Source organism: Strix uralensis, chromosome 1, assembly GCF_047716275.1.
Source record: "Strix uralensis isolate ZFMK-TIS-50842 chromosome 1, bStrUra1, whole genome shotgun sequence".
Classification (NCBI taxonomy): domain Eukaryota; kingdom Metazoa; phylum Chordata; class Aves; order Strigiformes; family Strigidae; genus Strix; species Strix uralensis.
In genome coordinates this window covers 108893533-109181890 of record NC_133972.1, presented here as the reverse complement: position 1 = coordinate 109181890, position 288358 = coordinate 108893533, and the positions used below count along the sequence as shown (strand labels likewise).

The window sequence follows — 288358 nt, the reverse complement described above, 5'->3', positions numbered from 1 at the left end:
TGTATGATAAACTATTGCATGTTATAGAGCAATAATAACCTACTACCCTATCTAATGGCTTGTCTGGGTGGGAAATGACCACAGATTCTTTGGATGGAACAGTTCAACCCTGGACACCTCTCACAGCATGCATGGGCCGTCTGAGGTGGTTTCTCACTGATGAAAAAGTTGTCTGAACTCCTCAGTCGTTTCTCAGCATCGCAGCGTCTGGCAGAGATTTCCTTTATCCAATGTCTGAGCCCCAGGTGCCGCCCAAACTCCTTCTCATAGGGAACCTAAACAAATAGCACAGTTTAAATAGCTCCTGTTACTGCTTCTAGATGTACTGACTCCACAAAATGTTCTTTTTGAGACGATATTAGGGGTAATTTTTCAGTGATGAATTCTTGTTCCTGGAAGGCAGTTAGTGCAGGGGTTTTTTCCCAAAAGCAGTTGAAAAAATTATGTTAAATGAAATATGCCTGTCATTTCCATTGCCAAAATTATTCTTTACCCTTTATTGCTGGAAATGCTGTAAATGGCAGGAAGCTGGATGACCAGTAGGCTGTAATTTATAAAATATTTTGGGATATTTCAGTATGAAAAGCTCTATAAAAATGTAAGATATTAATAATGAACTTGACAGGCTGTTCATATTTAAGGACAAATTCCCATTAGAGGCAAAAATGTAATTCAGATCTACTCTATATTTCAGGCCAACATAATTCAAATAATAGATCTTTAAACAAAATTATGCTCTATCTATTGTCATGGGCAAAACAGACTCAACTTGGGGAATTTAACTTAATTCCTTGCCAATAAATTTAATTACTGATTTGGATGTTGAGAAACAAAGAAGACAAATATGTAAGTACTTGGGTAAATCATCTTCAGAGACACCACCAGCTCCCCTCAGCTGTGCCCTGCGGTGGGTCCGTTGGAGCCGTCTGAAACCAGCTGGAACTGGCTCGGAGCCACCCTGGCCTCTCCTCACCGAGGCCATCCCACAGGTCCCGGCTGCCAGCACCTGGGCACCTGCATTCAGTACATCTATTTTGTCTATTTTCCTGATTTTCATATGTAGAGTTCACATTTGTACTATGTATAGGCCAGCATTAATTTTTTTCTGAGTATTTGTGATACCCCAGCTCAACTACCAGCCTGGTGGATTACACACCTCAAACCTCTGGAGCACTCATTTCCCTGTGCAGTATTCTACATTATACCAAAACTGAGTGGCATATAAAATGGGATGAAAGTTTTACTTAAAGCAAAATGGACCAGGGTTTTTTTGCTGATGGGTAATTTAATTAATTAGGTAATTAATCCCTGAGCTATTTGTTTTGAAAGAGATTTGCAAAATTAAAGGATCTTAGCCTGTTTTTGCTCTTTGGTAGTTTTTCAATTCTGCCAGTGTAGCTGTAAAACCCCTTTAGTCCAGGAAGTCTCCAGCTTTCCTATTTTCCATTACCTACAGAAATCTAAAATTTATCTACTATGACTTTTCTTTTGATTTGATATGTCAGAAAGGTTCCTAACATAGCCTGTGCTAGTCACATCAGCTGAATGTATGTAAATTATAGTCACAGAACAGCCCAGGTTGGAAGTGACCTTGAAAGATTATCCAACCTTTCATGGGAAAAGGAGCCTAGAGGAGATAATCTAGCACCCTGTTCAACTGCATCTGGAAAACCTCCAGCAATGTGGACTCTACCACATCCGTGGGGAGGTTGTTCCAGTAAATGGTTGTATTCACCATTAAAAAAAATATTTCTTATGTCAAAATGAGACCTCTCCTGTTCAACTTGTACCCACTGCCCCTTGTCTTCTCTGTGTGGATCCTTATGAAGAGAGAGCCTCCATCCTCTTTGTAGCTGCCCTTTAAGTACTGGAATACAGTGATGAGATCCCCCCTGAGCCTTCTCTTCTCAGATGACAAGACCTAACTCCTGCAGTCTTTCCTCATACGGCAGGTTGCCCAGACTTTTGATCATTTTTGTCGCCCTCCTTTGGACCTTCTCTCATCAGCCCATGCTTTTTTTGAATTGTGGGAACCAGAACTGAACACAGTACTCCAGGTGTGGCCTGACAAGAGCGCTAAGTAGAGTGGGATGATCACGTCTCTATCTCTGCTAGTAATGTCCCTGTGGATACTTTCAGTCAGGAACAACAAGAAGAAAGCAAACTGTTTTCCAGAAAGCAAACAATGGAAATAATCAGCTTGGTATTTTTGCAGAGAGATCTGGACAGGCTTGCAGAGAGATCTGGACAGGCTGGAGCGATGGGCTAAGGCCAACTGTAGGAGCTTCAATAAGGCCAAATGCCGGGTGCTGCACTTGGGCCACAACAACCCCAGCAGCGCTACAGGCTTGGGGAGGAGTGGCTGGAGAGCTGCCAGTCAGAGAGGGACCTGGGGGTGTTGACTGACAGCCGGCTGAACAGGAGCCAGCAGTGTGCCCAGGTGGCCAAGAAGGCCAATGGCATCCTGGCTTGTGTCAGAAATAGCGTGGCCAGCAGGGACAGGGAAGTGATCTTACCCCTGTACTCGGCACTGGTGAGGCCACACCTTGATTACTGTGTTCAGTTTTGGGCCACTCACTACAAAAAGGACATTGAATTACTTGAGTGTGTCCAAAGAAGGGCAATGAAGCCGATGAAGGGTCTGGAGTACATGTCGTACGAGGAGCGGCTGAGGGAACTGGGGTTGTTTAGTCTGGAGAAGAGGAGGCTGAGGGGAGACCTCATCGCCCTCTACAACTACCTGAAAGGAGGTTGCAGAGAGTTGGGGATGAGTCTCTTCAACCAAGTAATAAGCGATAGGACAAGAGGTAATGGCCTCAAGTTGTGCCAGGGAAGGTTTAGACTGGATATTAGGAAGTATTTCTTTACAGAACAGGTAGTCAGGCATTGGAATAGGCTGCCCAGGGAGGTGGTGGAGTCCCCATCCCTGGAGGTATTTAAGAGTCGGGTTGACATAGCGCTGAGGGATAAGGTGTAGTTGGAAACTGTCAGTGTTAGGTTAATGGTTGGACTAGATGATCTTCAAGGTCTTTTCCAACGTAGACGGTTCTGTGGTTCTGTGATTCTGTATTTGAGTTAAATATTTTTAGATAACGGCAAATGGTATTTGTCAACAACTTTGCAGAACAAATGGGGTTAACGGGATTGCACATTCTGATTATAATTATGTGAGTACCCTACTGAAGTATAAAATTTCCAAACATTATATCTAATATTAACATTTAGAAAATATGACATAAAATTGTTTTAATGAGAACCAAAATCTGTACAAAGGAAATCCTACTTTAAAGGGTGTGCAGAAGTAAGCTTCAATGGAGGACTTTCCTTTAAATCAAACCAATTGCAATAGCTGAAGAGACATCTAAATATCATCTTTTACCTATTCTGATCATGCTTTTCCTTATTTTCACATATAAATATGGAAGATCACACCTCTACATTTTAGTGCTATTTTACAGAATAAGTCTTATTTTGAAAGATTGACATTCATTGCCCAAAGATTAAGTCTGGAAGTGAATTTAAATATGTCCAGGAAATCCCTTGTAAAATTTAAATAAACTTCTGGAGTCTACAATAAACAAATTAATCATCTTAGATGAAACCAGAGATCTTTTTTTTTTGAGGGAGGTACGTGCCCCTCACAGTAACATCCAGTACCCAGCTTGTAACTGAAATATTTGGAAGTATGAAAGAAAATATGAATCAGTGGAGTAAAAAAAAAAAAAAGTATGTCAAATCTGCTTCCTTGTCCTGTTGATGGGAATGAAAATGCTTCAGTTTACATTTCTCACATTCTCCTAGAAGACTTGCTTCATATGTGATTTCATTTGTTGGAGCATCACCCTTCTTCCTTACTGTTCCTTCTCCACCTGACAATGTCCAGAAGTGTTTGAGTCTCCAGTAGCTTGTGTCAAAGGTCTCATAGAGATGACATTTCAAAAACAGGTGATCCATTTGCTGTGCATGCATCCTGAACAGCTTACATAGAATATGGGTTTGTTCCAGCAGTACTGCCTTAATCTCTGTTGTTCTTCTTGTGGTATGGTATTCTGACTGGGATGTTTTTCTCCGCCACCTTTAAAACAATGTTTTAAAATTTTCTTGGCAATCATACTATTTGTGTTGCATGCAGTAAGGAGGATTTTCAGAGGACTTCTGATAACGCATTGTTTTATGGAATACTGAATGGCATTTTCCCTAACAGAGGGATATTTCTCTCTCAGATTTAAATTTTCTGGCTCTTTCCTTCAAGATATTTGAGCCCTGCAATAATTATTATAACTTTTTATAATGACAATATTGTTTTGTTGCTAGGTCTCTTCTCACTAAAATGCCTGAAAGGACCGTGTTAAAACTTGCCAGAGATCTTTTCTGAGCACAGATACCAAAGTTGTTCCATACTTTTGTCTTCAAAGGCTAGGAGATGAAGCACAAGAAAATCCTCAACATAATAATGAAAACACTTAAGCAACATTAAATTCTGTAGGCAGAGCTAAGCATCAGATTATAACAGTTTGTACAAGATCTTTAAAAGCTATCTCTTTTTAGCTTTTAAAAAGCCTCGGTAGTACTTACATTTGTGTGGATATGTATGTGTAACCCACTTGACACCTGGTCTCAGACATGTCTTTCAACACAATCAGTGCTTTCGGGTCCAATTGTAGAGATTTCTACACTTTATTTTAAAGATCCTTAGTTAAACTTTAAGGAATTAGTATAAAGATTTTGCTTCAAATTCATCCTATTTCAAACTTGTGATACAAGAGTGTCAGAGTGGGGTTCTTCTTTTCAAAGGATGCATATTATTGTTTAATAGGAATCTTATATTGTTCTTTATGCCTTGCAAGAAGTGTAAGCCAAGCTTTTTGCTATAGAAACTAATTCATTAGTTCAGATTATAGAGAATTTTGTAATAACTGGTTCTGAGCCAAAAATTGTGTGTATGCTAATTTAGCATCTAAGTTGTCCCTTCCTAACAATATGATCGAGCCCACTATGTCTGCTCAAGCTCTGGTCTGCAATTATGAGTAACATTTGTTCAGTAAAAGAAAATTCTTGAACTCTTTCAGTGAAATATAATAGAAAATTGCTTCTTGCAGAATTATCTAAATAATCATTTATATCAGAATCAGTAGAGTATGAGTAATTTTTTTATCATCGTACCACAAAAACATGATCATTTTAATTCATAAATGGGGGTTAAATAGAGACAGATCATGTTTTACTTTAACACGTTAAGTCACTAGGAGCTTTTTCCGTGATTAAAAAAATATTAAATGGGGATTTTTTTCCTTCCCTTTGGAAATGGCTAGTGTTGGTAGTGGTGTCATATCCATGGAAAGGGGAGCTGGTCAGATTTCCACTGGGATTCATCTCTTCTCTCACCCAGTGAGTACCATGACACAGCCTTACCCCATAGATACTTTGGAGTCTAAAGTACTTTTCTTTGCTCTGTAAAGGGTATTCTAAAATAAGGTGCATTAATGTAGATAAAAGGAATTCAGTGTTCAAGAGTATATTTTTTCCTTCCTTCCCCACTCTTTTTAACTCTTTCATCATTTCTTTACTCCTTTATCTCATTGTGAAAATCACTCTTTGTTTTCAACACTTCGTTCATTGCTTTTCTTTTTCCAGATGTGTTTCTTTTTTCCAGATAGTGTGGGGAAATCTTGCAATCTGCATAATTGGAAAATTTCAGAACTTTTAGTCATGAATTTTTAAACAGAGTGAAGCCAATCTGTTTAAATCTATGTATATTAATTAATTCTTTTCAGTGGCCTTAGGTAGTAAAATGGAATGATGAGCTTCCAGCTCACAAAATGAATTTGATGAAGATGCATGTTCTACCATTGCAAATTAGAAAATTCTTATGTCTCTCTCTCACATTCTTCTTACAGAATATTTGGAAAGTATCCTATTACATTTAGCCATATATACCATGTGACATGCTGTAAGTGCCAGAATAGTACTGTGATCGTTTATATAGCTATTAGTGCTGTGTATAAATGCAGACAACAAACTGAAGGCTTTTTTAGTTTGTTTGTTCACATTTCTTGAAATTTTTTTAGAAAGAGAAGCAACTAAAATGTAAACATGATGATTCCTTTTCCTTATAGTTGAAAAAGACAGAACTAGGAAGAAGAAAATTAATTTCCATGCCAGTCCTTGTTTTTGGAGCCTGTAACTGTTTGCTGCCCATGGAGTTTTTTTATATAATGTTTTAGGACTGACATTCTTTTACTATTCTCTGTGTTATAGTAAATGAAAAATAAATTGACTTCTTCTAAAGCAAAAATATTGATTATGCATAGAAGTAATATTCTCTACCAAGTCAGAACTTTTACTGGGAGAATGTTGTGCTGAATGCAAGATGAGAATTATAATTTCCTTATTAAATCTTATAAGAATGTAAATTATTAAAAATAAATCATTATATTTTCTGCTTTCTGGTGTTATGTGCTCTACATCAGGTTATTTTCTTGTACATTCATTGTTAGGTGTATGAAACTGCAAATGAGAGACTGTGTTTATGAGAACTATGATATGCATGCTGTGGACCAGGAACCACTGTATGGATTTTAATCAGCATTTTTATGGGCGTATAACAACAAAAATCAGACTAGCAATTTACTAGAAAATTCAATGTGCATTAACTCCTTTAAATAGCACTATTCAAAGTGAAGAAGAAAAAATTTTATGGAGAATATCAACAAAAGATTATCAGATCTGACACTGGTGAACTATGAATTGATGTCAAATAAGCAAGGATCCTGTTTTATCACTCTTTTTCATCCACTCAGGGAGTTATTTGTATATCTGTCATGCTTTCCTAAGTATTTCTTACTTCCCCACAATATCCCTTGTGGCTGGAGTGTTTTATGTACCTAAAAGCAGGCAAGCCCTTACCAGTGCTTCCAAAAGTGCTGAAGTCAGTTTTCTGTTTGATAGAAGCCATGCAATCTATTAAAGCAGTTGAGAAAACTCTGCTGTAAATCTGCCTTAATCATTGACTAGACTAATAAATCTGTCCCTATAAGCCCATTTATCATATAATAAAATATTGCCTAAAATAGATGAGATGTAGAGTCATTTGCCAATATCGCTGCCTTTTAACAGAGAGCTGTCAGCTATCTAAACTAGTCTGTAATCCCAGTTTGTAGTCTATTCTACACTAAATTATACAGCAGAATGAAATGGCTGATACACTGTCATAGCTGACCTCACTGGGGAGCTGTAATCAGTTGGTGCTTGGCAGAGACCCTTTCAAGACTTGCGAGAGGACATAGCCATAGTGTCAATAAAGCCTCAGCATTTCCCTGTGACCATGATGACCTCGTATGATGCAAAGTCCCCTCCCCATGCTGGGTCTCTCCTTGGAGATATACTCCTGTGAGATCACTGGACATGGCCATGCTTTTAACTGTTTACATAACAAGATTAAGGATGTGACCAGGGTGGCAGCTGTGCAGAAATGCAGATGTAGCATGCTACCAGAAATTAAAAGAGACAAACAAAACCCCAGCACTGATTAGAAGAATGGAATTTAAATTTCCCTAAATGTTAAATTCTCCAGTAAGCAAGATGACTGAAAGAAGTTCAGATTGCTCTTCATGCTGCATCTGAAACCACAGTGCCGACAAAAAAAGGAAGATGGCGTTACTGTACTCACTTGATTTCTGTCAGCTTGAGTGGATGAGGCTTACTATGAAGCACTGCGCCACAGACTAAAGGACACGTGAAGCATGCGAACAGCAGTAATTAAAGGAGGCCAAAATAAACAATTCATACCAGTCTTCTCTAAGTCATTCTATTACACTTTATCGTTTCCATCTTTCCCCATTCTGACATCAGTAAAAATGTATGCACTGAGACACAGTATTTGATTTATGACAGTTTTTATTTTCACAAAGAGGTAAAATGAATAATGTAACAAGATTAGATTTCAATTTAGCAATATAGCTGTGTGTATTTTAAAACCTAATAGCTAATTAAGTCTTACTGATTTTTTTAAACATAATCTGCTATGCTAAACTGAGGTAATAATTTTCTTTGAAGTTAAATATTTATTTTTACAATGGCATATAATATATAATATGTTAATAAATTGTTATGTCAACCATTATTATTTTCCCCAAAACTGATGTACCAGAAAAGCATAAGGAAAATAAATATTAGAAGTAGAAATGAGCAAAGTATGTCATATTAAAGAATTCCTTTATACAATAGATCATAATTATGGATGTTGTAAAATGAGCATTGTCATTCATAGGCAATAGCCTACAACTTGTGACAGTAGAAATTACAACATCTCATTTAGTCACCTATTATGCATTTTTACTATTAAGAAGAATTCTCTGAAACGTAAACAAACCTCATAAGAACAATAGATTTGATTTCATTCAACAGATTATAAAGACTGTGAGGACATTTTAGCGTGTTTCTAGACAGCTACTTGATTTTACAAAAGGAGTAATCTTAAATATTATTTAAAGTTATTGTAGTAAGCAATTGAATGGTAAGAAATCTGTATATGCCTTTGAATAACAGGTATAAATGAAGCAGGAAGAAATCTGGCAAAGGTACAGTATGGCAGCATATCAGCCACACTATACACCTATCCATCTTTTCACAATTGCAATTCTTCTAATACCAAAATATCTGAAAATTGTTCTGTAATGGTCATTTTAGTATGCGTTGCTTGGGGTTTTTTTTAATCTGCAGTAACTGACCTTTCTTATTTGTGTGATTCTGCTGGAGATTGATAAGAAGGCAAGGTCTAGCTAGGTCTTCACTTTGTATTGAAGTCACTATAATTGAAAAGAATGGGGCATCACCTGGAAATAAAATGAAAATTTCTACATCAGTTATGAACAAAATTATCTTTGTCTCAAGAGTCACTGGTTTGACTGTTCCAGTGGGATGTAGCTGTCAGGAAAGGAGAATATGGTTCATAGAAGTAATGTGGGAAAATTCTGTGAAAATATTGAAGATGAAGAGTGAAACTTTGCATGTAATTCAGAATAATTTTGGGAATTAGTAAAGATAGTGAAACACAGACTGGGGACTTCTGATCAGATGAGCTATATCTATCCCTCATCAATTCTGAATTCTTTGGGAACACAGAGATGAATCTTCAGTTTATCAGGCAGGCAGTTTACTGGACTTTATTAGTATTTGGTCATTCCTTATTAGAATAAAGCAGATTGATAATGTTTAATGCTATTAGTGTTAACTGATCATCCTCTTCTGAAGCTGACTGAATCAAATGGAGTCATGAAACAGATTCCAATCAATTCCAAGATGCCCTTATGCAATGTAGTGTGTTTTCATACAATATGCGACATATGTGGTACTACTTTGTGTTACCAAGCACATACAGAATTTAGTTTATACATTTCAGACTACCATTTCATCACTGACTTTATTTAGCTAACTAAATGGAGATGCAGAAAAAGATTATTATGCTTTAAGTATTTTATTATTCTCAGTAACATTTATTAAAATAAGAAGGAATAGCCAGTCAAATTCTGCCAAAGAAATCACAAAACAACTGATGTCTTAGAAGTGTGTGGATTTATTTAATGCAATTTGATATAGAGCCACATATGCGATCTTTAATGAATTTTTATTTTCTCCATATTCAGGAAAATACCCATTGATCTAATGCTTTTTTCCTTCACAATACATTACAAACAGGAGCAGTAATAATGAACTATAAATCAGCTATAGACCATTATCGATGTCATATTGTAAAGTCATTATATTGATTTCATAACTTCAGTTGTAATCTGTCTCCAGTACAGACTCCCATTTACAGACTCCATTAGTCCTATCAAGGCAGAAAAGAAGGTGTGGAACATAAATTTAAGAATCAGAAGCACTGAAAGGTTTAGCAATTTTGGAACTAAAGAAAATCATAGAGCTAGTGAAACTTCTAAACTCTAAGGAGAAGGTGAAAAGAACAAGAGAGCTGGATATTCTGTTAATGTAGCTTAATGCAACACTCTACACTGAACAGACATACACTATATGTGTATATATGTATATATATGTATATACATACAGTGGATTGTTCTGATGAATGGGATAGGCTTGCTGATAAATTGTCTTCAGGATACTTGTGCAACTGTATTACATAATTCTTTAATATGTAATGTTGTCAATAAAACTTCTTAGAGCATTTATAATTCTCCCTACTAATAATTTTCCCAGAGGCTGGTCATTGCACAGGAGGAAAAAATTTTGTCACAATTTAATAGAAACTCTGTGAAGAAAAGGTCGAAATCCCTTTCTTTGTGTGCATTTGTGTCTACAAATTGATTCTCCCCACTGCCATTCTGTTTAAAACCTGTGTAGAGTGGGAACAATCTGGGTGGTTGGTTGCTTCAAGGTAATATTTTGAGACTTCTGTCCTAGTCAAAACCAAGAAGTGAGGGATGCCTCTGAAGAAATAAAACCCAATAAACTGGTAACAATCTTATGGAAAGTTAAGAAAAGGGGCTTAAGATTGGGATAGAGGCTTTTGCTGTTGATTGTTTGTCTGAATTAGTTTAGCTGTAACTATTCCTATTTCTTTAAGGTTTTTCAACTTGCAAGATTAGATTAGGTAATTCATAGATAAGAAAAAATGTGTCACTTTGTAAAACTTGCAATCTCATTTTAACATATAACAGTGTTCATTTCTTGTCAGAGATTGGATGTTGAGATTTTGACTGGCTAATGGCTGCTCAGTCTGGATAGGCAACTCTGCAATATTCACTTAATTGTTCCTTTCACAGTTAGAACAGTTTGGGCCAGCTGTGATGTTTGCATGGCTGGGTGTTTATGCAAAGGTCAGCCATTCAGGTAAAATGTTATTAGGCTTAGCAATTGCTTTGTGCTTTTCATCAGGTTTGTTGGCACGTAGTATTCTCATCACAGATTTCAGAGCAGATGTTTCTTACATCAGTTGTATTTTTAAGTTTGAAAATATTGCATTGTCACATGCCAGTTGTTATTTGCTAGGACAAAATATAATGAAGATGAAACAAGGAAGATGGTTATAAGAAAGATGCTATGAGTGAGTGTTCAGATCAAAGCTTTTCAAAGCTCAGCCATATTAAATTAGGGCTTGGACTGAAGCCTGGTTTCTGCTCTAACTTCTCTCCCCTCAGGAACTAGTGAAGTTTTCCATTCTCATCTAAGAAGTTTGCTGCAGAGAAACAGAGACAGAACCTCTTTCTTCAAGCTCCACTTTCTGCAGTTCCTTCCCTGGCAGATGACAAGAAATATCACCTGTATGCAACATTCTTGATCTACACAAGGGTAGTAGTATCTCTCTCATTTCCCAGAAACCAAAGAAAATCCGAAGAGTATATGCCTTCAAAGCAATCCATCCCATCTTAAGTCCTGATGATTCCTGAAGAACCTTCAAGGGCAAGGTGCAAGCCACAGGCTGGTCGAGTTGCTCTGGTAAGATACAAACTGTTCATATTTGATTATTTACTTCTGTAGACAATGAAGATTTATACCAACTTTTGAATTTTAGTATTTTTGAATTAGCACAACAGTGACTGTAAGACTGGGCTCTGGATCTCCTTTGTGGCCTAAAAGGATCCCTCTAAGGATTTTTCTGCTTTCTTGGAATCCTAAATAATGCCCTATTTTAAGGGATGTTCTTAACTAAGTGCAGGTCTACAGATCTGATCAATGTGCTGTTGATTTCTGAATCACTCATCCAACAGCCCCTTAATGTGCTCCCTCTGATGATGCAAATATACTCTTTCCCATTAAGTGGTTTCAGGCCATGCATCATTATAGCTAATGCACAGACAAACACAAAAAAAGTTTGTGTAAGAGGTAATTTAATGTAATGCCTGATTGCCAAAAACACTGAGCCATGTCTCACTTCACTTAACAAGGGCCTGTTTAGACAATAGAAGTATGTGCTGCAATTCTAAACGTTATGATACAGAAATTTTAGGCACAGCTAAAGGAGGTCTAAAAATAAGGATCTTTCCATGACCTAATTCTAAAAAACGTGAAGGAACAGATTTCTGCCAGACTGGTCCTGCATGTCCATAGCCATCAGTAATTTTCTGTTTGGTGGGATGTGTCGCCAGGCCACTCTTCTTGCTGGCTCTGGTCTTGCAGGCACCACATTTTGATATGATTTGGACACAATGATTTAGCAGTGTCTAGTAGTTCATTATGAGCTGTAACAAACTATAGTTGGCAAGGTTTCCTACAGTCAAAGAAATGTGGGTGAGTTTAGACATAATCAACATAAGCAGAGTAATCTGATTTACAGTGTTTTTAGGATAAAGTTATCTTATGTTCCCTGACCTGAAAATAAATATCTGTTGACCTTTTATTTTATTTACTTCGATTTCTTGCTCCTTCATCTAGATTACAAAAGACAGGCCTAGGTGGTAGGCCTAGATAGAAAGCAGTTGCTTTTAAGCAGTACTAGAGCATCATGTTCTATCTCCATCCAAATTGTGGTGAAAGCAGGTTACTTATTTTTTTCCCCAAGGCTTTCAGTAACTCAGCAGTATTGCAATGATTCAGTTAGCCTACTGGTTCTTACTTAATACTCCCTACTACTGTTATTTTGGATTATCATCTCTTTAGTTTCTATTTTTTCATTAGTCACTACTGTCAGATCTTCATATACTAGTACTCTGGGAAAAAAATGAAATTATATCTTTTACTGAAACTCTCTAAACACTTTAATGTAAAATAAGAATATTCAATTACATCTTGGGCATTTGCTTGGGCAACTTCCTTTTCGGCTCCTTAATATCTTTCAAAGCTTATTTCTCAGTTCAGTAGTGGATATGAATTGGTTGATACAATACCCATTTCACATATATCACTTGAAAGACTAACTAACCAAAAAGATGCTAGTAGTAGTATTGTTATTTGAGACTTCGCTTGCATGTGATTGCCTCTATCAAAATGTGTTAAAAGCTTGAAGTCCTAAATCCCTATAGCATTTATACACAGCAGGCAAAAAAATTCAAGTTCCTGTGCAAGACTTTGTAATATTATCCCTGTGCGAACCAGCAGGGTTGTTCTGAATCTAAAGTGAACTTGAATGTGAAGGAAAAACATAAGAAATCAGCTACAGAGCTGACAATAGAGAGAACAGCTGCCTGAGGAAAATCCTGAGGAGGGCCTAGAACAAGTGCTACCCCATCATTTTCAGAACTATAATTATTTCCAAGAGATTGATGGTGCATACAAAAAATAACAGTTCATCATCTATGATATGTTGTTTTATATTACTAGATCATTTTTATGCAGAAACAGAGTTTAGAGCATTAATAACATCGTAACATTTTTTTCATTAATACATTCCAAACATGGTGCAATTTGACTGCTTTTCAATAAAACAGTTTCACAGTAAGGCTGTCTGCTAACACTGATGCAACTCTTTCCTAGGTCTGCATGGGTGTTTTGATGGCAGAACTCAATGAAATAGAACAAAATGCAATGGAGGGTCACTGCTGACTGTAATTACAACCCTGGAATGCAAGCCTTAAAATCCCCAAAAGCTAAATATTATAGCAAATTCAGTGGGTTTGTTGTAACTTTTTATGATTGCTATTCCCTTTCATTTGCCTTGTTAAGTGTTTAAAATACCTCTAGGTATAATTTCTGGGCAACGTCCCAGTGAGAGACCTTGAAGACAGAGGGATACTGAAACATTGCGGTTACTGCATCTTATCTCACTGAACTGATGGCAGTAATTATTAGACAGTAATTGACATTCTTCCATCCAGGCATCTGATTTTTTTGGGTCAGCTGAAATCTGATCTGGAGAATCTCAGTGCAGCAGAAACTGCTGTATGAGGTCGTGACCTTCTCCTTTCTTGGTCCTGTGGAGTACAGGACTTCCTACACCCTGTCTATGGGAGGTGTAGGGATAAACCTGTCCCCCACCACTCACACCTGGGTGTACCCTTTTATTTTCCCCTGGCACCTGGAGAGAAGAAGTCCTGCTTTCAGAGAAGGGAGGGATCATGGCTCACTTTCAACCCTTCTTGTTGCTGTGGAGAATAGCAGCTATGCAGGTAGTGTTAGTAGTAGACCCTGCTTTGGGAAGAGAGAGGTGCAGAGGCAGAAGCAGGGCTGGTGCCATGCAGCAGTGTGCAGGACCGTTTGTAAACAGACACAGAACTCATGTTGCCCTTACAGTGGCAGCATGAGCATCCCACCATTTTGGTACTGTCTGCATTTAAAAGTCTAATGCTGCTGTCGGTCTATTGCTCATATTTACTGGGATAATATATAAACAGTGAGAGGGGCTGCAATATGTCTGCAAAGACTTCTGCACAGTGATCATTTTTGTAACGTAATACTGAATTTTCATGCAACAGATATAACCAGGAAAATTAAATCAAAGCAGCAAAGAAAGGTCTATTATTTACTCAAATTACTCATGAACATTTCCGTTTGAGTCTTGTTATATAGGTGTCAAAAAATATCACAATGCCACTAAGTATTGCAATAACAGTGACATTTTAGGCAAGTCATGAGTGATGTTTTAGAGAGCATTTTGAGGAGGCAGGGAAGCAGCTCCTTGTATATATTATTATCTGCTAATAATAATATGCCACTTCTGAAAGAGGAATATTCATTGCCATAGCAATGGGTGACAATTTTCAAAAACACCCCACTAGCAAAGAAGGTCACAGAGGACTGGCCAGATATCACCTATGTCCCTTTAAAAATACACTTCTCCAAGTTTAATATAATGCAGCACATAGCAACCATGAGTGTAGCTTTTCAGTTTTGAATGTATCTTGTCAGCATGACTTTATTTTGCTTCTGTCACAGCTGCTGAAATGAAAAGGAGAAAATTATATAAAAGGTGGACAGTTGAAATCTGTCCAGAAGTGAAATTTCAGAAGAAAGGAAAATGGAGAGGAGGATGCTTGCCTCAGAGAAAGAAGGAAGGACCCAAACATAAAGGCAGCTGTGGATAAAAGGGGAAGAAAGGGGCAGGATGATGATCAGTGTGCACACCTCTGAAAGTAAAGCTGAGATGGGACAATGAAGAGCGAAAACAGTGGCAGTGCAGATGAAGATTATAGATTAGATATATGGGGGAAAAAAAGTATTTCTACAGAAGTGGTTCTCTTCTTCATCTTGACAACCTGTATAGTCTGCTCTGATGCCAAATTTGCACTTCTACTTGATGTGTGAAAAGGTGTTAGACACACCAAGTATATTGTAAGCAGAACCATATTTTAAATGAAAGGCAGTTCCTAGAAACTTCTCCAGAAGTAATTATCAGCAGGAGTGATGTTATACCCCTTCACGCAGAATGCAGCTGATGATAAACCACTTGTGGATGTGGCTTAACTGCCACCTTGCACATTTCTCCAAGACTGTTGGCCTAACAAAATCAATGTATTTTATTGATATCTGTAAGGACGGTTATTAAAAGGTAGTCATAGAGCTTTTCCTCTTACCTGGATTGTTAGTACCATTAAAGAAAAATAAGAAAAAAGCTCATGCTGGATTTTCTTTTAGCTCAAGCCCAAGCTGCAATCTGAAGTAGACAGTTTGACTCCACACTGAAAATGTCAGGAAGACCTTGTAGTCTGAACAGTATCATCCAGACACATACCCAAGTTGGAGGGGGAAGTAACACATTTTACAAAATGAAATCTTTCTGACTTTTAACTTCCAGCTCCTGCTCTTATTAGTGAAATTAAAAGTTCTTTCCTGGTTTTTTTTGGAGGGGTGTCGGTTCTGTAACTACTTTGAATGCTGGAGCCAAAGCTCAGTACCTTTCACGTAAGTGCTACCAGCTGAATCAGCAATAGTTGAACCAGGGAAACAGAACGTATTTGCTGCTTTTGTTCCCCTTCCCCACAGCTTCACCACAGAAAAAGGACTTTCTTTTTCATCTCTTATACATGTGAAGGGTGTGCAAAGTGCAATCTAGTTTTGCAACCTTGAAGTTACAATAATTAGATATAATGATTTATAAATTCATATATGATGAGATATCACAGTTTACATGCCCAAATCAGCTATAAATTAAACCAGAAAAATTCAGTGTAACAGCCTGTCACCGAGAATATTTTCAGTGAGGATTCTTAAATTATGCCACTGAGTCTTTCCTCACATATGCTATTTCAATAACATTAAAAAAAAGGTTATCTGTTTTTTCCATAAATTCATGTTGGGTTTCCAGTGACATTAAGGTCCCAAAAAAGCTATTCCTATTTCAGGTAGAAAAATGTTTCTCAAGACACAAACTGTCATGTTATCCTCAGTCAGGTTTCTAATATGAGACAGGTTTTTTATGAACCCGCCATAACAGTCCTACTGGATATTAGACTTTATTTACTCCATCACTTCACCAAGGTAAAAAATATGCTTTATATCATACTTTTATTATTAGAGCAGAAAGTTCAAGTATAGATTGTCAACATTAGGAATTGCTACTACTCACAATGTTGGGCATATCATGAAAGAACATACTTTGAGTAGAAATGAATGTGTAGTCATGTAGTGTGCTGGGACATGATGGTTATATTTGATTGTTCGCTAAAATTTACAGTGTTAGAGCAAAACCATTCAAAAAGCCATTAAAGTTTTACAATATTTATATACAGTGTCATATATATTATACAGAAATATTATTTGCTCTGAAAGTCTGTATCAAAATATCTATGTTAAACATACATAGTAAGCAAGAAAACAAACCCAGTTCTGAAACTTTGCTGTACTAGAAATTATTTTGTATTGTTATCTTCCAGAACTTCAGTCAAATTTAAGAGTTTTCAAGTATAGGCTAATTAGCACTGCAGTTTGAGTGTGGAACAAGGCTATTAACCCATTAAGCTGGGAAGTTAGTGTAAGAAATAAATAGAAGTTCACATGAATAAAGATTATGAGAGTCAATTTTATTTTCACTAATCTTCCATAATAACTCTGTGTTGTGAAATGTTACAATATTTACTGTCTTCACAGGCAAAACACTTCAAAACAAATTCCAAGACATAAAATTTCTACAAATATGAAGAGCTATACAGCTTTTCTGTGAAATTTATGATCTTAACACCTTTTTCATGTTCAGTCTCTTCCATTTTTCATGTCAATCTCTGCCCATTGTCTTTTTTAATGTATTCTTTGTATTTTTTATGTTTGGGTTTTTTTACTTATCTTCCATTTTTATAGCCATCTATATTTTTATTACCACTTAACTAATGCATTATCACTTCTCATACTACTGCAGTAAGAGTGAACTAAAATCTTACACCAACACTAGATTTTTAGAGGAAATTGTTAAGAATTCTATAACCATCTCAGTGTGGTCTACAACCACCTGCTGCTTTACTGCTGCTAGTCATTGCATCCTGTTTGTGACAAGGGCTCAGACACCTGTTTCTGAACAGTGCCTTCAACTACATTTTTGTATTAGATGGAGTAAAACAATGTCAAATGAAAGATCTTCAGTAATAATTAAGTGTATGCCAGAGAGGATGAGAGAGAAAGAATGCAGATGGTGTTTATGATTCTGCAAGATACTCCATTTTTCCTCATGAACAACTGTCTATTTAAATGATCAGTTAAAAAAAGGAAAAAAAAACAAAGCCACCCAGAGTGTGGCCTTGCCTATCTGCAAGCTTGAGTTGCTGCTTGCAACAAAACTGATGATAGATGTGTCTGCTGCACTGAAACTCCGGTTGACAATTAACAAAAGACGTGTTTCAAATGTACAGGTGGAATTCTCCAATCTTGCTACTTGAAGTTTGTACTTAACTGCATGTTTAGGCTGTTAAATGGTAAACATGCTAAATAAACTACAATTCTTTCTGCGGATACTCCATACCTTTGACTAGCTTTTGATGCCCAAGTTCTCTGGTATTTTTGGTTCCATGAACTTTTTGGTCTTAGAGGGATCTGTGCCTTTCAACATACATGCTCTGGCATTCACCTCCCTATAACATCTCTACAGCACTGAATCTTATTCCTCTGAAGACATCAGAAAGATGCCCATGAAATTATTGCTCCTGGCATTTGCCCAGTAGCACTGACATTCTTCTGATATTTTTGTGAAGGCCTTCCTATGAAGTATATCATATTTTCCACATGGTTCTTCAATCCAGGATACAGTGAGAATGTTCTTCAGCCTGCTCTGCCCCTCTGAGCCCTCTGGGTCCATTCAGCAACATTTTGCAGCATGTGGGCCCATGGACAAAGTTTTCTCCCTAACAGCCTTCACTTTATCCTCTAACAGGTTGCTATGGGAACAGTGAAGCACGTATGATAACTCCTTACAGCATCAACCAATTTTTTTTAGGTCTACTAACTTGAAAAAGGCTTCAAACTGTTGTTTGGGTTGGTTTTTTCTTGACTGAAAAAATAAAAACCATATTTATCAAGTACCAGCCACACTTCTTTAGAACAAAGTACATAACCAGATGGTAACTTGCATATATCTGTCAATGTAACTGGTGTGAGAGACTTTAGCAAAGGAGAACTTGATATAATATTTATCTATCAGAAAGCTCACTTTATTCATGCAAACTGTGCTCTGGGTTTCTGAGCACAGCTCTGACATGTTAGGAAGGATACACTTTAAACAGAAGGTTTGTCTTCATGGGGACTGACCAGCAACATCACAGTGAACAACCAGTTCAGTCACACCTTAGCACAGACAGGGCTCTAACACCTTCTAAAGAAGGTAGCTTTTGTAGCCTCAAGAAAATGTATGTTCATGAAAGATAAACATTTTTTCAGGCATCTTGGCTGGGTTTTTCTTGGGGGGTAGGGGAAGAGAAATCTTATGTGCAACATACTTTTTATCTAGATTAGACAATTTTCTTCTCAGTGAGGCTTTTGGCTGTGTTGAGATAACTGGATAGAGCTAGCACACTTAAAAATAAAATTTTTTTAGCTTACTATGATACAATCTGTCCATGTGGAGTCATGCTGATATCTCTAAAGCAGACTTTTTATTTGTCTTGATTTTCTGTATTTTTACTAATCTAAAAAGATTTTATATTCAAAAAACGCACAGTAACTGTGAGTTCTCTTACAGTGCATCCCACTCCAACTGACTCTGAGAAGAGAAACAATATTGAACACCAAGAACATAAAGAGTTTCTGTTCAAATAAATAAATAAAGTGTATTAAAATAGCCAAGAAAAATACAATTATACCCAATTCCTTATATAGCAACAAACTAAGATTAGCTAACTGACGATGTAATTTGTAATATTATTATTGTGGGTACAGTTCCCATTGTTGTAGTTAATTTGCATCAGTTTTGGGTTTTGTTGTTGTTGTTGGCACATAAAATTACCCATTCAAATTTGCTCTGGGCTGAAACATGGCTTACAGGACATCATTTAGTGCCAACGGTATTTTTTTCCCTGTCTCAATAATGAAAGCTTCTTTTTCTCCAAGGTATTGTGCTGTGTGATTGGGGCATATGTAGGAGACAATTGCTTAATTTGCAGCTGATGCTGAAAGAGCCAACCATTCCAGAGTTTTAAATTAGAGCGTAACAGTGAAATAGTAAGCAAACGTGCCAGAATTGCATGGAACAGCCCCTTGAAAAGCGATTCTACAAATCCAGAGTCACAACCATTAATGACAGAAAAATAAATGATTGCTTTCTGTTTATGCCACATCACTCTTCTTTACAAGCATAGGTGAAGACACTTCTATAAGTGAGCACTTCTGTAAGTCTGAGTAGGGACTAGCTGTTTTCCCACTAGTGTAGGTAGGGGCAGAGACAAGATGGAGCTAGAAGCAGGAGCCCATATTTCAGTGTGGGTTAACATCAAGTGTGCAGCTGGATCCTCAAAAGATTTGTGTTCTGTGCTGAAATCCCATCCATCTGGGTCTTCTTCGCATGGCTAGCCAGGCTTGCCAGAGGAGAGCTGGTAAGGGGACGGGTAATATGCCTGCATCTGCAGTAATCATGGGCAAACTGGATTCAACTAATGGCTCAGGCTCTGATACAAATGCAACTGGAAGGTTCCCAATTACAGAGGCCAGCCAGCAGTGCCTAGAGGAGGTGAAGTGCTGGGCGGCGTAGCATGGTGAAGGCAATGTCCTACAGGACCTCACCGCCATGCCCCGTGGGAACCCAGTAGGCAAGGCTACTACAGGGTTGGGGCTTGCTTGTGGGAAGCCATAAGAAGATGTGATAAAATCCATTTCTGCTGGAGACAAATGTTTTTGCCTTGAGATTATATTTTTTGTGGGTCAGTTGTGAAGATACATAGTAAACGATGATACTACATTGACAGGAAAGCAGATGGAGCAGTTTGTTATTGCTTTCTAAGGTCTGAAATGGGGTCTTGCTTCTGGATTTGTGACCAATCTATTCATCCTTAGGCTTTTATTCATAAAATTTGAAGTAGCCTGTATATGGGATTAGTGTGTATGGAGGAAAATTTGAATATTTTGTGCATGCCAGTTAGCAACCTGGTAAATGTTTCACCTTCACTTTGCTTGTGTCTGTGTTTCCAGATGTGACCACACTGTGAATTAAAGCCTTTCTGCTTTATTTGTATTGGATTTGAAACTTGCTATATGGCACTGCTGCATCCACAGTGGTTCTGTCACCAGTGATGAATTACCCTACAGGATAAAAATGAGAAAGAGAGGCACACTGTAAACTAGAGATGAATCTAACATGCAAATATATTTCAATATTGATACACCTAAAAGTTTCTGAAGCTCACTCCAAACAGTAGAGACCACAACCTCTCCACAGTCAGATGCTCCCGTAAATCTTAGAGAAATGTCTTCATTTTTATGTGTTCTCCAGGGGTGCTTTCTCCATGTTAAACTTGTGAGTGTTACTGACAAGACTCTCAAACAATTTTTCTTTCCATCCTTTGAAATCACTGTTTTTCAAGTCTGATATATAATGTGATCCTAAGTTTGGGCAAGAAAGAGTCAGCATTGCCATCCGAGTGTGCCAAACCGACCAGGGTTTGTTTCAGTGACAGTTTCATTAAGAACCCTTGGTAGTCCCTATGCCAGCCTTTCCTCTTTGCCATTATTCTGTTACTCATTTGGTTTTCCTTATTAGTCTCCCTCATTTTAACACTTGTAAAGTGAGATTAATATCACAGGTAAGCAGATGTGCATATCATGCAAAATAATGTGTAATATATAATTTTCCACAAAAATTAGAAAAATCTTCACTAACAGCAGATTATTCCACATTTACCTACCACTGATTCTTTTTAAACATTTTTCTCCAAAGAATCTGTTACTGGCCTCAGGATATTATACTAGACAGTCCATTATTCTGATTTGATATGGCAATTTCTATGTCCCTAATTGTGCTGACACTGGCACGCCTTAGCTGAAGACAGACTCTAGCTTTGTGAATTCCTCCCTGGGTGTAGACCTGGCAGGGTTGCTGCAAACATGGTCTCCAACTTGGGGCGAATTCTGGGAAAAGGCTGGAGTACAGCCCAGTCCTGCTGTTTTCCAGTTACTCTCCATCAGGGAAATGTTCACAGGGGGGATATTGCAAATGAATGTAAATTAGACCAGACTAAGTTTCCCCTGGTTCCTCTGATAACAGCCAGGGCTGGAGCTATGATGCAGGAGGAGCTAACAAAAAATCAGCTTTGCCCCCTGCCTAGTCTGATGATGAACAAAGTTCAGAGGCAAGGAGGCTATATCATAAAGTGCTGAATAACTATCAGACATAGCCGTTCAGGTGTCTATTTCCAGATGGTTTTGTATGTAAATGCCATGTCATTTCCCACGCATACCTGCTGCTCCATGCAATCAACACTCAGTTGAATTAAAAGCCTTTTTCTGAAATTGTAAGTTATCTTCCTGTCAGTCTCAGTCTTTATGAAATACTCTAGGTTAAATCAGGATATTTATCAGAGTGGTCCTGAAACTGCAGAGATAAATCCAACCAGTTCTTTTTCTGTTACATCTGCTCATTTCTAGTAATTGTAGCCCATCTGGAAGTTTCTCTTTCTCCTATAAACTCTGTGAGAGGACCTTCGAAGTCCTGTTGAGTCAAGAGCAAAGAAACACATAAGCTAAGCCAGCCATAACTACTGTGGTAATTTATTTCCCCTGCTCTGTAATAAGATATTGCAATTAAATAGAGATCCTGGTAAATCAGCTTTCAGCAAGCTTTTTTTATTCATAAGCTTGGCAATGGCAGCTTTCACACTACTAATATGAAAAATACTTGAAAAAATATTATGACTTCTTTAATAAACCTCCTTAGAAAAAATAATTTGATGAATGGACTTGCTTCTGATCATAGGCTTTACAAATTGGGAGGAATACTGGACACCACTCAGTATAAAGACTTGTACAAAAAAGAGATACCATGACAAAGGAGGCAATATCATTTTATGTCATATGATGTTTCTCTTGCCATCTATAATCAGTACGTGGAATTCACACAGTCTACATGCCAATCAACAGATTCATCTGCATAGATGGGGTGTCAGGACAGCAACATACGTTTTCTCACACAGTTAAAGAGCTGTTTCAAAGATAAGTGACATACTCACAATGATAGGATGATGGAGACATCAGTAAGTACTTTGTAAGTCTGAGGATAATTGTTGAAAATACTTGGGAGAAAAAGAAAGGATGCCAAGAGACAGGATCTGGCAATGCTGTGGTGTCTTGGAGCAACTGGGCAGCTGACAGGAGTGGAGTGAAGCTCAGTGTTCAGCTGGCTGCTTCTATGTGCAGCTGTGGCAATGACACCATCCTTGTGGTCGTGTCCCTCTTGGGTGTCTTAGGAGCCTCTAGGAGCCTTTCCTTTGGGGGGAAAAAAAAAAAACAACGAAGAAGAAAAATCAAAAAAGCAGTACTTTTTCTGAGGATCCTTGAAAGAATCTTGCCAGATTGCTTACTCATCCCAGTACCCACTGGGAATGCTGTCTCTTGTCTCAGATTCAATATCTGATGTTTGTCCAGGTTTCTTTATGCCTTCAAATTTTCTTTTCATGAAATCACTTCTGCTGTTTGTAAATAGTTTGTCTTTAGCAAGAGTATATAAAGTACATACAAAGTACATAGATTTGGTGTGCACTGTGCCTTGCTGTGGGACTGATGTCTACTCTTTAGTCTCAAAATCTCTCTTTGGGTTATTTTCACTTTGACACAGGTTGGGCTCTGATCACCTTATTAGCTAAATAAGGGGTCAGAAATTATTTTGGCAGATACCAATTTGCTGATAATGTTACCATCATGAAGACTTCAGCATTTCCAAGACTAAGCAGTGTATCTTTTAAAGGATATGGCAGAGTTTGACTTGTTCACTGTGATATGTGAGAGATGTAGTAAAGTAAGACCCTGAACTCATCTTCCAGGTTTATGCCAAGTGCACAAATCTCTAGTTTTTTGAGGATTTTAATCAGAAAATCATAAAACCATTTTAATTTTAATAGCTAGCAGACATTTCAACATGATAAGATAGTGCTTTTGAATTGATTTGAGGCAGTGGAGAAATGAAAGGAAGGACTACACTTTTCTGCATGTACCAGAGTCTAGAGATCTGGGTTTTTTAGAAGCCACAGAACAGGGATTTGTAGGAATGAAAAAATCAGAAGTGTTGATGTGGAAAAAGAATTTAACACAGTGAAATCTAGACAGTGATAGACACAATAATATGGAGACTGACAGGTAAGCTCCAAGAAAGGAATTGTGGGAAGTTAAAGAAAAGTATAAACACTGAATGAAGTATAAGAAGGAAGTAAAATGCTGTTATTCATCGAAATGATTGACATTGTATAAAGGATAGCAGCAGCTTTAATGATGTATATGCAGGTATTGCGTCTTATCTGTGAAAACTCAAGACACAATTCTTAGAATTTCAGGTGCTATATTATTTATATAGTCATAATCTGCATTGATAATATCTTACGGCCAAATGGAAACTTTCAGAAACTTAGAAAGTGGAAGAAGAAAATGTTTTTGTTGGATGCTACTCATTGGAGTCAACTGAATGGAGATCACTATTTACCCAAAGTTAAAAAATTTTAGCTGTCCAATTACATGGACATGTATTCCCTTGTTACTCATTAAAAAAAAAAAAAAAAAAAAAAAAGGAAAAAAAGAAAAGAAGAGGTAATTTAATTACAGAAAGTCTGTAACCCTTCATGTTAGTTCAAAATATTTTTTCCTGACAAAATTCCTCATATAGTGGGATTTGTCTCCAGCAAGAATAAACTGATGTTTTTAAAGTCAATATTGCTAAAACCCCTAGTGCCTCTTATGTTGTTCATGGCTCACTCATTTGGTGGTTATCAAACTTGTGATAAAAAATTAATTATTTCCATTTTTAAGATGATGTAGTGTTCTGGACACATGCATCCAAAAGTCTTGATGCTCAAATTACTTCCTGGACAAAATAGCATACAGCTGGGAGGGAGGATAAACACTGTGATTCGAATCACGTATTCTGGCAAGACACAACCTGCCTGAGCTCAATAGGGCACCACATAGCATAATCAAGCTATACTCCTACTACTGGATTGCTCCCTGCATTTTATCCTTGTTTCATAGAAAATTTATAACATCTTCTCAGAAAACTCTTTCACAGAAAAAACAGAACTCACTATTACTATATTTTTTTTGTTAGTGAGAATAAGCTTGCCATTCCTGAAATTTGTAACTATGTAACTCAAGTTACCTCCATCTAACATCTTTTCCCCTACTTAATTTATTATTCTCTTTTGTTTACAGGAAGTCTACATACTACAGATGTTTGTACTGTGAAGGATGATTGTCACACCAAGTCAGCTATAGCTGAGCTGTCATGGTACTTCAGCATCTATGGAAGGAAAGCAAGAACTAGGTGTGCTGCTTCTGAACTCAGGGGAACCTTTGCAGCTTGCCAGCTAGTTTACTCACTGTAGGATGAGGCATTGGCATTCCCTAAATTTAGCCTAACTTCATGGTAGCCTGGTTTATTGGGAGGGCTTTCAACAGATACCAAAATATTCTCAGAACGTTGTTACTTGTTACTCTCCCTGTGAGGGATTTATCAAATTGATTGTATTAGGTCATTTCATACAGTCAAAAGCAAAATACTTGCAGTGTCATGACATAAAATTGCATAATTGTCATGTCATTATGTTCATCCTGTACGACCCACGCTAAATTGAAAATGAGCTGATAAGGTTTGAACAGGAGCAGTAAATTGTATAATCTTTTGTTGAAAATTATTTTTTACTCATTATCTTCCAAGGTTGTTATCTATTCTGCAGCTAATCCTTATTTTATATTTCTGCCAAAGCCAACAGTTAGAACCTTTAAATGTCAAATGTATTCTGTATACTTTAAAATAGTTTTTATGTCTTGAAAGTAAAGGATAATAATAATATGCAAAAAATGAATGATCAGTAACCTCTTTTAGGAGTATTCCTTAATTATGTGCTTTTCAAAGAAATGTGTGAGCTCAGTCAATTCACCAGAACTTTTTTGCTAGACACTGTCGATAATGCTTTCATTGTGAATGGCATTTGATTGGTATACAGAGACATATACAATGGGTTACATATGTTCTATTAACCATTCAAGTGAATACTCAAATGGAAATTAAGAACTTATTTTTTTTATGCTGCCAGATGAACACTAGCCACCTTTTTGACACTATATTCTTATTTATTAAATAACACTCTAGCTCTCTGTGGAGCTATAAGAGACTTTCTGTCAAAATCAAAAAAACAGTGGCAATACAAAACACCCTGAGGATTAGATCCTGACTGGGACACTAAGGGAATATTAATCTAACTGGGAACACCCGCTGTGGTATTCACCATGTTAAGTTCAGAAAATACAACACGTACTTTCTCATTTGAATTAGGTGTGCTGGGCTCCTTTCGTACAAAGAGGAGGAAAGTCAGGCCATTCTACAGCATTCATCTGATAAATTCTAAAGATTAACCTTAAGATTAGAAAAATTGTGTCCTAAGTTCTTTTTTCTGTCCTCTCCTCTAGAAGGAGCATAAATCAGGTAGTTCAGAAGTAGATGATCATACCTGTTGTCCTGGTTTCAGCTGGGATAGAGTTAATTTTATTCCTAGTAGCTGGTATAGTGCTGTGTTTTGGATTTAGGATGATTTTAGGATTTAGGATTTTAGGATGGATTTAGGACAATAATGCTGATAACACACTGATGTTTTAGTTGTTGCTAAGCAGTGTTTACACTAAGTCAAAGACTTTTCAGCTTCTCACACCACCCCACAAGCCTACTCGCTGGGGAGCACAAGAAGTTGCGAGCGGACACAGCTGGGACAGCTGACCCCAACTGACTAAAGAGATATCCCAGACCATATGACATCATGCTCAGCATATATAAACTAGGAGGGAAACTGGCCAGGGCCCACTGCTTGGGAGCTGTCTGGGCATTGGTCAGCAGGTGGTGAGCAATTGCATTGTGCACCACTTATTTTGTATATTTTAATTCTTTTATCATTATTGTTATTATCATCACCTCATCCTTTTCTGTATTATTAAACGGTCTTTATCTCAACCCACAAATTTTACATTTTTTTTCTCCTCCCAGTTCTCTCCCCCATCCCACTGGGGTGGAAGTTGGAGTGAGCAAATGGCTGTGTGTTGTTTAGCTGCCTGCCAGTTTAAACCACAACAACTGTGAATAACGGTCAGATAAATAAAGCCTCTTTTTGCCTGATTGTGAACAATACCTGCAACTGAAAAGTATCAAGATAGATCAATTTTTATAAAAAAAAAAAAAAAAATTAAAAAAAAGTTCTGCTGGGACAGGGGAAAATATGTCTATGATTATGTAAAATGTTATTAGAGCAGTACCATTATAGAATGTTAGTTTCAATTATTTGTAAATGTTTACAAATGTAAAATGAATGTAAATCAGATTTTCTGTCCTCCTTTCCTTTCTACTGACTGATTAAACAGGTCAACTAAACTGAATGTCATCACTAGAAAGGAAAGGCAAATGGTCATCCTTTCATATAAGAATTCTGATGAGCAGAAATAATTGCAATGTCTGTATTAGTCCAATGATATATTTTACTTCAACATCATTATGCACATAAAATCTTTCTTGCCCATTGCAGGTGATTAACAATTAAAATACAAATTTTTTTGCATAGCAGCTGATAAAGTGAATTCAGTCAAATCTTGTATGCAAAAATAACACAACCTCCTTTTTCTTGAAAGCCTTCAAAAGAAACTGCTCAATAGCCTTTTCACTGTAAAACTATTTTCTACTGTGGTTTGCTTCATGGGCTAAGTGGTGTTCATGGGACAGAATAGATCCTCATTTAATAAATTGCCTCATTATTAATTTTTCTTGAAGTGTCCGTATCTGTCTATTTATCTGCCACTCTCTCACACTTATTCCAGAAATAAGCTCCTTTCTTAGAAATGCATCTTGAGCATCAAGGATGGGCTTGGACAAAACTGGGGCTTTCAGCTTCATTTCAAGAAAAGTGTAAATGTCTATGTGTGTATGTGTCTGTACTTTTTCCATCTACGACATCTTTATGTTCAGATCCCAAGAAGTCAAAGTGCTACTTCCCTTGAATAATAAAACAATGACTTGAGTTAGAAGAGTTACAAGGGAGACACTTAAAATTGGTTAACTCTCTATGCATTTTGCATTATTTTCTGTGGATAATAATACTTAGATTCGAAAAACCAGTAATATGCATATCTATCTAAATATTTAAATATTTTCCCATGCTCTTATAAATGCACTGTGGGTATACAATATGAAATCACTAAAACTAGAGGGAGACATTCAATGCTATTTGTACCTAAACTAACAGATACTCTCTAAACTACTACAGTGGGACAACAGAGTGAGGAAATTCTGTCCAGAATTGCACATGCAACACCATTAGCCTCTCTTGAGGGCCAGATGCAGTACAACTAAAATCCTGTAATTATTTTCCTGCACAGTGATATTAAGTACCTCACAGAAGGCATCACTGCTGCTGGTAATAAGAAGGATGTAACAAGCACCATGGCAGGGACCATTTTTCAGGGACAAGTTTCTACCTCTGCACAGTCAGGTGTAACTGTGTCCTGAAGCTCTAAAATTAGAAAGAGAGTTATATAGGCTAACTTTCAGCACTGTGTCAGCCTGATGAATCATCAGGCTGGTTCTACTCCCATTTTGTTTCTCACTCTTTGGAAAAGTGAAAAATTTCCTTTATCCTTTATGGAGCTAGATCTGGTACCTCCCAGGACTCTTAGAATTGCCTCAATAATGTGACATTATATGAACAGGCAGAAATAAAACAGTAACGGGAAAGGGCTTCTGCTACTTTGCATTGAGGAAAATCATCTTTTTTCAACCGCGCTGTAGGAGAAAGTTATGAAGCAGAAAATAGAAAATGCTATGGTAACTGCTGTCAGAACAGAAAGGGCTGAGAAAGAGTGATAAGTAGTCTCAAGAATTAATCTCCTTTGTCTCCGTTAGCCTTTCTGAAGGCCTGGTCTTGGATTCCCAGGCAGGAGCTACCCACCACTGATAGTGATGAGGGAGGCAGTAACAGCTTTCAACCTCTTTGACTTAAGAACTTATTTCTTTTCACTGTCTTCATCCTCCTACCTTCCCACCATAAACCAATCAGCCAACTGTATGTCCATATTTGTTCCGCCTTTATTGAATGAGAACTCCATGTCACAGCTTTATGACCCTGTGTCCAGATGTGTTTACTCTTGACAATACACCCAAATGTTGAAAGACTTGTTTTTGTCTGCCAAATAAGCTGGTATTTCTTTGGATATGAATATATAGACGCAAAAACTTCCTTTGCCTTATTCTTTCAGGAAACTGGCAGGATACAGGTTAAAAAGATCTCTTTCCTTGAATGGTTTCACGAACTTGTAAATATTTTTCAACAATGGAGTATTTGCCAGAATCTGTTTTATCATGGTGTGGTGGTTTTGCCCCTGCTGGGGTCTGAGACCACGCAGCCGCTGCCCCTCCCCCACAAAGGGAGTGAAATACAAAGCCCCAAGGCTGAAATAAGGAAAGGTTTAATACAACAGTGCAATAGCAACACAACAAACCACAACAATAACAATAACAGTAATAGTGATAGCAATGAACAGAGCAAAATAGCTACCAAATACAGCAGTGGGAAGCACGATGTACAAAACCACGAGTGCACCGCGCTCCCGCGCCAGGAAAATGTGACCTGCCAGGATGTGACCTCAGCATGGTATCTGAATAACCCGGCTAGAGCTCCCCCCCTCTGCTGGGGAAACTTAACCCTATCCTGGTTAAACCAGGACACATGGTTTAATTATTATTATTTTATTGGCAGTTATATTTTTTGTTTTCCTTATAACCACAGTATAGTTGACTTGCTGTTACAGGAGTAGCCTTTGGGTGGCTGTAAGCAGTTCAGATTTCTCTTAATTCAATGTTTTCATTTGTCCTGTTTCTAATTACATTTGGAATTATTTTATTGACTGAAGTGTAATTCCTTTAAAGTGTTTTCTTCTAATTAATATAAATAGAGCATAAGTAATTCAGTAAGTAATTCAATTTTTTAGGGATTTCTTATTTTCACTTGTGGCTGTAAACTGAGCACTAATGGTAACAGATACTAATTTTGAAAATAAAGAAATACAAAACCCCTATTCAGATTTTACTTTTTAATCTAACTGGAACCATAGCTATTACAAAATCTCGGTTCATTAAAGGAAATAGTCTATCTCTTTATTTATTTTATTTTTTTTTAATTTCTAAGATTGACTCAGTCAACTCTGACCCTTCCTGGTGATTTGTATCTTTCTTCATGGGCAGCCTAAATTCATCCTAGGGTAACTTACTGATTGCAGTGGAGTTATGACAGAGATTAATGTAGTCCAGTACCTATCACATGAAATTATTTTTTTAGTGCTGACAGATTTTCTATAAGCTCTTGAATACCAGAATTTCTTGCCTTTAAGAAAATTCTCAGCTTGCCTTCTGATGCTACACAGCCTGTTTTTATTTCTTAGTCAGTGGGAGAAAACCTGATTGACAGATATCAGCTGCATTGGAGAGTGGCCCTGCTGCCCCACTCCTAACTGTATTCCTTCATGCACTAAAAAAAGTGGGAATAGTGACTCTTTCTTACAGTGTGCTAATTTGTTTTTGTGGCCTTAAGCATGTCAAATCTTTCTTTCCTTCTCTAGCCAACCATGAACACACAACAATTCCTGCAATCTTTTGAGGTCCAGATTTCCATAAGTGTTCCTGATATTTAAGTATGCCAATTGCATAATAGATATTTTTAAAGTCACTAAACAGGTTATATTCTGCAGGATGTAGGCAGCAGATTTTGCCCTCAGTGGGATTTAGGGTCCTAACCTTCTGAGAAGAATTTACAAATCCAGAAGGATATGTAGATTTATTTTGAACCAAAAGCCTTTGCGTATCTGATCTTCAATGTCTATGTGTCTTTTTCTAATCTTTATCCCCTTTCTTCAAGACTGCATCCCACTGATCAGTCTTGGGGCTGCTGCTGTCACTGCAAGTCAGCCTTTAGATTTTATCTTTTACATTTGTTGTACTTGAAAATATCAGTAGTGTTTCTGTGTGAGTCTAGTTTGAGAAAAATATTCACATTCTAAAAACAGAGAATGTTTTGCAAAACTCAGACTTGAGTCAGTTGACTAATCAGGACCATAACAGATTCATCATTCTGAAGTGCTCATTACTGAAAAAAAAGTTATGATCAATGTGATGGCTACAAATGACTTTATATATCTTTTAGTCTGACTAAATAGTTCTGCCACATATTTTCCTTGAAAATATTGCATTTAATTTCCCCATCAAAGTATATATATATATATTTACATATATAAATATGTATAAATAAAATTATTGTGTTGAATTAAGACATATGCATGAGTTGGGTTCAAGTTGAGAACAAAAGTTCACTCCTAGTAGTAGTCACTCCTAGTGAGCAATAGCTAATGACCAGCTTGGTAGTCAGAATCAAGATGTCTCCTAATATCTAACATAAATATGATGTGTTTCATAAGCACTTTGATCCTCAGGGCCTGAAAAGAAAAGGCCGTATCTAGCATGAGAAATTCATGAGGAAATGTTGAAATATATGATATACTCAGACTAATCAGAGGTATGAAGTGGCTATGCAAAAAAAAATCTGCTCCTGTCTCTGGAGTCACACTCCTACAAAAATAACTGCATAAGATGGATAAATCTGTTGATGTCTCATATCTTACAGTTATTAATGCTTTCATCTAGGATAGTGATTTTAAGATTTATACAGAAATGTAAGTAGAATGGATTTTGAAACTTAGCCAAAAGTCCTCTTATATGGCAAAGCTTTTTTTCTTTTGGGAAGAATACACAGATCTGGTGAATCTTAAGCTATATGTTTATATATGAAGTGGAAAGCTGAGGACTTATTGTTGTATCATTAGAATATTTTGAAACGAGGGTTTTTTAACTTTAAATTCATAGTAGAATATAAACCTCTCAGATGTTTCTATTATTATTCAACAAGTAATACTAAATACAAGCATTATATTTAAATAGGCTTACTTTCCAAGACTAGAGATTTCCTTCAGTAACTATTTTTCCCCAGTGTATTTTATTTTATATGCAAAGGCTTAATGAGTGAGGTTGAAATGGTAGGATATCGCTAGGAAAGGTGATACACAAATTCTTGCAAACTTATGAATGTGTTTAACTCCTTAGAAAATGAAAAATGTACTGTGGTCTATTATTCTTACTGTCCAAACAGAGTGGCTTTGTAAATAATAATGGCATCATTATTTAATAATGGCACATTTATATTATATGTACCAATAAATAGCTATTAAAAATAGGATAATTATTATGTTATTGCCAGAGAAGTTATCAGTCAATCTCAGGTAACAGAGATAAGTAATGGGGAAAATAGCTCATTTTATCAGTAGAAGTTAAGCAGTTCTACTTCTAGGGAAACTTAACATCATTTATAGAACATATTTTAGAGAAGTGAAATATGAATGAAGGGTACTGTAGATCTGAAATTTCTATAGAAATTTCTTCACTGAGCACAACTCATGATGTATTAGTTTCAAACTGACAATATATCTTAAAAAGGTCAGTTTTTAACTCAAATGATTGTATGTTCGTACATGGATCTCAATTATTTGTATACTGTGACATAACTACAATTATAATTATATTCTATAAATTGTGCCTATGCAAATGAAAGCTATAAGAAATCAGCTTTAAAACAGTGGTTGCAACTAATCCTGTGTGTAGTTTCCCAGTTGCTCAGTGACAGCTCAGAGGTACATGCCAGCTCTTTCAATTAGGAAACTCAAATGCAGAGAATGTATTCTGCCATCTGATAGATGCTCATCTACACCAGCTTCTCTCATAGTCCTCTGAAGGTATCCCATCAACCCTATACTTTTGTAACTTCCCCTGAAACCAAAATCCAAGCAATGTCTGCTTTGCCATCCTCTATCTAAAAGGCATCAAAGTGGACCCCCCATTATTTGCATAAACACTCTACAGTTCTGTGTGCTGGTGGTCCAGCTGGGCCTTTGCTAAGGAAATCTCAATACATTTAAAGGGTAGTTTAGGGGTAATCTTGTGGTAATATATGGTTATCTCACCAGAGATGGCTGGAGGGTAGCTTCACTGATCTTGGAAAGAAGTTCAAGTTATATCTGAAAAGCTTGACGGTGGACCACTAGAATTATAAAATGCTTTGCTAATGTAAAGATTGCTATGAGGTTTACAGATGTAAACCTATGTTCTGGTAATCCATGATAGTTTCTCAACAGAATTAGTAGTCTATCTTCACATTTTGATACTGTTGTGTCAAGCCTCATTATCCACAGTCTCAGCCAGAGGAATCTGAGGATATAAGGGAAAGACTTTTCTCACAAGTCACACCACCAGTAACATGAAAGGCCCACCCTATGTGGCTGTAGAGCTGCCAGGATCTCAGGATCATTGCAGGGACTTTTTATGTCTGTTCAAACACCAGGAGCAGAAATCTGTTGGGAAGCTGAAAGTCAAGGTTTAGGGGTTAGCAGCACATGAGCTCCGCTTGAGGGACACATGGGGAAGGGTAGAGGTGTGTAACAAGTCCTAGGTACATCCTCTTTCCCTCCTCCTGCTCCGTCCCTCTCCCAGAGAGGCATGGAAATCTCATCCTGGTCACCCACATGGTCAGATGTGCTGTGAAGGCACAGCAACAGCCAGGTATGTCAGGCTAGAAACTCAGCAGGGCAGCAAAGCACATCCCAGCCTGGGCCAGTGCACCCTGAGCACACCACGTATGACATGGGCACTGTGCAGCCTACCTGCCTCTTGAAGAAATTACACTGACAGATATCTGACACAAGACACCATTCCCAGCCAGAGCCACGTAGATCAGCTGTTGAGGTGACTATGATAAAGTAAGAGCTGCATTTGAGAATAAACAGAAGAGGGACTGACCTGGGTCTGATGTCAAAAGCTGGCCAGTAAAGTACAACTAGGAATGAGATAAATCCTTATTTCTCTGGGACTTTCTGAAGCATAAAGGGAATCTTTGTATTTATACAGGAGGTTGGGGGGGAGGGGGGTGTTTGTTTATTTGTGGGTTTTTTACAATTTTGTCTGTTTGTAATTTCTTCCTATTTCTCTAGCAAAAAATCTGGCTGTTTAATTACAGATTATATAGAAAGAAATATCATTGCTACAGGTCATTCCGTACCATCATAAATATCTAGCCTCTCAGACAAGCTATCTAAAATGCCTTGTATTACAGGATAGCAGTAGGAATGAAGGAAATGCATGGTCTCCTTGGCCTCATCATCTCATGGAGGAAGTAGGTACAGCTTGGGCATCTTGTTAATTGCAGTCATCACCTCTGAATGTATGTCACAGCTAAAGCTGAGAAACTGCAATAAATACATGTTGAGCATCTTGGTTGCTTAAAGAAGAGGGTGGCAAAAAGTGAATGCTAGGAGGCTGTTGAACAAGGCTTCTGGGCAGCAGATATGTGGGACAGTGAGGATGGTGGTCAACCTGAACCATCCACCTAGGCCCTCGATGCTGCTCTCTGGAGATAGATGTGTGTGTTGTTGGCTGGCGTGTCCAGAGCATACCTCAGCTCTGCAGCCATAGAGGCTGGCGACGTCAGCACAGAGTTTCTCAGGAATATGCAATGCTTTCTTGGTATCATCAGATATAACCTAACTTCTCTGTCTCTTTTTCCTCTTTTCCTTTGTTGCTCATTCTTGTGCTGACATAAAGAAGGTTCCAGTCTCTGCTTAAAGCAACAATAATAAGAATGATATATCATTAGAAGAAAAGCATGGCTAAGCCGGTAATATCTTCAAAGGCAATTCATGCTCAGCCGATGCAGGCAATTTCCTGTCAACTTGAACTTCAACAATATGACTGTGATTAATTATGCTTACAATGAAAGTTAACATGACTGACTTTGGTACTAGGATACTGTCTTCAACATAAAAATCTAAGAGTATGAATAATTTTCTAGATTTTTAAGGTTAGAGTTATAATTACACTACATTAATTTAATTACTTAAATTTAATCTTTTAGACCTGCTTCTTATCATGTTTTAGTCTGACTCATGAACCATGAGCATCCTAGAACACTGAAAAAACTATGCCACACACTGTAAGTGGAGGCAAATTAAATTTGGGGGAATTACTTGGAAGTAAATGATGTGTGGGTGTGTAAAAGTACCTCAATCCTTTGATAACCTGTTATGCAGTAGAATTTACTACATTTATCCTTATCACATAGAAAATGTTTTACAGCTATGGAAAAGTAAAATAACTTATTTCAGGTTATATATTTTAAAATAACCTTTGTATTCCATTATAGGTTTCATCTAGTTAGGATATTATTTTTGCCCCTTCGAATGTTTTCACCTCTACTTTCTGAATTCACTCTTAGTTATGACTTCCTAAGTATTTTTGCTCTATTTGGTTTCTCCTTTAATTTGCTAGTGTAAATTACAAACCTTCTGTTCTGAAATCAGGAAAGATTCAAAACAATGAACATGATTCAAAGATAGACTTTCTATATAAAGTCCTGGTCCCCATAAAAGGAGAGTAAAATCCCTGGGAAAGAGGGTGCAGTTTCACGATCAGCTGTTACCAAAAAGGGCAAAACTCAGTCACATACTCTTGATTTTTTTTTTCATCCCTTTTAATCCTTGAGAAGCTTGTAACTGAAAACTAACTGAGCAGACTGTCCACCTACCCCAGCCAAAACAGATACATCTTCATTAGGCCAGGTCTCAACAAGCTGATCTGACCTAGTACTTGTGTAAAGGACTTCACAGGACAACCGAGAAAGAAAAGGAGTCCATCTTGCCTGGGATAGAGTGACTTTTCTTCACAGTAGCTGGTAGGGGGTGATGCTTTGGATTTGTGCTGGAAACAGTGTTGATAACACAGGGATGTTTTAGTTACTGCTGAGCAGTGCTTACACAGAGTCAAGGCCTTTTCTGCTCCTCACACCACCCCACCAGCGAGTAGGCTGGGGGTGCACAAGAAGTTGGGAAGGGACACATCTGGGACAGCTGCTCCAACTGGCCACAGGGATATTCCATATGATATGACGTCATGCTCAGCATATAAAGCTGGGGGAAGAAGGAAGGGGAGTACGTTTGGAGTGATGGCGTTTGTCTTCCCAAGTAACCATTACTTGTGATGGAGCCCTGTTTTCCTGGAGGTGGCTGAACACCTGCCTGCCAATGAGAGGTGGTGAATCAATTCCTTGTTTTGCTTTGCTTGTGTGCATGGCTTTTGCTTTACCTGTTAAGCTGTCTTTATCTCAACCCATTAGTTTTCTCACTTTTACCCTTTCAATTCTCTCCCCCATATCACTGCAGGGGAGTGAGTGAGCAGCTGTGTGGTGCTTGGTTGCTGGCTGGGGTTAAAACACAACAGCAATGAAAGTAGGACATCTAAATAAGATCCTGAAAAGAAATCATAATCTTAATGCTCCCAAAACCTGTTTGTTTACTAAAATATGTAATTAAAGCCAATTGAGCAGGTAGAAAAAAAGTGCTTAATGTAATGACAAAAACATTTGGATAGTTATCAAAACTTTTTTTTTAACAGATAATCTCTTCAATGAAAATATTCCCTTTAAAAAAAATATATTAATTTAGAATTAATATAGTTTTACCCTATCATTATCTGATCTTATGAATTAATTTTCCCAGAAGCAAATTAAGGTCTTTTATTATGACATATGTCTTTCTCTGGAATTACCGCTGTGTATCATTTTTTAAGATATTATAACCTTTTTTTGAAGGACATTTTATAAAGTCTGGCAATTAGTTATGGAAAAAAGTTGACTCGGTCTTCCTTGACAACAGTCTAGATTGAATCCAGGTGTATCCCATGATCTTCCTCTGTGCCCCAGGAGAGTTTATACCATTATTCTGTTACTTGCTCTGAAACTAACTTAATAATGCAACATAAGGACACTCCAGAGATATTACAAATCTGCAATGCATTATCTCTAATTTATTAAAGTTAATCCACTATGGAGATATTCTGCTGAATCTCTCCATGATTTTCATCAAGCAGACCATTGAAGTTTCTAGGTCTGCAAATATGTCAGTAAATCATTTGCACGTATGACTCTTCAGCCCTTCTTATCCCAGACTAATAGACTCCTCATTTCAGTGAAAGAGAGCAGATGGCTAATGTCAGAAGTTCCATTATACTATCAAATGAAATACATCTCTCTTGTGGTCCTTTCAGTGGATGTCACTCTGTGGAAGTTACTACTGGTTTCATGCAGAGTAATTACATCTTTTAAAGGCCCTCAGCACTGGTTTGGTGTTGATCTTTTTTTTTCACAAAGTAACATTTAATTACTTTGTCTGTAATTACGGGAAAATAAATGAGCATGAATTTTGGAGATTTTGGAATAATAGATGACATGTAGAACTATCTAACTATTACCTGTTGTGCCTCTTCCAAGCCAGACTAATCAATCCTGTTAGAAGTTTGAAAATGCTTTTATAAGGGTTATAATGTAATAAGCTTTCATTAAGAAGGGAAAATTGGTTTATGTTTCTTTAGATAAGATTTTCTGAATTTCCTTTCTTATCCAAAAGCATTGTTTCAAAGCTTCGTGGGCAATGATTGTTTAGGCACCATGGCAATTATTATTTGGAATGCTTAACGTGTTTTATACCCAAAGAAGACAGACCAACTCATTTTCCCTTCAGTACTGATTGTTGTCAAGGATTTGAATTTTTCCTGTAGTTTCTTTAAGATATTTCTATTAATGTGTGCTTATTGTGTAGTAACATCCCAAACAAATTTGTCTTGCATTGAATGAGCAATAGGCAATATTTATTTTCCTTATGATAATTCATCATGCACCTAAAAAATATATTTTTTTAATATTCTATTTATACAACAATTGAAGCCTTCAGTAAGTCTTCCTTGTACCTTTCCTTGAGAATGTGGTCTAATGTGACATCCCTTGAGAAAACACTAGGTAACTACCCAATTCCTGTACCCCTTGCTTTTCTAAAATTGTAGCTCAGTGTATATAAAAGAAAGACAATATAACTAATGTTATTAAAGAAGAAATACCCATACCTTTTACACAGAGAAAGCCAGCCCTAGCAAGCTAGGGATGGATAATAAAGGAGTATCCATATCATAGTCAATTGGGGATTTATTCTTTTTCCATTTCCCAGTGAAAAGCCCTAGGTAACATGAATAACATGAAATGTAATAGTAGTTATATAACTATAGGTGTCCAACTTAGATGATACCATAATTCTTAGTTCTGGTGTTGAATTTTTGTTCCAAAATTGAAGTCAAAAGTCACCTAAGTAAGGAAGTGTGACATAACAATGTACATATGTATAACAACTCATCTATATATATAGTTTGTAACACAAAAAATTGCATACCTATAAAGGACATGGTTAACAATATTCATTTTACTTGTAAGATAGTGTCCTTGTTTAGCCAGGATAGGGTTAAGTTTCCCCAGCAGTGGGGGGAAGCTCTAGCCTGGTTATTCATATACCATGTTGACGTCACATCCTGGCGCCATAGCGCAGGAAGAATCGGTGATCACGTGGGTTTGTGCAGTCGGTCTTCTCACTGCTGTATCGGTACATACCTTGCTCTGTTCATTGTTATTACTGTTATTGTTATTGTTGTTGGTTTTTTTGTTGCTGTTGCTCTGTTGTATTAAACCTTTCCTTATCTCAGCCCCAGGGCTTTGTATTTCACTCCCTTTGTGGGGGAGGGGCAGCGGCCACATGGTCTTAGACCCCGGCAGGGACTAAACCACCCCAGGTAGATTCTTGATTTTTGAAACAAGAAAAACTCATACTCAGTCCTGCACAAGGGTCTGCATGGCATATCCCTGTTGTCCTAAGGAGTTAAGGGTCTGCCTAGAGAAGAGATCCTTGAAGAATGGGGGCCTTAATGACATGGATTAGTTAACATATTGATACTTAGGGGTTTACAGTTGAAGTTACATCTTTCTAAGGGTTATAGTTCCTTTAGTAATCTGAGAGTAAGCAGTACAAGGTGACACAGCAAGCGATCTAAGGCATCTTGGTAACCTGAAGGCATGCAGCAATGAGGAAGTCTTAGATGATAAAAACATTTTGCTTTTACCTTTATACATTCCCAAATTCTTCATGCCAGAGTGAAAATTTTTCAGGATGTTTTCTCCATTGTTTCTGCCCTTTCATTCACAGGTTTGCTAGAACTCACTTAGGTGAGTTCCTCCCTTTGCATCTTGGGAAAGACAGAGTTGACAAACATTTGAGCACAAGATGTGAACACATAGCACATTCTACTCTGCAGCCAACACACAAGTCATAGGATACACTGCCTAACATAAGTGAGAAGAGTGAGGGTTAGGACAGCCTTAAAAATCAGGTGCCAAATCTAAGATGAGAAATTGATCCAATATTCATTGACAGGACCACTTATTTGAGTTTAGTTATAAGGTAACAATTACAGCGTTTACAAAATTACATATTGCTGATCCTTAGCATCTTCCAAGCTCTACTGAGCCTTAAGAAGAAAATTCATTGGCAAGGTCAAACATTTGACATAAAGTTGTTTAGTACTAAAACAAAGCAATATCATGCTGCCTATTTTGATTGTGCTACTTAGAAATGTATTATTCCTTCTATAAAAATGTAAAGCTGTCCTAAACTGGGTTAGAGCATACGCTTTTTCTAATGTGAAAAATCATCAGCATTCTCTGATATATAGGGAGATGGCATACTATCAGTCAGTTTATCATTTTAAGCCACTGCTACATCTTTCCTTAAAAAGGAGAAAAAGACAAATGCCTAGTTCCCCTGTATATACGCAGTAAATTTCCATTATTGTTGCAGTTTCAGATGCTACTATATAAAGGAAAAAAATTGATTCAATTGGAGAAAAACAGTATATAAGAAATTAATATTCTTTCTTGTTGATTTATAGTGAGTGACAAGTCATGTCCACAAATTACTTTAATTTCGCTAAAAATGTTTCAAATATATTGTGAAGGAGAACTAGTACTGAGTAAAGTCTTCCCAGCACAACTGCAATGAAATTTGTATTTAGAGATTTCCCATTACCTATTGTTATGATTTTCTATCTTATTACTGACTTACCTAACAACAGCTATATAAATAATGGCATTGATTAATTCTTTTTTTATTCAGGAAGTATGTTACTTCAAGGGATTATTGCTTTTCTGGATTCACGAAAAATTTTCATAATTAATTTTTATGCCATAGTATTTACTTACATACTGAGGTGATTATTAAAAATTGATTCTAAAACAATACCTTAAAACTTTATATTTGTTGTAATTATGTCTTTAAATGTTTATCGCCCAAAGTTTCTTGAATATATCTCATGAGAAAATAACAATTTAAACTGAAGATTGCTGTATGAAATACTTTGGTGTTCCCAAAACAAACTTTTGCTTTTGCTTCTGTAAGATGACATTGAAAGCAAACTGGAAATACTGGTTGTAATGTTCTCTGTGATTTGCCTAAGCCAGTCAACAGGAAGTAATGTATATTTTAGGTGGCAGAGGGCAAGTGTTTCCATACCATTAGACTTCCCATTCTGAAACTTTTTACACCTTCATGTCCACTTGCTCCTGGAAGCATGATGCAATAGGAGGAAAAATTATACCTTTTTATTAGTGGTGTTTTTATGTTTTTCTTTTGGAGGTGTTCTGAAATTTAAGTGGTTTTTAATTTTTTTAATTATTCAGAAAACAACATAAAAGCAGTTCTTCAGCTGCTTGCCATGTACTTCTCTGCTAGTAAAGTTGTTTAAGTTCTGTTTTGTTAAATGATGCAAAAAACCATTAGTAATTATGTTAATTTAAACTACTCTTCAATAATTAAACGTAATTTTGTGTCTGCAAACTTAAATACATAGCTATTAGATGAATAGCAAAAGTGACCTGAAGCATCACCAACTGCATTAGCACACATATTTCCATGAGGGAAACTGAGAATTAGTAATATGCTATGCGTGTTTTCTCAGGTACAAACCAAATATTTGAAATATTTTTTTTATTGATACTGATATGAGAAAGGTTTCCAAAATTTTTCCCTTCCATCAGCTTCTCACTGCAGTTAAAGCATTCTTCCAATCCCATGATTTTTCATAACTGGTGCTCACTGAATTCATCAAAGGCTATAGATACCTTTTAGTAATGAATACTGTAACTTAATTTCATGTCCTTAATTGAACATGGAGGCTGTATCAACACAGAAAAATGGTATGTCCATTTCCTGCAAGAAGAGTTAGAAAAGTTTCCCTTATACTCACAGAAGGTGATCACTGTACAAAACCATTGGTCTGGTGGATTGGTCACATGAGTCATCATTTGGAACTGATTTTTTGATCATGTTTTATATTCATTAAACTTGATGGGAAATAAATAAGTGTAACAGAGAATGCCCTAAGTAGAAGTACTCTGCAGTAACAGCAGTTACTGACAACTTAAAAACAAATGATAGCAACGCTTCAAATTACTTGAAATTCACCAAGATTACAAAGGCCAGCTATGAGAAATAAGACTACTGAGGAATTACAAAGTCTTTTTAACCATCAGACAGCAATTAGAGAGGCAATTTACATGGTATTTTAAATTTTAAGGTATTGAGCTGTTAAAGTAACTGCTTGAAATTAAATAGCCACGGTTGTATAACAGTTTACAAAACAGTGTTTTCATAGTAGAAAAATATTCTCTATATAAGGATAAAGACTGTCAGAAAATTCAGGTGAAAAGTTTTACATTTGCTTGATGACTTATAAGACAATAGCACATTTTTAAAAGAAATTATTTTGTTGTTGCTGAATTCACCTTTTGATTTCAGGGCAAAAAGCTTCTAGTTTTTCTTGCTGGGTTAAATCCCTTAATTTTGTGTCTTGGTACTCCATTTTCAATTTTCAATCTATAGTAAACCTTTCCAGTGTAAACAAATCAATTAATCACCAAATTAGAGTCTATTCAGTTAAGAAATTCTCTTGACTTGGCTAAAGGAAGAATGATTATGCCAAGCCCTATTGAGGTTGTGACAGGGAATAAAATAATATCATGTAGTAAGTAAAATAACAGAAGCAGAAAACAAGGTAACCTAAGGCGACGGAAACCAAAATGGCAGAAATATCTTTTCAGACATATAAGAAAACTGCTTGAAAATTGCAAGAGAAGTTTAGGAGAAGAAACTGTGTACAATTACACAGTTTGTAATGGTTAGACAAGAAGTTAATTGCACATCATTTTGAAATCTACACACAACTAATTTAATAAAGATTGAATAAAATAGAATTTTACATCTGTTATGTTTTATTGGAAACACTGTGTGTTCTATCTTAGGGTGTCCAAGAATGATTCAGCAGATGTTCTAAACTAAAAATATTGATGCCAAAAATATATTTTCATATCAGTAAAATGGAGATATATGTTTCGTGTATGTGTTACCTGCTTAACACATCTTTTAGCTTCAGGTTATTATAATGTATTTTTTATGATAGATATCATATAAACACAACAAGCTCGAAGAATATTATAGCTGCAAGCACGTTTAACGATACCAATCCTATCTCAGTGCTTGTATGCAAGCTGACATACAAGTCTTTAATTATGCTATTATTTAGTATTTTTTCCTCAGAATTGTTGCCTTATTCAACATATGGAATAGATCATAATATTCCATGTCTTTTTTTTGTTTGTTTTTAACAATGTCTTCTTTTTTTTCAGCTTATCTAAGCCTTACTCTAAATGGAGAATTATTAACTTCTCCATAGGAATTCTTCTGCCTTTTATTAGATGTCTAGTGACATCTTACTCATGGACATCTTATCCCATAGTATAAAAACCCTGAAAATCTTGCCTAGGTAGCCTGTAGAGCAACCATCACTGGAAGTTTTAAGAACAGTGTGTACCAGACATGGGTTGAAAATCTTGAGCCTGTTCCAGCCCTAATTTCTCTGGTTTCTTTTGTTAAAAAAAAAAACAAAAACAAAAACAAAAAAAAAACCAAAAAAACAACGCTGCAAAATGCTTGGGAAAAGATAAGCACATGTGATCTAATGAAGACTTGGTTGAGAAGACCTCAAGTTTCTCAGTATTTAGTATCTGCATTTGGTAGAGTTGCACAGACCCATTCTGATCTTGTTCTAGTTTCCTGTTATGACAGTTGGGTCTTGTACCTCCATGTGAGTTTTTCTTTCATTTTCACTTTCAGCTCATAATCTACCATCTAAATCTGTCCAACCCTGCCAATCCTGCTGAAAGTCAGTCTCGTAACGCAGTTGATCTTTGTTTTCCCTTGGGGGTGTTTGTCTTTTCTATGTGCTTCCAACTCTTTTTCTCCTCTGGTTCAAAAATCTTAATCTTGCAATCAGAACCTACTCTTATAATGGATTGTGCTGGGAACTTTAACTAGGAGAGATACCTAAGGTATACTTGTGAGAAATTAGAGCAAACTGTGGAATTTTTATTTCTCTGCCTGATAATTCCATGGAAAAATAATTATTTTCTCTTATGATCTGCCAGGGATTATATCGTGTAAGTATTTTAATTAATGAAGTAGCTTATTGTCCACTTGCAATGCTTTTACTACCCTTGACATTAAGTGATTGTTGGGAAGGGAACAACACTAGCCTACTCTCAGAGGAAGACCAGGCAAAAAAATAATTGAAACCTTTTTTCATTGCTTCAACATCTATTTTCAGTCAGCTGCGTAATTCTCAAGGTTTCTCAGTTCAGAAGTTGCCCCTGTATGTAATGTTCATCAGTAAAAAGATAAGATGAATTAATAGGGGTGTCAAGTTAGAATAGAGTCAGCACAGATGTTCTTCAGAAGTACTGTGATCTTACCTCCTGTTCTTCAGCTCAACAAACTACACATGAAACTTAGCTTTACAGTATGCTAATTTGCTCCTATTATAATATTGCCTTTATTTAAAAACAAACTATGGTCTTTCAAGTAACAAGTTACTGCAGTTCTCCCCTAGAGCCTTACTTCTAGTTGCGACTGTTGTCTCAGGTTTCACTAATAAAGAAGCCAATTACACTTTCAGCAGGTCACTCTCACAAGGGAGCTACGGAGTGCGGTTGCTGTCTCTTTTCCATCTTGCCACAGTCAGCCATTAGATCTATAATGTGCTTGTCCCTCTATAATAATCCATTTTGTACTAGGTAGCAGAGCCTGGTTTTAATAAACTGTAGTGTATACCAGGGCACTGGAAGGATGGCGGCTCCCTGGGGCTGGAGTGCCTTGAGAAGTGGGAGCCCCCCATGAGGTGTCCTCCAGCCAGGGTCCATCATGCTGCCCCCACCAGGAGCTGGACAGCTGGGGAGCACCGGGGCATCCCTAACCCCAGGCATCGGACACCTCCTTGGGGACGGGGATGGGCTGAGGTTGGGATGGGACTTGGTCCTGCAGGTGGACCACCACCAGAGAGGGCAGGGCTGTGGGGAGCTGCAGACGGGCAGGGCTGTGACATCACTGGGGCAGGGGCTGATGGCCCCCAGGGGCTGACATGGGGTCCTGGGCCATGGGCAGAGCAGGAGCCTGGGGGTCCCTGGGTCTCCCAAAGGAGAGCCAGCTGTCCCCAGCATCCTGCCTGGCCCTGCAAGAGGCAGTCATGGCTCCAGCACTAGCAGGGAGCCAGCGGGCACAGCTAGGGCCCTCAGGAGACAGGCCCCAAACACAGCCAGGAGCTGCCCTGGGAACCAAAGGAAGCAGAGGAGAAGCAGAGGGCAAGGCAGAGGGACACCAGCAATCCCCGAAGAAGCCCAAGAGGCTCTCAAAGACCTCATGACACTGGTAACAGAGGCCAGTGGGTCCCAAGGCCATAGCAAGGGCCACAGCACAATGAGAGGAGATGAGGAGGAGACACCAGCACAGCTCATCTGAATGACACAGGACCCCAGTCCATGAGGTGGGAGGGAGACAAATAATTCTTCAGGTGATGCCTGAGTTCTGATAAAACTGTTTTGCCTTGAGATCAAACAGTCAGTAGTATTTGTGTGGCCAGGATTGCTTCATGTAAGGGTAGTGAATTGGTCATAATGAGCTTCAGTAGTGGCGGGGGTTGCAGTGTGGCCTGTGCAGGAGGAAGACATGGGCTGTCCTGTGCTGCTCACAGTTGGTTCTCTCAGCTGACAAAATGAACCTATCACATGCCAAATGAGAGGACTGTATGTCACCTCTGAGAAAATGGGAGAGGGAAAAAAAAAAGATAAAAAAATCCCAAATCACCAGCTGTGGTAACTCTGGAGACATAAGGGCAAAAACATACACACACACATGAGGTCCAGCTCTCTGATCAGTAGATTCAAATACAATGAGAGGGACTAGACATTTTCAACCTTTCCCTTTCAGATAATCCTGTTGATCACACCAGCATCACTTCAGCTGTCAAGGGTGCACAGCCAGCAGAAGTACCCAGCCTGCGCTCCCTGCGACATTGAAGGGATGGAAGAGGTATCTCCCACTGGTGTCGGACACCTCTGTCAGAGCCCTCTTTGCCACGTTCCAGGCCCAGCCAGACAGGTTTTACGTTGGAAAATCCCACTCACAGTTATGGTCTGGGGAGGGAATAGGAAGAGGTAAAATGAAACAAGCCCTGCGTCCTGCAAGTCATGTAGGAAATAGGGCACTGCCACAGCCAGGGCTCAGAAAGGCCTCCCCTTTGGCAAGGTTCTTCTGCACTTCTCTTAAGCATGTGCTCCTGGGAGATGACATGTTGGGAATAAGCCCCAAGTGCACATACAGTATGGCTAACAGTAATAAAATATTATACAATATCTTTTTACCTAACAACTCTAAATTTTCAAGTATGTTTTAAAACCAGCTCCACAAATGCCAGTTATTGGGTTGTTTTGCTCTGGCTGCCTCTTCTGTACTGTGCTCACTCCAATCATAAATAATTTCAGAATTGTCTGGAGTATAGGCACAACATGCTTTTCCAATTAAGGCACTGTTATAAGCAAATATAAAGTCAAGTGCTAACCTGTTTTGAGGGGTGACTGTATGGGTAGCAGTCATTTCAGTTGCTATTTGATCAAAAGAATCTGCAGTGTCATTGCTAGTTTGCTCTAAAATAATAGCTAATAAACCAGTTTATTTCATGGGGTACATAACAGCCCCAAATCTTTCATGCTCTGAGATAGTTCAAGTTTCCTGATATTATTCAGCAGGAAGAGAAGACAAATGTCAAATAGCTGGGGTTATACATGATCCAAACCAATCCCATGGGAGTCACGGGTGTACAAATGAACCACAAATTAAATAGGGTCCTAAGGAAGTGCATGGAGAAGATGATGTGAACTCACAACTTGGTGAGATATCAATGAAACATCTACTATTATTCTGACAAGTAATAGTTTTGGTACAATTACTGTCCCATGCAGTATGTCTCATTCGCTGTCAAGTAACAAGCATTGCCAGGAGCCCCAATCCCAGATGGAGGGCAGGAGCCAGAGCTTCACACATATTGGTATCAGATCAAGTCAGATCAGTTCAAATTTATTGTCATCAAGGATAATCTTGAGTTTCTGCCCTCTGAGGATACCAGACTGGTCTTTTTACCTACTAATTACATGGCATAGGAAGCATGGGGACACCTTTACTAGAGTGAGGCGGTATATGGGAACACAACATTTTGAAACATTTAAGTCTTTGGCATAATGGTAGGCCAATTGAGGAAAGGTATTTTTATGGTTTATACAATGATATAAAGACCTTCGACTTTTGGAGGACACAGTGTCTTTATGTGTTCTGTGTTGTTGATCTTGTGTTATCTGTGTGTTACTTGGCCAGAACAATATGATCCAGACTAGTTCTGTTGAAGATAACCAGAGAACAATTAGCCATGCCCATCTTGGAATCCAGGAGTTAGTTAGTTTCTTTTCTGGAGAGCATACCAACTTTGTTGTGGCAGGTTTTCTTTGTTCTGCTCACTGGTAGATGCTTAATCTTCTACTGGACTTAAATCTTGGTTTTCAAGATTTGGCTGATTTTTTTTCTGGGTTGCAGTTCTCAGGGTAAACAGCAGTGAATTGGAGTTTAATGGAGTCATCAAAGTTTTACAATGAGAAGCAGGTATCCAAGTTGAAAGGCCTTGACATTTAATAGCTGTGCAAGTAGTCAGAGTGATTTGATAAGGTCATTTGATTCTTTCCATCTAGGCTGGAGTGTTTGTTTTCTTCTTTTTTCTCTTTTGACTGGTTGATGCACCTTGATGTAGATCCAGTCTGCAGGTTCCCAAGAGCAACACAGTTCAGAGGCAGGTTCTGGAGGGGCTTTTTCTGCCTGTGAGTAAATAGTCCTCACACATTTTATTAAAGCCTTGCAATAATTTAACATGCCATCATCAGTTATCTGTAAATTGGATTGATACAGAAGCTTTGATGGGGTATGCAGTAACTTTATGTGTCTATCCATTAAAATTTTGTATGGGGATAGTCTGTGGTTTTTATTCACAGTACTCTTGATATATATTAGGACCAACAGTAAATTTTTTGGCCATTTAAAGCCATTTTTTTCACAAATTTTGGCTAGTTGAGTTTTTAAATCAGAATTCTTCCATCCCACAACTCTGCTGGACTGTGGATGGTATGCACAGTGTAAATGTTGTTGGATTGTCCTGGAACAGGACAACAAACACTAAAACCCTGTGCCTTCTCTTTAAGTGAAATAAGGCCATTCTACTGTGCAGAAAAGTATGCAGATGATGCTTTAATGCATGTCAGCTTTGTCTCTCTAATTGATTTGCTGTTTATAAGTTTAAGTTTTAAATGCAGTGCTCTGTACATTTTAATAAACCTTTGTTTTATATGTGATAATTCTCATCTGGTTTTACTTTGTCCCAACTGCTTGAAAATGTCTTTTTCAGATGTAAGAGAGCATGGGAGTGAAGAAGGTGCAAAAATGATCATTTTACTAAGTATTTATTTGTTAAACATTTTTAAATATCTGTGTAAAATCTTTACTACAATGAAATGACAAATCTTCAGCTTTAATGTGTTTCCCATCCTGTATTAACAGTCTTAACACTAAATAAACTGATTATTGGCTTACAGCTTGAAGTGAGCTACATCCACTTACATAAAAGACCCTTTTGAACTTATTTCTGGGAAGACTGATAGGAGATACACTTCATCAAGGAGTATTTGTCTTCTGCTCAAAACAGCAGAAGCTTCACTTTCTGTTAAAACATGAGGCAATCTCATCTTCTTGTCTGGGATTGCTTTCTTCAGACCAACTTCGTAGGAATTTTTTTTTTATTTTGCCCTTTTTTTTTCCCTTAGAGAAACATTTTCCTTTGCAAGGGCTTAGTCCAGAAAACCATTCCCTTGGGCCTTCTTGGTTTTGGCAGGGAAGTTTATTTATTTCTCACTGTATCTGATCTGTCTTACAGACATGTTTCATTTTTATAAAATTATTATTCTTTTTCGCATTAAATAAATACTTAGAAAACAGTGTACTCATAACTTTAAATGCCACAGGCTAGCATAAATATAGATCATAGCATATATCAATATTGTTATTTCACTGTATCCTAGTGTTGTGAATTCCATGATCTTTCATAGAAGTTTATGATCTTTCTGCCTCTCATATATGCTCCTTCATCTGTTCTTAACTGACCAGGCAAATTAATTGATGAATTCAGTAATAGTACCTTGGTGGGCAGAGGTATTTGTGTGAATCCAGAAAAAAAACTATTTTTCATGAATGATATTCAAAAGTGTGATATGGAAATGTGAAGTCTGAACTTTCTTTATGTTCAGTGGGAGTTTGAGCTGGTATAGATTAAATCAATTTAATTTTATCATTAACTTCAATGGGAAGAAAACTGAACCCTAGCAGAAAAGAGAGAATAGGGAAAAGGGGAAAAAAGGCAAGAAAGAAAATAATTCTAAAGCACTAAAATATTAATTTTTTTTAGGCTTTGGTTGGCAACAACAAGGGCCAGGTTCAAATTTTAGGAACCCCTATAAAACACTTGCTCAGCCAGCAACCTGGGGAACATTACCTGATCCTCCCAACTTGGAGGCATGTTGTTTAGGTACGCAAGGGGGAAAAAGATAAACCATCAGGGTAGATAAACAGGCAGTACAATACCTGTGCACCTGTGACACAGGTCTCAGCTTGGGTGCCCTTGGGAGGCAAGAGCTGAGCCAGGCCTTTCCTTCCCTTAGCTTGCAGCAATGCCCCACTCATAGTTTGGGGTTAACCCACCACGGATATTTATATACATCTCCACCTGTCTCTTCATGTTGGAGGTGTTAGAATATTTGCTATTTTCAGATGTTCATGGTGTGTAACGATACACCTCGCTTCCCAAAATACAGTAACTCGTGTGCAGAGGATCGAACATGTCTGCTGAGAGAATGCTTCTGGCAATCTTTTTGTTTTCCAAAAGATGTCATGGAGTCTTCCAGCATGAGTGCTTCATTTCACTGAGGACAGAAATGAAATTGGTATAAGTCCATTTTCAAAAAGGTGAAAAAAGGACAGCCTGTTTCTTCCTGAAAATTGAAGAAAATTTTGCTTTAATTTGTTCAATGCAATGGATTCCCTCATACATGTTGTAGAAGGCTACGGTAATCCAGGAAAATAAAGACTATTGAAAAAGCTGTAGTGGATCTCACAGAAGGTCTAGCCTAATGGCCTCTCATTAACACTAGAAAAATCAGGAGCCTAGTGAAGAAAGCTCCTTAAAAGGAAAAGCAGTGTTTTAAAAAATAGTTACTTGAATGCTTTTCCAGTCTTCAATGTTTTGTGGCTAAAGAGAGGCTTTTCCTTAGACAAAAGTGTCTGCCTAAGGACATAAAGTGAAAAGCTGTTACTAAGGGGATAAAAATAACTTCTGGCTTTGGAGAACTGCAAATGGTAAACAAACAAAAAGAGGCATAGTTTAGTTCTGGATTGAGTGTTGTTTCAATACTTCATTTCTCTTCAAGTCTAATGGTTTGGTTCAGTTTTGTGCTGCTATCATATCCAGACAGATATTTCTAGAATATGTGCTCAAGTGGTAGTGTTTGACAAAGATTAGCTGAGGTTGTGAGATCCTGCTACGCTGATTGGAAAAAAAAAATCATAAAAGTAAAGCTGTTCCCTTGAGATTTCAGTTCTTTGGAAGCATACTTTCTCGGTTCTGAGAAAGACATGCATCTCTCAGTATTTTTTTTTTAAAGTCCACAATGCTCTTCTCTCAAAAAAATGAGGTAGAGAAGGCAGTACTTCTCCTTCAGAACTATCTATCTAGTTATATCTATGCTTAATTATAAATGAAAATTTGTGTGTCTGATTTATATGGACTCTTTTATCTCTATAGCAATTCTTTTCCAAGAAGTGATGTTTTATGTTTCTCATATTTAAAACCTATTTCTGTGTTTTGCTTTAACATGAAAATTAAAAGAACATACACACATATTCAGAAGCAAGTAATTAATGTTATCTTATTTTGAAAATGGCAAGTAGCACTATATAGCTTTTTTTCCCCCATAATTACATGCCAAAAGATCTATTAGAAAAGAATGTAATTCATTTCTAAGAAAGATCAGTATCAGTGGTGATGTGGAATACAACGTTTCTCAGCATTCTAGCTGCCAAAAAAGGTTTTGATTTTTTTTTAATTTTGTGGAGAGATGTTTTAAGCAACATTAGTCTTTAAAATCACTAGTAGGAAAACACGGCTTTTTCAATGTATTTTCATCCAAATCCAATTTAAAAGGCACATATTTAATTTAAAAATACCAAAAACCACCATTCCTTGTTAGATTTAATTCTGTAAAACCTAACAGCACCCTCTAAAATCAGGAATTTTCCCAAGATTGAGAACATAATGAAAAAATGCACTAAGATTGACAGGGGAAAGATTAATTACTTCTTGAAATCCTTCTTTATGTATTGCATGTTGTACAAAGAGTAGAAACGTATAGTTTGGGGAATTGATATATACATACTATATAATTTGGGGGGCAGAGAAGACTCCAAATATTATCTTTAAAAGCTGGATTTCCATTTTAATTGTGAATACTGTCATAGGGTAGTTCATAACAAATTAGTATCCTCTAAATACCATTGTGGTGAAGTAGAACTGCTTATGAGTCCATCTGAGTGCTAAAGATTGACTTCTTCATGTATTTAGTGTTCTGAAATGCCTGAAAAAAAATAATTTCTGGTAATTATGTTAGCATGATTAAGAAAATGTTAAATAACATAAAGGATTCGCAGGGTATTACTCCAGAGCAAAGACTCTGAGATTTCAAAATTGTGAAGTAATAGAAACAAACACAATGTTACAAATGTACAAATATTCATTTCGTTTAAAGAGCTTTTTTCTGCCCAAAGTTAGAAAGAACAGAGGAACGGTTTATTCTTGCAAAGAAAAGGGACTACAGATTGCTCTGATGAGCTAATGAGTACCAGAAAGATAAAGAGCCAATCAGAGTTCCAAGAGAAAAATGGCATTGCAGTCCGTGAAAGGAAATGCTAGCGGAAAAATCAAAATGTGATGCATGATGGATGCATGATGTAACAGCATCTGAAACACATTGGTTTTGGTTTTCCTTTAAAAAAAAACCAAAAACCCTACAATAAACCAATTCTGTGACATTCCTAGAAATCCCTTCAACCTCCCCTCCTTCCTCAAAGCCCCAAAACATTAAATGTTACAGACTGAATTTCCTGCAACAAAATATGTTTAAGTTGCGAATTATCAACATTGTTTTGTTAATTATTTGTGCATTTGCAGAGACTGTGTGACCTTACCTGTATCTGCATTGTCCTTTGATAGTTTTTCAAATTTTAGCCCAGTCTATATTGTTGTTTTGATGTATATCACTCTCGACTTATTTTGTGCAGCGTCTAGGCTCTATCTCATGAGATTCATGTTTTGACTGGAAATAGATACAAACCAGAATCAGAACATAAAATAGATGGAATACATTTTAGAAAACATATCTGCAATGTGTTCTGTTGGTAAATATAGTTTCCACCTGATTTATCTTTGCAATATCTTGCTAGTAGTTATCATCAGTGGGAAAAAGTCAGAAAATATGTTCAAAATAAATATGTAAATATCCCTATTTCATTGTGACATAAGCAATGTTCACAGTACCAGGATAAAGAGATGCTAGTAAGCAATGTTCTTATTTTTATTTTCTGAAGACAGATCTGATATTTAAAACTGTGCAGTTCTGTTAGGGTACCTTTGATGTTTCTGAGAAATGGAAATTTTCATAGCATTTTTATTCCATTATTCAACTCTATCAAAGTTTCAGAGTGCATAAGGCAATATGGTTCATTTCACTTGTTCTGTTTCCTCTTTATCTTATGATTGAACTTCAATTAATTCTCTTCTTAACTCATCTTGCCACCTGAAAATAACATATTTGTAGAAAACTAAGTTTGTATTCTGAAGCATTATTTCAGTAACATCAATTTCAGCCAGTGTCCGTATGTCTTGCTCTTCACTGAGAAACTAAGGGTTTTCATATGTAACAACCTGCAGGATTAGTATATATGGTCTCTGAATCACTTTAATGTAATATAAGTTGGAATTGCTTGCCTGTTTCTCATCACCATGCTATGTTTGCATAGCATGACTTAAGAGTCAGAACTCTAGTAGACTAGTAGTTTATCTTCCCAGTTAATATTTGCTAAGGTTTAGTTCCTTCCCAATTAATATTGCAGTTTTATTTTCTGATATTTTATATAAGACTCTTTATCTGGTAGCTGTTTCTGTATTTACTGGAAAATGGTGACTTTTTTTTTTTTTTTAAGGAGTATGTGAGCTTTATAATTACTTATTTTATTCAACCAGTGCTGTTTTTCTTGCATTTTTATTTAAAGGAAAATTTTGAGTGTCTACTGAAATCCTTAATTTTGGTTCTGAAAATTAGATGAGTTTTAAAAATCTCTGTTACATTGCCCATCTCTGCCAAGCATTCTCTACTTGAAGAACCTCAGGAAGGAAGAACAATGTTTGTTTCTCTTTTCCTAAGATATATGTTGGCTTCAAATGTATGAATTTTGCTCAGCATGGAAACCTACATCTTATTAATTTAATGACGTAAGGAACAAAAAAAATATTAAACAGCAGTACAAATTAAGTAAATGGCTGATTTAAAGCACTCATATGTACAATAATATTGCTCTTAAAAATAATGTAAAAATTGGCTGATATTTTTGCTGTAGAGATTAGTATTAATGTAGTTTGAAAGAGTGTGAAAATGTATTAATCTTGTTAAAAAATTAAACTAATAATAGTTTTCCTCTGTATCATTATTAATATTAAATCAGATAACTGAGTTTAAGACAATGCATTTCTAAATACATCTGGAGGAGAGCCATTGGCTTACTGGAGCATACTCATATTTATCCTGTGATTCAGCCTTAGCAGATCTGTGTTCACTTTATTATGCAGTATTAATATATTTTAAAAATCTGAAATCTAGCTGGTTCAGGCAAATAATCATTAAATTCATGTTCATAGCTTATGAAGAACGGTATGGTATTGATGTAGATAATAAACTAACAGTGAAGGCCACATGGAATTCTGAATTAATTTATCTCAAAAACCTGAAAGTTACCATACTCCATAATAAAGTTCTTAGTTAGCAGAGTTCATCACTTCTTCTATGGCACACACAGAAGTTTCGTGGAAGAGACCCACCTGTGAGTGGTATCCTAAAACTCACTGAGCAGCAGGAGTTGGAGTGCAGTGGTGACAGAAGGTACATAAAGAGACATTTCTGTGTGCAGACTCCCACGTGTCTTATGCCTTGCTTAGCTTGGTTTCTGATCTCTCCTGGGTACACATTTTGGAAGAATCAGAGTAAAACCTAAGATACAAAAAATCCTACTGTCAGTGCAATTGCCTCATATAATAAGATTCACAAACTTATTGAAATCCTTTTTAAGAGTGAGGAGGAAATGTGCTTCTCTCCTCCTACTGGGAAACTGTTTTAGGACCTCACTGCGTGATGATTGGAAAGTACTTTCTAATCTCTAGCCTAAAGTCAGTCACAGCCAGTTTCTGCCCATTGTTCTGCTGCTAGCATCATCTTTTAGTTTAGACATCCCTTTTCTATCTCTTTGGAAAATATAATGATAAAAAAGCAGCAAGACAAAAAAGCAAAGGTTTTCCTGGTTTTGCAAGGGCATCATGAAAATCAGCATTGGTGATTTTTAATCTCTACTGTGAGAGGAGAAACCTCCTGAAAACCCTGTTATGAAACTGCAGTTTAGAAGGGAAATGAATATTGGAGTGACTGGACGCTAAGGTGCTTTGATTTCTCATTTTGCTGGGTCTGGTTATTTTTCCTTTGGAATAAGCTTCTTAATTGCTGTGAAGCTGTACTGCCTTACTAGAGATGTAGGCAGAGGTCTTCTGACTAAATATTGTGCTGTACCTGGGATAGACATTTTTGCTTTTGATGTACTACCTTAAAAAATGTAAACATTTATATCTCAGTCGAGAATTCAGTTAAATACAAGAAACATTAAGTCCTAAAGGTGAGACTCAAAAGACTGGTTAAGAGATTTGACATCAGCCAGCAAAAAATGCTCATGAGGTTATGGATTGCCTTAAATTAGCTGGTGTTGATTAGGTGAAACATGGATGTAGGAGGAGGCTGGCATCCTCCGGGAATAGGCATCTCCACAAGTGCACCTGCATTAACAGTGCACAGATAGGTTCCTTTCAGGTCTCCAGTCTTCTTGTGTCTGTACTTGATGTGCTGTGCAGCCCACATCTTTGCACCACCGATAATCAGATAAGGGTTTTCATGATTTCTCATTAGAGAAAATGCTGCTCAGTATGTGCTGAGAGGTTGGTAGAGAGAGGTAAAGTTTCTAGGAGGTTATAAAGAGCTTGGTTCAAACAAACCTGGATTAATGAGGTCCTTCTGTCCAAATTCTTCAAACAAGGCAATTAGACTGAAACTTCTTAACTGAATCTCATTAGCCTGTCCAGTCTGTGTTGTCAAGCAGCTGAGCCATGTACCCACTGCTCCAAAACTATGTATAGCTGGGGGGGAGGGGAAGGAGGGCTTAGGGAGAAACACTTTGTCTTTTGTTTCAAAATTGCCTCATGAGCATTTAACTAATTTTACCATATTATCTGCAATTTTAGACTGTGCAGCCTAAATTGGTTTCACATTTCAGAAGGAAAACAGGCTCATGAAAATAATCTGTCTGTGGTGTTGAACTACCTTTTTTCCTAAATTATTAAAAATATTCACTTTCTTTATATATATATATGTGCCAAAGTAGAGGATTTGAAGTTAACAATAAATCGGATTATTATAGCATAGCATTAAGTTATAGTCAAGTCATTTCAGATCTTTTTGTGTAACTTGTTATTAGAAACTGCTTGACTTCACAGTCTATGCAGTCAGCACTGGTGCTAAAAAAATCTCAATATTACAAAACTTTTCTTAGCGTCTAACCTAAGTGACCCTTCTCCAAATTTAAGTCCACTCTTTCTTCCTTTTTCACTTTGGACATGGAGGAGATTTTTTTAACGAACATGCAGTGTCCTTCAGTTTTTCAGCTCTAAACTAGAGTCTCAATTGTGTTTCAGCCTTCTTTTGTGGAGCCTTCTTATGGACCTGTAATTATTCTTTTTGTTGTCACTTTGAAATCTCTTCACTACCAGTTACTTGGAATGTGGTACTCACAGCTGAATATAATACACCATCCTCTTGGTGCTACCTGCTTTAGAGCAGAAGGAGTCCATTGGATGGCTAAAAGGAGTCCATTGGATGACTAAAAGCTCTGCACTTCTTCCACTTGGCAGTATTGATCACGGAGGGGCGTGATGATGTTGACACATGTTCAGCTTGCGAGACGCTAGGATCTCTAACTCCTCTTCTTAAATGCAGAAGCCTCTACATGTCCTAATTTGAAGATAATTCCTTCAGTTCATAAAAATCCTCTTGATCCTGTTCATCAGTGGAATTGCAGCACCTCCCAGTTCAGAATTATGCATCCACCCTATATTCCTACATTTTTGATATCTAAAAGCTTGCTTATGAGACACTGTCAGAGAAAATCCAATTAAATGTTAAAAGCCTGATTCAGAGTTTGTATATATCTATCCACAGCTTCTAATCCATCCTCAGGCTTTTTATGCTGTCACAGGAGGAGATTTGATTGATTCAATGTTACTCAGAGAGTTTTTTGTCAAGTACATTCTTTTTGGTGTTACTCTTCATTTTTGATTTTGTACCTTTATAAATAATTAATTGGATTATTTTTGCAGATATTGTAGCATAATATATAGCGTCTTTCAGATCTTTCTTATTCCTTTTTATGGACAGCCATTCTTTTCACCTCTGCAACTTTATACTTCACGAGTTATCTGAGATCACTTCAGCAAGTTCTTTAAGCTTACTAGCATCAACTTTATCCTCTACCTTCTTACCATTTTCCCCTTTCTCTAACAAATTTTGGTGCTTTTAATTCTGTTAACTCTCTATTACTTTTAGTGAAGAATAAAATTAAATAAGTGCTGCAGTTTTCAAGGTCATTTCTCATAACCCGTCACTTCGCAGGTTATTTCACAGTAGATTTTCTTCTCACAAAATCAACAGGGTAAGACTTTCCTTGTTTCTTTACCTATCTTAACATGCAGAGAGAACACACTGTGCCTCCTCAAGTTTGTTGAAGAATAGCAGGCCATGAATCAGTAGTTCTTGAACAATTAGAAATCTTCTCAGGGTGAAAATTTTGTTACCTACCTGGTATGAATTTCATTGCTGTCTCATCAAGAAACACTGCTGTGTAACAATGATAGCCAACAACATTGCAAAGAAAAAAAGCTTTCTTCTGTGCCATTTTTAATAATAACAAGTTTTGAAATTCCATCATGTGAAAGCTAAACAAATACATTCTCAAAATGAAAAAGACTGCCATCACGACTGAAGTGATTGATTGCTGTTCTACATGGTGGAACTGACAATACCTACTATTCATGTAAAAGATTAGAGGAAAAACATGTGGCTAATAATTCTCAACAATAACGCACATTTAAGAAAAGCAAACTAAAATTAATAAACAAAAATAACCCAAGTCCACAAAGTTGCAGTAGTGTATGAGTGCAATTCACACTGAAACTTATGCAGTGAAAGCATCCTGAATTACAAAAAAATGTCTTAGAGTGTGAGAGCAGTATGACAGTATATAGTTGCCAAGAAGCCTCTTGGTCCACAGACCGGTGTACACTCACTGACCTCCTAATGTAATACCTGTTCACAGGAAGCTGTGAACTTCACAACATGATCTCACTCAACCATTATAACCGATAATTTACCATTGTGGGAAACCCACTCTGCGTGGCAATGGCCATAATATGATGCAGAATGAGCAAATAGTACCTTTTCATATGATGTAATAGTATGAGGGAGCAAAGTACTTCTAATGCTTTCCTTCCTTTTTTGTTTACTCAGCTGTTTTTTTGAAAACAAATTTATCTGACAAAATTTTCTTATTGCCTCACAGTTACACTGTTTTCTTGGACATTCTGCATGGTTTTGTGGTTATTAATAGATTTAGGTGGAAAATGAAACCAAAATCTCACTTCCAAAGATATGTGAATTTACAGAAAAACCACATTGATGCTTCACAACTCAGACCCATCTGTAAATTCATAATCAATAGTATACTTCCTTCTCAATAGTATACTTCCTTCATTTCTCATCTTTCTTGCTTTTTGGATTATATTAGTGTTCATCTCGTCTCCTTTCTTCAATGTTATCTTCCATTAAGACTTCTCTAGTGCATCCTAAGATTGGTTTCATAATTACAGCTGAAGCAAGAATTTTAATACTTTTCTGAATTTTTCATATTTCAGGACCATCTATTAATTTTATTTTATCTGCTACAGGACTTAGATCTATCAGAATATTATTTGTCAAACTCCACAAGGAGTATTGGAAAATAAGATCAATATTTTTGTAACATCTTTTGTTTTATTAATTCTTTATGTTGACTTCTAAGAATCATTATAAATAAATTTACACACAAAACAACACAATGGAATTCGGTTGTCAGTGAACTTATGTATATATCTACATTTCAGATATTGCCCTCAGATACATAAAGGTTTTGAGCTGCAATGTAATTTATACCTACATTTTTCAGAACAATGAAGGCTTATTTCAAACCATTTATTTTTATACTATATAATACATACACTTTTACAATCTATATGTTATAATTAATATAAATATTCCTAAATTATTATGTGTTGCATATTTTTATTTATTATTATGTTTATATTTATTTATTAATGTTTTTAGGAAATTCCTTCTTACCACAGCATGGTTCTTATATTTACACAGTGCAACAATTTCTTACAGTATTTTTGTTGCTGCCAGTGCAGAACCAGGATAGAATACAGTGAATATAATATCTACGTGTATTGTTTTGCATAACAGTTAATAAATTAAAATTATTTTAGCTATGACTCTAAAGAAAAAGGGCTCTATCTTCAAATCAGAACAGTTTTTTCTGATGGGATTATCAAACCAGAATGTTCTTGTGCATCAACGTCTTTTTTAGGACATGAGATGTTTTTCATGTGTAACTTTTTTCTCTGTTGTGACTTCACTGAGCCCACCAAAGGGAGCTGGTTTGAACTGTTGCATTCTCAAAAGGTATAGGAATACCATTCCTTTTATGTTTAAACATAACTGCACTCTTGAAATAAACATCTCCATTACTGACAGCTGTTTTTCAAATATCACTCAGGGATGTAGCGAAACCTTTGCAAAGTGCTGTGTTACATAGGGCATTTGTGAGAACAGCATGGGACTGTAGTGTTTCTTGGTCTCATATAAAATACAGCTGCACTTGGTAGAACACAATCCAAACTCTATGCAGTGTTTTAGACCATATAGTTATACTTGGGTTCTCCTCCCATTTGCTGTTTCAGACTAGGCACCTAAAATCCACACCAGAAGATGACAGTGACATGAGTCTGATTGTGTGATCAGTCAGACATATTTCAGGTCTTCACTGTGAACAACACTGTGTGTAGTTAGAGCTCCATAAAAAAAACCCCAAACAAACAAACAAACAAACAAAAAAACAACAACAAAAAACACCCCTAGAATTAGCAGTGAAAACTATTTTCAAGCAAGAATTGGATTTTTAACGCAAGATGTGGTGGCAATTGGTTTATGTTCTAAAGCAATAAAAAGCATACGGCACAGATAAAAGCATAATGCACAGATTTGGTTTGTTTATCCCTGTTTCTTATGTTAAGGCCAACTGCATGATTTGAATCATCCTGTATCAACAAAAAATTTCTTTGTAGCACAGGAGGATCAGCCATTCCTTAGTGAATGCATGCAAGTCTTCTCTCAGCCTGGTTTGTTTGAATTCTATGTAAGTCCTACAGTTGATTTGTAGTTTGTGTAGAAATACATCAAAAGACATGAGGGAAGAATATGTAATTTATCAAATGCTTTACAGTATTTTTTTAGACCTTACAGACTTTCAAAAAGACTTTACAGACTTTCAAAAGAGTTTCACACCAGTCCAAAAGTTACTGCACTCTGTGATATCTCTGGGAAATTTATTTGCCTTCATATACAATCGTGATATAAATTTTGGGAATGATAGAAGTGGTTGCATGACTTCAGGAATCTCTTCCTCATCAGCAGAATAAAATGCAAAACTTCCTATTGCAAAGTAATAGTGCCTATGCAAAGTTGGTTTGCATCATGAGATACATTTACCATAGCTTAAATAAATGCAATTTTTAAAACAGATAAAAAACAAATGTCCTGGAACACATGAAACTGAAGTGTTTTGTGTTGAGGGACTGACTATTCTCATGAGTCTTTTACATAATACATAGTTGTCATTCTTCAGAAATTATTTTGCCAGATGTATTTTATATCTTAATTAGTTATCATAATCCCAGTGCTAACTACCTTTTCTATAACATTATCTGAATATTACCTTTTTCATGTCTTTTAAAACCTTTTAATAGGTTAGGCAATTTTTAAAATATATATTCTACTTGTGATAACTTTCCCTATCATTTATTAAAAATCAATCAAATATGTTTTTAGTTGAAAATCAAATATCTAAATTTTTCTGCCTACAGAAAACTGCAACAAAATAATCTGAAAACAATGTTCTGAACTGAACTATAGAGGATGAGAAATGAGCAACACAATAGTGCTGCTATTCACTATAGTGTTATACATGTGCTCTGCTTGCAAAGATTTTTACCACCTCAGAATTTTAATTTTGTGTGTTCATATCTTTACTGTCAAAACACAGATTGCAATATATGGAAAAAAACCTGTGAAAGTCAAAATTTTATTTGTATTCAAGTATAGATCAGTCTTTGCTTTTAAAACATGAAGTCCTGGAGGAAACCACCAGTCTTACTGCTTGTCCTTATGTTAAAATTATCCACTGCTAAACAGTCTAGACAAATAAATAGTACAAAGAAAAAAAGGTGGTTTTCCAAATGTAGGAGAAACTTCAGAATAAAAAGTGATAAGAAGCTGCAAGCAACATGTCAAATTACAGAAATGTAAAAGGAAGAAAGTAAAATTTTCAATTACATGGAAAAAGAAGAGGAATACCAAAGACAAGAGCTAAATAATAGATGTTCACAAATAATCTTCTAAGAGATATGTAGCAAGAGAATGAAACTCAATTTGTAAATACTTCCCCTGGCGAGAGAAAGTTGTTCAGGTACACAAATCTCTCAGATAATTTTTGATTCCTACAAAGTTTTCCTACAGCCAAGAAGAGCTTCCACTTTGTTCTTATTGAATATTTCAAATGTTTTCTTGAATTTATTTAAAAAAACATTTAAAATAAGCAAGGAATATAAAACTCAATATTCTCTGGGGCCATTTAAGTGTTTGATTAAATCTCATGTGGCTCCAGCGCTTTGGCTTTCTAGAGTACAACAGGAAGATGGTGTTTCCTTAGCTCATGGTGTCACAGCTGAAGAGAACTGTGACATAGAGTGCAGAAACAATTCACTGGACAGGTCAGTGTAAGGAATGGTAGTATTATTCATAAATGAGATATAATCAGTACATTCTTGTGTGGAAAGCATAGATAAGAAAGTGAAGAAGGAGTCTGAGAGATCACCTACTTTACTCCACATCATCTAATACACTCATCATTTCTCGTAATATTCTAACCTCCAGGTACAGCTCTTACCATTTTTTATCATTGAAAAATACTACATCAGATTGTGACATAGTATGTTCTTCAGATTCTTTTTTGCAGAAATACTGTCTGCTCAATCATTCCCCATTTTATACCTGTGTTGCTGATTATTTGTACTTATTTGTGGAAATCATGCTAGTTCCTGTTGAGGTGAAATGATATTCAGGTAGTTGCAACTCTAATCTTATCTCAGAAATACTAATCTATCATTTTTTTGTGACATCTGTAGGTTTATAAGCATGTTTCTTACCATCCAATTTTGCCACAGAGAAAATACAAGGGAAGAAATAATATAGTACAATCAAGGAAAAAAAAAAAACACGTTTATCCTAGTCTGCCTTGCTAAGAGAATGTCAAACTTTAAATCCTTTTTTTTTTTTTTAAATGAAGAAGAGGATCCATTTTTTTATTGAGGGAAACAAATAACTTCATTGTAAAACCTAGTGAGATGAAGACCTGAATAACTCAGGCTGGGCCCAGATTTATGTGTAGATACACAAATCCTACTAATTTCAGTTCCTTTAGAAACTGAATCCTGGATACCAGAGTGCCTCAAATAAGCACTACACCTGCAGTAAGAGAGTTTCTTTAAATCTCTGTCATATTGAAACTTCCTTTCTTGTGTCTTTGGAATAGAATAACAGAATCTTTAGGTGTGTCTCTGCTTCAAAAGAGCATATTTAATACAGATGACAACTCAGCTTTATTCTTCTGTAGGAGTTTCAGGCAGTGAAGGATTAGGTAGTAGTATATTTTGGTTTTCCAATGGTGCAACAGAAAAGTTTCCACCACACATTCTGGCTCAGAAAATAAAATGTTAAAAACTGTGGCCCTTTTTAGTCAAAGTGAAATACAGTTTTACATAAAGTTCATTTCTAAAAAATTAATACAGGGAAAAGACAGTAGAGCTATCTCTCTGTGTTGTCTTCCATTAATCTGATGTCACCTGAATTCAATTAAATTTTGTATCAATGTTTTAAATCAATAAATTCTAAATCCTCTCCTTTTGATTTCCAGTAATAGAACTTTGAAAACTCAGTTATTCTTGCCGTTAAACACATGAATATATACATACACGTGCACCAGCACTCAGCCCTAAGGAAAATGAGGAACTTATTTTATTACAGTCAGCAGCGTGTGACTACACAGAGAAACAAGTCACATGAAAAAGACGGCATTTTTACACAAATATTGAAGTACAATTCCTCTTTAGAAATTAAATCCAAAGCTAACCACAGTCCTTATTCACTTTACAAGGTTTCAGATCTGTCCTAAGAACCAAAAGGAGACTTTCTCTTCATTTTTTTTTTTTTAATTAAAATAGAACTGTATAACTTACCTTTTTTAATATAACATTTTATGTGAATTAACTTTTCTCAGCTACATTCCTTAAGAGATTCAACAATAAGACTTTTGTTAATGATGAACTTGGCAATTTTTATAATACAGATTTTCATAATCGGATATATTTTATGGTATTGTATATTTTGAAATCTTTAAAATATGCCAAAATTCAGAGGCATTTCATCAATTTTTGAGACCTCTGTCCTTTTATAATATGTTTTATGAGATACAGCAAAAAAGATTCTAGACTTTCAGAGTTTAGTTATGCAAATTTCTCTTAAAACTAGAAAGAGAAAAGGGTATAAAAATTAAATCAGGTTCTTGTTTTTCTCACTCTTCTGGTGTCTTTATTCCTTAAAAATTGGTCATTGCGTTTAGAAACATGACAAACATAAATACTGCAAAAAGATAATGAAAGGCAAAAGATTTTATGCTGCAGTGTTTTGTATAATACAGAGAAAGGCTTATTGGTTTTGAAGGGATAAGGATCTGGGCCCAAACAAAAATCAATCAAAATGCCAGTGGACCTCAAAGGGAGGGAATAACAGTCTCTCAAATTAAAAACATGATGAAAATGCTATTGTGACACCTGCTTCATTTCTGGCTATTGCACTGCATATTTTTCTACCACTTTTTGAAGACTGAACATGCAACAAAAGGAAGGATGGCACCCCAAAGTGTTTGCAGTACACGGTCCAATAGGCTTGGGATTTCATAAGAAGATTCATTTTGTACAAACTACCCAGAGCTTTTGGTTGAATAACCCTCTGTTGGTGGATTGAAGTTGGTAAGCTTTGCAGAAGCACGCCAGTTCCCCAAAGAAAGATGTGTTCAAAGGAAAACAAGCTTTTTATTTCCACGAAGAACCAGTAGTGACATCTTTGTCTCTACTTCCAACAAACCTTCCCATATGAAATTTACTCTGGAAGAACAAAAATAAGCATACTTCTGTGACAGCTTCTGATAGTTATATACAATCTTATGATTAAGTTTTCACCCAAGACTGAAAAATAACACCTGCAATGTGGTTTTAAGAGCCTCACAAAAGTAAGAAGACGGACATGGATGTGTTTTTGGAGCAACAGTCTTCCAGGTAAGTTATTAACCCTAAGTATCTCCTATCCCACCTGTGTTTGCAGATAGTCAATTCCCAAGATGGTTTCTTTGGTTCTTGTACAATGCTGAGCATATGGCCAGGCAAACACATTCTCTTAAGTGCATAAAAGATTTCTTTGATGTTAAAACTAAGCTGGGTTTGCTGCCATTAGGTCATTTATGGAACAAATGAACAACTCCCATTATCTTCTGAGGGAAAAAGATTAAACATTTCAATTGTTTTAGGGGAAGAAGCTAAAATGGTTTTGCAGTAAAGAAAAACTTGTGCTATTTATGAGGGTCAATCAAATTGCTAGATACTTACACTGAAGCAAAAAATTGAAGTAAACTTTAGTATTTATGTGAGTTTCTTATGAGGATATCCTTTTTTGCTATCTGTGGCATTGGCATATAGTTTATTATTCTGATAAAATCTGTTGTGAAGAGATTTCATGGCTAAAAATTATGGAAATACTAGGGAAAATGTTTTTCATTTTATGTCAGTAAGATTGTGCTCTTGCTCTTTTTGAAAGCATATCAGAGAATGCTGAGAGTGATGCATCACTGTAACAACACTCAGAAAAAATCAGTGGGAACACAGAGGGAAAGGTTAAATCCCATTATTCATTTTCACCTACATGAATTCTTATAAGCCTTGTCTATGGCTCTGTGCAAGTCGTGAGACAATACATTGTTTGAAATGATACATGACCTTGGTATCCTGCAAGGGAGACTGAAAAGGCTATACAGAATATCTTCCCATGCTGGTACAAGGCAACAAAAGGCAAAAAATACATTTTAACCTAGCACTTTTTAATATCTATATAATATTTCATAAAAGGGTTAGGTCTGAGAGAGGAATGAGAATCTTCCATTTTTTTCTGCTAAACATACTCTTAGATTTGTATTTAATAGCTGCAATGGTGTCATGGTTTAAGACCAGAGGGAAACTGAGCATCATGCAGCTGCTCACTCATTCCTTCCCCCTCAGGTATGGGGAGGAGAAAAATAAACAAAAGGCTCAGGGATCGAGACAAGGACAGGCAGGGATGACTCACCCATTATGGTCACAGGCAACAGACTCGACTGGGTAAGAAAAAGAACATCAATTTAATTTGAACACCACCAACACTTAATTTACCAATCAAACAGAGTAAGACAGTAAGAAATACAACTTCTTAAAAACACCTTTCCCCCACCCCTCCCTTTTTCCCAGGCTCAACTTTGCTGCTGATTTCTCTACCTCCTCCCTCCAGCAGTGCAGGACAGGGAATGGTGGTTGTGGTCAGTTCATCACCCATTGTGGCTGCCACCCCTTCCTCCTCACACTCTTCCCCTGCTCCAGTGTGGGGTCCCTCTCACAGGATACAGTCCTCCATGAACTTTCTCCAACATGAGTCCTTTCCACAGGCTGCAGCTCTTCACAAATTGCTCCAGTGTGGATCCCTGCCTCTGACTGCAATCCTCCCAGCAACAGAATCCTCCAGCATGGACTTCCCTCAGATTTCCAGCCTTCTTTGGATGCAGCCACCTGCTCCGGCGTGGGGTCCTCCACAGGCTGCAGATGGGCATCTGCTCCACCATGGGCCTCCATGGGCTGCAGGGGCACAGCCTGCTCCCTCACCACGGGCTGCAGGGGGGTCTCTGCTCTGGCACACCTTCCCCCCTTCATCCTCCTTTCTTCCATTGACCTCAGTGTTTGCAGAGGTATCTCCCTCACAGCTCCTCCTCCTCTCAGATTCCTCTTCTTAAATATGTTATCACAGAGATGCAGCCACCATTGCTAATTGGCCTGGCCTTGGCCAGAGACAGGTCTGACTTGTTGCTGGGGGAGCTTTGAGGAGCTTCTCACAGGAGCCACGTCTGTAGCCTCCTCCCCCTCTACCAAAACCCTGCCACACAAATCCAGCACAAATGGTAAGACACTGAACTTACATTAAGTGATTTGAGGGTTTTAGCTCTTAATGGTTACTTTGTAGTGGATAATTATGGGCACCAAAGTTAAGCATGAAAGACTGCAAATCTAAAATGACAAAAATTTGCAGAGAACATGATGTATCAGATCCTTGATGAACCTGTGAATATCAACAGGAAAACAATGTATCTTCTACTAATATGTAACCATGTTGGAATGACACCGAGAAGCCTGAGAGAATATAAACATTCAAGGTTAATAATACGGAGCTGGTACTAGTCCCCTGCGTTAGCTACATTGGTGACTGAAGAAAGTTGGAAGAAACAAGCCTTGACTTAGTGAAGCTGTGCTTGGGATCAGAGCCTGACATGAATTCTGCCTCTGACTTGCCAGGAGACCCAGTGACTTCCGGAGAAGAGTGCAAGGCAAGCCAAGGCCACAGGGACCTCTCAGCATTTCCTGTGCCCTGGCAGGTTCTGTGAGCCCTGAACTGTGCAACTTCTCTCTTTCCAAAGAGAGGTCAAACTGAGGCCTATTTTCTGTTGCCTGAGGCAGGTTTTCCTTGACATTTCTTATTATTAAAAACATTCCAACTACATGGGCTCCTCTTGTGGTTTTAATTTCCTTTTGTTTTCTTCTGTTCCTAAAACCAGTACTTTGAAGTGTTTGTTTTACTCTCACTTATCTGAAAATCATTCTTGGATGAAATAGGGCATATTTTAGACTTAGGGTTAGATTAGAAAATATCCTTTTAGACTAAAATTTCTATGTTAATCACAGTACTCATTTCTCTGTCTAAATCCTTGTCGGTGAGTTTACAAGGACAGCTATCTCCCTCTCATGTTAACTTGTGTTTGGTTTGATTTGGGTAGAGACTCATCTCCTGACAGGACAGTAGTGAAGATCAGATCACTGGCAATGCAGTGCCTGCCCAGCCAAAAGAACGTTACAGAAAGTAGAACCAGACACCTTGAAACAGAAGTTGATCACTGGTGTACACAAACAAAGAAACCTGACACTTAAAGGCTGTACTAGTTACTGGTTAAAATTTAAAATACAGCCCCCATGATGCTGCTTCCATTTGATTTAAAAGAAATATAGAAATTTTGACCACTGATGCATCTCTGCTTATGAGTTCTGTCACTTAATCATTCACATTTATTCTAAATAAATAAATCCATGTTTTGGATAATATGCCATTGTAACAGCTAGCAATGTCTTATCATAGAAATAATGAGGTTGTGTTCATGCCATATTTAGTAGGAGTGGAGCAGTCTCAGTTAAACTTGCTATATAGAAAGCAAGAGAACTCTTACACAGCCAACTTAAACCTAAAGTGCATATTAGAATATACTGGAAGTTCCCTGAAAATATACATTATCATATCCTTCAGTGTGTTATGTCTCAATACCTTTCTTATGCTTTTATTTTCTTCTTTTTTTTTCTCCTTTAGTTCAAAGAATATCAGAGCATCGGAGGGCTGTCTTGTATCTCACTAGCTGAAACCTTTATATCAGGCTGTGCACTGCATGTGTTTGGGCTAGAGCTCACCTGGGGGTGCTTGGAGATGCACAGGCTGCTAGGGCAGTAGTGGAGGGTGCAGTCGCAGCCACCATTCTCTAGGTAAGCACCTGCTGCAGTAAACTCTATCTCCAAAACTGCTTCCAGGGTTTTCTAGAGAGAAGGTTGTAGAAACATTACAAAGAAAGCCAGAGAGCAAGCGGCATGTGTAACCAGGATCTAGACCTCACGTTTGTTCCCTGGCCTGCTCTAGTAAGTGTAACATACTCAATAAAACTTACTCTATAGTGAGCTCAGTGATAGTCTGAAGACTCTAAGACTGAAAAATCACCTTGAAACTTGCTTTGGCATGTCTATGACTTTGTGTGTGTGTGTATGTGTGTACACAATCTGACCTGAAGCCAAACGAAAATATTGATGTCTTGGAACAAGCTCAAACACCTGGAAACTGGAAACATTTATTCTACCTCTGCTCTTTTCTATACATGGAAGAACATTAGAAAAATTAGTGATCAATATGCAGGGTGAATTCAAGGTATGATATCTCAGTTTTTTCCTTTAACTATTTGTGTTTGTCTCATAACAGACCAGTGGGAACTTTCCCTTACAAGAAGCAAATCTGGAAAATCTATACTTTCTTTTGTGCAGCCTATTTTGTGGCAATGTTACAGAAATGCCTACTGATATTTCAGGATTGTTGTCAGGTCTTGAATACTTCTATACTGCAGGCCATTTGGCACTCAAGCCTTGATATTTTTCATTATGCTACCCCTCAAATGCTGGTTTATCACAAAGGTGAATTATCCTGTCTCTCATTTTTGTATGATAGGTAAAGGAAATAGCTGTAAAGGGACCCCAGGCTGGTATATGTCAGCAGACCAGCAGGCGTAGGTCAGTGCAGTGCAATGCAGAGACAACCATGGGACTATGCATCCAAACCTCTTGTTTCCTGTGCGTGACTGGAATCCGAGCATTCAGAGCCCTGCAGGTTTGTCATCTGCATTAGAGAAGTTATGAGAAACACATTTGTTGTGTCCCAAAATGTACTTTGTGGTATTAGAGCTTCCTCCCATGCATTTTCTTCCTCTGTCACAATATTTCATGAGATGTGTGTGTGTAATGAATCAGCTGGTAGGACAAAAACTGTTTAAAGTTTTACCAGGTATTTCCTGAGTTCCTTTTTCTCTGGATGTAATAAGAGGCCCTGCTGTGAAACAGTGGGAGAGGAATAAAAGAAAAACAAATTTTTAAAAATTCCCTTTTTTAGACTCCTAGAGAGATATTTGTACTATGGCAACAAGGGGCATAACTCTAGTCAACATCTGGAAATTAAAATGAAAAACCACCTTGAGACAGCAACACAAATTTTACTACTCTTGACAAATTGCATAATTTAATTTTCACTTATTGAGTCATTTTGTTGATCTCCTGATTTCTCTTCACCTTCCAGTAATCGATGCATTAAAGTGGTGTTTCTTAAGTAGGTTATTGAGTCAGCTTACTTAACTTGTTGCCTTGTACAAAATTCCACTAATGTTACATTTCATGGTTGCATTTGAAATAAAAATAATACTCTTAACTACTTGCACTTCTATGTATTTGGTCACAGTCAGAAAAAATATACTAATGTATATATTTTCTTATATTTCTTTGCTTCAGATCAACAGGCTGTATAGAAAGGCATTAAGAATGAAAGGGGAACTCTGGGAAATTCAAGCTTGCATAATTTGAGAATTCCAAATTATTTAGCATTGGGTGGTTTGGTTGTTTTTTTTATTACCTTCTAACTGCCTAAGAGAAAAAAGTCTATTATTAAATTGCTTCCTCTTGTTTCAAATCAAATCTGATTTTCTGCTTTATAATAGGTAGCTGAATAAGCTCTCTGTTAATCGAGATGATAACCATTAATGATTGTAAGGAAAAAAATACACCTATTTCTTGGATATAATTTTTCATTACTGTTTCTAAATCGAAAATCTTCAAAACACTGTCACAGTATAAAGATTCTTAGACTTTTCATTTAATCAAGTTTATCAAGTTTCTGCTAAATCTTCTAAGGAAAAATATTCCAAAAAGTAGCCAAATTAAAAGACAAGTGACATCTTTTGAGAAATACAAGACATACATACAGGCAAGAAAATCTCAATCATCACTGTATAGTAATTTGGAAAAAAAATTCTACAAGTTTACATTTGCTGCCGTTGTTGTCCAGGTTAGTAACACATGATAGTTCTTTGAGGCCTTGTGAATTCCTAGATATATTACTGTAAGAAAAAGAAATAATAGATCTTCCCTAGGAAGAGACATCATCCTAACAACATGATACTATAAATGTGAAAAATAGGCAGTAAACATTGAAAAATCACAGTAACAGTCAAATGAAATTGCTATTCATTTCAGGGAGGTGGATTTCATTGACGTTTCAGAAGAAAAATGTTTTCATGTTCACAAGTGGCAATGGTGTCTTTTATTCTGACCATGTAGTTCTAACAAAAATGTTTACTTGCTTTCATCAGAGTATCATAAATGTTCTGAAATCAAGACAGAGCTGTGAGGAGAAATAATATCTTCCAGATACACTGGAAATAACATTTTCCAGAAACAGTGAAATTTAAAAGATTTTTGCTTGGAAAGGGGATCTCCATGTCAATCAAAGCAAATCCTGTTTTTTCAGAAACAGGCAGAAGATTAAATGGTAACTATATGCAATTTTTACTTACCTGCTGAAATCCAGGTTTTTCTTCCCCTTAGTCTATACTGCTTATGTGCTGGAGTGATCTGTGGTTCATGTACAGCCTGAATGCTCAGGTTTCCATACCATGGAAAACAAATAGCAGGAGGGCTGCTGGGTGGCTGAATCTTTCTCCAAGATATTGATTAGACTGGGGCATATGCCCCAGGTCTTTTTATTTTCGCCCCTAAATATGCTGATGAGAATGTAACAGGGAGTTCTGCCTGAGTCTGTAAAGTCAGAAGCACTCCCACATTCATCAGTGTAACTGTACAGTATGTGAGAAATCTTACATGAATCAACAGCCCTTCAATTCCCTTATGTAAAATTTCCCTGTAATATTTCACTAGAGAAAGGTGATGCAGTACAATCTGGTCCTGGTGTTGCCTGCCTGGGCTTCAGTTCAGACATTTTGTGATTGATCATATCATCAAAGGAAAGAACTGAGATTGTTCTCCTACCTTACTGAAGCAGGCATAACTCCTGTTGTCTTAAATGACCATTACATTCATTGACATATGCTAAAATATAGTATAATGATTTTAAAACCTATGTAAAAGATTTGAACCTCAGAGTCAATATATACACATTCTATGCCATTAAATAAGAAAAAATTATTAAAAAGGAACTATTTTAATTTCCTCAGTTGTTTGTTGAACAATTTTCCATCACTCTACAGCAAGGTGCCTTCACAGGCAACATGGTTTAAGCAATGTCCATCTGACAGCTTAAGCAAACTGCTAAATTTGCAGATAACCTGAAAAAAAGAGTCAAACAGACAGACAGAAAACAAGGAATCAAGCGAGCAAACAAGAAATGTTTGAAAGCACAATAGAGAATTAAATTTATTTTGCCACATGAAAAATTAAAATCCCATTGGAAAGAAATAAGATAAACTACTCAGACATTTATGAGTTTTCAACTGGCTATATCCATTAACAAAAACAAATATGGCATTTACTTTTGACAGCTCAATAAAAAAAAAAGGATGAAGCAAACAGAACTATTTCTTTAAGAAAAAAAATAAAAGAAGCATCAGAAATGTTAGTGACATAAGATCAAGTCCTTATTTCTCATTGCCCGCTTCCAGAAAGATATCATAAAATTATTAGAGATGTAGGTAAAGCAAAATTCTAAATATCATCACAGCTCGGTTTTGAGAGAACAAAGATCTGAGATGGAAATGTCATTAGGCCACTGCAGAGGAGATAAATACATTCCCACAGCAGAGCCCTTCTTTGAAGGGCAGTCTTCAGAGGATTTGTCTCAACTTAAGGTGACTTAAGAAGAGGTTACAGAGCAATTTAACAAGTTCAGTGGTAACAAATTGCCAGGGCCAAACTGATCTTACCCAAGAGTCTGAAAACAACTCAGGGATGAAGCACCTGCATTGCTAATGCAGGTGGCTTATCTCTTCCTTAGACCTGCAGCCTGAAGGGTGGCCTGTGGACCCTTGTACATTGCCCAAAGAGTTTCCAGTCCTCATCTAAAGAATTACAATCCCACAAGCCTGACATCTGCACGGGGAAAATGGGAGAAACTATAGTGAAAAATAAGATAATAGATACCTGATAAACACAATCCACCAGAAGAGTCAACATGGGGTTTTGATTGATTTTTGTGTGTATGTGTGGTGTTTGGTTTTGCTTTGGGGTCTTTTTTGTAAGATGTCCTGTAAGTCTATTGGATGTATTTGAAATTCAGAGTAAAGAAGAGTGAGGGTAAGAGTGAGTGAGGGTAAGAGTGAGTTTGGTTGAGGTAGGTTTGCAAAAAAGTTCTGGGCAAGAGGTTTAGACTGGACATTAGGAAGCATTCCTTTACCGAGAGGGTAGTCAAACACTGGAACAGGTTTCCTAAAGAGGTAGTCGATGCCCCAAGCCTGTCAGTGTTTAAGGGGCATTTGGACAGTACCCTTAATATGCTTTAACTTTTGGTCAAACCTGAAGTTGTCAGGCAGTTGGACTACATGATCGTTATAAGTCCCTTCCAACTGAAATATTCTATTCTATTCTATTCTATTCTATTCTATTCTATTCTATTCTATTCTATTCTATTCTATTCTATTCTATTCTATTCTATTCACAACAGCTTTAAGGAAAATGAGTATCCTTAGCAGAAAAGGAAGAGCTCTTGCATGGATAAATAGTTGGTTAAAAGATAAGAAACAGAGAGTGAGAGGGAGGGGACGGCACTCCCAACAGCTTTTCAGTGAAATGTCACAGACATCTGTCCTGAGATATCTACTGGTTAACAGCTCTTTGAAAGACCTGGGCAGTGGGATAAGCAGTGAAGTAAAAAAGTTTCATTATAATTCACAGTTATCCAGGACAACGAAGAATTTGAGATGGTCTTTAGAAGACTAAATCACAGGAAAATAAAATGGCTTAAAATTCATTGAGGATAAATGTGAAGTATGTGAAAAAGAAAAAACAACAATCCAGACTCCAAAGCTAATCAATGGGCTTTGAGTTGACTAATGATTTTTTGGAGTAAGAATGAGGGAGTATGATAATTCCAGGAAAAGTTCTACTCAGTGTTTGACAGGGATCAAAGAGGCAAATCAAATGTTAGTAATTCTCAGGCAGAAAACAGATAATGAAAGAAAGGGCATGATGCCACTCTTTGGATCCATGGTTTGCCCACATCTTGAGGGTGCAGTTCTGGTCCCCTCGGTCAGTGTAGTAGAAGTGAGAAGTAAAGCAACGCAAAATAACCTGCTTACATTGATGCTGGCACTTGTCTGACTGCTGAAGGAGTCCACTCAACTTGCCAACCCAGTGAAAAAATAACCCAGCAAAAAAAAAAATGTCATTGAGCCAGGTAGAAAGGAAGGGGCAGAAGGTTCATCCTTTCAAAAAAATTAATGATGGTCTATGTCAAATTTAAAGAATAAATTAAACATCTCTCTTTATTTTCATGAAGATATTTAAAACTAATAAAAACATAAGAAAATTTAAAATAACACTACTTACCTACAGTACTATTTCCTACGAGATAGCTGTGGCTAGGTAGCATCATATTTTCATATATATTAGATCATTTTACATCACTACAGCAGTGTAAAAGGGATTGAAAAGCAGATGTAAAGTATAGTGGAACACACATTAAAGTACTGTTGGGGTAATGTCAAGTGCCTTCAGTATAAATAAAATACTGGTTTATGCTATGGCTAATAGGTGTATTCAATTACATTAGTCAGTACCACGTTAAATGGATGAAGAATATAAACTTTAAGACCTCATGGAATAAGACAATCCGTAATTGAGGATTAAAAAAGTTGGTTTGACTGTTGGCTGTGTTTGGAAGGCTAGATATTTCTTCTAACTTTTATTTTTTGTTACATTTTTAGATAAATTCTTATTGGCTTCTCTTTTGATACTGGACTAGGTGCAAGTTCTATGTGGTAGAATTTGGTGAGCAATCATTAAATAGAGTAACATTTTTTGAATTTTGGAGAAGGTCATTAACTCATTTTTCCACTTTAGGAAGCCTTTCACTGAATCCTATCTGCTCATGTTGATAGATTCTTATCAAGTCATGTATTGAGTAAGAATTAAGTTGCTTCAAATTTTTTTTTTTGAAACTTTGCTTTCTTCTTTCCTGTAAAAATTATTAACTCAGACAGAAAAAATATTAATTTTACTTATGAGATAAATTAGATACTTATAAGTAAGAGTTAAAACTTTCCAGTATTAATTACTTGCATAAACAAGTAATTAGAAAATACACTGTTTGCTGACCAATGTGCGCTTTCAAACAATATTAATGTCTGTGTAGTATAGATGAACAAATCAGAGCAAAATGGATAACAGTAGAAATAATACATACTTAGGTATCCAATGAATTCTTGGTACTATGCAAGCTAATCAACTAAAATGTATCCATAAATCTTCTTAGTGTTCTAAGCCATTGCATTTTTCAGCAGGAAATTTGGAAGTAGCCCTAGAAGGCAAAAATTCCACAGCCTGCCCTTTTTATATGATTGGGAACTACAATATTTGGCCTCCCGGGTTTACAGAAAGATAATCCAGATGACTCATTATCACTACATGCCCAGTTCTGAAAGACTGTTCCCCTACATATGTATATATATACACAAGGATGTTACTACTACACTGTATACTACATATACAGTGCATGTCTATGGTCAAGGATAGGTAAAATCTCACAGCCTACATGGTCCGACTCATATATTTTTTTCTGATCAAGGACAGAATGGATCAAACTAAGTCCTTGACACATATAATAGATTTCTTTTTCGTTATGGAAGGTACTGTAGAGAGGCAGGAACCATACCACTTTCCATTGGTTTTTGTTCTCTGGTGTCTATAGCGTTTGTTTCCAGTCCAGATCTTAACTCCTGCCTGGATTCCATAGTCAAATAAAGGTGTATTGTATCTTATAGCTTATGATACAGCACTACCGTGCATGCCAGTCTCTTTTTCTCTATTTTTATATGGAGATTCTCTGCACACCAGTAGGTGTTAAGGGTATTGGACTGGTCTGTAGGACTTCATCAATCTCGGAGGGGATTCCAGGATTTATGGACTTCATAAATCATGCCATTACATTCAAGCCTAAGTTTAACAAATATTAAGCTAGTAAATCTAATGTTAGTAGAGGGGGAAAAGGACCATAGATAACACATGAAACCATCTTAGGACTCTGACAGTTTTGTCATTAAGCTGAAATAAGCAGACACATACCATGAATGTTGCAGTGACCCAGTCCAGGCCTTTTGCCCACATTCATCTCACTAATTTTAGCTGTCTAAAATTTAGGTGTCCGATCTCAGCTAGTTGTCTAAGCTTCCTTACTATTCAGCAGAGAAAAAGGCTCTTCTTGAGGGTGATTCATCTGGCTTATTTTACAGCAGTGTTTATTACATGCATATGTTGGTTTAGCTTAATAACCAAGCTGCTAGGATTTAAATAAGCAACTTCCTAGCATACATGGCAGGGGGTCATACAAATTCTCAGTGCTTTTCATGGCCAATTCACAATGTTGAAAGCAATTACGATCAAATCAAGCAGGAGAAGTAATTTTTGAACAAATTATGTAGTTTTCATGCCTGACTACAGGAAATAAGGAAGCCTAGTTTCCCACAGATCTCTGTCTGATGCACAAATGCTGGCTGCAACGCTGTTCATAGCTGTGGCGAGTGTAATGCCATATAGATCTTCTGGGGCAGGAGATTATGATGGCAGTCACCCCTGCAGTTAGCTTTTCTGATATACCTTGGCTGTTGAATTTTCATTAAGTTTTTGGCAATTTGGGAGTATCTTACCCCTGAGGAGAAACCAAACTATAGGTTTAAATATTAGTGAGGATAGGGAGAAAGGAAAGCTAGATGCACACGCACACAAATAAATGCTCATCATGATCACATAAACCTCCTTTTCATAAAAGCTCATGCTAAAAAAGTAAGCAATACTTCTCCATGAAAAATGAGATGTGCCAAAACCACAGTTTAGTGTTTAATCTTTTTCCCCCACCATGCTAATTAAAAATGCTTTGGCTGGCCTACTTTCCACTTCAAGTAAGGCTGATGTTAAATAGCAGCTATCATAATCTCATCCACAAGACAACCAACATTATTCAAATAGAAAAAATTGTACACTGATACCAAAAGCTGTGAGTTACATGCAGAGAATGATAGAAAATTGATAAATGAAGCAAAAAAATATAATTCAGAAGCATTAAGGTCAGTACAAAGAAACTTTCAATGATTAAGAAAAAAATAATGGATTAGTAACATCAGCCTGTCATTAGGTAGGTATTGCGGAGATCTTAATAATAATTCAGACACGCTCAGATTTTTTCAGTGAAGTTTATGTTCTGCATTTGGGAAAAACCAAACAAACAATTCGTGTTGAAGAAGAGTGATGAATAAATATGTGCTAACTAAACTGTCACTCACAACAGGTTGTTAATAAAGATAGAGGCTTCTAAATCAGCAGCTGCAGGGGGTTTTATCCCCCAGCTGGCCAAGAAGATCTCTGAGCCGGCAGAAGACTAGCATTGCACTGTGAGTCAACAAAATTGAGTAAGATAACATAAAGGGTGATCAAACCATCAGCCATGGCATTGATCATGATCAAAGTGACAGAATGGCTGCCGCAGGAGTCAGGAAAGATGGGGCTGGGAGGACTAAGGAGCAGAAATTTCACAAGCTGACTTTGCTGGCAGTGGAAATGGTAAAAGAACAACCTCTTTGTGCTTTCACGGTTTTAAAGACATTTTTTTCTCTGCTGCTGGTGGAATCACTTCTTGATGAGATTGCAAGTTTGGTTGGTTGATAAAGATAATATTTTTGATGTAGCAAACTTGTTTCTGTAAGGCATTAGACTTAGTGTTGCATTACATCTTGATCAATTATCCAGCATAGTACAGTATCAAAAAGGCACTAATGAATTTAGGACAGATTAAATGACAAGTTGCAACAGTATTTATAAATAAGCAATCACTACTAAGTGATAGTGTTTCTCATGATACCCTGCAGAGATCAGTTCTTTGGCCTCTTACCCTTAATGATTTTATCTATGTTCTGAAAGAAAGTCGAGTATCAGTGACGAAGTTTGTAGTTAAGCTGGAAAATTAAGTGTTGAATTAGAGGGGGGTTGGTTATGAAGAGAACATGTATTCACAACAGCTCTCTGTTTCTGCAAGTGCTGTGGAATGCAGTCTATCAACAGCTAAAATCAGATAGAGCAGTGTGTTGTTCTCTGCAGATCTATAAAGGATAGTTTAAAATTAGATTTCTGGCATGTTTGAGATGAAACTCTGGGTATTGTTCTTGAAGCTCTGAGGCTCATTTCAATTCTTTTTCCATCTCTAAGCACTGTAAATCTAGCTACAGAGAATAATGAATTGTTTTCTGCTTGGTTAATGATCTGAAATGGCTCGCTGAAGGCTGATGAGTGCTGGAGATAGCATGAAGACAGCAGGGTGAAAGCATGGCAGAGGAAAGGGGCGCTGGGGAGGGCAGGACCATGGTGACCAATAACCACAGCAGCTCCTGTGAAACTCTCTCATCTCAGAAGATTCCTCAAAACCATATCCACAATATAAACCATATAACCTTATAATTCTATTTTATTTACTCGTGGGAATAAAGGCATGAAATAAATGCAGGCAGAACTAACCTAGCTCCCACTTGAAAGTAAAGTGGAGAGCATGGATTCAGTCTGGATTGCAAGTGTAAATATGGCACAATGTCCTCTGACACAGTCTATGAGAGGATTCTAATAAGGTTGCAAGAGGTGTCTTCAGTACCTAGAAATTTCTGCAGCACCTAGAAATTTCTGCATTGCATTTGTTCCCCCGTTTGCAGCTGTGTAGCTCTGCTGGCTGGCGTTGGTGGAGGGCAGAGACCTGTCACAATGAATCACAGGCATGCAAGGTCACAACCTGCTTACATGACAGTCCTCAGGGGGCCTGTTTTTTCCCTTGTACAGGGCTACGGCTGAGCATATGGCCTGAGATAATTAAGCTAAAGGAGTTTGATTATGATCCCATTAGGAGATAATCTCACTTGATTTTTTAAATTGTTCCATTTTCATATCAGTTCAACTCTGTTGGCTTCATTGGAGTTATTTCCTGAGAAGAGAGCCTGCATGAAAGGTGGTTCTAGGTCATTCTGCCCCTCATTGATAAGGTAATATGATCTATTAAGTTAGAGCTACATGGCATGCTTTCTTTTGAAGAAAAGCGATTTTTAGGGATTCCTAATTTTCCTGTTGTACCAGCTCCTATACTGTCTTTTGCTGTCCCTCATTCGCACCAATTCAACTGGGTTTTGTGCTAAAGATTAGTGGAAAGACCAGGTGAAAATAACAGTTTTCCTTCTGAGGACTGATTATTTTAATGGAGATCATCGCAATGACAAAGTGTTCCGCAAAAAGTTGTACCAGCACATCTGATAGGGAAAGGACTTCTCTAGGAGTTGGGGAAAGATGGGGCTGAGAGGACTGAGGAGCAGAAACTTCACAAGCTGACTTTGCTGGCAAAGAAAACATGATAAAAGGACAGTCTCTATGTGCCTTCACAGTTTAAAAGATATTTTGCCCATTTCTTTCCTGACATCTCTGCTTAGTAATAGTATAATGGCTTTTGTGTGTCAAAATTAATATTTTAGCTATTATAAATGATCTGCATCCTTATCATATCCTTCTGCTTTAAAGTAGAAACGTTACCCCCTTCAAAGCAGGAACATTACCCTACTCTCTTCTAGATAAATCACTTACAAGGTACTTTCAATATAGAATTATTTTCAGACTAGATCAGTACAGAATAAATCCTTCTGTGTGACTTTCAGTCTGAGAATTCACAATTAATTTAGCTCACAGAGACATTTCAAATTAAGCCCCCTCACTGTGATATTTTAATTATACCAATTAGTGAACTAAAACTTTAATGTATCAGGATGCCAACATCTCTAGGTGATAAACAAGATTGCTATGATTTAACTGGTAAATATTTCTCTGTGTTGAAAAAAGTATTTGAAAATATATCTAATGTTAGACGGTTTCATAAAGAGGTATGGAAATTTTCCTAATTGCTTATAAAATGGCAACATATTTACACTCTCTGAATGAGAAAGACTGAACATAAGTAGTATGTATCTTCTTCAAAGATAAATAACTTTTATTAATAATGTTGAACATAGTAACTAATAGAAGATTATAATTTCCTTTTTTTTATTCTTGTCACTTGTCCTTTGTACTTGCCTTAGTAACTCTGTAGTGACTGGGGAGGTAAGGGAGAATTTTTAGAATCATTATTTAGTATGCTCAAAAAGTAAAATTTTCATAGCAGAGAGATAACTTACCTCAGAGCAATTTTCAGTAACTAAGTTTTCTCTGTTTCCTTATATATATATATATATTTTTATTCACAAAGAAAGATCAATATGGTTATTCCATCATCTAGATTTTAAAACAGTATTAGAGAAGGGTGTAAGACAGCCCTTTTAAAGGTATGAAATATTAACCAGAAGGCTCATTAGCTAAAGTCCTGCCCTGTGCAACCACATCTCAACCATGAGATGGGATGATACAAGCTTCTAGCTCCTCTCCTCTCCTTGCAGCTGTGTTTATTTTCTGGCTTACTTGAACTAAGCACAAAACTTCTTGCTTACATTTTATGTTTGAGATGTAGACAGAGAAAGATGGTAAGTGTTCAGCCATGCTTTACAATGCTTTTTTATCTGGTGTGAATAATCCTCTGATGCTTAATGAGCTTATCTGAAAGAAAGTAATAAGACAATGGAGAAATACTTATTCTCAGAGGAATGTTTGCAGAAGTCTGTGATCATAAATCTGTACCAGATAAAGTCTATAATTTCTGATATTAAAAATGAAAGCAAATAACTGAAAGCAAGAACATGACAGTTATACAAGCAGTAAACATGCCCCACTGGGATTACAAATGCCTAGTACAGCCAGCTTGCTCTTTTGCAGTGACAAAAAGGGAACTAAGGCTTTAGAAATTGATTTCAAATAACACAGTTTGTGATGACTAATATGTCACTATAATAGAAATAATTAAACAGTATTTCCAAGCCCAAGCATGTATAAATTACTTCATTATTAACGTAAAAAAATGAGCGACAAATCTCGTTAACTTTTATAGAAAGCATTAATCAGCATTATTATAGACAAATTGATCAAAGTATGAATCTATGATTTTTTTTGTCACTGGAACAGTAAAAGTTCACAATAGTAACCTGGCATTTATTTATTCCATACTAACTTAACTCCTAATGTTACTTGTTACATCCATGCCTCCTTCTCCTAGAATTATGTTTAAGCAAACAAAGATAAAACTAATAGAAAGCTGTTTTAATTCAAGAACTAGCTATGCATTAGCCCTGAAAGAGGAAATGATGAACATGATCTTACATTGCTTGTTTCTTGTATCTGTGTTTGTGCTTTCACAGATTATAGCTAGATGTCCTCAGAACTATTAAAATGTCTACACAGAAGTCAGGACTCTCCTGACTCAGTACCCAGTGGCTTTGGAGAGACATAAATTCAGGGGTAATCTTCCTTGATGCTATTTACCATCTTTGTTCCTTGTCTGGCACGTAATTGCAAGAATGACTGATTTCCAAATGCTCCACAAATAGCCATTGGAATGGTACTGTAATTTTTCGCAGGTAATTGTACAATTACCTGCTGTTCCTATAAGCTAACCGTACCAATGTTTATGGATGTTGCTATGTCAGAGATGTCTTTTTTTTTTCCCCCAACATAATTTCTGAAGTTCTTAAACTCTGCAAATAAAATATATCAGCAAGGATATGCTTACCAAAATTGATGTAAAATAAACATACTGCTGTTTTTCCCACACATCAGTACTCATATACCTACTGCCCCACTAGTTCCCATTTCTGGCAATAACAGACCATGCTGGAGAAATCAACATGTATAATACATAACTGAAACATGTCATAGCTTTGTGATAACTGCATACTTGCCATGTGTTTGTATGAATCAAGTGGACTTTCAGACTTGGCCCCAAAGCTGTCTGTATCTAACTGAGTGATAAGGGGGTATCTGGTCATTTGAACTGCAGCCAAAGACAACTGGAGTTTCTCTCAAGTTGTTAGCTACAAAAACACCCTTTAATACCATCGAACAAACAAATGACCTTGGCTTGAAAAAGGTGGTTTCTGCAAAAAGGGAGAATGGCAAATTTGAAGCTCACTTCTGGACTTTGCTGCTAACAACTTAGATTATATGCAAGAGAATAACACATTGTGCCATTGCAGCTTTATTAATGCTTTCACATTTCACATTTTGAATGACAGATGAAGAAAAAACCCATAGCAGGAATCAAAATAAAAAGGTTAGAGAGCAAATTAAATAGCTCTAGCCTCTAAACATCTTAAAACAAAATTATAGAGAACTACAGCATGTGGCCAAGAGAAAGGAAAGGGCTGTTATGCCAGCCCGGGGAGTAGCTGGCAGAGAAGCAGAAAGAAAGGGCTGCACTCAGGCTGCCTCATTAACAAGAACCGGGGAAATACAAGGGAATAATACCAGCTGCCGATTTTGTTCACATCTATCGGCAGAGATAGGCAAAATGACGTGGAGGGGGCCAGGTCAGTCCTTAACATCAATCACATGCTCCCCCAGTAATCAGAAAAAGTTCTGGTGAAGTCAGTCCTGCTGCAACACTTGTGGCTCACACAACTCATCTCAAACAGCTGTCTATACTGAAACCTTCTCTGCTTGCCCTCAAATACTTTCCGCAATAACATTGTTCATGTCTTATAAGTGTTCATCCAGAAGCAACCACCTGCCATGTCCACAAGTGACTTTGTCAGGGACAGCCTTAGCCCAATGCATTTTGATCTCCTTTAAGACAGCATCAAGAGGAGCCCATTTCCCAATTCGTTTTGAACCCTTTGAAGACAACATCTGGAGAGGTTCAATGGGTCTGAGGACAGACATGCACAAAGCTTTAGCTGTTGGCCCTCTAGTTCACAGAAAGTACATGGTGATCCTCTCTGGAAGGCTATCTGTTTCTCAGCTGGAGTGGGCGGGAATGAACAACACACTTGTCAGGAACAGTCTAGGGGAGAATTTACTGGCATTACAGCAACAGTTACACACTTTGCCCTCCAAAGATCTGTCATATTATGTTCTTACGAAAGACATTTGTCCTTATGTGTGGTGGAGGCACTGCAGCTGAATGACTGACCCATGGGACCAATTTGTTCAGTATTTTCAGCTTGGTTGTATGTTTTCTCTATATATTATTGTGATTTTTGTGAGCACAGATTCTTCTAACAACTGCCCTTCATTTCCAATTTCTGCAGTCTTCTGCCATGTTTTCCAACATAGTTTGCACTGCAAAATCCGAACCACATGAGACCTGAATTTTAATTCACAGCCTGTTAAATACTCCTAAATTATTTTAAGTTAAACCTAAGGTGATTTGACTGATAAAATCTAGGGTGGAAGGAATTTGAGGGGTGGAAGAAATGAAAAGGCAGTTTCACATAGCAAGAAGAAAAGGAATGAAATTTGATGCAGCAAACTGCTGGGAGAAAGAGCAAATCTGTAAAAGTGAAGTGTTTGAACTAAACACCAGACTTTGAGTCTCGTTTTACATAGTTTAAATGCTAGCTGCAGTTGAAGATCATCAGTTAGTAACTCTTTTACTAAACAAACCAGAATAAACAAGGTAGCAGTCTAGTTTTACTATCCCTTCCAGCCAATCTAAGGGCATGGTACCACCAAAAGGGGGGAAGGAGATGCTGGTGTCCCCACCCACACTTCAGTCCTGTGTTCCCTCACTCACTCTTCACATCCATTAAAGAACTCAACATAGCTCTGCAATGACTGGAAGCAAACTTTATATACAAAATAAGGATTTGTGTTCAGTCAGATCTGGTCAAACTCATGAGACTATGTCATCGTATGGGAATATGCAATTGTGGCCAGGGGAAGTGTGAGACCTTTGGCAGCAATATGGTTTTAGACCAGCTTAGATTGGCTGAAAAGCATGTCTCATGCTCATACCCAGAATATGATGCACAGAGGCCATAGAAAGAAACTTAAATTTCACAGTGAGGGTGATTTTCATCTGAAAAGGAGTATTACAACATTGTTTTCCAAAACACATGAGTAATCTGCAGCAGAGCAATGTCTCCACTGGGTCACTGACCATTAGCACATCCTTCTGAACTGCAGCCTGGGAGAGTTGCTCTCATCACCAAGCCTGGAAAGAAGAGTCTCCGGGTCCAGCACCTCACTGGGTACACCAGAATAAGTAAAACTGGTTGAGAGTGAAAACTGGGGAAAGGGACTGGCTTCTTTGCTGGGGCAGGAGACCAGCAAATCTTTATTTCCATAGGGTAATAGGAATAGATAGCAGTGTAAAACCCAAGTCTCTAGCATATAACTTCACTGAATCTATTTATTTATTCAAAACTTTGTGCAAATAGCTGTTCCTTGTTTGTCTCTGTGACTGTCTTCAAAGTGAATAAATCTAGATCCCTGGGATAATAGATGAATGGATTATCTCCTCTGTGTATTTTAAAAAATAATAGTATGAATGTGGAATGTGTGGGAGACAACTTCCTGACGCAACTGGTGAGAGAACCAACCAGAGAAGGTGCCCTGCTGGATCTCCTCTTTGTGAACAGAGAAGGACTGGTGGACGATGTGGTGGTCAGAGGACGACTAGGGCACAGTGATCATGAAATAATAGAGTTCTCTATTCTTAGAGAGGCCAGGAGAGGGCTAAGCAGAACTGACATCCTGGACTTCAAAAGGGCTGACTTTGTCTTGTTTAGGCACCTGCTTGAAAGGATACCTTGGGAGACGATCCTGAAGGGTATAGGGGTCCAGGAAGGCTGGGCGCTCTTTAAGAAGGAAGTGTTAATGGCTCAGGAGCAGGCAGTCCCCAGGTGCTGTAAGAGAAGTCAGCGACAGAGAAGACCACCCTGGCTGAACAGGGAGCTTTGGCTGCAACTCAAGGAGAAAAGGAGAGTTTACAGCCTTTGGAGGAAGGGGCTAGCCACTCACAGTGATTACAAAGAGGCTGTGAGGCTATGCAGGGCAGAAATCAGGAGGTCTAAAGCCCAGCTGGAAATTACCCTGGCTTCAGCAATCAAGGATAACAAGAAATGTTTCTATAAGTCTGTCAGTAGCAAAAGAAAGACCAGGGAGAGTATCCATCCCCTGCTGGATGCAGGAGGAAACATGGTAACAAGTCATGAGGAGAAGGCTGAGGTCCTTAATGCCTTCTTTGCCTCAGTCTTTAATAACAAGACTAGTTGTATTGAGGAAATCCAGCCTCCTCAGCCAGAGGACATGGACTGGGAGAACGACCCCCCCGCAATTCAGGAGACAGTCAGTGACCTACTGCATCACATAGACACACACAAGTCTATGGGACCTGATGGGATCTTGAGCTGCTTGAGGGTAGGGAGACTCTGCAGAGAGACCTGGACAGGCTGGAGAGATGGGCTAAGGCCAACTGTAGGAGCTTCAATAAGGCCAAATGCCCGGTGCTCCACTTGGGCCACAACAACCCCCAGCAGCGCTACAGGCTTGGGGTGGAGTGGCTGGAGAGCTGCCAGTCAGAGAGGGACCTGGGGGTGTTGATTGACAGCCGGCTGAACAGGAGCCAGCAGTGTGCCCAGGTGGCCAAGAAGGCCAATGGCATCCTGGCTTGTGTCAGAAATAGCGTGGCCAGCAGGGACAGGGAAGTGATCTTTCCCCTGTACTCGGCACTGGTGAGGCCGCATCTCGATTACTGTGTTCAGTTTTGGGCCCCTCACTACAAAAAGGACATTGAATTACTCGAGCGTGTCCAGAGAAGGGCAACGAAGCTGGTGAAGGGTCTGGAGCACATGTCGTCCGAGGAGCAGCTGAGGGAACTGGGGTTGTTTAGTCTGGAGAAGAGGAGGCTGAGGGGAGACCTCATTGCCCTCTACAACTACCTGAAAGGAGGTTGCAGAGAGCTGGGGATGAGCCTCTTTAACCAAGTAATAAGCGATAGGACAAGAGGTAATGACCTCAAGTTGCGCCAGGGAAGGTTTAGACTGGATATTAGGAAGCATTTCTTTACAGAATGGGTTGTTAGGCATTGGAATGGGCTGCTCAAGGAGGTGGTGGAGTCCCCATCCCTGGAGGTGTTTAAGAGTAGAGTCGACATAGCGCTGAGGGATATGGTGTAGTTGGGAACTGTTAATGTTGGGTTAATGGTTGGACTGGATGATCTTCAAGGTCCTTTCCAACCTAGATGATTCTGTGGTTCTGTGATTCTGTGAATATTAAATTCAGCAATTACATATATGGAATCTTATTGCCCTTTTTATATTCACCATACAATTGGAATAGCAAAAGCAACTTCAGCAATGTGACAGGGTAGCAAGCCCTGTTCCCAGATGTGTGTCTCCAAATTTATCAAAAATAAATGACAAGCTAGAACAGGAAAGACTGAACACAGGGAAAGCCCCAATCCAACTGCTTTATTTTTATTAAAACAAATGCTTTGTGAAAATTAGCTCACTCCGACTTATGCATCTCATCAATGAATTTTATGACTATTTCTTTTATTTCATTCTTGTTGGCCATTACTATTAGTTTTGGATGTGTTATGAGCTTGAATGTGCTCTGATTCTGTTTTTCTGTTCATTTCTGTTTTGTTTAGGCAGACAGAAGTCTCTACAAATTAGTTTTCCTCCCTGTTCCTTTTGTGGGTTTGTTATTCAACTTTAAGTTACTTTTTAGAGCTCTTTATCCTTTTACTGTTTTTTATTTGTGCAAAAATATTTTCCTATGGCTACTAGCACCTCATGTTAACTTTTATTGAGTTTTGGGCTCCTTTTTGCAGTAACTATACATAAACTTGCTATTTAAGGCCTATAAGGAGAAAGAAACTGCTCAGGAGAGCCCAGGCAAGAAGAACCATTGTGCTGATATACGGAGAAGAGGGAGGGACAAATGAAGGAGTGCTGTACTCTGTGCTTTTTCATATAGGATGATATTTCTGTTGAAATGTAGTGAGTGTAGCATAGCAAGAAGGAAGTGCAGAGTTAAGATAGTGTGGGTAAGTCCAGGTAGACAGAGGTGAACGTTTGAAGCAAATGGTCACCCTAAGGCAAGAACTTGAAACTTTGCACAAATCGGGAGTGTAGAAGAAAATGACAGGAGAATTTGTTTAAAATGTTTTATTTAGGCAGCAAGGGATTTGCATAGTTCTCTATACTGCAGTGTCTTTCTATATAGTAAAAATCACAAGCAGAAAAGAAGGGGTAACCTGAGAGGAGCAATCTATCTACACGTGAGCTAGCAGAGCCAGCTGGGCAACTCTTTTTTTTTGCTTAAAGCTAGTTTGTAGGAGTAGATAGTGGTAGTTCACTCTTCTGTGTCAGATTAAGGTCTTCAGGAGGTTGGTCCCATTGCTTGGTGCCTGACTTCAGACATCTAAATCAGCATTTTCAAACTTAATGTTAGAAGTTCATAGAAAACACTAGAACTTCAGAGGCACTGAGAAAGAGCTGGTTCCCACCACTGCTAGTAATTTTTTAAGTTTTGAATGTTGAAAAGAATCAGGCCTTTAGATATTTCTTGTTTGAGTCCCAAAAAAAGGAAACCTCCCTTCTGTCAGTTTGTCTTAGGTTTACCTCCCCCCTGCCCCCATCTCAGCTCCATTCTGTGCATGTTATTACTGTGTTTGAATTTGAATAAAATAACCTGAGGAGGAATAAAGTCTCCAGAGGCCTGCAGTTTAGAATAGACCAAGGAGATATTTTGATCCAAATCTCAGCAGCAGCTGCATTTATGTTGATATCATTCACAAAACTTGGAAAGAAAGCCTGGCTTCTGTCTGCATCATTGTCAGTTTGTTTCTGCTGGAGGACTCAAAGGTTTAAAATTATGAACAAAATTCAAGGAAGTCATCTGGAGATGGCTGAAGACTGTGTAACTGCTTATAAATACCATAGCTAACACCTGTGGCATTTACATGAGATGTGAGTTTCATGGCTCAGATAGATACCTACCAGCAGCAGCTCTGTAAAATGAACTCATCTGTGTTTTGATCCAGCCCTGGATTATCTGTCATTTTAGGAGAGATACTGGAACTGGAATTTTATGGCTCACCATCATTTACTGGCTGAGAAAGATCCAAGTTTGATGTCTATGACAATTCAGTCAATCCTTTCCTTCATTTGCTTCAAAAATCACAAACACCAAGCAACTGGGGCTGGTGTTGCTTAATCTTATTGACATCATCTACAAGAAGAGGTCCAAGAAAGGTAAACAGCCACTGTGTGTAGCCCCTGTGTTTCTTATTGCACTCAGCAAGAAGAGTCTGGGAGAACCAGTAGCAGCAGCTGCCATGAGAACTAGGTCAAGTTTTGCTGGACTGTTGCAGCGTATTGAAAACAGCAGTGAACCATGAAGGTATTTTGAGATTTTGGTCCAGTGTCAGCTGTATCTAGCTAGCAGAAGTGTTCCTACCAGAGTTAGTTGTCATGAGGCATGTGGCAACCAGCTACATGTGAAATTATTACATGAGACAAACCTCTATTTGCTAAAGAGTGGCAAACATCAAAAGGTGAGGTTAACCTGACACATATATTCCCCTGTGATGCTACTGCAGCTGCCAATGCAAAGGCTTGGGGAGGAGTGGCTGGAGAGCTGCCAGTCAGAGAGGGACCTGGGGGTGTTGATTGACAGCCGGCTGAACAGGAGCCAGCAGTGTGCCCAGGTGGCCAAGAAGGCCAATGGCATCCTGGCTTGTGTCAGAAATAGCGTGGCCAGCAGGGACAGGGAAGTGATCTTTCCCCTGTACTCGGCACTGGTGAGGCCGCATCTCGATTACTGTGTTCAGTTTTGGGCCCCTCACTACAAAAAGGACATTGAATTACTCGAGCGTGTCCAGAGAAGGGCAACGAAGCTGGTGAAGGGTCTGGAGCACATGTCGTCCGAGGAGCAGCTGAGGGAACTGGGGTTGTTTAGTCTGGAGAAGAGGAGGCTGAGGGGAGACCTCATCGCCCTCTACAACTACCTGAAAGGAGGTGGCAGAGAGCTGGGGATGAGTCTATTTAACCAAGTAATAAGCAATAGGACAAGAGGTAATGACCTCAAGTTGCGCCAGGGAAGGTTTAGACTGGATATCAGGAAGCATTTTTTTACAGAACAGGTTGTTAGGTGTTGGAATGGGCTGCTCAGGGAGGTGGTGGAGTCCCCATCCCTGGAGGTGTTTAAGAGTAGAGTCGACATAGCGCTGAGGGATATGGTGTAGTTGGGAACTGTTAATGTTGGGTTAATGGTTGGACTGGATGATCTTCAAGGTCTTTTCCAACCTAGACAATTCTGTGATTCTGTGACACGGCTGTGGTGACAGTAGCAGCAGCAGCACCATTGCCCTGCCAGCCCCGTACAGCACACTTCCCAGGGAATACTCAAACTGACAAGATCACTGGTAATCTGAAGAGCTCAGTGGGATGAATGGTAACCTGCTGCTGCTGTTGTGGAGCCTGCTGCTGTCACCATGACAAGCGACCATGTGCTTTTTGCATATGTGTGTTAGAGCTATAGTTCCTTTTTCTTTCCTCTTGCACCAGCACATTCATTTGCAGCTACTAAAACACAAGACTATGTTTGAAAATCATGTTCCCACACTGGCCGCTGCCACACTGATGACATGGTCCCAGAGTAATCAGATTAGTGATCTGCACATTATCATTTCCCAAGAAATGCTCAACATGCTGCATGCTGAGTGGCAAAATGATGGTCTTTTTTCCTTAACAGATTATATTGACTTTATGCTACTTAGGGTCTGTAAATTCCTGCTGAGGGTGACATCTATTTGGGATTTTTCAAAGCTCTCAGTCATTGCCATATGTCACACATGCCTGTCTCTCTTGGATAGCCAGCTGGACTTGCTTCTGCTCTTACAGTGTTTTCTCCTACCCTGATTACCTCTACTGTCATATTCAGTCATTAGTCCTAACTAAGGGTGGTCCATTGTTCCTATATTCACCTGCAGCTTGACTGAAATATTTGTTATCAAGCATGCATTAATAAAGGGAATTATCCACATCATGGGGAATCTAAAAATTTATGATGTGGTGTTTTGCTTATGCCTAAAGTCTTAATATCATCAGTAATACCCAGAACAAGAATCTTAATTTGTGGTATAGTGGGCACACTAAATAGGGTCAGTTCTCCTCTTATTTTACTTTTTTTTCTTTCAATAACTACAACTAATTCATTGAATCCTACTGCCTGTTTTAGTAATGAAAATGATGAAAATAAGAAGATTATTTGGCTTGTCCTTTGTGTTCCTGGACATTCGTACTCCTGGATGACAGCAGCTAACCACTGACAGTTCCAGTTACATGGGCATTTCATAGCAACACCTGCTACAGAAAATGAGCATAAACTTAAATGTCACATTTTGTTGCCACACAGCTGATCAAGCAAATGTAGGCTGTTTATCAGATAGCTGGAGAGTAACAGAAATAAAGATAATCGACCACCACTAAGGATCCTGAATATAGTCTATCATGCTGCTCAAGGGCTATAAAATATCTGTAAATTCTCCCCTGTTATCAATTATACATATATACACATTACAATTTACAAACCATCTCCTTCAGTGCCTATAAAAGAACCCCAAAGTTAATATCTTGGAACTGGGAAGGAAAAACCTGAATGAGGTCCTGACTTATCTTGGATCTTTGATGTCCAGCTCTATAAAGCTGAACTGTGTCAAAGTGCTCTCTAATTTTGCATTCCCATGCGCAGTGCTATCCAGTCCCACAGGTCAGCATTTAGACACTTCAGAAATTACTCCCTGTGGTAGCAAATACCCAGTTGTGTGCTAACAAGAAAGAGATACAGCTAAAATATTTTGTTTCCCCTCCCCTTATAGCTTACAAGCTCAGAGGAAGTAATGAGAAGCACCCAGACTTCAGGATCACTTTGGAGACAACTTTTCTGTTCATGTATTGCGATTACACTTTCTCTGCTGTGGCTCGTTACATCTGTGATGCTATGTGACATCCTGACGTGCTGCATCATATCTGTGCAACGTGACTGATCTCAGAACACACCAGCAAAACAACCGGAAGACATTAAGGGCTTGCACTAAGGTTGTTTTTACATACTGAGTATGTTTATTTGAATTTGTCATCATCATGATTGTTTCTTCCCCTCTCCAAATGATTCTCAATTTACATTCATTTCTGTCAAGGCAGGTATTCTATTTCCCTTCCTTACACAGCTCTAACATTTAAACCAATGTACGTAGGGATACCTGACACTGTCAGGTGCCAACATTCTTGTCTCACCTTTCTAATAATGAATTCTTTCCATTCCATCTTTCCTTAACAATATTATATCTGCATTCATTTATTCAACTAGCCCTACTTACCAATGGCATTTAAACAGCAGTACTACAGGCACGGCATGCTTGTCAATTGAAATATTAGATACTAACACTTGAATACTTATATATTAATTTCTCTATCTTCTGCATAGCAATTCTGAGGTTACACACGGATTTAAAGTTACCTGTTTTACATTTCAAAATTAACAACTAAAGTTTACATGGAATGGAAAATTGTGAAGTTCTATTTCAGAAGATTGCTGATGACTCACTAAATTGACTCTCTAATATATATTTATTTTTCAAAAATCTTCTGCATTTTAATGCCATCCTGATGGTTGTTGGTGTCATAGACACTCACTTTAAAAAACTGGAACTACACTATCCAGAAAAGAGTATCCTGGTAGTTAAAATACAGATTGAAATGGCCTAGGACCTCTTTGTTTGGCGTCTTTGGATAGAATGCTTATACCTCAGAAAAATTTGTCTAAAACATGTAAAATGCTTAGGAATTATAGATATCTGTACTTCTGGAGTGCTCCCTCTTGTTTAAAGAAAGCAACAGGAGGAAGGGGAGGGTAGAGACTTCTAGAAGAGAGAAAGGAGGTTAACAGAAGAAATTGCATATGTTGAATCATTTATTTTTCACTGAAAATCCATCCATTGACCACTGAACTAAAGCAAGCTGCCTATTTTCCCAACATAGCATTTCTACTTTAAGCCTACAATAAGAAGGTTGCAACTATTTACAGGTTTGTTATAAAACAAGGAGCAGAGTCATGACTGAGTACAACTTAGCAGTGCTTGGGCTTTTTCCTCTACCTAGAGGATGATAATGGCCTGTGAAGTGCAGTAAGAGCACTCTAAAAGGCCTGTCTCACACAGGTGATACTGAAGTGTGCTCTGGGCTCAGAAATCATTCTGTAACAATACCAGACTGTTCAGAGGTGTGAGCTATTTTATCAACCCAGATACGGGTAATATTTTTTTCATATGCTTTGCCTATTTCTTCTTCACATACTTTATTTAATAATCTGTTCTCATATCTACAAAGAGCACAGTATTTTATTTCGTCTCCAAGGAGTATGTAGACCTTCTAGCATCCCTGAAAACCTCCAAGTTTCTCTTGCTGATAGCATTGCGGGTGGTGAATAGAATCACAGCAAAATGTTCAAATATCTGACTGCACTCCCATTGACAAAAGGTATATCTCTTTGCAATGGTAATAACGATGCATCCAGTGATGCCACAAGGGAAATGATTTACAGCCTTTGCTCTGTTATCTCATAGAGTAGGTTTTGAAGCAGAACAATGTGCATAGTTGCTGTTTGATATGAACATAGTATCTGTTTTCCTCTTCTAGCGATGGGGAGCAGTCGGACTCCCACCCAGCCGCAGTACTGCAGCTCTGTCTCCAACCACGACTCCCTAACCACCCTCACACAGAGGAGAGCCCACCACGCTGTTCCTGCTTCACTACTGCTTCTTATCAGTGTGATACACACACACCATGGCTACAGATTAATTTATTGACAAAACTGCTTTAAGATAATGTCTCCTTTTTGATGCAAACCTTAGCCCATGCATCAGAGACTTTTACACCTTCACTTGTAGCTGGATTACTGCAATGACAGTGACAATATGTTTCAGAGAATAAGATCCTAAATAGTTCCATATGCTATACCCTCCAGATGGGTCTTGCCCAAAGAGTTATCACCCTGGTTCTCCCACAGCCCCGGTGGTCTCAGTGGTCTCAGCCTGGTCAGGGCAGGAGAGCGCTAGAGAACAAGTTCACAGAGAAGGTGCTGGGAAATTTCTGAAATATAAACTTGTATTGGGTTTGCATGACAAGGTTTTGGTAGCAGGGGGGCTACAGGGGTGGCTTCTGTGAGAAGCTACTAGAAGCTGCCCCATGTCCAACAGAGCCAATGCCAGACGGTTCCATGATTGGACGTTTTCACCACTGGCCAAGGCTGAGCCCATCAGCAACAGTGGTAGTGACTCTGGGATAACATATTTAAGAAGGGGAAAAAAAATTGCTGTGGCAACTGCAGCCAGAGAGAGGAGTGAGAATATGTGAGAGAAACAACTCTGCAGACACCAAGGTCAGTGAAGAGGGAGGGGGAGGAGGTGCTCGAGGCACCAGAGCAGAGATTCCCCTGCAGCCCGTGGTGAAAGCCATGGTGAGGCAGGCTGTGCCCCTGCAGCCCATGGAGGACCCCACACCAGAGCAGGTAGATGTGCCTGAAACAGGCTGTGACCCCGTGGGAAGCCCATGCTGGAGCACGTTTGTTGTCAGGACTTGTGACCCCGTGGGGGACCCACGCTGGAGCAGTCTGTTCCTGAAGGACTGCACCCCGTGGAAGGGACCCACGCTGGAGCCGTTTGTGAAGAACTGTAGCCCGTGGGAAGGACTCATGTTGGAGAAGTTCATGGAGGACTGTCTCTCAAGAGAGGGACCCCAAGCTGAAGCAGGGGAAGAGCATGAAGAGTCCTCCCCTGAGGAGGAAGGAGTGGCAGAGACAAGGTGTGATGAACTGACCACAACCCACATTCCCCGTCCCCCTGCACCACTTGGGGGGGGAGGAGATAGAGAAATGGGGAATAAAGTTAAGCCCTGGATGAAGCAAGGAGGGGTGGGGGAAGATGTTTTTAAGATTTGGTTTTATTTCTCATTATCCTACTCTGATTTGATTGGTAATAAATTAAATTAATTTTTTTCCCAATTTGAATCTGTTTAGCCTGTGACAGTAATCGGTGAGTGATCTCTCCCTGTCCTTATCTTGACCCATGAGCCTTTCATTATATTTTCTCTCCCCTGTCCAGCTGAGGAGGGAAGTGATAGAGCAGCTTTGGTGGGCAACTGGCATCCAGCCAGGGTCAACCCACCACAGAGCTGATTGCCAGGGAAGCTGCAGAGGGATGCTCCCTCTGGCCACAAGTTATGCCAGCTGTCTAATCCTTAATTAGGTTCAGCTTTCGAATCAGTCACATAAAACTGGGCAAAATCATTTCAGGAATTACTGTACAGTAAAAATAGCAAGGTACATTTTAATATTGCTTCTTACAAAACCGCAGCTATCAGTTTGTTAGAACATTATTGTGATAACATTATCCTAACAGTTTGTTACCATGCTTAGAGTCTATCTGGCTTTGTGGAAAATGGACCAAATGAACAACAGCTACCTGCTCTTAGCAAAAGAGGCATTACTTCATCAGAGTGAAAAACTCAAAGTTGCAGTTTTCATCCAATTTGCTTACCTACGTACAAACTATCAGGTTGTACCTAATGAAACACAAAACATACCTTTTTCTGTTGAAAAACACTGCACTTAAATCTTCCTTATAATGTCATCAGGATCACAGTGTCGTCAAATATTAACTTTGAAGGCACCTTAAATGTCTATAAGGACCCTTGGTGTTGAAACAGATTCATTACCTAGTTTGCATATATTTCAAACCTAACATGAATACCCAGCAGTGTAATGCTGTTGTTGTGCTATTAACATGAATCATATAACCTTTCATTTTATATATATCTTCTGTACACATAATAAATTGATAGACTTACTTCGTTCTTATATCCAAGATTCCAGATACTCTTATATCTCTTACTAGAAACCAACAAGCTAATCCTCTCAAATCCTAAAATCTATTTCCATATCCATTGTGACAAAAGGCTTTGAAAATGACAACAGATATCATAGTACTGCTATCTGTATTATTTTAACTTCCATGTTGTCCGCACTTTAATAACTGATATGTGACAACTTGAGAAAGTAGAAAAGCCAGAGATCCTTTCCCAGTGATATGTTAATAAAGTTTCTGGCTGCTGTTTAAATCCATTCCCATGCCTGTCTTCATGCACCAATGTAATCAGTCTCTACACAGCATGCAGGCTGAAGCAGTGTTAGTCAACATGCTGCTGGCTGTTGTTGTTATGGCATGATTAAACATATTATTCAGGATGGAGGACAAATTGTTATAGCAGCAGGCAGTTAGCATCCACTTGCATCTGTGGAGACTTTTTAGAAAATAAATTACAAGTAAAACTCCATATTAACCCTCATCTATTTTAAACAGTAAAATTTTCTGTTAAAATCGATACTAGGAGGAATAGATATGTGTGTGTGTGTATACACCATGACCTAGAAAAAGAAGATGGGGACAGCCATAAATTTTAGGCAAATATTTGTCACAGGCTAAAGACATCCTACTTTGTGCTGCAGGTGAAACAGGGAAGACTGGAGACCTTCCTCATGATGGGAAGACCATCTTTCTTGGTGCAGTTTATGTTTTTTAAACAGTAGTTTACACTGTCTGGTTTCTGATTTTTCAAATGGACAGCATAAACTAAAATTTAAATTTCTAGGTGAAAAACTTAAAAATGGAACAGATATGGCAGCTGTAAGTAGCTGTTGTGAAGTGTCCTCAGAAGAAAAGGAGGATTCCTATCACACTCTTCTAACCTTCTGGATCCTCAGAGATGAGCAACCGGAGCCTCAGAAGCTTCTTCAGACGGACCACGATGTGTACACACATCACCCCCTGTACATACATAAGCAGAAACATTTAATTTTACTGAAATGGAAGATCAAATTCACATATGTCTGGCACTGAAAAATGTTCAACTACATATTCTAATAATGTTAACCAGAGAATACCTAGTCTACACACAGGGTAAGGCAGTAACGAAAGGGAGAAGTCAAGGTCAGATTAAACTGAATAAACAGTACCAGAAGACCAGAAAGGGAGGTTTGTTGGATGAGCTCATCAAACTATGGCAGGAGTCTAGAAGGACTCCTGGAAAAGTAGGATCTACTGAGCAAGACCGAGAAATACAGTGGGTGCCTATCTGAATGGGGTGTGCATTATTGCTCCTTTTCTGCACTAAAAGTTTGCTGTGGAGCTCCCACAAAATTCTGAGACTCGTAAAACCAGATACTTGCAAATGGGGAAATATTAGTGAGCTCTGGGATGAACATTAGAAAATGAGAAAAAATCTGGATCTTATTTTGTGTACATGGGGAAACATATTTTGAACTCTCTCTTGGAGAGTGAGCTTACAAGACTGCCTATCCATGACCAAAGATTCACGTTTGCCCTATTCCCTGAAAAATTGTTTTATAGTCCCAGGAATTATAAAGGGAAAATAACTTCACTACTACTAAAAATTGGTTATCCATGTAAATAAACATCACGTTAAAGATAATTGGTTCCTCGTTGTAGTGAGTATTATTAACTTGAAATGCACCAGGGAGAAACAAGAACAGCGTCAAGCTTGTTTTCCTGCCAATCTTTCTTTTGTGATTTTGCTCATATTGTAATAAACTATAAGCTGTTGATGAATGCCACTGTATTGTAACATATTATAATAAAGCGTAAACAAAATAGGTGCAGAACACACATCTTATTCCATCTATTTAGAATCTGAAAAATTTAATGCAATATAGATATGTACTTTTTCATCAAATGATGTATCACAAAATTCTCCCATATTTGCTCTTGGCAGTACATGCTGAACTTGATTATCAACCCTGTGTTATTTACATATAAAATATAATTTTGAATTTTCAAGGGACATTGATATTTCCTGGCACTGTGGGGTTTAAATGAGTTAATACTGCCCTCTGCAGTTATTCTGCATTCAAAATCTCCTTCCACTGCTCTTACAGCATTGGTAGCAATGCTGTGGTTACTATGATGGTCTAAGGATATAAGAAAAGCAATTTTTAAATTAAATTTTTGTAGCTAGGAAAAAAAACACAGATGAGGTCTGCGGAGGGGGGTACAAGTTGTTCCTCTGGTCTAAAACAGAAGCAGGAAACGTGTTTGTCAGGCTGGGAGAAAGGCTGATATGTTGAAAGCTCCTCTATTTCTTCCAGCCTGTATGACAAAAATTAATTAAAGATATCACCACTCATTGCAAACCTTTCCTACCCAAGTAAATGAAAGCATACACAGATCGTGTATTCGGTAAATGTGCAAGGACATCCAGCTCTGCTGTGCAGCTTTCTGAGAGAGCTCTGAGACCATCTGAATAGCTTGCCTAAAATCTCTCTTCTTAACGTGAAAACTGGAAGTAGTGGAGAATATACTGTATCCCCATGGTCATTTACACTCATTGCACAAATGTATATCTTCTTATCTACAGTTGGGTGCAGGAAAAATGCTTCTAGGTTCATCTAACTTCTGTTTTCTCTTACCTGTCAGCCTCCCCTGACTTCAGGGCCATAGACTTCACCTACACCATGAGAAAGCTGGTCACAGAACAGCAGTTGAAACCCTGCACACCTCTGGCAGAAAACCTTTGACATGCTTATTGTCCAGGCTGTGTTGTATGGTTTAACCCTTTTGTAACAAGGAGTCCTCATCCCTTGCTTTCTTACCTTTCCACAGCAGTTAATTTTACAAGCTCACGTTCCCTGCTGAGTTTAAAGACCTGATGAAAGGTTATTAACTTGTAAAATGCATATGATAACTTGGAGTAGTTGGTTGTTTTCAGCCGTTGGGTAGGAGGCATCGCAAGGATAAGGAGTGACTCAGACATGGAAGACTGAACTCTCTCCTTCAAGAAAAACATAAACCTTAGGTGGAAAAAGTAAGCTTTAAGATCATTTTACAAGGAAGATGCATGTTTTACAAAGTAGAGGAAGAAAAAGACAAAGGCAGGCATGCTGAGGTTAATGTGACCACAAAAGGAGTTATTGCTCCCCATCACTTAGATCTGCAGCTGTCTACAAATACAGATTTATAACCATACATCTATTGACTGAAATTAAATCTTACACAATATTTCGAGCAGAAATTGTGGTTTTAGCTGGACTACTAAGAGGCATTGCTACAAAGAGATTTCTGGAGACCATATTGCCCTTGTTTGCTGTGACCTCTTTTTGAGTCTCTGTTATTTTGCATGCTAGTTTTCCTGCACTTCATACACGGAGCCAAACTGCATCTCCTCTTTGGTACTTACTGTGAACATTTTCTTCCTGTTTTATTTTTCCTAACTCATTACCCTGACTGGGTACAATGAATCTTACCCCAGTGCTCAGCACTGGTGAGGCCACACCTCGATTACTGTGTTCAGTTCTGGGCCCCTCGCTACAAAAACGACATTGAATTACTCGAGCGTGTCCAGAGAAGGGCAACGAAGCTGGTGAAGGGTCTGGAGCACGTGTCGTATGAGGAGCGGCTGAGGGAATTGGGGTTGTTTAGTCTGGAGAAGAGGAGGCTGAGGGGAGACCTCATCGCCCTCTACAACTACCTGAAAGGAGGTTGCAGAGAGCTGGGGATGAGTCTCTTCAACCAAGTAATAAGCAACAGGACAAGAGGTAATGACCTCAAGTTGCGCCAGGGAAGATTTAGACTGGATAGTAGGAAGCATTTCTTTACAGAACGGGTTGTTAGGCATTGGAATGGGCTGCTCAAGGAGGTGGTGGAGTCCCCATCCCTGGAGGTGTTTAAGAGTCAGGTTGACATAGCAGTTAGGGATATGGTGTAGTTGGGAATGGTCAGTGTTAGGTTAGTGGTTGGACTGGATGATCTTCAAGGTCTTTTCCAACCTAGATGATTCTGTGATTCTGTGAATCCAAATACACATTTCATTAAGTTTTTTTTCCAGATTCCAGGTTTATATTTTGTTATTCATGGTGCATTAAAATCCAATTTTCCTTCTACTACTATGAAAATACTGACAGAGCTGTATAGGAGGATGTAAAAAGAAGATATTAAAAATAGTAAATGTAGGCATTCTCCAACATAGCATGGAGCTATTAAGTCAGATTCTACTCTGATTAACACTGATAAATCCCTACTAATTCTACTGAAATCCCACTATCTACACCCTCTTGCCCTGGTTAATGAAAGTAGAATTTAGTTTGTTGGTTTCAAAACACAGTGAGAACTTTGCCATTGTCTCAAATAAAGGCTGGGTTTTACCCAATTTCAGTTTTATATCCATCATAATAGGTAGACTCCATTTCTGATATCAAATTCACTTGATTTATTCCTTAATGAATCCAGTCATTCATTTTAATATTAATTTTATTCTTTAACTTTCTTTGAAACAAATGCAAACGACATTATGATGAAACACCTAATGAAAAGATTTCATGAAACCCATAATAAATCACAGAATATTTAAGACAAGAGCAATCTAGACTATATTACATCATTCCAATGCGCTGCAGCAATGATATCATACATCTTTCCATTAAGGGATTTGCATCATTCATTGTTAAGATGTGGCTTTACTGATACAGCTAGTTGGAGCTCTTTCTGTCTGATACCATATTCATCCTAACATAATGCCTAAAGTCTATTACATTAAGGTCAATATTCCTAACTGAGTTAAACAGAAGCATTAAAGTTTATAAAATCAATATTAGAGAAATTTTAAAGTATAACCATATGATCTAATAACTTTTGAATTATCTGCGACGTACCATACAAAAAAAATACTCTGTAAACTTCATCCAAATGAAATATATTCACTCTCCCAACAAGACTAAAAATGAATGCTTCTCTTGTGCACTATCTTATTAACATGTGCAGAACACTAAATCATACCTTGCCTCTTCCAAGAACTGATTCTCTTATTTCTGTTCAGATTATAGCTTCAGGATAGCTGTAGAGAGCATTGCTATACCATTTTTTTACTACTCCGTTTTTGTTTCTAAGCTGTGAGAAGGAGTTCCTCACATACTTGTGGCACAGCCCATTCTTGAAGACTAGGGCTGCCATTTGCTTTACACAAACTTGAATGCAGGCCCACACAGGAACATTTAAGAACATGTCTGTTCTGTGTAAGGCCCCTTGAAACTAAATGCTTTTCCTACATAGCAAAGATAGTGCAAAACAGTGGTTAAAAGGATTTGTCATTTTTTGAGATCATTAATCAGGAAATATCTAATCCAAATTTGCTGTCTTTCATGCTCATTTTTCTAGTGTGTTTGGTTCTAGTATCTTAGTGAGTTAGCTAGAACTTTAATACCTTGTAAACATTTTCTAAAGTAGCCACATTCACATCTATAATGCTACACTGGATAATAGGTTTTAATAGAGAATATTTGGTATACAAATAATGTATTGACCAGTTTTGCAAAAGCACATCGTATAGAGAGAACTACCTAATATGAAGGAGATGTAAATTTACAGATATTGTATGACATTCTACTTTTTGGAAATGGACGTATATTTATTCTGCTAATGGTGTAAGTTATAAAAAGTGAACTAAAGTGTGTAAACAAAAAGCTGTTATCCTTATTGGGATGTTCAGCGACTCCCAAGTTCTTGGGAGGAAACATCCTTCTTAATACAATGCAGAATAATCAAGAGAGATGTTATTAGATATAATTTAAGGCTATAGATACAGTGATATGGCTATTATCCAATTTTCTTGAGTGACTGTCTCTTAGACAATCAAACAAAAAAGAGGTCAGACAACAGTCCATGTACAAAAATACTTGAAGTAGAAAAATCACACAGATGTTTTTTCAAGATAATGAAAGCCAACAGAGCTCTGAATTCAAATAATGGTACATGAATTAGTCTAGGCTATGCTGAAACCTTGCATTTGAGAAAAAGTAGTCTTTGAAAAAATAACTTGCAAACCTAAAGCAAAGCATAAAACATTGCCAAGATGTCTCTTGCCTCTCCTTGGCCTCCTAAGTGTCAAAAAAAATTCTTTCTTTATCAAGAAAGCTCTTTCCACAAGCAGAAATACCTGTGCAGTGGATATCGTTTGACTAGTATCATGCAAACCCACTGATTCATATCCTGCTTTGTCGCTTTTAAATGAGGCTTTCAACTTCAGTTTATATCCTGAATCAAAATAAATCTAATTTCTCTTCTCTTGCACGAACCATCCCCTAATACTGACGAACTTTTCAAGATACTAAAATCTACAGAGCTACAATGTCAAACTTTAAGTAAGCCTGAGTATGCAGGAGGTTTTTGCAAGTAATAAATAATCGTTCACTAAAGGCAGAGCTTAAGCCTGGTCTCCCACTTTTGAGGGGAGCCCAAGCCTCTGAGCTAGGGCTGGCGGTGGGAGGCTTACCAAGTCCTTCAGGACTGAAAAAGTCTTGACATGAGGCTGGGCTCTGCCAAGGGTCCCAGTCATCACCTGACTTTCAGGGGTACATGCCAGCAAACTTCAAACTCCCTGGAGAATGCGGCATCATCCTTGTGGGCACTGGCCACAGAAAGATTTAGGTGGGTCCGAGGGGCTGGTCCCCTGCTTTAACTGGTGTTTGCTACATTTGGGATGCATTTGATGTGAACCACATGGAGGAAGGACTGGATCTGAAGCACGCACCTAGCTCAGCCTCAGCTAACTCAGGAGCTGACATGCAGAGATGCTGACAGTACCTGATGCCAGGACACAGCTGAGACAGCCAAGAGATCCTTCTGGAGTGGGGCAAGTTAGGAAAATCCAGACTCGTAAACTTTAACTGAGCAGCATTGAGTTTTATACACATACCATCTCCCCCTTGCTAAACTCTATCATTTAGTGTATTAGATATAAATTGCTGGGTGTGCACAAAATTGCCCAAATTATGCAACCATATCATAAGTTTTCATCACCTCTTCATATAGTTGACTTATTTTGCTATAGTTACTCTTCAGATTGAAAAATGCAAGCATCTGTTGGATTATAATGGAATAGTATTACGCTTTTTGTATTTTGTTCTTTTAACATTCAAGAGTAATTATGGTAATGGATTATAATATTACCTCAAGTTAAATATCTTCTATTTTTACCATTTGGTAATAATCTTCAGGTATCATTTTCCTTTTACCTAAGCTCAAGCCAGGCAACATAGGCATTTGGGCCACTTTCCAGCCAGCAACCTTTGCTACTTACAATCTGTTTTCATTGTGACTTTCTGTGTCACTGAGGGTGATGTCAAAAGTATTTAAGTGCCTTAGATCTGACAGTATGTCAGAAATGAGCCAGTAAATGTGCACTGAACAACATGCAAAAATCATCCTTATGTCTGGTCTACCCATATACATATCTCTAGGAGATACCCATTTCTCTGTTTTCTATGAGGAATAATGCAATTTTAAGAAAGAAAGTCATTTTTGCTCGTGTAAAAATTAACACTGAAGGTCTAGAAAAGACTGCATGGTTTTTAGGCATTTAAAATTACACCTCAGTGGTGACACAAAACTTACAGTTGCCTTTCTGCCAATCCACCATGCTGTCACGGCACCCAGCCATGTGGGAAGTAGGATGACGGTGGAGCAGTCATGGGACCAAAGGAGCCAAGAGTTTTAAGGCAGACACCTTCATCTGTGGGGTGCAGGCTCTCTTCCTTCAGAAAGACATTCCACATCTGTACTCCTCCTTTCAGGTAGAATGCAGAGGATTATTTAAATTATGCCTGATGATTATTAACTTCTATTTGTTCTGCAAAATTACTATTTCATGAAGTATTTCTGTGTGGTTGCACTCTCCAGTGTATCTGCTCTCTTGTGTTTCAGTGAGAGCTGCATGTGTACTTGGGAACAGTAATTGGTTGTGAATTTCCATTTGGTGAAGGAATTGCAATAACCAAACATTAAAAAATCTTTTTTGAAATACATAACTCATCAGAAATCCTGATGGCAGTAATCTGATCTGGCATGCAGTTACGGCAATAGTCTTCAGTTTCTCTGAAATGAAAAGTGGATGTGAACAGGGGTAGGGGATGCAGGGAGGGTTTAACCAGCACAAGGTGCTGTTGTTCTGAAGTTGGCTGTCCTGTTAGAGAGGGATAATATGGCTCCAAATACTATGGCACATAACAAAGCACACAGGAGACAACCCATGAAGAGATTTGGATGTAATTCTTGACAAAAGAGTCTATTTGTCACAATTCAGAGCCAGACAGAGATAACACAGCTATTACAGACTGCCCAGCATAAGGGTCTGATATACCCTGACTCTCTGACTTATTTCCAAATCTGGGAATTGTCTTTAAGGACAGCATAAAGGCAGTCAAGATGTGGATTGGGTTTTCACTCTGACTTGGGAGCTGAGAACTGTTGCTGGACCTAGTTGATCCTAATTGTAAAGTGGCATGGAATGTGTGATCTAGCCATTATTTATGATAAACTCTGAATTTATTTTTATTATAAAACATTTTTAGACATATACTTTTGTTGAAGCAACACTTAGCAACTTTGTCAATGTCATGTTTTTTCTGTAGTAAATTATTTGTGATGGTTGTGCCTAAGGTTAGTAAGTAACGAGTGAGCAAGACTTGAAATGTTAGGTAAGCTCTAGAAATTTCTGGGCTTGAAAGTCCATGAGCACTAAAAGTATGCTTTAACATGTTCTCTTTGCAGTTTAGAAATATTGATGGAGCTGTACCTAGCATACCAACAGCTGCTTGGTTGTCATGACAGTTACACAAACTTGATGGCTTTTTCTTTTAAAATTCTTTGAATTAAAGCCCATTTATTTATGCATAAAAGCTATTTTAAATAAAGTCAATGCACTATATGTATTCAAATCTAAACATCTGCATCTGCCATGAAACTGGATGAGCTTGTAGTCTCTGTTTCTAGAATAGCTGGCGCTGTCAGTACCAAGGAGACAAGATAGCCCCAGGGGCAGATACCTTAAGAACCTGCACTCTAAATATGTCTCAGAAGCCAGCAATTAGATTTACTTGCCAGAAGTTAGATTAATGTCAGGATCCTTAATAAAGTATTGCCACCATATTGTTGAAATGTATAAAAGAATGACGTAGAAACACACAACCATCACTGACTTAGTGTTAATTGCTCATGCTTCAGGCTTGTAATTTGAGGGTTGTACAGACAGTGACATCAATAATATTTTTTATGCATAACGCAACAGTTTTCACATTTACATTTTGCTTATCTTTAACTATGGGTAGTTCTTTGTAATTGTGTTGGTTGGGTTGAATTTTATTCCAGCTCCAGTTAGTCAGGGTTGTTTTCAAATGCAGTTCTTTTTTTTTCCAGGTTGATATTGCTTACTAACTGAGTAGTGGTGACCTCTGTTTTGTTAGCCAAATTGTCAGTGAAATTATGGAAGAGTACCACACCCAAGACAGTAATCTTGGATCCCCTCCTTTACATATATCCTTGTGTTCCCTTGGAGTGCACCTGTAGCCATTAGTGCACCCAGCATATTCCACAGTACTTACTAGGAAGAAATGAGTCATCAAGGAACCTATGTTCATATTGGCACATGCATTTAAACAACAAAACTGTTCATTTGTTGGGCTTTTTTGGAACCTGTTGCACCAGGAGCTTGCTGTATTTTATACAATTTTAAAGCATTCTCTCTAAAGACTTAACTCGGTTCAATTCAGGGAACAATATTAGTATTGCATTGTTGAAACACCCAAATACAGAGATATTTCTGAAAGATTTGTTTTCACAGCTGTAAATGCAGGTGAAATGAGAGACTTTGTTGCTTAATAGAAAACAACTGGGATAAAAGAATGAAAAGATAACAAAAATGAGTGTGTTTGAGGATTCTGCTTAACAAGTCCAGGATTCTCGTTTGTGTAACTTGCAAGCTAGAAGATAGTCGGAAGGAGCAGAGCTGATGATAAGCAAAAAGGACTGCTGTTAGTTTTAGGCTAACAGGCTCTTAGAGTATCCAGCTCCCATTCTTGTCCTGTGTTTTGATCAACACTGCTCAGTAACTGATCCAACAGGAAACTGAAGCGCCATTCCCATAATTCACACAAGTGCACATTGAAATAGAAGCTTGTAAGCAATCTCACAAAATCAGAGGCATGATGTCAAATATCAAATGCTTGCTGTCCATTTCAGGTTGTCTCTTAGCTCTGTTTTCACTTCACCCACTCTGTTGTTTGCCACCATAAAATAGTTAATTTCCATCAGCTTCATCAGCTACTTGTCTTTCTATAAAAAATTACAGAAAAAGTACCTCTTCCTTCTAATAAGCTCCTTTGCTTAAAAGAAAATTTAAAACCTCTGTAGGTAATGTAGACAAAACAGGAGAAATGGAGGTGGAATGATTTGTGAAGAGCCATGCAGTCAGGTCAGAGCTAGAAGGAGATGACGATTCAGATTTGAGGTCCAATGCCCTGATGTGTTTGCATTACTTTCACAACAGCACTGTACCGCCACAAGTTTGCATGGCACTTTACGATCTGTTCTTCAGAGGACATTTTGTTTCCTAGTCTGACAAATTCTAACTATCACTTGGCTATTAATACTTATATTTTTGCTTTGAACATATATTATACAGCTAATATAACATCATGAGTTTCTGAAAACACCAGTCCACTTCGATGTCACTTCACAGAAAAAAAATACTGCAAGATTTGTTGTGCCAGATCCAGTCCTACACTGTGCTTTCCCTGAACCACAGATGCAATGCTAATAAAATTGAAACCACAGGTGGCATTAAGCCAGCAAAAAAGGAAAGGCCTCCTCAAAGTTATTAAATATCCTTTTCCCATGTCCTAGCTGCCATTTGATAACTTGCCTTGTCCGAAGCCCCAGATAATCCCTGCTTTTTCCTCACCTCTAAACCTCCTTTGCAGTTTTAATTAGGTAGACAAATGTGGAGAACAAATTCTTTGCTTGGGAGAGTATAAATTATATGAGTCAGCCTTACTTCATTTTCTTGAGCAGAGTGAAAGCAAAGATAAAAATTAAGTGGTTCAAGAGAAATATTTATCTGCAGCAATTCATCATGCACTCTAAAAATTGCTTTCAGAAAAGGAAAATGGAAATTGTTTTGAAGGACATATGTCAATGAATTTCAGACCCACTTGCCTGTACTTTCTGTAATAAAAATCTTCTACCGGTACAAGCGTCCATACTCCAGTATGCAAACGGCTGGTTTGGAGTAGCTGTTAAGCAGAAACCTTCAGTCCCTTCAGATTTGTGGTCACTCTAACTCACTCTGATTTCTACACCTGACATGGCTTCCCACATAATTTTTGTTTCATTGCTATAAATATGTATTGCATCTGGGAGTGTGAGGGGAAGGATGAGAAAGAAGCATTCCCTTGGCAGGTTCTTGTTTACGAGAAACAAAATATTGAAATTGTTAAACCCAGTATGTATGAAATATAAAAAAGCTACTCGTGCTTATTACCAGAAAATGTGTAAATTCAACTCTTATCACCTCATTATCTTAGTTCACTGCTTTATGAAGTCTACTCTACGAGGTCAAAGAAAGCATCCAAGGCAAGATGGGAAAACATGGGGTTTTAAATTAGGCTTTTTCACCTCTAAATTAACTACAGATTGCTAAAAGTGAAAGGAAAAACTTTCCTAACTTTCTGTAGCTTTACTGTGAATGTGTTTTAAGGTGAATATGTTTGTCACCTATCACTGATTTCAGCTCATTTAACAGAAAGAATAGTGTGCTAGGAAGGAAATAACACCGATATTTAGTGTTCCCCACATCTAGTATAGATTTCAGGAACAGGGCTTTCAAAAAACCCTGGGAAGTTATGAGATTAAGGGAGAAGCTGATAGCATGTGTTAAAACCTGTTAGATTCTGATCGGTCGTTTCTTATTCCCTCCAAGTTCTCTAAATGAAGGTGAATCAAAGAAAAATGAGATAAGCACCATAAGATTAAAATCCAAACTCCTGGTTTCAGTCCCAAACACAAATTCAGATTGCTTCATTCAGTGCTGCCAAGTTCAAGCTTTCAAAATCGTTAGTCAGACCCCCAATACCACAAGTCACCTAAAAATGCTGAGATGCCAGAATATAGCAGAGGTTGCCTTTTAGCTTTTCTTAAACCTTTCTTTGGGACACCTTTTTCAAATCCTTCTCTGCACTTCCATAGGCCAGAACCTTCCTTAAATAATAAAAAATGTATTGCTCTAAAATATTTGGTCTGTGTGAAGAAAACATTGTGAGAATCCGTTTTTACACACTACATCCAGCAGCTATCTGACCTCTTCTTAACTGGCTGTGAGCAAGGACTGAGTTTTCAGGTATGTAAACTGTCTGTTTCCACCTTTCTCTGCACTTTTGTAGTTTCATTCAGTTGTTACAGATAATCTTCAGAGCATGCTAGGAGGCTCCCTCAGTCTTGAGTTTGTGTCCAGAGCCTTCCAGGGTGGGTTCAAGGCTCCTTATGAAACAAAGGAACAGATTTTTAGAAGAGATCCTAGACATGGCCCTGGAATTCATGTAGAAATATGAAATTAGAAGTTGTCATTCCGGTCTCTGACAATAAATCCATATACAAACCTGGGCTCCATCAGTTTATGTTGTGAGTCTGGCCTCTCACCTAGGCATTTCAGGACGTCAGACTGTCATGGGACTGTACTTCTCTTCTATAGCATTCAGTGTGTCCCATTTAGCTGATAAAATATAAGTAGTACTAAAACCATCATAATTACTTACAGGTTATACATGGTACGAACACTTTATTCCCACTGTCATCATATGAAAAGTGTAATTGTTTTAATATATGTTGAGTGTTAATCTAAGCTATTCCTCCTTAAAGTAAAAAAAGAGCTTTGTTTAAACAAAGTACATGCTCTTTCACTGCAAATCTGAGAAAATGGTTTCTTTATTAGGAAAATTTTTTCTTTATGTCTATTTCTTCATAGTTCTCTTAGGATTCTGTTAAACATCGATGGAATAGCTGGGGAAACAGAATGTAAATTGCTTAAGATGAGCAAATAGCACTAAGGTACCAGCATGTGCAAGCAAGAAGATTAGTTTGCCCATGGGAGTTTCACAAAGCCTGTATCAGCCTTCCCCCAGCTTCACGAGCCAAGACAGTACAAGTGGAACCATTTAACCAAACTGCCACATTCACATAACATAACGCTGGATTCTTGTAGGCATGCTTGAGGAGTTTGATTTGATGTGTACTAAGCATTTAATAATAGCCATCACCATAAATATCTATAATTTCTTCCCAAGTGTGTATCGCAAATGCTTTGCTTTTAGTTATGACTGTGCCGTTGCATTACTCTTCAGACTGTGATGCTGTGTTTGACTCCGCTTACAGGCACAGTGTGCCCTCCGGCTTCCCGTTGCTGAAAACGTCTTGATTTTATGATGTGCCTCTCTTTCCCCCTGTCCTTGTGCTGTGCTCATGTTACTGTGTCTGTTAGAAGGGTCTTCACCTTCAAACCCTGAACTCCTGCTCTGGAGGAGGAACTAAGAGTCCCTGTATTTTCTTACTGACTGTGCTGATGTATTCTTGATTGTACTTGAATTTTCAATAAAAGGAATAAGACCTAGGTGTTTAACAGAGAATGCTGGAGTGTCTACATGTTACACGATGGTTAAAACCAGCTGAGAATTCTTCCCTTAATATAGAATTAGATTCAAAGGTAGGTGTTGGCTGTTAATTCCCACAGGGTTTCAAAGTGACCAAAGTGACTTCCACATAATCCACTTATTTTAGATAAAAATGAAATTGCATAGGAGTCATATCAAATGCACATACCTACTGGACCTGCTCCAGTATATCAATGGTTTTTCTTGGTCTGGGAGCCTAAACTGGCAACAGTACTTCAGAGGTGGCCTCAAATGCCTAACAGAGGGGAAGAAGAACTTCCCCTCTTGGGAAGTGATAGCAAGGGCTAGCATCAAGCTAGCAAGCAACAAGAGCTAGGCTCTTGCTGACATGGCCCAGGATACAGCTGGCTTTCATTGCTGCAAGGGCACACTTGGCTCATGTTCAACTTGCTGTCAGCCAGGACCTGTTCCGTGAAATTGTTTTCCAGCCAGCTGCCCCCAGATGGTTCTGTTGCATGGGATTAGTCTATCCCAGATGCAGGACCTTTCATTAGCTTTTGAGATTTCTCATGAGATTTGTCTCTTTATACATCAGGCCTCCTCTTCTGCCTATCAACTGCTGCCTGCAGTTTGGTATTTGTGAATATGTTGAGGTTGTGCTACATCCTGTGTCTGGCTTCTTAATAAAGATGTTTAAAGTATTGGTGCCAGTATTAACCCCTGAGGGACTGGCTGCCGGTAGGACTTCATACACTTGCCTGTAACCCTTGGAGCCTGGAAGGCCAGCCAATTTCCCATTCACCTATCAAAACTAGATTTCAGCAATTTGGTTGTAAGGTTATTGTGTGAAACTTTAAAAAGCCTTGGTACAGCCAAGGTGAGAAAACAGTCATTCCTGCCCTCTAGTCAACAGAACCAGTCACTTCTTCATAGAAGGTCATCAGGTTGTCAGATCCAACTTACCTTTAGTGAATGCAACCTGGTTGTTCCCAATCTCCAGGAGGATTTTCTCCATAACCTTCCTGGGGACCAAATCTGGTCTGTAGCTCCCTTCATCCTCACGAAAGGATAATTTCCTTTTTCTGCTCATAAGGAAGGAAACTTCAGCTATTATTCACCTATTACACCAGCAGCAAACACGTAAGAAACCATACTGTTTTACTACTTGCTCCACTCATTCTGCAATGAGGCACAGTGCAGTGGATAACATGTATATATGTTCACCCCTGAGAACAAGGGCTTAATGCTCTGGCTCTGTACTCGCAGAAATTGCAGCCTGGCTCTGTTTGTTCTTTCCCCACTGTCAGCTCTGCTGGAGCTGAACTTCACTCTGCCCAAAAACAGCCTGACAGGCATGAATCTGGATTTCAGCAGTCTCTTCTGTTGTCGAGCAACGCTATGTAAAAATGATTAGACCAAAAGTCTTGTGCTGCTGTAGAGCCTTCATTAGTTTTATTTTCCTTTGCTGCAATCTTGTACTCATTTCTTTCTTCAGCAGCTTTGTAACAGGAGGCAATGCCTTTACTGTCATCTAAACTGCCACGTTACACATACAGCAGCTCTCTTCATGCCAGACCCACATTCAGTCGCATTGCAGGTGGTTTCAAATCTCAGTTAAACTACTCACTGTCATTTTCTGACCCTGAATCATTTATGTTTGGGCTTACTTTGAAAATGGTGATTAATGAAATTAATTATAGATAGTCATAGGCACAGGGTGCAAACTCATTTTCCACCAGAGCATCCTCACCTATTGGTAATAGTTTAGGGACCTGAAACTTTTAGCCTTTAGAAACTCGGATCTCAAAGGGCTCCTCATGATTTTGCACAAGTCTCTAACACCTTGTATTGTCCTCATTGTAGTTCAGTACTGTGATAGACATTCAAGAGGATTTGGTGAGGGAAATCAGGCCTTTCAGTCATTTTTCCAAAGATAATGAAGATGTATTCAGCTCCTGGCAGCTGAAATACAGGGGAAGAATTTGGAATTATTCTGAACACATTTTTCTGTTTCCCTCAGAAACAAGATCAAGAGAGATTATTGGTTTATTAAATCATTCTCTACTCATCCTTGAAGTAGTCTCAAGTCATCATGATGGGAACTCCACTGAGTTCAGAAAACAGAGAAAGAGGAAGAGAATCAGTCAAGGAAGAACTTGCTAGGATTTCACCATGGTAATTCCAAAAATGCTGCTTTACAATTCATCTATTGTCCTCAAAATAGCTTTAACATACTTTACAGTTCACACAGCGAGCAGGGGAGAAATATATTAATCACAATGCAATGAATTGCTGGCTCCTAGATTAAAAAAATAGTAACTAGAGACTCTGAAAGACTCAGAGACAAACTGACCTTCAGAAATACTGAAGATGGTATTAATGTATTACTTTTAATTGAGTAAGATCCAAAAGTCCCAATCATACTCAAGTCGTTCTTGTGTGAAGTACTGAGAGGATGCACACAAAGAGACGACATAGTGAAACACACAAAGGCAGGTGTCACTGAGGTTTTGACACACCAGATACAGTATTTTGAACTTAGTAATGCATATGCAACTCAGGAACTTCTACAGTAAGCAAGAGGCCATAAATGCAGCAGGCAGTGTCTGCTGGAAAGAATCCATCCATGTTCTTGTGATCTCTCCTATGGGATTTGTAGTCACACTAAACCTCAAGCAGCGCCAGTGATCTCCAAAATATGATGCTGCTGCCTATATAGATACACAGATACCATCTTTGCAGTTGCCACCTGGTGTCATGTTCTGAAGCTTCACATCTTCAGTTTCCTCTGCAACCAGAGTATGATAGACTTTTTTCAAAAAGAGAAGCTAACATTTACTGTGTTACAATTCCACTTTATGGGGTCTAAGAGAATGCCAAACACAAGATTTCTAACGAAATGGAGAATTAGCAACACAAACACGAAAATAGAAAAGCTTTCCTCTGCAGCCCAGTTTATGCAACAGCAGGCACAGATAACGTTTGCTCAAATGGTTAAGTTTCCTCATTGCTCTGGGCTGCAATTAAATTAGCTTTAACTATCATTGGCTTAAAAATGCCTTAGATAAGCTTGAACTGACAGCACGAATTTCTGCTCTCATATTTGAGACAGAACAGATTTTAATATCTCCCTAGAATCAAGTAGTAAATACATAGCATAATGTCTTTTTAGATGGCCTTTAATAATGCATTTTAATAATTTTTTTTTTAATTTTCATTTCCGTTTTATTTAGAATTTAAAAAAAAAAACAACCCAACCTGTGAATAGGTACTAAAAAAATTCAGGTACAAACTCTATGTTAGCACCAAAGTAATGCTAATGATTATTTACTTCTAAAGTGGTAAAATAGAGAAAGTTAGCTGTAAAAAAACGACAGTCTAGAGAGGAAACCGCTGCGATATATCCATGAAATACTGTGGGACTACTGCCATCTTCTGGGACATGAAACAAAGGCACATCAATACTAAACAATACTTTTCCTTGTAAGAATAGACGAGGTTTAGGGTTTGAGATACAGAATAAGCAGAAATTCTTGAGGGCTGACTCATTTGCCCATATACATATCATATTCCAGTTCTTCACCAGTTACATATTTGACTCCTAAAAACTAGGTTAACATTATTTTATAAGCACAGCAAAATTATACTCCTTTAACTTAAGTTGTGGAGAAGATAGTTGTAAACACTTGTTGCATTCTACTCCTGAGAAGTTTCTCAGAGTGATTGCATGGGAATAGTGTAATTTTTTTCATTTATATCATACTGATTGGAGTGGCTTCTCATGGTTCATGATTAGGGCTTACTGAAGTACTGTTGCATGTTATTCATTCCCGAGATGTATATCTGTGCAATGCATTTTGTAGTAGCTTTATTACATATTTCAGGCTTTCTCTGCTTTGGGAAGGACTCCAAGAAGTGAGAGAATTGGATTCTTTTTTTTTTTTTTTTAACTTACAACATGTTCCATGGACTTGTTTGTCCCATAGATTGTGAACAGAAAAGTTTGGCATAGGAGTTCAACACTCAGTATGTAAGCTATGAGTGGTTTTGTCATGGCTGCCAACAAAGAACTGTTTGGTGTTTCATCATAGCAGCATAGTTCATGACTGGGCAGCAAGTAAAAAGAAATCGCATAGCACCAGGGTTCTCAGGGACAGGTTAGACTTTAGGACCACAGAAAATAAACACCTACTAATAAATAAAAAATAAATAAAAAATAAATAAATAGGACTCTGTTTTGCTGATTAGGGATAGCAATTAAACTCAGACACCAGAGTGAAAAGAGCAGGCATATTTTACTAGAAATAACTAAATAATATAACAGAATAATACAGAAAGCATACAGTAAGAAAAGACAGAATAGTGCACTTAAACAAATAGGAAAATACAGGGTAATGCATCACATCATTACTACCTGAGAGAGAGAATAGTGATTAAGAAAGATACATCACCACTTGCCTACGTTACCATCATCCAGATCCGCAGTCGATGGGGAGCCCCGGTTACAGAGAGGATTTGTAGAGCCTGTCCCGGCAAGTGGGAAATCCTATGCGGTGCGTCCACTCATAGGTGAGGCATCCAAAGTCGCTGTGAGCAGGCCCAGCCTTATATACCCAAAAATCAGTAAGCCAGAATAGCTGGCACCTTTGTTTTAAGTGGAAGTATCTGGTTTCAATCTCACGTTAGATTCCCCCAGAGCCTGGCCAGGGCTCAAGGGAGAAGCTAAGGGAGTTTCTCTGCTTATCTAATTGGATTATGTGCAAGGTCTCACATCAGGCCACAGTGACAGACTACGGTCTCCATGACCCTGTTATTTTATCCACACACAAAGAAAGATAAATATACATTCAAGATAGCTACATCTTCCATACATATTTCACTAATGATTACATACTGAGTTAGCAGCTTCGGCTCAGGGCCTGTTGTTCAGGCTTCAATAATTCCAATTTTTACATCAGAATAAGTGGTTTGTTATAACTTAGTATAATACCTATTAGCACAATGGTTATCAGTTATAAAATATACAGGATTCATCTATAGGTCAACTCTGGCTTGGGCCTATTGTCCAAGCCTTAGCACTTCAGACTCTTAATTGTCCCTGAGTGGCACATCACTCCTTTCCAAAACAAACAGCAATTCCCACCCAACCTTAAGGTCTTGAACAGCCACCCACTAGATTGGGCTGTTTAATGCATATACCTGATATAGAAGGAATATAACATTTTTGCCTACCCTCTTAAATATTAGCCTGTGGCATAACTAAACTTGGGATGGTTTTATTTGTTTTACAAGTTTCTCCCCAATCTCTCTCTCCACTTCATGTTGGATGTCTCCCAGACAAAATTACAATTGACTCCTGGGCTGGTTTTTGCAGGACAATACTAGCGAAAACAAAATGTTACCTGTTCAAAAACTCTCCCCACTGGGGATGTGTGGCAGGAGAAAAACTGCAACCTCCTGCCCATGTCCCAGCAAGATATATGAGATCTCAGGTGGCCTTGGCACACCGCCTTGGGTTTATCTTTGCTATTAATACCAGCTATCAATCTTGTTCCTCCTGAGGCTGACTGCACCTATAAGAAACTGCTTTACTTCTGCCCACTCATTGCCTCTCACTCGTAAAAGACAATTTTATACTCTTGATGCAGCTAAGAGTATCAGGCTGTTGGCTCAGCAGAAATAACCCCATGTCTTCAAGAAGTCCTCCACGCTCAGGTGAGGCAGCAGAGGAAAGATGCTACAGAGTCTTCAGGTAATCTGGAGGTGAGTTTATGATAATTGGCAAGTGAAATACACCACTCTCTAATAACAATTAAAAAACCAAAAATCTGGGACAAGATCTGTGCAACATTTAACTGTTACTAACATCCCATTCTGTTAAAAATCCCAGTACGTTTCTTCACTTTGTCATGCCAACTAAAATGAGATATAACTTGACAGTTCTGAGTGAGGTAGTTATGTGATATAGTTTCTATAATATGAAACTCATTTTTATGATATCCCAGGGTTACATCATACTTGATGAGAAGAGTTTAAATGTTTATTAGTATGACAATCCAGAGAAAACAAAATCTGTGTTCCATGCTTGTCCTTTTGGCACATCATTGAGCAGAAATTTTGTTTAATATGTATAATACTGCATTTATACTAATTGCTCCACTTTTAACTATGTTGAATTGGGATGGTTTAACATAAGAACCTTGACAAAAAGAGAAAAAAATGTTTCTGTCAGTTTTTATGTTAAGCACTGATTTTGCTGGTAGTGAACAGTATTTTGCAGAACATAGATTCCATAAAACTATGGAGACAGTCTGTCATCTGTTAGCAAGTGTTATCCAAGTTATGTTGTGTCCCTAGGAAACAGGAAATACAATTTAAGTAAGTGTGGCAGTGTAAAATATTTATTGATTTGTTACCTTTGAAACTTATGCAAAACTGTTTTCTACATTCTAGTATCAATAATTTGAACAGCTACTACTATGTTGGCACCGTTGCTATTTACAGGCAGGAGGGGGTTTTATTGCTTCAGGCTGTCCCAACACCTTCTCTTGTCTTTGCAAAGCAATTATTTCTCATTGTGCTTCTGTTTCTGAGTGGAAGATGCACAGTCTAGAAGATCATTTTGATATGACCTTTGAGCCATTCGTAGGAGTATAGTGCATAGCACAAGTATGCATAAAAATATGCCTGCTCCTAGAAAGCCTTCTATGTTCTAAAAAAGCTGAGATGCACATTTAGTGCAGTAGTAAAGAAATGTGTGTGGTCTTCCTTTTATTTAGTTTTTTGTAACTGGGAAAGGATACTGGAACTGGCAAGCCAATCAATTAAAAGCCCAGAAGCAGCAAATCCTCAGGGGTGACACCCTTTGGTTGTCTGCTACACTGCAAAAGCAGTAGAATTCGACAGGGATGGTCCAGCTGATGGAGCCTGAGCTGCTCTTATAGGACATTTCTCAACAGAGATCCTCACTGTCACTAGAGGTTATCATGCAGCAGAGATGTGTCATGCTCGGGGAATGCTGCAAGGTCTTCTCCCACCAAATATTGAAGGCAGTGTTCTGCAAACAACTCCTACGCTTGGTTCACTTGCTTGAAAGAAAAAAAAATCAAGGAAAATGGAGGAGGGTGGGAATGGATATAACTTTTTTTTCAGACTTGCCTATCTACTAAGTTTCCAACCAAGGCATTTGTTTTGAACAAGGTATTCTGAAGTAAGCAAAATAGTCCATTTAGGAAATGTGGAATACTTTAACTAAAGTTCTTTTTTATTTTTAACAAATTCAGAATAAACTTTTATTTGACTTTAAGGTAGAATTATCTTTTATAAGTGAGGGAAATTCTGACAACATCTATTTTGATACTTCTAAAATAAACCGTTAATGAGACATCATATTCATTAGCCATTCTAAATATAATCAAAATAGAAATGTATTGTCTTTTAGATAATGTGGTAAAAGCTCTTGTGCACACCCACAAAGGGGCATGGAGAGACAATGGCAGCTGGAGGAGCCCAAATAATACCTTTCCTAGGCTGAATAATACCTTGCCCTGGCTGCCCCCAGACCCATCGCAGGAGCCATCACCCACCTCCACAAGCCCAGAGGAGCACAGGGGCACAAGGCCCGCAGGAATCCAAATCAAGGACTCAGAAGACTCGCAGGGCCGTCCCAGGACAGTCTCAGCTCCAGGTCCAGAGGTAACACCCACCACCGTAAGGCAAACCTGGAGCACCTTCTGGGCTGAGGGGGGCTGCTGCCTAGGGGTGTGGGACACTTGATGGGGTGCAGGGGAAGTGCATTTTGGAAGATCATAAGCATAGGCCTTTTTATGGGATGTTTAGTGGAGAAACCAAAAGGGAGAGAAAGGAGGGATTTATGTGATTTGGGGAGGAACAAGTGTGGGGAAAATAGAGGGGTAAGGGGATTAAAAGGGCCAGTTGTTTGTCAATAGTTGACAGGTCAGTAAGTTGTCTGGCCATGCCTGTGCCTAAGCAGCGCAGCCAGACCTGTCTTCTCCTTCACTGCTCTCTTGAACACATTACGTGTGTTCTGTTCAGAGCACGGACTGATTACCAGATTGGTTTAAAAAATTAAATTCAATATCGTGATTTCTGAAGAAACTGAAGCCCTGCAGCTCTTTGTCCACTAGAGGACTCTGCAGGGAGCACCGAGCAACCTCTCGCTCCAGGAACACATTCTTATCCTTAGCAGGTCCTGATTGCACTACTTTTTAATTCTGTTAATTTTAACGAAGTTACTGGTGACTTGAACAGGGTTTACCGGGGACGTCCCTTTCTCAGACCTGTGCAACTGCATTTGTTTGGGTGAAGTCGCCAATATGGCTAGCCATGTGTGACAAATACCTGACATAACTTGCTCTGACTTCATGCACACGTGTTTAGATAACTAAGCCTTAAGCTCTGCTTAAGAGAGTATCATTATAAGGTCAAATATGGGCATGAACAGCAATGGGGTCCTGCAAACTCCAGGAAGATGAAATTACCTTTCTCTGCAGAACTGAAATTTAGATTTCCTGTTTATTACCGTACAGAAATATTTTTTCTATTTTCCAGAACTCCAAACTTTAGCAAATTCAGGCTTGCTATGTAAGCAGCAGAAATGAGCACACTCTAAATAAGTGGGACAGAGCAATGCTCTAAGCATAAACAGAGGAAAAATTACTAGGGCAAATTTTCTGAGGGATAAGTCATGTGTAAAAGCTCTTTGGCTGCATCTAAACAAGAAGACTGCTGTGCTGACTTTTGCACATGCCTAAAACCTGTGTGCATGTGAACTACCCCCTGCCTGGGGGAACAAGACCTGGGGCTGAAGGATCTCTGAGAACATACTGTAAATGAACTATGCTGTTCTACCCCAGGGAAGAATGAAGATAAATTCTTCCAGGTGGCCAGACTTCTCTGCTACCTGTTTCAGAGCTTGCAGTTTCAGGTTTCAAATCAGTAGGATATTTTGAATTACGATAAAGCACTTCTTCCACCATGATAGTACATGTGTTCAAGTTGCTCGATGAATGCCATCATCCCTTCAGTTTTGTACAGAAGAAATCCATCGTGTTTCACCTGCCAACAAGGACCATAAAAGTTCATGACATATGCTTCATTTCTGTAGTCACAGAAGTCTTCTACCTTTACTATATGTCTAAATACTACTTATACATACTGGAAAGTTTAGGTATAATTTGTTCTCATTAGAGTTGGGAAATGTAAATTGGGTCTTGGCCCAGCAAGACTTTTGGAACACACTGGAATTTATCCTGAGTGTAAACTAATAACCTCTCTCAGGCTATCTACTGGATTAAAAGAGCTCTATGGAATATGAAGGTGTAGGGTCCTGGGTGATGCCAGTAACTTCTACTGTATCCCGAGATCAGTCTGACTAGCAAAAGCCTAGGCTAAATGCTGGCGATAAATCAAAATTTGCCTGAGTTGTGTTCCTTCAGTTTTATTATTGTCATAACTCCAATTGAAATGGCATTTATGAGTATTTTACAGTGATCATCAAGAGAAATCTGAACATTTCCTACTCGCAGCACATTTACTTCTGTACTGCATGAAACAATCAATGATAGCCATTGCTGTCCTCAAGATCAAACTGAGCACACTAATTTAATACAATTGCAAAGACAATTAAGTGTAAGTCATGTTACCATTAAATGATGAAGCATTTTATGCTCTGATTCAGCAAGGTATTTAAATCTAATTCTAACTAAAAGTGATTGCCTTGTTCTATTGCATACCCAAGACTTAAAGTAAATGTGGCTTAAATATTCTGAATTGAAGACACTCAGCTGAATGTATGCACTTGAAAATGTAGCCATTTTTTGCAAATAACAGAAAATTGCTCTGAAGATATAGGAGTTGTTTTACATTGCTATATCTGCTAATTCTGAAATATCTTATTTCGAAAGAATTACACAATATCTGATACAGAGAAAAAAATCCTCCTGCGGCAATATGCAGCATTTCTGCATTCTAAATATGTATATTCATATTACCCTTTATAAGTCCATGCACTACACCTTTCTTCTCATTAATGAAGTTTGATAATTTGTGACAGGGCAGAAAGGGAATTCATTATATTCAGTAACAGGAAACTCATTTCTCATTTTTCTAGGGCCAAGCAGCTGCAACGAAATTGCCTAAACCACTATATCACAATTCCTCACCATTGTGGTTCTTCAGGTCACCCTCAAGGGTCTTCAATTTCCTTATGTTCACAGCTTGACACCTGGTAATTTTCAGAATCAGGAAATATAAGGAAGCTATATATTTTTATTCTGAGAAGGATTTTTCATTATTTAAGAAGAAATAAATCTGTCAGGTTGAAAATATTAAAAATCAGAAGCTTGACTATAATAATCACAGCAATGTCAATGACAATTTTGTTTAGCAAAATTTGGAATGAAAATTTTCTGCTTGACAAAGAAACTTCCCTTCTCCCTGAAAGAAATTGTCCACGTGCAGGGGAAATTGAATTTTTAGTTCAATAATCAATGGAGTTCAAGAACAAGTTATGATAATAAGGCTGAAAGGCACCCAGCATTTTTTTTGCTTAAGCAGTTACTCAGTATTCTTGCTGCTGCCAACTCCAGTGGGCTATGCTGGCTAAAATGAAAGAAGGTTAAGTCATTTTCTCTATATATAAGATGGTCATATGCTTTGTGTACAATAATTGAGGAAATGTGACAATAGGAAATAGTGCAGAATTCAATTGAATTCCTTAAGAATTATTTCAGATACTTGCTTTGGGCTCTGCAATGAGATGAAAGAAGGGTTTCCTTTTTATCTAACTTTATTTCCACTGAACATACATTTCCTAATTTTTTATCAGTGTGTGACTTGAAATAAAGTACAACAAATTTTTCTGTTCCAGTTAAAATTTTGCTATTAGTGGAAATAAAAAGTTTCAGTATATGAAGACGGTAATTTAAAGCAGTGAAAACATTAGATAAATAGCATGTTGAAAATTGTATTTGTTTACTTTGTTACCCAACTCTCTAAAGTTCAACATTTCCATATGTTCTCATTGAATAACTAGGTTGTTTTATCATAGTAAATGTAGAGAATTCAAACTGATTCACAAATGTAGTTATTAATACTGCCATGGTGTCATAAGAGCATCAGTTTTGTGCTCTTCTGTGTCCCTTCCTGTGCAGCCTAACCAGCTCAGCCCTGCTGGGACTTCCCTTTCCCCAAATTCTCTGTCCCTGGCTCTGGATCAGCACCTTCAGAGACTCAGAGCTTTTGGAGGGGAGGGCAGGAAGGATCTCTGTTGCTCCTTTAACCCCTCACTAACATGTTTCAGTGGAGAAAGCAGTGGTTTTACAGAGGAGGTTATGCTAGTTAGGTTTACTTCATTAATGGGGAAGACAGTGAGATAAAAAGAACTGCCTTGAGTAGTGCTTTGTGCTATTATCTGCTATCATCTGCTGTTACCTTCCCAGAAAAATCAGATCTTCTGAGGAATATTTGTATTTGTGGGGAAAGGTGAGACGATGCCACCTGAAAGGATAGTATGTTAAAACAAGCCTAAGATTATGCAGGGCAGGACTGATCCCTCTCAAAATCAAACCAGATTTAGAATTTCCATACTATATTGGATTTACCAATATAAGCTATTCTTTAAAAAGTCCATTTTGAGTTTGGGTTTTGCTCTAGAATGAATGGGTCGGTTTCAGTCCAGAATCAGGGACGTAATTTCTTAATATCGTTTGAACAGATTTTTTAACCCCTCTTGATGTGCCCTGTGACTTTGAGAAACACTTGTAGTGGTGTTTGCCTGTAACATACACACGGAGCTTCAACCCAGCCAGTTCAGTGCAAGCACAGCCACTAAAAGCTGGATGTTATTAGCAGGTTTTTTTCCAAGCTGAAGTTGTGTGAGAGAAATCCAGTCTATCAGAGGCTAACAATATGAGCTATGGAGATATTTTCCCATGCACACACATACAAAAGCCTAAATCAGAAGCTACATCCACCGCAGGCGTTTTCTTTGTTATACATCTCATTGAAGGGAGCAATGTCATTGATCAACTCCTCTTTCCTCCACAATGCAAGTGCATTTTTGACAATATCCTTCTGAGCTAATCCTTCTGGATTAGATGTGGAATGAGATTTTATATACTGCTAGTACAGTAGGGAAAAAGTACGTTCATAGTGCACCTACAGATTTACCGATGCAGTTGGTTTTAGCCGCTGCATTACAAAACAGCAGACAAGTATATATAAGCAAATGCATGTCTTTTTAGACTTTCTCTATGGCTATAAGAATATATAGGTCCTTTTTAAACCAACATCATTTTTTTGTAATATATTTTTTGTTGTCAGTGTTAACAGGTTGACTGTTTTCCTTAATTACTTTAATATTTTATCATCTATTACATATAACTTTGCTTTCTTTTTAAAAATATGAATCTGATATTCTGATATCTCTGAAAATGCTATAAATGGAGATGTAAATGGTTTCACATGTCTTTGTTACCGATATTTATTTTATACTAGTGAAATGCGGTACTTTTGTCTCCAAGTGATATGCAGTTTAAGAACAAGGACTGTTGTGTGTTATGGATCATCACTGTATTTATCTGAGGCTTTTATAGCCACAAATTTCCAGTGTTTCTTTGATAAAATCTAATTCAGGGGAGTTGCAATGTTGAATAACTACTCTAAGTTTCTGAGATGTAATAAACCATAGTTTCAGGAAATTTTTTTAAAAGTATTTTAAAAGAACTATCACTGTATTTCAGAGATGTTGCTGTGCTGAGCAGTTGTGCAGTTCAATGGGAAGCTTTTGAGATTAAATTTAGAAGGATTTTAATGACTGCTCTGCAAGAATTGTGTAAGTGGTCATTAATGTCAGTAAAATACAGATTGAGAGATGGTATAGTTGTAGCTGAGAAGTGTAGCAATAATCACTAAATCTTTGCAACATTTAATTTTAAAGAGCTTGATGTGAGAATTAAGTGTTTAAATTGCTGCTGTTGTTTTGGATGTTGTCTTATCAAAACCCCAAGACTACTACTTTAGAGCAAAGTAAACCGCATACCTGCCCCCCCCTCTTTGCTGCTCTTCAAAAAATCCTGTAACTTGCTAGCCTGCTTTCTCAGCTGTATGAGGAAACAGCTAAACATGTAAATACGTATCAGATCACTAGATGTCCTCCTCCCACAAAATTTTGTCTCTTTCTCAGTGAGCAAACTGGTAATATTCTCTTAAAAAAAGATCTACAACCATGTATAGCACTAAAAGATTGCCAGTGCAAATCTGTGTAGTCACAAATGACCTGCACCCATAAAACAGTCTCAAGGTAGGTCAGAGCTCTGTACTTATGAAATATTTGTATTACGCACAGATTAGGCCCTTAAGTGATACAGAGGAATTTTCTGTCACAGCATGTGTTGCAGAAGCAGGGCTCCTGGAATCTATCCCCTTGTTGGTGACTTATAAAAATCTGGAGTGCATAGATATCCAAACTGACTGTAAGTAATATTTTATATCATCTCTACGCACTGGTTATATGGTGGTTTCTGTACACAGATGTATAAATTCTCAAGATAATTCCTTATTTTTATGTTATGTGGCCACTTTCCCTTCTATTTTTTCTTGTTGAGGAAATATGGGCTTTTGGTTTGTTGAAATTTCCCTAAATGTGCTGTCTGAATACAACCATATTCCTGTGCAATATGAATCCCTGCCACTAGATATGGATAAATATTCATAGTCGGCTAATGATAGAGATCTGTAGGGCCCACTACAGGCACAGTAGCCAAGACATTTTTCCTGCTGCAATCCAGCAAGCCCACATGGCGCTGGTGGCCGGAGGCGCCTCTGATAACTAGAAGAGATAGGGAGTAGGATGGAGAAGGGAGTGATGCCTGAGGAAAGCCAGTGGGGAGGAAGAGAGGATGAATATTCATTTTGGTTTTCCCAGGACCTAAAATAGTTCCTGACTCTCCTGTCACAAGTCATGGGAATTATGAATGTTTCTTGCACACTGTATTACTCAAAAATGGTTTTAAATGCTAATGGTATTAATGAGCACCAAAGTAATAATCATGGTATGTGCTCGTAGTTGAAAAGTATAGCTTGAGAAATTGAAGTGTACCCTAGAGCCAGAGGAAGAACAATCGTTTAATGGGTTTTTGTTATTTCTGGAACGCTGTTTTTTCTGGTACTAAGGGCTGGGTCTCTGCGCTGGGGTACCATGTAAATAGGGTGTCCCAAGAGTTTACAGCAGGCTGAGGAGCAAGTCAAGATGGAAGAAACATAGCTACAGTTTAAAATAGGCTACAGGCTTTTAGAGTATTGCCTGTAGAAAGACACAGTAGGGAGATTTTTTTAAGGGAATGAAGAGCCATATAACAATCTAGCTGTAGTGATTCTTTTTAAGATTTCAGAAAGCTGTTGATGTTGTTAAGTTTCCAATAAAACCACAAGATTTTACAGGGATTTGCGAGGATGTGATTTTCAGATCGTTATGTATAGGTTTATTAAATGTCCTAAGATACATCTTCATGTAGATTCAGCAGAGATGAGCCATGAGGTCCTTTCAAAAGCACATTGTTTTATATCTGTGTACTATCACAGATTTCAGTTTTGAATAACATTTTTTAGTTTTATTATATTTTTATTATTTCAATCAATTCAATAGCTTGTATCTTACCATGTCCTTCATTGATAGATTTAGGGATTCACACACTGATGTTTTGTCAGCACTGAACTTCAGTCATTGCTTTGCAACATTAATCACTCCCTTATTCATTATCATTAGAATGAGAAATAAAAATCTACAACAAAAAAGTATTTTGGCTTCTTTATCTGTTGCAGTCTTCATCCACTTGTGTCTTTTCAGCCTTTTCAGCCAGTAATTAATCACCCAGCAGCCGTGATCTTAATGTGGTCCCTCATTTCTTTGCCTTTTCTCATAGCTTCCAGGTTCATAGATATTTCTGGAAGGCTTTTAATGCTCCCTAACAGGTAAAAAAAAAGACAAAGTTTGTTATCAGAATGAAATAGTTTCTTGCACCAAAGTCATTCAACTATGTCATCTCAGCCACCAGTTCTGAACCAGCCAAGATGATTTTCTTGGCTTCTACTTGTTTCTCTTTAGCAGAATCATGAAGCAGTACTACAAAATGTTGAGCCCATAGTGCAATGGTTCTCAACAGCCAATTTACTGAAAATAAGCAACACAGCAGCACTGAGAAACACATGGCAAAAATTATGCATGTGGTTGTGTGATTTGTTTCACTGGTTTTTAACCTGTTGAGATATGACAGCATATTTAGAAAGTCAAAGGTACATTTTCTTTGCAAGGAAGTGGAGCATTCTGACTGTAAAATCCTTTAAGTGAAACACTGCACTGTTTTTTATATCAAATAATACTTTTATTTTCTGATCATGTTTCTCATTTGAATTCATTAGTATTCTAAGAATAAAATATGCAATATTTGTTACTTGGGTTGATGGTACAACTTGGATTTGGGCAGAAACATGTCAATAACCAGTTTATTTACTAAGGGAAATAAAGATTTTGAGGAAATGGAAAACTGTTGAAAAATGTTTACCAAGCTGGAAATACTTTCAGCTGAAGTAGAAATAATGTCCAAATACTTTCTTTGGCTTCCAAATATAACTTTAAAAAATTACATTCTATATCTTTGTTGCTAAGATAAGTAAAGGGAATGAGTCAAAATCAACCAAAACTTTTCATATTGGGTTGAATAACGTACATTGTCTGACAGACTTTCCTTGCTCCAAAAGGATAAATATTATCTGATAATTGATTTAAATTGACTCCCCCCCTTCTTTGGTTTGATTTTTATTTGGTCTACTACATAGTCAGTACTAATTAATGCTAGATACTGTGCTATGCTGGAACCTCATAGGAGCCTCAGTGTTGTTTCATATTTCCTAGATTTTACTGGTCTGATCTTCATGCTTTTATTGAGGGGAGAATTCCCTCTGAAGTCATAAGAGATCTTTCTCAAAATTCATGGTAGGTACCAGTCTGTCAAAAATGACCTAAAGCTTCCCTAAATGGGAAGGTACCAACATAATCTTGTAGCCAAAGAATGTGCACTGGAATACAAGTGCTGGTGTAACTCCTCCAGGCAAATACCCTGTTTTTGGATAAGCATGAGGGGAGCTGTTTGCTTGTTTTAGAATGCAGACTTTCCTTCAGAAGGATAATACCTCTTCTTAGATAAAATTCACATGTGGGAACCATACATATGAACTCGTTTAACAAAAGGGAGATCCAGAGGATAGTGTCTTGCAAGTGTAAAAGATAATAAAATGGTATTGATGCAGCAGGGATTCAGAATGCACTTTACATTTCATGCAGATGTTTAGGTGGAAAGCACAACTTTCTGATGGGTAAATAGTCTTGTCTTAAATAATGGCAAGCTTCTGATTTCTAAGATTCATTTAAAAGTTAGATTTTTTTTTGCTGAATTCAAGCTTTGAGGGTACCCATGCAGTAGTACCATACTGGCTGAGAACAAGCAGACGGTGTTCACCAACCCTTCCAGGCAGACTCATGTTTTATCATGCCAGTTTTATCATCGATTATTTTAGTGTATTAAAACAGTGATGGATCTCATTTGAATGACTAAGGCCTAAGACTGGAATCATCTGTATGATAGCTATGTATGTGATGAGAATTTTTTGATTGGGAAGTGACGAGCAGATCATAAACTTCAACATGGAAAGTGAAGTTATTACCGTTGTGCACCAAAAGCTTACCAAAAGTATCAAGTTGTACCAACGTATCAACAATTAAAGTTTGCACGATCAAAATAACGTGCAGCAGAGGCTTATGACTTTTCTTACCTAAGAAATTATGTCAGACATTATACGTACTGAACGGTTTACTTTGACCATAACTGACTACATACTTCGCTTTACTGACTTGCTAGAAGAGAAGCTGTTGTATGCACAGGTTAACTCTGCCCTTCATTTTTCCTTCTATCAGTCTATCTACTTCAGTGGATGATTGTACATATGGCAAAATTTGACTCCCTGCTTTGCATAAGGGGTTTCTTTCAATAAAATGGAGTTGGGGAAAAGAAAAAGATGAACTTTTGATTGGTGGGTTTTTTTCTAGAAAGAATGTTTTCCATATTTGCAGAACTGAGACATTAATGGATGTTAGACATGTGGACAAAAATATTTGAATAAATTTTTACTGTAATTTTGCAAAGGCATGCTTTGCAGAGTCAAAGAAATTTTGCAAGATCACAGACACTTCTAGTGCAGAATTTTCTTCTTATTTCAAGCTAACGGAAATGCAAAATCTCAGATTCATTTGATCGATCACTATCACCATTCCATTCTAACCATTAGCTAACAAGTAACACTCTGGCTTGAGGCCACTCGCAAGATCCTGTTTTGCTGTTTCTGCTATCACAAGACACATTATCATTAAATGCCAAAGCCTATCTATAGGTAAAGGTCAGACAAGAGAAGTGACTGAGGAAGACGGTAACTGTCATGGAGCAGTCAGGGAGTACTCATTTGCATTATATTGTCAGAGAAATCAAGTTGAAGGAACTAACAAACCCCTATAAATTGTAATGATCACATGTAATGAAGCAGTCCCACTTGTAATCAAGTGGACTTTCCATTAATGCTTAATAATTGGTAAAAATGCAATCCTGTCTTCTCACCATTCACTGGTAGTTATCTTACAGAGCAGGAACAGTTTGATGAAATAGCTCCTTTTGCATCTGACCTTGCACAAGCAGGAGTGATTTCACAAACTGGACTGCATATGGTGTTTTATAGATGGCATAAAGCCTGCTCTGTTTTCACTGCAGAAGACAGCAATTCAGGATTAATTGTCACTTGTCATAGTATTCACCCATAAAAAAGGACCATTTGAGATAACAGGAAAGGGATCAAGGAACAAAATTACACCAAGTCGATGCTTCTCTTGTTAGTGCATTTTTTCCAGATACTGGTGTCCTGGTGTTAACTCTGACCTTGTTCAGTGAGAACAAACATTGGCAGAGGAAGACAAACAGAAATGTTTCCATGTAGCATCTTTCCAAAACAAAGCCCCATCCTATAAATGTCTGTGGAACCACAAGAAACTTAAATTGGGGGAGTAGCACTCGCGAGGTGCTCTCAGCAAATGACTTGTTGAAAATTTAATTCTCTGAATTCATCATGTGGTTTAGGAGGGCAACATATTTTAGAGCATTCCCCCTTCCTTATGCCATTTCTTCTGGAAGACAGCACTTCAAGCTCTGGGGCTGTTTTTCTTCTAAATGCTGCTGAGCCTGAGGTTATGAGGATGGTCTTATGAGGACAAGAACCCTTGACAGGAGTAAGATGTACAAAAACTGTAGAATGTTTGTCAGGTACTGTAAGATAGTAAGGATAAGAAGAAGCAAAATGCTTATATCTAAAAGCACAAATAACACAAAACTTTACTTCACATATACAAAGTAGGTAGGTGTTTCAATATTATATCAAAAATCCTAATTAATGTTTATACAAAACCATCACACAAAGAACAGATGTGGGTCTATATTAATAAACATGACAAAGAAGGAAAAGAAATAACAAAAAAACCCCAAACCCTCTTATGTAATTTATACTCTTCTGCAAGTAACCAGATTAACACTTGTGAAAAGTAAGGAGTCAGAGCAACAAAACCAGGAGTACAAACTTTGTAGCACGGAGTAGTAGCTCAGGTTTAATCCGTTCAAAAGACTTGCGGTTTGAGAAGTAGCTGGGATTTATATCCAGTGGGCACTTCTCATGTTTAAAATCATCACTGGTGAAACTTGAAATTACAAGTTTCATGATATTCCTGTTCCCTGATAGATATGTGGTTAGTGCCACCAGATATAAATATTTTTTTATGATTATCAACAACAAGAGGTTTTCTCTCTATATTTCCCTTTAAGTCTTCTTAATCTTGTTGTGCCTCCTATTTAACAAAGCTGCTTGTGACAGACACTAGGATTTATGTGTGGATACTAAGTTTAGAACTTGGAAGTTGTAGATGCGGTGGGTTTCTAAATTCTGTATGATAAACAACCCAGTTGCTTAATGTTGGCAGTTATTTCTGAATGAGTAGGGAAGAGGAGAGAACATTATTTAGAGAGTGGGCAGGTGTATAGCAAAACTGAGCAGTTTGGAGCAAGAGTTGCAAGGGACAGAGCCTTTTACAAATTAGAGAAGTGATGCAGTCTACTGACTATTGTCAGACTGGGTATCTTGTGCTTCTTTTAAAATGTGTTTTCTCTGCAGTTGCAAGTTCTTCTAGGAATTTTTGAAATTAAACTTCTCATCTCTGTTTGATGCATACAAATTTGAACCAAAATGGATGTGAAAGAGCATCAGCAGTTAATCCATCATAAAACCAGGGACAACTCAAGATTTAAACTCAAAACTACTTACATTTTTGGAAACTCTTCTACTATGCCCACATCCAAGGTCCTGGTCCGTATGAAAGACTAAAGGAATTAACCCGTGAGAGGCAAACTACCCTTGACTGAGTCATGTACACAAATGGAAGAATTGTCCTTATTGCTTCCTACTTCAGCATTTTTTTTTTCAGTTAATAGCTTCCCCTTCTTTGCATTCATGTGCAAATCACAATTCGGCAATTTTTTAAGTAGCTATCCTGGGGACAGTAATGCTTCAGATATAAGCAATCAGCTCATGAAGCATCTTACAGCTTCATGTTTTTTTCTTATCCTAGCCACTAGAGGGCAAAAGACATAAAAATAACTCAGACGTTGTATTATTTTATATGGCTTTATGTAATGTGTGTTGCAAGCTATAGGAATAAGGCAGAGCTGAAGTAATATCTAAGAGTGTTTTCCTAGATGGACTTCAGATGTCTTGTATGGGACACAAGTTTGCTATCTTCTCACAAACTGAAAAGAGAAAGAAATAAAGCATTTTGGACACACTGACCTACACTTATAGATGATTATGAGTTCAACGTTGTGGGTGAAAGTGAAGTTCACGTTAACTCAAGAGTAATCTCCTTTAGGGACGTGAAAAGGTTTTTCACACTCTTCCTTTCTAACTGTCTTGTGAGGTGTGTGTGACACCAACCAGCTCCATGCAGCTGTCCTGCTGCCATCAGAAACCTGAAAAGCAACTGCAACAACCCCAACTAATTTTGAGCAATTGATTAGCAAACAGGTTTTGAGTTCAGCTTATCCAGTGATAACACATAAAGACTCTGCAGCTCACAAAATACAGCACTGGAGAATATGACTTTGAGCTCTCCAAGCACTTTAGAAGAATCTTTCACCTGTTAATATAACCAACTTGGTGATAAAACATTTGCTTCCTATGCAGGCCATTATTTATTCTCTTGTGGGCATGCAAACTTCAGGTGACAGCTTTCCTCTCAAGCTTTAAAGTACTCCCCTTTGGCTTTCTCTAATTACAGCAGAGCCTGTGGAAGAGAGAAATCTTGAGATTATGCAGAAAATCTGCATTACAATAATTTGCTCCTTAAAGTCAGGAGAGGAGACTCCAGACTTTTTTTTGTTGTTGTTTAGAAGAACTGTGCTTTTTTAGTAATTGCTACTGTGCATCAGCATCACCTCTCAAATTTTATTTTGCTCTCTTTTCAATCTACTAAATAGAGTTGTAAAATCAAAGAACAACAACAAGCAAATAGAGAAGCCCTGATGTACCTTGCTTTCAGTTTAAGATATTATTCTTACAAGGATATTTTCAATGAATGGGTCTTCTTTCTCTTCTTCTGCCCAGAAGAGAGGACTTAACTTTGTGAACAAAATCATTTTTCTATTTACTATCTAATATATTGTTTGAAAGATTCAGCAATAAAGCTTCATGTTTACATTCCTGATTAATAATGAAAGCCTTTGAAAGTTTCTGTAAGTCTGTGAATACCAGAATGTAGCTACACAACCTGGAAGTAGCGCTGTGAGACCCAAGGAAACCTTATATATTTTGGAAAATGGAGAAGACCAAAGCGCTCAGTCACTGTGTAACTTACTCACTTTGTCCATGATGTGAATGAGATGTGAAAAATTATTTCCTGCATCTCCAAGGCCTTAACCCCTGGAAAACAGTAATAGTGATATTGCCCAGCTCTTGACTTTCAGTGTGGCTTATCCTGGGCCATTGCACTGTAAACATGCAGAGAAGACAGAGTAGTTGAATATCAGTAAAAATATGTACATATCTATCTTACTGGCAGACTTTAACAAGCCCTTGTTGTATATTACATTTTAAGATCTATCTTCAAGTCTTCAAAATTATAATGACTTAGTAGAGGTATGTGAACAGTGTAATTATCTTCTGGTGATAAATTGCAATACATATTCATAGTTACATGGATTTCATCTTCTGTGAAATGGTCCTTATAAAAACACTAATAGTTAGTATGTCCTTAAAGCATATCAGCAATTAATCCTCAAAATGATCAATGGAGAGAATGTCCTTTCCCCTCTGTCTCTGGTTTATTTATGTGTTCCTATTAATTATGCCCAATTTTCTGTTGGCACTTTTCTTCTTAATGCAATTCAGTTTTAGCATATCTTTTCAAAGACTTACTAGTAGGTAGGATCATTTATATTGTGTAGCATAAATATTTTGTAATCCACTAATCTGGACAAAAAGGCAATGCCTTACCAATAAAAAAATGCATGGGGAGTAATGATTTCCTGCTAATAACTTATTAGGTCTGATCACTCAGTTTGAAGTGTCTCTATCACATTTTATCAGATTTCTTCCTTTGGAAGCTGGTACTCTATCTTTTATTGAGATTATTTTTAGCTCAATAACTTGATCCCTGATGGGGATAGGACAAACAATGGACACAAGTTGCAACAAGAGAAATTCCATCTGAATTAAGCTAGAATTTCCCCATGTTAAGAGTGGTTACACAGTGCAACAATTTGCCCACGGAGACTGGAAGCTCAGTCCTATCCAAAACAGCTGGAGAAGGCTCTGATCCAGCTCTGAAGAGAGCCCTGCTCATGTCTCTGATGATGACCCAAGTTTGCTCAGAAAAAGAGGTGATGCAGAGCAGGTGTGAGGAGACAAGGCTATGGTCAGAATGTGAAGATACTTTAACCAAGAAGCTCTAACTCTCCCGTCTTTTACACCACAGTTTCCCCTGCGCATTACAGTGCATCCACATAGCCCGCCAAGAGGAGCTCCAGCTGAGACCATAGTGGGGCCACATAATTTGTATGTATTTAATTTTCAGATTTCCAGAGCTTGTGTTAGGACACTGGTAAAGTTGCTGTACCTTACACAAGCAGTGTTTAATCAAATTTAAGAATAAAACAAGCAGTTATCATAATCAGATGGTAGAAAAAGAAAGGATAGAGTTAAACTTACTTCTACTCACCTTCACTTCTTGTCTGGTTAATCATTGATCTTAAGATAAGTTTGTGTCAAGATTGTAGCAATGGGTAAATTGGTGATTTCTAGATAATGCTGTGATAAAAATTTTTAGGTTTTTCTTTCTGGTTGGAGCAGGTCAGATAAAACCTGACGTGGGCAGACACTCCTGCTGCACTGCAGGTGAAGTAGGAGCCCTTTTTTGGTGTTTGCAGCATCAGCAGCTTCAGGCTGAGGTACCTCCTTTTCTGTAAAAGGGGAGCTGTGGTATAAAAATAGACACTGGTATTTATTGGAAGCTCAAGCCTGCTGAAGTTTTACAGATTTAGAAAGTTTGCTGTTCACTATCAATTAAAAAGCCTGCCTCATTCTTGCATAAATTAATCAGAATGTTGCACTCCACCACAGGGCCTACTCAAAATAGCTATTTGGAAAAAACATTACCAGATTTAGTCCAAGACTGGTACTTACAGTAACAGTCAAGGCTTTTAAACTGCTGTGATTGCAAGCATTTTTCTAAATGTCTTATAAACTCAGCAAGATCATGTTACCAGCATCTTAGTGTCTGGTAACTATCAAGCAGTTTCTGAAAGGCAAGAACAGAAAAACAATACTTAAAACTTTCTTTGAATGCCTGGAAGACTGGAAGCATATGATGTTCCCATGAGACTTTCTTACATTAAAGATTATGACCAAAACCAAAAGTATTCGTTCCACATTACTGTGAGAGAGAGTAACACAGCTCTTATCCAGTATCCTGTTCCTGCAAATGCTTGGACGTAAGGAAGATCACGTGGGTTGAATGCCTATCTAGATCTATGCCAATGGCAAAGCTTCTATTAAGTTATGTATTATCAGGTTTTCATACATTGCGCCTCTAATATCTAGAATATTTTCAGGAAGAGAAGCTGCACGCTTCAGTTCTGTACAGGCGACAGTGGTTTCATATGGAGCACTATAGAGGTGTGTGTAACTTCCTCTTCAAATCTGTCATGTCTGACTTTGTGGGTTGCCATAACTTATTATTGCAAAAGCTTCTTAAAAACCGTTGAAGACAGGGGGTCTATGTGCTCATCGTAGTGCCCTGTGTTAGAGCAGAGACAGCGCACAAAGAATTACAAGCTGCTTTAGTGAAAGTCAGAACTGATTGTCTTTTTTTAAAGCAATCCTTTGAGGGTGGATGTCATGGTGTACCAAAGTGAAAGTGGGGCTACCTTTGCTTACAGCAGTGAGTTGAGCTAGGGAATTTGGATACTGCTGCTCCCTTACTCTTCAACTGCAAATATCCTGACTCCTCTAAAATGACTCTCTGAGGGAAAATAGAACTGGTAGATGCATTCAGCAAACATAGTTAAAGACTGATGAAGGCTTTCTTTTAGAAAATATTCTGGAATGTATACAAAACCACACAAGAAATGAGAATGTTTCAATAATTGTGTTCATAGAAGATATGATAGAAATATCTTATTATCTCTTCCATTTCCATAGTGTCTTACATCAGACAATTTTCCCTGAGTAACTGAGAAACTACCCTCTGTAAAGTACATTTAGAAGTATATGTAGCAAATTTACCTATCCTTTAATGAACTTAAAGTTTTCTTAGTTGCATCACTATTTCCTTAGGTGTGTTACAAGGGCATGAAGAGTCTTTTGTGGTAACTGTATCTGGGGAAGGGAAGGGAAGGGAAGGGAAGGGAAGGGAAGGGAAGGGAAGGGAAGGGAAGGGAAGGGAAGGGAAGGGAAGGGAAGGGAAGGGAAGGGAAGGGAAGGGAAGGGAAGGGAAGGGAAGGGAAGGGAAGGGAAGGGAAGGGAAGGGAAGGGAAGGGAAGGGAAGGGAAGGGAAGGGAAGGGAAGGGAAGGGAAGGGAAGGGAAGGGAAGGGAAGGGAAGGGAAGGGAAGGGAAGGGAAGGGAAGGGAAGGGAAGGGAAGGGAAGGGAATATCAAGTAAGAATATTTCACCATCTCTTTATGTACTTTGTATTTAGTTTTTGTAAATGTGGGGAATGGGATTCATTTAATCAAATGTTCATTCCCTAGATTTTCTTTAGACCTCTTTTTTTTTGTTCTGGAGATGTGCTCTATTGCATAATTTCTCTCATCCTAATGTAGTTGCCTGCAGTCTTTTCAGTGATTTTAGAGGGATTTGGCGATCATTTCCTCAAATAGACACACCATTAATTTTCATAAGGCTGAAATCTTCCTGTGAATTCAGGATTAATAACATTTACAACACTGTTGTTTTACAAAGGTTTGTTTTGTTTGATTCAATCTCACTATTATTTGTGTGACAAATAAAGAAAATATGATGTGCTACTTAAAGTAAGGTATGGGTGGTTATACTGAGACAGATGAAATTAAGAAAAGGTGGTCTGCTAAAGTAAGTACAATAATGTTTGATAAGGTTCATGTTATGTATGATCTTACAGGTGCTTGATATTAACGGATGGGCCTGTTATCATGTCTATAACCCTCTGACTCTGTTAAACCTACCTTACTGTCAGCATGAACTTACTGAATACAAGTTGGATTATAACGTCAGTAATTTATCTTCAAAATATGACAACACAAAAAAGAAAAAAACCCCCACAACACAAAACCCCCAAACCTTAATTTCTTTATCTATGTTCTAGTTTCTGTGGTTGTGGTGCATGTATTTTAATATTATCAAACTCCTCTCAGCAATCATATGAGAGACAGAAAATGTTCTAAATTTTTAATCTCTGAAAGACAATGTTCCCATGTATCGGGAGAATGCCACAAGAAAACATTAAATCTTACTATATTTATGATAGGCATCACTATTACCTAGCTGTTAGGTATTTACGCCTGCAGTAAGGTTCTGCACAGCCGAGTCCTTGGTTGGAGTGCCGCTGTGTGAGATCGGGACCCTCCTCTTCCTCACACGCTGTCCCAGCCCTGGACCAGGCAGTGGCAGCATCGGACTGACCTAGGGGAACAGATCTGAGCCCAAGGGCTTTGCAACCTGATGATGGAATTATCTCCATTTTTCTTAAAAAACAAGTAGTCTAGGATGAGCTCCTAGGTTCCGGAAACACAGCACAAACAGATTTAACACTGAATTGGTTTATTCAATGTGAAATAATACAAAGAAATTATAATATCTGAAATACTGTGAGTAGAGCATGGACCTACTATTAAGATAAAGTGCAGAAGATTGGTGCGGGAGTTAAATGCATGCAAATCATCACACAGTGATTAAGCAATGCCTACTTTAATATGGTGGACAAGTCTTTTATAATGAAGGTGAGAATCACAAGAAACAATCACATGGTACAGTTCTTTCTGATTAGGCAGTTAGCTTTACACATGCTCCTTAGGCTCTCTTCTGGTTGGATGAGGACTGCCACATCGACATTCTACAAACTTCTTCTCTGCCAAGACCAACACCCTGAAGTTGTTTACCTTCCTGGGTTCTTCCTCATTCTTCCAGGGTCAGTCCCTCGTCACATCCTTGCTCATACACAGGATTGCTCACACGTCCATTTTCTTGCAGGGACTCCTTCTGAATCCCCACAATAAAGTTGATATTTTGATTTAATGTATATCTTTCCTAGTGACTGTGATAATAAAGCACATGTGCTATATGTGAATTACTAACTCAGAATACCGGAACTAAAACATGCATTTATTAAGTTATAAGTATGTCATTTTCACTGTTGAAATAACCAGCAATCGATCCGTATTTGGATAAACTTTCAAGTGGAAGCATCTCAAATGTCTAAGAGCTTCAGCATTTCTGATATCTCCAAGGTGTTTTAAGGAGCAGACTGGTAACCTTTGGCACGTGGTAGTGACAAAGCAATAGCTTCTTAAAAAAGTCAGGTTTCAGTGGTGCTTTCTTGTAAGTAGTAAAATAAAAAAATGTATTGAATAGCTCCAGTTTATATGTTTACATTATGTTTAGCATAAATATGCTGGTAAGTGATATAAAAATTCCTCTCTTTCCCTCAAACCTGCTTTTGTCTTGATTCTCTGAAAAGAGTGTAAAAGTGTTATCAAATCAAGCCGGCAATGTTTACAGCCGCACTGCCCTGTGCTGTCACTTGTTTATGGTTTCAAACACATGGAAAATCTTGCAGAGCTGCACTGAACAGGGCTCCATAAGAAAGAATCTAATCATATATAACACCTAAAATGAAATCTCCATGTATTTGTAATTATCCTATGGGTGTATATCCAAGTTAAAATCTATGGGAATTACAGAAAGATAGACTTTCTGTGAAATTTTATGGGATTTGTCCATGAAGGAGCAAGAGGCAGATCCTACTACCCTTGCGTTAGGAGCATTTCTTTGTTTTTCAGTTTAAAGTTTGTCTTGGAGACACACATAGGGAATATCATGTTTACTGTCAAATGTTTTTATATTTTGGGAGGCTCATGGGTAGCTGATTTACGTATTAAATATAACTTTTTTTCAGTGAGGCTCAAAGAAAGCATGTTATTCTCCCATATTTTTGAAATGTCTTCGTTGAAATCAGTAGGCTACACTGCATTTAAATTTTTGTCATCAACACCATAAACCAAGTGTTAACCTTAGCAGTCATGTCAAATTAGTAGTGATGAGAAATATTTTGTCATTTTTACCTGAACGGTGTAGTATTAAAGTACTTGCATGGGACTTGAAAGTATTATTTCACATATAAATGAAATTGTGGTCTGCCCTATTGCACTGTATTTTATCAAAAGGAACAGAACAAGACAGGCAATGATAAGATTGCAGCAATTCATTCTTGAGTTACATCAACTTATACCTCTCTGAGACAGAAATATAGGTTACTGATCACATGGTGTTTCATACCTGCAGTGAGATTAATAATTACTGACAGTTGCACTCAACTGGAATTTTACTCAAAGCTACTGGATCCTTTCACTTGAAATATTCTAGCTGAGGAGTTGTATTCTCCAATGGAGTGTAAATTAGAGCATCTCTGTGTGGCTGGAAGCTCCTTCCCAATGATCCTACCACAGAATTGCTTTTCATTTTCAAATGGCCAGTCTGAGCTGAAGAGTAGCAGAATGGTTAACCTATTGGGTCTGGCAGAGATGGAGATGGCTTTCCCCATAGCAGTGCTCATGGTGCTGTGCTTCGCCATGGTAGCTAGAAAGGTGTTGATAACTGCTGAGCAGCAGCATCACTCGCACAGCATCCAGGTTGTCTCTCTCCAACATTCCCCCCCCCACCCAGTGGGCTGGGACGCAGCCAGGACAGTTGACCCAAACTGACCAAAGGGATTTTATGTACCATATGACGTCTGCTCAGTGATAAAAGCTAAGGGGAAGGAGGAGGGGGCAGGGGGGCATTCATTGTTATAGCATTTGTGTTCCAGAACAACCGCTACACCTGCTGAAGCCCTGCTGCCTGGGAAGTGGCTGGACATTGCCTGCTGATGGGAAGTAGAGAGCAAATCTTTTGTTTTCCTTTGCTTCTGCACGTGGTCTTTGCTTTTGCTTTATTAAACTGCCTTTATCTTGACCCATGAGTTCTTTTACATCTTATTTTCTCCCACCTTGTCCTGCTGAGGAGGGGAGTGATAGAGTGGCTTGGTGGGCACCTGGTGTCCAGCCAAGATCAACCCACCACAGTTAAGAATGATATTTCTCAAATTGCCACTGGTAATGATCTGAAAAGCCTACCCAGCATGATTTACTCTGTAGAAATCATCCTTCAGTGTGCTTTGGTGTCTTATCTCCCCTTACTCTCACAATTCAGTTCCAGAGACTTCGGCTTTAAATCAAACTATCTTGGCACACTGTGGATGCACAGTACCACTAATAGTTATCTTTCACCATTATACACATAAGAGAGGTAGTTCTAAGTTTTCAAAGGAACATTAAAAGCACATCATTTCTATAATCTCATACAGGCAAAAGAATGAATTAAAAACACTGACATTGTGAGTTGGTTAATCAAAAATGCATTGATTTATAGGTTTTATGACTCTGGAAATTCACTAAAAGCATTGTGTGGTCCCTTGTATAACTGATTTACGAAGTCTTTCATTCAATACAATATATTAAGTACAGACTATTGACAGCTCCTAACATAAAACAGCGCATACTGGTGCTTTTCTTCAGTATAACAAACTACATACCCACTAAGTTCAAAAAGGGATGGTTTCTTCCAAGCAAAAGAAGACAGAAACTAATTTACAGAGAGAGTAAGGGGTAGTAAATATTTATATTTTACTTAGAATGTTTACTTGTAAAATCAGTGATAGAAAAGACACTCATCCTACACTGTATCTGAAGGATCATGGATTCATACAGATAGTGTATGTAATGAATATAATTATCAAAGTGGGTGCTATATTGTTTTTTTATCTTACTGCAGAAAATAGTATTTTAGCACAAATATTTAGTGGAATACTACTAAATTCTCCAACCACCTGGAAAATTTTTATAAAAGACATACCACATTAACTGTGCCTTAAAATAATACTCATCTGTGTCTTAGCTGTGCACTATGTCCGTGGCAGTGGTTTAGTATTCCCACAGCTCACCATCTAGTTCTTCTTTTACCATCCCCTTTTACAAAAGTTAATTAAAGCATCAGCTGTTACTGTAAAGAAGGACATGCCTTTACTTCTGTAGTCTAATGATAAAGTAGTAACCTATCATGAATTATAAACCATATAGCAAATTATGAAAAATAGCAATGCCCTGAAGTATTTATCACAGAATAACATCCCACAGAGGAATAATAAATTATCTAATCACATCTGGCAGACCCCTCCCCCTCACCCCAAGTGTGTTGCAACCTCTCTGTTCCTTGGATTCTCCGTCTTACTTCCTCTTTGCTTTTTTTCAGTGGCCCTTTTTCAAGTTCTGACTTTTCATTTTTATAGGGCTATAAAAAAACCTATCTGGTGGCTGTTTGGAGGTTATACCTAGTTTAATAACAATGAACATGAAAACTTCTCTTTCTCAGTGTCATTTTTTCTCGAAAATGCATTTCAATTACTTAAACAGGTAATTCTCATTCACTAAAAGCGAAATATTAACATATTAAAAAAGGCCATTGATGCCTGCTGATTCTCAACTTTTTTTCTCATTTCATGGTTTTTGATTGTCATATGTTTTCAATTTGTAGTAATTTAGAACCTTGCCCCTCTTGATGGCAGAATGAAATTTGACTTTAATGTTTGTCTCACTGTGATCCGTGCTGCCCAGATTTTTCTTTCCAAAAGCCACACCATGATGGTGCTTCTTTATTTGCTCTGTGCTTAAAGTAATAAAAATTCAGCTGAAAGGATCAGACTAAAATTATTCCATATTTTTTTGAACTTGAATTGCATATTTCTTGAAAGTGACTCATTTGCTGGCAAAGCACAATAGTGCTAAAGAGCCAGGAACAACTTTACTGTATCATCAAGTCACTTAGAAGTCTTACAATAGTGTCAAAATTAAACTTGGAGAAATGAAAAACATTCCTTTTTAAAAAATCTGAGTATTTGTGGAAAAATATCCTGATTACTAGAAAAGGTAGACTGTGCATCTTCTCTTGCTGATATATTTCTTAACTGATATGAAGAGTAAATAGGCCCTAGTCATAGTCTTACTGAAAAGGGGCTGGCTAAACAAGATGGCCTCATCTAAGATTTTTACAACCATCTTATACGGGCTGTCAAGGGCAGTGTCTGTCCCATTGTTGCCATAAAGCTGACTGAACAAATCTTTAGGGATTAATCTTAAAGGATTTTTATTTCAGAAAACTGTGGTTGTGTATGAGAGAACATAATATAAAATACAACCTCTTATTCTATTTCCCCCTCACCAAGAAGGATGAATTAAAAAAATTCTCCAAATGTCACTTTCAGACTTTTTGTGATGTATGTGTGCATTTTAGAGATAGGCACTAAACCAGATATGTGTGCATTTTCTGGTTTATTCAGAGAAACCAACATTGCTTTCTGACTTCCACCATTTTTTGATAATACATATCCCCATTTCTGTTCTGGAGTGTACCACTGAGATCTGGACAGAGAAATACTATCTTTAAAAAGTTCGTTTTACAGGAGTCTTCAGCTACAGTCAAATATGTTAATATATCTATGAATTTTTTTCCAGTCTGGAAGTTTGTTCAAAATATTATCTATCAATATAAGCATATACAAAAAGCAGTCCTTTTTCTATATGTTAGACTGCATAATTCTCTGGGGTAGTGTTATCACAGATAACTTCAGCTAGGTAGACATTCTTCAACCAAATCTCCACATTCTGTTAGGGAAAACTGAGACTTCACTAGGTTGAAATGTACTGCAATAATAAAAATATATAGGAAGATTTAAATAATTTAAAACTTCTGGGGCTATAATGATATTAAAATGTTGATAATATTGTAATAATATGAAAATACTTGTTTTCTGCAATTTTAAACAGTTCATAGTTAGACATCTTTTCCACCTTCCAATGTGCGACTCCTTCAGCTGACATAAAATGTATTTTTGTTTAATCTGAAGACAACATCATTATAATTTCTAGAGATGCATTCTGCAAAACCAGTTTTGTAGTAGCTCACTGATAGAGGTCTGGATACGTGTAAAAATAATGTGGTTACTTTTAGGACTAGGCTAGAGGATTTGATAATGTAATTTATGTTATCATTGCATGAAGAAGTGATTTTTTCCTCCTACTTTAGATCTGTAAATAGTAACATTTTTAAAATCTGTGTTGTACTCTGAAAACCTGTTCTTTCAAGAATCATGCAACAACCAAGCCAAAATTGCTTTCTTGTGTATACAGATCCTCACCTTGCATACACTAAGGTGAAGCTATATGAATTACAGAAAACTAAAAAGAAGTAAAATATCTCTGCTCTGCAGGTCAAGGGTGGGGGAAAATACAAGATCACTTTGTTTTATATATCATTTGCCATATGTACAAGCTGTCGCCCGAAAAGCTAACAGCTTGTAGAGAATGTTTGTTTTTCCTTCACAGCCATCAGTTGTCTTTGATCAAATAAACTCAGAAATGTTTGTATTAAAGTAGAAATACCCTCCAAGAACTTACTAAAGGATATGTAGTAAATCTTTCAGTCAAGCTTCAACAACAACAACCACCACAAAAGGTCCTTACAGATTCTTCTTCAGCAGGAAGAAAGATAATTTTTGATAGAGCTCTTTCTTAAAGAACTCTGAGTGAGTAAATTAGTCTTAAGAGAAAGTTTCCGGTTATGGATTACCTATAAAAAGAATAACAGAGATTAATATTGAAGGTGTTTGATGGCTATAAACAAATAATTTGTGAGCGCATTGTGCTCAGAGCACAAATAGGACCAGGAATTCGAAGGACCCCCTAGCTGACCAGCATATATATTTCTCATTGGTCTGGTGTAATGAAGATAACCTGATAAAGATCACACTATGACAGTTTTTCTTTTGCACTGGCTGCTGAATGGACAGAAGCTGTTTTCTGCGGCCAGTCAACTATTGATCCAATTCCCTTCTGCCAGTGGTGCACTTAATGGGAATTCCACAGGTAAATCAAAGCTATGTTTTCTCTTCATTTTCATCTGAAATATGAGTTGGTCTTTTGTACTCTAGACAGTCGTTTACTACTCATTTTCCTTTATTGATGTTTATGAGCTAAAGTATAAAATGACTCTCAACTGAGGCAACAGTGGACATTGTGATGATGGCTACTGCTGCCCCATCAGCTGCATTAAGTCTATGAATCAAGATCTGCTTTTCATCCATCTTTGAGGCAGCACACAGTAGCAAGTATAATTAAAATGCAACTGTGCTGTAGCTGAAGAAATGTATCAATTTGTCTGCAGAGGGACTGAGGGAGGAAAAAGTGCCCAAAGTCCTTAGCAAACAACAACCAAGCAATAAAGAGTTTCTTCTTATTTCTCATTCAAACGCTTTTCCCCACACTGTGTCTTAGAAATAATTTGCAAAATGGTCTTTCTTATATGCTTTTCAATATTTTTCTCACTGAATTATTAGTGACAAAATGAATAGAAGGAAGAGCTGCTCTACGTAGCAAGAGGTAAAACCAAGGCACTTGATTTATTTGTAAAATGGTAAAGGACAATCGATACTGTGGGCAAGTATTTTTTATATGCAGTTATTAACTCATAAACTACAGTATATCTCATCTCATTTCAACAACAGCTGATGTCTCCATTTCCCCCTGGAAACTCCTGCAGGTCCCATTATAAGAATCATAAATAATATGTGTTAATGAGATATGGATTGATCATGTTAGAAAAGCTGACATTTTCATCCATCATTCTAAATGATATTTAATGGTGGATTACCAGCCAGTAATTCCTCCAATATGAGATTAAATAAAATAGCAGGTTGTTTCAGCAGGCTAGTCCAAGGAGATGGCAATAAATCTGCTCAATTATTGTATTACCAATCCGGTTTTCACTGCTAAGGATATTATTATTTCATTTAGACTTGTTCATGCATCATAGATTATTTTATTTCTGTCAGTCAATGGGAGAAACTGCAGTATTTTATTTTCAGAGCTGCAAAGAACCGAGCTTTGAGACAGTACAGTACATGCAGCTCAGTAGGCCTCAAGCAGACAGGAAAAAGCTACCAAGATCCTATCAGACCAAAAACGCATTGCAAAAACCATACCTTAGAAAGTAGAGTGTTGTTGTCAACCTAGATTAGTTTACTTATCTGAAAAGTTTCAACCAAAGGGTACTGCCTGAGAAGCTGATCCATTGAAACAGAATTATTGGTTCCTCTACCATTGTACTTCAGCTTGGTCCCATAGTATATTGAGAATTAGGTCATTTAGACTATCTTTTGGCCTGGCAAATTAGATTGCAAATATCCATAACAAAAAGGTTCCCTTTTTTTGCAGGCCTCATGCTCAGGAGGGGAGAAAGCATGCAAAGTTAATTAGCAGAAGCCTACAACAGAAAGGTATTTTCTTTTCCAACCTGACCTTACATTCCTGATAAACTCCACCTTCCTTGCAATGAAATCAAAAATGTTGCGCTTCACTCAGTGCCCATGTTCTCCCCAGAATGTTTTGTAACAGCAGGTAATACTACAATATGGAGCATGTCTGGCGCCCAGCTAAGTTACCCAGATGTGGTGGAACTTTTAGATAGATGGGTAGATTTTAACAATCTATTCCAGACTGCAAATCAGTGGAGTAGGTGGTCTGTGGAAAACACATCACACATATAATGTGAATGATCCCTGTTACTTTACCAGTTACTTTTCTGTAAAAGAAGGAAAGATGAAAATAATGGTTTCTCCACTCTCCAAACACCAGAAAGGCAACAGCCTTGCAGTGGCAAGTTGTAATCCCTTCCTTGCAGAAGGAATTTCCCCAACCCTGATCCAAAACCTGCTTCCCAAGTTTTCACAGACCTGACCCTCTCCCTTGCGCTTATGGGCATCCCTAAAAGAAAGACGTCAATAAGGTGGCATTTTCCTCAAAAGAAAAAGCACAAGATCACTTATACTCTAGTTGTGGAAACTCTGTACTGAAGTGTAGTAGCTAGATGAAGAGGAGAGATGCATGGAACATAGAGTTTATTTCTTCCCTAGTTTTATCACTCAGGGGTCAGCAAAGAAGCAAAAGCTGCTGAGGTGGAATGGAAAATTTGCTCCAGTGTAAAAAGTTTCCTCCTGACTTATTCCTGTTTTTCAGCCCATCAGGTAAGCTTTTATCTGACAGACCAAAACAAGGACATGCTGCAGAATAGTGCCCCTGTGGAAGCATAACCATAAGTATCTATGCAGTGCTGGACTAATTTAGCACTAGGGAAGGCAATATGGGAGCTGGTGTGACTACGTCTTTGAAAAAAAATCAGTTTGATTCTTATCATTAGTCAAAAAAGCAAAAAGAGAATTGTTGGGAGTTTTGGGAACAGGAATGGAAGTAAAATAAAAATGTCGTTACGTCATTACATTGACTAACATCACCCATTCAAAAAGCATATAGCAGAATTAGAGAATGCAATACAATCAAGAGTCAAGCCAGGCCTAACTTACTGAATAAAAATTTGAAAAATTTTGACCAGTGTACTAGGTTCGTGTAGTGGGGTTTTTGGTAGTGGGGAATGGGCTACAATGGTGACCCCTGTACGAAGCTTCTTGAAGCTCTCCCGGCTCCAAGCCAGACCTGCCTCTGGCCAAGGCCAAGCCCATTAGCAATGGTGGCTGTGCCTCTGAGATAATATATTTAAGAAGGGGAACCTGAGAGGAGGGGACTTTGAGGACGAGTTATAAGAAGGACGCCTGTGTGAACACTGAGGTCAGTGGAAGGAAGGAGAAGGAAGGGAGGGAGATGCGTCGGAGCATGGAGCCCCCCTGTATCCCCTGGTAAGACGGCAGTGCCGCCCTCCCTGACACCCATGGAGGTCACCAAAGGAGCAGAGATTTGCCTGTGGAGGACCCCCAGGACTCTGTGGGAAGAAGCAATCCCCGTTGTTGTAGTCTGGGGCTGGGCGGACTGCAACACGTGGAGGTGACCCATGCTGGAGTGTCTCGAGAGGAATGCATCCCGTGGGTAGGACTCACAGCAGAGAGTTTGTGGAGGACTGTCTCCTTGGGAGGGATGCCACGTGGAGCAGAGGGAAGAATGCAGCGGAGTGCTTCCCTCCACCTTGGAGGAAGAAGCAGCAGGACTGACTGCACCCCCATCCCCTGCCCCTGTACTGCTGGGGTAGGAGGTAGAGATATCAGGAGCAAAACTGAGCCTGGGAAGAAGGGAGGGGTGGTGGAAGGTGTTTTAAGATATGGTAACGCTTCTCACTCTCCAGTTTTCTTCCCCTAATGAGCCTGTCTTTTGCCTGTGACCTTTAAATGGGTGAGAGACCCCTCTCTGTCCTTATCTCCATTCCTGAGCCTTTTGTTTCATTTTTTTCCTTCCCAGCGCTGGGGGCAAGGGGTGAGTGAAGGGCTGTGTGGTGCTCAGAAGGGCCTCTGGGCTCAAGTCACTACACCAGCACAGCCAGATTTCAGCTACTGCTAAAGACCTGAAAAACCTCATCCCCTTAAACAGATCAGCAGCTAACTGCTAATTTTAAAAAGACAATAAATGCATAACAGATGTTGCACTTAAAGGATGCACAGCACCACAGATTTTCATTTTGGGCATCTTGGCAGTGTTTACTCTGTACAGATTTCTAAATGTATTCATGTTATTAATCTCCTAGAGGTTGACAGTCAAAACAATCACTCTGAAGATAAACTTAAAAACCAGATAACTCAGTGAAAGGACAAATTCTGCACACCATATCCAAAGCCATGTACAGAACACACACACACACCTGAGTGCATTCATGATGAGGATTCTCCCAGAGCACAGACTCCCGAGGCTGCATTTGGCTGGTCTTGTGGTTTAAAGTCTCTCTGCAGGCCCTGGCACAAGGAGCACAGCATCCAGGGATGATGCATCCTGCTGACTATGGTGAAGGACTAGGATTTTTGACACCATGCTCTGTCTTGCTTGTCAAAACAGCTTTGTCTGAAATTGCATAATGGAGGACATCAGCACAGACCTAGGAGCAGAGCCATGTAATTGCTGTGGCAGAACGAGCAGAGGATATAAAAATATTGCAAGATATGCAATAAACAGTAGGTATTTCTTTAAAGTTATTAGCAAATGGTTCAGAGATGTTCATATTTTCCTAAACTATACAACAATACATATCTATATATATTCAAAGTGTTATCAGTACCACACTCACCAAATGAATCCCAGAAGTGGGTTCAATTGCAGTTGCTTTCAGAAGGTGGCCCAGAGGGGACCCAATAAAGTAAGAGTCTCACTTCAGTGATGATCTTGCCATGGAGTCTGGAGTCAGCCAGGCATTCCCAGCAAGGGTCTAGTCTGTCTGGGAGATCTCATAGAAAAGGGTTCATACAGGGGAAGTTCTCAGAAAGACAGGCTCCATTTTAGGTAAAAAATAAGTAGTTTTTATATCTCAGAGACATAAGGGGGCATAGGACATCCCCACATGTAGCACGCAATGGTGCTGTTAATTTCCATTTTTCACCTGGGACAGTTAATAGATAATGATGGTTCTTATTTTCTCAGACCAAGTTTTATTTTTCCAGACTGCTTTACTTTTCTTCCAGGTAAAACAGCCAACAGCAGTTGCCAATTCCTACCTTCTCAGGATGTTTCCCTCCTTTTCCAGACTATTTTTCACCTTTCCAGATGATAAGTTGCTGTTACAGTTCCGTAGTTTTGTGCTTATCAGTGGTATCTTGGGATGTGTCCAGTTTCTCGGTACTCAGCCGTGCTTCAGAGATGCCAGCCACACTTCTCAAGGATACTCCTGGTTCCCAGGCTGGCAGGCATTTTTCCTGTCAGTATTTCAGCAGGCATCTTCTCCTGTTCTGTGTTTTTCTCTTTAGAACCAGGTTGCCTTTATGGCCGGTCCCATCAGTTGCTGAGTTATGCTTAGTCTTTAATAAACTGACAATGCTTGACTCAGGAAAATGGTATTGTGTAGGTGCTACACGATGACTGAAAAAAAAAAAGTGTTCTAAAGATGTAAAAATGTCATCTCTTCAGCATACAACTGTTTTTACCTCCTCTTTTTACCTTCCTTCTGATTCCCACCTCACCAATTTTTAACAATAGGCTGTATGACATTTCCTGAAGCTACTCAAATCTCACTTGGTACAAGGAGCCAGTAACTCATGTTCTTGCTCTGTAAAGCAAGGAATTCGATCTCTGAACTGTAATACTGGATTGCTTGTGGATATATATGAAGGAGCCTAAAGGAATTGTCTGATTGCATTTTTTCATACATTTTTCCATGCTATGTTTTTATGTCAATTTTGATTCCTCAGTTTCTGTGATTTCCATGTTTAGGCCAGACTTACAGAGGCTGAAGTCTGATTATTTGGTGTAAAAACAATTATTCTAATAACAACACAAAAGGATTAGTGAGAATGTCATATTTTTTCTGATGTTGACCAAGACTGCTTGGCTTTGAAAAGGAAGTGTGCATGGAGGGAGGAAGCCTGGGTATCTTTCCTTTGTGATGCAGCCCCATTTCTCATGCCTTGCAGCCTTCCTGTTGATTTACAGACCCAGTGGGGTAAGATGATGATAGTCCTCCAATGCTTTGCATGCTTCCGAGTTCCTAATTTTACTGACTGCAAAAGTACCAGATATAGCTGTGCAGGTTTTTTTATTTCTTCTGAAGGAAAGAATATTCACTTGTATACTCAATGCTAGCGCTTTTTGAGTCATCTCTGCTAGTATGCAAAAGGCCCCTTAGTGAAGTGCAGGCTGAGGGAGATAAGCCCTCTTCTCCTTGTGTCAGGAGGTACCTCCCACCATCTTAGTGAAAGCAGGGGGTAAAGGATAAAAGCAGCAACTCTCCCTGTTTGCTTTCTCTGCACAGCAGTAGCTGGTCCAGTGCGCTTGACTTTCTCGCACAGAGACTTCCTTCTCCGTTGAACAAACAGGATGCAGCTAGTCCCATGCAAACACAAAAGTGTCAGAGCAAACAGCTCCCACTCGAGAAACCTAGCAGCACCACCGATTGCCTACTCACTGTCCATGAACTCCAGAAACGCTATGAAATGGAGGAGCAGACCAAGGAAGCAGGATTACCGCAGATGGCTGAGCCTAAGATGGTATTTTCTTGCTGAGCCAATTCTTGCCTTTCATAACACTGATGAGCTAATAGGCTTAACGCTGATGAAATAATAGGCTGAGTGTGCTGTAATGCTATCTAAAGACCCCTAAAGCTTCAAAACGTAGCCTACTAATAAGTGTTGATCTGGTTACCTCCAGCTCCTTTCCGCAGTAGGTGCATTCAGTGGGTCAGACAAGAGCCCTGTGAAGCTGTCATCAGCCAGGACAGCTAACTCACTGCCAGAGATCCAGAGGTAGTTTTGGCTACCTGACAAGCACCCCCCCATCGGTCCCAAATGGCCCTTTTGCCACCCACTTGGGGCTGGTGGCAGGGAAGCCCTGACTGGAGGCATGACATTACTGCAGGGTGCAGGGAGGTTCCTCCCATTGCAGGGGGCTGGTGCAGCCCTCCAGACACCCTTCACCATGCTCTCCTCTTCTCACCTAGCTTGTTCACAGCTTAACCAGCTGCTTTGAAGTTTTTCATGTGACATCTATGCCAAAGAGCGCTGGGAGATGCACAAATTTCATTACCAAACATTTGTTAGATTGTGTTGTGCTTGTCCAGAAATACCCTTTTTTCCCCCACCTCCCATCTTAAATGGGTAAAAATCTTGACCTGTTCCAGTTCAAGGAAGTGTCTGCCAACATTGAAAAAGAGGGTTGTATTCACCTCCAGGGCATCTGAGACAGACTTTTTTCTGATTCTTCAATAATTGGGAGAAGTTTTGAAAGCCACAATGAGGTGAATTCCCTTTCTTGGCCATATTTGTCCAGCATTGTCAGCTGTACTCGCATGCAATACCTACTACCACGTCCGGGTAAAGCTTCTGCCTCAACAAATTATTTCCAAGCAGGTTTTCATTAGCTTTTGTGCCCCACCAGTGACAGCATCAGGAAATCTAATAAAACAAAATGTTAGAATGACATGGTGTAATCCTTCCTTTCTTTCTTTCATTGAAGTACTATCCTTCATCAGGGCAGACAAATACCCTTATCCTTTTCCTTGGTCAAAACTGTAGATCTACTGTACCTCCTTGGTAGGAGTAGGCCAATTTCTTGTCATATGTGGATAAATACATAAAGATAACACTAGTGATTTTACTGTGGGTTGTTGCAGATACAGTATTACTTTCATTTCAGTTGTAATTTCGCTGCCTACTGCAGCTCCTATTTAAGCCTCCTATTTTCTCAGTCGTTACCAAAACAGCAGTGTTAACTGATAGCTTCTTAGTCGCTGGGAGTCTGTTTTCTCTGAGCTGTTGTTACACAATAAGCCTTGTCTCCCAGAAATAAAAAGGTGCTTGTTATGAATCTTCATTGATGAGTTTTTATTATACTTGTAGTGAACAAAAACCTGGGAAATTCACCCTAATGATGTTAAGTCACTCTGCAGCCCCTGTGTGGGGTTTACCAGCACTGAGTATTTTCAGACAGCGCCCACGGGCACTGCACCTTCAGCAGGATTTTGTACTGGATTGCCTGCCACTGGGTAAAACCCCATTAAGATATGCAAAAGTCATAACATGACCTTTGTGGAGTTTTTCAACCACAGCTGAAAATCATGCCATCAAAACACAGCCCATCTGTTTCTGTGTAATTATTTTCATCTTTTATTTTGTATAGCAACCATAACAATAGGCTCTGCAGGTGTTGCCATAATACAGGTTATCATGTTTGTATTTTGATCTAGTAATTTTGGATATGTCTTCTCTGTTCTTGTATCAAATTGGCTTCCAAACCTGTACATGATGTGTGATGTTTATAGCTTTAATCTTCCATGCACTTCTTCTTTGTAAAACAAATTTTTATAAATTATAGTTTCAGATTACTCCCTACAGTCAAGAGCATACATGTTCTTTAGGTATATACTTTCAATCATGATAATGTAGTTTTCTGCTGTTATTGTGGTTTTGCCTGCTACTATTTTTAATTTTTTAAAATCCATCCATTTATTATTTATCTTCCTATATGTTTAACATTTCTTTATTTTGCTCTATGTGTATCTCTTTTCTTTTAGAAAGCTCAGGTTCTTCTGATGTAGAAATGTTTAAGACTGGCTGAATCCTCAGAAGAAATTGCTTCTCTTGATATCTGAATCAAAGTATTAGTAAAATGATACCTTCAATAGTACATGATTTCCACAAGGTTCACTGTTGCTGTTGATTATTAACAGGAGAGAATTATTGCATTTTCTCAGATTCACATGTTTGTGTAAAAGTCCTTTGGGATGTATAGATGCCATAATATTATGTTACTGATTCAGGAAAACAAATCAAATTACAAGTTGTAGGCCAAGAAATCTTTTGCTTAGTTTAACTTTATTGCTTCTATCCCTTTAAGTTTTAGTTGCTGTATTCAGCAGATATTTTAGCTTTTACATCACTGATTAAATTAAGAGGCAAATTAATTTAAGAGCTTTGACTGCTTTTGATTGTCAGCAATTTGGATGCTTATTAGTGTTTTAAAGTATATTTAATTAAACATGTATATCTTCACATCCAATAGTCAGTAAAACATTTAGCACTTATGTCTTCTTAAATTTATTTAAGTATTATCACTTTCTGTAATACAAGATGAGTTTTAAAGGCTGTATGCATAATTTCCTCATTCTGAAAGAATGACTAACTATTAATTGCACTGAATATAGCCTTCCTCTTGCCTATCTTTTATAATTAGAAAAATGAAATGGCCCTTACAAAGTGTTATGTCTTTGCTTGTTCCTAATAAAAATATTATGTCCCTGCTCACTATCTATTTCAAAGAAAAAGGTTAAGAAAGACTGCAGATCAGAGGAGGGATCAGTTAGTCAATGCTTGAGATGGGTCTGGCATTTAGACATCAAGCTAAGTCACTGCTCTGAATCCTTTTTTTCTGTTCTTTCTTCCCCAAATTGAAAACCTGTTCTAGAACAACAGCAATCAGCCTTTTTCGTATCTTCCAAAGTAGTCCAGAAGGAGCAGTCACATAAACAAAAGCAGCCATAATACAGAAGGCTACATAAACTGGTGTTTCTTGTGATGAAGCATGAGTTTATTGTGTTTTCCTCTTCTCCAACACATTTAGGAAAGTTAAACCATTATCCCCTGCCTTCGCCTTTCCCACAAATTCTTTGGTTGTAACTGTCAGGGAGGGGGAGGAGGTCTAAGTGGTGAAAACAAACCCCATGACATCTTTTCAAAGTCTCTTGGTGAGGAAGAAGAGAGCATGCAGCAAGTCAGAAGGTGTGACTGCACCAGCCCCATTTTAAACCCAGAAGGAAAATCCTGGCAGTTGTAGAAATTTTTCACTTTTTTATAGAACTATTTATTTGGGAATAGAAAGAAGAGATTATAGGCTCAACATGAGTTAAAGAAAGTGTCAACGACTTCTCCCTCCTTGTTTGTGAAGCTGAGTAATTACAAAATAACGGAATATGCTGAGTGTGATCAGGACACAAGGATTTGGACACCCTTCCCAAGAGGATGGCCTCTTTTACCTTTTATTAAAGGAATTTGGGTTTTGATGTTTAAAGGAGCGAAAGCAGAACTGGAGATTTCTGCAGTTGATTTCTGTGGAGATGAATTAACCTCCTGGGGTTTATTTGCTTGTTTGGTAAGGTCCCCTAGGCCTTCCTTTGCATCAGTGGAAAACCACACCTACCCCAGGTCTCCCCATTTCTGGGAGGAGCTGAAGATCCTATTTCAGGGTAGCTCAGCCTGGTAACATGCCAAGCCCCACTCGCTGTGTTTTCAGGGTGCAAGACAGAGGTGGGAAGGGCGGTGTTTGGACATACTTCTGCTGTGTCAGAGCATGCAGGCAGACGCGTTATACTAAGCAGCAATGGAGTCAGTGGAGTTTGCCTTAACAGGCGGATGGGCTGCACGGGGGCGCCACCACTGTATGACTGTGTGAGAGATGCTTTTCTGTTTTTTAAAGTTGCAGTGGGTGCAGGTGCCCAGGCGCTGGCAGCAGGGGCTGCGGGGTGGCCTCTGTGAGGTGAGGCCGGGGCTGCCCCATGTCGGCAGCAGCCCCTTCCAACCTGCTCCAACGGACCCACCACCGGGCCCTGCAGCCAAGGTGGTGGTGCCTCAGAGAAAATGTGTGTAAGAAAGGGCAGCAAATGTTGGGCAGGCAGAGGAGGAGGGAAAAAAAAGAAGAGTTGATAAACAGCAGAGGAAACACCAAGGTCAGAAGAGGAGGAGGTGCTCCAAGGTGGAACACATACTGCCTGAGCCCGTGGAGGGCCCACCCCAGAGCAGAGAAGTGGGAGAGGGAGGGCAGGGCCCAGAGGCATGTCTGTGTGTCAACTGACCACATCCCCCTCCTGTGCTGCTCCTCCCCTTGCCGAAGGGACAGAGTGTGGCCTGCAGAGAGAACACGGGGAGGAGAGGAGCCTGGAGTGACAGTGCACTAGGGAAAGGGGAGAGAAAAGATGTATTTTAATGTTCTTCTTCTTGCTTCCCAATACCTGAATCAGTAATTAAATATCTGTATTAATTGGCCATAAATTAATTTCCCCAATTCGAGTCTGTTTTGCCCATAAAGGTAATTGGTAAGTGATCTCCCTGTCTTTATCTCGACCCATGAGCTTTCTTGCTTCTGTTTTTCCTATTTCCTTCTCGCATTTCACTGGGGAAAGGGGGACTGCGCAAGGGGCTGGGTGGGAGCTTGGCATTAAGCTTTGGGCCTAAAAATCAGAGACAAACAACAACAAAAAGGAGAAATTTAGGCTGTTAGTTTTTGTGTTCACTTTGCATCGTTGACAGGGGTTGTCCATGTTTCTTCTCCCTGCCCTTCTGAACTTCACATCAGAAACTTAGGAGACTTGCCCTTTTCAATCAGCTTAGTACTTTGCACATCTATAAAATAAAATGACAGCTTCTATGAGACTGATTACACAGTTCTTTGAGTAAAAAAGCCTGTTTGATCTTTCGCAAAGTCAGTGAGACCTTGAGCTGCTCAGGCTTTGCACAGCAGTTTATAAGAGCATTGTTTCTAGAAGCTCACTGGAAAGAGAACATGTGTTAATCTGAACTCATATCCAGGTTAATAAACACAAAGGTATACACCATCCCAAGTGAACAACTTCCATGAATCTGCCTCTATCCTCTTCTTGTCAAATAGAAGGCGTATCATTCTTAAATCTGTTCAATATTAATTTAATTCTTACTTAAGAAACCCTTATTCCGTGAGAATCTAGTCATTCTTTCCCCAGCTCCTTTACTGTTTTGCCTGAAGGCATACATAAGTACAATACAAACTTCAGAAGCCAATACAAAACACCCTACAAAGGAGTTGTAAAGGATGATGGAAATGGTTACCAAAGAAACAAAGTAGGCATAATAAAGGTACTCTTAAAATAAAAATAGCAGCATTTATTAGGAGATTATAATACATGCCAAAATAAAAGTGTCTTTTAAACCACCGAGTATGTTTATGCATTATATTTACATCCCATTTTAAAACTAGAATTTGGTTTTGTATTTGCGTACATGGTTAAAAATAAATATTTAAAAAGATGATTCAAGAACAGATGCATACAACGAGGAAAAGGGAACCCTGGCTTGAAATGAAGCCATTCCAAGTGTAAGTTAAGAGCAGAGAATGTGTTAGGGTTGAAAATTTAAATATGTCCTACTTAAACTGAGAAGGTAAAATTTTGTAAAGACAAGAACAAATCACCTACAAAGTAACAATGCAAGCCTTTTTTCTTTTTTATAATATCACATCAAAATTACACAGAAGACCCCAGTGATCGCTAGGGAATCTGCCACAGTCTAGTTTTTCCAATCCAATTAAGTCCATACTTCGTGGAATAATCTGTGCCCCGTCTGCTGCAGGCCGAAAGTAAATGCGGTCAAACCTCATCTTGCACTTGTACTCCGCATCCAGGTTGGTATTGGAGTGGGTGTCCCAAGTATAGCGGCAGTGTTGAGGTTTACCTAAAAACTCCCAGATATCTGTAATGCTGTTCGGTAAGTTACCCAGTTTAGTAACCTGGAAGTAGAAGGAGGGGAAAAAATCCACAAAATACTGAATTCACAAATTTTACCTTCAAAAACAGAACTGAATTGTCACAGTATCACTTTTTTCTGCAAAACATGAGTTGTTAAAAACAAAGATATTGGAGATGTTTCTAAATTGTGGTATTTCTCAGGATACTCTAAAGCGTGACCAATTCCTGTAGTGCTTTCTAAATTCAAAACATGTTGTTACCAAGTAAACGTTCAACTCTAAGCTTTGAGGCACGAGGGTCAACACTGTGTTCTTGGAAACAATCTTGTTCCAGTTCACTGCAATGGAATTTCGCGATAGGGAAAGATGAAACACTGACCTTTTAGTAATAATGCACAGATTTCACTTTTAATATCAGCAGCCAAAAATTACTTCTAATTTTGCATGTCTTGATGATGGGGGTTTAACTTTAAACTCCCAAGTCCTATTTCTCCAGAGCACCCTCTTCTTGCATTGATTCTACAAGCATTAACTCTCTGAGAACCGGAGAGTTGAGCAAGTAAAGATCAGGTTCTCAAAGTGAGAAGATGTGTTTGAAGTCGAAACTTCATCGACTATCCCTGCATCTTCTCAGGTATCAATACTGCCAATAAAACATTTTGTTATTGGGGGGTGGGGGTGCGTGGAGCTCTTCATATACATCACCTCAGCTATAAAAATGCCTTAACATAACAATGCTGCAGCTTCTACTTAGTCACGATTGCACTTTTTAAGAATAAATACTGCGTATCTATGTTCTGCCTAAGCAGGTCACTTCTCATAAAGACAACAGAAAAAGCTCAGAAGATTTTGTTGCAGTATCTACTCAAAATAACAAGGTTGCTTATTTCTATTTACCTCACTGTCTCTGAGGTTTGTATCCCCTCCAAATATAACGGTGGTGGACTCGGATTCCTTCTGCATTTTGTTTAACACTATTTGCAGTTGCTTTATACGCTCCTTAGAGTGATTTTTAGTGCTCTCCAGATGAGAGGTCATAAGGCAAAGTTCATTACCAGATATGCACACCTGTATGTGAAACAAAGGCAATGTTACTACCCACACCACGATAGGAAGTTCAAAGACAAAATCTAATCACAAAGTAAATTACTGAATGACAGAGCTCTGGTTAATATTAGTTTTACATTGAAGAAAACTGGCTTACAGGAGGATAACAGGCTTTTAGTTTTGTTTTCAGAGGTTATGAGACTTGAAAACAAAGTACAGCCAGTAACTTTGATAAAAGATTTAAGTTCACCAATATGAAATGCAACTGGGTTTGTATGTTGGGAGAAGTTTTCGGCTGTTTGAGACTGTCAAAGAATAAAGCCAGTCCAGCTTCTCCTGGGATTTTTTGTTTTGAAGGCAGAAACACAGCTGTTTAGTATATACTGACTCACTCACATGCACAACCAAAAGGTTCCTCATCATGGAGGTTGTTGGAAAAGGTATTATCTCATGTTTCAGTAGCTTCACTCTTGATTTTTTCAACATTATGACAGTGAAATAGCCATCTATGTTACCTAAAGAGGAACAGTAAAAGAAATGGTCAAGGGTATCTTCTGCCATGCCACAAAGAAGCTAAGGTTCTGAAAGAGACCTTTTTACCATGATCTGGGAGAATCACGTGAATTTGTAAGATGTTCAAAGTCATTAGTTAAAAGTTTCATAGTAGTGAATTTTTCAGATTTTTTAAAATGCAAATATTTAAGAAATTACTCATCTCTGCCACTTTTTTGGCTACCCTTGCTATCAGTCTTTCAAAAAACACAAAGGAAACCACCAGGCAAGCTAGATTTTCACATGCATAATTTGCATCAAACTATATCCTGGTATCAAAACACAGAAAGTGAGTTAAGTGCCTCCTTCGTCACTTTACTCTTTTCGTTTCTACAATGGTCATAGATTTTGGCAAGGAAGACAGACTAAAACCAAACTTTTTTCCAGTTTCTGTCTTTAGAAACTGACGGTTATTTCTTACCTGGAATAATAGTGTAACTGCCTGCTCTCATCTGTAGAAGACAGAGATGTGGTGGGACGACCTCTTGTAAAAACACAACATCTGGACTGTATCTGAAATCGGCAAGACAAGCTTTTGAATTAACTACTGAAAGGCAGTACGGTTACACTCTGAGGCCAAATGGAACGGGGTCAGGGATTTCAGATGCACCTTGTGCTCCTCTTCCTACATATTATAAGAATCTGCTTTTTAAAAAAGAAAAAACTCCATCATATTTAGTAGCACACAGACACATCACCATTGTTAAAAGGGAGGAAACAATGATTATGGATATGGAACTGACATGGTCATAAAACATATGACTTCCTTGTATCTTGATCCTGCAAATATTTGCACAGGTTTCATATATTACACACACAAGGACTTCAACTTAAGCAGCTGCAAAGCAGCTTTGGAACATGTTCTGCAACATCTAAGTTCTTCAGGAGATTCCAACTGCCAGCTCATTCCCTTACAACAGACCCCCTCAGGTAACCTGCCATTCATTTTCTCCAGTCTCCAATATTGTTGACAAGCTCTTTTGTTTCTTAGAGCTGTGCAACCAGTAACAGTTCATGTGGGGCAGCAGTCCTGAAAATGCTGATTTACACATGACTTTACAGCTGTCCCTATTTTCGCTAACTGCTGAATAGCCCTGCTCTAAGGAGGTGAAGGACCAACCTAAGGCCTTATTTACAGAAGAAAAATATTGTCACCCTAGATTAACAAAATCAAGTGAAATTTTATTTAGTTAAGGGGTTTCTGCTGTTTTAAGAGGAACTTAAATTATCACTTGTTTAAATCACTTAATTTACACTGATAAGCTACTGTATTAAGATAAATCAATTTATATAATTGTTATATTGTTTAAATATATTCATTGGAGGCTTCCACTGGTGGAACTATAAAAGGTAATCACAGAATCTATTGCTTTTATCTTATCTTGCACATTTTCTTTTTTGATAGACAAGTAACAGCAACGGCAAGAGAGCCACTTTTCACATTTCACTAAAAAAAAAAAATCTTTTTTGTTGTTTCAAACAGTTTGCTCTAGCGTGAAATTATTCATACTACTGGAATAAGGCAAACAAGTTGCTTGCAGTTTTACTTTTCTCTCATGGACAGGATAGAAGTATGCTCTTGACATATGACTGCAACTTGAACACTATTGTTCATTATAAAAAAGCTTTTTAAAGTAGCCATCTAACCTTTGGGATGCTGCATAGGTTCACACCTCTTCTAACCAGTATATCAACTTTTATTCATCTATTTAGGATTTATAACATGATTGGATTGTTGCATCTAACGTTAAAATAATCTGGGCACGAAGATTTGTAACTGTCTAAAACAAGAAGTTTGCTTTCTCCTTTAAAGCTGGGTACCTGACAATACAAAGATGAAGCCACACTTACAATGCCAGGTAAGAACAGATTCCTCTAGCTCGTTCTTTTAGATTTCCTAGATCCAGCCCATCAACGTTCCAGGTTATCAGTGAGAAGCTGCTGTCATCTTCTTGTTGCCTTGAGTCTGCACTACTGACACCAGCGTTGCTAGTAGTTGCATCTGCTGTGAGGTCAATACTAAAGAGAGAGTTTACTTGTTTGTCAACATGCACAATACTGGTTTTCCTGCAATTACCTCCCTTAACTTCTAAAGGAAAATGTTTTAGACCCATCACAACTTACAGGTGGCCATCTAAAACTTTCCCAACAAATAAGTTAACATGTATTGATCTCAACATGATTTAAAAGTGCAGTAACTAAAACATACAGACCTCAGCCATACAGAGCCTTAGCACACAGGTGAAGTAAGTGTTTTTTTCCTCCTCCTTACAGACACAAGGTAACACTTACCATTCTGATTTAAGTTAACCAGACAGCAACCAATGTAATCCAAAGCACTTCAGTAATTCAACTCTTTTCCCACGCTCAAGGCAGGCTGTGTGTATCAGTTTTTCAAACACTTTCCAGCATATTACATACAAAGAACTGCAGGCAGGACCTGCTTTTATGTGCCCATCTTTGTAGTATAGCTGAGATTCTTCCAGTTGCTGAACCCCTTGGGGAGGTACACATGCAAACTCACTCTGTGACAAATCGACAGTCCTTTTTTGGGGGAATATTCACCCCAAATCCCACCTCAAAAACACAGGCCCTGTCTACCCTGTTGATCTGATAAAGGCTAAACAGCACTGTTAAAGCCCGAGTGCTCAGTCTAGTAACTGTTTAGGGACTATGTTGCTAAAGAAAATCACTCTGCCTGCTAATACATGGTTGTACTGGTTTTGGCTGGGATAGAGTTAATTTTCTTCATAGCAGCTCATATGGTGCTGCATTTTGGACTTGTGACCAAAACAGTGTTGATATCACAGCAATGTGTTAGCTATTGCTGAGCAGCGCTTACACAGCGTCAAGGCCTTCTCTGCTTCTCCTGCTGCCCTGCCAGCGAGAGGGCTGGAGGTGGGCAGGAGGCTGGGAGGGGACACAGCCGGGACAGCTGACCCCAACTGACCAAAGGGACATCCCAGACCATATGACATTGTGCTCAGCAACAAAAGCTGGTGGAAAGGAGGAGGAAGGTGGTACGTTCAGGGTTACAGCATTTGTCTTCCCAAGTAGCCGCTACACATGATGAAGCCCTGCTTTCCTGGAGATGGCTAAGCCTGCTGATGGAAAGTGCTGAACAAATCCCTTGTTTTGCTTTACTTATTAAAATGTCTCTATCTCAACCCATGACTTTTCACACTTTTACCCTTCCAATTCTCTCCCCCATCCCACTGGGGAGAAGTGAGTAGATGGCTGCGTGGGGCTGCGCTGTCCATGGGGTTAAATCACAACACTGATCCAATGTAAATCCCTTGAGTAAAGGGAAAGTTCGTAACAAAATACCTTAAATAGTATAGCTAAGACTAAACAAACTGTATTTTGGAAAAGTTGGGGTACCAGAGTTTTGTTTTTAAACAGAGAATTTGTACGCACACATGAAAATAAGGCCTTGAACTAAAACAAATCTATTCCCTAGAACTTAGTATTGGCTTTATACTTGGTGCTGCACAAACAATGTAAGATTCTGCTACCATGCACATGTAAGCTAAACTGAACAGAAAAAGAAAAGCAAAGGAGAGGAAGCTAAAGGATAATTTAAGTAGGTGAATAACATGGTATATGCCTCCAATATTTCCATGATGACATTTTATATTTCTACTGTAAGCTGAAGGACTATGAGATGAAATATTAAAGTCTGTATGGTCTGCAGTGATCCTCCCCCAACTGGGAGATCTCCAGATAGTCCTCCCTCCCAACACATGCTGCATACAACAGCTCAAGACAGAACCCACAGAGCAAAGACAGACAGAGGCTGGAAAATAAAGAGGTGCTGCCAACTTGATACAGATATATTCTGACTCACCATGGACTACCTAGAGACCAATATTCAACAGACTTGCATTTTTTCTTACATACATATCAAGCAAAACCAGGTATTCTGTTATCAAATGCAGCTTATTCACAACTACAAAGATCATAAGGGCTCTTCTACATATCATGCAAGTCTGTAATAAATAAATCTATAGGAAAAAAGCTTCCCTAAGGACTGTGAAGGGCAGGGATCTGTGAAAGTTCAATTCCATGGGCAGTTCAATACCCCTGGTATGCCCTACAGGTATGCCGTGAGATTGTAAGAAAGACACAGATCTTAGATCCTAACTGCCACAGGTACATTTAACAAGCTGTGCACGTACATGTCAACTTTATTTATAAAAATATAAATACACATTCATCTAGCATATGACATACACGCACAGTTTACACATATACAAATGTGTGTGCGTACAGTAAAACCTGCACGTGTATTGCTGCACAAGACAAGACAATGAAAGAAAATGACCACGTCCCTTCTCGGAAAGGCTCACAATCTACTAGGCCGGAGGGAAGGTGGCTGAAGCATTCGCAGAGGGCAAGTGCAGCCCCGCAAGAGGAGCTGGCTGTTCCCCTCGAAGCGGGCAGCCTTAGGAAACAACGAGAGCCAGTGTGGCAGCCTACCTGTGAGGCGCGGAACCTACCTGCCTCCCCACCGGGCAGCAGAGGTGCTGAGTCAGGCGGGGAGGGGAGCGCTGCCACCCGGGAGACGGCTCTCTTCCAGCCGAGGGGAACCTGCCCGCCTCCGGGGAGCTACGGCACTCCCCCTCCCCTCGCCCCGCCGATCCACCTCCTCCCGCCCCGGGGGTCACCTACCAGCTCCCGGGCCCCGCGCAGGCCGCCGGCACCCCGCCCGCCGCCTTCTCCTCCTCCTTCTCCTCCTCCTTCTCCTTCTCCAGCGGCGACTCGAAATAAGCGTTCAGCGCCCTCTGAAACAGAGGCGAATGGCAGGGAAGGGGCCGCCGCCGGGGCAGCCCGGCGCCCCCGCCGCCGCCCCCGGGCGTACCTGCATGTGCCAGTCGTTGCCGGCCAGGAAGCTCCGCGCCACCGCCGCATCGCTGCTGGTGATGGCAGCGAACTCGGAGCACAGCACCTTCCTCCGCTTGGCGAGGTGCAACGCCTCCTCATCCTCCTCCTCCGCCGGCAGCGGCTCACCCGCCTGCGGGCCCCGGGCCGCCTCGTCCCTCTCTTCCCGCCGCCGCCCCTCCGCCGCCTCCATGGCTGCCCGGCGGCGGGGCAGGCGGACGGAAGCCCTAGGGAAGCCCCACCCGCCGGGGTTACCGTTCCGGGGCGCGGGCGGTCGGCGGGGCGGTCAGGGCAGCATGGGGTGCACGGTGGAGAGCCTGAGGGAGGCCATAAAGTACATGGTGGAGTCGCAGGGCTTCGACCGGGTGCTCCGCAAGGTACGGGAGAGGGCGGCGGGGCCCCCGGGCGGGCGTCCCACCATAACGGCAGCCCCTCACGGGAGCGACGGCGGTTCGCCCGAGGCGGGGCCGCTCCTTTAAAAGCCGTTTTTCCCCTCCCAGAATAAAAGGCCGAGCTGGGCTGAGGTGCGGTTCCTTACGCGCCGTCTCGCTGCTGGAGACCCGGCCGCGGTCTGGCGGGGCCGCGCTGTCCTGCGGGGCAGCACCCGCCTCGGGCGGGCGGACGGACGAGCGACAGCCTGGCTGACGGTAGCCCCGGGCCAGGCCGCCGGGGCCGGGGCAGGCGCTGGCCGAGGCCTGGGGTGCGTTCGCTGAACCTCGACCGCGGTGGCGCGGGCCTGCCGTTGTTTTCCCCGGCTTCGAGATCTCCGAACGGCGGTGTGCGGCCGTGGTGGTGACACACGGTAGAAAACACAGTTGTTGCTCGATAGCTCTTAAATACTAGAGCTGCTTTCCATTACCTCTCTGTAAGACGAGGATTGTGCTAAATAACTGTTAAAGGATTTCGCCTGACTGTGGGTATCTCTAGGCTTGCTTTATTAACAACTCAGAGTTGGGCCATCACCTCAGTGAGTGGCAAGGACATTACAAGACATTATGCAATACAAAAGTCTTTGGTGTTTTTCCATGATCTCTCAGTCCCCAATTCTTCATCAATTTCAAAAGTCCATTATATTCTGCAGCTTTGGCTGATTCTCATCGTTCCATTCCAATTCCTCTTTTGAAGTCACTGCTCACTGGCGTAGTCTTTGGTCATCATGGTTACTTATCTTCTTAAACAATCTTCATCATAATTCACCTTTAGACTTCTGAGAAAAAACTCAAGATGTTCTGTTTAACATATTTTTAATCTATGTCTAAGTTTAAATGCCTAACCTTTATAAATGGCTTACTTTAAGTTAATCACATATTTCTTATCTTCTGTTATGTCTGAAACTTAATACCTAAGATTAATTTCTGTTAATTCAGCTTGACAGGGGGCAAATGAGCAGTACTGGCATTGGACTGTCAGTATTGTTCTTTGAACACCTGTATTCTATCAATTAAACCTGTAAGACTCTATCTATTTATCAATTATTAACAGTATCTTAATAAAGAGCCTTCTAAGAGCTTTCTTTTTTTACGAATTCCCTCCTTTTGTTTTCATCGCACTCTTGCGATCCAACACAACATTGAAACAGTATAATTATGCAAACTATTATGACTGTAATTATTAATAATAATTCTATTGGTATTGGCATCCCGATATCGTAATGCAAACTTTTTCCACAAGGTGTCGCTCCAGGAAAAGGTAGCGATAAGTACAGCTAAAAATAATACAACAGTTCATTATGCTTTGGATTCTTTACGGGCATGAGAATGACGGATCCAAGTCTCTTTCCTAGATACCTTAATAGTATAAAAAGAAGTTAATAAAACAGTATAAGGCCCTTCCCATTTTGGTTCAAATCTGTTTTTCCTTTTAAAATTCTTAATACAAACTTTGTCTCCTGGTTAAATATTATGAACCTGAATTTCGGGAGTTATTCCCTGATACCAATAAGCATGATTGCACATTTGAAAAAAGAATTCTGCAAATATAAAAGATTTTGTGTGACCTGCTCATCTTCATCCAAAAGACTTGTTTTTGCTGGCATATACGTACTTGGTACAGCAAGTATTCTCCTAAATAAAATTTCAGCTGGGGAAACGCCAATTGGCTGTCTTGGGGTATTTCTTATATCCCACAAAACTAAATTTAAAGCATCAGGCCACTTTAGGCCAATCTGTTTACAAACCTTAACTAATTTTTCTTTTAAAGTTTTGTTCATTCATTCTACTTGGCCAGATGATTCGGGGTGACGTGGAGTATGAAATTGACCAAAAATCCTTAAAGAATTATAAATTTGAATTAAAATTGCAGCTGTGAAGTGACTTCTTCAATCAGAATCAATAACTTCAGGCACTCCATATCTTGGGATTATTTACTTCAGCAAAATTTTTACTACTGCCTTTGAATCATTTTTTTTAGTAGGAAAAGCTTCTACCCATCCTGTTAACTGATCAGCTATCGCTAACATGTAAGAGTACCCCATTGTTTTTGGCATTTCAGCATAATCAATTTGGAGTTTTTGAAAAGGAAAGGTGCCTGGAGGTCTTTTTCCACTGGGAGTCTTAATTCGTACAGAAGCATATTGTCTATAAAGTTTACATCCTTCACAGATTCTTTTAGCTGCTGCATAAATTCCTGAGGCAGTCTGGAGCACTGGAGAATCTGGAGCACTAAGCTCTCTGGCCCCCCATGAGTTTTTTTGTGGTGCCATCACGTGAACAATAATAAATACCTTTTCAGGAGAACAGGTTTGTTGTTTAACATCTGTTGACCTCCTTGTCTTTGAGCTTCAAGTCAGATCCATTGCTCTTCTTTAGGGAGATCTTCATATAACCTGTTTATGTCTGGGAGTTTGGATGTCACCTCATGTTGTGACAGTGACATGATGGACACAATCTGTCGTGTTGCTGCTCTAGCTGCCTGATCAGCTAAAGAGTTTCCTTTTGAAATCATATTTTGTTTCGGAGTGTGTGCATTTATATAAATGACAGAAATTTCAGAGGGTAGCTGTATTGCCTCTAATAATTCTTTGATCTGTTTTCCATGAGCAATAGTCTTTCATGCTGACAGTAGGAAACCCCTTTCTTTTCATAAGGTCCTCGTCACACACAGATACCAAAAGCATATATAGAGTCCGTGTAAATGTTAGCCCTTGTCCCAATTGCATATTTAGTAGCTTCTGTAAAGGCAATTATTTCTGCTCCCTGTGCATTTAAAGGTGCAGGCAGAGGTCCCGCCAGCAGTACCCTGTGTTTCCGTAGTCACTGCGAAACCGGTACATCTTCGACCTTCTTCATAATAGGAGGAGCCGTCTGTGAAGAGGTTCAAATCAGGGTTATCTAAAGGTTAATCTTTCAAATCATCTCATGGTTTGCTGGTTTCACTTAATAGTTGAACACAGTTATGGTTATCTTTTTCTCCATCGGAGGGTAAAGGCAGTAGGGTAGCAGGGTTTGAAGTGTTGCACCTTTCCAATTTTAAATTATTAGCCAATAACAGAATTATATCTATGTGCCGTTTGAGGAGATAAAGCTTTCTCCGCATATTGTTTTCACAATATCTCTACCTCATGGGGTACACAGACAGTTAGTGGATGCCCTAGAACAATTGTCCTGTTTTTTTCTACTATCTCAGCTGCTGCTGCTATTGTTCTAATACAAAAAGGAGTTCCTTTAGTCACTGGGTCTAAGGTAGAAGTAAAATAGGCAACAGGTCTTTCATATGGTCCTAAAGCCTGTACTAGCACCCCTTTTGCAGTTCCTTTGTTTTCATCACAATATAATGTAAAAGGTTTTGAATAATCAGGAAGTCCCAGAGCAGGGGCAGACAAAAGTGCTGCTTTTAGAGTACGAAAGGCTTTTTCTCTCTCAGTACTCCAAGTAATTGGTTCCACTTTCTCATTTTGGGTAGCCTCATGCAAAGGCCTAGCTATGTTACTAAACCCTGGGATCCAAGGGCGACAAAACCCTGCTTGTCCCCCAAATCCTCTAATTGCTTTTTAGTCATCGTATTTTGGGTATCTCTTGAATTGCTTTGACTCTCTCAGGATCCACCTCCTGTCTTCCTGGTTTTAATATAAATCCAAGATATTTCACTTGCTGTTTACAAAATTGTAATTTGGATGGAGATGCACAGTGTCCCTTTTTAACAAGTTGAATACATAAGTATTTGGTATCTCTGATACAATCATCCTTGGGTTTGCTTGCCAATAATAAATCATCAACATATTGGATTAAAGCAGATTTATCTGGAAAAACTAAATCTTGTAAATAATTTTTCAAAATTTGAGAAAATATTGTTGGAGACCTAGTAAATCCTTGTGGTAACCTAGTCCAAGTTAACTGCTTTCCTTGCCAAATGAAGGCAAAGATCGATTGGCTTTCTTCCGCAATTGGGATGCTAAAGAAAGCTCCCGTAAGATCAAGCACTGGGAAATACTGTGTCCAGACTGGAATCTGTGTTAAAATCAGACTAGGATCTGGTACCACAGGATGTGGAGCAATTACATGTTCATTTACAGCTCGTAAATCTTGGACAAATCTATATTCAGGATCTCCATCTTGGTCTACTCTATGTTTACTAACTGGTAAAATTGGAGTATTATAAGGATTACAACATTCCTTCAAAATTCCTTTTTCTAAAAAATGTACAATTTGCTTTTCTATTATACTGGAAATGGCCTCATTTATAATTGGATATTGTCGAATTGAAGGAGGGGTCCCTCCTTTTGTTTTTATCACAATAGGCTCGGCCGATTTTAACAATCCTACTTCATCTCCTGACATACTTCAAAGTTCTCTGGGGACCGCAACCAATTCAAGCGGTATATTTTTTAAATTATTTTGTCTTTGATCTCCAAGTTGAATTATTTCTGAACCCATTATAATTAGTTGGATCCCTGTTGGAGCCAAGGAGATAAACATACCAAATTCCTGCAAAAGGTCTCGTCCCAAAAGGGAAATGGGGGAACTGGGAGAGATCATAAATCTTCCCCAAACCAATTTCTTATCTAAGATTACAGGCAAAGGGGTAGATAAATATTTTATCACTTCCCCTACCACTCCCCATATTATTACTGTTTCATTCAAAATTTGGAGAACTTCAAAATTCAGTAAAGACAGGGTTGCCCCTGTATCCACTAGAAAATTAACATAAATACCGTTTATCTTTGCAGAAATCTGACTGTACTCATCTACCTTGATTCTAACAGGCTCCATTGTTCCTTCAGTTTCCAGAGAAGATGAGTATCATTTTTTTACTGTGAATGAGGTTGACGTGGTCTGGAAGGTGAAGATCCTCCTTGTGCAGACACGGGTCTCAGCGGGCACTCTCTCTGCATGTGGCCCAAATTTCCACAGTAGAAGCACTCTAAAGAATTAGCATATTGAGAAATGGGAGGAACTCTACCTCGCAACCCTCTCCCTCTAAATTTACCTCAGGGAAATCCCCGACTTCTTCTTTTTGCTGCAACCAACAACCCGATTTCTCTTTCTTTCTCTTTTTGCTCTCACTTTTTCTCAAGTTTTAACCTTTCTTCTTGCTGCTTTTGCTTTTCTTCATCTCTTCTGTCAAAAACAAAAGCAGCAATGCTTAAAATTTTGGTTAATGTTTCACCTTGCCACCCTGGTATGTGTTTCTTAAAATATTTATTTATGTCTGGAGCAGATTGATCTACAAAAACACTAATAGCTAATGGCTCTTGGAAATTGTCACGGGCCATACCCCCATATTTTAGTAAAGTAGCCTTCAATCGGCCCCAATAATCGCTTGGGTGTTCATCCGGTTTTTGCCTACATTCTAAAACTTTTGTCCAGTTAGTTTCTCTCTTACCTGCTTGTCAGACCACTTCTATTAGTTGCTGGATAGCAGCCCAATGAGCTCTTGTTCCCTCTGTGATTGCTAAATTCCATTCTGGATCTTGCTCAGAGATCCTGGCCTCTCTGAGAAATCTCTTTATCCTTTTGAAAAATCTTTTCCCTTTCCTCTGCTTGAAATAGTTCTCGTAATAAAGTTCTCATATTATTCCAATTAGGGGTATAATCAGTGACAATTCCCGATAACAATTGAGCACATTTTTCAGCATCATCTTGTAACTGAGGCATTTTTGCCTGCCAAGCTACTAAATCACCTTGCTTCCAAGGTTCATGTCTCATAACTGTGGTTACTGCAGAGACTTCTGCAGGTGCACCAGGACCTGCTCTAGGGTTTGGGATGTAATCCAAACGCGTTGGATTCATGCCAGTATTACTAGAAGGAAATTCAGTTTCCTTAGCTTCAGGAGCTGAGGGAAGTAAAGTTCCCCTAGTTTTTATCAAAGGATTTTTCTTCTTTGTTGAGCCCAATTATACCAGATATACCAATAATAAATATCCTGACCCTCAGAGTCTTCCAAAGTTATTCTTAAGAATTTTTGCTTATGGGGTTTAAATGTTCCCTTTGGAGGCCATACATCCATTGGCCCTCCTCCTCTATTTCTCATCAGGAATGACCATTCCTCTTGGCACAATATTATTAGTTTTCTCTTCTGTAATGTTTGTGCCAAAGGTTATCTTTCCCCAATTCTCTACAACGTCAGCAAGGGGCATCTCCCTTTCAATGCTGGGTGTTGACCCCATCTCTTTTCCTTTATCTTATCTCCTTTTGCAAATTTAAACACAAGAGTTTCCCAGTATAATTCTATCTGGAACTCCCCGTGCCCAAGTCTCTTAGGTTAACTCACCTGATACTCTTTTTGCCAGCAGTTCAAGTGTTGGTAACGGGTTTGCCCAGAGGAATATACGGCTCTTCTTCTCTTGTGTCCTAGTGTCGCATCTGAGTCGCCAAAGTCTGTTAAAGGATTTTGCCAAACTGTGGGTATCTCTAGGCTTGCTTTATTAACAACTCAGAGTTGGGCCATCACCTCAGTGAGTGGCAAGGACATTACATGACATTATGCAATACAAAAGTCTTTGGTGTTTTTCCATGATCTCTTAGTCCCCAATTCTTCATCAATTTCAAAAGTCCATTATATTCCGCAGCTTCGGCTGATTCTCATCGTTCCATTCCAATTCCTCTTTTGAAGTCACTGCTCACTGGTGTAGTCTTCAGTCATTATGGTTACTTATCTTCTTAAACAATCTTCCTTATAATTCACCTTTAGACTTCTGAGAAAAAACTCAAGATGTTCTGTTTAACATATTTTTAATCTATGTCTAAGTTTAAATGCCTAACCTTTATAAATGGCTTACTTTAAGTTAATCACATATTTCTTATCTTCTGTTATGTCTGAAACTTAATACCTAAGATTAATTTCTGTTAATTCAGCTTGACTGGGTTTTAAGCCAGCCATGGAGAGGGCTGCACAGGGGGCAAATGAGCAGTACTGGCATTGGACTGTCAGTATTGTTCTTTGAACACCTGTATTCTATCAATTAAACCTATAAGACTCTATCTATTTATCAATTATTAACAGTATCTTAATAAAGAGCCTTCTAAGAGCTTTCTCCTTTTACAATAACCTTCCATGAGTTATTTAGTAACTAGTGTTCTTCCCTTCACAGTAACTCTGACTAAGCTTAACTTTCAGGACTGTAAAATGATGAAATAAATACTCTTCTGGGCTTAAAAATGAAAAAAAGTAGCTCATTATAACATCTCACACCTCACCTTGAAGTCAGACTGAAAGCACAAGTACCTCAGTGCTCTCTGAGTTTCTACACAAGGCCTAATATAAAGAAATGTATTTGGCTGGTACGGCTCTAATGTAATACTACGTTATGATCAAAAAAGTTGAAACGATGTTACTGTGTTAAATTTTGTAGTGTACCTGCTGTGTAGGGTGGTCCTGTGAAGCTGTTTCAGTGTTCTCATTAAATTTTGCAATGCTAGAATGCTCCATTTAATTTCTATTTATTTGTGTAACTGTGATGTTCAGTGATGCAGTAAATTTATCTAGGAAAACCAACCAAATTTGTATGTTTTACATTATAGAGGAGTAAATGTAATATTGGAACCAGTGCTTTCATTGACAGCTCCATGATCTGGTACATTTAATAGAAAGTAACTATTTGCAAAACAACTCTTATTGTCTTGTTTCCCCAAGACATTTTGGTCTTGTATTTAACAAGTATAAAGCTTTAAGAAGCTCATTTATTTATAAAGAGTCCAATTAGTTCTTAGTCACCTCTTCACTGTGATAACTTTACCTTAAAAGCTTACTAAGTGGAGAGAAATGCAGTATTTCAGCTCATAAAGGCTGGAAGTGAGCTTTGGGAGATAGGCTTCCTGCCTTGCTCTGGAATACTTTTAGACTTTTTCTGCAATCTCCTAGAATTATGGTGCTATGAACATAATCATAATAACAATAAAAGTACAGTTTTGTTTGAATTTAAAGTATTTGCTGTTTTTCTGGGAGATACTTGAAGCCTTTCTTACCATAACTAAATATGATTCAAGATATTTCCTGTTCTGGAGAAGACAGATTTTAGTCTGAAACTTCTCAGCTCCAGCATCAGTCTTGGTTTCTGGTTGAATTCCAGGCTGGTATCTACATAAGGCTTAATGACGGTGGGTTTTAAAGCCCTTTCTCCAAAGAAGTAGCGCATCGCAGTAGTGGCTGGAAGCCGAAGCACCATACTGTTCCCCGAGACAGACCTGTGGGAGGACAAGCACAGAAGGGCTGCGAGAAGTACAAACCAGCAGCTCTAGCTGTGTTAGTCCTGGAAGTGTTCAAATACTGAACTATTTTCGTCAAGGAGAACAGGCAGCTAGTGCCAGATCAGAGCAGTGACAAAAACCAGATGCTTTCCTTGCCTTGCCAATGGATTGGAGCACTCCCTGACGGTAGTGGAAGCCATCTGCTCCCAGTGTCAAGTGTCAGTAGAGTCCTCATTAGAAATTCTGTCAGAAATGTAGGCCTCCAGTCAGTGCAGCGCAGCGTGCCTGTTTTAGGACTTGGGATTTTCATTGATCAAGGTGCTATTTCTTTATTAGGACACCGCCTCGGTGATTTCCCCTCTGTTTAATTCCAGCTTTTTCCATTCATAGATGGACCCCATCATTTATCTTAGTATCATTTTTTTGCAAAATTTGGATAAACTTTGGCCTATTGGAAAGGGATGTTGGCTGAACTGAGCTCTTACACTGCATTATAAATAAGGAATAGTGAAACTGGGGACATTTCAATCTTAATGCCTTTTAAGATTAAAAGATTTAAGTCAACTCAGCTGATACAGTATGGAAACATGTACGCTTAAAAAAAACTTTGTAAAAAAAATTACAACATTAGTAGGAATTATAATAGTTATTTTGCCCACATTTCACTTGTGGTGGTCTAAAGGTACTTCAAAGTCTTAGTTGTAGGTGTAAATATATGTGCTGTACTTAGACCAGTTTTGCATCTGCTTTCAGATTTTGAATGTATTTCAGATTTTGAATATAGTGCTACTAACTGAAGAAACTTGAAAAAAGATTTTAAAATACTGAATTGCAGTAACTTCTTGGTCTTAAAAATCCAGCTGCTGGTTACAGGGGGAAGCATGGTGCCGTAGATGTACTGTAATTTTCTATTTAACACCTGTGGGCAGGAATAAAAGTGTATACACAAATCATGGTTCTGTAACACAGTGTGATACAGCCTTGGATACTTCTACGTGGGAGTATGAATTTCAGTTCAGGGAGGTCATCTGATCAGCATTTCCAGCACTCATTTCAAAATACTGATTTTTACTGAGGTTGCTCTAGTATAATAATTCATTAATTACTGTCCGTCTCATTTCCATTTTGTGAGCCAACAAATACACCTTCACAACTATGGTACACACAGATAGTCAGAGCAGTTTTGTGTTTCCTCTAATCTGGATTTTCAGTCACAGATTAAAGCAGAAGGAAAACTGAAGAAGAATGTTGTGTTCTAAGCAATTTGTGAGAGCATAGCAAGTATTGAAGTTTTGTTAAACCATCAGTTTAAATATTTATCTGCACTAGAAATACAAATTTTTCTAAGGCAACAATCATCTGCTCAAAATTTATGGAAATACCAAATGTGATAGTTGAATTACTCTATTTTCCATCTTCTGTCTCACGAGTCCAGAATTAAACAAGATTTACTTTCAATTTGATTCAGGGCAGTATCGGGTGTTGGTACTATTGTCAGTAAGCTTTTTATTCCTTTTGTGGTTATACAGATGAAACTTCTTTCTGCAACTCCTGGAAAAGTTGTTTGTGAAATGAAAGTAGAGGAGGAGCATACGAACAGAGGTGGCACATTACATGGAGGTTTGACAGCCACGCTTGTGGATGTGGTGTCAACAGCAGCGTTGCTGTACACAGAAAGAGCAGTGCCTGGGGTCAGTGTGGACATGAACATCACGTAGGTATCATCCACCATGTTTACCAGAACATACTAACTTTTCTTCCCCTAACACGGTATTGTACTTCATTTCTATGCTGTAGTACTCACTTAAAAAGAGGTGTTTTCTTTGGTTTCAGAAGACTTGTTTTGTAAATAAAGGGGGGAATGTATTTGAGGATATTGCCAATTGGTTGCAAAATTAGAGTTGGGCTTTCTAAGCTTTTGCTTGTTACATGCGTTTAAGAGACTACCCATTCATAGAGTGTAAAGGGGTGTTGGGATGTGGTAAATTTAATCTTATGAAATTGGCTCAACTTCTGTTTCACTTATGAAGATATGTTAGTGTGTCTTCAAACACCAAGATCTAGGGTAGGCAGCTTTCTGTAAACCTTTTTTTAATATTAGTACATAAAATGTTAAAACAGGAAAAATACTAAAACAGGAAACAGTTTAGCTCTGTTGTATGCTCACATAGAGGGTTAATTACAGATTAAATCAGAATTTCTCAGTGGAGGAACCTTCCTTTGCTCTAGGTCATTTAAAGGTAGTTTTATGCTGAGAATAGTTCTTCCTGTAATGCAAATTTAAAGCACAGTGTCTTTAAAAAAAAAAAGTCGTTCTGAAACCTTCTTTGATCATGCTATTTTAGCTTGTCAGCTTTGATTCATTACTTTTAATGAAGAGGTTATGACTCATTGGAACTAAAGTAATCCTACTTGGAATAACTAACACAGAGCATTAAAAATCTTGCAAAAGTAACCCCTCATCAAAACTGTCTTAAAAAAAAAAAAAGCTTTAGAAGTGTGTGGGGAGTGACCTGTATCTTTACCAGGTTCCCTCCATTCCCCCCCAACACCTTCTGATTTCTCCACTGGGCAGGTGGGACTGGAGCGTCTATTTAAGCTTTATCCTACCACTGTGATGACTAGGAAATTACTGGAATTAAAACCTGAAACTCTCCTATCATTATTTTTTTCCCCTATGGTAGTATAACAAGAGGCCAACATTGGAATTATTTACATTATCAATTACATTATTAATTGCCTACTCAGGTACATAAAGGCTAAAATCTTAAGGAATTGCTCTCTCTGGAGGTGATCCAAAATTATTTGAGTAGCATAACCTTTACGAAATGTTATATGAAGCAGTAATAGCTTTGTTTAACCTGCACTATTGCTTTCACTGAATAAGTGATACTGGATGTCAAATACTGCTATAATACAGCTTTTTCCTTTTTGGGAAGGAGCTTTTTAAAAAGTTGGCACGAGGAAGCTATTTCAGTAATGGAAAGAACAGAGAGAAACAGAAACTTTTTTTTTGTTTTTAATCACAAGAGGATCAACAGCAGCCTCTAAGAATGAAACAAGACTGAAACCCTGCCCCCTGTCAACTAATGGGGCTTGTGCTACATCAGCCGTAGGTGTGACTGTCATACTTTTGACACGGTGTCATGTATAAGAATGGACTGGTTGATGAAGTTTATCTCAGTAAGATTTTTATCCAGCAATTACACATTCTCCTCTGTAATTCTAACATTTGAATATGTTCCCTTACCTCAGTTCATGGTTGGATCATGTTCCTCCTAGTTCTTTCCAGGCTTTTTGTGGGGGAATTTCTTCCTATTCCCTAGAGAGTGTGTTCTAAAAGAACACCCCTCCTACTCAAGTAAATAAAACCAGTTATCTAATGGATGGAAACAGCATTAAACCTGGGAAGTTTGAAGGCCTCCCAGATTTCCACGACTTTTCTCTGATCAGGGTATGGGAAGCGGTTAACCTACGCTTGGGTTCCATACAGAAATGACCTTCTGGAGCCTTTGAGACATTTTGCAGCTGAACCAGCCAGACTAGTTTTGAAAGGCTGTAGGGAGCCAGCAGTGGCTGGAATAGGACTTGGAGCTGAACTTTTAACTCAGGTCTTTGATACCTAATTGTTTCTGTTCCAAAATGGACTTTTCCTCAGCAGCAAGCCAATGGGTTTCTTTCTGTCCTCCATTTTCTCAGAGAATTCTTACAGTGAATTACCACTGCAGTACTTAAAGGAACTCAAGGACTTTAAGAAGTGGGGATTTGCAAGCAGGCAGTTAGAGATATGTGTCTTTATTACTCACTTTTGCTAATTCCCTTCGTGACAATCTAAAATGCAGGAATATTCTTGGATTTGTGCTCTGTACAGCCTCTTACCTGTTCATTTTGTTCTTCATTGAAGATATACTTCCGCTGCTAAGCTTGGAGAAGAGATACTGATTACAGCTCAGATTTTGAAGCAAGGAAGAAGCATTGCATTTGCCAGCGTGGATTTAACAGATAAGGCCACAGGAAAGTTAATTGCACAAGGTAGACATACAAAGTATCTAGGAAGTAATACAAGCAAGTAATTTAAAAAATAATTGGCTTAGAATTCCATATCGAATGATCTTCTCATTTATACAATAAGACATCTGCACAAAGTTGTGATAGTCTATCAAATGAATTTGTCTCAGTCCCATAATAAGTGAACAAATGAACAAATTTCTTAGTTACCACCAGAATTGCTACAGGCTTAAAATTAGTGCCTATTTTGAGATGAACAACAGAGTATGATAGCACGGGGATGCATCTGGCTTTTTTTGGTCAAGGTGGCAGAAGGGAAAAGCCTTTGCACCAGCCATATGGTTTACCAGCATGACAGTGTTTTAAGAGTTCTCCATTTTCTTTGCCTGTGGTGTCATCGTGTTACAAAGCAACCCAGTCTTCCAGCCCATCACAGTCACATTCAAACAACACTGTATATGCTTACAAACTGAACTACTTGTGCTGTAGGATGGTAGTACAGAGATTCCCATAATATAGTGTGAAACTGGTTTGAAAGTGTAAAGTACGCTAATACAAAATGTAATTTACTGATGCTGTAACAAATTCAAAAGTATTCAATAAAGCTTTCTGAAACTACCTTTTAAAAGATTATTTAATAGTTTTGTAATCTCTTCACACTGAGTAAAAGCTTGCCAGCACGGAGTGGTTGAGAGGGGGTGTGGTGGAACCCTTGTACACAAATTCCCCTGAGATTTCATTATATCCCTGTGATGCCTGAATGTGAAAATGTAGTTACATCATCAGGGCTTTTCACCTCTACCTACCTGAAGTTCTGGCTATATTTGTTTAAAAATCATCATCTGAGAGTTAGAGATATATCAGAATAATTTGGTGAGTCTTTTGTCAGGCTAAGGCTGTAGATTGTCCGACTTGTGTTGAATGCAGTAGAGTTAAGCTACTATTCATCCGCTGAAGACTTGTCTCCTCATGCACTGTTGTGGACACATTTAACTGCTTGCTTCAAACTGATGACAAACGATCCTTGGCAAGGCTATCACACTAATTAAAACAGCGATGCTACATGTGCAGTGCAAGTTTACATAAACCATGACCTTGTTTTTTCTTCTCTAGTGGGAGATTTGAAAGTTAATCTACACTAGTAAAGGGCATGCATAGTTCTTTTTGTCATGGAAGTTGACTCATTGTCTTCAGTGATTTGAATTTTGTGATTAAATGTGCAGTCAGAGCTTTTTTGTGCATTCCTAAACCTAAAGAAATAATTTCCAGTGAGTTAAATGACCTTTTCATGCAGGCCATGATTTTCAATATGAAGTTAACCAAGTTTACTAATATATCAGCAATCTTATAAAAATTACTTTCAAACAAGTGATATAGCTGATACTTTACCCTTCAATGGAAGTTCTCTAAAAAAGTACCTACAGTGGGCTCAGGCTATCAGCATGTATTTTTGCTGCAAGTTTAGAACACTTGTTTGTGGTATATACATTCTCAACAAAAGCTTTTTCTCTGAGGCTTACATGCCTGTGGCTAGTTGAACTTTTAATAATAGCATCCTCTCTTCAGCAGTACATTCATAATTATTTTTTCCCCACTATTTGCACTCGTGTTCAGAATCATCCCCCAATCCCATTTATAGAAACACAATGCTTTGCTAAAGCAGTTCTATGAAGATACTTATTACAGGAGCAACCTTTTTTGTTTTAAATATTTGCTCAGCAGAACTGTATGCTTCACTGTATTAAATTGTTTTTCACTTTACAGATTCCTCTGCCCGGAGCTCTATCATGAGTCTTAAACATCTTCAGCTCCTCTACAATTACTAGGATGAGCAGGCAGAGAGGATCCATCATAGCATGTGGACCCACCTAGTGGGTTTAGCAATTGCCGTTCTGGTTGTCTTCCTTAACATGTTCTGGCATCTCCAGTCACCTTTTTTCTCATTCTTAAGTTCACTGGTTTTCTTCCATAGGTTACCCATGTAGTAGAGTGCAAGGAAATAGAAGCGAGAATTAAAACTGCTCCCCCAGCTACTATAAACCCACCCCCTGCACTGGAACACAAGAGTGATTGTAAAAAAAGGCAGAGGGTGAGAACAAAGGAGGTGCTGAATTCAATACATGCCAAGAGATTCAGAACGCTCAGCTCTGTGTGCTGGGGCAACTCTGTCCTTGTGTAACTGTCCCACTGCAACTTAACATGACTTCCCTCAATCCACGCTGGCTGCCTCAGGAATCTACCATAGTTAAGTGCTCTCGTTCTATCACTTAGTATTCATCATATCTGCATAATTACAATTGAAAAGTGTCCAGGCAAATTAAGAGTGGCAAACCTGAACATGGAAACAACAGTATCCCCCTGTTCCTATTCGAGCCTGGCAAGGACTGTTGCAGGCTGAGGGGGAAACAGGAAGAAACCTCTTCCTGAGGTAGTAACGAGTGAATTCTCTTCTCCCTTGTAAGACTATTCAATACAGTATTTTAGTGCTGCCTAATTAATCAGAAAGAGGGACATCATTAATATGCAGGCCAGTTATTTTAGAAGCAGTTCATTAAACTGATTAAGACAACCTTGTCTGTTATCCCTCCATCAGCAGCAGCATGTTAACCTCGTCATTTATTTCACAACTTAGGCTTGGAGATGATCTTAGAAGGAATGGTCACCATTGAGCTTGCTTAGCTTTGAGAGTAAACAGTTGAACATCAGGCTTAATGTTTGGAAGTGTTCTTTACTGATTTCACCCTAACCTACATGTTGAAAAAATGTGTATCTTACTGTAGCAGAGTCTCAAAGGAAGTAATTGAAAAAAATTACTGTAATAAGGACAAATGGTACATGGTCCCACCTGGCATCAAACTGTAGGGTCAACCCAGTTCCATAACTGCAGATTTCGGCATAATTCCCTTACAAGCAATCAAATATAGTGACTTGATAAGATCATCTTGCACATCTTACTAGAATACCAGATTACATATCCAATAACTGACAGGCACCTGTAAGCTCTGTAATTTTACAGCTACAAGTGAGACTGTTCCTCCCATATCGTGCTGTTTGGGTTTGGTTTCTTTTTTTCTTTAATTTTGTTTTTGAAGTATACCAAACACCTACACCATCCTCCTTGATGTCTAGAGGTCTGTCCTTATGAAGGGCCACACTTTTCACATAGTGGTATGTGACACATTGTGGAACCATTTGTCTCTATCAGTGAAAGCAGCTGCAGCTTCCCACTTCATGCAATATATTGGTCAGCCAAGTGTTTGATGCTGGTTTCGCATCACTACTGTTGCACAACTGCATTCAGACTGACACTTCGGTCTTCGCACCATGGCAGAACAGAACCACGCATTACACATCCCGTGAAAAAATGATGAATCAAAATAGCATCGTTCCCGCTGGCGTTTAAAACCAAGAGTCCAGATACTAATCAAGGCAAACACAGATCACAGATTAGGGTGCTGTGAGGAGGAATTTTGTCATTAAGGATTCCAGCTCTAAGGAAGAAGTAACTTGTCAGTGATGAATTGGGAAGAGGAGAGGGTAAGGAAGGATGTCACTGCTGAAACAAGTGTTAAATTATCAGGACTCCTTGTTAATCTTTCAGGTTGGGCTGCCTGTCACAGGGGGTCTCATGGCTGAGCTGCTTCACCAAGGTTGCTCTGCCAATTTGATCACAAGCTAGTTGGGTTTACAATTCTCAAATTGGCAAGCATTACCACCTAAAGGGGATGGGAGTGGTGGGGAGAATTAGGCTGTTAAGTAACTGTTCTGAACAGCAGTTCCATTCCCTTCAGCTTCACTGAATTCCGTTCAGCTTCACTGACTGGCTCTGAGCCACTGCCAGGGCATACGGAAGAATTTCCAACTGCGTTTTATCACTAACCATTTTAGAATTCCCTATCTGCAGAAACCATTTAGCCAGTAGAAAGAAACCCCAAAACCTTTCACCTCACTGTCTGTGGGAACAAAGAAAGAAAGCACTTTGATTCCTATTTTCCTACTTAAGAGTCCAGGAACAACACAATGACAGTTATTATCTTTGTGATTCTGTAATGCATTCACTGAACGACTGCTGTTACCAGATCCCCTGGTCCCAAGCTGCCATGGTTGTGGAACACTGCAGCATATACAATTCTTGCCTAAACCAGAGTAAATTGCCTGCAAGCTCTAATCAAACAGGACACATTGCCCACCCTCCAGATAAAAAAAAAAAAAAAACTACTACTTTTGTTCACCAAAACAGTACCTGGGGCTGTACCACTGTAGTAAGATTCTGGATCTTTGATTTCTTTTGCTTAAAAGCAGCAGCTGCTTGAATAGATTTCAAGAGTCCAGAAAAGCAGCTTGTAGAGTGGGTACTCTAGCATAGAGTAATTGTGCTCAAATTAAGCGACCTTTCCATATATAAATCCTTTCCAAGCAGAACTAGGTCATACATATCTTCAGCTATACAAGCATTTCAGTCATCCATGCAGAAGGGAAATGATGCTTATCACTCAGCTTGCATCAGTTAACCTGTAAGAGCTGATGCACCCTCCACAGCATCAGTGCAGTATGGCCAGCCTTGTGTACTCACAGCTGCAGTGCACAAACCAAAGCAGTACCTGCAGGTTCCTCCCGAGTACTCCTGACAGCAGAGTTCATCTGTACTCCAAAAACACCACAACAAAGAAGATTTAAACACCAAACCAATACAAAGCCCCCAGCCCCTGTGCACTACAGCAGGCAAAAGCTGAGGAAATTTCCAGTTCCAATGCAGAGGCGCGCTCTGTCTGAACCTTTTAGCTCAGAGTCATGCTGGACTCCTGCAGCAAAGGGAAAGTAGCCTAGCAGGTACAGAAGATGCCTACAAGCTGAGGCCTTGCTCACACACCACCAGCATGGCATCAAGTAGTACAGGTGCAAATGAAGGCCAAACCTCTACACAGAAATGTCCTCCTTGCATGCTAATGATACTAAGGGACAAGTAGTAACATAGGCCTTACAGTTTGGGAAAGTGGTTTATATGTAAAGATTATTAAAATGAAAAATTCCACAAAAGGAATTCTGTAATAAACACCACTCAGGCGTTAGTACCATGCCTGAAACATCCATGCTAAACCTTTTTCCCTTTTGTAAAACACTATTAAAATCCTTTATCTCATTACTACATTCCAGAAAGCTGTTCCAGAATCTGCAGGCCTATGCAGCTTCTGAATTTGCTGGTGCAGTAAATACAAAACTAAAAATGGGAGAAGCTTTTCCAGGCTAATAAAAGAAAATAGCAATTAAGTAAACTCACACCACATGCATCTCTTAGTGGATATAAATGTAGTCTAGTAATTCATGACTTTAGCAACTATCATGCTAGTGGCAGGAACCTTAATCTTAAATGAAGCCTGTAACAGTCCATTAGGACAATCTCACACTTAAAGAGTGAAAAACCATTCTGACTGTTCAATCCCCAGAGATCCAGATTTAACAGGAGATGGCATTCATTAAGTGCAAGTAACCTAATGACTCAGCACTGATAAGTGCAAGAAAATGTAGTGTTCTCCCAGCAGCAAAACAGAAATGGGAGTATGCACAAGGAGCAGGAGTTTATGGCACTTAGATCAGGTTTCAGAGTCATTTTATGCCTTAATGCATCCACAAAAAGCTGTGGTCATTTACGAGGACCAGAGCACCTATCTGTAGCGAAGACTGATCCTCCACTCATTTTATATTTTGTAAATACATATCTAGTAGGTCTTTCAGAGATTTGATTTTTTAAGAAGTCTAGAAAATTGAAACTGGCAAAATTACTGTCTTTCAACCAGCTTTGCTTCTAATAGGCTTAACATTTGGCTACACAAAAGCTCAATTTGTAGCAAGAGATCACTACCTTGATCTACAGCTTTCAATGCTCAAAGATTAGTTTTTGTAACCAATTTTTTTTTTTTAAACACTAAATAATCCCAGTGAGCTTCTAGTACCTGATGCATCACTTAACACAGCAATTTTGGTGGAACAAAATAGCTTTTGAGAAGCAATTTATGCTTTGAGACAGATGTGACAAAGGGCATCAACTGCAAACTAGCTACAGGCATATTACATTTGCGCAGTGCTTGTACAAAGCGTTCTGTCCATCTTACCATATTTTTGGCAACACTTCTGCAGCTGAAGCTTGAAAAGGTAAGGGAGTAACTATACAGCTACATACAGGCTGTGACATTTAAGCTTCTCATCATCTGGGAAGCACGTGACAGGCTTCCCTTCACCAGACACTTCATTTAGATGCAAGAGATTTAATAGGCCCGTCCACTTAATTTTGCTCTCTACTTGATTTTGCTCTCTGCTTAATTTTGCTACACATTTATCCCTCCCCCATTTGCATTTGCCAAGTTCACATGACAAATCCACAAGCAATAGCCTAGTAAAACTCCCATATTCAGGTGAGACAGTGAGCATATTTCAATTCTTGGTGTTAACGTATCCAAAGGAGCAACATAAGCAGTTGACAGCAGGTAGTAACCAGAATTCTTGTCTTATAAGAGAGCCCTTTTCATATTTATGAACAGCTCCACAGAACAAACTAATGCCATTTCCACAGTCACAAACTATGCTTTGCAAACATCGGTTCTGCAAGATATAACCTACCCTTTGAAGTTAAGAAAGCCCACCAAAAAGCCACTTAAACTGACAAAGAGGACCTGAAACCAAAAGCTAGGTATTGTGAACTGCTTCCACTCACTTCTGAAGGGATTTTGCTGAAGTAACTTCAACAGAAGAATATTCTGAGGTCAAACTTGTTACAAATGCCATTGAGAAAGAGTGGGGCAATTTCAAGTTTAATCTTCTCCCTCTGAAGTCATCCTATTTAAGTGGAAAGACACCCTTCAAAGATGCCGAACAATTTAAGAACAAACTCTCATACACTCCCTGAGATTCTCTTGCTCTGAAGCCTGTTGTTGCCCCTTATCTTTTTTTCACAACTTACACAAAGCAGATGGCTATCAACTCAATCTGATAGCACAGCAAAAGCATAACCTTTATTAGCTGGGTAGAATAAACCACATTTAACAAAATTAGTATTATACAACCATGTTCTCCCAAGAACACAGTGTTATTTAACTCTGGGATCATGGTCATGAAGAGCAAATGAATAGCCTGTGCATCTTACGCATCCCATACAAAGCTAAAAAAGTGATTAAACTGAATAGGTTGTTCCCTGTAATACAAAGAATTAAGGATCATACCAGTACTGGCACTTAAAAAGCACTGTACGCAGCCACTCAGGCCAACATCTTGAGGCTTCTTCTAAGAGAAACCAGAATGAAGAAAAACAAAATTCCCGATGCGAGAACTACCGAGTCATTTGCTTTGCTAACCAATATAACTATGGCCATATTCTTACCACTGTGAGATGATGTCCAAAATGACAAATTAAGAAGAAACAAAGGGATTGCACTTAGGAAGCAAAATCAGCACTCACGAAACTTGAACATTCAAGACCCTACAGAACCCATCTCAAGCTTCATGTGGACACTTGGTATTGTGTCTTATAGACCACCCAGAGAAGGGGCACTTAAAGCTGGGAAATTTTAAGCACTATTAGCAGTTATGGTGGCTACTTAATATTCTAGAAAGTCTTAGCATTCTGTAGAGCAGCATTGCAAGATATTTCTTTGTAACTTAAGGCATCTGTTAATGTGAAGTTGCAGCTTTCAGGTGGTGTTCTTCTAGGCTGCTCCAGTGTAACCTGTAGGACTTTATGAGCAAAGAGCTAAAAATACTACCATATTTTGTTGGTACACAGATAATAAGATTATTTCTGATGGCTACTTTTCAAAACATATTGCCCACATATGTAAGAACACCTTTGCCACTAATCTTTGTTAATACCATTTTACAGTCTATACATTTTCAGTGTTTGCAATGGGTGAAACTGTCAAGATGTAAGACACTACTAGAATTCAATTCACAGAATTTCCATCAATAAAACCAGTCATCTTTCAGCTAATTTATTTAAATTCCAATTTTTTCCAATTCCAAACAAAAGCTAAATACAAGTTTTAAACAGGTAAGCACTAGTTTTATCCAAAGGGAGCAGGCTTATGCAGTTTTACTCCAGTAAAGTACTCAACCCTTAAGCAGAGCCTTCTTTGTCATCAAAACTATACAGTAGTCTTCCTTTTATCATTGCACAATCTTAAAATGTCTGTCAGAACCAACTTTTGACACTCCAAACACTATTTTACATTGTTTTATAATGTCTATTTCAAAAGAAAAAAACCTCCGTGGGTTTTCCATAAGAAATGTTTTAGAAACCAGTATTTCCTGCACAGTTCACCTGCAAGTTTACAAGTCTCAACTCTCAAGAAAAAATAATCCTCTACCAACATTGTTTCTGCAGCTATTTTACTTTATTTTTAGCTGCTTTAGCAACTTCAGACTCCAGGTCTGCCTCATCTGTATAAATGCATCCAACTCAAAAGAATACTTTCATACAGTTATACAGCAACTTGGGGAAAGAGATCCAAAACGAAAGTGCCAGTAAACTTAGACATGGCCCAGCAAAATAAAAGAGGCAAAAAATGCCTACACATTAAATGAGATGCTTTTTTTTTAAAGAAAGATTTCTTTCCCGCATTTACTTCCTATTGTAATAGCCACTTTTCTGTTCATTAAAATGAATGATAGTGCTCTTCAATACAATCATTAACAGCAAAGCTATAAGGCTTTTATACCCGTTACATTCACTTCTCACCCTCCAAATACTGATGGTTAACATTACAGATGTTAGGGGGCATGACCAGCACAAATGGGAACACCACCACAAATGATCACCTTGTGCTTTCGGGTACATTTGTTTCAGTGTACAGTCCCTTCATTTCACATTTTAGTAAGATGCTGATGCAGTGCAGGAGTGTGCAGAGCATCCTCTCTTTCACAAGGTCCATGCAGAAGACATCTAAAAAAAATTGTAAAGTTCTGAGATACAATGACAAAAAAAATCCAGGATGATCAAGTTTCACAATGTATAGTGTTCTGAACATGAGTCCATTTTCTTCTAAATTCTGAAAGAATAAAGTGGTGAGGAAAGTGAAAAATCCACTGCTGCATTCCGTGATCTTCCCCATTTTGCTGGCCAGTACCTTACTCTGGCATGTAAGGACGGAGGTGATCCTCTATGGTACCAACCGTCCAGTGAGTGAGCTGCTCCTGTGGCAGGTACAGGCAGATGCTGCATAACTTGAAGATTGTAGCTTTGTTTTTTGGAGTCTAGAGACAAACAAAAGCCAAAGAAAAAGCTATTAAACATGAAAGTTAACTCAAGACTACCCAGCAGACCCCCAGCAGATTCAGCCCTGTTGTTAGCTTGCTGCTGGTTGTGGAAGAATAGACATTTAAAAGCCACTATTTCATCCATATAAACAGCTTGAATTCAAAATTAGTCTGTGTCCTCCAATGTCTAAAATATTTTCGTCATTCTGTTCATTCTTCACTTCAGTAATTTCTGTAGTACCACCCAAATTAAGTCAGTGTTTTAATTTTTCCAAAACACTGCTGAGTATTTTATAACTTAATTTTTAATACAAGAATATTAAATCAATTCTATGTGAACACATCTGTGGACCATAGTTTTTGCATGTATGAATCCTATTTATAACGTAAGTTTCCTCTGAAACTGCTGAAAGACAAGCATGAATCCACAATCAATTTTTCTACTTGAGGATTTTGCAGTAAAATCACTGATGTTCCTAAGAAAAAGCATTTTATGATTAAAACACACTTGTTAAAAAGAGGAACAAAATAAGCTTACCTGCAAGTGCTGTCTGTCAATGAAGAGAAACACTGACTGGTTAGGGTTGTTGACAACAATTCCAGTCTTGTCCTTTCGGCTCAGAACATGCAGAAACTGTTTTTCATAGTCACCGTGATGAAATTCAAACTTGGCCTGCATTGTGTGAGGGAGGGGAATAACATATTTATTAAGCTAAAGCTCACATTTAACTAATTAATTTCCTTCAATCTGGGGCTTTACAACCACTTTTGTTTCTTTTTCTCATCTATGAAAAGCAGAAATTGGGGACCACAGCAACAACGACACACTGGAGACTTGGCACAATTTAAAGAATTCCCTAGTTTTGTTCTGCCAACACTGACATTAGTCATTGCAATGATGTATCAACAATTCAAAGGTACAGCTTTAACTGCCTATATAAAACCAGATTTAGCTTGTTGCGGCGAAACACCACCATGCATCAACAATACAGCACATTTCTTCCAATAACTTACTATTATTGCAGAACCAGCACAGAAAATACGTGACATTGTTCAAAAATCCAAATGTAAACAGCTAAAGCTGGCTACTGAAGAAATAGTCTAAAATGTTTGAAGTTTATTTGAAGGTAAAATTATAAAGCAAGAATTCCATCCATCTCAGACCCTCTTTCATCTAACAAAATACAGCAACCTGGGATACTCACAGAACCTTAACGACACCATATTTAGACAAAGATTCAGTCGTACTAAGAGTCACACCTAATCCACTTCTACAAATATTAACAGGATAAGAGGTATTTATACATACGTGTCATTTGCAAAGGTCCTTCAGACACTTAAATTTTGGAAGTGCTAACATAATGGTGCATAAAGACAGGAGGCAGAATTTGGCATTCAGAACATTGACTACTTTATAAATAAGAACAGACAGCATACTGTTCAACATCCACAGAAGTCACATACCTTACCAACTTACTGGTTAAGAAAAGAGGTTACTTATCCTCCCCTCCAAGTGTAAGTTACTTATTGAAGTTAAACAAATACCTGAACAGGCCTAAAGGGTTCATCAGATCCCTTCCACCGAGAAAACAGGAGACAGACTATCTTCTCAATATCATTACGAGGCCAAAGAATGAAGTCCATCTCCTGGGTACAGCCGATCACATCCTGTAAATAGTAAAGTTCTGTACTTACATTTCCTCCATTAGTCAAAGATACAGATAAGCAACTTACCTACACAGGCACATAATTTAAATGTGGTTCTTATTACCATATTTGTGTAATTTTCCATTTGTATTACTCATAGCACAACTAAAGTCTTCATTGCCTTCCAGTGAGTTTTAATTATCAGTATCCAGTTTATATAAATTCCAACTTCAACAAAACATCAGCGAAGACTATCTTCCAATAATCACAAAGCAAAACCACTGTACAGCAGAAGCTGTTGCAAGAATTAACACATGCCTACTAAAGGACAAGGATGGCAGAAAGATATAACTTCCAAGGGATATCTGAATGAGACAGATGAAAGATAAAGCTTGAGCACTACATATTTAAACTGAATTTCAGAATACCCCATAAACACATGCCCTCAGAACCCTTATGCAGCAGAAGTTGAAAAAAATAAAGCCAGCAAGGTTAGCCTTAACATTCACAAAGAAAGGCACAAGTGCTGAAAAACTAGAATTCAGCAAGCGTAAAGAGGAACTTTACCCTGCGCATAGACTGGTAGCGGGGTGCATGAAGCTGTACTACATCCTTCTGCAGAAGCTCTAAGGAACTTTCCAAAGAATAGCTGGAATCCCGCACACCTTTCAGGATATTTTCTTCATAATTATTGGTCATGACTGGTATCACTTCAGACACTTCAAAAAGCGCTGACTTCTTCTTCTAAAAAAAGCATAGGTTACATTAAGATTACAATCCTTTCTAGGCAATTATAGATATAACAGAATGTTATTTTCTGTCTGCATTCCTGCACAAAGCGCACATCACGTAAATTAGGACTTTGACACAAACCACACTAAAATTTACAGGCAAAATTTTATAAATTAAACAGAATCAGTCCAACAAGTTTTTATAAGAAGTTGAACATGGTTTTGTAGTCTCCAAAGACACAGATTTACACACTAATCTTACAAACATTAAAGCTGTATCTAAACATTAACAGAACTGCCCTTTTATCATGTAGACACATGACTATAGGCTGACCAAGAGCCCTCTGCAAGCTTCTCTTTGCAAATCATGTAACACTTTTTTTCCCTTTGCAATACTTTACAGTTGGCCTTTTATGAAAGGTGAAGTCTTTCAGTGCCACATTTGGTAACACTGAGTGATCAAGATCCAATCTGAAGTTAGCTACAAGTCATAAGCTCCTCAAAGGAGGACAATTTTAATTTGCTAAGTAACTTTTATACTCACTACAAGTATTTCAGTATCTGTCAAGCAACACAAAAACATTATGGGGAATTTGGAAGAACAGTTTTTGCTTTATGTAAAACTGCTTAGAGTTGTATGTCTGCTTCTAACAGCTTTCTTACAGCTCACAAGAAGTCTTGACCTATTTAAGAACTACATGACAGACAAAGCGTATTTTATCAAATAATCCTCCACATCCCCAGCCAGAACATACATAACAAGCAACTATTTGCTGACCAAGCTAGGCTGAACTAAACTCCTACTTTGTGCAAACTGGTACTGGATGGACATCTTCACTACACTGTGCTATAAGCAACTTTTGTAGGATTTAAAACATGCATCTGCAACAAATTTCTACAAAACCACCACAAAGCAGTACAAATGCTCCAACTAAAATCATTAAAAGCCATGTCATCTAAGAAAATTTAATTGTTACCACTGCTTAAACATTCATATTTCTCTATTACTATGAGACAGTACCAATAAATTACATCCCTCTATATCTATCTCTGTTTGCACTAGAACTGATGAACAAAACCAAATTGAACTAAGGAATTTTAAGGAAACTTTCAATTTAAAAAATGCAAAGAACAAGAGTCTTCATTAAAAAACACATAACTGTTACAACAAACACATGAACTATACGCGAGGGGATTAAACGATTTCAGTGCTCATCTACACACATTTCCTGCACTATGTACTCGCCATTTGCTTCTACCTTCACTTCCTCATAATTTGTTCAGCACATTCACTTACTATAAACACCTACTTTTCTTCACCTTCTGTGCAGGGAAACTCTCCTACAATTCTGGGTCTATAGTTAGCTTTAGAAATATCACCAGGCTCCCCACCCCGGCCCAGACACGCAGCAGCCAAGTAAAAGACTTCCTCTTTTCCCTCCCTGCTCCCTTCCAAAATGGTAGCAGCAGTTTCACATATGCCTGCGCACTTGGGCCATTTCAGTATCGCATTTTGCAACTCCTCCCTTCAACTGCCAGGTCTTCCCTTCTGCTTTAACCAGATAAGCGCAATAACTTTAGCTATCGCTTAAGCCAGGCCTCCCTTTTCAACTCGACTGTTCACAGCCAACAGTTATGCAATTCAGACCCCAATTAGGCTTAGCAAATTACAGTATTAACTTTGAAAAATATTTACCCAATACAGAAGTTACTAAGTAATCATTTAATGAGGCAGTGGCACCCTCTGCATTACAAAACTACAAACATACAAAAAACAAACATGACAAACATGAACTAAATATTATAGCAATTAAAGAAACGTTAAAAAGTCAAAGGAATCTGTTCAGGATAAACCATAAGATGCAATCAGGCAGCAAGACTTTGCACAGCATAGTTAACATGCACTGCAAAACAACGCAGTAAGAGAGAAACATTAAAACCAAGTTACCTTGTCTTTGAACACAAAGGCAATGTACATCTTGAAGTCAAACTGGTCAGCTAAAGATTCTTTTTTCTTTCTAAGCTGAGCACGAAGTCTGTTCAGAGCTTGTTTCTTCCGGGAGTTTGGGTCCCCCATTTTGTAATACAGGTGGTACTAAAGCCTTTGGAAACTGTCGCTAAACTATGGGCACCTTTTCGTAAGACTCAAGTACAACAGAAACAAGTCGTTCTATTCCTGCTAATGCGACTGAATAGATAAAACGCTAATGTAACCCAAAACCGCACCTCAGGCAATATTTTACGAGAATGTCGTATCGGAGGGGTCAAGAAACAAAGTAAGTAGTTGTCCAGCCATGGCTGGACAAGAGATTTTACAATAAACCAAGAAAAAAACCCTAAGAATTTTGAAGACAAAAATTTGAACAGTTTAGCCGCAGGAATAAGTGGGTAAGAATGAAAAAAAAACAAAAACAAATCTTATCACAATTTATGTGTACAATAAAAAGCAACTGGCACAAGCCCAATCCATGGGGGGGTACTTTTGCTCTGCTTACAAAAAAAAACGAAGCTGAAATTACAAATTGCGTTTTACCCCAGCCAGATTCATGACTCTACTGATTATTATTCTCAGCTTTCCACTATTGCTATGTTGCCCGTCTTTTTTTTTCTCTTTAGAATTATTACACTTGGTGGAGAGCAGAGAAAAGGGTGCAAAGGAGGAGTGCACATCCTGGGAGATATAACATTTCTCTGCCAACAACAACAAAATCAACTACAGACAACACAGTGCTGGTTTGCAGGGGAGCAAAGAGAAAAAACAGCGGAGTCATTTCTAACTTCATCCTGCTCATCATGAGGCACATCATTGCCCTGAGGCTACTGCTGCCAAAGAGAAGAGGGATCATGATGGCCATAGACGAGGGGTGGGCAGGGGTTCAAGGGACAGTATTATCTGACCTAGAGACTAAAACCCTAATCAGTGCCCCAAACCCGGGCTCCTTACCAGTGGGAGAGCCCTACATCCCCCAACACCTCACACGCTCCCTGGGCTGCTGATCCCCCGGGGATCCTGCTCTCTCTCTGCTGCTGCACTCCACAGCGAGCACGGTTAGCCGAGGCTGTGCATGGCCAATGCTCTTCGCTTCTCCTGAGGCCTCTCTCTACACAAGACGGCAGAGGCTGCAGCGGGCAGGCTGTGCCCAGGGCAGCGGGACACCCACAGTAGCACGGCGTCTCCCCTCTCACTTCATGGTCACGACTTGGAAAACATGGAGAGTTTTGCTCCTGCTTTTCTCGCAAAACAGGTTTTCGGTGTCAAATTTTTTTTGCGAGGTTTTTTTCAAATTGCAACTCTAGGTTGCAATTTTAAACCTCTAAAACACCCTCCCCCCCAAAAGCAAATCCCCAATTATCAGGTTATTTTCTTCCTCTCTCCAGACATTTTCCCCCCTAGGTGTTTGATTAGTCGGGGTTAAAAGTTTTTAAGTTAGCAAATTCGTCGGACCAGGTTAAGAAGAGGGAAAGAAGTATTCCCCCCCCCTCCTCTCTTGACAAAAAAGAAAAAAAGGAAAACAAAACCAAAAAAGGAACCCCTCCCGAAACTTCCCCCCCCACTTAAGCAAGAGACTGAGAGACTCAGACAAGAGACCGAGACCGTGGCCCGCTCGCTACCCGCAGCCGGCGGGCGCAGGAGGAGCAGTGGAGGCGGCGGCGCTGCTAGCAGCACGGAGAGGAGCCATGTCAAGATAAAGCCACGAAGCCGCGGAGCCCCCCCATCCCTGCTGCAGTGGACACGGTGACCGGGCCGCCCGCTCTGCCGCTGCTCAGCCCCAACCTGGTCCCCATAGTCTAGCTCAGCGCCCCGGTGCCGGGGAGTGGGGAAATGGTGGCGGAGGGAGGAAGAGGAGAAGGAGGAAGAGGCGACGGCGGTGGCAGCAGCGAAGGAGGAGGAGACGGCGGCGGGTCCCTGCGCTAGTGGCTCCTACGGAGGGCGGCGGGCATAGAGATCCCGGAGCGGTGGCGGAGGACGGGGACGGCCGGGAGAGGGATGAAAAGGCCGAGAGGAGCCTCTCTTCGCCCAGGCAGCCCCAGGACGTCCTCGAAGGCGACGGCAGGAGCGAGCGGAAGCGCCTGGGTCTGCGCCTGTGCCTCGGCACGGGAGCGAGCGCGGAGCAGAACTGCGCAGCCGGGACCCACCACTCAAAATGGCAGCGCCTGAGTCACACAGGCACCGCCCTGCCCGCACTGCGCACGCGCGCCCTGCCGGCGCGGACCAAGCGCTCGGGTCCCCGGGGGGGAGAGAATCTCCTGTTGCCCGCAGGAAGGCTCAGCGGTGGCCTCGCTAGCCATAGACACTCCTTTTCTGGAGCGGCACAGAAGAGAGAACAAGAAAGCGGAGCGTCTCCGAGCTGTCACCACAACAACAATCCGGGTCGCACTTCCCTGCTCCTTCCTCCCCCCCCCCACTGTCACCGCCCTCCTGTCCCACGTGATGCCGAGCGGGGCATGGCCGGCGGGACAAGAACCCGGATGGAGTTACTCAACGCAGTTCTGAGAAGGGAGGGGGCAGGGCAGGGCGGCAAAGGGGGCGGAAGGGAACGCCTCCTCTTCCCCCCACCCCCCGCGTGAGGTGGTATCTGCCCAAGGCAGCACCCCCCCCACCCCCACCCCCGCGCCAAACGCCTCTTCCACAAATTCGGTCCGTCTGTCCCCTGCCGCGGTCCCGGCGGGCACGAAGGGAATACTTTTTGTTTCAGCCTTAAGCGTCGCGATGTTATTGGTAAATACAGCTTTTCAGTCTTGTAGTGGCGCATGCTGTTTAGTTTCTTTCACTGGGGTTTGTATTCAGCCCGTTACACATATGTGAAGTAAACTGTAACTAAAAAAAACCAACCCCCCCCAATATTTACTAAAAGGTTACATGATGGTCTGTCTCTAGTACTGATCTCGCATGAGAAACCACCACACGGCCCGTGTATAACAATCAGTGCTCCTCCGTGGTGGTCATAATGCTTCCTGAGGGGAGGCTGGCTAAATTTTATAAATAAGTAATTGCTATTCCAGAGACACAAACCTAATCCTTGGAGAAAAGTAAGCATTTTTATTTCTCTACTACAAGGAAAGGCTTATACCTCCTTCCTTTCGCCTTGCCTGTAATGGAAGGGGAGCAGGGACACAGCTTACTTTTACCTGGGTTCTTTAGATGGGCAGGCCCGAAGCAAGTAGGAGGAATCGCCATCTTCCATGCCGGGCCCAGGCATTTGCTGGCCCACCCCTCCTGCCTCCCCTCAAGCATGCCAGAGAAAGCCTCGATTGCCAAAATTACCCAGGCTGAAGGTGATTCCAGACCGCCTGGCAGTGCAGGTTCACGCCATGCTGCACCACATCTGAGGGGATGGCAGCTCCCTGGTTTCTGCTACAGCGAGACACAGGCTGCTGGGGTGGGTGAAGGCATCTCTCCCACCTTCCCTCTGGAAGCTGGCGCCTATGACTCACCAGAACAGCCACGATATTAAAAAGATTACAAGCGGAAGACAAGCATGGGCACCGTCTATCTCATCTGATTGTGTTTTAAAGCCCACGCAGCATGGCAATGACAGTCTCCAATAAAATCCAGTAAATTTCAGTCTTTTTTTCCCCTGGTCTCCACTCTTACTTGTCTCTGCTGGTTTCATTTATTCTCTCCTGACCTTCATATTATGTCCCTTTAGTGCACCTTTCCTTTACACACTTTCCCTTGGACACCATGTCGACTTTCCTCCTGCCTGTCTTGTAGGTAGCTGCTGTGTCACAACCCTTACACCTCATTGTCTTCACCCAGTGTTAGTCAGGCCCTCCAATGCAAACACTCCATCTTGCCTTCCCTGTCACAGGAGTTATCCAGAACGCTCCCCTGTTGTTTGAACAGGAACAGAATAGAAACAGGTAATTTTTACCCACTCACAGGCAGCTGTTCACTTCTAATGGTAATGCCTATTGAAAATAACTCTTTATTTGGATGTAGAAAGCAAGGCATCTAAATAGGAGTATTACATTAGCTCTGCACTGCTGGGACTATTTCAAAATGCCAGCATTTTTTAACTGTAGTATCAGTCTGGCCTTAACGAGAGCTGTGTTTAGATACTCACTTTTTCAGTCAAAGCGGTTTTGTTTGCCCTGCTGCCCTGTACGGCATTTTGTGCTGCAGTCTGAAATTCTGTCTTGTGCCCGCTGCTATTTTAAGCCATGACTCACACTTGGCCTGTGACCCTCTTTGTGCCGGCACAGCCGATGCAAAGAAGGCCCTGCGCAGCAGCACTGCTTCAGGCCAGGGATTGCTCTGCCGCAGAAGGCCCTCCGAGGGAACTGATGCCTTGACTGCCTGTGGAGGAGAAAGGAAAGAGTTTTCTTCCAGCCCAGTAACTCCAGCTGCCCTCTCAAGTGCAGGGATGCAGCTACAGCTACCGCCCTTTGTCACAAGGGATCAGGCAGCTGCCCAGCCCCAGGTTGAGGAACGCGTCCAAAAAATTTTGTCAAATGTAGTGCTGGCACAAGAACAGTTTTTCTTCTGGAGGACTTTGTAGAAGAGCTATGAGGAAAGGAATATATATATTTAGAGGAAATATATATATATATATATATACACACACACCTAGAGGAAACAGTAGATCAAGTACAGAGTATTACACGTTAAGCAGCCACCACCTGTCTTCTGCAAACCCAGCTGCTTGAATCATTTCACAACATTTCAGAAGGGGATGGGGAACTGAAATCACTCCAGGTTCCTTGTGTATAGATTGCTGTTCCTCTTTATATAGATAGCTACCTCCCTTACCAAACTCAGAGATTTTTTTCTTTTCGCTCATTGGCTAGTAAAGATAACCTGACAACGTTTACACAAATGAGTACATCAGCCAATCAAAGTATGTTTATTATACATATATGTGCAGAAATATCTGCACTATTAAAGCCATGAGCAATAGCTGAGTCGTGTCCTACTTTAGAGTCGTGCTTTTCCTCCATCGTGCATAATGATGAAGCTCATATAGTAGAAAAATATCAGCACCTTAGTTAAAATATATATTAAGTAACATCTCTTACTGAATGCAGAGTTAAGACTTAGCAAAATAAATATTTATATGCTATTGATATTCTATTGACCAGGTAATTGTACATTATTGTTATGCTTCTTACTGGTTATGCAGTGTTGTATCATTTATAAGAGAGGCTTGTGTGCCTGAAAGCTCGTGTGTTTTGCAAATGTAACACTTGATCTAATGACAGACTGCCTCTCTTCAAATCTAGTTTAAAATGATGTAAGCTTTATCATTAAGAAGAGAGAAACGTGCGTGGTATACAAAACAAACCTGACAAGTAGGTTGTGGCTGTATATGCAAAATACATAATAGTTCTTTTTTTTAGGCTTTGATCCAATTAGCGCAGCAAAAATAGAGTTTCTTGTGCATGTTAAATCCAGGCTGAGCAAAACAGTCAGTAGAGTGGGTCAGCCTCTGCTTGGTTAACATAGCAGAGACGAATAAACTGGTGCCCTTGAGTCTTTCTCCCACTCCAAGCGAGGAGGACTTTGTACGTTACCATGTAGCTGAAGCTGTGTAGTCTTTGAGGAATCAAATGCACGCACATCCCGAGGGGCTTTGGTCTCTGCCGCGGGGGGTGACACTGTTCAGCTGTCATCCTGGAGAAATACAGTATCAGGCAGCGTGGGCAAGAGCCCATGTGCAGGTAGGAGAGACCTTGTCACAAAAATATATTCTTTGGGAGAGAAAGTGTTTTGAGTAATGCAGTTCTGAGAAGCACTGCAAGTTTGGAATGTCTGGTTGCTTGTGTATTTCTTCCTTTTCTGCTCTGAAAAATTTGTATTTTCTGTGCACCATTTTATTGTTTCCTTCAGGTTTTCAGTGAAATTAAGCACTGTAGGTTTTTTCACATTTCAGTTGCATAATAAACTGTGGGTTTTTTTCTGTAAATTAAAAAGGATTGAGAATTTTATAGAAACACCTTGATGGGGTTTTTTCCAAAATTTATGTGATTTTACAGTCTAACTCATGTTTTCAGAGTTAAATGTTTACTTATAAGCATGTGGGCGAGGTTGTACTCTGATGCCTCTGCTCTTAATTTCCAGTTTAATAATTAGTTACTTAAAACTTAATAATTTCTAGTTAATAATTAGTTTTTAACAGATTGTAGCAAATTGATCTGGGAAAAGTTCAGAAACGGATCTGGGAAAACTCGAACACCTTGGAAAGGATCTGTTGTCTCGTGAAATGGTTTCCTTCACCAGCCCTCAGTCCTTAAGCACTCAGTTAGGGAGAGATGGATTCTGTTATCTGCTGGTATTTTCTAAATTCAAACAAGACAAATTAGGTGGCAATTAAAACTCTTTATATACTTCAAAATATATTGTGATTGACTCTTTTCTGCCTTTAGAGAAAACATTAGTTTCTAAGACATAACAGGAATGCTTTTGTGTAGAGAAATGGCAATATTTATTGTGTAAAACATTCCTTATATCATGCTGTGGACAACTATATATCCACTGCACAGCTATCTGTACAATATTAAGCTTCATTCATCGCTTCCCTGTGTCCTGCCTTCTAGTTGTAGGGCTGTGGTCATAAAGCAGGCCATACATTCTTGGGCATGTGAGGTATTGAGCCTAACCTTTGGCTGAACTGTACCTACTATCTTGCTGGGTTTGTTCCATCTTAATAATTAGGGTGTGTGTGTGCGTGTCTATATATATATATACTTAAATACACTTGAATATGTGAGTTCTCATTTTCTGCTTGTCCAGTTTGTGCTTTCCTGACTCGTTTAGGAGTGCTGAGTATGTGCAGTTATGATGTCAAAAGTAACTAAAGGTTCTCAGTGCCTTTGCTGAGATGATAGCTTCCCCAAACACTGACACCAAATCAATTGCCTCTTTGAGTGTGGTAGCTGTGACTTTTTTAACAGCTTGGCCATTTGTTTTGTATAGCAAATGCATGTTCTGTTTCCGAAACTTTCCATTTATTTTGAAAATGTCTGAAATGCACATTAAAAACAAAGGATCCCTGCCTGCACTGTGTATATAAACCTGCAATTCAAAGTCCATTGCACAAAGTGTTTTGGTATCTGAAAGACTATTGACTCTTTGTCACCATGCTGTGTCATCTTTAATTTATGTTCTTAGTTAGTGATGTGCAATGCATTTGTCTTTATTAGACTGGTTTGATCTATCAAAACCAAAGATAGTCATGTTCCAATGTAGGTTTTGTGTTTGCTCAGCAGGTGCTTGCAAGAATAAAACTTGAAACGATTTATTTGTTCAGTCTGTAAATAATATTCTGAATACTTGTAGTCAACAGAACTGGAAGTAGCTTTAGATTAATAATTCCCAGCCTTTACAGAGAGTGGTTTATTTTTAAATCTTAAAGCACTACATAAACGATTTTTGTTTCATGGTAAATCTATAGCTGAGAAGCTTAGGACCTAACAGTATTTAAAGGGGTGTCTCAGTGACTCACACAGTACTTAACTAGGGAAAGATTCAGAAGGTGAGGTGTGGATTTTTCTTTTAACCTTTCACCTCTGAAGCACTAAGGATTACTATTCACAGGACGATCTTTTATTCTAATACAGGAAAATTGCAGGCTATCTGGAGAGATTTAATTAATAGCGGTGGCCATCATTGAAAACCAGCTTGCATTATGAATTATACCCGGATTGTGATGTGTATATATAAAATCCTTTCTACGGACAGAGTTTCATTAGCATGCAGCCTTCCGTGCTGATTAACCTAGGGGAAAGAAGACAAATCATGAACTTGTCGGGAACACACGAAACGCTCCTCTATACGACGTCACAGAAACAAGACGCTGAGGGAGGGGCTGCCTTAGGCAACGTGATGCCACGCTGCCACCTAGTGTCACCCGGCGGATTGCGGGGAGCCGATTTATCCCTTAAATAAATGGCCTTTCTATCTGACAGAAGGGAGGGGAGAACAGTGTCAAGGGACCCTGAGAGCCACAGCTCCTGTTTATTAATTCAGAGATCCCAAACCCAGCCTCGGGGCTTCCTTCCCTGGACCCTTTTGCAGGGCTAGCACCAGGAGCCGGGCCGAGATAAGACATTCACGTGCTTCAGAGGCACAACACTGACTCCCTTGATCCTCTCCACAGTAGTTCTCTGCATCTAAAACTAGCTACACAGTGTCTTACATTAAATGCTAATAAATAGGAAAGCATTTATGATATTTACGTAGTCATGTAATTTACAAAATACAAAATTACAATGTAATTTACATGCACTTAATGTAGCACGTAGAAATAAAAGAGTCCTTAAGCACCCCAGAACTAGATAATTATCTGTGGATTACAGTAAAGGCCTTGACGAAAGGCACAATGTGACTGTCAGGTAGAAATACTGTTTTGCCAGTACCCGATTCACATAGCTAAGTCCAAACTCTCTCAGTATAATGCTTAGGAAGTTTCCACACACAGGCGTCTAAGCAAGACTGGACTCCAGAGTTATTCGAGACTGGGTAGTGCCTTCTCACCTATTCCCATGTTCCCAGGCACATGAAGTCCTTCAAGAAGCTTTTTTTTTTTCAGTTGTCATTTGCTATAAAAACTGATAACATTTATCCATAGCAATGGAGTATAAAAGCTCTAAAAAGTACACATTCTCTACTGCCATGAATAATCTAACAAATTGGCTGAGCTCTATGGGAAACCTCGGTGTGTTTGCTTAGGCTCAATTGAAGTGCAAACAGTCATAAGTATTCATGACAGAGAGTCTTACTTTTTATGAAACAAACAAGCTGAAATGCATTATATTGCACTCAGTCTGAAGAACCACATATTCTGCTAACATTCAGTTGACAGATTTTTGCATGTAAAAATGCCATAACCCCTATTTAAATTTAACCTTCAGCCAAAAAAATGGGAATTATTACAATAAAGAAACCTGAAACCTTTTAGTGAGATTTTTTTATATATATATATATATATATATATAAAATTATACTAGTTTCCCACAGTTAAGACTGCGGACTATGAATAAGCTTCTAATAATCAGCTCTCAGTGTTCATTCTGACATGGTGAAGGGATTCTTTACAGACCTTTCAAACTGAAGCAACTGAACTGAAGGAAAACTGAGACACAGTGGTTCATAATAGGACATGTTCTTCAGCTGGATTAATTGAAGGAGTGGCAGCTTTGTAAAAAACATCCAGATAGTATGCCTCCAGCAAGGAACAAATTAAAAGGAAAAACAAACAGAACTGTCACATCAGAACCATCTCCCATTACCTCAGCCTGTTCCAATCATCAACATTTCCAAAGGCAGTTATTCCACTTCTGAACTGTAAACCTACCTGAAAACTTTTTATGAATTAAAATGAATTATTGAAAAGATAATCTTTGAGAAAGTTTCACTTGAAAACAGTATTACAAAAATTGTATCACAGTCATAAAATACACACATTGCCTTTTATGTATATAAATCTATGCATGCATATAATTTAAATGTTTTGTACATTGGCTTTTATATTGCATATTTATATTTCTATATAACAGTGCATAAAACACAAAAATAGGAAGGTTTCTATATTGTGTTTATGTATACATTACCTGTATCCAGATCTTTCTGAAAGGAGATCTAATGCTGGTAAGATTTATGTGTATATTTGACCAGAGTTTAGCATATCTGCTAGTGTTTTAGAATACGGAAATTTCAGATTTTCTTCTAGAATCAACAAGAATTAAATTAAGAGCGTGAATTTTTTTTTAGTACTGTAAGAGAACAATAGTAATTTAGACATTTCTGCACACATTATTTTCATTTTCTTGATAGAAGACAAAGATTACTGAGGTGATAGCTTGCTGATGACACTATATTATTCAAGGTAATAGAACAGAGCTGACTGACAAGCTGCAGAAGGGCACTATGGAATTGAGTAACTGGTGAATACAGCAGCCAAGGAAATTCAGTGTAGATAAATGTAAAAGAACATACATAGGAAAAAAAAATCTTAATTTCATATACTGAATGACAGACTTTGAACTGACCATCATTCAAGAATAAGGTCTCAGAGTTATGACAGACATTTCCACAAGAATGTCATCCCGATGTTCAACAGTGGTTAAAAAGGCAAATCAAACAGCATACAGTGCACTTTTAAGATGGAACACTGTTCACATAAGGGATGGCTAAGTAGACATGGGGGAGAGAACTGGAGGGGAATCTGTGTAACAGGGGCCTAGATGAGGACCAATTGTTTGTGGTGTCTTCCAGTACAAGGACTGGGGACATCAAGTGAAGCTATAGGAACTGGGTTCTAAAGAAAAACAAAAAGGAGGGGGTTCTTCAGACAATGGCTATTCGAGCTCTATAAGTACTTGCCAAAGGATATTGTGGACAATGAAAGGTTAAATGGATCAATGGGAGACTGAACAAGTTTATGCAAGAGAGATCAGCTTTATTTCCTTATCCTTGTTTAAAGATTTCCTAATTCATCATTTTTCATGTCCTGCCTTTCTTTCTTTCTTTCATTGGACCATGACATTCACCTTAAGATATTCTCGTGCCATACAGTTTATTTCCAAACAGAAGACTGACAGAGTGGCATGCTAAATAAATACTTTGATCTTGATAAATGGTCTGAAATCACAGAATCATAGATCATAGAATGGGTTGGAAGGGACCCTAAAGATCATCTAGTTCCAACCCCCCTGCCATGCACAGGGACACCTTCCACTAGACCAGGTTGCTCAAAGCCCCGTCCAACCTGGCCTTGAACACTTCCAGGGAGGGGGCAGCCACTTCTCTGGGTAACCTGTTCCAGCGTCTCACCACCCTCACAGGAAAGAATTTCTTCCTTAGATCTAATTTAAATCTACCCTCTTTCAGTTTAAAACCATTAGCCCTCATCCTATCCCTACACTCCCTGATAAAGAATCCCTCCCCAGCTTTCCCATAGCCCCCTTTAAGTACTGGAAGGCTGCTATAAGGTCCCTGGAGCCTTCTCTTCTCCAGGCTGAACAACCCCAACCATCTCAGCCTGTCTTCATCCCTCTGATAATCTTCATGGTCCTCCTCTGGACCCTGCTCAAGCCTTCTTATGCTGGGGACCCCAGAGCTGGACACAGTACTCCAGGTGGGGTCTCACGAGAGTGGAGTAGAGGATGAGCATCACCTCCCTCGACCTGCTGGCCACACTTCTCTTGATGCAGCCCAGGCCACCAAATTTGTCAGGCACGGTTTGCCCTTTAGTGAAGCCGTGTTGGCTGTCACCAATCACCTCCTTATTTTCCATGTGCCCTAGCACAGTTTTCAGGAGGATCCACTCCGTGATCTTGCCGGGCACAGAGGTGAGACTGACTAGCCTGTAGTTCCCCAGGTCTCCCCTTCTTCCCTTTTTAAAAATGAGGGTTATGTTTCCCCTTTTCCAGTCAGCAGGAACTTCACTGGACTGCCACAACTTCTCATATATGATGGACAGTGGCTTAGCCACTTCATCTGCCAGTTCCCTCAGGGCCCACAGATGCATATCATCAGGTCCCATGGACTTGTCCACCTTCAGGTTCCTTAGATGTTCTTGAACCTGATCTTCTCCTATGGTGGGCAGTTCTTCATTCTCCCAGTCCCCGCCTTTGCCTTCTGCATCTTGGATGGTTGGCTGGAGCCCTTGCCAGTGAAGACTGAGGCAAAAAAGTCATTGAGTACCTCGATCTTCTCCATATCCCAGGTAACCAGGTTTCCCATTTCCTTCTGCAGAGGGCCCACATTTTCCCTAGTCTTCCCTTTATCACCAACATACCTATAGAAGTTTTTCTTGTTGTCCTTTACCTCCCTGGCCAGATTTAATTATGTCAGGGTTTTGGCCTTCCTAACCAGATCCCTGGCTGCTTGGACAGTTTCTCTGTATTCCTCCCAGGCTATCTGTCCTTGCTTCCACCCTTCCACCCTACTTCTCTCTGTAATTATCCTAATTTCTAGTAGCTCCATCATATTGCCTGGAAAAAAAATGTTGATAGCTGCTCTAAGCTAGCTATGAGGCCTTGGTTGCAAGGAATGTGTCCTTAATTCTACAAATGTTTACTCACAAATCATAGAAGATACTATTTGCATAAATAAAAGATTAAACGTGCAAATATTTGCAAGAACATAATTGTAAAGTGGACTCTAACAAATTTAACATCATACCTTATGCATAATTGATGGAGAGTTGTAGTCTGTATCATATGTAAAATTATAGTTGTATATCACTTGCTGTGGCTTAACCGTGTTCATTTTCTTGCCCGGTTTTGCAGATTATACTGTATTTAGATAGGAGTGATGACAATAAAGTGGGTATGTAATTATATTTGGTTTGATACAACATCTTTTATAAAATACAACAAATTATGGGAGTGAGAAAGCAGCCAGAGACTTTGTATCTAGTTTTAAGCTCCAGGGAGATTTTTGAATATGGAGTGAGTAGACTGCCTATGCCATGTTGTACTAGCCAGGATGAGCACCAGGCAATGCACGCGTGTTTCATTTCCTACAGCTTCAGTTCAGGTGACTCCAGCCGAGGGGCCGATTGCACCAGACAGGCCTGTGCCCCCCTCCAAGGCACTGGCAGGGCCAGATACATATTCATAGCTGAGGTGTCTCATATCCCACTGCTGTACTCTTGAGTTTCCCCCTCCCCTTCCTCAGGGTGGAAAGCTCTCCCCAGAGCACCTGCAGCAGTATTCGATCTGCCCTCCCTCCTGCGGGTCTCGGCCCCCCTCAGGCCGCCCGCCCCGCCCTCTCTCTCCCCCGGCCACGCCCCCTCCTCCAGCCCCCGCCCTCCCGCCAGCCTCCCGCGGGGCGTGGCTCCGCCCGCGGGACGGGGGAGCGCGGCCTGCGATTGGCTGGGAGAGCGGCCGTCGGATCACGTGACGGTGCCTCCGCCCTCCGCGTTCCTTATAGCCGCACACCGGGCGGCTGGTGGGGGGCGCGCGCTGGCGGGAGCCGTGAGGGAGCGGCCGGTGGTGAGCGGGATCGGGGTTGTTCGCGGTCCCTGGGCGTGTGCGGTGAGGTTGGGGCGGCTCCGCTCCGTCTCGGTTGAGCCGTTGGGGGCAAGGGGGGGCCTTAGGCTTTCACGGCCGCGTTTGGGTCTTGGCGGGCTCGCGCTTCGCTTCCCCATTGGCCGCGCCGGGGAGAGGGGCGGAGCGATGCGGGCTGAGCTGGCGGGAACGGGAGGGTGCCGCCCCCCCGCCATCTTGGGTGTGCGTCTGTGGTAGCCCACCGTCCCAGTGGAAAACCTCAACGGGGCTGTGATTCGTGGTGGGCTAACGTGGCAGCGCTGGTGGCGGCGGCTCGGGGTGTCTCTTCAGGGCTTTGGGTTTCTAGCGCGCTTGCAGCTCCTATCTCGGGGCGGAACCCAAAGGGGCTCCACAGGCTCTGGAAGAGCCTGATGAGCACGCGATTCATGACTGAATTTTTAATGCTGTCGTAAGAGTTGATAAACTGAAATTGTAATATTCTGTAACGAGTGTCCTTGAGCTTCGGTTGCAGCCGGATGTTACTATCTCTTTTACTTTTTCTTCCAGTGATCCTATGAATTCCAAAATGAAAGAGAAACTGAGTGCAGAAGAATCATCAGGATCTTTGCAGGTATAGGCTTTAAAGTCTTGAAGCTAGAATATGGGAGCAGATAAGGGATAGGAAGTAGAAGATGAGATTTATTAAGAGTATCTAAAATACAGAATTTGCTTTGTTCTGAGGTTTGCACTCAATTCTCTGGGAAATGGTCCCTCTGACACAAGCTTTATATCCAGTGAAGGAGTACAGAGGGATCTGTTGCAATCTGCTTCCACCTGGCTTATGTCCGTTTGGCTTGAGTAACCTCCTGGCAGTTAGTGTGGCTTGGGAACATGCTGTCCTGCTTGGGCATAGAGGCTTATGACAACTTTTCTTATTGCTCAGCAAGTCCTTTTTACTTTGACACTGAGCTTGCTGGCTTTCCATGTGATTTTTTTTTAGGCGTTGGCTACTTGCCTTAGTTTGGTTACTGAGTCAGTCTGGTAAGGAGTTGTAGAGTGGGTTCTGTAGTCTGTCCTTTATAGGAACGAACTTACTACAAGCTAAATTTCCCTTGATTTCAGCATGCTTTAACAGAAGTATTCATGCAGGCAGTTCTGTTTCTGAAGTCACCCACATGAACCATAGTTGCCTTGGAATTGGTGGAAATGCTTAAAGGATTTAGGTTTTTAAGAGGTGACTAATAAGTTACTAAAGTTTATACCTCTTCCAGTCTCTTCTATTAAGAGTCAAGACTCTTTTTATTAAACTTTTTAATGTAGGATCTAATTGGAATTGTACAAGTACCATGTAAAATAGAGGCTAGTAGCCCTCTATCATGAGGGATAGGGTGATGGTAATGAAAATTTCTGGTATTGATGAAACTTGCCAATTGATAAGTCTGACTTAGACACATGGTAATTTTGTCCTATAGTGACTGTAGGGTATAAATTCCACAGTGTGGCTTTTGCGCTTTCAATGGGTTAACTCAAGTATTCGTCAATAATTTCTTGGCAGAGTATACTTAACTAACCTTCAATAGCAGCAAGAAGTGTCTGACACACGGTGTGATTCTTGTTCCCACAGCAGTTAGTGTTTGTCCTGTAGTTCAACAGTAGGATAATTGGTGGCAGAAACTGCCGTGGGAAAGGCGAACTCTTGTCATGTGAAGTGCAATGTGAATTGGTAACTTTCTCACGCTGCTGTGGCATTGTATTCTGGCTATTCTTGCTTGGTTGTCTGCCATTGTTTGCTGTCCCATGGTGGCAGTGTAACCAACCCAATCAGAAAGCTCTAATGCAGGAAATGGGTATTTATACATGACAGGAAAGGTGATAAACATACTGTTTATACAAAACAATAGCCTCTCTGGATCGAAGCAAGGAAGCTTTAGATCCATTTTAATGGATAATAGAACCAACACATCTGTTGAAATCGTCACCACTTGAGGGTTTGTTCACAGGTAACAAAAGCTGCCTGAAGTGATGTGTGTGATTTCACCACATAAACTTGCAATTGCACTTCCTTTTGTCTCTCCCCCTAAGTCTGATACTGCTCTTGTCAAATGCAACTTTGAGAGCTTCAGCTGAAGTTCACGTGTCACTGCACTATAGCTGGCTATGTTTTTGCTGTAAGACCTGTTCAAGTTCCTTTATGAAGGGTAAGGGTGTTCTAAGAGGAGGGACTGAGCATAGCTTCATGTGATTAAGATCCATCTCTGCTACGAATAATTAGATCCTCTTCTTTACACAAGCACAAGCCTTAACATAGACATATAGACATTATAAGGCTTGTGCATAGACATAACATCATCTTTTTTTTCTTGAAAAGATGAACCGTGGGTTACGTTAATGGAAGCATGACAGATTCCTAAGTTTCAGTTCATGTAGAGAAGAGTGGCAACCATCTGAAGCTTTATTTGTCTTTTCAGAAGTACCTCACAGACACCACATGCAGTGCTGCCCCAAGACGGACTCTTAAAATGATTCAGCCTTCAGCAACAGGTTGCCTGGTTGGCAGACGTAGTGAGGTATGAGTTTAAAAGATGTGTAATTATTTCTACGCGGTGAAATGCTTTTTAGCTTTTAACTGAAAACTAATAGATTTGAAAAATATGTATAATCCACTAAGTAGTATGATACAACTTAAGATTGCTATTATTTGAGTAATGAACAATATTAAAACCGAGCAATTTTGGAGTATTTCTGGAAAATGTTTGAGATTTTTCTTTTGCTAAACCTATGGGTATTGAGGAAGATGTCTGTAAACTAGAACTGTAATGTGAAGGAAGTAGGTCTTCCTACTGAGGAAGACTTCACTTGCAGCCGTGAGTGAGCAGACTTACAAGTTTGTATTTTTGTTAAACTTGCCTGTGTTTTATGCAGAAGAAATCTTTAGTCAAAAGGAAACTATGGAATAACAAGTTCACCTCAAAATCTTGTAAAGCTGAGGTGTCTGTGAACAAGGAGCAAGAAAATGAGAACATGAATGATGTCGTTCAGGCTATAGATCTCATGATAAAAGGTATGTGGTAATTCCTGAAATGTTTTCTTGCACTTATATTCCAGTGAGAGCCTAGTGTTTTAACTTGAAACACGGTTCCTTTGTCAGATAAGGGCTTTATGGCTTTTTTGCAATGCCTAGCAGGAATTGATACGTATCCTCTATAGTATAGTAAATACAGTATAGATATCTAATGTTTAAGAATGAGTTTATGGTAACCAGTAGCAGAGAACCATTGTGTGCAGCAGTGTTAAGAAGTCCTGTAGTTTGTTACTTTGGCTTGGTGCTGAGCTTTCAAGTGGCTCATAACTTGAAATGAAAGCCTGTCTTGGCTGAGTGCTGTGTGTGCAGTTTCTCAGAACTGTTAAGCCCAATATGGACAGTGACTTGGGAATAAGACTTATGTCTTCCACAAAGTACACATTAAGACTGACATTTGCAAATGTGACCATCTTGCAAAGCCTGCTGCAATGCTTGAAGCAGCTTCTTGAAGACTGCCTGTATAGCCATTAATACAGTGTAGTATCTGTTTTCTGTAACTTTAGGTCTTTAGTTGTAGATTTACAGCTAATCTCTGAGAATACACTACATAGTGAGCTCTTATCACAGTTTAGAGAACACTTGTATACTTAAGGTGATCTTAAGAATTCAGTCTTAGCACAGACTTATTGTAGCTTCTTACTTCAGGAAGTCCTTCATCTCAATATTGGAAAGAAGTGGCTGAAGAAAGGAGGAAGGCTCTGTATGAAGTGCTTCAAGAAAATGAAAAGGTAGCTAGTGAAAGACAATTAACTTCTTTACCACTGGATATTGTCTTCCTGTTTTAACACCTTTTTATTTCAACTCAGTTGCACAAAGAAATCGAACAGAAAGATGGTGAAATTGCCCGCCTAAAAGAAGAAAATGAAGAGCTAATGTCCCTTGCTGAACATGTGCATTATATGACCAGCTTGGTTGAGGTACTTAAAGGAATTTTTAGTTAATGTTGTAGGATGAAAATGTGAGAAACCAGCGAAGATTTTTAAGGAATCATGATTTCTGTTTTGTGTGTTTACACAACTTTTCATTTTAAATTACTGTCTCACCTGTTTCCTGCAGGATTGCTTTAATCCAGAGGCATAAAGCCCCTTCTAGGGGATGAGTTTTTCCACCTTGGAACCCACGGGAGTAATGAGAAAGTACTAAGAGCAATGTTTTCTGAAGGGGAGATTCAACCTTTTGTCTTAACAGAACAGGCTTTGCGTGTTAGAGATGGGGACAAGGGAAGGAAGCGTTCATTTTTCACTTTTCTGAGATGACTTAAAGTCAAATTTTTAGTAGGTTGTGTGTGGCTACTGGCTAAATGAAGTGTTTGTACTGGCTGTGTCCTTTGAGGAACTGAACTTGAAACGGGCACAAAGAGGTGCTCCCTTCTCCCTCTCACTGTTCCAACGCTCTTTAAAGTCAGGGTTTCACCAGGGACTTGCTGGTTTTGTGACTCAAAAGGGGCTACCACACAAAGTCTGTAGGGTTCATAAACCTGTAAATTTCAAAGAGCTTCCTCTGAGAATTCCTTGGGGTCAGGTAGTTGTCACTGATTCCATGCCTCCTCTCCCAGGAGTAGATTGTCTGTAACAGCCTCTGAAGCTGTGATAAATACATAGCCATGGAACTTTGATACTAAAATTACCATCTAGGTTGTTTTTGTAGGGATGAGAAGCTGGGTGCCTGGCAAGTACTTTGATTCTCTGATTAGCTGGGGAGGTGGAAACAAAATGGAAGACTATTGCAAGCAACTTGATTAATCAAGAAGTAAACTTGATCAACTTAATTTTCAGTTAGTGCAATTATTTAGATCAGTCTTGAAAGACTCCACTAATTTGCTACACTTGAAATTTTTTTTGGTGTTCAGGGAGTGCTGCCTGTTAGTGATAAGCCCATAGGCAGAAATTAAATGACTTAAGGATTTAAAGAACTAATGTAGTTGGAAACTTCTCTGCAGTTCCTCAACAGTCAAGTTCACTTATTAGTTGTAAGCTGCTCACTTCTGAGGCATTAATGAGCCTTAAGACATCAAACAAGCAAAAGCCTCAAGAGCAGCCTCTTACAGTCCTGTTTTTCTTCCTTGGATCAGATGAGATGAGGAACTTTTAATTTGATCATCAAGTGCTAGAAGCTGTTGGGTCTTATAGTTCATATAGACTTAATGTAGCTTCATTATCTCTGATGAAAAATAATGAACTGTTGTATAGTAACTTTTCTAAAATTAAACCTATATAGTACTATAGTAATATTTAGCTTGGGAAGATGTTTCCCATATTTTAGGTTGCCTAAGATAAAATGTGTCCTATGGAAGAACCTCTGGAGGACTTAACAGTCCACAAAGCAGCTGTGGTCTGTGAGTTAGAGGTAGCAATTTGAGTTGAACTCAAGTGTCTTAAGATTTTTGTGACTGAGGAATGTTTTAATTATATCAACAATCTCCAAATGAAGATAATTAGTTTGCTTAATTCAATATGCACAGTATGCACTGGCTATTAAGTAGAAAAAAATATTAAGTTCACTGTCTTCTGTTTCTAGAGGCTAACTGGGCAAGCACCTGACAATCTTGAGACACCAAAGAGTCTGGCTCTAGAGGAATCCAAACAAGAAAATGAAGAGCTTAACTGTGGAGATGATGCAGACAGCACTTCTTCAGAAGGGCCATCACAAGTATCATGTGGCTTAAGGGAGAGTATATCAGATCTTGCTTCAAAGGAAGCAAATAATTTGCAATTGGAGTGACAACCTTTAAATAAGCTTATGTGTGTGGCTTTTAATTGCAGTCTTCCTCTTGAAAGGATATACTAAAACTTCTCAGGTTTAGAAACGCTTGTGGAAGCATTACAGATGTTGGTTTTTAACTGGAATTACGTAGGAGTGGGAGTATCTGGATACTGTGTAGAAAGCCTACTACAGGCTGCACTTAGTTGCTTGTATAAAATGCAAATACTGTGTATTTCAAATTGTTGTGTAAATATCTGTTGGTCTGACATGATACATGAAAATTGATAAATAAATCTTTGCCTTACCAAAAGAGCCTCTTACTTGAGTGGGGAGTAGCTAGTTCTAGGCTTGTAAGTCAGTTGTGACTACTGCAGATAGAAGCTTTCAAGTTTTTTAGGGAGTACCTGGGCAGTTTTTAAACTCCTTAAGAGATTTCCGGAATTCTGGAGAACAGAGTGGTTTTGGTGGATAGGGAAAGCAAAATACAACTTGTGTGCTGTTGGTGAGGCTTCAGAAAGTCAAGAATGGGTAATAAGAGTCAAGATCTAAAGTTCAGACTTATGTTTTTCAGGGTTTTTAAGTAATTACCTCTGTCTTTTAAGGGAGTCTTTTCCAAGGTATATAGATGAAAGCTTAAGTAAGTAGAAGGTATTAGATGGTCTCTTTTAGAAATACATTTATTGGCTTATAAAGAAAAGGTGGAGTGTTCTTGCTCCTAGTAACAGCTGTACTGAACTAGGTGGAGACAAAGCAGCCAGTGCTTCAGAGCTATTCTGAAAGGAAACTCAATGTCTGTTTTCAAAGTACTGCTCTGGTATTTACCAAGAGATGAGGCACCTTTTTACTGAGCTGGTAATATTTTGAAGGGTTTACAGGGCTAAAAAGCACTCTAAAACTTTGAGGACCTTATCTGGCATCCATATGGGAGGAAAAATACTTGCAGTTGAAAGCACTGAGGTAGAAGGGGAGATTTTCCAGTCCTGAGTGAACTCGGCAGTTGTTTTGTGAGTAACAAGGTCTTCCCAGGATAGGCTTAAAAGATGGTGGCCGTTGTAATATCTTGTGAAGAGCTTCAAGTTGAGTGGCTTTCAGGAGGCAGAGATAACTGGAAGGATTCTGATTTGTGGAGCTATCAGGCCTTGCCAAAATGGGTGCTTCAGGGTATGCATGAACACACCCATGGAGCTATCAGATTGGCACCTTTAGTTTCCTTCTGTATCTTGCTCTCCTTGTGGGTGTCAGTAAGTTAATAGATGTTTCACAACTGAAATCAGTTGTGACATTCAGGGAATGTCAGAACCTTTGTAGGAAGTGATACTCCTGGATCCCATTTCACCTTGAATCTGGTAACTATAAGGTGAGGCATCATATTTTCCTGACAACTTTGTAAACAAGATTACACCTTCCAATGAGGGGGACTCTCATTTACAACTGAAACATAGCTATGTAACAGCTGAAAATCAACATCACTAAAGACAAATTTTATATCCAGCTAAATCACAGAGAAGATTCTGTCTAGCAGGATAAAATTATCAGTTCTGGAACCTAACTGCAGAATGTGATTCTTTCCCAGAAGTCATAAATGCTTTTGTGCACCAGCTTGACCAGCATGCCGACTCCTTTTCATTGCAGAGACTATGGCCACCATCTCATCTTTCACTGAGGCATCCTAAGGCTGCTCAGAAGTGGGTGCATCTACTGCATCCTAGCACTTCTCACATAAAATGTGCGTGTCCTAACAGGAGCAGAATTTCATGTAAGAGTAAAGTGGGGGGAGATGGGCCATTTGCAGGTGTCAGATGTTTCAGGAAGGAACAGCTGTGCAGGGACTAGCAGAGCCAGGCAAACTGTAGGGTGGGTGGATGGTTTGTGCGAGGAAGAACTTCTAACTGGTTTAGCAAAAATAACAATTTTAGTGTAAACACCCATTGTATTTAAGACAATGTGTGGAGAAGTGAATTAGACCATAATAACTGCTTGGCTGGGCAACTGAAACTCACTTGGTGTTTGGCATTGTGCTGCTTACATGAGGGCCTACAGCACTGTCATGTGTTGCAGCCTGTGCATAAGTAGCAAAGTTGGTCATTGATTTTTGCAAGTAGGCATGACACATGTTCATTTACTTTTCCTTAAGGGCCATCTGAGGGGGTTTTCTTTTCAGAACTGCATTTGAGATTTTGAGCAGGTTTGCAAATCTGCCAAGGCGGTGTGTTTGCAGTGCTCTGTTCTTGAGACTGAATTGCATTGTTATCAACACTTTCTTCACCAGAAAGTGTTTATTGTGCATTGTTAATTTCTCTTTCCATTCTTGTAATAACAGAAGTGGTTTAGCAAATGATAATGGTGTTCTGAGAAACTTTAATTTGCTGCTGCTTTGTTGATCTGCCAACAGCTGCCTGTAATGAAATGTGATCAGCTGTGTTCAGGGTCGAACCCTTGGGTATGACAAACCCTCTGTTGTACCCCCGGGAGCACCACAGCCATTTGAAGTGGGTTGCTGTGGATCCTATCATCAGGATAATTCCATTGCAGATCAGCAAAGCAGGGGTCCATACTTAACAGATACAGTCTGGCAGTCGTATTCACTCCTAATTTTGAATGCTTAAAGTCAGCAATAGTCTGTATATAACAGACTGCAGCATAGGGTAAAGCTATAGTAGATACCTTTTCTGAAGGTATACTGGGTACAGGAGAAGTCCTACCGATAGGCTGCCCAGAGTTTCACGCTGCTAACTTACACTGCTGCTATACTTAGGGCACTACAGGTTTGTATCTACCAGGCAAAACACAGACAGTAACAACATGGCAGGGGTAGTAAAAACCACCATAGTTCATGAAAAACATGAGGTAAGACTAAGCCACCAACAAAACTACCAGGCAAACCCCTCTCCTGAGCGCACTTTTCCTGGTGGGCTCCCTAACTCTTCGATCTGCACTGCTGCTGAGTTACTTTAGTACAGGAACTTTTTCTTAACATACTTTTCTGGGGTGGCCCAGACCTTTACATTTGCTTGAGTCAACCTGCTGCAGCCCTAAGAAAGAGGGTTTATAATTACCACCTGCTGGTTCCTTCTTTGCTAGTCGGTAAGCATCTGTCTTCTTACATTCACCTCCATGCATCTAGTTTCCTAGTCCACAAAGGAGAGCTCTTGCATTAACGTGGTAGGAAACGGCAGCATTGTCGGCTGTGCGAGCATTAAAATGTGTTAAGTTAGGAGCCAAGGATATGGTTTGTTCCTTTTTATTTGCTTCTGGTTTCAGAAGATTTAGGGTTTGTTCACTTTTTCAAGGGTTTGTTACCCTGAGGGCAGAAATGATTCTTTTTTTATATGTTGTAATGAATCATGTTAGAACGTGATTCTTTGTTCTATTATCTAAAATGCTCAAAGTGAAATTTAGCCTCTATACCTCCCAGGTTCAAGCTTGTCAGTCTCAGATACAACAGGAAATAAACTTAGTCTAAATGTTCCCACTAAAATTCCTGTGAATTTCCTCATTCACTTTTTTTGAGCAGGATTTGCTCCTGTCTGGTTTGTATGAGCTGTATACGTGGTTTTCAATGGTTATAATGGAGTAGCAGATCAGCTTTAGGTTAACAAACTTCTCAAAGGGTGGATTTAAACCACAATGAGATGAAAGTAGATACAATTAGATGTAAGCTTCATTTGACATGGTACCTGTGTATGTGATCAGCCCTGTGCTCTCTGCAGCTTTGGCGCTCTGCTCCACAGACAGTTCTGTGTTCCCCAGGTCTGTGCCATAAGCCTGAATGTTTGCAAAAGGAAAAGGTGTCTTCTGTCTGAGACAAGTCTGTCTTCACAGAAGGGAAGAAGTAATCAGTGAAAATTTGGTAACAGTCCTGGAGCGTCTTCAGCATATTTTCTGCTTGTCCTTGTGGAGCCTTTCTTGATAAGCATCTTGAGTGATACACAAAGCTGGTTTGCTCTGAACTTAAACTAGGAGTAGCTAGAAATGTAGGGTACTAGTGCTTGCTTGAAAGTAAACTCATCTCATTCATAAGTGACAGTTCAGGATGTAGTGCCTACAACCTGATGACATTGCAGCTTTTGCTTTAACAAAATCATGTTCCGTGTTGTGATACACAAACTACAAGTAAGCTTATGACAGATGGTATGTATTACAGGTAGGAGCTTTTGACAGATAGGGGAATATAAGTATATTCTCATCTTCTTTTTAAATAGTGTATGCCTCTTGCTGATGCTCTGGGATGGGAGCAAGGGCTTGCACATGCATGCTGAAGCAACCAGAGAAGGAATACTGAGAGGGCACAGTCCTCCCCTTGCAGAATTCCACAATAGCATTTTTGTTTAAAACTGGCTTCTTTAAAATGTGCTTTGTTTCACCTCATAGAGGTACAACTAAGAGCAGTAGTTTTCACTATAGTTTCATCTCTTCTTTTCCTACTTTTGTGGTTTGCATGTTTATTTCAGTTACTAAAATAGTTTGCCACTTACCCTGCCTTGGCCAGCAGAAAGATGAAAATGCAAGAGTTGGGCATATTAAAACACAAGCTAGTGTTGTGCCATTTCTCCCCCTGTACAAGAAGTTGCAGTTCTCTGTCCACCCTCAGGCAGTAGTCCTTGCTACGTGTATTGCTCACTTGCTGTAATTTAGATGTTTTTGTAAGATCTGAAAGTAATGTTCTTCTAAGTCTTAACAAAGTTGATATGGTATGAAACACAAATTATTTCTATTAAGAAATCTAGCTGATGATTTCATATAATTTAGCTAAACTGTTTGAGATTGTCAGAGTCTTGTCCTGGTGACCAGGCTTGAAAAGACAAATATTCCCTACAAGCCTTTTCCCTTAATATGATTAAACAAATCCCTAATAGTTTGCCCCAAATCCAGCTGTGAAGAATGGATGTAAGAGCTACCTATGATATTGGGAGCTAACCTGCATGATGTTTGATGGTTGTCTGAGCCTCACAGTGGAGAGGCTGCTGATAGAAATAGGGACTATACATATGGACTGATGTGCTTAGTAATTAAAAATAATCTTTATTATAACTTAAATGTGATAGGAAATACGGTGAGTACAAATGCCATGAAACTAAAAGCAAAAAAAAAAATAATAAAAAAAAAGTCAGTACAAAAGGACACCTTGGAAGAATTCAGCTGATGGGATAGGTGTGGTATAAAAACCATAACATGGTTATTTCACCTTCTGCAAAAAGAGTCTATATCCCTCAGTAAACAAGTAAGCATTTTGAACTGTACAAAATGTACTTTTTTAATTAAAGGAAGAATATATATATTTATAAATATACAGATATGTACATTGTTGTAACATTCACAGTAAAAAACCCAAAACAAAACAACCCCTGCCTGCCAATGTGTTTGGCGCACAAGGCTTCCTTTTGATGCGAATTGTTTGCAATCTCTTCTATGTAGTCTATGCAAATTTGGATACTTTAATTGACATCTAAATAGCATTTCATGCATAATGAACACAGTACAGGAACACTCTTCTGTTAAATTCTGTTCACCTCCTCTCTTAACTTAAGGCTTGTAATCAACAATCTGAAGCACTTGCTGCCTGTCATCCTTGCAGTGAGCGGGTGGGGGGGGGGAAATGCATTCACTTCACCCTCTGTTTATTCTTGCCCCTGAGGTCCACTTTAGTTTTTTCTAGTTCTTTATATTGAAATCACTCTATAGAAACTATGATCTGCTAATTAGAGTGTATGAAATCCAATCCTGCCTGAAACTCAGAGGACCAAATGGCTTTGGGGACTTGTGCCATTAGCTGTATTCAGTTCTTCTCCTTGGAATAAATAAATGCACTTCACCTTTTCATTTAGTTTTCAGAAACCTATGTGATTGTTTGATCCCCCTCACAAATCTCTGGCTTAATGATGGCTTGTTGCTGGAGGGCAAGAGAAAGGAAATAAAAGACCAGTGGAGGCATTTAGAATGAGTCACCAAAGTGACACCTCCCAGGGTTTACATCATGCTGTTTCTGGAGGCAAAACTTGAAGAAACTTGCTCCATATTTCATTACTGAGACAAGACCAAGAAAGCCGAGTGGTGTTCCCTGCTGCTGGAGTGTTGCTGGGGACACTGCATGGCAGCAGATGCTTAGCTTAGCCGTGAAGAGAAAGCTGCTTTGCTGTCCTGCTCAGGTGGCCTTCTACTTGTCCTTGTTAGATACAATATCGCACATCTCAAGCTTTCACGACAACTTCAAGGAAGTAAATGTAATAGTAAAATATATGAAGATGCCAAATTCTAAAAACTCGCAGAAGTTTGTTGAGGCTGAATAACTGCAATTACATTATTTGTTATAAATCAGTCAAAGTATTGTTCCTCAGCATCCAAACTGTTCCATCGTGAGCTGCAAAGAGGAGCCAATAGAAACCCTTAAGCTGGATATTAGATTTTGCTTTTCCTGACGAAGTCTGTAAATTGCTACATTTTGAGACATTATCACAGAATTCTTCAAAGTCTTCCTTCTGCTCCCCATGCTGAAGTGCAGCTCCATCCTACTTTAATGCTTGTTAAATGTAGGCAGATTCTTTTCCACCTAAAAAGCCGTGGCTGCTTCAGCTCCACGGCGGCTTCCAACTTTAACAAATTCCCGGGGAAATTTGTCGAGCTGTTCGTATGCCAGTCTCCCATCTTCACCTGAATGCAAAATGTTAAAGCATAATAATATATTATATCAATGCCCTACAATATTTAAAATACTGAATTCTCTGCTGTTAGAAAGTACTGATCTGCCAGTAACATTTATCTTGTTGAAGGCAACTTCAGAAATTGCTTGGAAAAATTAAGTGTGCTCTGAATGTTCAAATTAATTTTTTTTTTAATTTTCTCATGTCATTTGCTGGGTTTATCTAGAGCAAAACAGAAGCAGATGTGGCTTGTATGATTAGATGACAGTGTCTGTATACTTGTCTTACTAAATGACCTACAGTGCTTGTCAAGGTCTCAGCTGCAGCTGTGATATACTTGAGGCAGATGATGTTTATCCACTTCTACTTTGGACAATATAAAGTTTACCCATGGCTTGCTTCCTGGCACTTCAAAGTGAGTCTAGCCACATCTTTACTTATATACCACTGAAAAAGAAGAGGCAGTATATTTGCTAAATTTAACTATTTGTCTCTCTTAAACCCTTTTCTCTTAGATACTGTCATCTATATGCACCTGAAGAGAGCACTGAGCTTAGTGTATTGAATTGGCCATTAGGAACCAAAATGCTCTCTGTATGTCGTCTAGAAGAATGACAGTACAATCTCCCAGCGTTTTCAAAAGTGTCCCCAGGCTAGTTGTTTTATAACCTGAGCAATAACACATCCAACAGCAGAGTGAATTCCTGCTGAACTGGTGAATGAAAGTATATTTGAAGATTTTGCATAACTAAAATCACAGACTCTCACCCACAGAGTAGAAATTCATGCCTAGCCTAAAGGCCAGAAAAATACAATTTTTCTGTGCCACTGAAGTACTGGTGCCTTGAAACTGTGCAGCCACACTTGATGTCACACACTGCTATTGCAGCTAGATTACAGGTTAATGAACAGGGTATCTGTTGTCTCAAGGACAAATGAGGGTCAATGCAAGGTGCCTGAGGTACTGTGTGAAGGAGGACTTGCAGGCTATGGTCTGTCCAACTAAGCGTATAAAGATAATTTAGATTAAATGAACACTTGGCAGTCCTAATGGCACTTGAGAGTGTGACTATGGCACTACAGGGGTAATAGGAGGGGATCCCCAAGAGGACGGTGTATGAGACGCAGCAGGCAGTGTGCCCACTCTGCCTCCTCGAGGCTGCTTGGTTTTCAAATTCATTATAAATTATTTGTTGGTCAACTTCTCCTTTGCTATTTTCCCTTTTCTACTTCCCCTTCCAGACTCACACAATTCAATTTCTCTCTTTTTATGATTTTCATACTGATTTTTTTTAAGAATATATATTTTCTAACTGGTTCGAGTCTCTAGGTAAAGTTTTGTTTCAATTTAGAGTCTCGTGTTTGTATAACTCAAGTGTCTTACATCCTGCTCTGTTAAAAAAGAAAATGAAATACCACTCTAAAACAGGCAACTCACCAAGGGAGAGCAGGGTTTCGGACGCCACTTTTCTGATATCTTCGTTGTCAGACTGACAGAGCGTGACCAGCATTTTAATACTCTCAGTAGCCTGGGAAGTGCAAAAAGAACAGCATTAGCACCACATAGTACACTGTGGTTTTAGTTCACAGTCTTGCATGGAAATAGTGACCATCCTCTGCATTGCCCTTCCTACTCCAAGGGAAGGGCCTTGGTGGAGATACAAGGAATGGGGTTTCCCTGAGGGGGAGCATTTAGGAGAAGGGCATATTTTCTGCTGTCAGTGTGGACCCTTTCTAAATTTCCTACTCTATGTGCTACAGGTGTAAATCTGGCTGACCAGCTATGTCTGCCGCTTCTGACTGTGGGCTGGGTGATGGGCCATGGGACAAGGCCATAAAAGTGCGAAGGTAAGCGTATGGCAGGGAGAGGAACAGGAGACAGGCCTCAAGGGAACGAGTTTCACACTAAGCATGTCAAACCTGGTGGGTCTGAAAAGGCTGTTCTTGCCAGCCTAACTGTGTCCACAGGGGCATGATGGCTGGCCAGCCCAGTCACTTCAATGTTTCCACCTTTTTGCCTTGCCTCTGCTATTTTTGGAAGAAAGCAAGGAATAACCCTGGTCTCTGCTACAAAACTGTCAGGCCTTTGGGGAGAGCAGCTGTCATAGTGTCTCTGGCAGGCTATTTAACATGACAAGAAGAGAGATGAGTGAAAGGAAAGGTAGGTACTGCCCCGGCAAGATGCGTGGAAGAGGTGCTGAGCCACAGAGTCAGTATTTGTATGAGGCCTGTTGATCGGAGGGGCACAGGTCTGGTCTACAGTGCTCTGAATGAGGGCTTAGCTACCAGAGCCACTAAATCTCACCACCCCGTCCTCAACATGGTTGCCTGTGCTTGACTCGGGGCAAATCTGCGATGGGTGCACACTGGTAACTACAGCTTGAATGCTTATGAGTGATGGGGCCACAGCAACACAGAGCTTGCCACGATCTGCAAAACCTCTCAGAGATTCACAGTGGGACCTTGTGTGGCCAACGTGGTTTGATGTGGATGCTACTGCCAGTGAGTTAGCTCATCTGCAGTCACCTATCCATTGTAGCATTCCCATCTCTGAAAGAACATCTCCCAGAACGGCTTCAGCTTTTCCTTTGAAGATCCCAAATGACGATACTTCTCAGTAGTTTTTTTTCCCAGGAATTGCCATTCTCACTATTCAAGTTGCACCAGAGCCACACTGCTCAAGTTAAATGTGTCTAGCTCCAGTTCCCACCACTGGTTCCTAGTCTGCCTTTTCTTGAGAGATCAGAAACCCCACTGCACCCTGCATGTAGCAGAGGTGTAATGCCCCTCACCATTGCCTCTCAGGGATGCCTGCTAGCATCTTGTTTATGGGAAAACATTTTTTTCATATTTAAACAATATCGGATTATGTATTGGATGGCATCAGTTCTGGCTGGGATGAAGTTACATTTTAGAGCTGTCTTCTCCAGGGGACAGTTTTGAGGGAGAAATAGTCAGTCTGCAGCTGGTCTGTCTCACGGAACACATTTTTTGTCCCAGTGTCCCATACCAGTCAGGCTTGGGCGGCTGCCGTTTCCCATGTCTCTATACAGCCAAAACAAAAGTACATTTTTCCTTCACATCATGGAAGGGAGTGCAGAAATGGTAGCAGATGCTAGCTGAAGCTGTAGTGCCCAGATGTAGCAGTATTTGTCACAAAATGAGTTGTGACCTGTCTCTCCCTTTCTCTTCTGCTGCTGCAATCCACATGCATTACAGCTAATTTTATCCTGAGAAAGGATTTTTTTTTTTCCCTCTCAGTCAGTACTCTATGGATGATTTTTTTTTTTTCTCTCTGATGTGGAAGCAAGTCTCCTAAAGTCAATATGAGAGGGAGGAAAAAATAATATGCAAAAGATAAACTTTGTCATCATCACAGAGCCTGGCTGGTTTTGCAATGAAGCCTCTAAACTGTTCCCAAACAGCATGGTATCTGTAAAAGGATGCAGTGCATCAATCCAAACCAAAACCACTACTGCTGCTGCTATTGCAATTTCTATTTTGTTGTTTGTACCTATCAGATGTCCTTTCTTTAAAGTAAAACCAAGTGCCAGAGTGAATTCCTTGTCTCTTACCTTGAGGTATCTTAGAGCCAAGCAAGCTGCTTTCTGGAGCTGGAGGTTGGGCTGGGTTAGTGCTTCACAGTAATAAATCAAGGCCTGAAAACAAATAAAGAAGAGTAGCGATGAAAACGTCTGTGCCTGTGCAGAGCAGAAGGGTGGGGCGTGGAGGCATTCTACCCTACTAAAGGGAGAGGGACTGTAGTCTGCCTCTGACAGTGAGCACATGGGATGGAGAGACACAGTCCCTGCTACAGGTAACGTGGTGGGGTAATTCCCTACAGCAGATCCAGGCCAGGCTACTAGTTATAGCTTAGTAGTCTCAGGCCAGCTTTAGGTGAGGAAAAATTCATGTTAAAGTGAGAAGCACGATCTGGCACCCTTGAGGGCCTTTCTGCATAAATCACCAAAGAGCCTTAAATGGGCCTTGTTGTCTACATAGCTCAAGAGTTGACCCCCGAGATGGTCTCTCTAATGTAGGGATAGTAATGAACAGGCTAAGATGGACCCCAGGGGGACTGAAAATAACTATTACAAGGTCAGCATGAGCTGCTAGACCAGTTTACTGCTTGGTAATTAGTAGCTACTGCTGAGCAAACAAAAGCAGTGCGAGCAGCAAATCTCAGTGGCAGTTGTCTGTGCAATGAACTCATCTGCAGCGTAAGGCTGCATAATGGCCTCACACAAGGTGCCCTGTGGTCCTTCCTGCAGGCAGTGAACCAGCTATCAGCTACACACGCCTGTTCCAGAAGAAGGTTATAGTTTCTCTGAGATGCTGCCTCCATGAAGCTGGGGATGGAGAAGGATAGTATGAGATACCAAGAAGCTGCAAAAATGGAAGATGAAATGGGAGGGCAAGCAAAGAGGGGACTCGATGACAGAGAAGAGCAGCAAAGAGCAAGCTCCTTTTTCTCCTCCCTCTGCCCTCCTTCCACCACTCTTCCTCTTCCAACTGCCTTTTCTTTCACTCTCTCCTGACAGGGAAGAAGAAGGATAGTAGTGAAATGTCTGGCATGAAAGAGTAGAAGCCAATCCCCCATTTCTTCTTATTCCTCTCCTCCCTTCTCTTTAATTTCTCTGTTTAATCTGGCCCTGCTTGTTGCCTTCGGTATCTGCAATAGACTTGAATCTTAGATCTCACAGCTGAGCTGTGTTTGCCCAAGGCAGTCCGTCCCCTCCAGAAATGGTGGGAGGTCCCATAGATGTCTGCCTCCTTTGGGAAAAAAAATTAAAATTTCAGATCTACATCTTTGCGTGTTGGTGATGCTGGGGACTGTTGCCTTGAAGCCTTGGACTGAAGCCAAGTCTGACAGGCCATCAGAAATGCTGAAGTGTGGAAGATAGCTGGAGAGCACAGCACTCAGTAAGTATTTGCAGAGTTTTAGTCAGTACCTGTTTAGTGTAATGACAGGTAGAAGCAGACTGGCATAATGACAAAAACAGACCTCCATATTTGCAGAAAAATTAAGACAGGAAACCTCTCTGGATCAGTTTAAATCAAGCTTGGAGAAATTATTTTATATGTGTAGACATTTGAGACACACAGGCAGAAAAAATGTCACGATGACACAGGTCTCTTATGCAATAGGTGATTTTCTGCCACTTACCTTCTCCCTGAAGTGCCTGTTTTCTGCGGTAGCTGTCAGAAGTGATGCCACAGTCTCACTGACTTCATTTTTATTTTCATTGAGAAGTAAAGCCAAAGCTCTCAAAACTTCTTGCTGTGGTGGAAGGTTATTGGAGTTTATTTTGGCCACATTTTGCTGCAGTTTTCCATCTTTCACTGACTGCAGCACCTGAACCACAGAGGCTAGAAGTGCAAGAGAAAGGTCCTTGTTACTTACTTTACCATCTCAGTATTTCAGATTGCTGCATTCCCCGCTAGCAATTCTCAATTTATACTATACACAGAAAGGACATGAAAAAAATCCCCATCTGAACAATTGCAGCATTGCAGTGTGTCTGCATGGGGAAATATCTGGGCTTTAAGTTGGTCTGGTTTCTCAGACATTCTTCCAAAGGAAGAGATGAGTTAGATGGGCTAGATGGGACACTGCAGCACTTAACGCCTACCCAGAGCTAAGGGCCTATCTGTCAAATCTTCACTTTCTGCTGGAAGATGTAAATCCTCCCTGTAGCAAATGAAACCCAATATCCTTGTCAGTATATTGACTTCCAGAGCGTCTTTGTGAGAGCTTTTCCTAGGCATATTGATGCCTACCATGAAGAGCCAGGGCTGAAATGCCTTTTTCCTTCCAAGGTTTTGAGCAAAAGCTCCCCAGTATACCCAAATAAAAATGAAAACTAGGCAAGGTTCCTCAAGCTCCCTCTCAAATAGAGAAGAAAACTTGGCTTGCCAGGGATTGCAGTCCAGCATGCTCTGTGGAGCGTCTGCTTCTCTCTCTAGCTCTCGGTGGCAGAGCATGCCAAACACTGAGGTGCTGTGATCCCTTGGCTCCTGAGAATTGCTCAGCACTTCAGAAGGTCTCTCCATAAAGGATGGTGAAAGACTGGAATGTTACCCAAGCTGCAGGCACAGAAAACTTCCGAGACCTTGGGCTCAGCCCACCACCATCAGCTATTTCCTAAAAACTAACTCTTCCATCATAGTTTTCTCCCATTCAAACATGTAAATAGAAATGACGAAGGGTGTACCTGCATCAGCTCCCTTCCCTTGATATGTACAACTGTTCAGGTGCATTCAGACTTAGTATCCAAGGCACTTCTTTGTCTCCTTTCACCCTTTCTTTTGTAAAATCAGCCTCAGGGCTGAAATGTTTCATGCTGAGCTCAGAAGGACACCAATGTACTCCCCCATTATCCACCAGAATTTATGTACCCTACCTTCTTTTGCGAGCTGCAGCAAATAGCTTCCAAGGTCATTAACACTGTGGCTGGCAAAATAATTGTAATACTGAAAGATGGTAATGATCTCGGAGGACATGCTGGAGTAGAGGACAGGCTCCGTTCGGTCCAGGATCTGAGACACCAGGATTCTGAAGACTGCATGCAGCCACAGACAAAGGGACATGTTAGCGAGAGCAAAAGCTGCTGGCAAAATGCCGCAGTCCACTTCAAAGTCAGAAAGAAAGAACCGTATTTGCAAAGCCAGGTATTTCCCAACATTTCTAACCTCAGCTGTGGTTAGGTTAGAAGCTAGACAGACCTTCTCCCTGTCTAGCTCTCATCACCAGAGCATATCTTTGTAAGGCTGAATCTCTGCCAGTTTATGGATGGCTAGTGCAGCTTCCTATCCGATCAGTACAGCATCCTTTCAACCCAATTGATATCCTGAATCACTAAACACATATCCACACGTACTGCCAGTTACATCTCTGCAATGCCACTGAAGTAGGGGAGATGCACACAGAAGCAGGATTTGGCTTTGCTTGTTTTTATGTTCCTGTGTGAGCATGTGGCATGCAGAAAGCTAGTCTGAGGCACCGTTGGTGAGAGCTGTAGCATGCAGCGGGAAGGAAAACACTGCCCTGTGTAGGCATCTGCAGTGCAGGTGCCCACACATAAGCAAGTCATCCTACATTCCCCCTTCTAGCCCAGGGACAGCTAGTCAATGTGGTACATCTCATGCCAAATAGGAACCTATATATTCAGATAGACTTGGATGCATATTAATTTCATACCAGTGAACTGTAATAGGGCATGGACTTTATACAGACACATAAAATTAAGAGCAAGGATTCCTACTTCACTGAATCACTTACAAACCTGTATTTGGGAATAGACTTACTTTCCGATTAGCTCACAAACCTTAAAACAGTATTTTCTTGTCTGCTGACCTCACCTTTTTCTCCTATTCTGATCTGATGATTCTGGACCAAAACTGTTTCAAGAGTTGTAGCATTAGTTTTCAAATGAGATCTTGGAGCCATGGCCAAACAGACTTCCAAGGGGTTGGAAAACAAAGCAATGAAGGTTGAGTAAAGCCCACTACACAACTCTTCTCCATTTTGATGACTGACACATTTTTTTTGCAGCAGTTGGTACCTGTTTCTGCAAATCCTGGACACTCCTCATTCACAGTTGTAGCAAAATTCATATCCAGCTGCTTCATCATCTTGTCCGCAGATGTGTGATACACTCCTGAAGGGCCAGTACACTTCATCCAGAAAGCCAGCAGCGACAGCTTCTTGTGGAACTCCGGAATTGCTGGAGGAGAAGACAAAACGAATGATGAAACAAAGCTGTGCTGGAAGCATTGACTTCCAGAAGAGAAAAGATGGTAGGAGTGGAGGAAATTTCACCCCAGCCCACTGATGGACAGTTACTGTTTGGTGGGTCGTCCTGTGCCGTTACCTTCACAGAGCATGATCATGTGCTCATCCCAAGTTTGTAACATGTTTTTTCCATTTCCCATGGTAGGATGTGAGAAAATTTGCCCCTGATCCAGTTCTGAGCACTGATGTCTCATCCTTCTAAATACCACAAAATACTAAGGGAATACTGAAAATGGTCTGCACAAGACTGGTCTGTGTCCCAGAACTGCTCTGTGGCCTTGGGTAGGAAGTCAGTCACTCAATAGTCCGATAAACAGAGTAAATAAATACACCATGTTGTATTTACCTATCCTGTCAGAGTGCTCATGAGGGTGGGTAACTACGTGTTTGTGAAACTCTTCCAAGGTATTAAAATAGATGCAATAACAAGAAAAATAAATAAATAATTCTCCATAGAGATGACTAAAAATAAAACAGATAAAATATTCAAGGAGTTGTATAATGCCTCTCATAGCATAAGGCAGATCCTGCCTTTCTTCAGGAAAGAGAGGTGGAGGAAGAGTTTGGCTCTTCAGAGGTGCCAGCATCCCCACCTCACCGCAGCAATGACCTCCGTACATCTTCTGCACAGCAAGCAGGATAAGTCCCTTCTCTTCTCACTTGCCTATTTCTGGATGCCAGTGCTGAAGATAGAATAAGGCCCCTGACCAACTCTGATGACTGCTCCATCTACTGGTAACTTACGTTGACCTTACTACAGTGGCATCTCCTGCAGTGACGGCGAGCTCTGCACAGTGATTATTTCAGCAGGCATGCGTGCCCAAACAAACCCTTTTCAGAAGGAAACCCCTAACTTGTCTCTTACCATCAGTAAGGGAGGTGATGTTTCCCAAGTTTTCAGTGGTGATCTCTGCGATATTCTCCATCACGAGGATCTGCCTGGACAGCTTATCCAGCAGGTCTCTTGCTACAAATGGTGTTTTACTGGAGAACACAATTTGCTGGTGAAGACAATATGGGAAGGGAAGAAAAGGAGTCATTGAACAACAACAAAAAAAAAACCAACCTCAGAAGACAACAAAAACCTCCGAAACATGTGGCTCTTGAAGAAGTACAATGGCAAATTCATTGCTGGGAACCATAGGATCTCCTTAGCTTCAAAAGTTTTTTGTCTCTGGCATATTTTATGGTCTTGGTTGATAGGCATTGTTGCTTATATCTTTAACATCTACATCCAGATATAGGCACTTGAGTATCCAAGCAGCCTTTTGCATAAGTAATTTCTGATTTATACACTGTGCAAAGCTAAAGGAATCCATCATCATAAGCCTTAAAGTCAGAAAAGAATATTAGTCTGACTTTTGTGTGACATAGGCTGTGGATTTTCAGGACATACCTGCCTGGAGGCAGACCACAGACTGCTCTTTCTCCACGCTGTTTCAGCTCTGATCAACTACCCAGGAGCCTTTATTAATTTGGTGCTTTCGCCTTCCTAATACTCCCTGCTGCTGACATCTGCATTTTCTTCAGCAGTCCACGTAAATATTGTTCATATCAAATCTGCTCAGTGTGTGGACATAGTTCAAGCTTGCCTCCCCAAATGCATATTTACTGTTTACTCTTGTACAAGTCAAAACCCTTCCTTTTTCTCATACTTGTGAGCCAGCAGAGCGTCCAGCTCAGCACTAAGGGTGCCGGAATCAGGATCACTCTACATTGCTTCACTGGGTCTTTGGGAAAATAAAGCTAATTATATGTAAGATGGAAGAATCAAGTAATTGCAAAGGGGAAGCTGCAGTATGTTTTGATTTGTCAGGGAAACCCTAATGCCCTCACTTGCTGGAGGTTTAAAATCACATTTTCTGTGCTTGGGGTCTGAAAAAAACCCTCTAAAAGGTTGTGTCAGTTAGTTGTGAGCACCAACAGACAATTTCAACGTCCTAGGGGAGCTGTCACACACTGCTTTCACTGTGTGTGTTGCAGACAATCTGTCCAGCTCACATGCAGACATTTGTTTCTGCTTGTGAACAACAGCCTTGTCTGGGGCTCGGTTAAACAGTGGGGCCATGGGCTTCTGTTTTACCTCTGAAGACATGGGCTGCCTTAACTGGGGACAGATCTCATTGAGGACCTCCTGGTGAAGCCAGTGGACATTTGTAACCCAGAGCAGGGGCTGCTGTTGTCATCGGCTGTGCTGCCCGTCAGTCCTGCTGGGTGGCACCTGCACAGTGCCCCATAGTTTGCATGTCAGGCCTGCTCTGAGACAGGCCAGGACGGAAATGATGGAGGCTTTTCTGGTGTCATCTCCACCCCAGCATGGCGGCTGTCTCAGCCCTGTGCTCCCACGAGCAGCGCTGCCCTTGCCAGCCTGCTTGTACCCCATGGTGCGAGCACACCAGTGCCTGCAGGGAAGATTTTAAAATATATGCCCTAAATGAGCTACGCCCGGTACCTGAATGAGCTGTGTGCAATACTGCAAGTGCTTAACTACGGTTATATCGAGGCTGTCGTTCCCTGTGGTGAGGGGCAGAGGGCTGCCGGCCACACTGGTGCCCACGCCCGTGTCCTCGGTGAGAGCTTCGCTCAGGTGGCCTCTGGCTTCTGGGTGCTCCGTCCTGTAACTGGGGAGGGAGGAGGGAGGTCAATGCAGGGCCGACCACTGCCGCGGCAGACGCACACACACACACGCACACGCTCACTCAGGGCAATGAGCAATGAGCACGGCAGAAGAGCTGAAAGCAGCCAGAAACCTCGCGATGAACACATCATATCGCAAAGGAGCAGTGCCCACCGAGGGAACAGGTCTCTGTCCCCTGACTGGTTCACCTTGAGCGATGCAATGCCCTCAAAAGCAAGTCTTTTTAACCCGCAGTTACTGTTGCTTGGCAGTGACAGTTTTCTCCCATCTGTTGGTGAATCATCTCCCCAATTGCTCTGGATTAAGCACCATTACAATTTGTGCCATCCCAAGCACCAAGCTGCTAAGAACAGCCATGTGCTTTCCGTGTCTTCCTGCTGCCAGATTTAGGGCTCATTGCAGAAGGAAGGGAAAACCACTGCTGGATTAAGAGACATGATGTTTTCATATGCTGTTTTAGGCACAACAGGTACAGTTTACTTTGCCAATCGTTCTCTGTAACAGCGTAAAGCTAGTCTTACTGTGTTTTAAATCATTATTTCCAACATTGTCTTCTTGTCCAAATGATCCTCCCTATGTTTAAATGCAAAGCCTGAGGTCAGTCCCAAGATTGCAAGCGTATTTGGCTGCAAGTTAAGAAGTTTCAACACTTGCAATCTTTACACTGAATCACACACTTACAAATCTAAAAATGGAAGCGGGAATCTACACTGTCCAGGGAAGAGCCAGAGGGGAAAAAATGAAATTTTAACTTCTACTTTCACTTAAAATATTTTAATTGACTTCTAAATTAGCTTATAACTAACTTAAGTTTTTGTTGCTTAAATTAAATTTATGCTGAAGTGCCTGGTTAAATCCAGATCCTTAAATCAGCGCAGACTGAACTGAACTCAGAGTGCCAATTTAGCAAGCAACACACTTTTCCAGATTTTTCTTCCCACCAAGTCTTATTCTGGAAAGGGGATATGCAGTGAGATTACGGGAACTGCATGGTAGTTACTTGTTTGTACTCAAAATTGTACTCAAAAAACAGGCCATGATAAGCCGCAAGAAGTATAGCTGCTTGGAAAACGTGGGGTGCGAGGGAACCATGTTATTTTCTTTTTTCCCCAGCTCTAGTGCCACTTCTGTGCCTGCTGGGCATCATGTCAGCTCTGAGGATGCAAACATGCTTTTTAGGATCTAATGATTGAAACACAGCATCTTAAGGTCACAAGACAATGGCAGACCACGGCACAAACACCACAGCTTTTTTGTTGTTTTTTTTTCCTCAGAAAGACCAAAAGTGATGAAAGAAGGGCAAATAACACGCAGGGCCATGAACAGAGTACCAGTCATCACTCTTACATTCCAAAGGAAACCTACACCATGCTGCTTAAATCTGGCCCTGTGTTACTGTTACTGACAAGCTTAATCCACTGCAAAGACTCATTCGGCTAGAGAGAAAAGACAAAGGGAGGGGGGAAAAACCACAGAGGAATTAGTAATTACATCCAAGGAAAACCAGGTCCAAACCTATGTCAAGGAAGAGGCTCTGCCAGTATTGATGTCAGCTTAATTTAATTTACCCTTCTCCTTTGGAGGACAGATTGCATATATTTGAACAGGAAAAAAATTATCCTGGAAGCTAAAGATTTTGTATGCAGCAGCCACAGGGAACCCTCTAACCCTATAAACTCATCAAGGATTAGTCAGTCTTCCTTGAATAATGTGTGCACCGGGATCCCCTGTTAGCGACAAAGAGCTAGGCTATCGGTTTGGCATAAGCACAGCTGGCAGTTACTACAAACTTACCTATTCTTCTCAATCTCAGTATCTGAAAATACTGAGTCTGCACCTCCTCCACCATTACAAACCTCCACACCACCACCATCCTCATCATCAAAGTCAGAGGTGTTCAGGAAATCAAAGCTTTCTAAAGCACTTTCAACTGTTAGACTTAAACTGGAGGACCTGCTTCGGCTTACTGCTGGCTTGCACTGCAAAGGCAGAATGAACCAATGAAAACCCCATATATTAGCTACTACTGAAAGAAAAGAAAAAAAAAAAAAAGGATAAAGCTTAAAACTTTCAAATTCTTCATTTTATTTTTAAAACTTCATTTTATTGGGTCTTTCATTTCAAATCTTCATATTCATAGCATACACAATCAAAGCCTGAGAACTGGAAAAACCCTTCCATTCCTCCTCCCCATCCTACCCCCTCTCTTCCCCAGAGAAAAACCCTCAAAGGCAAAATTTGATGTGTTTTATAGAAACAAGAAGTACATCTTGAATCCAAGTGACAGATTTCGGCGTCCTCCAAAAGGAGAGATGGCAATTAACGCACTGGAAGTTGAAAGGGGAAGGCACATTCCATAATTTCAGTTCTAGCTACAGAAGCTGATTTATACATACCAATGGCACTATCAGATTTATTCCAGATGTAACTCCAATGGACCTTAGCCAGTAATTCATCTGGTCCCATATCTGCAGATTTGTTCATGGGATGAGAGGACTTTATGGCCTTTGAAGCCACATGGCTTATCATTGAAAAGCCAATCAGGCATCAGATTCTTAGGTGACAGAGAAAGGCAGTATTGTAACTCAGAAATTAACAGTGCTAGAGAGGGGGGAGCCTTCCCATCTCACTGCTGGGAAGAAATGCGACGGAAACCTTGCTGTTGCTGTAGGAAGTATCAAAGGCCCTGGTCCCATGCGGTGATTCATCCAGGACATGCCCACAAAGTTGCTTCCAGGGTCATCTTGCAGGATCAGATGTAACCTGAGGGATCACCTCCGTTGGTTTGTGCAATGACTTCAACACCTTTAGCACTATGTGATTATTTGATCAGAAACAGCCAGGAGCCAGTGGTGCCATTACACAAGCCGTATCTTCCAGTCCCAGGCAGGAACCAGGACTTAGTCTCAGCTTGTAGAAAGAAATGCATTGGCCTCTGAGTTCAGACTCAGCACCAGCTCCTCTAGAGCTGAGGGGGTTTGGAGTTCTGTTTCCAATTTGTTTGCGCACAATATTAATGCTATAATCGTCATATGTTGGCACTTACGATGCTTGACTCCTTAAACTGACCGTACAGTCATTAGCTGATCAAACACACTTCCCAACACATCTGTGACACAGGTGGGTGCTGTATCCCGCTTCCTCTGCAGCACTGATGGTTTTAGCTACCATTTCTTTCAGGCAACACGCAGACATAAGCAGATCTGGAATACGCGTCCTTCTCAAGTTTGCTTGAATCCTTTCTGCACATGTCCGTCCTCTCTCCCTCCCATCCCATGTCTGTCCCTTTGTAACTTCTGATAAAAGGAGTGTAAACAGTCTCCATCGTCCCTCTGCTGTTTGCATAGTTGACCTCTTTGTACAAGCTGCAGAGCAGCCACAAAGTTAAAAAATAGTAGTAATGGTAGCCTTGCCTGCTTGAACCTCCTCGGGAAATAGTGCAAGAAACAGGAGCTACAGGCTGTCAAAAAAGCACTTAACTTGGGAAAGTACCATGCAGCTGCAAACACCAATGGAAACAAGGATGCTAACAAAGTTTCTTCATAAAAAGATAATGCTGAAGGATAAATGCTTCCCTCCTTCCTCCTCAGCCATGTTTTTGAATAATGAGGCTTAAATGACTAGCAGACCAACTTGCATATGAATATGAAGCATTTGAAATTATTATTTCCCATATAATACTCTTTGCACAGTAATGTGTCATGAGTTATTCATGGGGGAGATACAAGTCACAGTGATCAGCAGTAAACGTTTAACAACACACATGCGAAACCCTTTTCTTTCTAATTTTCAATATTTTCTGTCCATCCTGGTGTAATGACAGGATGCCTCTCATTTTAAAAATGGATGGGGGAAAAAGGAAAAAGCTTGGAAGAAGCTAGGCGATGTGGGGATGGCAACTTTCAGTGAGACCTGTGCTTCTAAATCCCTTCGGCAATTTAGAAAATTCAGCTTCTATGGCTACAAGGCCTGATCCTCAGCTGGTGTAGTTTTGCACAACTCCACAGGGTTCAGGGGTAGTATGATAAAGTACACCCACTGAGGATGTGACCTGCAGATTTCAAAGGCAGAAGGTTGGCTATAATCTGATCTCCAGTATGGCACAAGCAATGGGTTCACAAGTGGTTTCTTCAGAGAAGGGTATAATTTAATTACCCCTCTGTCACTGCACCTTCTTCTCCTTGCCCCAGGTTTTGAGCAGATTAAAGGATTCATTGCTTGAGGATACAAGGCTGTGGTAAGCACATGGCCGACAAAAGTTTAAAAATGCAACATTGTGCAAAGACTCTCCAAACAGGAGCACATCTGCTGCTACTGAAGAACTTTACTTATCTCCAAAAACCCTACTTCGATGTCTGCGAGGAAGGGGAGGAGATTCTACCCACTCAGATTTTGTTTAGGGTAGTATTTTCTGAAAAGGTACTCACTTTTAGAATGTCATCTAGATGCATCACTTCTTGGTCCAGGTCCTGAAACTCTTTATACTGCTCTTTATGTGGCTCAAGAGCTAAGAGAAGCCCTTGCAAGGCTTCTTCAATGCTTCCATCGAGATAAGACTTATATCCTTCTGACTCCCCACTAATTGATCCCTCACACGGCAGCCTCTCTGGGGTCATGGGTGCCTCTGCTGAAGTAAGCCTTTTTACCAGCTGCTTCGTGATGTTGCCCTCGTAGGTATCCAGCTCCACAGGCTTGAGCTCTGAACCTTCATCCGTGTCCTGCAGGAGAGACACTGGGACGCTTGTTTCTATGAAGACATGACCGCTCCCAGCATCAGATATTTTTTGGCAAACTTCAGGAGCTGCCCTTGGGGTGGTCTTGTTCTCAACCACTGCTTCCTCTCCCTGGGATGGCAGGTCCTTCGCCTCAGCGACAGAGTCTCTGCGGGAGTCACTGCTGCTACAGTCCAGGCTTGAGCTCTTGGAGGACTTGAGAGCTCGGTGCTGGGTGGGAGTTGCAGTGATGTCAGGGCTGGAGCTGATGTGAGCAGAAGAGGACTCTGCTAAGTTGGCAGGGGGCACGCGGTCTTCGTAAGGCAGGTCGCCAAAAGTGAAAGAAAGAGGCCGCTTCTCAGTGGTTGCCGTTCCATTTTCAAAGACGTCATCTGGCAAATTTGACTAAAAAGATAATAAAGAGAGAAAATGTTTTTCATGCAGCACTGGAAAGAGAAAAAAATACAGTACGTGCCCAGGAAAGAAAAATGCAAGGAAAAAGATTAAAGAAGCATTCAAGATTTGAGAGATGGGAAAAATATTTCAAATCCAACTTCTGCTTTCATCTGGCATGGCTCCTGTTTTCAGCAGAAAAACTGCTGGAAAACATGGGTTTCAGCATCTCTCTGGTAAGCAGAGAGGTCTGGGAAGTGAGTCCCAGAACAGATTTCTGCTTGTCCTACGGGATTCCCTTAGACTGCATTTCCAGTGCACTGCTCTAGTTCCTTGTGGCATGTCTCTTTTTAATGGGGTAGTACTTAATCCACCTTGTCTGCATTTTCCTAACTATAATAGATTTCTGTTGTATTTATTCTCTGACTTCTAAAGAAGCAATCCTAAAATTTAATACAGTTTGCTCCAGAAGTTTCTCTAGTGTCATGGCATTTTAATGGTGATATTACTCTGTTATTTCTTTTCTTGAAAGCAAGTTCTGCATGTGGCATGGATATCTCTAATAATTATTGAACATGATTTATACAGGAGTCCTGTTCAACATCAGTTTCTGCTGAAATGAAACAGAAGAATTGTGTGGTGATGTATTGACTAGGACATTGATCATTTAGGAAGCAAAACCAGCATATACGAACCCAAAAATGATCACAGCATATACATATGTTCATCTCTCTGACTGACCTATGGGGAAAAAACACTACAGGAGTCATAATATGCCTATCTGACCTACAAATCTTGCTTTGTTATGTGGCCAACTCACAGACATGCACAGCACAGATGAAAAGCAACTACTATTTTGCTGACAATTTGCTGGAAAGAACTGTAGGCATTCACATGCTGGTAAGGCGTACAGGGTTAAAGTATCCAAAACTTGCATCTTTTTTTCCCAGCACTATTAGCAGCTTTTTTCCCCTAAACATAATTATACTCAAAGGTTCATTTCTTCTCTCCCTCGACAAGGGTATGCTTTTAGCATCTAAAAGTCATGTTACTAGGCAAATGTATAACATCAATCAGTGTACCAGGCGATTTTTAAGAATACCATGTTGGCTTGTATTCCTGCCCTGCTCTCTGCCCACAGATAGTTGGTTTCTGATCATTATCCCTGTAGAAACCAAGAGGAATTTTGATTTAATGCGAGCAGCATGGGCTCACAGTCATGTTCTCCCCTCTAATCAGTCAGCAAAATGAGTTGCAACAGAGAGCAACACATGAAGCATGCGTGGGAATGGAGATGCCACACGGGGACTGAAAAAATCCTTCACCAAATGAAAACCAGGACTCACATAAAGCTCTAGCCCTGCTTTTGGGCTTAGCCTGAGCGATGGCAGGTCACTAAAAGAGCGACTGCGACGAAGCTTGTCAAAGAAAGTGTCTTGTAGAGCATCTAAGATTGCCAACTTTGGCCTGTCTTGCAGGGGATGCAGCCATTTCTTCAACAGTTAAAGCAAAGAGGGTGTGAGGAAGGGCAATTTAAATGAATGCTTTGTAGCAGAGTACTAAATTACAGTCATGGGATGCAGCACTTGTAAAATTCATATCTGTACAGATGGCATATTCAGTTTATACACAGTCCTGATTAAGCATTCAGAATCTGATTCATGCAAAACGTAGCGGCACCCTGTGAATATCTTCAGCACAGGGGCAAATTTTAACACGGGATACGTTAAAAATACTAGTGCTATAATGGTTGTTTGACTACTGTTACAAAATGAAGACACATTTTATAAAGATTATTCAAGTATTATAGCAGTCAGGAAAGAAGAATAGGTATGTAATAATTGGCCACATAGTTTCAAAGATGCCAGGATCATAGTCACCTTCTCTTAGGATTAGCAGCTAGGAATGCACTTGCTTTGTAAGTATTTGTAAGGGTAACCTGCTAGAACCAGGGAAAAAAAGCTTAGACATGTAAAGCAATGAAGCATTTTCAGTGTTTGAACTGCTCTAGGGCTTCTCATTACATAAACGTGAAGCTGAACAGAGCTTACAAAGAATGAGTGGTCCTTGAAGGTTGGCGTTTCGGGAGTGCCTTGGCTGTACATGGACATTCTCCTCTGGAGAGCAGATGCCTTGCTCACATTTCCTGTGGATGGGGTCAAGTCTTCCACATCAAAGGGGCTACAGACACACAAGCACAGAAAAAAAAAAAAAAGTTGTTAGGCTGAGTGAGAACGAATTTCAGGTCCATGGAAAGGATTTTTGAAAAGGTGGTTTATTAGCACATCAAAACTCAGAGGTAGCAAGTTTTTTAACAGAAGTGTTTAAAAGAAAATGCTAATTAGACAGCAGGCTCAGAAGTGTGGTTTTTGGTCCTGATAAAAGTGTTCTACTCTCAGAAATCATTTATGTAGCGTAGTCTGATGTTATTCTTCTCACATGAAAAGTATTCTTGGATTGGAGTTGCCAAGTGTCACACATACTAATGAGAAAGGTGCTCAACTATTAATAGAACTGTTGCATTATAAAGGAAACCAGTAGCTGTTATTGCTGGCTTCATGTTTATTGCATTACAAGAAACAGCATATATGACTGTAAAAGTTAAATGCATCAATGCTTCTTTAGAAATGACATTTACCTATTTCATTAAAACGCAGGGAGAATTGGGTTTGAATCATAACACCATAAGCTTACCTAAGCTGACTGATGCAGGCAGACAATGCTAGGAAATCTCCTGCCACCCCCATGGTGTAAAAAACCCTTAAAAGCCAGCTTTTAAAAATGGGCCAACTTCTGAACTTGGCTATGCTAGCATAAATCCAAGGCAACTCCACTAAACTTTACACTAATATGAAAAAAATATAATGAATATATGAGCACTCGGTTATGTCCCTTTTTTGAGCTTGGGGAATACTATTGCTTAGGTAACTCTATGATCTCTCATTACTATGTTAGTACTTACCAAACCTAATTCAGCAGCTGAAACTAGGCACAACCCCATTTGCCACACTTAACACAGGGAACCTGTGGCTGACCATGAACTATTCCTCATCACACAAACTTGGGCTGCAATTCCTTCCCCATCTGCCTCAGCAGCAAGCAAAATGGAGAGAAGAGACCACACGGATGGACATATCTCTTTAACTGAATTTTCATAGCTGCTTGACCGACCGACTGACCAACCAGCTCTACTTACTACCAGATGATTTCAAGGTTCAGCTTTATTGTGCCAAGGTCATTAATGTCTACTGCAACCACCTGAGGCCGAGCTGCAAAGAGGTCCTTTGTTTCACAGGTAACACTTCCCACAAGGATGTGAGTAGCAAGTCCCTTAACTTCTGTGACCTGTAAGAGACAAGAACAGGGTATCTGGGACCACACAAGGCATTGTAATCCTTAATTACAAGGCAATGGTTTTGATTTTCTGGCCTGGACCCCTTCCTTTAAAGGCTTCTAAAATATGAATGTGTTTGTTGCATCTTCTTAACTTCGGGGAAAATTCAGTTTTATTATTTTTTTAATAAATGCATAGTTGCATATGGTCATGCTTTTATGTTTTATTTATGTTTTCATGGGTGTCAGAAGAGAGCAACCATACTGGCTCAGAGCAAGGGGCTATCAGACCTTGTATTTGGTCTTTTGCAGTGACCATAAGCAGAGCCCAAGGGAAAAGTACGAACAGGGAAAGCATATTGGATGTTCTCCTGTCTAATATTCCTTCAGCAATTGACAATTTTCATGTCACGCAATCTCCTGATGTAGCTGGCCTACTTAGTAATTCCCAAGGGAGACCTATTCTATGTATGTGACTCCTGTAACTCTGGGGCAATGAGGGGATGGAGCAGTGGTGGAACAACTCTGGTTTAGGAGGAAAAGTTGCTGCTGGTTGCTAGGAGTTGTGAAAGATGTTCTTTCCCTGGGGAACTCCCAGGGCATGGAGCCAGAGGGACTTTCATTAAGAAATTTTGGGAACTGTTGTGCTCTAGGAAGCTGCCAAAAAGTCAGAGTGTTTTTTCTACGCACCCCCATCTCACTGTGAGCAGAAACCTCACAGCGCTGCTTCTTCACAGTGTAGCACTGTTGTTCTGAGCAGGGTGATGGGACTGGACCTCAGGACTGTTCCAGCTTATGCTCAGCTGGTCCTGTGTGTGTTCAGATGAGAGCCCTATGTGTTTCTCCAGATCAGCAGATGCTGCTCTCTTATCTGAGCAGTATTAAAAAGCTCATCAATAGTGGAATTTTTTGACTTGGGGTTTTTCATTACTGTTGTTTTCCTGAATACTGTTAGCAAACAGATTTCTAGTGTTCCCTTGCTTTGGTGCAAATAATCTGAGTTGCTGGAGAGCAATGTGAAGCAAGGTTTGTGTTAGTATGGCTATGACACCAGCCTGGGGAGAGTTAGTACCACCTCTCCCACAGGACTCCCAAACTGCTTACAATCTTGTAGCATCTAGATTGGACAATACTATAGCACTTCATTCTAGTAGGTGTGTTGGAAATACTAATGATGCCTCATTTCTAGAGAGTTTAATGATCTGCTGCTGCATTTTCGCTGATGGTGCATGAGAAGACAGCTTCTTGACACCTGCCCTGCATGCAGGCAAAGGAGTTAGCATGTGTACCTTAATGGAGATCAGTCCAACAATGAGAGGGAGGAAAACCATTTCTTCTCCATCCCAGCTTTGCTTGCCATTCACTTCTATTTTGCCTTTCAGTTTCCACCGCTGGCGACCGTAACGCATGAAAATCTGAAAAAGAAAAATCCTCATATTTTCTTGAGAAATCTGCTCCATGATGCACAAATATCAGAAACAGAATTAGAGAAAGGGTCTAAAGTCGGTTAGAAAAGTGAGCGGCGTAGGTGCTGCCCTTCTGCTTCCTATCGAGCCAGAAGGAAAAGGTCTATCCTGCAGGATCTCTGCCTCTCAGCTCTCCTAATCGGCCTTTCGATAATGTACCCATCGCCTCAGCTTTCACCCTCAGGTAACTAGATGACTCATAACAAAGAAACTGCAGCAGTTTTAACTTTATTTACAGGCAGAAAAGCAGTGGCAGGGAGGAGGGGGAGAGAGATTTGGGAGGGCAGGATGAAAGCCCCTGTGGCTCCCCCCTAAAATCTACAGCTTGCTGGATCTGCAGCTTTGCCAGGCAGGGGAGAGGGTAGGTGAGCTTTTGGCCTTCCCAGTCAGAGGCCTCCCCAGATGCGAGAGTTTGGCTGGCTTGTGATGGAAATGAATGAGACCCACAGTGCAGTAACACAGTTTGAAGCATTAAGAGCAGCAAGCCCGTTTTGGGCTGCAGGTGGCTGGGAGAGACCTGCACCAACTAACCAGCCCTGCAGAGGAAGCACATGCTGCTTGCAGGCATGGGAGCAGCAGGAGAGATTTGTCACAGGGAAAGAGAGTGGGAACGAATGAACTGATAATCGAGAATGCTGGTACGGGTTGGGGGGGATCCGTTATCAAGCCGCTGTGAATTTCTTGCAGGGTTAGCTCTCTTCTGGATAGAGCTCGAGGCTTTTACTTTAATCCATCTCTAATTAACCTGCTCTTGATGTTCTCCACTGGAACACTGCAGTGACCAGAGGTCCTGACACAGCCTCACAGCAGGTAACATCTGGGTCTCAAGAAATGGTTATTCTGTGTCTTTCTGCTACTCTGCTTGATGATGAAGTAAAGCCTAAACATCCAGTAAAGGACTGCTTGCAATGATGTGTTCAATTTGCGCTGCGTGCATGGGACGTGGCATGTGATTTTTTTCCAGGGGAATTAGAAATGTTTGTCACAAATAAGATTTTTAAAAGTTTAAAAAAGCACCAAAGCTTGTAGTTCTTTGAATAGCCATCATCCAGTGCGCTGAATATAATTTTCAGGTCTTCTGACAGAGGCCCTGACAAAGGCAGACACAGAGAACTACAAGGTTTTTCAGAGCATATACAGGAAAAATAACAGGTGTTTCTTGGGGTGCTGATGTGAAAAGGCTTTATTCATCACGATGTAAAAAGCAACAGAAATCTGTCTTCCTTTTGATTCTTTTGCTATTAACTAAACTGTAAACCAACACAGACATACCTCATATTGATCTCCTGGGCAGAGCCGAGCGAAGCCAGCCAGACCTGAGAAGGAAAGACAACGGAGGGGCTGTGCGAGAGCCTCAGCTGCCAGGTGCAGGGGTGCCTCACAGCGGGGTGCAGTGGGGTGCCAAGGGCTTATGCTGCTGTGCTTGGGCAGGAGCAGGTGGCAGCCCCCCGCAACCAGCATGGCTGCTCTGCTGGGGCCCGCCAGGACCTGTTCTTAAATGCCCTCTTACTGCTGCCTCTGCACCCTACAAACCAAGACTAACCCCAGCCCCCCACCCCAATCTTAATTTTCTTTCTTTTTACTTTCTTTTTTTTGGTATAAAATTCATTCGGTTGTGCTTTTTTGCATATGAAAGATTTGTACTTTCCAGCTTTTTTTCCTACAAGAGCTCTAAGTTTCCTTTTATATAATAATTATAGAAAAAGAAGAAACAGCTTCCTGATGTCATCTGGCTTCAGAAACTCAGTTTAACACCCTTACTATCATGAGGTGTAGGCGAGCTGCTGATTACCATGTAATGCTTGCTGCTTAACACTAATCAGACCAAGCTATACATTTTAACACAGATTCCTTTTTAGTACATCTTAATAGAGACACAGCAAGTGCGAGGGGCTCCTTCCGCTGGCATTTCCATAATGTTATCATTCCCGTACCATCCGAGTATCTTTCAATAGTAAGTACATCACAAAACATGACTGACATCTGTAATAGGAGATTTATCCCATTCTTCCCGAGAGGGGGAGAAGCAGTGCAGCAAAGCACTTGTGGTATATGCTTGCTTGATTCTTTTTTTTAAAGGTAGGACATGATGATGCTATTTCTATATTGCCACTGTGCATATGAAATGAAAGTTTCTTGAGGGACCATGCTGAAATACCAGGGAAGTTACCATCCCTCTCCTGGCCCTGTGACCTGCTCTTCTACAGGATTCAACTAGTTGTTTTTCATTAATTTAACCATCTTCCTCCACAGAGGAACTTCTCCTTTCTCACAGATCTCCTCAGTAGGTAGCTATTTGTTTTAAGTATAAAAATATACCCAGCCTTGCCTGGGTAAGCCTAAAACTATGCCTCTAGTGTTGCAACGCCCAAAGAAAATATCTTGAGGACACACACAAAGCCTGTGGCAGAGAAAGGAATGAAAACAAACTTGCCGAGGTCTTTGGGATGAATTTATCCTAAAATGCCATGACTGAACATATATGGGTGTGTTAAAATCAAGGTAAGTATGATGAACCCTAATGTTGGCTTTCTTTACTGGGCTGAATTAGTCTTGCTAGCTGGACTGTAGGAGCAACTAGATCCCTGCAGGCAGTCATGGCCTGTCCCTGTGGTCTGCTGATTCTCCTCTTCCATTTCTTTCACCAGAAGAGAGTTTTCTTTGCTCATCTTACTGTTTAGCAGAACAGAGGCCCTTGCACAGAGCTCATATTACCAATTCCTTTCTAATTTATTTACTGTTTATAAATAATTTAAGCTTACTAACACTCCACTGCTGCTTCTCTCTCCCCAGGCATGCTTTTATAAGTGAATTTGATCTCTGCTGGGACACACCACTGAAAGTATCTGAGGAAAATAAAAGGTCCTCTCTTTGCTCAGTGGATGAGGTGGGAGGGTGGGGAAACACAGCTTAAAACTCGACATGGACATTGTCCAGAGTCGAGGTCTGTGCACGGTGACTGGCCCAACCAGGCTGGTCAAGTCTCTTCAGTCTGATGAAGAGGGGGCTAAGCACTGACTTGATTACAGGAGGTAAGTATATTCATAGGAAACAACTTTTTGGTAACTGAATGGCTTCTGGGGACTAAACTCATGGCAGGAGTCAATGGCTCTATTGTAGCATTTCAAATGTCACACCTCTGTAAAAGCACTGGGCTTGTAATGCACATGGGAGGGGAGATTGCCCTGGGGTGTCAGCACAAGTAATTAGGGAATAGGGTCATCATGTGGCTGTGGTAAGGCGGCAGGGCCACCTGAAGTTCATGCAGCATGTACAGCTTTGCTCGTGTGCAGGATGCTGGACGTGTGGACTGTGGTTGCTGGTGCTGGGCTCCATGTTGCAGATCCCCTGGTGCATCAGGCCAGTGTCTTGCTCTCCCTGTGTCAAACGGCTGGGCATTTCACCTCCTGCTGTCCTGACACTTCCAATAGGTATAGGGGCACTTCCCTATACATCATAACAGGACACACAGATTCCATACAGGAACTTCTAAATTTCCATGCTGGGTTTCCCTGTTTAATTTCAACAACTGATTAATCCTGAGCAGTAATCTATGCCTGCTGGCAAGTTTATTATCTTTATTTTGAAAAACGATTAGGCTTTATTTTTAAAATATCAGTCACAAAAACACAGTGTGAGTCCCCTGCTTCCTGACAGCACTGTGTAGGTTGGCTTGCTTTCAGTGTAAGTGACAAAGGGCACAAAATAAAAATAACTTTCACTGGAATGGCTAGAACAGATAAGCTTTAGGGAGAGGAATGCTTTGATTTTAAATTAGATCCTAAAGTTAGCTGGATATGCTGCAATATAACGTAAGGGGGAAGCTTGCTGCGTGATCTGTAGGCTTTTGTGCTAGAGCTGTTGTAAGCTTTAGCAATAGCAATGGCTGGATTGTCCCACTGGATTCCTATTCCTAGGGAAAATTATCTAGATAGAAATCTTAGATGTCCTAATTAGAGAATCCTTAATGATACAGCATTTCTCTTTGCTATTTTCTAATCTGGGCTTCTTTATGTTACGAGAACTGTGTTTAGAAGTGGTTGGTGTTTGTGGTTTGTGCTCTGCTCCTGCATGTGAGCACAGCACCTGCCTTCTTGAGAGCCCTTGAGCTTTGCTGGAGGATTTGGGCATACCAAAGAGAAGGGGCCAGACCTTTTCAGCCCAGCCATTTGTGATGCCATGACACCTTCGGTAACATGCCCTGCTGTCAGAACTGTGCATTGCACTGCACTTACAGCAAGTAAGGAAAATGCTCAGAGGGACCTGGCCTGATGCAGTTCCCTTTCTACACTGCGTGACCTCATGTTTCCTTCAGCACGTCTACACTGTGGTTCTGCTCTGGGTTTTCGTATAGAAATATCTGGCTCAGGCTCTGTGTGTCCACGTTGTAACTTTACATCTATGCATCTTTGACTGCCTTTTCAGTAGCTAACAGTGTGGTCTTTAAAACCTGAGGTTTGGTGCTGTGGGATGGAGCTAAGAGAACTATAATAGCTGCTGCGTTTGTTTTCTCTACTATGGAAGCCTGCAGTAACTATTTCAACTTGATCTAAGCTAGATCATGTCTCGTGCAGTGCAACCCCTGGACACAACTAACTCACAGCTGTGATAGGGCAGGCAAAAGCAAAACCCTGTATGAGATTTGTGAACTCTAAAAACTCCACCAGCAATACCATGGGTTTTTTAAATGGGTGAGATTTCAAGTGAAGAATTAAGACTCCACAAATGTTTAGATGCTGATTTTGTTTTATAGAACTATTTTCATGACAGTGATTGAAGATCTGAAAAAGATATCCATCCCCCTGCAATCTCTTCAAGACATTTACTCTTCAAGAAGTAACAGCATTAACAATACCTAGTGATTCACTGAGTCTCTAGGTAAAACTGATTCCATTGTATTCAAATCCATAAAGTCCCCCCCCCGTCATAAAGACAAGGAAGAAAACTGAGAGGTGATTGTTACCACTGAGTTATCTAGGTGTTTAAATGGCAAACTAGCCCCAGGTCTTTGCTTTTTTACATTTGTTCAAAAATAGTAGTAGTCAGAATCAGCAAAAGTAAGGGACTTAGAAACAGCTGATGTCAAATTAAGAAACTATTTAGAACTTCAGCTCCACAGGCATTCACGTAATATCCCAGTCATCTTCTTAAAGGATTATGGAAATAAGAGGCAAAAGGTACAGCAGCCTTGGAAATTGAATTGCTTTGGCTGTTGGGAGGAGTGTTTGTGGGAGGTAATTAGCCTTGAAATCAAGAAGCAGCATCTCAGAAAATCTCTCTGTAAGCTTTGAAGTTCCTGGCTCTGTGATCTTTTCCACTTGGCAGAGGTCTAAGTTGGGGGCTTGAAGGGTCAGCAATGGGTGCAGTGGGGGAAAACCACACCTATCATAAATACACATCACAGTAGCACATCTCGATGCCCTCACTAATGTTCACAGAGACCGCTACTGTTCAGGGGGAAAGAAGGGAAAGGTGAAAAGGCAATTACCTTTCATCTTGATGCAAAACTCCCCCAATAGGTTTTCCAGTTCTGCTTCTATGGTACACATGTTCTGTGTTGGAAAAGAAAATAGTGAGATCAGACAAACCCTCTTGTTGCCTTTTTTTTAAAGGTCTATTTGGAAAGAGAAGCTTCTGCTATACAGCTGAAAGATATTTTGCAATAAAGTCAATCTGCCAGAACCATCCCTGCTGTTTAGCTAGGTCTGGCCCTAAAAATGGCAGCTATGCCTGCTCGTGCTGAAGCTAAATGTAACCCTGTGCCCTTCTTCTGTTGCGCCGTAATCCTCCCATTGGCAGAGGGCAGTTGTGACCCTTGAAGCGTAACCTGGTCCCTGTCCCAGTCCTCTCCAGTTGGGACATGTGCCAGCAGCAGCTCCATGTCAGAGTGGCTCTCAGCCTGTTTTTAATCTCTCAAGAAATGTGGACCACATTAAAAAAAAAATGACTGTGGGAGACAGGTACCATAACCTTTCCAGTTCTTCCTTCAGATTTCGGAAGGATGTTACAGCCTGTGTGCTGGGGTGTTTGTGACACTATTAGACCCTTCTTCATCTACTAACTGTTTAATAAAATAGATGCTGATCACAGCAAGTAAAACAGGGTAAAATGCAGCAGATGTCTGTAAACACATGGGTTCCAGCCAACCTGCCATCCCAAAATCTGCAGGCTGGGGAGGACAAAGTTAGCATATATGTAGGTTTGGGGCATATTTATGTTGTTTCCTTGTGCAGCAGTTCCTGGGTATAACCCTGCTCTCACAAAGCATAAACATTATTATTTCAAGGAACTCTTTGGGCCCATGTCACCTATCTCTATAAGTCACCAGGTATTCATTTGAAGACAAACAAAGAAATAATCATTCCTCTTTGCTGATTTTGCTTTTAATTCTTTTATCTGGATGAAATTCTCCCTGAAATCAGTGGCAAAGTTCCCATGGCCCTCAAACAGTGTGAGAGTAAAAAGACTAAACTGATGAGAATGTACCTCCGTGTACTCCTTGTAACTCCTGTTGATTTCTGTTAAACTCTCTCGAGCTGCTTTGCTGGCAGGAGACATTGCAAAAGCTTGCTTCATTTTGCTGGCACCATCACAGAGACGTCTTTGGATACAATAGGCTTCATAAAGCTCATCCACCTAGTGGGAACAATGAGGGTGTATTGAAAAAAAACGGAGAAAACCCAACAAAATAAAGCCAACAAACAATGAAGTCATTTGCATTACAAGGAAACTCAGCCAAACTGTTAGATCCAGTGGAGGGGCTGAGCAATGAAGCTGTGATACTGTTACAGTCTATGAAAAAGAAACGCAAGATAAAAATAACTTCCACTGTAAAAATCTCATCACAGCAACACTAGATGCTGCCAGCAATTCACCTGCTTGCCTCGCATGCCTTAACCATTGCTACTCCCTTTCCCCCCTGTCTGGGTTACGTACAATCGTAAGGGTAGGGCAGGCATGCAGCCAGCTTCTCAAATGTATCGGTGTGGAAGGGCTCTTTCAAAGGCAACTGCAACATCCACACTGCCAAATGGGCCTGGACGTGTTAAATGGCACATTTAACAGGGCCAGCAATGTCTTTTGTATTGCTAAGGTCAGCTGTGGATTGAGGCTGTTGCAATATTTGACTAATAGGTAGTATTGGAAGCAGGGAGTGATTTTTTGAATTCTCACTGCCCATCCTCCAGAAACTGGTAGTCATAGTCAGAATCAGCACAAACAAAGGGCTTAGAAACAGCTGAGGTCAAATTAAGAAAGTATTTTGAACTTTAGCCCCCCCAGGCATTTACATAATTTCCTGGTCATCATCTTAAACTCCTCTAGCATGACTTAGGCACCCAACATTTTGTAAGCACTCTGGAAGTTTTATAAAACCTAGTCACACAGTGTTTAAAGACTCACCTGGGTCTAGCTTCAGAGTGCAATGGATTTACACGTCTCATGCTTTGGTTTCCCTTTTCCCTCTAATCCCTGTACTGAATGTATACGTTTATTCCATCTGAGCTGTTTGGTAGAAGTCTACAGTGGTATAGCTGGTGTGTACATATGTATACATATGTGACCAGCTATGTATAGTGATATAGATTTATATAAACTTAATCTGCCAGATACAGAAGATGTAGGTTTTCTGACCTGACTTTATCAGGGTGAGGAGAAGGATAGGAACAGAAGAAGCTGTCTCTTCTTTCTGCTTCTAATATCCCTCCTAAGATAGGGTGATATTTGGTTTTTACTTAGAATAACGTTTTTCCTTTGTTATCTCTGACATCAAGTGATCGCCCTGTGCCCCACGGTGCTTGTTGCTCAGTAGTGGGTTTTCACAGCCTAATTTCTATGAAAGCATCCAGCACCTTCGCCTCCTCAGTCTACAACTTTATGCTGCTGCATTAGAGATGAGCCTGATGTGACAATCCAGGTGTGTTCCAAATCCCATTTTCCAAGCCTGCTTAACCTCTAACAAAAAGTAGTGTTGCTTATTTGTTTGGAACGGGACAGGTCTTCCTGACAGCTTCAAAGCCTTAGGTCGACTTGTACAAGGCCAGCTTGGATTCCTGATGGCCAAAGCCCCTGACTTGAGGGATCTCTAACCAAAACAGGGACTGCTGTGCAAAGTGGAAGAGTTCAGCAAAGAGAAATGGAGGCACAGGTAGCATTTTGCCATTTCAAAGTTACGAAAAAAGCTTCTTGGAGTCATATCCACTCCTATTTCTCTTGTGAGTCAGAAAGCTAAAGACAGCTACTATAAATAGCTGTCACTTGGTATTTACTTCTGCTATCAGGGTGAAGTGTTAACCCGGGGTTGATGTCCTGCCCTTGCCCATGCAAGCATGGCTAGGGCATGCTCATCTGCCCCCCTAAATACTTGGGGTCTGCTGCCACGCATCCCGTTTTCCTCACTCTGGTTCCTGTACAGAGCAATGATGGGTAGATGGCAGAAGGCATCGTTGCTGCCCTGATTTGGTACAGCTGAAAAAGACCTTCTTCATCATTAGAGACAAAAATATTTCTTTACCTGTCCAAGCCTGTAAGCTTTAACACAGCACAGCTCCGTTCCTTTTGTCTCTGTTGCTGTGGGTTACGGAAAGTGAACTAATGTACTCGGCAAGCCTGAGTAATACTGACCAGCATTACCTCTTGCGTTTGGTGCTCTTCAGGCCTATTATAATCCCAGAAACCATTAGCTCTGAGCAGGATGGAGTGGGAAGGACTTGAATGGAAATGTTCTTTAAGCACTAATTTTGCCATTCATATTGCCAGCAAGAGAGAAGGTGGTTTGGGGAACAAAATTTCAGTCTATCGCCTTATGATTTGTTTTTTTTTTTTCAGCTCCAAGAGTAAGCGAAGACTGAAATTAAAAGGTTTGGATGGGTTGTCATAATTGGAGCACTTCAAGCTGTGCAAACGCTTTTCAAATGACTCTCAAAAGACATTTCATCCATCAAAAATAATTCATTCTTTTGTCAGGCTCAGAAAAGCAACTAATCACTAGCAGATATGTTTATAACTAAGAGAACACACGCCATGGATTTTGTCCAGCTCTAAAATGTATTAGTATAAATCACAAGTACCTCTACTGAATATTCTCACCGATGTAATGAAGTGGATGTGGGCCCCAAACCATGCAGCAAAAGCATTAGCAGTGAAATCCAGGAATAAATCCAATCTAGCTGCTGCATACAGTAGAGACAACTGCTGAATTAAATTACTTTCAGATGCAACTCTCTTTCTACCTATAGTTTAACAATAAGCATGCAATGAGATAGATTTTTCCCAGCAAGCGCCTGACCCTATGTTCCCTCTGCACCTAAAAGCAGGCGGGAGTGTCTCCGGGCACGACTGGACCTCGGGGGCTACAAACCACATGGAAACCCTTTCTTTGGCTCCAACCACCAGCCCATCACAGCAAAAATGCTGAATCTGGGAGAGGCTTCGTCAAGGCGACCTCCCTGGTGCAGGGGGGTAACAGGAGGCCAAGGGTTTGTTTTCCTAATAACATAGGAGCAGATGCAGAAGAAAGATGATAGGAGTGCTCATTACCTTGCTAATGTGGAACTCCAGCCTTCTCATGTATCTTTCAACCGCCTTGATTTGCTGAAGGAAAGGAAGAGGCAGAGGGTGAGGCACATTTAAATAAATCAGTAAGACACCACCACGCTAGCTCTGCTTGGGTCTTCGGGTCCCTGTGAGGTTGAGAAACTCCTCCTTAAAACACGCAGGGTTTCATTGCCCGTGAATCTGGAATTAGCCGTCTCACCTTACTACCATTAATCTGCTGCTGAAAATGGAGCTCACTGACTCATGTACTTAATATATTTTTAAACAAAAGAGTTTTTCTTTGATGGGATTTCCCTAGTTTTTTGAATTCTTAAAAAAAAAAATCAGAGCTTTTTTAGCCCAAAATATAGTATTTTCAGTACTTTGAAAACCTGTATTAAAATTGATTGGGGTTTGCATTTCAAAATCCATTCTCTTCCTCAGGAAACTGTTTTTGACAGCAAAACCAAGCTTGGCATTTTGACTGAAAAAAAGCCAGACTTGTTCAGGAAACATTTTTGAAAGCTTTCCTTTTGTTTCACTCAAATTTTCCTGCGGGGAAAATATTTTAAATTTCTCAATTTTTCCTTCCCCAGAACTGGCAGGAGCAGGGATGAGCCAGGGCTCGACCCGGCTCCAACAGGCACTCCGGTGCCCCTGCCAGCCTTCCACACGCCGAGAGCTGGCAGGGTGAAGTTACACAGGGTGATGGATTTAACTGCTGGCAGCTGACAGAAATAGGTCTCACTCCTCTGCCTCCCTCTTCCCCTGGCAGGGGTCTGCCTCCTTCCCTGTGACCAGCCCGGAGCCAGTTTAACTCAACAGACCCCGGGAAAGGGCTGATGGGGTAAGTTTGATGCTGGGTTAGTGAGCACAGCTTGCTGGCGGAGGTGCCTGGCAAGTACCAGAGCCCCTGGGAAGAGGAGGGTAGTGGGACTTCTTCCTTTGCAAATGCAAATTGTCAGATAACTTCTCCTTCAATGGCAGTGGCCTGGGTAGTATGGTCTGGCTGAGAGAGGCTTCCCATGCCAGCTTCGTACACTGTACAGATACTAACGCTTGCTTGCAAAACCAGTCTCAAAGGGAGTAACGTACCTTATCTAAATCATACAGGACTCCCTGCAACAGAAAACACAAAACTGTGATTAATTTTGCAACATAGCAGCACCACGAGAAAGTAATGTTTGTCAGTCAATAGAAATCACAAACAAGACCAGGTCTGGAAGGGAAGAAGAGCATCAGTGCAAATTCCCTGTATCCCGCTCCCACCCTCTGGCTGCTCCAGCACCTTGAGAAGGTTACTGTGCATCTGCACGATGAAAAAACGTGACACGTACCAGGCGTGAGTTTCTTTTCATGTCTTTTAACTGAGTAGTCAACTTATCCAGCTCTGTCTGGTGAACTTCCAGATACTCGCTGCAAACACAAACCAGAGAAGGGATGCATGAGCTCTGCAGCACATACCAAGCTGGCTGCTGACCATCCTAAAAGAAAATCTGTGCAACAAATGGCTTTCCTCATTGGATGCGTTTTCAGACAAAAATTCATTTCCATTGATCTATCCTAAAAGCAGCTCCCTACTGCCTTTTTGGGAATAAATAGAAGCTCAGTGTTCTCCTTATGCTGAACAACAGTTTCAAGTAAGCCAATCTGCTGCTTAGTTTATGGACTGGTGCCTTCCAGTCACTGCCCTTGTATCTGGCTGGTAAAAGCCCCGTTATCATCTGGGAAGTTATCTTAAAGATGATACAAGCCTCTGATAGGACTCTAGGAAATCTGGAGGAAAAAAAAAATCTAATGTTGAAATCCCAGCCTCTGGGAGCTTTCCTAGCAATTTGAGTGGATTTTGCCCCCTGTACTCCTGTTTCCCGTACAAATATTTCAGATCCTAAGTGTTACAATCCAGGCTCCAGTACCTATATGTTCCTCTCCTATGATTAAGGATCCCTGTCCTGTGATATGTTTCTCTAGGATCTAAAATGTCACAGAAAGCTTCAATCAACAGGCAGAAAAAAGACTCTTACTCCAGGCCATTCTTCAGGGCTCGGTAGACCTCTTCCATCCTTTTAGGCTGAGGCTCTTTGGGTGTGGTGCTGTTCTTATGGCCCAAATTATGCATTTTCTTCACCTTTGCTTGGGGCTTCTTGAGTGCAGAGGAATTTTCAATAAAGGAGTTACACCTGCAAAAAGAACATTAAAGAAGAGGAAACCCCTATAAATCATAATGATCTCAAAGGACTGTAGCTTGAAGAAATCTTCTGATATTATCTCTGCTAGCAGAAACGAATCTGCTTCTGTGCCTGCCAGTTAAGGGACTGCATTCGTTTACAGGTTAAGAGGTCTGAGCAGTCTGGGACATGCGCTGTCGGCTTTTGATGTGCCAGTTGCCTTGCTGAGATATGAATGCTGGTCTGGAAGCGCCAGGCTGAGTCTGAGGCTCATCAGACGTTTCTCTCTCTGTCTTATACCATGCCTGTCCTGCCTCACGTTGCTCAGCCACAGCCATAAAAGGGCTGAGCTACATCCAGGTGCTAAAAACAAAGGGGAGCCCAGATAGTCTCAGGCGTTAAGCCTGGGGGCTCCTAAGGAAGATCTGGGCTCAGTTAAGAGCGTGTCTGGAGGACAGCATCATGCCGCTGGTCCTGAACATGGACCACAGGTAGCTCTGTAGGGCAACGGGAGGATAGTTGTGCTCCACACAGGTGCTTCTCTGGTGACTCTGCTGGGGCTAGGGCAGCATCTAACAACCATCAATGACTTGAGCTGACAATGGGAGGCAACCCTTTGCCTGCAATTCCTCCTCAATTGCTAACTGGTGGTCTGGCACTAAGATACTTTACACAAGTTAAAATTAATTGTGAAGTAGCCTCTGGGGGCATCAGGGATGTGATGATTTGGTAAGTGTCTGACTCAAAGCCCCAAGTCCTGTCTAACTAAAGGGCCATGCAAGGAAAGGCTCTGCAGCCGAGGTCTGCCCTGTTTCCAGCAGGACATGAAGGCAGCCCTGCAAGGGAAACAGAGTTGTTTTGAATTCACAGCAGTGTGGCAATGAGAAAACTGTCTTTTAGGTAGCAACGGTCTTAAATTGGGAGTGGTGGGAAGTGTATCATGTTCCCGCACATTTCACATGTTGAAAAGATCACTGCGTAAATTAGTAAATTAAAATGATTCTCTGAAATTCTCTCACAGCTCTGAGACATGTGAGGAAGCCCTGCATTAATGGGGAAGAGGCAAACGGGCACTTGGTAGCTAAAGCAGAGGGTAACAGCTTAATTATACAAACGAAAGAGAGAGCGAGAGAGAGAGAGAGAGAGCGAGAGAGAGAGAGAGAGGGAGGGAGAGAGCACGCGAACGTAGCAGACTTTTTTCTGCAATCGGAGAGAATGCAGTCCTCTCTCGCCTCTTTTCCACCTTCGCCCTCCCTTAGGGCCTGATTAGGAAATTCCCCTTAGAGAGCACAGTACTTGCCTGGAGCGTCTCTCCTGAAGCCCGCTGAAGCCAGCGAAGGACTGGCTTCTAATAATCCCATTAGGACCTCCTGGAGAGAATGAATGCGATCCTATTGACATGATTTCGGGGAGCCTGTAAGATACTCCTGAAAAACAATAGAAAGCAGGTCAGTGATGATGATGGGTAAGAGGCAGGCAGTGAGGCCAGGACTGCCTGGTGGGTGCCCATCAGACGTGGGGAAGGGTAACTGATTCCTACAAGTGGTCGCGAGCCAGGGCACAAATCTGTTTGCATTGCCAAATCATCCTACCTCAAAAATAAAACCGTCCTATTTTCCATTCTGACTTACGGCCCAGGGTCTACTGAAATGTGCCGGAGACACAAAGCGCGTCTGGATGTGGGACTAGAAACCAGATGCTTCAGAGTGCTAATCCCAATGCCACCCCTGATTTCTGCCATGCCCAGCATGCTTCTTCCCCAGCCCTGGCATCCCCATGTGCTACATCAGGGTGTCCTGGAGATTATTTTGGGAGTGCACAGAGCTCATCAGGCGCTCTCACCATCACTGTGAAGTGTTATTACGTGTATTAAAATAAAAAAAAGAGGGTTGATTCATGCTGAATTAAGTCCTGCAGCTCCTCTTTGATCCTTGCTTGTTTTCTCTGTGGCTGTTTCCGCCTGGCCACTGAGAAGGAAGATGCAGTGGGTGTACACGCAGCCATGGCATGCTGTGATGAGAGAGGGATGCTCTCCACCATGATGAGAGTCAAGTAAACAAGCTCCAGGCACTGTATGATCTGCATTTCATGTGTTCAGTGGGGCTCAGCACCCCAGGAGGAAGCACTTGCTCTGTCTGCGCTCATTTCCAATGCTTAGCTCAGCATCTGCACCAGACTAAAGTGGTTTCATTCTGCCCATAAAGAAATGGCAAACAAGTGCCATAGTTCACAATAACTCCATCAGCTTGCTGCTGCCAGGAGGGGACAGGGGCATGTCTCCCCTTTCCTTTCTTCCTTGCTCTGCTGTCTTCCGTGTCCCAACCCTGGCGTTCACTGTCCTTGACAGACAATGAAGCAGACTTTTATGCTGCCTTGGTTTTGTGTTTCTCTGGTGAGATGAATGGCCTCACCAAGCCATCTGAGGAGTGCCACAGTCAGCTGAGGCCAGGCAGCAGAGCAGGGAGCAGGAAGGGAAGGGGAATGCTGGAGAAGAGGGCACTGGTCCTCAGGTGCTGCCAAGGACTGGCTTCTCTGTCTCGCAGGACCCATCCTCTCACCGCCTCCTTCCTTCCCGGGGTGCCAGCACAGCTGCTAATGCCATTGCACTGTGAAATGAATTGAGAAACTAGGCCAGCTTAAAAATAACCTGACAAAAAATGAAAAAAAGATTATTTTTTTCATTTTTAAAAGCTGGACCCAGCCTGCCCCATGCCTCCAGTTCATTTCACTACAACAGCTGCGCTGAGGGGTGAGTTTGGTGCTGTAGCCGATGGCATGATGAAGCTTGCCTACAGGCAACGGAGCTGATGCTCTGTGAAACCGTGACCTGTGGGGCTGAGGGCCTGACAGTGAGTTTAAACCACCCTCTCATCCCCACAGATGAGAAATGATCATGAGCACCCAAAAAAGCAGCCACTTGTGAAGACCAGAGATTTGCAATGTAAGACCTCACAACCAATATTTAAGATAAGCACCAGAGCTACAAGGTGCCTGCACAGCAAACACTCACTGGAGAAAGCAAATACATGGGGAGACATTGTGTACCATCCAGTTATGTTTAATTTGTAGTGCTAAGCTGGGCAAATACTCTTTGAGGTGGCAGTAGGTGCCATGGCAAGCTACTGCTTCTCTGTGGAGAGGACTGCACTGCCCCAGGAGCTGCTTTGTCAGGAATATTTCTGCAAGAGCTCTGCCAGAAATACTTCTTCCAGTCCCAGCATCACCAGCACTATTGGTAATGTGAAGTTTTCTCTATTGCATGACCAAAACTGCATAAATCTGTATGTATTGGAAGTAAGTGCTGCACCCTGTGACTGGACAGCCCTCAGAGATACTACCTGGGCTGCAATTAAGGTGAGTTTTCTCCTCCACTGTGGCCAGCAGGTAACGGTGCTCCACCATTCATGTCCCTGGCTAAGCTCAGACACAGTGTTGAGCCAGTTTAACCACAGCGAGGATAAACCTTTTGGATAGAGAAGTTGCTCCCAGGCAGTCCAGGGCTGTGAGCACCTGCACTGGGCAGAAACCCACGTCCAGGAGAGATGGAGGAAAGGGAGAGGGTGGGAGCAAGAGGGGCTTAGGAGCAGCCGCTCCTGGGAGGCTCAGGAAAAACCACAGTGAGCACGAGCTTTGGCTAACTCGCACAGGAATAAACATGCTCCAGCCACGGCCGGAGATACTTGAGTCTTTGGTCAATGAGAGCCCAAATTTGGCCCTCCACTCACCCCTGGCTTCTTAAGGCTCTCAGCACACCTCTGCAGAACTGAGCTCTGCACCAGCACTTGACAGAAGCCACTTTGCAGCTTCCAGGGTCAAACCTCGCATCCCTGCAGACAGTACAGCACCCACCAGCGCCAGCTGACGTCTAACACTCCAAACCCCATCAAGAACCAGCTCCCAAGAGACAAAGCAGAAACCACCCAATCATAGTACTCTGGGGGTCCGAGCAGCAAGTTCCCTTTGGTTTTGCAAATAACCTTAAGACGTTTAGGCTGGGTGCTGTATGCTCCCATTTGCATACAAAGATTTGCATTGAAAGTTGGGTCCAGAGTGCCAAAGAGCAGAAAATCTCTTGCAAGTGTTCAGCAATGGCATCATTTGACAGGATGATTAACACACACTCTGACAGCATCTGGAGACTTTTGAGGGTAGAAGCTAAACAACACTGACAGTCAGAGGAGATTTAACTGTATAAACATCAGCCATTCATCAAAAAATAAGAGGAATAAAACCAAACTTGAAGTTGGGTGCTAATCATGACCACATTGGCTATAAAAATGCAATTACTTTAGATTCAAAACTCTTGTCAAAATGCTAACATCTTCCACACAATGAGTATCTTCTGTATTAATGTGAATGAAAAGATGAATGGGTTTCGCTCTGAACAAAATCTTTGTGTCCATGTGTGACTGTGTGTAGACACACTGGAAGTGTGCCAGTTTTCCTTTGGGGAAACTTGAAAAATTAATAATTTTGGAAAAGGAATTTACTGATTTCTTTTCTTTATTTTGCTCAAGCACTCGGATGGCTTTGCAATGCCTTAGTACCCAAGACTTTCCTCAAGATACCAGAAGGAAGTGTGGAGGAAACGCAATTGAAATGCAAATTGAAGACCTGGCTGGAGCTTTTGCTTTGCTTTTGCATAAAGTGGTCAGAACTCAGAGCCCAGATAGGCTTGTACTCTCTCTATACATATTATATATAATCTTGGTGATTAATGTATGTTTAATTTCCGTACGGAAGAAAACTGTGATAAAAGGAGGTAACAGAGTCAGAAGTAATGAAATCTCACAGTTCTGTTTAGTTACTTTTCAATTCCTCAGGTTAGAGGTTGACTCTATTGTACAAACACAATCTGTTTTTAAGATTTAAACTTATATGGCTGACATCTCAGATACTTCCAACTGACCTCACAAAAATCACACTGACTCTGCCTAGCAGCAGCAGCCCCTTAGCCCAGATTCACATAGACAGTGGCTGGATACAGGCACCACATCGATGGATTATTTATGATACCTTCATCTAGCAAATACAGTTCGAGCGATGAGCATTTGTCACACTGCTGTAATATACTTTGTGGAGGGGGATTTATTTTCCTGCCTCTTAAACCATTCACAGAACCTACCTCTGAATTTAATAATACAGTTGTATTCTGATTATATGCATAGATGTAGCTACAAGTATAATTTCAATAAGGTTCAGTCCACAAGGACTTACCCAGATCTCTTGCTGTCCTGACTGGTATCCCTACAGATGAACACTAAGGGATTTTAGTGCTACTCCAATGTAGTGATCAAGTTTCTACGTCTGCATTTATACTTAATGTGATATAATGCTACAGTCTTCTAGATACAGCATACATTTTTCTCTCAGTATAAAGCATATTGCACATCTAAAATGGTATTAAATGCTTTTGAGATTTGAGAGATCCACCTCAGCAGTGGCTGCAATGAGCATGCTGACATTTTAAAATCTATACAGCTAACAAACCACTGATGTTTCATTTTAAAAGTGACCAGTCTGCTTACTGCTAATATAAGCCTGCGCTGTGCAGAAACACAATTAATATAATTAGTACTGCCTGTACTAAGTGCACGGCAGTTGAATGATGAGCCCATCAGTGAGTTGAGGGATAAGGTGAAATCCTATCAGTACTCTTTCTCTGCCCTATTCACCGACAGCTTGCAGCAGGGAATGGCAGATAATTGACGATGTCTCTGTCTCCAGGGAAGTAAAAGTCCCCTCTCCCAGCTCTCCTTTCAGTTTGGAAAGAGAGAAACAGCTGAGCCTGAGCTAATGAGAGGGGAAGGGACCACTGAGCCCATCACTTCCACAGGGCTGACCTCTCTTCATCACCCTCAGCATGGATCTCCACCTCCCATAATGCCAAAATATTTGATAAACTATGTGGACTTCAATCTGAGCTAAGAAAAGGGAAATTCAGTCAGAAACACATTTGCTAAATCTAGCCTGACTTTTGCATGGTCCCTTTCTGTTTGCGTTTTCCCAATGATCGATCTGGAGAAGATATTTTTTGTTCATGACATGATGAGGGGAAATAGTTTTGTTAAACATGTGCTAGCAACCATGTAAAGCTGCAGTAAATATACCAGTGGTGATGATGCCCTTGATTCCTCCTGTTCTCTCCTTGCAGCAGCTACAGTTTTGGCTCTGGGTCTAGGGTTTGCTGTAGGGTGCTAGGGAGCTGTCTGCAGTTGAGGGTTCATGGAATAGAGGCTTTGAGGACACTTTGGGATTATGTATAATCCTCGATTAAATGGGAGTGTGGGGTAGGACTCAGTGACTGAAAGGATCCTTGATAATCCTTTGTTCCTGTATTATTTTTTTGTGTGTGACACATGTTTCAAGGTGAGATGGTTTGTATGTTGTTCATTCTGCTGATCGGTGGTCTGCAGGCTGTCCATTGAAAATTGATGATAATTATTCAGGTTAAGGTAAACTGAAGGGGTCCACTAAACTGATGCAAGTGGATGGCTACAGAAGTGAACTGATTCTGTTTTGCATGCTAGGAACATTTCTTACCTGCAAACCTGGGGTATGTCTAACAAATGAACTGGTATCTTCTTGAATAATAAAAGAAAAGAGTATGTTCTCCTCTCATCTATGTCAAGGCCTACGCTCTGCTTATCTGACTAGCTGGCCACCTTACAAAGGTAAAAACTTTTAATTGCAATAAAATCACATTTAGGAGTGTGCATCTCCAAAAGAATAAATCCAATAAGGGAAGAAACTGATTATACCCTAGAAGTCACGTCCTCCTCCCAGCCAGCCAATTTGTTCCGCTTTGCTCTCATAAACCCAAAAAGCACAATTAAATTCTAAACCTACTCAGGCTCAGTTCAATGCTAAGCTCATTCAGTACACCTTCATCTGGTGTCCCTTGTTTCTGCAGCCTAAAGTCTAGTCATTTTTAATATTTATTTTCCAACTTCTTCCTTCTGACATAATTGAATCGCCCTGGCAATATGGGGCCAGCATGGCCAGTAGCCCAAATAACCACCTGGAATTTATGGTTTCCATGTTCCCTAGACTCCTAGAAGGCACAGAGGTATGCATCTTGGATGAGATTGTAGACATTCTTGTGGATGGTTTTTTAACATAAAAATTTGATAATAATATATGGGTAAGAGCACTCAGGAGCATTATAAAAACTTTCACAAGAAATTTAATTCTTGCACAAGAGTTTTTACACTTTTAGGACAAAACTGTTAGGCATTAGTGCACAGGCTCATAAGTCCCGGATGTGTCGGGAACATTTCTATAGGACAGGATCTCCTGGAAGCACCTATAGAAGGGTGTCTTCTGTTGGTCATTGGATTACATGAATTACAACTTTCATGGCACATTTTATGCTCCCAGTGATTGGGCTGCTCCTTCCTTGTGCAGGGTAGCATTTGCCAAAGTTGTACAGACATGTGAGCTCCATCTGAAGAACTATTCTTGGTTGCCAGAACAAAATCATGTGCATTTGTTCCATCAAAGTCCAAGACTATGAGATATTCCTAAATAGCAGCATATGGCTATACTGACAAGCACACTTCCCAAGCCTACATCAGCCGGTGAAAGGCCAGCAGATCTGTGAGCTTCAAATGTTAATTTTAGCGTACAGAAAAGCCACGTGGGCTTACCAGCATGGCTGCAGAGAGCAGTATTGCGCAGAGAAGGAGCTATAGCCAAGACAGCTCCCTCTCCTTCAAATGGGAGATGTGGGAGCACCCAGGTCAACTTGGGTGGGCATCAAAGCCGTTGGTAGCCACGTATTCCTGTCCCAGCACAAGGAGGCAAACTTCTGCCCCATCTCTTGCAGCAACAAAAAACTTAGTTTAACCCACCACAGCTGATTCTGCCCTTGCTGGCAGACTGAGGTGGGTCTCCTCCCCCACCATTCACATCCAAGTCTCACCACCGACTACCCAGCAGAATCCCTCTGAAGGCTTGTGCTCACTTTCCACTGATGGCTTTATCTGCGTCAGTGACGTCTGCAGTGATTCTTTCTTTTATTACTCGTATTTCAATACCTTCAGTTTGGGTGGTTTCAGTTTTTACAATGCACAAAGAAGTGTTTATGCAACTCATGCATCTTTTATAGCTCTACTTAAGACCATACCTGGGAGCTTTACTTTGTCATGCAGAAATCCCTGCGAGTGAGCACAAGGCGCCGTTACCTGTTTCTAATAAATGAAAATGTTAGCTTTGGGTATTTTGGTACCAAATTTTAGCTTTTGTTTCAAATAATATTTTTCCCAAGACTCGATACTAATAGCAAGACTTGTACTCTGTGGTCTCATTTCCGTAAGAACATTTTTTATGTTGTATGCAAGGACATTTTCAACTCAAATGCTACAGTATTTGCTAGTTCATCACTAGACACCCTGAGCAGAAACACAAATTGTCTACCATCTGGAATAGCTCATGCTGTTTGTTCTGCTCCTCCTACCCAAACTGGATGAAGTACATAAACCAAAAAGCAATAGTAATAGTAAGAAAAAAGCTAACAGTCCAGGTCAATAGCAAAATGGTAAAGAATATGTGGCTGTAAATGTATAGTACCCGATACCTGATGCTCCCACCCCAGTATAGCTCCATAAATTCAGTAAGCATTGGTTGTCTTTCACACCAGTCTAGGTGCCAAAGTCAGTGTGGGGACTTTTAACTTAATCTTTTATTTTCACTGTAAAACATGCTTTGGCTCTAACTCTCATCACCTCACTAGCACAGAAATAATGGCTGGCGGTGGCTAAGGTAAAAGCAGCACCCCTTCTGTCTTGTACCACGATTAGCTTTCTTCCTGCCTTTTTTGTAGCTACTCTTTCACCAGAGCTCTCGGTACATGCCCTGTTTCCCCCGCCAGGGAGCCACAAACTGTCCTTTCCTCTGCTTAACCTCCCCTCACAGAAACACCTCCAGCACTGCTCCTTACCCTTGGTATAGCACATGCTGAAAACATAAGGAGAGGGAAATGCAAATGAGTTATTTCACTGTAATAAACCCAAGGAAAATAAATTTGATCCTAAATGGCTCCCGCACACGACAGATGGGCTCGTGGTAGCTGACCTCCTTTTTTTCAGTTCCAACATTTGTTTCGCGCTGGCAGCTGGCGTGAGCGTGTGCACGAGGCCACGCAGTGCCCTCCCTAATGCCGTTCCCTTACAGTGCTAGAAACACAGAGCAATCATATTCAGCTGGCATTAGTGCAGACAAGCAAAATTTGGTATGTAACAGTACGTACGAGTGTGGCTGAGGGATCAGAATGCGTTCATCTAATTAGATTTGACGTTCATTCATTTCAAACCCACTCCGGTATGCAGAATTATCTTTGATTAGAAGTCAACTCCAATACTACTCATCATTGATTACTCTTTATGTCAATTAAATATTTAATTAAAAACAAAGCCCCCTGTCAGTCAAGTGCCAGCAAATAATCTAAAGAAAAGGCATTTCTGAAAATCAACCAAGAATGATCTTCTCATGCTTTAAACCCACCTCGCACCAAATCTGTAACAGCAGTTCAGCGTGAGTGACCTGTGCAAGTAATGCATCACGCTGCCATTTTGGCAGCACTACGCAGTAGTAAAGGTGGAAGGCTTTGTGCTGCTCCATTATCCATCCCTATATTAGGAGATAAAACTACAAGGAGTGATCTTGTGAGAAGTAGTAAGACTAGCAGGATGCAAAACAGGCTGTGGGAATTACTCTGTCTAGCAGCAGCCTGGCTACTTCTCTACCTCTTTTGGCATGTGCCGCTGAACACTGCCTGGCTGACCATACATGTTGGGTAGAATTTCAATTTCCTAGCTCAGATCACAAAAAGTGATCAACCTATTCTGCACTTTTGCAAGCAGCAGCAGTAGGGGAGGCCTGCGAAATCATGAGTGGTGCTGGTGGTCTCCCTTGTCCCTTACTGAGCATTTGGACGAGCCCATGAGTAAGATCTGGGAACAAGTGGGGTAAGTCAGACCTAATGTCAATAAATGCAACTCTGGTGGGAGTCTTTTGACAAAATCCATGATGACTCTGAGCAGTGACCTAAATTTGTGTGTCAAGTATAAGCCGTAGAGTGGCTTCACTTTCTCAGACTGTGTAAGAGACGAACATAAAAACCTTCTCACCGGCAGGAGAGAAAAGCAATGACCCAACAGTGTTTAATATAAAATCATCTTTAAGAGTGCTGCTTTCTTTTATTACTTTGCACCAGTATTTCTGCTGTTTACAACCCTCATTTAATGCAGATGGCAGCAGCACGGGCAAGGACAGCAAGCCAAGGCTACTACCTCTTTGTATCCGCAGGAAAGTAAATGCATCAAGTAAACACATGTAGGATGGTTTAGGTAACCAGTGGGATGCTCTAGTGATTAGTTGTTTCGCTTCGACCAAGACAGACAAACTGTAGCTGTGCTCCGTATGCACTCCAGGTACACTCTAATATAAGCATGAGTGAGCCAAATTAAACAAATAAGACAGGCATTTCATCCCTGAAAGGCAAGTAAAACATCATTGTTGTCAAATCCTTTCAGTTGCTAATGAGACACAAACACTTTGCTGCTCCTCTTTAAATATGTGGGATTAGGGTGACTTAAAATGCCTTGGATATTTATATGATCGTTCTATTTCAACGGGTGTCTTAATGGCACATTGCTCACTAAAATATTGTTGAAGATGCATCGCTACATGTTTTAGGACAGGAGATCTCTGAAGCTGGACATTCTTGTCCTAGATGTGAGTACTGCAGCAACAGATGTATTTAATCTTTTTGACACCTCACAAGTGTGGCCATTTCAAGAGCATTGCCATAAAAGTCCTGTGTTACTTCATTTATATTTGGCTATAGCATGTGTCTGAAGCTTTCTTCTAGTACATCAAGTGGTTGAACACTGTCCATGCACAACCAAGAGTGGCTGCGTGCTCTGATGTAACTGTCTTGTCTCTTGGCTTTGGTTCATTTAAATTCAAAACTTGAATCTCATGCTAAAGAAGATCTTACATATATGACTTCTAAAACTTTTATTTAAAGTTATGGAAGAGGTTATTATTCTTCTGACTAAAATCTTTTAAATTTTAAAAACTCTCAAAGGCGTAGGAGGCAACAGTGCACATCTAATATCATCAATAGCTTAAACTTCCCCCAAACCACCACCATCTTCTCTAGCCAGGATCATTAAAGGAGCTATAAAAAGCAGCTGAAAGGTATTTCACGCAGGATAAAGGGGTAAGGGGGGGGTCTGTGCTCGGCAGAGTCCCTGTTGGAAAACCTTGTCCGATGACCAACGGGGCAGCTGAGCAACACCAGAAAGGTTATTGCTATGTGCGGACAGCCGGGAAGCACGGGTATCCCATCTCCCTGTCCCCACGCTGATGTTTTACATGGAGCAGTCACAGCCCACCAGTGCAAAAAGCAGGACAGCTTTACAGACACACAAGTGTCTACAGAAACCACTCAAAAAAAAAAATGTAGAATTTTATGGAGAACTGTTATCCTTGCTGCTGCTTTCTGAAACCACATTTCATTTTAGTAGCTATCGAGTTTCTTGGTATAGAAAAGCTGTTCCCTCTTGAAACTGCGAGGGCTTTCTGCTCTTTGGGGCAAAGGAGGTTCCACTGCCTGAGCAATCACTCGCTGGCACGGATTTGGCTTGGGCCAGTTAGCACTCTGCAACACACCAGGCACGGTTCAGGAAGTGGTGTGGGCCAAGCACCATTCCCAAAGCAGTCTTCATGTGCTTCCCTCTTTTGGAGGGAAGTTTAATGCCACAGATATGGTCTGGTCTATGCCTGTTGCCATTAGTGCCTGAGAACAATCCCAAATGCCCATAGTTTACTGTCACAGCCAATGTTAACCTGATGAAAACCTTAAATATCTGATAAGTAGATCTAATCAGGTTAAATTGGTAAATTTATTCTGTAGTGAACATTAAAAAAAGAAATCTTGAGTTTAAAACATCAAACCCTCCAGACATGCTATAGGATTAGTTACCATTTGAGTCTTTAGACACAGAGATACTACAGATAAACCGAGCGTGGACTGAACAGCATTTATTGTCACTGAACTACAAGGTAATTATCCTGCGTAACTTTTCATTGCACAGATTAAGGCAGGACACATCTCGGCACAGCCCCGCTTTTCCACAGTCTGCCATTTAAAGGAAAAACCCACCAGGGCCATCGCAGGCTAATGACAGGCTTGTCCTCTGCTGCCATCCCACTCTTTTCTCCTTTCCTTCTCTGCTGAGATTTCTGCATTTTCCAATTCACATCATAGTAATTGACTGTCATTTCTGGGTATAGGAAAAGGAGGATAGAATGGCTTTATATGATTATGGAAAACTATTCTGCACTTTTGCCAATGGAAGCAATTGTCTTCCTCACCTGGTGGCTGTGTGACATGCCCACAAGAAATACAGTGGCTGCAAAAATCATGCACACAGCGTTCGGTTTATGCTCACATAGGAGCTGTTACGCTGGATCCACCAGTGCTTTCTCTACTAGGAAGAAGGGGGATTATTTTCTTTTTAAGGGTAGAACCAGGAAAGAATGGGGAAAAAGCAACTCCTTGCTGGATAACTGCAGATGAAAAGCCATCTAACCTTCAGGGAGCTTCTGCTTCCAGCATAGGGTACGGAAATCAAATATATTGCAAGCACTTCCAGTCCAGCACCTGCGTACATGGAAACAAGGCTTTATGGTCCAGCTGCCATCTGGAGAGATGACGGCAACATCTCCCTCTGATTTCAAAGAAAGCAAAACCTTAGTATAGGGCAGGCAGGATTTTAAGCTGATTATTCTCCAGCCTCAGCTGACATCTTAGCATTTTTAATATGGCTTCAGTTTGGTTTTATGTAGCACAGATGATGTAGTGAGCATTTCCAGCCCTTGGTTTTATTAATCTGAACATCTAATAAACTAAACATTCATATCCGTTTACTTTAGTGAATGTCTACTCTTATTCACAAGATTTTGTGTATATCTAAATATATGTGGGCTGCGGGTGTTACAGTGAATTCAGGAAAAAGCCTCATGGTTCAAAGAGCACCTCACAGCCAATTGCTTCCTATCCCACAATCATAGCTGTGCCAAAACCCAAGTCCTTCTTTGAACTAACAAAACGGTATTTTGCAGATGTACTGAACAAGACACGGAAAGGGCAGTTAGTCATGCAGGACTTGACACATTATACACTTAATTAAGCAGTGGCATTTTTTCAACAGCATCGTCACCCACAGACGTGCCTGTATGGTTGGGAAAGTGCACAGGGATAGCTGTTGCTACCGTAATCCAGCGATGCTTGCAGGGATGAGTGGAGAAAAAGATGTCTCCATAGTCAGGGAGACTCCCTGGCCAAAGACTACTTGCAGGGATGTTACTGCACAAAGCTGTAACATACGCCCCTACTTCTGTACCACAATTAAAGTTTTAAACTCAAACATGTTTAAATTAAATACCAACACAGGATGTCAAGTTTCTTAATTATGGAAAAGGCCCTTTCTATCATATTATGTGATTAGAAAATGCCTGTCAGACTTTGAATACAGAGCTACATTGACTGCCCTACCTGCCTGCCTGCGGCAGTACCATGGAGCAGTGTCACCGCCTCAGCCCCAAGCACAAGCCCCTCTCCCCAAGACTTCTGAGGCATCCTCAATGGGTGTGTTCACTACAGACCATATTTTTTATCTCTGTTTTGCCTCACTCTTCTAGCAGATGCAAGATAAATTCGACAAAGAAAGACAGGCGCCTCATTAAGGGACAAATCAAGCTGGTTTGGATGCTCAGACAGATGATAACTTGGGGAGAAAGGAAGCTGCTGTGCTCAATCTTGCCCCATCTGTTGAACCTCCTACAGCTATTTGCAGGTGCTTATTTGCCTATCTCCAACAGATTTCACTGTAAATTAGTTCCTTCCTTTGGTCACTGGAATAGAAAGGTTTAAATAGTAATAGATAGGGTCAGTCTAGCCTGGTCTTTTGGAGAGGTGAAGGCACAAGCTAAAACCAGAACCTCAGTGATGACTAGATAGATGTTCTCTGCTGCAACTGCTTTCTGGAGTTGACGGATGGCTTGAAGTTTTCCTGTTGGTGATGTTTTCAGGATAAAACCAAGTCTGACAAATCTCTGGGTGTTGCCACTAAATGGGTTTTTTGAATTAAGAAAAAATAAATGGTTTCTTGCAGAAGGGATTATCTGAAGCAGATCTAGTGTCACTGAAAGGTTACCAGCAGGCTGCCTGACCTGGGAAGCTCTAGCTGCTGCAGCTAATCAGGCTGTTTAAGGGCTGGGAGAGAGGGCAGGCTGTGAGCAATGGGACAGCAGTAATGAGGTGGCTGGCTCTGCCAGCCAAGGTCAGCTTACTGGAGGCATCAGAGACTGGAGAGCTTCTGATGCTTTAAAAAGGGCTGGAAGATAAAATGTATTATTGTGACTACTTCATGTGTTGCGCTGGTTCCAGGGAACTGTCAGCTTCAATTTGTTCCTCTCATTGAAAAGAAGAAAGATGCTTGCATACTTCTGTGCTAATCCCTCATTTCTTTTGTGCTGGTTGGGGGGTAAAAATTACAGGATACCCTTGTAACATTAAAACACAGCAGAAAAAGACAACTTTAGAAAAAAACCAAAACAAAACTGTTCTAACATCACTTAGAAGACTCGCTTCATATTGAGGCCACTGGGTGCAGATCTTGAATGCAAAGACCAAGGCAAGGTCTGTGCTTGTGGCTGCCAATAAGTAATTCAAGAGCACAAAGGAACCTGCTCTTCTCCACACCTTCCAGGGAGCAGGGCAGTGCGTACTGGGACCTGCTTTTTGATCATAGATGGGATAGAACCGGTTCCTGGAGCCTCGCTAGCACTCCCTAATTAACCTGGACATGTTTGGGGAGGGGGGGAACCCTTCTTCCCAACAGCACCAGACCCAGCAGCAAAGATACTTGAAAGCTAGAGTCGGAGAGCCAAAACTTGGGGGATTGAATCCAAATCTCCTAGATGCAGACCTGTAGCGACAGGAGAAGTAGTAATGGTTTTAAACTAAAAGAGGGTAGATTCAGACTAGTTATAAGGAAGAAATTTTTTACAGGGAGGGTGGTGAAACACTGGAACAGGTTGCCCAGAGCTGTGGATGCCCCATCACCGAAAACATTCAAGATCAAGCTGGAGGGAGCTCTGAGCAACCTGATCTAGTTGAAGATGTCCCTGCTTATTGCAAGGGGTTGGACTGGATGACCTTTAAAGGTCCCTTCCAACCCAAATCATTCTATGAGTCTATGAAAGTTGAGACAGAACTGCTGCACACTTGCAGTAAAAAAAAAGCTCAAGGTGTTCCAGGAAGCATACAAGCAGTGCTCACCCACAGGAGGATGCTCGACCAGGTTTTAGCATGGCAGCTGTCTCTAGGTTGCCAAATGGGGGTAAAACCAGCTCCTGGAGAGGATTACGTGGCACCTGCTGCTTTTTTTCTCCTGGAAATATCTGCCTGGAGCAGGACCCACAGCACCAGCTTTGTGGGACGGGACAGGACAGGAGTGAGCCAGTCCTAGCCCTGCCACACAGCCCACCCGGGTGCAGGTAAGCCAGGGACAGGGCAGCATTTGCACCAAGGAGCAAAAATAAAGCTGCTGAGCACTGTGGCCACGAAAATATGCAGTTTCTTCTTTGATTTGGGGTATGCAGGGAAGGACAGTCCTGGGGCTCAAAGTGAGCTGGCTGCCCAGCCTTAGCTAAACCATTCCTGACATTGGGCAAAGAGATATAATATGATCCAGTTTGTTGCATCCACAATTGGCTCCTGCTGCCGCTCTCCTTCCAGCCCTCTCACGGGGAGCTGGCAAAGCCCATCCCGCCGCTCCTCCTCCAGCTGCCAGGCTCCTCTGCGCACAGACTGCCCTCCTGCCTCGTTCTAGTTAAACTAAATTGCCTTAAGGACAGGGAGAGAAACAAAGATGTTGGCAACTTTGCCACAGGGAGGAAATTACATTCTCGTTTACACTGTTGCACATCCAAAGGGGAGCCACCACGGTTTGTTAAGTCCTCTGGAACAAAATTGCTTCTGCTGTCAAAAGACTTTAAGTTTGATTTTAAATTCACAGTGGGCACAATTCTTTCTCTCTGCCTTTTAAAAGAACAAGCACATCTTGGAGTCAGTGACACAATCTATGCAAAACTGGTGGGGGAAAAAAGTGCATGCTCTTGCTGATTATTTTTGAAAATCTTTTACTGAGAAACTTCTTTAATAAGCTCGCTGCCAGAAGAGCAGCAAGCACTGGAAGTGGAGTGAACAAAACAATGACCTCCAAGCTCCTGCTAAATAGGAAAATAACCATGTTTCTTCTCATTTTGTTAATGGAGTCATCCAGGAACCACATAGCTTAGAAGTGATGCGACAGGCCCCTATCCGACACTGACTCATGTCCCGGTCCTCTCTAACAAGCCCATGTCAGGAGGATGGTTGAGGCATCGCTCTCCTCACTTCCTTCCCTGTCTGCTTGCAGCTGATGCTCTGTGCTGGTTGAACGGCCACAGACACAAGCTGCCTGTCTCCCTGCTGCTTGCAGCTTAGCTTGACTGATGAAAACTACCCCAGTAAGTGGGTTGTCCATGAGCAGCTTGTCACTGCCACATGTATAACACGAGTAAAAAAAAAAAAAAAAAAAGTCAGACCAGCCATCCCTTTTTTGGAAAAAGCCAATGCTCCCTTTAGTTCTCACTCCCACTTCTTCCCAGCGGGGAAGGAGGCTTCCCCCAGCACCGGACCTTTCCCAGCAGCGTGCTTTGTCTGGAAGTTACCTTCCTGCTTGCTCAGGTTTAAAAATATCAAAGAGCAAAAGGTAACCCTGCATGGTGCATGAACGTGCTGCTGTGAGTTTTGAGGCTGTGCTTTGTACCGCTCTTACCCTGAGTGTTTGCTCTGTGATACAGGTGAATAAAATGGTCGTGTGCCTCAAGACCACAAGGAGGTAAAGCAACCTTCTCACTTAGGGATGCTCCTTCACAAACCACAGACTTCTCCCCTTACACATTCCCCAGTGTTTAAGAAATATTAATTCTGTTACAGAAATACCTCCAAGATGTAATGGTACTGTCATTCTAGAGAAGAGTAGAGAGAGACATAGAAAAGCTAATTGCTCTGTTCCTTAGGCAGGATCCTGGAAAGAAATTCAACCTGTTACTTCTTAGAAAGAAAAACAAACAAAATAAAACCCAAAAGCCCACACCTTGTCAAGGAAATGCTGCATGGATATCAAAAGTTAAACTGGCATCAGGTTATGGATGCTGGGATTTTAAAAGTCCACATTGCACAAGTGCTTATCTGCCCTTGCAAGCAGCACAGGCACCATCTTAAGTGACTGTCCTAGTGATTTATTTACTGACTGAAAAATGCTGAATTTATGGAAGATTTTGCTGCCTTTAGACTCCCACTGTGTAATATATACCCACCCACATTTAAGTAAGTGTGGAGCAATCTGTCATGTTTGCCTGTTATGGTTACAAAGCAGGGCTCCTAGCCCGTCCCAGTGGATACCTTCCTCAAGTCTGGCCACAATAAACCAGATCCCATTATATCTCTTCCCAGTGTGTGAAGATCTTGGAGACGGCTGGGCAGCGAGCCCAGGAAAACCTTCCAGGAAAGACACCTTCCTCTTGCCTCCTTCTTTAAACCCCTGTTTGGGTATGCTCCCACTTCTTGTTTATTCAGGAGAGGGATGCTTGTGAAACCTAATTAGCCAGTGGAGAAGATGAAGATAATGTTTCTGTTTGGGAGTGTGTTCCCTGCCCCGGGCTCCAGCTGCGTGACAGCAGCTCAAACACGGTAATTAAGATGAGCGTGGCTGAATGCACGGCCAGATTAATGAACGCAGAGATTACACTGAAAATCCATTCAGCTCTTCCCAGGGAGATGGATGAAAGGGTGCAAAGGCAGAATGGCCACACGCACGCAAACGCACACACGGAGTTTCCAGAAACCTTTTTGAAACTTTGAATGAGAGACAGCAAAATGCTCAGTTAACACAGCGATAGAAAGATCAGTCATAGGATTAGGATGACCTTTTGTCACCAGGGCATTCAAAGGTAAACTGAAGTGCAATGCCAGTGTGTAATGTGTTTGCATCAGTTCTTGGGAATGAGCCAGAGCCTGAAAGGAGAACTTACGAGGGTCTAAGCTTTCCTCCAACCAGTAATACCATAAAAGCTCACTGGAAATAGAAAGACAAGACCTAAGGAAACGCCAAGGCTTGTTTTTTTTTTTTTTTTTTTTTGAAAGAAACCAGGCTAAGCACTTCCACGCGCTATGAGAAAACATTAAACCAGTTCCCCCGCACAGCTTTTCATATCCCTCAGCGAACACCCACAACCAAGATTTTCTTCACATTCCCAGTCTAAAACCATACACAAGAAGCCCCACCGAAGCCCCTTTTCCCTCCTCAAAAACCCGTCGCCGCTTAATCCCCGCGGCTGGCGGGGCGGCGGCCGAGGAGACGGGACGGGAGGGGACGGGACGGCGGCTCCTCCGCCCTGCAGCCCCCGGGCTCAGTTCGGCCACCTCCCGGCCTCGGGAGCAGGAACCCCCCTTCCTTCCCACGCGGGTTTCTGCCCCCGGCCCGCCCCGCCGCGACCCCGGCCGGGTACCTGTGGGTGCCGGCGGGGTTGCCGGTCGCCGCCGCGGCTCAGAGCCCGCCCCGGGACGCCGCCGCTCGTCGCCCGCCGCCGCCCCGCGCTCCCGGGGCACCGCGGCGCCCCATCCCCGGCCGCAGCGCCCGCAGCCAGAAAACTAGTAATAGCTAATAACAATTTAAAAAAAAATAAAATTAAAATAAAAGAAGGAGGAGCGGGGGCAGCCCGTCTCCCCTCGCACCGCACCGCCGCTCTAGCAGCGAGCGCAGCCGCTGCCGGCTTTTCCTTGCGGAGCTGCGGGAGGGAGGAGGCGGAGGAGGAGGAGGCGGCGCTGGTGCGCGGCGATGCGCGGCCGCGGCCCGCCCCCGCGGGCGGTGCGGAGGGGTGGGGTGTCCCCCACGGACGGCGCGGGGCGACGCGGAGGGGTGCGGAGTCCCCCGCGGGCGCCCCCCCCCCCCAGCTCGCCCCGGGGGGATGCGGCGGGGCCGGCGCTGGCGGTGGCTCTGCATCTTTCTGTTGGGAGCGGCCGCGGCGACGGGGCTCTTCCATGTTTTCGATCGACGCTTGTCGCCTCGGGGCGGCTTGGCCGGATGGTGGGACACCTGCGGAACGCCTCCGGTGCTTCCCCCGGGGAACGGCGCGGGGCCCGGGGTCCCCGTGGCCAGTGGCCGGTGGGCGACTCGCGGGAGCCTCCCTTGCCTTCAGGAGTGTGTGCCAAAGCCGGCTCCGAACTTGGCTGTGGGGAGGGCTGAAGACTGCAGTTAAGGCGAATGTAAATGAAAGAACAGTGCAATGACTGGACCTTGCATTTCTTCCTTTGAGCATCTCTCCTGTATTAACCCGAGGAAAAAAAAAAAGGCAGGAATGGTGTATTTTCCCAGAGACTGGGAGGGTATTTTCTTCAAATTCAGTCTTCCTTCCAAAAAATGTATAGTCCTATTTACTATAAATACATCTTTCTATAGAGGTAAGGATTCTGTGTATGTTTATTGCTGCCCTTAATACTTCTTCTGTGCCTTTTTTTCATACTGGACTTTACATCAGCCATCACCCAACAGAAGTACCAAACACCCATGTCGTATTTTCTGTATTTGCTATTCCAACATCTAAAGCTGTTGCAGAGCCCTTCAACGAGCTCTTCCTTGTGCCTCTGAAACAGCTGGAAGTGCTTCTTTTGGGGAGGGGGGGCAGAGGGAATCCCTGTCAAGTCTGTGGGGTTGGTAAAGAGCCACAATTTGAAATGTGGCTTGAGGTGGCAATACCAGTACCCTCCCCATATGCCTATATCTTTCCCCATTCGGGTCAGGATTGTTAGACTCACCCTTTCAAATGGAAATGTTTTTCCTGGAGCACCAGACCTGTCACACAGAGGATGATACTGTAGGGAGAAGTTTAGGAAATGACAACAAAGAAGAAAAATTGGGGTTTCACAGAGCATTGTGCACGGAAAAAAAACCCCTCACTGAATAAAAAAAATCCAAGCTGCCAATTCCAGCTGACCTATCATCTTAAGTAATTTTCAGCAGTAATAATGAACATGTGTTATTTATATTGGATGCTGAAAATAAACAGCACCCTGTAGCCTTAAGAAGCAGAAATGAGAGAAAACAGCTCCAGATTCAGTAAAAGCAGAAAAGGATGGTCTTCACACTGGTGTGCAGACCTCTGAGGTCTACAGGCCGTTTCCAAGGTTTCTGAGTTCAGATGGGCTCTACAGCAATCATGGTGGTGGCATTTCCAGAGGCACCCACTTCTCCACTGGGAAAAGTGTAGGGGCCGCTGCCAAGACAGTGTTACTGCCGTAGCTCCAAGGCAAAATTTTTAGGGTGACCTTTCTATGTCTCTGACTGAATCGGCTATGCCCCCATTTCATGTCTTTCACATAAGACATGAACTCTTGAGGCCAAGGCGGAGAAGTTGCTTTCTGGAAAAAGCAGCTGTACGCTTCAGGCTGTGGAATGCCAGGGGAAGAGGAGAGGGAATATTTGTGGCAATGCTGAAAGCTATAAATGTCTCATCATGCATACTTAATATGCTTCTGAGTCCATTTCAGCCTTTTAGGGGGTGGCAGCTCTCACTGTGGAAGCCTGGTTAATTTGTTAAAGGTTTTCAGTGCCATATACTAATTGCATGCAGCATCTTACTTCAACCTTGAGCCTCCTACAGTAGTTCTTGGCAATTACTCTGTGTGTAACCCATGTTACAAATTCCCTCTGGCCCTTTTGGTCTTATCTTGCAGAAGATTTTTTGAACTTAAGGTTGCAGATGCAAATACCTCATTCATTTGCAGCCTCCTCTTTCAAGGAAATATTCTCTATCCTATGCAAATACATGTGCTAGGGATGTATGAGCTGTTTCTCTTGGTTTCTCAATATAGTTTTGCATAGCAAACGCAAAAAGCTGACTTCCTTCTCTCTGTCACCCCCAGCCCTACACACATTCCCACTTTCCTGCTCCCATTGCTGTAGCTCGCCGAAACTGCTGGAAGACTGAGTAGGTTTACGGATGCTCTAGATAAAAACTTTGCCCCACTTAGTCCTTCCGGACATGTATTCATCCTGACACACATGCTTTTGAAAGGCTCGGGTCAGTCATTCCACGTGTGTCTTGTTTTGCTAATTCAGTGGAAAATGCCAGAGAGCTCTGCCTCCCTCCGTAATTAGGCAGGAACCGAAGCTGCCATTGTATTGTGGCTGTGATCATGCTACTACTCCTATAAATTATTCACTGTATTGCAGTGTAATCTGCTGTTATGTTAAAAATAGGTCAGCATGAATGTCCCCAGTGAAATTTCTAAGTGACAACAGCTGATTCTAGCTTTGTCTCCAGAAAACACTGACCTTTCCAAACCAGAAATTGACAATTATGCTGCCCTTCCATCTCCCTGCCAGCTCCAGTGCACCTCCACAAACGCTATTTCCCAGCAATGGTAACCCCACTTTATACCTGAGACAACTAAGCCAGGGTTCCTAAATTACCTGCCGTGCTTTGCCAGAGCACTTTGCTTTCTGTTAGCCTTTGCTCTCAGGCCAAAGAGTAAATCAGGATTATCAGAGAAGAGATTATAGTCTGAGAATACCTAAATGCTCTGCTCCTCCCAGGCACCCGGAAGGCTTCTCGCAAGGGCTGAGCAGGATTTTCTGGCTGATATGCATCAGTTACACATCGCTCTGGGGGGTGGATATAATGAGAAGTACTTCACTTTTCCCATCACCCCACAGGCTCCAGCCCACTGAATCCCCCAAATCAGCAGAGCAGGAGGACCCCCTGGCTTCCAGGTCCCTTGCAGACATATCTAGAGAAACCTGGAAATGGGAAGCAGGATCTGGTAGTTTGGACAGAGGTCTGGGGGAAACCCTCTTTCCCCCCTAAGACACTCTGCGGGAGGACTCTGTGAGGAGCCCCGTGAAAATGTGGGATATTGCTGCAGTTTCCCTGCTTACTGTGCATCTGTTATGCAGATACAAAGACTTAGCCCAGTCTTGGCTGGCTTCATTCACCTGAAAGTGAGGGTTGGTGGTGGGTGGCAATACTCAGCGGACCATGCAGATAGCAATTCGCATGGAGGTCTCTTGTTAGCATGTTCAAATCAAGCGAAAGGCCAAAGGAGGTGGGTGGATGGGTGGGCAGACCATGGCTTTGAGCTTTGGATGCATGAGGTAGACCAGGCCTGCCCTAGCCTTTAAGGAAGACAATTTGTATATTGGCTTTTTCTGTTGTAACTCCTCTTTGCTGTGTTTCTGTGTAACTCCCTTGCTCAGAAAGGGGTGTCTGGAAGCACGTGGCATCTTCATATCGCTGACAGACACCCCACAGGATGTCTCCAGCAGGTATCACACCCAGGCAAGCCTTCTGTGGGAACACAGGTAGCAAACCTGAGTGCTCTTACCTGGGGACCTTAGTCCAAAAAAAGAGGTGAATGATCATATCTGAGAGTGGGGAGCATGGCAGGTGCCAGAACCATCACTTGGAAAGGCTTTTATGGGAGCCATAAAAGACAAGAGCCGTGAGCAATCTGGGCAAGACATGAACTTTAAGTTGCTGACCATACACACGTTCACCATTACTCTTTCCAGCTAAACATATTTAAGTGTTGCCACAACTCTCCTACTCTCTATACTACATCCTGCCCATGCTGCTCTTTGGGTTGACTCCACTCCCATATTTATACCTTCTCTGTCAGCTGAGCCTGCCTGGCACATCTGGCTTGCGTGCATCATCATCCTGTAACACTTCTTGCTCTCCTTCTAAAAGAGTTTGATAGCCACTTGTTTTTCACTGCTGACATCCTCAGACCACTGTGCAATCATTTCCCCCCCCTTTACTTCCGATCACTGTGTTGCTGCTCCACCCTCAAGTTCCTCATTTCTCTTGATGTTGCTGTTGCAAAGCTTTCCACCTGCAGCCCTCAGGGCACTTTCTGGGAAAAAATTACTTGAGCTGATGTTCTGCAGTGATTCAGGAACGGATTCAATTTTCTGGGACTTGTGGCCAGATGCTCAGCGCAACTGGATCTTTGAGAATGACTGAAGTATAATGCAGTGGTTGTGCCCTGGGTCATGGTGGTCAGGACCCACTTGGTATGCCAAGGAACAGCTATGGGTGTGGGGGGAGAGGGTTTGTGATAGAAAGGGGAGTTGCCTTTAGCTTTTAATGTACTGCAAGAGATAACTCTTTCCGTAAGTAACCCTTCTTTTATCTCTTCTTTGTCCCACCTTGCTGCATTTGTGGTGGTCTTGCATTTGTGGTGGTCTGAAATAGCTACCTTCAGAGCAAGAATATTTCCCATCGATGGCCTGTGCTTCTGGCAGCATTTTGAAGATAGCAACTTAACTTTGGGAGGAGTATGCACAAGCATACACTCTACCTGCCCTCACATATATAACTTGTGGGAGCAGGATGAAGGAGACACCAATTGCATTTTTTCCCCCCAGAACTGTCCTCATTTCAAAATCAGCCCCAATGCGGCTTCTGGGCAGGTTTTGGGTGGCAATGTTCATGGAGGGTTGGAGGGAGCAGCACATTCCAGTTTCTCAGACCGCTTAGCAACCAGGGCCGGCTGAGCCACTCTTAAGTGCACGCCAAGTGTGTGGATGGCATGTCTAGTACTGCAGCTCTAGCCTTATTTTTTTCCCTCTCTTGTTTTTGAAGAGCATTCCTTGTTTTCTAATTAAGGCACACGAAATACTGCTGAAAACTTATTTTTACTTTCCTGTACAGCTGGAAGTCAGCTACGCAATGCGATGATCAAAGCTACAGTACTGATCAGAGATTTGAAATGACAGGTATGGCACTGTCGGCCTGCTTTTTGGGAATGTGGCTGTCAAACAACCTCTTCCATGCTGATGGGCTGGCTTGAAGTCCTGCTGCTGGACAGCCTCGAAACCCTCTCTCCCACCCTGCTTGAAGGAGTGTGGAGAGTGGGACACAGTACTTGAGATACCTGCTCAGGGCTGCCTTTCCCAGTACAACCAACATGTATCAAGATCAAGAAGGCCCTGTTAGACCATCTCTAGGAAAGGATTCAGCTTTGTAGACAGAAAGTTAATCTGACCCCAGCTTCCTTGTTGGGATCCTCTTGAATCTTTAAGTAATCTCTTGGTTCTTTCCTGTTTCTTGGCTCTCAAGTGCCCAGAGCTGGGCTCCCTGCCACAAACTTCATCTTCCGTCATGACAGCGGGCTGAGCTCCCCACTGTGTTTGGGGGGTCTCTTAGGGATTGATGCCATCTCTACCCACATTACCAGGCAGTAATGCCTGCTGCTGAAACTTGCTGGCTACATCAGGACTGCAGTTAAAATGTGAACCCAGCCCACGTTCACCTCCAGACTCTCCTTGCAGCCTCACCTGTACTTGAGAGGCAATTTTTGGGCAAGCTCTGAAGCACAGAGGAGGAGAAAGCCTTTCTCTGTACATGACTGTGCACACTCTGGTTAGCAGTCCTGGGCATGGCTGGGCCAGCCCCATCCTCATCCACCCCATGCTATGAAGCAGGTAATTGGCCTGAAAGGACCAAGGATCATGAAGGATAGTTATTGTATGGGGCGAGACACTGTGGGATGTGTTAGCAACCACCAAAGGTACCCTAGGTCCATGACTGAAAGAGTGGGTCGGAAGCACCCAGGGCTTTGGCCTGCCTTGCTGGGCCCTCCAGCAGCAGCGTAGAGGCAGCCTCTGCCTTCCTCCTGCTCAGCACATCCCACAGGTCACGGCAAAATGGGGAGGAGCTGCAGGCATGAAGAGCATGGTCTGAGGAAAATGATGGTCAGGTAGGAGAAGGATGAAAAGGCTGGAGTGGAGAGAAAGGAGCAAATAATGCCAGACAAGTTTTTAAATCAAGTGCCATCTACAAACCCTTCAGTGCTGCACACCTGTATTCCTGCATGATCCTAACGTGGCGGTTTCATAATAGAAACCCAGGAAGAGTCCTCTGGGGCAAAGGCTCCAAGCAATTTCCATCCTCAGCTATGCTACTATAAAACCAGAGTTGCCCTGAAATCGTTTCCAGATGGACAGCAGTATGGGTGACCCAGCCAGGTCCTCAGTGTGGCCAACGACCCGAGCTGACCGTACTTCTTTCCTCTCCTGGGCCACAGTTCTGCACAGAGGATTGCAGCTTTGAGAAATGATTTTCATTCCCTTCCTGCCTCCAGGATACCGCCACAGCCCTCTTTTCCTCATCAGTGCATATTTCTGTGGCTTAAATATAGCAAATATAAAACAAGTGCAGCGCACATGAAATGCCATTCGGGGGAGCGCAATGAACACGCTGCCTCTGTAATGTAATGAGCCCCAAGTGCATCTGCCAAATATTTGGACTGAGATTCCAAAGGTGAGGGGGGGGTCCACAGCACAGAGAAGCTCACGACCAAACCCCCAGGCCAGTACCCCTATGCATCTTTGGGGGGGATACAAGTTGCTTGTTGGTCCAGCCTGCCTTCACCTGGAGGTGTTTAACCACTCGTAGCAGTCTTTTCCTCTATGAAAGGTGAAGAGCAAGTTTTGTGCCACATCACTGGGGCTGTGAGTGGATTTGAATTAAAAAATCACAAATAATATGTAATGTAAAGCAAATAAATTGTGTTTCTTTAGGGGTGTGGTCTGGCTTTGTGACTGAGGTTAAATGACACCAGTTAAACCACGCCAGTTTTTGAACATCTGACCCTGGGTACTATTTTCAGCACAGTGATTTTTGAAGTGATTAATGACAACAACTTGGCACTAATCAGTGGCTGGTGTTGCTGATTAAGCTAACTCTTCCTTGGCTCACAACAGGCATCAGGAATGGAAAGGGCAGGAAGCTCCCCAGAGCAACAGAAGAGGCAGAGCAGATCAGGACCTCCCGAGCTGCCTGCTTTTCTACAGGAAAATGAAAAAAAAAGCTATAGCCGTCCAACTCCAGAGCTGAGCTCAGCAGTGCTGGAGGGCTCTGCTCCTCCTATGGTTTCATTTTGTTTTGAGAATATTTTTATATGGACCCTTTTCAACTTTCCCACCCCTCCCCATAAAAAATGTGCCTCACTTGTTAAATGTATGCTAGTACTGCTAGCGTGGCACTCCTTGCATGTGTTTGTAGGAGGATCTCAGAGATTCGATCTAGATTCAAATCTATCCACATCTATAAAATCTCTCTTTTCTCCAAGACCCTCAAGAGAAGGAAATCCATTAGTTCAGTGTGAAGGTGCACATTATGATCCACTCCTTCAGTCCTGATATAACCCAAATTCCCCAAATCATTCTGTTTATAAATCAGACAGATTCTCCAGATGCCACCCAAGAACTTAGGGGTGCCCTAGAGGAAGCAGGCTGTGCTCGTTCTGCTCTTTACAACACCACCATTAAGAAACTTCAGTGACCTCTTATCTGCTGGTGATGTTTGAGACAGAAAAAGATCTCATTTGCTAAGTGCTGCCTCTGTTAGCTCTGTGACATTACCGAGGCTCTGTCCTATCTTTTTCTTCTTCCTTCTCGAGTGAGAAAACGCAGTGAGCGGGACTCCTAAACTTACAGGGAGCTGTCAGCTGGCAAACTGCACTTCTACACAAATCCAACCACCCTGCTGAAATTAACATGGTGTCTTGTAGGTCGTATCCATGTTCACAGCAGAGCTTTTCCACTGCCCTGAGCTACCACAAAGTGAGAAGGATGAGAATGAAGATCCATTCATGCCGTTGAGCGTGAATGCTAGCCAGCCTTGATAGCCACCAGCATCTTAATCACAAACTTCAGAGAGCTGTAAGGCAAAGATGTAAGGTTTTATAGGCTCATCTCCAAGAGGCTCCTGGACGAATCCTTGAAAACTTAATGTCTATGGTAATGACAATATATCCACAGAGCTTTTAGCCATCCCCTTGAGTCTCTCAGAGAGGCTGTCCCTCTCTCTTCTGCTGCAGGCGGCTCTTGACACCCCTCCAGGGAAGCTCCCAGATCACCACTCAGCACTGCAGCTCCCGAACCATATGTACGCTCCTCAGGGGAGCCCAGGGGGCTCTCCACTCCGGTATTGCACCACATGAAGAGAGGATCACTTGCACAAAAGCTCATCACTGTGGGTGACTTCCCCTTGGGCTGGGCACAGGGCAGGCAGGAAGGCAGGGCTGGCCGGGGGAGCAGCCTGACATGATGAAAGGGGACATGTTGCAAGCCCTGTGTGCAATGCTACATGCACCTCAGACAGTTCTGTCTGAATTTTTGGGGCAGTTTTGGGTTTTGCTTCCCAGGGCAGTTATGCAATGTCATGACGTAGGCAGTAAAAGCCAGGTGTTGTCCTGGCATGGATCTGGTGAATGATGCTGCAGGAGCAACCTGGGCACTCAGGTCCCCCACTGCGGTGCAACAGGCCAGCAGCAAGTGTAGGCAGTTTTCCCAGTGGGGCATAACTAAAAGCACCGCTGTGCACCGGAGGAACCTAACCCTAGGCCTGTGTGGGCAGTACCTCACCTCCTGAGTCCTGTTTAGAGGCAAAGTACAAGCATAGTAAGCAGTTGCTGCAGAGCTTCCTAGCTGGGACCTGCTATCACAAAGATGTGTCTACCTGGCTCCTGCAGTGGATCTGCCTCCCTGCCTGGGGACCAGCCACCCCTAGGGACATGCATGTTGCCTTACGGGCACTAGCCACACGCATGCCCACTGCTGCCAGGCTAGCAGCAGTGGATTGCCACAGGCAGGGAAAGAGCCAGGGTCTTCCAGCAGCAAAGGATGCCCATTTCCGTGCTCTGAATTGGCACCTGGAGGGACTTCTCATTTCCATCCCTGCCCTCCCTCCTTTTCACACACACGAGACACGCACTCACTATTAGGTGAACTTAAGGTAACCAGCTTGGGGAGTTAGGACCCTAAATATCTGAGAAGGTTGGAATAGAGATGATTTGAACTGCCCCAATTTGGGTGCAGCCAGATGTGTTTATCCCCTGCCATTTCTTTGGGCAGGGGCTGGGTCGCAGTGGGACTTTCCCCAAAATCCCACTTTATTTTCTCACTCTCTCTCTCTGTGGCTTCCTTTCTTTCCACCTCACTTTTTGTCTTTCCATCTTTTTAGCAACTATTTGAACTCTAGGCATCATTTCCAAGCTCTGGGTCTCTGAACTTTCCAATTCCCAGACTACCTGCAACTAAACCAGCATAAGCCAACATCGGCTCCCATAAGTTACACAGCATTAAGCCTATTGTGCTCAGGATTTCCATAGCAATTTTGCTTCACCTGTTATCTAGTTGCCAAAGACACAGGAATATCAATGACTCTTCACAGTGTAAATGTTTCCTGCACCCTTCGCACTCGATCTTTTTTGGGGTGTGCAAATGCATACATGCACACCCACCCCACCTTGGCAGAAGGTCTGTAGGTTGAGCTGTGAATTTCAGCAGCAAGGAAGGAGTGAGCAAGCAAGGTGGCAGCCACAGGGGGACCCCTCTTCAAGCAATTTCCCTGCTCTTAGATGCCAGATCAAGGCAATATGGTTTAAAAGTCTGTGGGGCCTGACAACACCCCTCACCCCCCAAGCGATGCTGAGATACAGTAGAAATCCTACCATCGGGAAATCATCCCACCATGAACTTTTTAGTGCCTCTGTGACATTGTCAAGTGCTTGACTACTCTCCCCTCTCTCTTGAATTCATGTTCACAGACTCTTTTCACTCCTTGCCTTTTAACTCTGCACTTCCTGACCCGCTTGTTTTGTGACTGTCACACCCTTGGTACACCAACCACAAGGCTTTGGTTATAGCATCCAGGCAGGCGGAAGCTCATTTCAGAGGCGGCTGAGCTGTGCCTCGAATTGTTAAAGGAGTGAAGTTGTTTACGCCACCAGCTCATGCTAGCCAAGTCACATTTATTTTGTGACTTTAATGATGGGACTGGATGCCAAAAAGCTTGTGTTTTACAGAGCTTTGTAAAGACACTGTCTGAAAACAGGAGGGGGAAAAAGGGTGCAAAGGAAGGCAGTTTTACTTCAGCCTTTGGTGAGACACTTGTTTTGAAAGCCTAGAAGGTGGCCCCAGCACACCTAATCAGTGGTTTCTCTCCAGCTTGCACATACCTTCCTCTTTTCTCTGAGGGCTGGTTAAATGCCACTTGTTTATTATTTGACCTGTTTTTTCCCCTCACTGTTGTCATTATTAGTGATCTAGAAATACTGTCAACAAATACATACCAAACATATTGCCTTCAAGACAAGGAAAAGGAAAAAACAAAAAGATCAAAGATCTTTAATTAAAAATTAGGGAGACAACAAAGCAGAAAGTGCCTCTCATGTCAATCTTTTTTTAATTTCAGGCCTCACGGACTCAATCGTTTCTGCTTCAACTATGGAGTGTGATGCCTTGTTAAAAATAGCCCTCCAGCTGCCCAGGACAGCTGGAAGTGCTGGGGGGCTGGAGCACTGCGGGTGGGTCGGTGTGGGGGCACCCGGGTGGGGATGGGTGCCTCACACTGACTCCTCCGACCACAAAAAGCTCTCTCACCCATCTGCATAACTCTGTCTCTGCCCATGGACCACAACCAAAAAGAAGCAGCTGCGAGAAGCAGGTGAGCAAAGCATTTAGCGTAAACAGGAATAAGCAAAAATGCTCCATAAGAGAGCACCCTCTTTTCCACACCATCCTTGTCCTGCACATTAAGTAGGTCTGCCATGCTTTTGGAGAAACGTGCTTCAATCTGAGTTTATAGGCCAAACGTCTCTTACTACGATCCATCTATCTGGTTGAAGCAGACACTGTTGCCTTGGTGATGAAGTCAAGGGACTTCCCTTCCTCTGGGCCACAATGAGTACAGCACACGTGTTCTCCGTGTTCCCCATCTCCATGAACACGAGATAAGCCAAAAGGACAGGCAGGGCTGGTGGGACCTGTAGTCGTTTTCAGGACAATGATCCATAGTCTCCCAGGAGTCAGGGAGGAGAAGTTCCCATGCTTAATACATTGCAAGGCTGCTCACCTTTACTACAGCCTTCTCAGATATTAGGCACTCGTATGCTGGAAAAGTAGAGGTCTCTGAGGTAGACGTCCGCTGGAATGTCATACTGACATATACACATGAATATCCTTAGAAGACATAATTTGCTTAAAGTTGCATCAGTTTGATACACTCTGTGGGGAGGGGCCACTGCTGGCTCCCACCAAAGCGAGGCTGACAGTAGCGGGTGAATGGCTGGCTAGCTATGGCATGGAAAGAAGCCTGGTCCAGTAGGTCACAGACAAGTTGTGACATTGATCTTCCCACGTGACTTTTAAGACAAGTCACTGCAGCTGTATGGCCGAGGAAAGCATAGCGTCTTGTATTGCTTTAGGGGAAGAGAAAGGTTGCTTAACCTGAATTATTGCTGAATAAAGAGCATGTCTCCACTTTAAGTTAACATCCAAGACTTTATCCTCATTTTTCTCTAACATCAGCAGCGATGTTACAATACACCAGGCGGTGCACATAACCATGAAGAGCAGCTACCTTTCGTTTCAGCTAAGCTTCAAAGCTGATCCCAAACCCCACAGCTAAAATTCTTTTCTCTCTTAAAAAGGGCAGGCAGGCTTTACAAGGATGTAAAGGCATCTGGTACATTTTTGAAGCATACCTTAAAAGTTTGATGCAGTTACTGTTCTACTGGGAGCCTTGATGGGCGGCAGTGCTGGAGCATGTCTGTGTGCCATAGCAGCACGTCAGTCCTGGGCAAGGAGGGGGCCCTGGGACTCTGACACCATGCAGTGCACCATCTAAAGTGGGTCTACTGAACTGGAGCACGCACTTACTTACTGAACATTATGAACAAGACAGCTTTGTTTTTTTTACTTTGGAAACATGGATGGGATTCTGTGTCAACTCTGGCCTGAGAGGAAGGTCCTGGTTAATGCAGGTACAACCAGAGGGCACATACAGGAGGTGGGAAATGGAGATGCGAGGAGAGGTCAGTATGGAGCAGCTGTATGAGAAGATGTGCAATAAATCACAGTCTAATGCCTCTTTCTCCCATGCATTCTCAGTTTGAATATGTTGATCACTGCCAGTGAAATGCCTGGACCCATATGCTTGCCATGATTGCTGAGTGCTTGCAGACTCTGTGCATGGATGTGTCTGCATTGATCTAGGAGCTCCTGCTGTGCCAAGTTCCCAGCCCTGGTCAGAGGCTGTGCTGGGGCAGTGGCATCATGCCTCTGTGTGAGCAGTCAGCTCTCCTCTCAGGAGAAACCGGGGTCTGCCAAGAGAGCTGACTTGTGCCCAAATCTCCCTCCCTCCCTGGGCCTGGGAGCCACAGGAGCCTTCCTGGCTCCTCAGCTTAGACAGACTCAAGGAAAACCCACGACTGTTTGGCTGCAGTGATGAGGGGAACCTTTGTGCTAGTGGAAGTGATTTCTTTTTAATGAAACATAACTTCAGAATTTCAGGCATTCAGAGTCACTAAAAATTAAAATGCATTTTCCCCAAAGTAGGTATTTCGACCTAACACAGGTGTGAGACTAACTGAAGTTACATGCCTTGAATTAACATAGTAAGGCCATAAAAGAAACAAAACATATCACTGCCTGTACTTTCAAGAGACTAAAATAGTTCCTTCTCTAAACTTTTGCATACTACAGCTGTGCCCTGTTAAACAATGGCCGCGTTGCAGACGAGAAGGAGTTGCGCTTCACTGAACCTAAGCAGTCATTTGCACAGTCTCTGCAGATCCTTTGAAGGAGACAGCACAATATAAGTGCAAGGTTGTCATTAGAAAACAAGAAAATTAGCTAACAGATTTTCTTTATGGATGAATATTTTCAGGCTTTGAATACCTATTGCAAGAGTCAGCCCGATTTTTTGTGAAGAAATGTATAGTATACTTTGTCACACCCAGCTCTGTGACTTGGGATTTCAATGTGCAGTAAGGAAAAATGCTATGGGAGCAAAAGTAGATGAAAATGGTGGTATTATCAATGATGCTGCAGAAAATACAGAAGTTTTCAACAAATGTTTTTCTTTGCACGTGGGAAAATATGAGTGCCAGCTTATGGTCTATATCAATGGGAAAATATTTCCCCCTTTATCTTTCCCAAAGGACAATTTAAACTGTAGCTTTGAAAAGAGCTAGTCAAGGAGCTCTTTGTTGATTTTTCAAAAAACTTGAAACACCAGAGGATTTCCAGAGAGCTACGAGTTAATGTTATGTCACTAACAATGTGATAGCCTGGCAGTGGTCCTGGCCTCGTTACGGAATAGCTGATGTAGGAGTCATATAAGCAAAATTAAAGGAGATGGAATACAATCAGTGGCACTCATTAGGGTTCTATAGAAAATAATTGTATTGAGAGTGTACTTGGGCTTTTGTAAGAAATAAGACTTGGTACTGCATGAGATCTTGACCAAGAAGCTTGAAATGGAGTAGATCAATTTGGGACATGCTGAATGGATCCGAAACAAGTCCGAATACAGATGTAACCCAGCTGAGGAATCATCAGAGATGCCAGTTTCTAGCGAGGAGCTGCGCAGATTGGTTCTGTCTCTATGAGATTTAACTCTTTTTATGTCAATGACCTGAAAGGGAACTTCAAACTGCGACTGACTGAATATGCAGATGGCACAATGTCTGGGGAAGTGGTAAATCACTATGAGAACAGGCTACTTGAGAAAGTGAGCTCATTCACCTGTTTTTAGTATGGGCATAGACAGGAGCAAAGGAGATAAGCCATAATTATGGGATAGTATTGACCCTGTCCTGAGAAATTTTGACAATGAAAGACTTGAGGATTATAGAGGAAAAGCTGATGAAGAGGAAATGCTCATGTGATGCTGGGACCCAAAAGGACTCAAGCAGTCCCTGTACATATTAACTGATCCTTGAACTGATCCTGATATATATATTTATAAAGTATGAGTGAACAGATCATCTAACTTCTGGATTTGTCCCTGGTGTAACAGTTTTGGGGCTGTGGGCTCCATGCTGCTGTCCACATCCCCAAGGGACTGGTCTCAAGAAGAACCATGAAGATGCTTAGAAGATTAAAACTTGCACTTTATAAAGAAACAGTCATCTGGTAACAGTCAGCTTGGCAAAGGGTAAGAGCAGTCTGAATACAGTCTGTGGATAGTTATATGAGACATGAATATGTACAAGCACTAGTGAGTTCTTTGCTCTCCTGGACAAGAGGACAACAAACTCCAAAAACCTAGACAAATCAACACTAGAAGAAATACAGTGCAACTATCTTTAACTGTGACGGTAGCTAAGCATTGGGACAAGTTAAAAAGGTGGACGGGAGATCTGCCATCACTGTTTTCCAAATCAAGCCGGATGTGGAAAATAAAAAAAACAGCCCACACCCTAAGAGCTGTGGTCTGTGCTGAGCTGGGAGTTCCGCACCTGACAAACGCCTCCATCTGGCCTGAAAATCTGTGACTAAGTTTTGGCTGGCGCCTAGGTCTCTGCAGCGTGAGCAGGGTGGGGGCTGCCCTGTGATCGCAACAGGCTCTGCTCCTCCCTGCTCGGATCCCACCCAGCCCAGCGGAGCCCGCTGGGTTGTCCAGGGTCAACAGCGCTCCAGAAATAGCAGCCAAAAAGTTAATGTTTCCCTGCTAACCCGTTCAAGAGAGAGGAGAGGGGGCTGAAGGGGAAGACTAGCACTGTGCCTGTGTTGTTTGGGCTTTCCAGCTGGCAGGTTTGGGAGCCAACAGACCTTTTGGCCGAGAGAGCAGCTGGGGTAGATTTGTTTCCAGTTACATGCAGATGACTTGAAGAGGCTGTCACCAACTCATAGGCTCATAGGATAACTCAGGTGGGAAGGGACCTCAGGAGGTCATCTAGTCCAACGTCCTGCTCCAAGCAGGGTCATGGAGAGGTTTTAAAAATGTTCCTGCCTTTGAAAAGCTAGCCTCCTCTAGCTGTTGCTGGATCAGCCCTGCCAGAAACAACTTAGCTGAGAGGCTGGAGAGGATTTCTTAGGTGCTGTATCTTTCCCTTCAGATAACACAATATAAACGTCAAATAACCTGCACACATTCCTCTCCTTCCCTCCTACGTTTCTGATTAAGAACATAGGCCAGAGGTTTCAGAAACAGCTATGTACTCTAAATTCCACTGGCTCTTCAGAGCACTTGAAAATGTCTGTATCAAGTCAGAGCATGCGGCTAGTTGTCCTGGGAAGCAGCATCCACCTGTGTGGGGGCAGCATGCAGGGAATGCAACAGGGTACTTTCAACGCCAGTTGATTTGCCCAGTGGCATCAGGTCTTCCCTGGGACAACTAGATTTTTTCCTGAATGCAAATGCTCTGACTTCTCCTCTTTGCAGATCCATTGCCCTTCTGAGCCTGGACTAGGACACAGGGTGAGGAGTGGGGGATATATATGTGAGAAATGTATTTGAGTACAGACAGTACCTCATTGAAACTGCTTTCTTTTCTGTGTTGATGCCTTTCATTGGGGCTCAGATAACTTGATTTGGCACTATTCACTGCTAAGTTTTCCATACCAACCGCAGCTGAGCTTTGTTTAAATGAGGTTTGCTGAAGCTGTGCTGAAAGTGAGTTTAAAGGTTCACAGTCTTTGGAGCAGATCCAGGCAGCTCTTTGTGCCTTCAACTCCCTTGGAAACTGCAGAGGGCTGGGGGCCGGGAGAAGATTTGCATGAGCAAGTTCTCCCCCCGGCCCCCCACTCGAGTGCAAAGGGGAGCAGCAGCAGAAATTAGACACCATGGGCCAGATTCTTCCTCCTCCTCTGGGTCCTCTTATCTGCGTCTCTGCTATTTTGACATGGTAGCACTCGGTACACATGTAAATGGCGGCACAGGATACAAGCAGTGAGGAACCAAGTGTCAGCAGATGCAGTTTTAAGGATAAGAAACTATGGCACCTGCTTTGTGCCCTGAGTTGTGGCGGTCGGAGAGGAGGAGGCTAATTTTGCTTGGATAATTTAAGCAGCAAGTCGCCTTTAGCCCCTGTAAAGAGCCCCTCTTACTTTAACAACAGCTGCACCTGCAGTGTTGAATGCCCAATGTGCTGCTTCGCATAGTGCAGCCACTGTAGAAACACACTTGGTGTCCCCCCAGCTTTCTTCTTCTGCAATAACCTCCTTGCTGAGGAAGCAAGCTGCTGAACCAGTGTGGAAGTTATTTTTATTGTATCTGGGAAGCTTTTGTTCTCCATTCTCTTAGGAGAAAAAGAAAGTCTGGTCACCCTGTGACCTTGGAGCCCATAGACAACTTCAGATTTACCCAAGAAATACCACCCAAGCTAAAAACCGGTCTCTAGTCTGAGTAGGAGAAGGATTAGTTTAATAAAAGATGACTTTACCTTCCCCAAAGGCATCATCTTCTTCTCCCGATGCAGTCTGATCTTCTTGGGCGTGCTGCATTGTGGCGAGGACGCGGCTCAGGGAGCAGCCAGAGCCGAGTGCTTGAACTGGTTCCTACGCTACAGCTCGACTATTTCCTTTCACCGGTTTCCTAAACATTTTGGTGGTAACAGCTTCCGCATCTGCACTTACGAAAATAGTCTCATTCATATGAATAACGCTTCTTGTTTTTACAGCCAGCCTTTTGAGATGGGTTTTGAGGTGGGGTGTCCTAACTGCTGAGAGAGAAGTTGATTTTGAGAGCAGAGGCAGGCAGGACGGGCTTAAAATGCACCCTGCCCTGTCGCTGGGAATGCCGCTGCGCAGCGGCAGCCCTGTCAGCCCGGGGTGTAGGGGTTTGCATATGAATGTGAATCCTTTCTGGTGGCAGAGGTAGAGCCAGGGAACAACTCCCTCTGCTCTGTCTGCAGAGCAGCTCGCTTTCACCCCAGGGCCAGTTTGACCAGAGTAACCCCCCAGGCTCTCTCAGTGCCATGCGTTCATGGGGTTTTAGTTTTTATTTAGCATGGCACCAGTGACAGCACATTCTCACCCATGCCGAGGTCACCCATGGCAATGGATGTGTGGACAAGCTGTAAATCCATAGGTGACACCAGTTGTCCCATGAGCAGATGCACTAGCAGGGATGTGATTCTTGCAGGTGGGCTTTCCCAAGTCACCGTCCTTGGTGCGTTATCAAGCCCAAGGACCTTCCTGATGATCAGGTGAACAACAGACGAACATCAATGTAAAACTTGCTGTCTGTCAATAATAGGCATATTATTCGAGTATCTCTGTCACTACTAATTCTTTATCATACTGGTTCATTCCATCACTGTGTTTCCTGAACTTTATAAAGCAAGTTGACTCCTTCCTGTCAGGTCTCTCAATTTATGAGAGGACCTTGCCTACAAACTAACTTACTCTAAACTTGCACAAAAATACATTTAGGCTTCAGGTAGTGTCTGAGCCTTGCACAGTTCTGCTGACTTCATCGGACCACTCAGGGATGTTCATGTGCATGTGTGTGCACATACAGTTGTGGGGCCTGACATCGGTAGTCCCTCATATCTCTGCTATCAGAAGTTTGTGTGTTATGACAGTAAACCTGTACCGAGTTTTGATTACTCAGTCTAGTAATTGCATGTGTCACCACACCCTTGAAAGCAAAACTCCCAGCACAGCAGCAGTGTTTGCTACAGCTTCCAGTAGATGGGTCACAAGCAGATATAATGAACTTATCTCTAATTATTATGTTTGGGGTTTTTTAAAGTTCTAGCAGTGGGTTTCTGCAGGGCTGAAAATGGAGACGGCTGGTCTTTTAGGGAGTGCACAGCTTGAACTAGTCCAGATGGAGAAGACAAGACAGAAGATGGGACAGGTCCATTTGGAGTGCCTGACCTAACTCCAACCCAGGCCTTAGAGCTATGTTCATTAGTTCATGTAGCAAATCCTGTGGCAGCACTTTGGTCATCATAGGAAGGTGAAAAACCCCTTTCCAGCTCAAGCACAGTCTTCCCCTGGGTGCAGGGTAAGATGCCTCTCAGTCCCTGAGAAGTGGCACTACATCCCATGGAGCTCAAGCCTCTCCCTTGCTGTCACTTTGGGTGTCTTAGCTGCACAACCTGGGGGCTGCTCCTTGCCAGGGCTGGGAAACTGTGTTTTCCTAGATGGATCTGGCCAAAGCCAAGAGCCTTCTAGGACTGGTTTTTGGTGGGGCTTGACTGCCTGATTGTTCCTCTGCTGCAGCAGCAAGACTCCTTGAGGAACTCCGTTCCTAGGAGGCCCCTCTTGTGCTTTGATTTGCTTTAAAATTGCACTTGTTTAAGTCCCTGCAGAGTAAAGACAACAGTTTGGCTCAATGGGTAAGAAAAAGGACTTGTTTCTGGCCCCGCTGGACAAGCTTGAGGAAGTTACTTCTCCTTTCTAGACTTCCCCCCCTCACCCTTTTTCCTCCCCTGCTTATTTGAGGTGATTTCTTCAGGCAAGGACTATCTCTAGGTGGTAGCTGCACCCTATTGCACTCAACAGGAGCATCCCTCTGCCTCAGTAAGGCCCTCCTGCCATGGTGGTGAGTAGTTGAAGACAGTGGTAAAAAGAGAGAAACGCCATTACAGGGTGATGAGGGAAAACAGAGCAGAAGAAGGGATCAGTAAGAAAAAGAAGGGTGTGAGAAGAGGAATGGGGACATGAAAGCTGCAGAGGAGAAGCATCAATCTGGAGGGAGGGGACGCCAACACATGGGGACAGCACCTCTTGGGGTGCTGCCTGCCAGGGTCAGAGCTGGAAACTGCTGAGCTTGCAGAGCCTGGCAGGGCGAACACGTGAGAAGATTGCCGGGGGTGAGGGAAAGGAGAAGTGCTGAAGGAAAGGCAGTCACAGGATGTACCTTGCCTTAAAACTTCCCGTCAAGAGCCGCTCCCGGCAATAGGCAGCTGCCGCCCGTATTGTTTCCTTGAAACAGCAGGAGGTGGATGGGAGAAATCTTGAGCCCTTATAAAGTCAATGGCTAAACTGCCCCAGGGTGCTGTTGGAGCACGTCAGTCTCTGAGGACCGGCATGGGCCAGAAGCGGCTTCATTGTTGCTGCTGAGGAGGTTTATTGGGCGTGATTCAAGTAAGTTGCAAGATGAACGATGCTACACATACATATATGACTAACTCAAAACAAGACAGACAGCCTAGCAGGAAGAAACCTGGAGAAAATACCCTGCAACAGCAATGCTAACTTTCATGTGTTGTCCTGCAATTGGAACTCATTTGTAAATCGGGCATGGGAAGTTTTAGCCATTTACCACTTCCTTCAGAAACATGAAGGAGCAAGCCATGCTGTCCTGGTTATTGTGCAGCTCCCTTCTGTGCTGCATTTCCCTGGGACTTAAATTTATTTCCTTACCCACTGTTTTCAGTCAGCCTCTCTGGATGCCTATTACCTTGACAGCCCTTTTTTCTTTTATTTTCAGGAATTAAAAAGCATCAAAAGCTGTCCTCTCTCCCGAAAACAACTGTCACCAGAATGAACACACCAGCCGGGCTGATGATGAATGGTAATGACTCAGCCTCCATTGCAGATGCACAAAGAGGAGTCGCTTTGATTCGTTCCCGTTTGCCACATCGTTCCTTGACAGCAGCCTCACCTACATCACTCACAGCATGTGATGTTCCTCCAAAAACCTATCCCCTAGGAGAGTGCAGTGCTCTTTCCCTTGAGACAGGATGAGTTAACTCAGACAAAACCAGCCCACCTCTCATGGATGCCCGGGCCCCTCTTCTACCTTTGCATTTGGGGCAGCATAATTTTGCCCTACCAGTTTACATGCTCTTGTCTTTGCTGTTTACTGATCTCAATCATCTAGCCTAACAAAGTGGCTTCCTCCCTGCTTTATTTTGTAGCATATCAGCTTTTTTTCCCCCCTCTATACCCGCAAGAAGCACTTTTATCTTGTTCTTGTTGAGCTGTTCCAAAAGATGGTAACTTTTCTTTTCACCTGTTGACTAATGAAGCCCCACTCCACACCAAAAAATCCCTCAAATCAACTTTGCAGTCACTGCAAAGCTCTCGCATGCATGTTTTTCATGTAACCACATTTGATGCTGATCTCAGAAAAAGTCACCACCCATCCTCTAAGAACCTGTCAACAAAAAGTGGAGGAGACTGGGGAAATGTCAAAAACAAGGGTGGATCAAGGAAGAAGAGGCAGCTTTTAGAGCAGCTTCTTTAAATCACCCCAACTTTACTCTTCTTTGCCTGCAGAAGAGTTTGGAATTTCTGATCCAGGAGAAGAATCAAGTGTTCTGATGTTTTATCTTCAGATACAGGACTAAAAGCCAAGACATTCTTAATGAAAAAGAAGTGTACAAAAATACGCCATTTAGCAGTGTTGGATGGGGTTGCTTGAATTCATCCATACCTTAAATTACCAACACGTCCACAAGCAGCAGGAGACACAAGTTGGCCATTTTCTGCCCTGTTATGCTGGTGCAGAAGGGGTGTGTCTTAAACAGCTTCTGCCCTGTTGAACTCTCCTCCTGCTCCAGCCCGAAATGGATTCCCAGGATACAGGAAGTTCTGTGTCAGAGGGTTCGTTAGTGCCCTGCTTTGTTCTAGGGCTATTTGGGGAGTGAAGACTGCATTTGAGGAGATAACCTGCATGGAAAACAAGGAGGGGAAAAAAAGAGACAAAGGAAGGGCAGATGACCCTATGGTGGAGACAGTATGAAGGAGGACATAGGAAAAGGTGGTTGACACCAATTACTGGTCAGTTTGGGAAAGGGAGTGTTCACATGGATTTAGAGTACTCATAAAAGTTTTGCTCTGGCTATTGCTACAGTTTCAGTTCTCCCAGTAAACATCCTCCTCAGAAACCCAAAGGACAGAGTTACAATAGTTGTTAACTCATTTGCAAGTTACAGGGACTCCAGGGACTTAGATTATGTTTAGACAGTCTGTGTCAGTGACTAACTGAGCTTAGCGTAATTTTTTCTTTGCCACCTCTTAAAACTCTTTGCACATTTCCCCCCAAAACTAAACTTTTTTTTTTCTTTTTTTTTTTCTTTTTTTTTTTCTTTTTTTTTTAAATTGGGATATTCAGTTCCAGAGAAAATTTGGGAGAAATTCTCCCTCTTACTGTCTGGCGGGAGAGTCAGCAGGCCAGGACGGTAGAAGACATGACTCACTCCACACAACATCACAGACCTTAGAGGATCTGTGCACAAATCTTTGAGGCTATAAAATACACACCATGTATTTTGGAGAGCTGAAAAAAGGTCAGGCCCCAGGAACCATTCACCCATCAGAGAGAACAGTGGTTCCCGAGGACCCCTGTCCTGCATTAGATGCAGGTAGAGACAGGCTGGGTGTATGAGCTGGCCTCTGGGAAAACTGCACTCTTGTGCCAGGGAGGTTATGGTGCCAGTTTGGGATGTAGCTCAAAGCAGTTGAGCTGTGCAAAAGCCACAGTAGATGAAGAACCACAGGCTGGCTCTCCTAGCCCAGCTGGTGTCCACATCCATCTTGGACACCTCAGTCTGGGGGCTTGGGAGGGGGTCTGTGCACAGCCTGGTACTCAATGCCCCAGTGGACATGCACATCGCAGTGACCAGGAATCACAACACACATGTTGTTGGTGCCCTACTGTCTGCCTTCATGTTCCCCACCACGTTATGAGCCATGAACCCATCACATGCCCTGGAGGTGAGTTGTATGTGTGTTCGTTCAGGTGTGTCACTGCAATCCACAACACCTAGCATATCCCACTGGGCCCATCAAAGGTGACTTTGGTTTTCTTCCTCTGCTAAGAGAGTCATTTTTCATCCCAGTATCACTTGGCCTATGGAAGTAAATCATTACCTTCTCACAGCAAAATACTCTCAATTCAAAGGGAGGAAGCAAAGCATCCTGGATGAAACCCCCACAGAATTAATATAATCTTGAAAATTGTACTCAGTAGGTAGTTCCCAGTGGTCCATTATCAAAAGAGAAGAAAATGGTCAAGTGTGATTTTGCAGGGCTCAGCACTGGATCTGGTATTATTCAATATACACTTTAATATCCTAGATGATAGAATGGATATGATCATACTCATTACAATTGCAGATACCAGGCTGCCCAGGAGTGTATGTACACTGGAGGACAGAATTAAAATTCAAGCTAATATTGACAAACTGGAGAAGTGATCTGGAAAAAATTAAATGCAGGAGAGTGAGCTGTGAAATACTATGATCAAGCAAGAATAATCAACCTCATAAATGCAGGCTAAGGGATGGCTGCTTAAGTAGCATGTGTTCAGAAAGGAGGCTGGAGGCTGCCAAATGGGATTCCATAATAACAACTGAAAACAATGCCATCAGGTGCGATCAAAAACAGAGACACAAAGTAATTTGGTCACTGTGGTTGGGGTTAGCAAGGCCTCTGCCAAGGCAGGACACAGCTTCAGGCATCTCAGTTCAAGGAGGAGACAGACTGTTTGGTGACAGTCCTGAGGGAAGCAACCAGACTGCTCAGAGGGCTTGAAAACAGAAAATTAAGGAAAAGATAGGAGGAACCAGGACTACTTCATCTGAGGGAGAGAAGATGAATAAAGGAGATAAGAGCAGTCCTCAAGCCCTCTTCCCCACCTTTGTGGTGCACAAGGAGTCATGGACTTAGACAACAGAATGAAGGAAGTAAATTAGGTAGTAAACTAGCAGAAACTAGGAATAAGCAAGTTAGGAAAACGAACTTTCCAACAGTCAGACAGTGAAGAAGCAAAAGCAAGTGCTTGGATGAGTCAGTGCTGAGTGAATCAGAGTGCTGCTTTAACTTACAAAGCATCTGTAAAGCTTTTGAAGAACAGAGTAGACAAGTAGCTATTGGGCATAATATAAAAATAGTTGATTCTGCCTCAGGGAAGGGCAGTGGGAGTACCGGATCTCTTGAGGTTAGGCTCGATGCTATTTTGCTACAGCAGCTATGAGTAATGCTGGATTTCTACTTGTTAGATTTATTTCTTCGTGACACTTATCTGAGTGCTAAGTTGTCCCACTGCTTGCGGGGTCCAGCACATTCATTCCAGTGGCTCTTGGCTGGGATGGGAATATTTTTGCTGTTTCAACCAATTTAAGTATCCCTACTATCTTTCTACTTCTGTAAGAAATCTTCATGTCTGGTTGCTTTTGCCTTTATTCTTTCTTCCATGTTATTTTCACACCTATTCCTCTGTGATCCAGTGAGGTCATTGTCATCAGCAAAGAATAGATGATGGATTTTTCATCCTTTGATGATTAAATCCCATGGGTTTCTCTCAGAATTATTTCAGATTGTTTCCATAAATTAGAGTTAGAGAAGCAGTCTGCGTACCATAATAACATGTAAACTAGCTGATGCTATACCCAGCATAACCAACAAATATGCTCAATCCTGCTCAATCCCATCAAAACCTTATGTTTTACTAAGGATTACACATCAATTATATAGTCTTTTTACCAATTTGAACAAATTATAAAATGGATCAGAGAGGTGGGATATGATATTCCATTGCTTTTGCCAAGGTCACAAGACCTTCCCAATTTTCTCTACCACAGCATTTGTTAATCAAACATTTTTTTCCCAATAGTAATTTTCTTGGGTTTTGGAGGAAATACAGGGAAGAAACTCATCTCATTGTTCATCTGTATGTCTTCCATCCCAGGCAAAGTATACTGCAAGTTGATTCACAGCAATATTTCAGTGGTATTTCCAGAAAAATTGAGTTCCCTTTCTTTCCCTTTAGATAGACTACTAGAAATCAAGGGTCATTTATTTTAGACTCCCAGGTCACACTGTCAAACAAATAGTGCCTGCAGATTAATCTCTCTCCTTCACATTAAATTAAATCTGCTCGTAGACTATTCAGTTTTGGGGTCTTTACTGCTCTTCACTGTGTACACCATGTTTCCAGTTTCTCCAGCTGCTGCAAGCAGTTTAGGAGTTGGCCTTCTCTCCTAGGCTTCTCTGCTTCTTCCAAGCAGCAGAGTGTTTGTTCTGCTGCTGTGAGATGGTTCTTGACAGTACTGACCTCAGGCATTTTGCAATGTGGGGGGTTTTCTCTGCCAAAGGAATTTTTGAAGACATATTCCTGCAAACTCTGTGTAAGATGGGCAGCTGCAGCTGTGAGATGGCTGAGACCCTGCCTGCAGCAGCTGCAAAAGGAGCATGCGTGCATTTCTCTAAGGCAGTCTGACTTACCCACTTGCCTCACCAGGACACTGTCAAGTCAGCATTTCCCCCTCGCCCACAATGCATTCTTTTCATCAGTCCCTAAAATGCTATAAATTGCTGTTTAATGCAATTCTGCGGCTCTCTTGCAGAGCACCACTTAGCAGGGGTTGGTGGACATAAGGAATTGCTGCTGCAAATAATATTCCAGATAAGAAGTATGAAATTCAGTCCATGCCTTTGATTCCAAATTGTGTTACAGAGAGGGTCCAAACACCACAGGTCCTCTCTGGCAGGGTTTTCTCTGCCAGACTCTATATTTCCAAGAGCTGGAACAGCTCTAAACCTTGAACCTCCTCTGTTTTGTAGGGAGGCATCATTTCATCTATCTCACACAGGTAACTGCAAAGCCGGTGGGACACCAGCTTCACCACAGGCTGGAGACACCAGTGAGGTAGTTTGGTTTCTAGCCTGGCCTGGTTCTGTGAAACCTTTGCTGATACTGGTCCTGACTTAGGTACTCTCTCCCAGGCCATGTGTCACTCACACCTGGTACCAAGGTCCCAGGGAATCTGAACAGTTAAGCCCAAACTTAGTTGCAATGACAACATTCAAGCTTTTGATCCTTCCAGAGTTGCTTGTCCAACCCATGCACTGCAGGTGACCATGGCACAGTTAGTAGTGGGCTTGTATTAAAACTAGAGCATCTTGGTTTTAGAAAAACAAACAAACAGTTGGCTCCAAAGGATGGAAAAGCTCTCTTATATTGCCTGCTTTGCATATGACAGCAGAAGAGAACTTTTTTGTTAAGGGCAAAAAGGTTGTTGAGACGAGCCTATTCTGTTCTGGCTTCCAGGCAGCTTTTTGAGAACTTTTTCTGAAAAATGTCCCTGCTTTGTATTTGCAACCTCTTGGTACATCAGTGCCACTCTGGGATCAAGTTCTCTGAATAATTGCAACAGCAGGATTTACTTCTCCTTTTTCTGAAGCCCTAGAATAAAAGCATAGCTGAGAACGGAACCTGTGGTAAAGGAAATCTCACCGCAAGGGATCCCCGCCCTGCTTGCCTTCCTTCTTGAGCAAGCAGTACAGAGCATGCGTGGGGCTGGATGTGCACAGGGCTGGTAATAGCTCTCCTGGAGAGATTGCTTCATTTTTACTCCTACAAAGTAGGGCAGAAAAGAGGATTTTTTTATTATTTTTTTTTTTTTAACACAGTGTCTCACTTTTCACAATATGTTGAAGTGATTAGCAGCTCAGAAACAGTGTAATGACCACAGCAGACTGATTAGACATTTGCATTTTTGGTTGCTTTTAATTGAAGAGTAACATTTTGCCTCCCCAGCAAAGCGCTGAGAGTTGAAAGAAGGGATGTGGATTTGGGGGCCATGAAAAGAAAGAAGTGAAGAGCTACATCTGTATCTTCCAGGAAGAAATTCTGGCAGCTGGGTGGACAAACAATGATAATATTTGTAGAGTACCTTAGAATATTTTAGAATGAGGAAATCCCTGCAAACATTTACATGCATCTGCAATTCCCTGCCCCACAAAGATATATAGTAGTTTAAGATGGGAAGTAAAAAGCAACGTTTCCACCTTCAAATGATGGGTGTACGTAAACTGGCTACTGTTGACCATGGTATCTTGAACAAATTTTACTCATAAAATGTACCTAAAACCTTCCATTGACTGTACACGGCAAGGATTTTGGTTCCCTCTGCTGCATTGCTGCACTAATACTTAGCTGGCTCAGGAAAAGATCACCACCCACTGCATCAGTGTTTCTTCAGCAGCCTTGATTTTGTTAATCAGCCTGTCTTTCATCCTAGCCTTGTTTGCTGAGAGAGCTACTTCGGAGAGAGCCATACAACATAGAAAAGTAAAAATAGCAACAAGAGTTTCAGCAAAATGTGGCACTCCATGCAATTACTTTTTTTTCCTGTTTGCATCTCCTGATTTTTCTTTTTCTAGCAAGTTTAACTCTTGTGTAGAGACCACCCCCCCACACACATATTGACGTTAGTGAGAGGCTCTCCTAAACAGTGGTGGACCATGGAGTGAACTTCTCAAAGTAAACAAAAAATCACTCAGTCCGAAGTACAAGTGTTAATGAGTTTTCGTATTTTACACAACAGGCAGTTCAGAAATAATATTAATGGCTGATAGAAAATAACATAAGCTGGCCAAAAGGAAAACCAGAAACAAACTAGTGTATCCCTGTGGGCAGACTCTCTGTTCTAGTACAGAACGGTGCTGTGATTGATCCAACAGCCTCTGTACAGGCTTCGCTATTGCAGAAGACACAAGAAATTGGTGACAGCAAAGTGCTCACCTACAGTGAGCAACAAAGCAGCTATTGTCACAGCGGCCTGCCCTACTTCATGCTCTCTGCATGTAGAGTGCTACAGCCTGTGAAAAAGTTTTTTTGGGGGCGGGGGGGAAGTGTATATTTTATTCCAGTTTGACTTCATGGTGCCCACCCAGTTCTGGTGATAGGCAGAGAGATGCAACCGCTCGGGGATGGGATGGGGGAGCCCGGGTGTGGGCTGGCTTGGTGGGCAGGAGCGGGCACTGCCCAGCATGGAGCAGCTCACCTTTGCCATTGCTGTGGTGTGAGGCAGAGCCCTGGGGAGAGCCTCCCCCCACCTGTACTGGGTTTGTGTGGTGGGGTTTTTGGTAGCAGGGGAGGGGGCTACAGTGGTGGCCCCCTGTGAGAAGCTTCTTGAAGCTTCCCCAGCTCCAAGTCAGACCCACCTCTGGCAAAGACCAAGCCAATTAGTGACGGTGGCTGCACTTCTGTGCTAATGTATTTAAGAAGGGGAACCTGGGAGAAGGAGGAGTTGTGAGAAGGAGTTACAAGAAGGACACCTATGTGAACACTGAGATCAGTGGAAGAAAGGAGGAGGAAGTGGGAGAGGTGCACTGGTGCAGAGACCCCGCCCTATATCCCGTGGTGAGATGGCAGGGCCACCCCCCTGCCACCTATGGAGGTCACTGGTGGAGCAGATGCCCACCTGCAGCCCATGGAGGACCGCACGCTGGAGCAGGTGGCTGCACCTGCAGAAGCCAGGACTCCGTGGGAAGAAGCCCCTGCTGTTGTAGTTCGGCGCTGGGAGGGTTGCAACACACAGGGGGGGACCCACACTGGAGCATCTTGGGAAGAATGCATCCCATGGGAAGGACTCATGTTGGAGAAAGATCATGGAGGACTGTCTCCTGTGAGAGAGGGACACGGTGCTGGAGCAGGGGAAGAATGCGAGAAGTCCTCCCCTTGAGGAGGAAGGAGTAGTGGACTAACCGTAACCCTATTCCCTGCCCCCTGCACCACTGGGAGGGAGGGAGTAATCAAAAGCAAAACTGAGCCAGGGAAGAAGGGAGGGGTGGGGGGAGGTGTTTTTAAGGTGTGGTAATGCTTCTCACTGTCCTACTCTGTCTGTTAAGTGTTGTTATTGTTAACGTTTGAGATAAATTGATGTTCTTTTTCTTCCCCTAAGGAGTCTGTCTTTTGCCCCTGACCTTAATAGATGACTCATCCCTCTCTGTCCTTATATTGATCCTTGAGCCTTTTGTTTTACTTTCTCCTTCCCAGCACTGGAGAGGAAGGGGTGAGTGAGTGTCTGTGTGGTGCTCAGTTGCCCTCTGAGCTCTCCTCTCACTAGTGGCTGCCCCCACCGCAGCACCCTGCCCTCCCACCGAACCCGGGGATGGTGGGAAATGGGGATGGTGCCCCTCCTCCCTGCTGCTCTTCAGAGGCTGGCGAAGATGGGGATAAAATACAATGTCAAAAGAAAAAAGGTTAATTTTTTTTTCATCGTGCATCTTAGCAACAGCACCTACACGAAGATCTAAGTATAAGATCTTTTACCCCCCACCTTTCCAAGCAATTAGCATGATGAAATACAGGCAAGAAACAGGATGGTGGTGTCAAAACTGACACATAGGAAGACCGTTTCCTTTTTGCAAGGGTTTCACCACGTGGACCAAGCTGTCTGAGAACAATTTCTGAACTTTCTTCACCCCGTGGAGAATTGCCCCTGCAGCAGCTTTGGTAACTATCCAAAACTGCCTGTTTTTGGTGACTGGTGCTCTCCTGGTAGTTGATGCCCAGAAGCTCTCACATTTTCAAAGTAAGAAAACCCCAACCCCCATGGACTGCTCTCCAGTGAAACTAGGTTGCTCAAAAAACTTCTGAGAAAGGTGGAAAATGAAGGCTGCCTGTTTGAAGTAGATAGACTGTCTTTTGGAGCAGAGCAGAGCAGAGAAGAAAGGCATCTGGTGACATATTCAGTGCAGTGCTGGCTCCGTCTGAGCCTTCTTTCATCAGCCAAATTTTAAATTAATCTCAATCTGGTCTCTGAATCTTGCTGGCAAGTTTTCCGGTAAATTTAAGACTTAGAAGAGGCTAAAGAAAGATGCTAGGCAGATGAATTTATGTTAGGGTTTCCAGGTGTGGCCAGTGGTGCCTAGGAAGCTGTTTGCTAAAATGGTGGCTGCTGTGGAAAATGTGGGGTGACCTCCTCCAGCACTACGCACCTCCTGTGTGCAGGGTGAGCAGGCAAAGCCCCCCGGCTCAAACACAGCCAGGCCTGTGTAACTGGCCATGAACTAAACCTGATTACGCTCATGAGCTGATATTCAGGGCTTGCATCTTGAATAAAGAATGGAGTGAATCCAAGCCCTTTGTTTTTGCTTTGTTCTCGTTCCTAAGAGCAAACAATGATGCTTTTTTTGTCTTAGCATCCAAGAAATGTTATTTCCACCTGAAAAGTTTGCTGTTTCAACTCGCAGCTGATGGAGCAGAGGAGGTGAGGCATCGCCATGCAGGAAGGATGT

General features: G+C 40.7%; 5 protein-coding genes and 2 long non-coding RNA genes across 15 annotated transcripts; 4 read left to right on the top strand and 3 right to left on the bottom strand.

Annotated features, from left to right (window-relative positions):
* Positions 1 to 149718: 149718 nt before the first annotated feature.
* On the bottom strand, positions 149719 to 157098 carry TDP2 (tyrosyl-DNA phosphodiesterase 2). Its single transcript, XM_074876944.1, has 7 exons — positions 156774 to 157098; positions 156584 to 156696; positions 153764 to 153931; positions 152334 to 152425; positions 151757 to 151875; positions 151211 to 151381; positions 149719 to 150355 (listed from the first exon to the last, which is right to left on the bottom strand). The coding sequence occupies exons 1-7, from the start codon at positions 156984 to 156986 to the stop codon at positions 150074 to 150076; spliced, it is 1158 nt and encodes a 385-aa protein (XP_074733045.1). The 5' UTR covers positions 156987 to 157098; the 3' UTR covers positions 149719 to 150073.
* ACOT13 (acyl-CoA thioesterase 13) lies at positions 156985 to 170045 on the top strand. The gene is made up of 4 exons (XM_074858244.1): positions 156985 to 157170; positions 166271 to 166441; positions 166948 to 167132; positions 169323 to 170045. The coding sequence occupies exons 1-4, from the start codon at positions 156985 to 156987 to the stop codon at positions 169489 to 169491; spliced, it is 711 nt and encodes a 236-aa protein (XP_074714345.1). The 3' UTR covers positions 169492 to 170045.
* Positions 170046 to 177389: 7344 nt separating this feature from the next.
* Positions 177390 to 185195, bottom strand: C1H6orf62 (chromosome 1 C6orf62 homolog). 2 transcript variants are annotated; one of them, XM_074876956.1, is made up of 5 exons: positions 182996 to 185195; positions 180884 to 181060; positions 180215 to 180337; positions 179208 to 179342; positions 177390 to 178666 (listed from the first exon to the last, which is right to left on the bottom strand). In XM_074876956.1, the coding sequence occupies exons 1-5, from the start codon at positions 183122 to 183124 to the stop codon at positions 178541 to 178543; spliced, it is 690 nt and encodes a 229-aa protein (XP_074733057.1). In that variant the 5' UTR covers positions 183125 to 185195; the 3' UTR covers positions 177390 to 178540. The 2 variants fall into 2 exon arrangements, with proteins under 2 accessions (XP_074733057.1, XP_074733067.1); XM_074876966.1 differs by having other exon boundaries at positions 177390 to 178355.
* Positions 185196 to 185536: 341 nt separating this feature from the next.
* On the top strand, positions 185537 to 186612 carry LOC141946722 (uncharacterized). Its single transcript, XR_012629911.1, has 2 exons — positions 185537 to 185767; positions 186191 to 186612. It is a non-coding gene; the product is annotated as an uncharacterized LOC141946722 (long non-coding RNA).
* Positions 186613 to 195894: 9282 nt separating this feature from the next.
* GMNN (geminin DNA replication inhibitor) lies at positions 195895 to 202079 on the top strand. 6 transcript variants are annotated; one of them, XM_074876887.1, is made up of 7 exons: positions 195895 to 195990; positions 196552 to 196615; positions 198453 to 198551; positions 198907 to 199045; positions 199712 to 199794; positions 199873 to 199983; positions 201584 to 202079. In XM_074876887.1, the coding sequence occupies exons 2-7, from the start codon at positions 196559 to 196561 to the stop codon at positions 201785 to 201787; spliced, it is 693 nt and encodes a 230-aa protein (XP_074732988.1). In that variant the 5' UTR covers positions 195895 to 195990; positions 196552 to 196558; the 3' UTR covers positions 201788 to 202079. The 6 variants fall into 6 exon arrangements, with proteins under 6 accessions (XP_074732988.1, XP_074733007.1, XP_074733018.1 ...); XM_074876906.1 differs by having other exon boundaries at positions 195951 to 196032; XM_074876917.1 differs by lacking the exon at positions 195895 to 195990 and adding an exon at positions 196019 to 196037.
* Positions 202080 to 206768: 4689 nt separating this feature from the next.
* RIPOR2 (RHO family interacting cell polarization regulator 2) lies at positions 206769 to 276072 on the bottom strand. Of its 3 annotated transcripts, none has more exons than XM_074876861.1 (22): positions 275812 to 276069; positions 241747 to 241873; positions 240303 to 240458; positions 239616 to 239694; positions 239374 to 239397; positions 238282 to 238335; positions 235231 to 235380; positions 234233 to 234296; positions 230017 to 230060; positions 228568 to 228693; positions 227142 to 227290; positions 225997 to 226126; positions 223268 to 223957; positions 220206 to 220276; positions 218655 to 218823; positions 217068 to 217203; positions 215973 to 216134; positions 214812 to 214970; positions 213575 to 213777; positions 211983 to 212066; positions 209846 to 209936; positions 206769 to 208417 (listed from the first exon to the last, which is right to left on the bottom strand). In XM_074876861.1, the coding sequence occupies exons 1-22, from the start codon at positions 275870 to 275872 to the stop codon at positions 208317 to 208319; spliced, it is 3030 nt and encodes a 1009-aa protein (XP_074732962.1). In that variant the 5' UTR covers positions 275873 to 276069; the 3' UTR covers positions 206769 to 208316. The 3 variants fall into 3 exon arrangements, 2 of the variants coding, with proteins under 2 accessions (XP_074732962.1, XP_074732953.1); XM_074876852.1 differs by lacking the exon at positions 220206 to 220276 and adding an exon at positions 220635 to 220819 and having other exon boundaries at positions 275812 to 276067; XR_012629903.1 differs by lacking the exons at positions 206769 to 208417; positions 209846 to 209936; positions 211983 to 212066; ... (1 more) ...; positions 214812 to 214970; positions 220206 to 220276 and having other exon boundaries at positions 216046 to 216134; positions 275812 to 276072.
* Positions 209943 to 216052, top strand: LOC141946706 (uncharacterized). The gene is made up of 3 exons (XR_012629906.1): positions 209943 to 210255; positions 213208 to 213330; positions 215963 to 216052. It is a non-coding gene; the product is annotated as an uncharacterized LOC141946706 (long non-coding RNA).
* Positions 276073 to 288358: the final 12286 nt, after the last annotated feature.

Bases quoted from the DNA above. Each gene is read 5' to 3' on its own strand.
- ACOT13 (XM_074858244.1), top strand. From the start codon at position 156,985: ATGGCTGCCCGGCGGCGGGGCAGGCGGACGGAAGCCCTAGGGAAGCCC. The intron at 157,171-166,270 runs GTACGGGAGAGG...TCTTGGTCTTAA, and splicing joins TCGACCGGGTGCTCCGCAAG to AAATCCAGCTGCTGGTTACA. The intron at 167,133-169,322 runs GTAGGTATCATC...TCTTCATTGAAG, and splicing joins AGTGTGGACATGAACATCAC to ATATACTTCCGCTGCTAAGC.
- TDP2 (XM_074876944.1), bottom strand. From the start codon at position 156,986: ATGGAGGCGGCGGAGGGGCGGCGGCGGGAAGAGAGGGACGAGGCGGCC. The intron at 153,932-156,583 runs GTAGGTGACCCC...CTCTCTCTTTAG, and splicing joins TGCGCGGGGCCCGGGAGCTG to TATTGACCTCACAGCAGATG. The intron at 152,426-153,763 runs GTAAGTGTGGCT...TGCCGATTTCAG, and splicing joins ATCTGTTCTTACCTGGCATT to ATACAGTCCAGATGTTGTGT.
- C1H6orf62 (XM_074876956.1), bottom strand. From the start codon at position 183,124: ATGGGGGACCCAAACTCCCGGAAGAAACAAGCTCTGAACAGACTTCGT. The intron at 180,338-180,883 runs GTAAAGTTCCTC...TACTATTTACAG, and splicing joins GCTACCAGTCTATGCGCAGG to GATGTGATCGGCTGTACCCA. The intron at 179,343-180,214 runs GTATTTGTTTAA...CACACAATGCAG, and splicing joins AACCCTTTAGGCCTGTTCAG to GCCAAGTTTGAATTTCATCA.
- GMNN (XM_074876877.1), top strand. From the start codon at position 196,416: ATGAGCACGCGATTCATGACTGAATTTTTAATGCTGTC. The intron at 196,616-198,452 runs GTATAGGCTTTA...TTGTCTTTTCAG, and splicing joins AATCATCAGGATCTTTGCAG to AAGTACCTCACAGACACCAC. The intron at 199,046-199,711 runs GTATGTGGTAAT...TTCTTACTTCAG, and splicing joins TATAGATCTCATGATAAAAG to GAAGTCCTTCATCTCAATAT.
- RIPOR2 (XM_074876852.1), bottom strand. From the start codon at position 275,872: ATGCAGCACGCCCAAGAAGATCAGACTGCATCGGGAGAAGAAGATGAT. The intron at 241,874-275,811 runs GTAAAGTCATCT...ATTGTTTTTCAG, and splicing joins AGATGATGCCTTTGGGGAAG to GAGTATCTTACAGGCTCCCC. The intron at 213,778-214,811 runs GTAGGGTACATA...TTGCACTTCTAG, and splicing joins GCTGCAGCTCGCAAAAGAAG to CCTCTGTGGTTCAGGTGCTG.